This window comes from Pelobates fuscus, chromosome 1, assembly GCF_036172605.1.
Source record: "Pelobates fuscus isolate aPelFus1 chromosome 1, aPelFus1.pri, whole genome shotgun sequence".
Classification (NCBI taxonomy): Eukaryota; Metazoa; Chordata; class Amphibia; order Anura; family Pelobatidae; genus Pelobates; species Pelobates fuscus.
The window spans coordinates 306,873,291-307,114,284 of record NC_086317.1 but is presented as its reverse complement, the minus strand read 5'-3'; the positions used below and the strand labels follow the sequence as shown (position 1 = coordinate 307,114,284).

The 240,994-nt window shown below is 41.8% G+C and overlaps 2 protein-coding genes across 2 annotated transcripts; both read right to left on the bottom strand.

Annotated features, from left to right (window-relative positions):
* Positions 1–39,860: 39,860 nt before the first annotated feature.
* On the bottom strand, positions 39,861–55,068 carry CREG2 (cellular repressor of E1A stimulated genes 2). The gene is made up of 4 exons (XM_063458365.1): positions 54,589–55,068; positions 44,565–44,728; positions 43,226–43,339; positions 39,861–41,004 (listed from the first exon to the last, which is right to left on the bottom strand). Exons 1-4 carry the CDS (start codon positions 55,030–55,032, stop codon positions 40,863–40,865), a joined length of 864 nt encoding a protein of 287 aa, XP_063314435.1. The 5' UTR covers positions 55,033–55,068; the 3' UTR covers positions 39,861–40,862.
* Positions 55,069–58,003: 2,935 nt separating this feature from the next.
* NPAS2 (neuronal PAS domain protein 2) lies at positions 58,004–179,817 on the bottom strand. Its single transcript, XM_063458306.1, has 21 exons — positions 179,300–179,817; positions 122,542–122,595; positions 122,100–122,248; positions 120,342–120,433; positions 116,542–116,631; positions 105,140–105,260; positions 104,463–104,576; positions 97,015–97,133; positions 94,767–94,849; positions 94,543–94,649; positions 90,707–90,854; positions 88,456–88,540; positions 86,895–87,036; positions 85,710–85,822; positions 82,089–82,178; positions 73,810–73,956; positions 66,679–66,867; positions 65,647–65,837; positions 64,662–64,745; positions 62,764–62,941; positions 58,004–59,510 (listed from the first exon to the last, which is right to left on the bottom strand). The coding sequence occupies exons 1-21, from the start codon at positions 179,491–179,493 to the stop codon at positions 59,379–59,381; spliced, it is 2,622 nt and encodes an 873-aa protein (XP_063314376.1). The 5' UTR covers positions 179,494–179,817; the 3' UTR covers positions 58,004–59,378.
* Between the last annotated feature and the right edge of the window lie 61,177 nt (positions 179,818–240,994).

The window sequence follows — 240,994 nt, the reverse complement described above, 5'->3', positions numbered from 1 at the left end:
TGTGCAATTTACAGCACAATGCATAACGCTGCCTGGCTGTGTGTGCAATTTACAGCACAATGCATAACGCTGCCTGGCTGTGTGTACAATTTACAGCACAATGTATAACGCTGCCTGGCTGTGTGTACAATTTACAGCACAATGTATAACGCTGCCTGGCTGTGTGTACAATTTACAGCACAATGTATAACGCTGCCTGGCTGTGTGTACAATTTACAGCACAATGTATAACACTGCCTGGCTGTGTGTACAATTTACAGCACAATGTATAACACAGCCTGGCTGTGTGTACAATTTACAGCACTCTGTACAACACTGCCTGGCTGTGTTATACATTGTGCTGTAAATTGTACACACAGCCAGGCAAATATGATAATTATTATTTTATTATTTATATAGGGCCATCAGATTCCGTAGCGCTGTACAAAGGGTGGACTAACAGACATTTAAATGTAACCAGACAACTCAACATACAGGAACAGAGAGGTGGAGAGCCCTGCTCAATGAGCTTACATTCTAGAGGGAGTGGGGTATAGTGACACAAAGGGTAAAAGTAGGGGTACGAAGTAAGTTGTTAGAAAAGTATTTGCTGAGGGCTTAATAGGTAAATTTTGACATTTGCAGGAGAGGAGTCATGGAGGGTGGGGGATGAAAACCTGCTAACAGTTAAATTGATATGCTTTCTTGAAGAAGTGAGTTTTCAATGATTTTTTGAATGAGTGGAGACTGGGTGAAATTCTTATGGAGGAGGGAAGGGAGTTCCACAGAAGAGGTGCGGCCCTGGAAAAGTCTTGGAGGCGAGCGTTAGAGGTGGGAGTACGGACAGAGGATATACGTAGGTTTTTGGCACAGCATAGGGGCCTCGACGGGACATAGGGAGGATAGGTAGGTTGGAGCAGCATTATGTAAGGACTTGTAAGCAAGCACCAGAATTTTATATTGAGCCCTATATCTAACTGGAAGCCAGTGCAGGGACTGACAGAGCGGGGAGGCGTGAGAGGTGCGGGCGGACAGGAAAATGAGCCAGGCCGCCGCATTCATTACAGATCTATATCACTCTGTACAACACTGCCTGACTGTGTGTACTCTATATCACTCTGTATAACACTGCCTGGCTGTGAGTACTCTATATTACTCTGTGTAACACTGCCTGGATCTTTGTGCTGTATAACACTTTGTAAAACACTGTATAACACTGCATGACTCTCTGTTCTGTATAACACTGCCTGGCAGTGTATACAGTATATCACTCTGTATAACACTGTCTGTCTCTCTGTGCTGTATATCACTTTGTATAACACTGCCTGGCTGTGTATACTTTATATACCTCAGTATACCACTGCCTGGCTATGTATACTGTATAACACCCTGTATAACACTGCCTGGCACTCTGTGCTGTATTCCACTCTCTTTAACACTGATGGGCAGTGTATACTGTATGTCACATTATTAGCACTTGCTGGCAGTGTCTGGACAGCCATCACATTCAGTCACACACTATGGTTACCTGTTGTTAGATTAACCAGCAAGGGGTTCATTAGATAGTGATAGAGCTGACAAACAAATGCATAAAACCAAACAACAGCAAAATGTACAATCTTTAAGATAAAATGTCAACAATAGCTAATGTTAGCCTTTGTTCCTGTATCTCTTGTATAGATATTGTGTACCAACATGTTTTATACCAGGACATTTAAGAGCACTGTGTGATATGCTGGCAGTTTGCAAACAAAATAACAATTAACATCAGAGTATAAATTCATCAAATTTGTATTTTAAAACATTTTTTTTTTTTATTGTATACCGTATTTATTTGTATATTGTACAGCTCATTAGAACCTGTTAATGCTGTGAAAAATAAATAAAAATTAAACGGATTTCTATGTGTCAAAGCCTTTTCCCAAACCTCTCTTTACAGTCATACACGCACTGTAGATAACTGTAAGATTTATTGTTGTGGAAATATGTGATATACTCATACACAATAATGCACACAGTTCTGAGGTTTATTGCTGTGGATCTGTGTAACACACAGCATGGTACTTTTGATTTTTATTGCTGTGGAGCTTTGTGATGTCCCCATACACTCTGTACTTCGTAATACCATGTATTAAACAAATCACATCTGAAACAAAACTTTGTGAGCTGTGTAAGAATCTACTTTTTTTTTTCTACTGGCATGTCTGAATCTAAGTGTACCTAAAATTAAAAAAAAAAAAACAACAACCAAAAAACAGCAAAAATCCAGACAGCTGTGTTTTGTCTGTGTATAGTTTGTTGAATAGCAATTCAAGTTACATGCAGCAAAACATCCTTGATACATCATCTCGTCTCAATAAATCAGACAGAGTACCTCTTATATTAATACATATGATGAGAGGAGAGCATAAAGCAGTACAGGCAAAGTGTCTTAAAACATAACTTTTATTAAACTGCTTTAAACTTGATCCTAAAAAAATGCAAATGGTGTTTATTAATTAGGAATTGTGTATAATTGCCAAGAGAATTTAGAGACTATAATTGCACACCCGATATGGGTTTTATATTGTTAAGTTAATTTGTTTATTTTTACAGGAGTCCATTTAGGACAAGGGATTAGGCAAATCTTGGAACATTATCTGTCATACATGGGTTAACTCATGGCATGTTGTCTTGGGAAAGGTCCAGATGTTGGAAGAAAAAGTCAACATGTTTTTTGATTTGAGGGGACTTGAACCTCCAGGCCTTGTAAATTGTGTTCATTAGCTGCTTGAGCTACAAGGGGTGTGCTTAAATTATGTATTCTGAATGTGTTGTATACTGACAGCTTTACAATTCTGGCATTCCCAATGGACAACTTGTGACAGCCAATACATTTCGGTTTGGAAACATCATATTATAAGTAAACCTGGTACATGTAAGCCCAATATGAAAGCAGCCTCATGGTTTTTACATATCGGTTAACTCGTTGGTTGCATCACCTTCCATATTACTCTTTTTTTTGACTCTCAACAGCATTAGCATCATATTTAAGATCTTTCCGTTCTGCCTGCTTACTTTTACTCCTTCATTTATTGGTTCTTGTTCCTAGCCTGTAGGGTATCTCCAGTAAAACACTCCTGAAACTGCTGTAGTGACCCTAGAAAAGTTGTAGATTCTCACATTGTGTTAAAGTTGGACCTAAGCCACAAACTTCTTATGCTAACTTGGTCTATGACTCTGATCTCACAACTAGAACTAACACAGTTTTTCAAATTATTGTAAAGAAACACAAGCACCATACCTACTATAGTGTTCCCACTGTGAAAAGTCAAACCTTTCTAGAATAGTTTTGTTATGGGCAAATGCAAATATTACAGGTTTTAGAATGAAATGTTGTATTTCTTAAACTGTGTACTTTGTCTTTGTATTTTTATAATATTTTATCGTTTTTTCCCAATACCAGGGAATTGTTATTTGCTTTGTGATGGTTAAAGGTACATAAAGCCTCCTATACAAAGGTAGAGTTATAATAACCTTCAATATTGTATCTGAGTGCTTTCTTAACTCACTTTGAGAAATAATAAAAAAATCCAAATCATCTTAAGCTACACCCACCAGCCGCTGAAAAATATACTTAAACAATTAAGATTCTCATTGTTAAGCATCCAATCTTATGAAAGTAACTTTCCACAATGGCTGTCAGATCTTGGTAAAAAAATGTTTTTAAGACAATTTTTGGGTGTTTCTGGTATTTTAAGCCACTAATAACTGTAGTTATTATATTTTCTAACTGTAACTTAGGGAATAAGTTGTCTTCTCCCTAACAGGACAAAGAAAGATGAATAATGTCATATTACCAATTAGGAACTATTCAAAATATATTGAGAGATATATTCAATATCTGTTCAAAGCATAGCTGAATCTTTGGCAAATTTTGTTAAAGGGGTAATAGGAACAGGATTTAGTATTTTTTGGTATTTGAAACCAATAATGATAACTACCAATAATGATATCCACAACTGCATGTTGCTTTGTGGAAACAAATTGAAAGCCTGGCATTGTAATATGTGTATGGAAATGCTTATAACAAAGTATGGTCCCTCTCCTCATATCGTTGGCCGTTAACAGGCACTTTGATGCAATGTGTTTGTGGTCACTGGATCACATCGCATACCCTATCTCTCAGTCATGATGCAGAGTTTATGCTTGCAAGGATATCCAGACCTTATCCACCTGGTATCCACATAAATACTCCTATCGTTTAGAGGGGTTAATTACATAATAACCATTGAAGGTAATATGTTGGTTGTTCTTCCTATAGATGAAAGATAGACTTGCCCAAAAGCTTTTTCATGGCTAGGACAAGCTCTTATAGAGAGAGGTAATCTACTATTAACTCCTGAAAAGGAATATTGATGGTCCAATATGGGATATACTGTAATTCATGTGTTTAGTAATCATAAGAATTTGCTTATTGCCACATTACTGATGTACGGTTTATTGAAATATTAATATCTAACGTACTTTTTGAATTACTATACATTGGAAGTTTGCCAACATCTCATGGTTATAAATATGTTTTTGTATGTGTTGATGCATGTACCAGGTTTACTTGGATATATCCTGTGCGAAGTGCAACCTCTGATGCCACGTTTTCTAGTCTCACTTCCTTAGTATGCATTTGATAATCCCAGGACCATCCATTTGGATGGTGGTCCTGCAGTTACTGCAAAGGAAACCTAAAACTGGGCAACCACATTTGGGTTACTTTGGGATTTCAGTGCCCCAACCACCCCCAAAGTAGTGGGGTTGTGGTCTGGGAAAATGCTGAGGTTAAATGATTATTAACCAAGTTACAAGTTGCTTGCCCCACACAGTGGTATCTATTTATTCATATGGTACAGATGAGCATTCACAACATACCTGATGATACAAATGGTGAGACACCATATGAAATGTTACATTTGGATGGTGGTCCTGCAGTTACTACAAAGGAAACCTAAAACTGGGCAACCACATTTGGGTTACTTTGGGATTTCAGTGCCCCAACCACCCCCAAAGTAGTGCGGTTGTGGTCTGGGAAAATCCAGAACATGCATTTTTGTATATATTCTTAGTTTACAGACATATAAAGTTTGACTTATTACTTGACTTATCTACATGTTTACAGACATGTAGAGTTTGACTTATTACTTTGGGTCCACCAACACAGCTTTCTGTCTCCACTACAGCCTCCAGAGAGCTGGAAGCTCTGAGACAGAGAGCTTTCCTGTAGCTGTAGTCAGGGCTGGATTTCCAATCAGACAAAGTAGGCACGTTACTCAGCCTGTTAGACAGCCCCCTGCCTACCTTCTGCCTAGCGTCTGCTGCTCCTGGTCCTTGGTATCGCTAAATTCAGTCAGAGGAGCCTGATCTGCTTATGACCCCATTCCCTCAGACTGAACACAGTATAGTCCTGAAAAGTCCTCAAAGTTGTGAGGTGGGGCCTCCATGGACCAGATTTGTTGTCCCAGCATAACCCACAGATTCTCAATTTAAGTGATATCTGCTGAATTTGGAGACCATGGTAACATCTTGAACTCTTTGTCATGTTCCTCAAACCATTCCTGAACATTCTATGCAAAGTGGCAGGGTGCCTTATACTGTTGAAACAGACCACTGTCATTAGGAAACACCATTGCCATGAATGGGAGTACTTGGTCTGCAACAATCTCTAGGTAGGAGGTAAATGTCAAAGTAATATCCACATGAATGCCAGGACCCAAGGTTTTCCTAAATGAACATTGCCCAGAGCATTGCCCAGAGCCTCCGCTGGTCTGCCTTCTTCTTCTCTTGCCCAAGTAAACAAAACACACGCAACCGACCATCTACCTAATCTAAAAGAAAATGTGATTAATCAGACCAGTCAACCTTCTTCCATTGCTCCATGGTCAAGTTCTGATGCTTATATTCCGATTGAAGGCACTTTTGGTGGTGGACAAGGGTCATCATGGGCACTCTGATCGGTCTGCGATGTACTGGGTGTTCTGACACCTTTCTGTCATGGCCAGAATTACTGTTTTTCAGCAATATAAGCTACAGAAGCTACAGAATCTCTTCTGTGTGTTCGAAGCAGGCGGGCTAGCCTTCACTCCCCACATGCATCAATGAGCCTTGGGCGCCCATGACCTTGACCCTGGTTCATAGGTTGTCCTTTCTTGCACCACTTTTGGTTGGTACTAACCACTGCAAACCCTGAACACAACACAATACTTGCCATTTTGGAGATGCTCTTCACCAGTCTTCCATCACTATGTGTCTCATCACTCAAATGTTCTTGCTTGCCCATTTTTGCTGCTTCCAATGCACATAATTCAAGAACTGACTGTTCACTTGTTGCCTAATATATCCCACCCCTTGCTAGGTGCCATTGTAGCGATATAATCAATGATATTCACTTCACCAGTCATTGACTTTAATGTTGTGGCTGATCTGTGTATATTTGACTGTTTACTACTGTTGGTGCCTTTTTGTTTCATCTGGGAATCTACATGTGGTATCACTTGTTCCATTTGTTTGCCCTGTTCTTCCACCTCTTTCTCTTAAAAGTGCAATTGGTTACTTGGATACACTGTATTTTCCTATTTTTTGAGGATCTCCTTATACTGTCTGCACTAGTACCTGTAATAATGTCCATTATATGTTAACTGTCCACATTCAATAGGTGCTGTAAAACCTGTTATTAACAAGATTTGTATTTACTACTCTGCACCTAGTCAATCTTTTCTTTCTCTGGAAATTATTGTTAATTAACAAGCTAAATAATTGATTACAGGGATTCCCTATTGTTTGACTCACTCTATATATGAAATATATACGTTTACATTCAATAATAATGTCTGGTTTTATTAAAGGGACACTAGAGGCACCAAAAACAAATTTAGCTTAATGATGCAGTTTTAGTGTATAGATCATGCCTCTGTAGTCGCACTGCTCAATTCACTGACATTTAGGAGTTAAATTATATTTGTTTCTGTTTATGAAGCCATAGCCACACCTTCCCTGGCTGTGACTGACACAGACTGTTTGCCTATGTGTGTGTGTGACTAGATGGGCCAAATTGTTCTTATCTGTTGTCACATTCTATGTCTGTGTGTTTGTGTGTGGCTGTCTGTGTATGACTGCCTGCGTGTGTTTGTGTGTGTGTGTGTGTATGGATGTCTGCCTGTGTGTGTGTGTGACAGGGTGTGTGGGAAGGGGGAAGGAGTGTGGGAGGGGGCGGACGGGAAGGGGGGGCACTGTGAAGATTTTTCGCACAGGGCGCCCAAATGCCTAAGGTGTGTGTGTGACAGGGTGTGTGGGAAGGGGGAAGGAGTGGGGGAGGGGGGAGACGGGAAGGGGGGGCGCTGTGAAGATTTTTCGCACAGGGCGCCCAAATGCCTAAGGCCGGCCCTGCCGCCACTCTTTCCAATTCTGTACCTTGCAGTATTGGGAAGTATGAGTGTAGGGTAGCGCAGCACAGTCATCCTGTCTCTATCATCCATTGTGATCCAATATTGACAATAATAACGTGAAAGGGTACATTTTGTATGATGTATGTGATTAAGCAGGAGCAGGTCTCTGGGTCCTGTCAAAAAATGTTTATGCCAACTGCTTCCAAATGGTTTGACAAAAGAATGTGAGTCTGTCTTTTTTTATTGTAATGATTATGATGATTAGGCTGACATTTTAAGCAAAAAAATCCACTTTTTATTGATACACAGCAAGTGAAAAATATGTTTCCTGCCATCACATACTGGGTTTAGACTAATTTCTATTCCAAATAACTAGAAGAACTTTGAGATAGCCCTTTTGCTTTTCTTAACATGTATACAATGCCTATGAGAGGTCAATAAGCTTGGGAAAGACACAGAAAAAAAATCTCCACCTTTACAAAACTGAACATGAATAAAAGCTGATACATTAGCGCAGGGTTTGACAAATCCCAGGCGCCAGGTCGCCATGGCGACTAAGAAATTTGCCCTGGCGCCTGGGACTGGTCAATCCGTTTCCTCCTCCTCCTCCTATCTCAATATCCGTGTAACTCTGTGTGCACCGGTGTACCGGGAGGAAGTGAACTGTAATTACATTCTCCCGGTGTTGAGGCTGTGCAGGGAACTAGCAAGCTAGCAGGACACTTGGTAAAATCATCTCTCTTTGGCGCCCGCCCCCATTTCACTGACCTGACCACCCACCCACATTTCATAGACGCGACCACCCGCCCATATTTCATTGACATGACCACCTGCCGCACAATCATTCCCCAGCTCGGCTTCAGCGCCGGGAGGAAGTAATTGCAGATCCCTTAATTTCCTCCCGGCGCACAGTGAGCTGCAGGTGATATCGAGACAGGTGGAGTCCTGACCAGCGGAAGCCCACTCCCATTAGCCGCAGACAGCCCCACCAATCAGTATCCTGCTGTGCCCAGTCCCACTGGACCCCAGGGAAGCCACTCTCCTGCGCTCAAAAGGTAGGAAACAGGAGAGTGGCTAAAAATATGTATTAGCTTTTTCTTATTTCTGTATGTATTTCTGCCATGCGTGTATGTCTGTGTGTATTTCTTTGTGTGTGTATCAAATAATAAATATCTTGTGAGTGTGTGAGAGGATGTGTGTGTTTGTCTGTCAGTGTTTGTTTGTGTGTCTGTCAGTGTGTGTGTCTGTCTGTCAGTGTGTGTGTGTCTGTCAATCAGTGTGTTTGTCTGTCAGTGTGTGTCTTTCTATCAGTCCAGGTGTCTGTCAGTGAATGGTATGTTAGGTCCCCAGCCCCTCTCCAATCACATGGGAATGGTGTTTTTACTCACATTGTTTCCAACACTGTGCCAGTCTCGACGCAAGCTGACCAGTCTCCATAACTGAGATGATCAATTACCAATTGTAGCGGAACCCCTTTTTGGCTGTCCCATCTGTAACAGATGCCCCTGTTTGGCATTTGATCTGCATCAGCCACTTACCATGTTACCTGAGAACCTCTACCCTTTGTTTTATTGCCATCATCCACCTTGCCTTGCACTTAAAGACAAAAACAGTTTCTGGCCCGTTTGATATGGCACTTCGGATACAGCCGAAGTGCCGAAGTAGTCGAAGTGGCCACCATTAGACAATCGAACACGTGGCGGCGGCCATTTTAATGCAGTCGAACGCGGTCAGCGGTGTGTGCCGTCAAATCCCTGGAACGGAAATCGGCCACACATCTGAACGAACACCGCTGACCTGTACCTTCCCCTACCCTTCGACACCGTGGCTGGAGACTAAGTCCCGTTCGAAGATTCGAACACCCGTTCGAATGGGACGTTGTCATCTTTTTCATGGGAAATAGACTGCCACTTGACTAACGACCACCGCAGCAGTTTAACCCCGTTCTACTTCGACACTTCGACAGAAGTTGAAGTGCGTTCGACTATTCGAACGCCGCCTTCGGATGGGACTTTGTCAATTTTCAAGGCAGAAATAGACTGACCACATAGCCTGAATCTGTGGAACTGTTTTGGGCATGCAAACAGGCGTGCGGTCGGTCCAAAGAGACTTTTTCAATATCTCGGGAACCACTGCATCGATTTGTACACATTTTTTTTTTCATTTTCTTTTTTATTGAAAAAAGTTTTCTCATTTTATCGTACATATGACAAACTAGTGCAGTTTACATACAAGACAAAAACAAGTGTGACAATTACAACATATAATATTGCATTTATTACAACTGTTCTAATCTAAAGTACAAGATTAATTCCCCAACTAAACAGCTGAGAATATCTTTATAAAAATATAAATTCTTTCTTTTAGAACTGCTGTCAGAATAAGTATGGGCAATGGTCAGTCTAAACATTATAAAAAAAAAAACACATTACTAGAATGTAATTATCTATCGAAAACTAAAAAAAGATAATTTATTTATTTTCCAAAATTCAAATCCAATTAATGTATTGGTCTTGTTTTTTTTTATAAGATTTGTACACATTTTTAATATGTTTTTCTCTAAGTTGTGTGGTTAATAAAAATATAAGTTTTATTCCTGTGTGATACAAAATCATAAAGTTATAAAATTGTATAAAAATGTACAAGTTTCAGCTTGGAGATAATTGAGGAGATACAGTGGGAAACTCAATTATCTCCCAAGCAGAGGGGAGGGAATCTGTGGGATGTAACCGTTATATAATTGGTTAATGCAATGCATAAAAGCAGAGTCCCTGTCATTAAACATCAGTTCTGCTCCTGATGCTGTGTGTCGTCCAGTCATTGGGATCTGTATGGGGATATTCGTGGATTACTTTCTTTGCTGGAATTACTGCTTCATAATGTTTTTACTGCTTGTAGCCTCACTGGGATCTATAGTGGAGTTAACCTGTGGAATATCAGGCCTCCGCTACACCAATCAACATCTCCTCATAGTAAAGCATTAAAGCAATGCATATCTATGGGGAACGTTCAGCGCCGCCTCCACGCTGAATGTAGGTGCTGCACATTGTGCAGCATTGAGGCAGGAGGCACTTTAGCGGCCGTTTGAGTGACTGCGACTAGAGGTGTTACTAGGCAGCAAGGTAAACACTACCTTTTCTCTGAAAAGGCAGAACTTACATTGAAAAACTTACAGGGACAGGTTTAAAGGAACACTAGCATTAAGAATTGAAACCTGCATTTCTAACCCTATAGTGCCCATAACCTATAGTTCTTATGTTTATAGGTCCCCCAACACTGCTCCTCAGCATAAAAAGTGTTAAAAAATATTTAAATTATCTTTTTTTGTTTGGTAGGCAGCCAATAGAGTTGGACTTAACACTGCCCCTGTCTACTTAACCCTTCATGTCCCTTTCTACTTAACCATGTCAATGAGTTGAAGTGGCCTGGGTGCCTACAGTGTGCCTTTAAATTGCCAGGTGTGCCTTTAAAATTACCAGATCTTTTTTCACTCATAGAAATATTATTTTTTTTCCTGAAAGTAAAGATATTCTCATATCTGATGTAGACGGGCTGCACGCTACTGCAGGGCTTGATAAATTTGCTTTCAATCTAGGAGCCAGCTAAAAAAAATTGTTATACTTATAGGATCACTAATGTCACCAGAAGCACTACAGCTTAATTTTGTGATTTTACTCAGTGGTGTATCCTGGTTTTGTCCTGCCTAGGGCACCGCACCCAGACCACTTCAATTAGATAAAGTGGTATGGCTGTCTATAGTGTCTCTTTAAGTATGACCTATGACCTGAGAATTTGAGACTGTACCTCCCTGGACTGCCAAGGAAGGGAGGACCTGACTGCTGCCAGAGCTAAGGGTTTGGGACCAATTGTAGCAGTTATCTCCACTAGAGGTGGAGAAAGGATAAAAAGGAGTGAGGGGATTTACCAGTCCATCAGAAGAAGTGTGGGGTCCTAGCTTTTCTGGCTTGCAGGCTGGCGTGTTCCTAATACAAAAAATAAAATAATAATTAATAATTTTATCTCTGGTGGTTCTGGTGTCAGTTGAGGAAGGATGGCGGTGTCCAGAGAGGCTATGGTAGCATTGTTACAGGCATACCTCGAGTCCAACAGAGCAAGGGGCCCTGGAGGAGGTGATGTCCGCTGTGGAATGTGGCCCTGGAGTGGTGGTTGACGCGGTGGCTGCGGGTGAAACATCTATGGGTGGACGGAGGGCCAGGAGGTCGAGGTCTCCATTGCGCTTAACCCCCAGTCCTGTTCAGAGGAGCTGTGCTCGACCGAGAGGGCGGGACCTGGAGGACATCGGATCCCGTGGCATGCTTTGCTGGAGTCCCCTACTGTGGCGTGAGGCAGGAGATGGACCGGTGTCGGAGCCAGAGATTGGGCCCAAGATGGTGGTGCTGTGGAGGGAAGATCCCGCAGTCCACCTTCTCTTCCGGCGCAGCCAGAAGCTACGCCAACACGTCAGAGCTGAGGATCGGCGCCTCTGGAAGTGACGTGGCAAGGAGGTGACGAGGCGCACATGGAAGTGCAGTGGAGCGCCGGAAGACGGATAGGAGTGCCGTCATCGTGGGCTCTGGTGGCAGAGAGGAACTGGACGGAGTTTAGGAGACAGATGGAGCAAGACTGCAGCATTGGGACCGGGAATGAGAGGATCCTTGCTGGGCCTGAGTCTGGGTCAGATGAAGAGGCTGAACAGGATGGTCCAGTGGAGCAGGTGTCAGTGAGTCCTCAGAGGTTTGTGGGACCGTTTTCGGAGGTCAGCACCAGAGGCTGAACCTGTGGGTCTGAGGTGCCAAATATCCTTATGGGATCTCGATTTCGAGGCTTGAGGGGCCTCATCGGGGATTATTTGTCAGAGGCTTCTTGAAGAGCATATCGGACCATATGGAATCAATGGCTGTCCTTGGGGATCCAAGAGGGAGGTGTGTTGTCGGAGTCAGGTCGCATTGAGAGGACGTTGACTTTCTTGGAAGGTATGCTTCATCAGGGTAAGCAGAGAAATCGGTGTCTACATTTTCGTTTATGTTTATTAGTCAGAGGGATGTCACTAAGGAGTTTGTGGTTCAGCGAGTCTTGCAGGGATGGAAGCTGAGGAGAGGTCACAATTGCCGGTGTCCAATTTCCATGGATTTGCTTCTGCGAGTATTTTCGTCTTTGCGGGAGGTATGTTTCTCAGAAAATAGAGTTTTTTTTGTTTCGGGTGGCATATTCGTTTTGTTTCTTTGTGGCATTTCGGCTGGGGGGCTAGTGTTGCAGAACCTGCACTCGGTTTCCACTTTGCTTTTGTCGGATGTGCGTTGGTCGGAAAGAGCAGTGGATATCCTGATTCGCGATCAAAAACTAACCGAAAGGGTGCATGGATATGTATTAATGCTACTGGAGTTTTGTCCGGTTCGACTGATTACCAGTTACTTGGGTGTTTGTCCCGAGGCAGTGGGCTCGCTGTTGGTTCACCTAGATGGGGCTTTGCTTACACGTTACCAGTTTACTTCAATGTTAAAGAGTTCACTGGTGACGTGTGGATCGGATGCTCGGGAGTACTCATCTCACTCCTTCAGAATTGGGGCTGCCACTCAGGCTAGTCTGTTGGGCTATCGATCATATGTTCGTCCTCTTTTGTTGTAATTGTCGTTTCTTGTAGGTCCCAGCCCTCATTATATCTGGATCCTGGGACAAGCATATATTTATTAGGATACGCGGCAAGCTGAGGAGCGCCCATATGGACGGAATCTGGGCTTTTCATTTGAGGTAGCATGGGTTAAATTGAGGGGTATTAGGGGCCTTTCCTGGCAGCAGATCTATCTGGAATGTGTGGTGTTGCGTAGGTTTGTTGCTGGCGCCGTTAACTTGGTTATTCATGTGGGGGAAACGAGTTGGGGTGGGTGAGAACGATTGTTTTGATACATACAACTAGACAGGACTTGTCTAATATAGAGTGTAAATAAGAGTGCTGCTAGATAATATTAGAGTGTCCACCCCATGTTGGGCCAATGCAGCTAGTCATGCTTCCTTGCCGGGAAGCCGGGCGATCCGTCTGTTTGCCGTGCGGCCTGCCGTAGTGGGATGAGCGGATTGACGTCTTTGGCGGTAAATGCAGTCCCATGAGGTGTCCGTGCAGGGAAACAATCTTCCACCCAGGGCCGTGTGTTGTCCAGCCTGATGCCTGCCTTGTACATGGGGAGAGTCCCAGTAAGGTGACTTTACGTTGTCAGGCAGTTTGTTCCAGCCCCTCTGCGGTGAGATAAGTGGCTTAGTAGGGCAAATCAGGGCCTTAAAACATTGTCCCTTGGTGCGGTCAGTACCTTCTGATGATGTGGGTAGTTGTGCTGCACCTCCCAGGCTTGTGGTACCTTGGTGCTTATTCGCCGGTTCCTGCTCGTTCAGGGTCTGCAGGCCGCCTGTGTAGCAAGAGGGGGATGCGTCCGGCAGAGTCGCCTGCCACGCGGTCTCCGCCATTTTGGAAGCGGCAAGTTCGTGGCACTCCGGTGGGACACAGGGTGGGGGCCGGGATCACCCCCGCCGGCCCATAGGGGGGGGGAACAGGGCCGGACCCACCTAGCCTCTCGGTTCTGCCGTACCTCTGGTGGACAGGATAGCTGGGCAGCGGCCGTCCACCCCGCTCACCGCCCGAGCGGTCCCCATCTTAGCCGACAGGGATCGCCCCACGAGGGACTAAAACCTCACGGCAAGCCTCTCCCCGGTACCAGGGTCGCCTCTTGTGTTGTGGCACAGCTGCCAGTTGCTGAATAAGAATTTTGCCGGTTTTTAAGGGCTAGAACTGGGTAGCTTGTCGGGAGCTATTCCTCAGTGCGTCCGCTCGGCATGGCGGTCCGGCCCCGCCCCCCCGGATTGAACATTTTTAATTCAGACTTGCGGGCAGATATTGAGGTTTGTGTGTTGTGCTTGGTGTTTGTTTTCTTCTCATTTTGTCACAGCTTGTGGGAGTCCTGGTCAGCGCAGTACAGTGGAAGAAGATGCCGAGTCAGCTTGGGAAGTCGCAGCCTGCTAAAAGCTCATCTGCTGCTCCGGATACTTGCGTTTTCATGGTAGAGCAGGGTATTCGGTGTTTAGATAAATTAAGCTGTGGCTGTTGCCCTTACCCAACAAACCTAAGTCTCACGTGTGTTATTGGGCAATGGGTGGATAGTTGGGGTCAGCAGTCCTTTACCTTCCTGGACTGCCAAGGAAGGGAGGACCTGACTGCTGCCAGAGTTAAGGGGTTGGGACCAAAGGGGATACGATTGTAGCAGTTATGGAAAAAGGATAAAAAGGAGGGAGAAGTGAGGGGACTTACCAGTCCGTCAGAAGAAGTGTGGGGATCCTAGCTTTCCCGCCCGCCTTCCCTATTTAAGTTATTGGTTTGTGTATTGTGCTTGGTGTTTGTTTTCTTCTAATTTTGTCACAGCTTGCAGGAGTCCTGGCCAGCACAGTACAGTGGAAGAAGGTGTCAAGTCGGCTTGGGGAGTCGCAGCATGCTGAGAGCTGATGGTGGGGGCAGGCTGCTCCGGACTCTTGGGTTTTCATGGTAGAGCTGTCTGTTTTGAAAGCAGCCCAACAGCTAACAGGGTGATATGTTTGCTGGCATTTGGTGTTTAAATAAAGTTGTGGCTGTTGCCCTTACCCAGCAAACCTAGGTCTCACGTGTGTTATAGGGCAACGGGTGGATGGTTGGGGTCAGCAGTCATGTTCCATGTGGTATAACGTTTGTGACATTGCTTCTTTCTGTTCAGCAAACACAAGACTCGCAATTCTTCATACCTGTGCTAATAGGAAGGTGTCTTTGTTCTCCATCTACCATATCTAAATCCAAGTGGATTACCTGCAGATCATATAACCTCTCTTGAGACTTTTTTTTAAATCAACTTTAGCAAACGCCACCTATCAGAATTTGTTTTCCTGTTCTGATAACTTGAAGGGACAGTCTAAGCACCCTAACGACTTATCATACTGGTTATATGCAAGAAGTCTTTAGAAACAATCTCCTAGTTTTCCTTAAACCGGCTCTTTCATTGTCTATGGACCTTGCATAATTTGTGGCCATGGGTGCACTGGAGACAGATGCAATGGGTTTCTTCTCTTGCATGTAGAGCTGTCATTCAGCTGATCTCGGCCCTGATAAACACTCACACCGTGCACATGTGCAGAGTAGCAATCACTGTTTCTGGTTTCAGTGCTTCTCTATCAGAAGAAGCTGATTGGCAGATTGCAGCACTTGCCGCATTAGCACCCAAAGTCTAACAATGCTTCCCTTTGAAAAGCATTTAATTGGACCTCAGACCAGGTATTGGTGACACTGCATGACATCGGAGAACACATGAATACAATGTTTGCCTAAGACTAGATTTAAGGTATGTTTCTTTTTAACCATACTTCAGGTGTTTTTAGATTTAAAAAAAAAGGTAGAGGAAAAATGGCAACTGTAGATAAAGACATTTATGACTAAAATAAAGAAAGTTTTTAAAGAATTGCTGGTTGCTATATGCCCATCATCTCTACAGTTTAAAACTTGTGGATTTACATTACGGGTTACGTTTTCATTTAAAGAACGTATTAGCATGCCTTCGCTTTGTCGGCTGCCATTTGATTGGTGGAATCCCATATGCTGACCCCGGGTGCAGTTTTGTGATTAGTTTCTTTATTTGATAGCCTGTGGTAATTTTATATATTGTGTGGTCTTACTCTTTTTTTTTTTTTTGAGTGAACACATAGGTAATAGTAGCACCAATTGCAATATCCTTCACTAACCCTACAGTTATTGCATATTTATTAGCATCCTTGCTCACATACAATTACCACTACTTGCTACACTATTCTCTCTCTTCTAATTATATATATTTTTTTTAAATTCTTTATTTTTGAGTGCATGAGGTTTACAACACGGCTTACTCTGCCACGATAGCGGTCGTAAGCCTGAACATTTTACAGTATAACACGATAGTGACATATAGGCATTGCACATTTTTATAGTAACGTAAAGGTAAATAAGAAGGAACTAGCTAAATTTAACAGTTGTTGCTGAAGACAGGTAACAATGGTATCTGGCGTTAGGGTAGAGTGACAACTGGATTTAAGTTGTGAGGGTAGTCGTGAAGGCACAAGAGGGTCTCAGCAGAATAGTCGGCTAGCTAAGCTTTGTCGGGTCAGTCACCCCAAAACTGTGAACCCTCCTGTCTTGCAGTCATGTGGGTGGCAGTACTTTGTTTGCTGGCCTTCACTCTTTGTCAGGAGCTGGGCTTGGGCTTGTGTAGTGGGCGTCGGGTCGGTCAGTACTCAGTTGGGGTAGTGTTTGCATAAGTAGTGGTGGTACTTTTTGATGTTCTCTTGCGTGTCACCCCGAGGGTCCACTTGACCAACAGGGGGGGGGGTGTCTGGATACGTCCTAGTCGTGTTGGCTATGTGTGGTGGGAGCAGAGAGGTGTCTATGTAGTCGATCTCCTAGTGCTGGCATCTGGAGATAGTTATCGGTCACAAAAACATGTGGAGGGATATTGGAAAATCGGATCAGATCCTGGCGCCATGGGGCTACGGAAAAACATGTTATTATGCAGTGTCCTAGTAGAGTCAATATGCGGCTAGTGTGCCCTTCAGGGTCCCCGTGCCCCAGCCTCCTCAGATGGTTCTTGTCTAGATTGTCTCGGCACAAAGGGTTGAATCCGTTCCGGGTTCCATTCAAGGGTAGGTCTTGTGGTCTTCCGGGGCGCCGTATGGTGCACGGTGTCCTGGGGTAGGCCTAATACTTGTAGCATGTTTCGGGCTTCTTGGAGGTCGTGGACCACGTGCTTGTTTTCACCCCTTGTGATGAGAAGGGAGCGGTCTGGACGCCATCTGTACGGTATATCCCTCTGTCTGAGGAGCGTGGTAAAGGGCTTTAATGTGCCTCTCCAGGCCAAGGTATCGCCCGTTAGGTCTGGAAAGAATGATAGTGGATGGCCTTCAAATATGAGTTGCGCCCGGTCCCTAGCCGCTGCCATGGTTGCGGCCTTGTCTTTTCGGAACTGGAAGCGTAGTATAAGGTCGCGGGAGGCTGTCGCTGGGGCTTTGGCTGGCTTTGGGATCCGGAATATGCTTTCTAGTGAGATGGCCTTGGCTGCTTTTGGTGTGTGTAGGGCAGTGAGTAGCCTGCGTACATAGTGAGGTAGCTCTTCGGTGGGCACGTCATCAGGTATCCCCCGTACCTTAATGTTGGCAGCTCTGCGCCCATCCTCCGCCGCGGTGAATCGCCGCTCGAGTGCTGTGGTCTTTTGTTTGAGGAGCGTAATCTCCGATTGCATGGAGGTGATGTTTAGGTCTTGTGCTGCTGAGGTGCCTTCCAGGGTGTCTAACCTCGAGGTGATGCCTTGTAGCTCCGCGCGGAGGGTGGCGATGTCTCCTTGGAGCGTGGATTGCAGGCCTGCCAGCAGATTCTTCAATATCGCTGTTGTAATCGGTGCTCCATCAGGGTCCTGGGGCTTGGACACGGCCACCGGTTGTCTCGGTGTTGCTATCGTGTCCTCCTCCAGGGAGTATTCGTCCGAGAGGTCTGAGTACGTGTCGGCGAAGGTAGCCATCTTGGGCCCTGAGGTTTCATGGGCCTGTCTCCACATTGCCCCAATATCGTGGTTCTGGCTTGGTCGATCCGGCTTCGGCTTTTTGGTTTTTCGACCCATTAGTGTTCTGCACCCTTGTGCCGATAGTTGTGGCTTTTTTAGACGGTTTTGTCGGGCCGTAGCAACGTGTTTTGTTATATTTGCTCAGGAGCTCCGGCGCCATGCGACCTCTCTGCTTCGCAGTTAGACTCCGCCCCCTCTTCTAATTATATTGTATCATTTTTTGTTTCATGTTTTGCAAATATAAATCTACAATTTATATAAGAGGAAATAATGTTGATGTAAGAGCCAGTATAAATACAATAACCTATATGGAGCTTAGAATATACCTTTAGTGATGCAGCATGTAATCAAACAATAATGCATAGGTAACTGGAGAAGTATTTCAAGTTGCCCCTGCCTAGCTGGTAATAGTACTAATATCACCACTTATTACATTGTTGCTAATTGGATATGGAAAAGTGAATTGCCCTTCTAAAGTCCTCTAAACATCTAGTCTAGGCTCTGTCTCTGAGCCTTTCTCATCTTTGTCTACTCTATATATTATTGTATTTTTTTCACATTATTTGTCCCAGTTTTTCCATATTATCTGGCACTCTCTATTTGAGTATTTCCTATTTTATGTCATTGTGTCATTGTTTCCCACTTTATCTGTATTAAAGCCCATTTCAATGTTATCTGTCTTTCTCTGTTCCTCATAATTTTATCCCATTATCCCAGACTCCCTGTCTTATATCAGGCTAACTTATATCTCTGTCTCTTTGTCTTTTTTTCTTTCTTCCCTTAATGTCTCTCTCTATACTATCCCCCCTCTCATCCCTCTGTGTTCTGTGTGTATCAACCTCCACCTTTACAGTAACACACAGAGAATGCGAATAACACACAGCATTGTACCACACTGCAAAGTGTAGAGAGTATCACAGTTTGTAACAAAGATTTGCAGTGATAAGGCTTACAGTAATGTGCAGGTGTGTAGCATCGAGCTCTGCTGCAATAAAATTAATAATAGCATTAGTGCTATAAAAAACTCAGTGTCAACACACTGTACTCGCTGAACTCTGCAGCAAAGTAATTTATGATAATATATGCAATAAATATGAGGGTTTTTATTGCTATAGACAACAGGAAAGCATACTTCAATGTATGTGTATGTGTGTGTGTATGTGTGTGTGTGTGTGTGTGGTTGGGATTTAAGATACACTAAAGGCATCAAAACTATTTTATCTTAATAAAGTGGTTTTGTGTATAGATAAAGCCGCTGCAGTCTCACTGCTCAATTCCCTGCCATTTAGGAGTTAAATGACTTTTATTTCTGTTTATGCAGCTCTAGTCCCAGCTCACCCGGCTGAAAAATGGTTTCAATCAGATGTTACGATTTCATCTACTGCTCTGTAAATTGAACTTTAAACCCACACAGGAGGCTCCTGCGAACTACACAATGTTGGGGCCCATCAGCTGTCCCTCCCACTTAGAGACACACGATTGGCATCTCTGATCAGGGGCCCTGCCAGGTTGACTTGTGTCCCCCTTTCCTCACACTCCTCTGCGACAGCGCTAGAAGGAAGTGATATCTCATCATGTCACTTCCTCCAAGCGCTCTATGGAAGCTGCACAGTAGGGTGGAGAGAGCCCTAGCAGTATGTACAGTGTAGCCAGGGACCAGGTACTGCAGAGGCAGCAGCAATAGAGAGGAGCAGCAGCAGGCCTTTCTGCTCCTCACAATACACACGTGTATACTGTCTGCCGCCGGGATGTGACGTCATCCTGGCTGCTGAAGAGAGAGAGAAGGGGTCTGACTAAGCGCTGGCCAGATTGGCATGTCAGAAGCTGCATGTGGATAATCCTACACTGAAGGTGGGACTGCATGAGTCAATGTGTGTGTTTTTGTGTCATTGAGTGTGTATGGGTCACTGTGTGTGTATGTATGGGTGACTGTGTGTATGTATGGCACTGTGTGTGTATGTGTCACTGCGTGTGTATGGGTCACTAAGTGTGTGTGAAGTGTGCGAGGAGCAGACATTGCAACCCAAAACCCAATCAGTTTCAGCCAGCAGGACCCACTGGACCCCAAGGAAGCCTCCACCAGCACCTAAAAGATATGGAAACAGGAGGGTGGCTAAAAATATGGAAATAATAACTTGTGTTTATGTTTGTATGTCTTTGTGTATCATTTTGTTAGTGTGTTTTTGTCAGTGTGTGTTTTTGTCAGCATTATGGGTATTAGAGCATTATGTGGGATGTAGTATACAACATCTGGAGTGCCAAGGTTGCCTATCCCTGGTCTAGAAGGATAATAACACAGCAAGAAATAATACATTCTGGATTCGTTTTCCTAACAAGCAGCAGGCAGGTATTTACAACTAACATTGTGTCTGTCTCTGAAGGCCTTCACCTCATCATAATCAAATTTTAATTATTATTAATATAAATCTTTCCTGTTTGCCTGTCAGTGTTTACAGTGAGGAGTGTCCTCCTGATAACCACAGATAAAATCACAGATAGGTGGTTTTTATACGATACAGGTGACCATTCACCAACAGAAAGACCTACCAGTGAGAGGTTTGGGGACACAGTCCCAACTACATTTAAAGGGACATGCTTAACAATAATTTTTTTAATCCGGCAAGCAAAAACGTTTAAACAAATATAAAAACCAAAAAAAAAACAACAAAAAAAGCCTTCTAATAACCGTTTATAAATTTACTATACTATACCTACTTAGTATACTATACTGTACTATACTAAGTCAGATTGCATTATGGGGTACACCTCTGAACTATGGTATTTCTTCAGCCTCGTCCATCACATCTCAAATTCAGACCATTCCACTGATGGCCATTTATATAGCGCCAACAGATTCCGCAGCACTTTACAATACTATGAGAGGGGGGATTTAACTATAAATAGGACAATTACAAGAAAACTTACAGGAACGATAGGTTGAAGAGGACCCTGCTGAAACGAGCTTACAGTCTATAGAAGGTGGGGTGTAAAACACAATAGGACAGGAAATAGCAATCGAATAGGGTGGGAGTGAAGCAGAGCTGGAGGAGAGAGTAAAGTGCTGCCCTTTAGGAGAGAGCAAGAGACAGGTATGTAAGGTAGAGGTTACTCTGGGAGGCCATAAGCTTTCCTAGAGAGATGGGTTTTAAGGCACTTCTTAAAAGATACAAGACTAGGGGAGAGTCTGATGGCGGTAGACAGGCTAGGGGAGAGTCTGATGGTGGTAGGAAGGGAGAAGCCCTGCATGCATAAGTTGGCCGTACGGGTGCGAGCAACGGACAGGAGAAGGTCACGGGCAGAGCGGAGATACCGAGAAGGGGCATACCTATAGATCTGTGAAGAGATATAAGATGGGTTAGAATTGTTCAGTGCTTTATAGGTATGGGTTAGCACTTTAAATTGACTTCTATAGGATACAGGAAGCCAATGTAAGGACTGACAGAGGGGTTAGGTGTGAGAGGACCGACTAGAGGGGAAAATGAGTCTGGTGGCAGCATTCATTACAGACTGTAACGGGGCAATACGGGTTTTGGGAAGACCAATTAGGAGAGAGTTTTCGATAATTCATGCAGGAAATTACTAGAGCATGGACAAGCTCCTTGGTAGCATCTTGCGTAAGAAAGGGGTGGATGCGGGCTATGTTTTTAAGATGGAATCTACAGGATTTGTCAGCATACTGGATGTGAGGCTCAAAGGTGAGGCCAGAATAAAGTATGATGCTAAGACAGCACGCTTGCAAGGATGGACGTATGTGGATACCACTATTTTGATGGGAGAGCGAAAGAGGAGGATCAGTATTAGGAGGAGGAAAGACAAGGAGCTCAGTTTTAGAGAGATTGAGTTTCAGAAAGCGGGAGGACATCCAATCAGAGATGGAAGAAAGGCAAGCAGTGACACGTTGCAGGACGGCAGGGGAGAGGTCCGGGAGGAGAGATATATCTGGGTGTCATCAGCGTACAGGTGGTAGTGGAATCCAAAAGAGGTAATAAGTTTGCCAAGAGAGGCAGTAGGAAGAGAAAATGGAAGGGGACCAAGGACAGAGCCTTGGGGGACTCCAACTGAGACAGGACAAGGGGAGGAGGTATCATTAGAAAAGGAGACACTGACTGAGCATTGGGAGAGAAAACCACGAGAGGACAGAGTCACAGAGACCGAGTGACTGAAGAGTTTGAAGAAGGAGAGCATGATCAACGGTGTCAAGGGCAGCAGAGAGGTCAAGAAGAATTAGTATGGAGTAGTGGCCTTTGGATTTAGCTGCGATTAGGTCATTAGTAACTTTGATAAGAGCAGTCTCAGTAGAGTGGAGAGGGCGGAAGCCAGATTGAAGAGGGTCAAGGAGAGAGTTGGAATTGAGGAAGTGAGACATACGGGTAAAGACAAGTCTTTCCAGAAGCATTGAGGAAAAAGGGAGCAGGAATATGGGACGATAGTTAGAGGGGAAGGACGGGTCAAGAGATGTTTTTTTTCAGGATAGGTACTAAAGTGGCATGTTTAAGGTCAGCAGGGACAATGCCAGAAGAGAGAGAGCAGTTGAAGATGTGTGTTAAGCAAGGCACAAGACAAGGGGAGAGAGATCTGATAACGTGAGATGGGACAAGATCGAGCTGGCAAGTGGTGGAGCGAGAGGAAACGAGAAGTGCAGCCACCTCTTGTTCAGTAGCAGGGGAGAAAGTCTGAAGGGTAGGAAAGGCATGATCTACGTGTGGTTGAGAAAGAGAATGGAAAGGTGGGGAGAATGCTTTCCTTTCCTGTTCAATCTTGTCGGTAAAGAAGTATGCAAAGCTATTGGCTATACGGTTAATTTGGGGGGTGGCCACAGCAGGGCGAAGAAGAGAGTTAAAGATGTCAAAGAGACGCCTGGGATTGCAGGAGAATGAACTAATGAGAGAGGAAAAGTATGACTGTTTGGCGAGGGCAAGGGCTGCGCTGTATGAACACAATATGAATCTATAATGGAGAAAGTCTGACTGGGTGCGAGACTTCCTCCAGGAGGGTTCAGCACAAAGGGAGCATCTTTGCATGTAGCGTGTTGATTTAGTATGCCACGGTTGGGGTCATGCCCTCCTCGAGGTGCATGTTTGGAGCGGGGCTGCAGCATTCAAGGCAGAGATAAGGGTAGTGTTATATGTGGAGATGGCCAGTGAGGGTTAGGAGAGGGAAGTGATGGATAACAGTTGTAAATCAATATCAGCTGACAGCTGCAGGAGGTTAATAGAATTAGGTTCCTCCTGAGTTGAGGGGGGTTAGGCTGAGGTTGTTGGGTGAGGGGGTACTCGAAAGCAAACTATAAGAGGTGGTGATTAGAGAGAGGAAATGGAGTGTTTCAGATATTAGATACTGTACATGCATAAGAGAAAATTAGGCCGAGGTTATTGCCAGCTGCATGGGTGGGAGAATTAGCCCACTGCGATAGCCCGAGGGGGGAAGTAATTGTAAGTGTTTAGAGGCTGCTGAGGTCAAAGGGAATATTGAGTCTCCGAGAATCAAGGATGGAATATTAGAAGAGAGGAAGTAGGGTAGCCAGGCAGCAAAGTGGTCAAAGAAGAGGAGAGGGGAGTCAGGTGGGCGATAAATAACAGTAATGTTAGCAGAAAAGGGTTTGAAAAGGCAAATTGACTGAATTTCAAATGATGGGAAAGAGTGGGAAGGAGGATGGGTAGAGGTTTGAATGAGCAGTGAGAGGAGAAACCTACACCATCACCTTTACATTCAGAGTGTATTTGGTTGTGGGTAAGCTGAAGATCACCAAAGGACAAAGATGCAGGGGTAGCAGTGTCAGAGGGGAAGAGCCATGTTTCTGTTAAGGCTAGTAAATCTAGGGAACAAGAGATGAAGAGGTTGTAGACAGCAGTGGATTTTGTAATATTGCAAACAGAGCGTTCATTCCAGAGGGCAGTATTAAAGGAGGATTTAGAGGAAGTGTAACATGAGATGGGTATGAGAGTGGTGTGGCTCCTTGAGTGTGGTGGGTTTGCCAAGATGGGACTAGCGTTTGGAGAGACATCACCAGCAGCTAGAAGCAGAAACCTCTGCTAAGGCAATTCTGCAGAGCTTGGTTCCTTGTACTGGGTGTTGCTAATCAATGCTGTTATATTGGGGACCAGTCTTAAATATAAAGTCTGGGGTTAGAAAAAAAAATTCAATAAACACACCATTATGGGTGGGGAGACATGGAGATATTGAGGTAATTAGAGATGAAAACCCAGAGGAGATAACATTTGGGATAAAAAGATATGAAGAATCAGATAGATGAGAGTCATAAACAGTGAACATAAATTTACAAGACTATCAGTGAAAGAAGTGACTCTAGCTAAACAATTAGCAAAAAGTCATAAAGAATAAACATAAAATAACAAGACTATAAATACACCAACACGTAATAGATTCTCTCTCTGCTCCCTTTCCAAATGCACATGTGTAAATCTGTCAGGCATGCCCAATGCACTTTTCCAGTATTCCTAGGGATAGTACAATGATTGGTTAGAATTAGTAGGTTTGGGGAGCACAAGAAAGAAGTATGTAAAAAAATAATATATATATATATATATATATATATATATATATATATATATATATATATATATATATATAACAACACATTTCCCATTTTTTTCAGCCTCCAGAGAGAGGCACCTGTCTTATGCAAAGCTTAAGCTTTGAAATGAGGCTGTTGTCTCAAAGTGATTTATGTCCCTTTAAGTCTGCAAGCCTAGGACATGAGCCTAGAGCAGGCTTGTGTCCTTTTCTGACCCTCTAAATACTTTCATGTGGCTCGCAGCAACCACCCTACCCAGTTTGACTAGGACAGCTCAGTTAGTGTGTGTATCTTTTGTGTGTGTTTACTGAAAACACCATAGAGAAGATCTGATGAGCATCTCATCTTACACACCTCCATGTCTTGCTTCTGGTTACCTTTATTTGTATTGTAAACATGTATTTCTTTCTTTGGAAAAGCTTTGTGATTGGTACACTCTTTTTTTTTTTTAAAGATTCTTTATTTTTCATTTTTCAATTTTCATGAACAAAAGTTAATGAACGTTTTTTACAGAAAAAAGAGGTTGGTTAGTCAGACAATAGGATACAAAATATTTTCAGCAGCATATATTTCTGGCATTGTGTTTTGGTATCTCTTAAAACATTTTCTTTTGAGGACCTTGAATCAGGGGGGTTACGTGTGTGATCTTACGGTTCGTGTTAACTTTGGTCAGCTGGTGTTACAGGGTTTCTGGGGTGGTTACGATGCGTCCAGCAAGGTACCAGTTCCGGGATGTGCCGGTTAATAGAGATAGGTGAGGTCGTAGGGTCATTAGGCCAGATGCTTTATGTGGTAGTCGTCCTATTGTTGGGGAGAGGGGGACATCTGTCTGAGGGGGTGCGGCCTTCGAGTCGATCAATGATCGTGGTTGCGTCAGTAGGGCCAGGTAGTTAGGTTGGGTGTTACAGGGAGGGGAGTGTTGCGTAGGGGGGGGTTGTTAAGGGAGTAGGGAGAGGAACTGCGGAGAGGTGGATAGGGAGCTGCTGCCCGTCTGGGTATACCCCTCGAGCCCAGGGCGGGTGGGGTTGGGTTAGGGGTGGGTTGGGGCGGTGCGCTTTTCCATTTTCGTGGTTAGCGTTGGTGGTGTTGGTCGTGTGGTCTGGTAAATCACCATGGGAGGGCATTATTTCCGTCGAGCCATGGGTCCCAAGCTTTGTGGAATGATTTGGGGGTGTCATGTATCTGTGCTGTTAGTCTGTCCATGTCTATGCTATCTGTGATTTTCGTGTGTATTTGAGGGTGAGTGGGTGTACGTGGTGTGGACCAGTTTTCGGCGATAGCTCTGCGTGTGGCTAGGGCTATCCTCGCTATGAGCTTATTTTCACTGCGGGTGAAGCTGTCCAGGGGTTTAGAGAGCAAAAGGGCCCACGGGTCAAGGGGTACTGGTTTGTTAAGTAGTCTGGATAGGAGGGTCGTTATAGTTATCCATAAGGGTGCAAGTTTAGGGCATGTCCACCAGCAGTGGAGGAATGTGCCTGTTTCCCCGCACATTTTCCAGCAGAGGTTGGTGGGGCTTTGTTTCATGGCCTTTAGGTGGTAGGGGGTGAGGTACCATCTGAAGAGCATTTTGTATGCCTGCTCTTGATCGGTGACGCAGATTGAAATAGATTTAATAGATGCCCAGATGTCAGCCCAGTCCGTGGGGTCCACGGGGGGTCCGAGATCTTTTTCCCACGCCGTGATGTATGGGAGGGCTATCTGAGTGTGGTGTGTGGTTAAGTTCATGTAGATAGATGATATTTGGCTCTTCCTGGATGGTGACTGAAGGGTGTCTCTCTCAAACCCAGTTAGGGACGAGGTGGCTGCTATGCGAACCGTGTCGGTCGTTGCGAAGCTTCGGAGTTGGAGGTAGCGGAAGTAATCAAATGTGGTCAAGGTTTCAGAGTTGGGGAGTTCAGTGTATTGCAGGAGCTTGCCGTTAGGATAGAGGTGTCCCAATCTAACTATGTCGCGATCTTCAAAATGGGCGTAGTGTTGTGGTGTGAGGCCAGGTTGGAACATTTTGTTGCGGAGGATTGGGGTGAGGGGCGAGAGGCCTGTGGACAAGTCAAATTTATCGCTGAGTCGGTCCCAGAGGTCTAGGGAGTGGGTGATTGCCGGGGAGGTGGGGGGTGGCAGTGGCCTGTATTGCCTTTGGAGCCACATGTATTGGGAGGGGTGGTCTCGGCCAAAGATGAGATGTTCCAGGTCTACCCATCGTTTGTGTGCGGGGGGAAGATGCCAATGTTGGATTTGTGTCAGGTGGGCTGCATGCAGGTAGTGTGTGAGGTTGGGGAGGCCTAGACCTCCGGAGAGTTTGGGTACATATAATGTGGCTCTGCGGATACGGGGTTTTTTCCCGTTCCAAATGAATCGGTCTATGGCAGTTTGTAGTCTTTTGAGGTCAGTTTTATTGCAGGGGATGGGTAGTGCTTGGAAGGCATAGAGGAATTTGGGTAGGAGGTTCATTTTAACGGAAGCTATTCTTCCTAGCCAAGATATGTTCATCGGTTTCCAGCGTTCCAGGTTTTGGAATGCTTTCTGGAAGAGTGGGGGATAATTGGTTTTGTATAGGGCGGTGGTGTCGTTAGTGATTTGGACTCCCAGGTAAGTGATCGCCGTCGGGCAAATACGGAAGGGAAGGTCTTGTTTTAGGGAGCGGATAACGGGTTCTGTGAGGTTGAGCGGCATGAGGTCCGATTTAGTGGCATTGAGTTGGTATCCCGATATCTTTGAGTATTCTTGTAGGGTTGTTATGAGGGTGGTCAGGGTCGGGATGGGGTCGGTCAGGGTAAGGAGGATGTCGTCTGCGTATGCTGCGATGGTGAACGTGTCGTCTCTGATTTTGAGCCCTTTGATGTGTGGGTTGTTACGTATGGTCTCTAGCAATGGTTCGAGGGATATAGCGAATAGTAGGGGGGACAGGGGGCAGCCTTGATGGGTTCCGTTCAGTATAGGGATAGAGGGGGGGGTAATATTGGGGATTAGTAGTTGCGCGGTCGGAGTGTGGTACATGGCTTGGAGAAAGTGGGTGAGTTCTTGTGGGAAAATGAATTTGTGAAGGACTGCGAATAGGTAGGGCCAGAGAAGGCGGTCAAAGGCCTTCTCGGCATCTAGGGAGAGTATGGCGGTTGGGAGGCGTTTATGGTTGGCGTACCAAATTAGGTCTATGACCCGTCTGGTGTTGTCTTGTGCTTGTCTGTGGGGGATGAAGCCTACTTGGTCTGGATTGCTGAGTTTCGGCAGGAGGGGATTAATTCTTGTTGTCATGACTTTAGTCAGGAGTTTTAGGTCTATGTTTAAGAGTGAAATGGGGCGGAAGTGACCTGGGTCTTCGTGGGATTTCCCGGGTTTAGGTAGGAGGGTAATGTTGGCTTGTGTCATGTCGGGGGGTAGTGGGTTGCCTTTGAGCATTTCATTAAAGACTTTGCATAGTCGTGGGGTGAGTATGTCTCCGAATGTTTTGTAATAGATAGCTGTTAAGCCGTCTGGGCCGGGGCTTTTATTGGGTTTCAGGGATTTTATTGCCGCTTGTAGTTCTTCTGGGGATCTGTCTGCTGAGATTAGTGTTTTGGCTGTATCAGTGAGGGAGGGGAGGGAGAGTTTCTTGAGGAAGTCGTCTGTTAAGGGTCGAATGAGGTCAGATTGGGGGTTTGGGGTGTGGTTGTAAAGGGACGTAAAGTATTGTTGGAAGGTTTTCCCAATTGTGTGTGGGTCGGTGCTCATTGTACCATCTGATGTGCGGATCTTAGAGACTCGTTTTGTGTCTGTTAGGTTTTTGAGGCGTTTCGCTAACATCGAGTCTGCCTTGTTGCCCTTTTCATAATACTTTTGTTTGGTCCATGTGAGTGCTTTGGCCGTGGTTGAGAGGGAGAGGCGTTTAAGTAGGGCCCTAGCTGTTGTGAGCTGGTCAAGGTGAGAGGGGGTAGGGTGGTGTTTGTGGAGGGTTTCTAGGCGGCCTATTTCAGAGATGGTGTCCATTAGTTGTCTGTTGTGTTGCTTTTTACGTGCTGTGGCTATTGCTATCAGTTTGCCTCTGATTACTGGTTTGTGGGCCGCCCATAGGGTGATTGGGGAAGATACGGAGGGGTCGTTCAGGGTGAAATATTCCTTGATGTCTTCTGCTAGGGACATGGTTATGAGCTTGTCTTGTAGGAGTTGTGAGTTAAGTTTCCATGTCCAGGGGCGTGTCATGTTGGGGATTGAGAGGGTAAGGGAGATGTCGGCATGGTCCGACCAAGTTATGTGACCAATTGAGGTGTGCGTGATTCTCGATGTTATGTTTGGGGAGATGAGGAAGTAATCGATGCGGGAGTAAGTGTTATGAGGGTGGGAGTAGAACGTATAGTCCAAAGTTGAGGGATGTTGGGCTCTCCAGATGTCCAGGAGGTTATGTGTGTGTAGGAAGTGGGAGAAGGGAGCGTCGTTGTGTGACGGTCTTGGGTCGTTCTGAGTTCTGGTGGTGCGGTCAATGGACGGATGGTGTGTGGCGTTGCTGTCGCCACCTACAATGGTGAATGTGGCTTTGAGCATAGTGAGATGTGCTGAGAATGTTTGCCAGAAGGTTGAGTCTGGGGTCGTAGGGGCGTATAGGGAGGTGATGGAGTAGGTTGAGGAGCCTATTTTGCCTGTGAGCGTGAGGTATCTACCTTGTTTATCCGGGAAGGCTTGGATGTCGTTCAGAGGACAGGATGCTTTGAGTATGATAGCCACCCCTTTAGTTTTGGCTTCTGGAGAGTTGGCGAGAAAGCTGCGGTTGTAGTGTTTGTTTTTGAGTGGGAAATGTTTGTGGGGGGTGAAGTGAGTCTCTTGAATTAGGAGAATGTCTGCTTTCTGGTTGTGGGCCCATCGTAACAGGGCATGGCGTTTTTTGGGATTGTTAAGGCCCTTTGCGTTAATGGAGATACAATGTAAGTTGAGTGGCATGGTCAGGGGGTGGCCTGGTCAGGTATCGTAGTGTATGAGGAGGGTGTGGGGCAAGTCAAGGGGGTGGAAGGAGTCGGGGCCCGAGTGGTCCCAGGAGGGCAGCAGGAGGATTCAGAGGACGGGTAAGGCGTATGGGGAGGGGGTAAACGTGCTGGTCTTACGTCAATTGCCAGCAGAGGAGAACTGTGGTACCGGGGGTCTCTCTGGACGGTGTGGTCGGAGACCAGCGGTACGGGACAGATTATGTGGGGGGAGTAATGGTCGTCTGTCTGAGAGTGGGCGGCAAACAGTTAGTAGGTTCGTGTGGGCATTCTAGTCTTAATAAGGAACCGGTGAGAATGAAACCTGGGAGGTAATCCTCCTAACTATGTACAGTGGAGTTAATATATTGTCGCGTCTCGGTGCGGCAGTAGGTCGTATGGGGTTGTCGGTGATCTTCCCTTTTCCTCCCTTTTCCCTTTTTTTTTTTTTTCCTTTCTCTTTTTTTCTTTTTTTTTGGGGGGGGGACACACAGGAACTAGTTGTGGGATACAATAGGTGTCTACCAAAATGGGTACATTTAACAGTTCTTGTAGGTTGTAACATACATTATAGGAAGCTGTATGGCATGACTATATGCTAAGAATAATTTGAGTGGTCATCATGCATTTATGCTTGACCAGCCTTGATTTAAACTGCTTTTAGGCCTTTAATGGGTGGGCTGTTAGGGTACCAGGTCACCTTGTTTGCAGGTGGCTGGGGAAGATCCTCCTACAAGGATCCCCGCCATCACCCTCCCAATGGTGTGTCAAGCATTTTATCTTGTCTTAAGCTATCAATCGATTAGTAGTCAATATTTTTAGTCTGAGATTGTCTAGAACACATTGACATTGACCTGGCTAAACGTTCTTTAGGTGTGGGTGGTCTGGTCAGGTAGAAGGGTCGTGTTGCCTTGGTCCCAGTCTCTTTGGGATCTTGAGGGGCTATTGCGTTTCCTGAGAGTGTCTGGGGTCTCTGCAGCTGTCGAGGTACGCCCTTTCTGAGTGGCACAAGGCCATCGCGGCCCGCCGCTCCCTCCGTCCCGTAGGAGGGGGGGAGGGGACGGCCGCCAGGACCCAGGCCATCTGTAATCTACTGTCTGTCCAGTCCCGCCCTCTGGTCGGGTCATGTGCTTTGTGACTCCGAGGAGCCGTCACCTTGTCTGTCTCGGGGCCGTCGCGGCCCACCGCCCCCCCATCCCGTGGGAGGGGGGGGAGGCCGCCAGAGCCCCATTATGTCCCATCAAGCCCGCCCCCCCCAGCCTCCCCAGCGCCAGAGGGCAAGTTGTGTGTAGTCTGCGTGGTGCATATACCATCCCGGTCCGAGGCCGTCGCGGCCCGCCGTCCCCCCACCTCGGGAGGGGGGGGGAGGGAGGACCACCAGGGCCCCGGATCCTTCCATTCTTTTCCCCCGTCCCCACCCCAAACAGTAGAAAGAAGGCAAAAATTGTCCCCAGTGTGATCTTACTTTAGTCCCAAAGTACTTAGAGCTCTCACAGTTCGATCTCTGTCAGCTGAGTCTTGGGGCGTGAGCTGGGGTGCTACACGGCTGAGTGGAGTCTTCTTCGTCTGCGGTTGTGGATGTTGTACTGCATCTTGTGGTTCTTGGGGTGGGTCGCTGGGGTCTCAGGCAAGGTCGGCAAGGCCGGTACGGCTCAGGGCCGACGGCGTGGGCAGCTGTGGTGGGCGGTCGCGCTCGCCGGGAGAGGGCCTCGAAGATGCTGAGTGTGTCCCGGGGGCCAGAGGGCAGGTGCAAGTATTGAGTGCCCTTTGGCAGGTTCTGGGGTTCACGGTTAGGTCTGTAGTTTTGGCCTGGCGGTATCGATGGTCTTTGTTCTGTGTGTCCGGGGTCTGTTAGCAGGGTGGGTTCGAAGTGAGGGTGCCGTGAGTGGAGCCAAGACGCGGCTGTGGTGGTGGACTTAGGTCTAGGCTGGAGGCTGCCTGGAGCGCTGTCCTCTGTCGCGCTCCCGTTGTGGCTGTTGGTCCCATGGTCTGTGTCGGGCAACTGGTTGTCGTTGTGAGGCGGCGTTCGGATCTTGGATTAGATCTTGGAGGCCTAGTTGTGCGGCGAATTCTTGGGCTTCCGATGGTCTGTATAGCGTGTATGTATGGTTGTCATGTCGCACCATAAGTTTGAAGGGGTGGCCCCATGAGTAGCGGATTCTCCTTGCCTGGAGGGCTTGGGTCAGGGGTTTTAGTTCCCTGCGTTTGCGCAGGGTCGTGGGTGCTAGGTCTTGGTATAATTGTACCGTGTGGCCTTCAATCTGCAGTGGGGTCTCTCTGGTAGCCCGCATGATCGCCTCCTTGATATGGAAGTAATGGCAGCGGACTATGATATCTCGGGGTTGCGAGGAGCCCGCTGTGGGTGGACGAAGGGCTCTGTGCGCCCTGTCCAGGAGGAGATCTGAGGGTGAGGCGTCGGGCAGCAGGCTGCTGAAGGCCTCAAGGAGCATGGCGTTGAGGGCTTCTGGAGCAGTGGATTCAGGCAGACCCCTTATGCGGATGTTGTTTCGCCTGGATCGGTTGTTAAGGTCTTCTTGTAAGTCCACCAGGTAGGCTATTTGCTCTTGTATATCTTTGAATTTGTCCTCATGGTTGGAGGTTATGGCGGTAACGTCGGCCATTTTGGTTTCTAGCGTGTGTGTGCGCTTTGTTAGAGCGGTCAGGCCTTCATTGATTGGGGCTAGATGTTTGGTAAGTTCCTCTGCCACTAGGGATTTCATGTCTGTGAGTAGTTCTTTTAGGTCTTGCCTGGTAAGGGGCGATGTCTCCTTCTTGTGGCTGGTAATGCTGGTGTCGGAGTCTGAGTCTGAGGCCTGCATGCTGTGTGCGCATGGCGCTTCTCTGTCTGACCTGGTTCTGAAGATTGGCGCCACGGCCGTTCCAGACTTGGATTTTCGTCCGCCTCCCATTTCAGCTTGCTCCGGTGTGGGTCGGGTGTGTACTGCTCGGTTCGTGGGTGGATTGCCGGTGCTGATGCCCGTATTGTGTGCTTATGAGCAGTTTGCCGCCACGGAGCTCTCTCAGAACGCGGCCATCTTCATCGGCGGTTAGGCTCCGCCCCCCGTGATTGGTACACTCTTAGTTCAAATAATTGTAATTGTGACGGACTTGCTGCAAACAGATAATGCTGTTATTGCTCTGCATCTGCTGGAATAATCTGCTGGGATTCACATATTAATTGGCTGTATATTTATGATACCACTATGTAAAGGAGACTTTATGAGTGATCTAAGCACCGTATGCTTACAGCAGCTTGCCAAGATGTATGAATTTTAAAGGAGAACACTGAAATTGCACGCCAGTCTAGAACGCTTCAGTTAGATTGTGCCAGTTCAGTAACAGTATAGTAAAATATCCCACACTGAGAATTCTTTAGATGTCTTGTGCCTGTTTGCATGACGTCATCTCATAAAACTGGTAATACAAGTGTATAGAGAGGTTACCCAAAAGAAAAGATACAGTACTGCCTAGAATGCATAGCAGAGTTGGGGAGCCATCAGCCACACAAGCAAAACAGCCTACTCACTGTTAATTAGTACAGTGCTACAGAATTTATAAAATAATAAAATAATAATAATAATAATATTAATATAGATGGACAGCTTGAGGAGTGTTGGATCATGTACAAGTGGTGTGTCAGGTGTGACTTGCCATCCCTGTCCTCCATTATTTTACCTGTGAGTCATCTTGGTTTAGCGCAATATTCTCAGTATTTCATAAAAAAGATAATGAAAACCGGCCATAGGACTGGATATTGCTAAAGCCAAAATGTGATGTATTGTTCTTCAATTTTGAAAGTTTGCATTTAAACTATTGCATAGTTGGTGGTTTGAATAAAAAAGTTCAGTTAAGTTTGTTTAACGATTAAAACTCATTTCCTTTAATAGAGAGTATTTAATAACGATTAAATCTCTTGCATAAAATGATTTTTAAAGTAATCCTTGGGTGTACACCCTTAGGAAATGCACTGCTCCCATTTATATTGATGGATATAATTTGGGTACCCTGCCCAAAGGCCAACATAACTCTAATTCAAGTTGGTAACGTAAAGGTGTCTTGCATCAGAATGTATTTGAGTATTCCTAATAACACCCTCTTGTTTGGTATTCAGGATGTCCAAAGAATAATTAAATGTGCCTCCACTAAAAGAGATCTCTACTGCACATGCTAGATCACTTTGCCCTCAAAGGGACACTATAGTCAGCAGAACAACTACAGCTTATTATATTTGTTCTGGTGTGTAGAAACATTCCCTTCAGGCTTTTTGCAATAAACACTGGTTTTTTTTTTCAGAGTAAAAACCTGTGTTTGCATTACAACCTAGGGTTACCTCCACTGGTCACTCCTCAGATGACTACTAGTGGTGCTTCCTGGGGTAGTGCTGCACACTGTCATTCAGTATCTCCACCCTCTACTTGGAGACACTGAACTTTCCTCATAGAGATGCCCAAAGTATCTCTATGAGGAGATGCCGATTGGCCAGGGCTGTGTTTGGCTTGAGTCAGCTCTGCCCCTGATCTGCCTCCTTGACAGTCTCAGCCAATCCCATAGGCGTGCGCACGGGGTGTGCCGGGTGTGCCTGGGCACACCCTAATCCCCGCGGCACACCTGTGAGTCCTGCAGGAACACTCTGCCGCCCCCAAATGCCCCCCTCCTCCTCCCCCTGTCATGGGGGGGGGGGAGCAAGAGGTGATGGACACCCCCTCCCCCCCCGGTCAGGCGGCTCTCTCCATACAACAAGCGGCGAGGGAGCTGTGTGTTCTCTGCTCCCTCTCGCCGCGCGCCGTTTGCTGATAACTGGAGCCGGAATATGACGTCATATTCCGGCTCCCAGCTACAGCAGACAGCCCGCGCAGCGAGAGGGAGCAGAGAACACACAGCTCCCTCGCCGCTTGTTGTATGGAGAGAGCCGCCCGACCCACTGGACCCCAGGGACAAGTCCACGCCAGCTCTCCAGGTAGGGAGGCTGGGTGGACATTTTTTAATTAAAAAAAAAAAAATTGTCAATATGTGTGAGTGTCTGTAAGAGTGTTTGTGTATGTGTGTGTGTGTCTGTGTGCCTGTAAGTGTGTGTATGTGTGTCTGTGAATGTGTATGTGTCTGTAAGTGTGTGTGTCTGTAAGTGTGTGTGTATATGTGTCTGTAAGTGTGTGTGTCTGTGTGCCTGTAAGTGTGTGTGTATGTGTGAATGTGTAAGTGTGTGTATATGTGTGCATCTGTAAGTGTGTGTGTGTCTGTGAATGTATGTGTGTGTGTGTATGTGTGTCTGTGAATGTATGTGTGTGTGTCTGAGTTTATGTGTCTGTAAGTGTGTGTGTATGTGTGTCTGTGAATGTATGTGTGTGTGTGTCTGAGTATGTGTGTGTGAGTGTATGTGTGTACGCGTGTATATATATATATATATATATGTATATATATATATATATATATATACATACACACACACACACACACACACACACGTGTATATTTTTTTTTTGGGGGGGTGGGAATCTTGGGAGAGATCCCACACTTTAGTCCCCAGGACTTGACCCCTGCCGGCAGGGGAGATCTCCGGATCTCCCCTGTCGGCTCATGCAGAGTTGGCGCTATCTGAGTGCCGGCTCTGCTCTTAGCCTCCATGGGCCGGCGGGGAGATCAAAGATCTACCTCACCAGCCCACAGCAGCATGGAGGGAGGCAGGAGAGGACCCGGGGAGCTCTAGACAGAAGCTCCGCCAGGTTCCTCTCGCGAGATCTGAGCGTTGCCACGGCAATGCTCAGATATCGCGAGAGTGAACTCTAGCCCCGCAGGCTAGAGTTCACTCTCCCTTGGACAGCAAGGATCCCCCCTCCCTACATAAGGTAAGAAGGGAGGGGGTTATTTACTAATCTGCCCTTACCTTCACAATCTCTCCAAACATACAGCACACACACACACAGCACCTACACACATACAGCACCCTAACACAAACAGCCCGCACACACGGCACCCTCACATACACAGCACACAAACAGCACCCACACACACAGCACACAAACAGCACCCTCACAAACACACACAGCACCCTCACACAAACAGCACACTCACACACAGCACAATAACAGCACCCTCACAAACACACGACACAAACAGCACCCTCACACACACATCACACAAACAGCACCCTCACACACACATATCACACAAACAGCACCCTCACACACACAGCACACTAACAGGACCCTAACACACATACACAAATACCCTCACACACAGCACACTACCAGCACCCTCACACACAAACCGCACCCTCACCCACATAGCACACTACGAACACCCTGACACACACATCACACTAACAGCACCCTCACACACACACACACACACACACACACAGCGCACCAGCAGCACACACACACAGCAGTATATGTATGTGTGTGCATATATGTATATGTGTATATATATATATATATATATATATATATACATGCGGCGTGTGTTTGTGCTTTAGGGTGCACACCCTAATGCAATAGGCTGCGCACGCCTATGGCCAATCCTATGTGAAAACATTGTGATTGGCTCAGAGAATCACTTCTGATGATATCAGCCAAGCAGGCAGATCAGGGGGAGAGCCAGCAGTAGACTGGAGTAAATTTAAGAGTGTATTATATTTAGGGAGGGCAGCAGGGCTACATGGTGTATTTAACACTATAGGGTCAGGAATACATGTTTGCGTTCCTGACCCTATAGTGTTCCTTTAACCATACAAGCTAAAAAATATTGTTGTATCACTTTGCTACTGTATCCTCCCCTTCCATTAGCCATATTAGATTGGTGAAGTCTAGTCTGTGTGAAGGGAACTAGTTTAGCTAATTTTTCATGCACCGATTTAGTGCTTCACGTTCATGTACAATGAGTGATGATTTAAACTGTCTTTATTCTCTGTAATCTAGTTACAGTGAATTGCAGTTTACCATATACACTCCATGTCTGCTTCATGTCTGCTAGTATTTCTTCAGTGTTTGTGAAATTCCCATTGTCTTGATGGTTCCACTGTAGTTTACAAGTGGATGTGTGTTTGTGTCTCGAAGAATGACCACAGGAAGTCTATACTCTGAAGGTGAAGCTTGAAACGTAAAACTCATCTTTAGCAGGAAGAGAATATTTTCCATAACATCCTAGTCTTTGTATGTATGGTTTTTGTTCTCCCTTGTCTCCTATCTGATCTGTTTTCCATAAACCAATTAATTTAAATATTTCACAATATACGGCTAATTGCATAGATTGAGTGCAGGGGTCCTCAAACTCCAGCCCCCCAGATGTTGCTGAACTACAACTCCCATGATTCTCTGGCTATCTATGCAATTCAAAGAATCATGGGAGTTGTAGTTCAGCAACATCTGGGGGGGCCGGAGTTTGAGGACCCCTGACATAGTGTCTAGCAATGCATTAAAGGTGTTTCTGCAAAATGTTTAAAATATATAAAAATTTGGAAATTAAATTAATTAAATAAATAAAATTATTATATAAACTATAAAATGATAATATTTAGGTAAATTTAAATGAATTACAGCACCCAGTAACTATGTGTTTTACTTCATTGTATACACTAGACTAAAGATATTGAAAGCCAGGATTAAAGGTAAATACAAAAAAACCAAACATCTACTTATATTATAATTATTGGCAAAACATTTTTTGCTTGATTTGTCAAACCTTTTTAGAAGTGAATCCTAGCCAATATTTTTATAGGGTAAATATTACATACGTACATCCGGTATGTTGTTAAAATATTTTAGATTAGAACAAATAAACCACTCAGATTATGTGTTCTATTTAATCATAGCAACAAATATACTTGGAAATCACTCTTAGTTCAAAAAAGTGCAATATGTTTAGTGTGATTTACTAATTGCAGCTCCGCTCCACTATGGTCACCAATGGTGCCACGCAACTGGGAACTCAAGAAAAGTATGTTCATTTTAATTTCACATGCACAAAATATTAATGTAAATTCTTATGAACAATGTTCAATAACACCAGGCAGAAAAGAGAACACCAGTTCTATTTGTAACCTGTTAAATAACGTTAGAGTCACACTTTTGTTTTAAACTTTCCAGAGTTTAATTGGCATTAAGATGTACATCTAAAACAAATGCATTTACCTTGGTTTTTAGGCATACAAAACAACAAGGATGATATGCTAAGGTGTGAATACAAGCAATACAAATATTTGTTATAAAACAGGAAAAGTGCAGTCTCCACCTATTACTAGTATGATGGTAGTGGCATAAAAATCTAAAATAAATATAACACATAACACAATATAGCGTAATCTGTGTAAATATACAATGTGATAAATAAAAGCATGGAATTCACAAACTGTAATGCCATATGAAGCTCTGTAGTATGCACCAGAGGGTGTCTATGTAGGCCTTAGGATCCAAGTCAGGAAGAAGATGGGAATCTGAGGATAATTATACATTTATTGAATACAAATAAATTAAAATAAATAAAATGACTAAAACGTATAGCAATGAAAAACACAAGACAGTGTAAAATACACCGTATATATATGCTGTCCTGAGGAATGTCCTATGCTGGGACTGAAATGTCAACACAATTTCTCTTTTTTTCTCTCCTTAAGTGTAAAGGGTAATCCAGACGTGGACCCCTTGCTCACTGTGCCTAGAGGGATATTGGCTATACCTCACTGATGATACCTTACAAGGTTGAAACAATCATCTTGGGTTGTCATATCGCTTGTGCAGAGGGAACTTGCTGGCATTTCGGATCTGGACTGCCTGTATGGGTGGGCCCAGTCTGATATGTTTCAGAGATGTTCTCTCTGCAATGGCACAAGCTGAGATAAAACCAGCTTGAGATCTGACCCACCGAAGGGCAGGCTATTTGTGGAACTAGGGATAAACTGTGTCTGTGTTGCTTTTTAAAAATCGTTTTGTTTTTTACATGCTGAACACATTTTACAGGTGTAGAATATTTTCTTTTGGTTAAATAGAATAACCTGATCATCCTTTTTAAAGGAACTCTATAGGGCCAGGAACACAAACATATATTCCTGACCCTATAGTGCTAAACCCACCATTTAGGTGGCTCCCCCCACCCCCTTAGCCCCCTTTTAAAAGTTTAAAACTCACCTTATTTCCAGCGCCGTGCGAGTCTTCCGGCGCTGGCTCTGCCCCTTTGTGACACCATCAAAAGGGACGATTTTGGCCAATGGGGCCAAATGCCGTTTTGGCCAATCAGGACCTCCTCATAGAGATGCATTGAATTAATGCATCTGTATGAGGAAAATTCAGCGTCTCCATGCAGAGCGTGGGGACACTGAACGTCAGGCTGCTTTTTCGGCAGCACTGACCCAGGAAGCACCTCCAGTGGCCATCTAAGGAGTGGCCACTTGGAGGTGTCCCTAGAGGCAATGCAAACACTGCCTTTTTCAGAAAAGGCAGTGTTTGCATGATAAAAGTCTGAAGGGAACTATTATACTCACCAAAACATCTACATTAAGCTGTAGTTATTCTGGTTACTATAGTGTCCCTTTAATATAACTAATTAAAACTGTGTTTTAAATTCCTTGCACTCTGATAAATGATAATACATTTATTGCATATTATTTTCACAAGGTATGTATCAGTTGTTAAAATATGCCAAAATGAATTAAAATATATTTAGCATCACCTTTAAAATCTAAAATAATGGGGATACCCTTATCTTGGATACTATGATCCACTTGGACTTTTTCTTTTTGTCTTTATATTGTAGATAATAATCCCTTTATGGCTGTCTTGTAACTGCTTATTTTATTTCATGGAGTTGTAATTCTTTTCCTCAAAAAACATTTTAAAACGCTGGCTTGAAAATCGAATTGTGTACATTTTTATTCAATACATGTATTATGGATCCCAAGGCCTGAATAGGAACCCCGGGCGCACACTACAGAGCCTGATACAGCTCCACAGATTGTGAGTTCAATTTATTTATTGCATTATATATTTATATAGATTACACTATGTTTACTGTGTACTATTTGTTTTATATTTTTATGCCACTACCATTATACTACTAAATGAGTGGAGACATTATTGTTCCTGCTCTATAACAAGTATTTTATTGTGTGTGTGTTCACACATTGGTGTATTATCCTTGTCGGTTTGTATGCCTTTTATGTAAGGTATTGGGGAAAACTGTTTCTACATGTGCACATTGTATACTTTTAAGAAGCTCCAACACACATTTATTGGTATTCTTCACCTAGGTTATTCGTCTGAATATTTATTTAATTCACTCCACATATTCTCCACAAGGGCACTGCAGAGCTCCTGATTAGCAAGGGATGCAAAGATGATAATAGCTCATAGCATGGTTCAGATCTGTCTCTGCGTAGTGGAAGAGTAGTTCAACACTTTTTTATGCACAAAATACAGTTTAGATCACATTGCAGTCACATGTTTTTACTGCATGCTATAAGTTCATCAGAATAACAATGCACATATATTGACATAACATACACATCCATAGAGATTTAATTGCAAGACGCTAACCAGCCTAACTGACTGACAAGAGAAAACTCAGATCCATCCCTAATCATATACTGACTTAAAAAGCTGTTTTTTTAAATTCTGTGATCAAGAACAGTGCGTTGTGGTTATTTGCACTTAATACACGTATGACATATAAAGTGTGTATAGTTTTGTAACAAGGCCATACATTACAGCTTTATTGTTAATCGGAAGAAAACCAATGTAAAAAAAACAAGAAAGAATGTTAAAAAAAATTTGAACCAACTTTTTAATATTTTTATAAAATCTTTTTAATCTTTTTTAAGTGGCACAAGGTGACTAAACAATAATCACAACTACCTTTGCAACCACACCCTTATTTGTTATCAGTCCCTGCCTATGTTATGCCTAGGCTTTACACTTTGGCTGTGTTTTTTGCCAGCTATGAGTTTCAAATCCTGGCAGGGTGTACAGTGATTGTGATACCTGGCAGAATATAGAACCCACGTCTAGGTATGCTTCACCTACAACATCTAAAAAGCCAATTGGTGAAGATGTCTGTAGCTGTTTAACTCAGAATGATCTTGTATCTAAATCTGGCCTGAATTCCATCTTGGAACACTGGAAATACAGCAAATCATCATGTCACCTTTTCAAACGGAAAATATGTCAGTAAACACAATAAAAATGTAACTTAACTTGACACAAATCAAAAAAGTATTACACTATTTAAGGCTTTGATTCATGTAAATACAATATCTTTTTTCGTTTTCTGACTTCTTTAATTGGCTGGTGTGATTATGGTAAAACACCCCCTTGGTAATTCTTGGTTATGTAGAAAGAAATCCATATTTTCCACTGGCGGTTCAGTAAACATTTTCCAAACAGTAATGAGTATGCCAGTGTCAGCAGTGCCAAACAATGTTTCAGAAGACCATTCAGTTGGGATTTGCTCTATAGTAATCTTCTAAAGGAATGTTCAGTGCTATTCCGTAGCAGTCTGACAGGAAGATGTACTCAGTGTTCATCTGCATGAGCAGCCATTCATCATTTTGAAGCCACTTCTTCATGAAAGGGTGCCTGATAAAGATATAATAGTCAATGTAGACATCCACCAGTGGTTTATGAGATCATGTTCCATATATATTAAAAAAAAAGGTCTACATACACGGAAGGTTACTGGGATGCAAAGCATCAAGCAAATGAAATACCCCAATGTAAATGGTGGCTGTATCGCAGTATTGGCGGAGCAGGTATATTCTATAACATTATATCCTCACATCCTCCATGCACAGTGTACTCCCACTGCACATTAAAATAACAGTGTTAAAGTTGAGACAGTGGTATCCTAAGGGAATGGGAGGGGAGCGGGGGCTGGGAACTTCATACCTCTGCCTCCCTGACCACTCACTGCCCAATAAGACCAAGAAAAAGACAATGATTCCCAGCAACCACACTACCATAGTAATAGGTAACACAAGGGTGTAAGGGAGATTAAGAAACACACATGGAGTACAGAGGGTTATGGCTCATCCCTAGGGGGACTTTGGGCAGCATCCCACCAGTTTTATTGTGAAATAATTATTGGTAGTAGTAATTATCACTAACATTTAGTTTTATGGGGGTGAGTGGTAAAGGCTAAAAATAATATGGGGAATAAGTAGATTAACCTACTCCAGCCATTGCCTATATGTGTGTCAAAACAAAAGAATATCTGTGTCTTCAATTTTGAAATAGGTTTCATTACTGCAGTACCCCCTTGATTGGTGGCTGGAAAAGCTTTACTGAGAACAACTAGGCATGTCAAAAGACATGCCACTGGTCTCTCTTTTTAGGGCCATCATTAGATCATCACACTAGGTGATGAGGTTACATAGCCCACAGGACAGAATCGAAAAGGCCATCTTGGAGTGGCTGATGTTTCATAGCAGAAGCTAAACTTACTAGAAATCTTAAGTTTCAGACTTAACTCACTTATATCACTAGCACTACCAACGATGAGATCACAGAGGGCTAGAGGATGGCAAAGAGGAACATTATAAGCTGGGACATTATACAGAAACACTGTACTGTGTGGGTATCTCTCTCTCTTTGTATTGTAGTTCTCTGTGTCCATCACAGTAACCCTGGTTGTGTGGGATAGTTATGGTTCTGTGTATTGTATGGGATTCCTTGTATTGCACCTAGACCTGAGTATTGTATGGCTATTTCCGTATAGTATTCAGTTTGTGTATTGAATAAATATCTCTGCTTCAGTTTAAATATTGTATGGGTTTCTGTGTACTATACCATGCTATGTGTATAATATTGGTTTCTCTGTATTGTATTCATATCTGTGTTTTTATGGTTAGTGGGCACTACAATTAGGCGCTGAGTACATAAGATTTGTTGGACAAATCCTAGGAGTGGGGCCTAATTAAAGGGGAGGAGTCTAGTTCCCCACCAGCTTAAAAGGTGACTGGTTAAGAGACACATTAGGGTTAATGGGAGGTTAAGAGACACACAAGGGTTATAGGAGCTTAGGAGACACACAAAGAGCTTAAAGGGGTTGGGGTTAAGAGACACCCCAGGAAGCATGGCATTAGCAAAGATAAAGAAGGAGGGTAAGAAGATACAAACATGAGGTAACAGGGTTGTGAAGAGACCTAAAGGAAGGTGGAGAAAAACACAAAAAATCTGTCCATCCATCTTGTTATATATTTCTATCACTACTACCAACAAGGCATCCTGCACCAATATTTTTATTACATCTCCATTACAAGGGCAGTCTGTATTGCTGTTGTGTGCCATAGCTTTTGTTAATGCTTTCATTGTCTTCTCCTCTAGCTCCATGCCAAAGGCATCAATAGGGTATTCGGAACCCAAAGTGGAACTGTGTGTTGGCACTGATAAAAGCCAATTATATTATGTCCCCAGTTGGACCTTGGCTAGTGATTATGTGATTAATGGGGTCTATGGGTAGCCTATTTTATTTTACAAAGGTGCATTCAGTGTAACTGAATTAGAGAAATGCATACCCATTCCACGACGTTCCAATTGATAACGTTTAATAAAGACATAATTGGTGATATTCACAAAATGGAAACTACTGAAAATTAAGAAAAAGAATAGGTAATTCAGCCAAAATATATTAATTGGAATATTTGTTTCCAAATTGATTTTGGCTGGTTTAATTAACAATGCATCTCGTCTATTCATTCCATCCCTCTTCCATGCCTTTATCACTAATTTACTACTCTAATCCCAGACAATGCATTATATTTTATAGAAGTATATCTAGGAGTAAAACAAATTCATGTACCTGGAATATAATGCTTTCCTGGCAAAGTCTACTTCTTCCGAAGGCACAGGTTTCATGTGCCCTTTAAGGGTCAGAGATGTACAATGGGAGTTTTCTGGTTCAGTTGAGCTCTTTCTGAAAGAATACAAATATAAAATCCTTATTTAATATATTTAATATATTTGCTTAACCTGAAATGATGGACTGGACAACATCTTTGAATCTTTAGAGTCACTTCAGTGTCCTTAGATAAAGCATACACTGAAATGACGCAGTTTCAGAAGCACAATTGAATAGTGAGTTAGGAATGTTGTGTGTCATCACCGTAAATCTTTAATGATGACGTGTTTGCCAGATTGCAGTATCATTACGGAGACAAACATAATTGCAGATACTGTTCAAGCACAGGGTACAAGAGTGCACACACCCTGACTTTCTGGGCACATCCCAAATCCAATGGGGTCACTGGAGATTCTGTCTAGTGCAACTCCCATCACTTTCAGGCATGAAGACAATTTAGGAAAAAGGCGCAAAGCACTTCTCTTGTGTTTGCATGGATAAATAGTAGTTTTCTTTTTTTTTAATTCTTTATTTTTGTTGTGCATGTTATACATAGCAATGACATACGCCACAACAGAGTGTCTGAGAATGTACTTAAGTGGAACAGTGGCATGAGGAATTGCACAGTTTTGTATAATTGTAACAATCATCAGCTTGGCTAAACAGTGAAGTCATTAATATAAAATGAAAAGGTAGCTTATTTTAACAGTCATAACTGAATATAACCTCGCTAGTGTTTCAAATTAGCTAGTTTTGAGCATAGTAGTTTTCTTTTACTGACTGCCACATACTGACAATACATTGATTATGTAGGCAATATTATAAGCTGTTTTTTTTGTTTTTTGTTTTTTTTAAGTCATGCTGGGACCACTAATGATTGTGGGATAAAAGTCACAAAACTTGACCTACTTTAGTGTTTAAGAGTTTTTTTTTAAATCCATTTCCAGAGTATACTGAAGGCAGGTGTACCAGTCACCCCCATATTACTTCCAGTTCAAAAAAGGACACAGAAAACTAGACAGCATCCTTGTCCCAAAACCACTATATCACAATGTGATTTCTGTGCTTAGAGTGTCTCTTTAATCATGTTAGTTCATTGCTAACCTCACACTCCATCTAGAAATCCATGAGGTTTGTATCTGAAACATTGCGTCTAGTAATATAAATTAAATGCAGTTACAGGTTAATACACTTGGGTGTCTTTTGTATCAGTTAAATTTATATGAATAAACAATTCAATTTATACTTACATGCAAGCAAAATATTTTAATTTGAAAAAAACAAAAACAATCTTCTATACCTGAATATACCCCCATCTGGATCTGCAAATGTCAAAGAAGAGACTGGATTCTTCAATAAATTTGTGACAAAGCTGGCATTGAGAGGGACATAAGAGAAGGGTACTCCAGTACTATTTTCTTTCGGACCATCACTCGTTAGCAGAACATGACCCAATGAGACATCCTGATTAAATAAAGCAAAAATGAATTTGTTACATAGTACATTAAATAACAATTTTGTTACATAGTACAATTTTGTTACATAGTACATTAAATAACAATTTGTTACATAGTACAATTTTGTTACATAGTACAATTTTGTTATATAGTACATTAAATAACAATCTGTTACATAGTACCATGTGTTACATAGTACATTAAATAACAATTTGTTACATAGCACATTTTGTTACATAGTACATTAAAGACCAATTTTGTTATATAGTAACATTTTGTTACATAGTACATTAAATAACACTTTAACCCCTTAAGGACACATGACATGTGTGACATGTCATGATTCCCTTTTATTCCAGAAGTTTGGCCATTAAGGGGTTAAAGTCTTTCATGCATGACATAGGGCTGTTTAAGAAGCAATCACAATGGTCCAGCAGCCTATTTGAAACACTGGGCAGTGAAAATCAACATCTGACACAGAGAACCACAAATCCCATGTCAATCAGCCAACCTGTTGCTTGTTATAAGAGGGGCCCCAAACAGGGCCCAGTGGGCTCTTAATCCTCCTCTGAAGGGAACTAGAGGAGATAATATGTAATGCCCTGGTAATGCCCTCTATCTAATGTTGGCACCAAATTACCCCTTTGGGCTGGTGATACAACTCAGGAATCTGAGCATTTCCCCACACAAAAAGAGGGAAATCAGTCACTGTCACTGTTACTGTCTGGTGAGATTGTCAAGTCATCCATGTCCCTTTAACCAAACGTGTCCACTCATTGTACAGCGCTGTTAAATATGTTGTCATTTTATAATACATTAAAATAATAATAAGTAAAGAGAAGTTTAGGCGCTCTCTATAATGTGTAAGGCAGCAGTAAACCAGCAGGACCTCCCAATTCCTGCTGTGTAGTGAACAGAAATGTGAAAATAGGAAAAGTGGTAAACCGCGCCAGAAAATGTGTTACAATAATAAAATGATTATATCATACATACATATAGATCTCGGTTAATACAGCATGGAAAAAAACTCAAAGGAGATAAAAACAATAAAATAATAGTGCAATATGTTCTAAATAATAAATGTTAAAATATGTAAAATTCTAGATGAAAGGCAAACTCACACTTTGCAGAGCTGCTAAGAGCTCTGCTGTATAGTGCCTGGACGGTACAATCCCCGTCTTATGATACGTAGATGTTAGGATGTCCAAACTCAGCAACCATATATATGGAAAAAAGACAAAATACAAAAACCACTGGTACAATATCAAAGTCAAAAATTGGAATAGAAAATGTAGGTATCCTACTTACGGTGTCCAGAGCAATAACTTGCTCTGGTGATGATAACTTGTGGTGGTATGATCCCCACCAAAGGGTATGTGGATATTTTAGGAAACCAGCAGCACCAGGAAATATGTAAAAGCCAGAGGATTAGATAAAAAAGCTTCACTTTATTTCTCAAAAAATAATTTAAAACATGAAAAATGGCTTCTAGTCCTTCCCTTTACCACTTTTCCCATTTTCACATTAAAATAATAATGTTGCATTTTATCTAGCAAATGAACACTTTATGCTGAGAATTTACTACTAATTTTATTGGGTAGCCTAAAACAATCACACAGTATAATTAATACTGCCAGAATGATCATTAGCCTAGCAGCTATCACAAAATACAAAACAAGTGTAATATCATTTCAATAGGCGACCCCTGCAGCTGATTGTAGTGGTTATGGTTTAAAGAGTTAGTGTGTGTTTACAAAACTATTTTATCATTATTACAGGAAGTATCAATCTAAAATTACAACACGAATGTACTAAAATTGCAAGTGGTTACATGTCCAAGGGAACCAACATTCTGTAGAAAAGCCATGTGGACTGTTGTTAGTAACAACAAAGAATCAATTCTACATGAATAGCTCATACTTCCAATAATGAACAGCAGGGCCGGACTGGGAAAAAAATTAGGCCCGGGCATTTTTCAATCAGAGCGGCCCCCTAAGAAGGGGGCAGGGCCAGAGAGGGTGTGTTTTGTCATCACTAATGACAAGCACACCCCCTCTCAAAGTGAGCAAGTTGGTTCAATGCGCAGAGCCCTGCTGAAGAGCTCTGGCATTAGAAAAAGGCTTGCGCTGTGTTTGCTTTTAAATTGTCTCTGGTGTCTCCACAAGTGGGATACCAGAGGACAATTGGGCCAGGAAAGTGTATGGTGCATGTGTTTGGAGCCTGCTTGTGAAATTGCGTGTGTGTAGAGTGTGGTGTGGTATTGTGTAAATAGGTCAGTTTCATTTGTGTTTGTGGTGTAATATGTTTGGCTAGGGGCTGTAGATAGTGTGTGTATAGGGGGCATAGTGTTATAGGGGATGTAGCGAGTGTGTGCATACAGGCTGTAGTGTGTGTGTGTGTATAGGTGACGTAGTGTGTGTAGGGGTTGTAGAGAGGGTGTGTAGGAGATCTAGTGTGTAAAGGACCCAGAGTGTGTATAGGAGATTGTGTGTGTGTGTATATATAGAGGATTAAGAGTGCATATAGGGTAAGGGATCTAGCGTGTATCTGGAGCGTAATGTGTGTGGTGGTGCAGTGTGAGGGGTGCTGTAGTGTGTGTGTGTGTGTGTGTATATATATATATATATATATATATTTGGACGCAGGACCGGTGCTAGGATTTTTAGTTACACAGGCGAAGATGCATTTTGGTGCCCCCCACCCTCGTTTAAAATAAGGTTCATACAAACACAGAAATAATCATACAGAGACATACAGACACAGACAGAGACATACATGTAGGCATATAGACATACATACAGAGGCATACCGTCATACAGACACATACATACATACATAGACAGACATACAGAAACATACATACAGAGACATCCAGGCATACAGACACATACATACATACAGGCATACAAAGACATACATCCATACAGAGACATACCGTCATACAGACACATACATATATACAGGTATACAGAGACATACAGGCATACAGACACATACGTACAAAGACATACAGGCATACAGACACATACATTTGTACATACAGAGACATACAGGCATACGGACACATACATTTGTACATACAGAGACATACAGGCATACAGAAACATACACACACATACATGCATACAGAAACATACATACAAAGACATACAGGCATACAGAGACCTACATACATACATACATACATACATACAGAGACATACACACATACAGAGACATACACAATTACATACTAGTTCAATCTTGTCCCCTGGATGCATGCTGTCTGGCTCCTTGGAGTCCTGTCCTGCAGCCCAGCCCCATCACAGGGCGCCAGCCGCGCTGTGTGGTACACAGGGAGCAGGGATATGATGTCATTCATATCCTCGCCCCCTCCAACACATGGCGGCGGGCACCTGGTCGCAGGGGTTGCAGGGCTGTGACCCCTGCGACCGCGGTATGTACGCCAGTGCATGCAGATGCACACACAATTAAAGGACCACTACAGACACCCAGATCACATCAGCTCAATGAAGTGGTCTGGGTGTCAGGTCCCTCTAGTTTTAACCCTGCAGCTGAAAACATAGCAGTTTCAGAGAAACTGCTATGTTTCACCGAGGGTTAATCCAGCCTCTAGTGGATGTCTCACTGACAGCCGCTAGAGGAGCTTCCGCTATTCTAAAACACTGAACGTCCATAGGAAAGCATTGAGTAATGCTTTCCTATGGGCGGTTTGAATGCGTGCGCGGCAAGAGCATTCGGAGCTGAGAGGCGGAGGGATCCCCAGCGCCAAGGGAGTCCGGCGCTAGAGAAAGGTAAGTGCTGAAGACACACACACACTCTCACGAACAGATGCATACACACCAGCTAACAGACACACACATTTACTGACAGACACACTCAGCGACAGACATACATACACACTCACTTACAAAACATACACTCTCACTGACAAACACACACTCACTAACAGACATCAAACAGACTCACTAATACACACACAAACACACTCAGTAAGAGACACACAGTAACACACTTACTGACACTCACTAGCAGACACACTCACTGACACTCACTAGCAGACACACTCACTGACACTCACTAGCAAACACACACACTGACACTAGCAGACACACTCACTGACACTAGCAGACACACTCACAGACACTAGCAGACACACTCACTGACACTAGCAGACACACTCACTGACACTAGCAGACACACACACTGACACTAGCAGACACACTCACTGACACTAGCAGACACACTCACTGACACTCACTAGCAAACACACACACTGACACTCACTAGCAGACACACACACTGACACTCACTGACACTCACTAGCAGACACACACACTGACACTCACTAGCAGACACACACACACACTAACACTCACACTAACACATGTTTTTTTTTTTAATTTAATCCCTCAGCCTCCTTACCTTTTTGGAGTGCTGAAGGGATTCCCTGGGGTCCAGTGGTGCTGCTGGGCTCCTGGGCTCCTTGGCTGGCTGGCTCCCTCCCTGGCTGGCTGGCTGGCTCCCTCCCTGGCTGGCTGGCTGGCTCCCTCCCTGGCTGGCTCCCTCCCTCCCTGGCTGGCTGGCTGGCTGGCTCCCGGGCGGGCGCGAGGGAGCACTCTCCCATGTGTGCTTCCTCTTCAGCTCCCTCGCGCACCGCGTAGGGATGCCGGTGCCGGAAGATGACGTCATCTTCCGGCTCCGGTATCAGTATGCGGCGCGCGAGGGAGCTGAAGAGGAAGCACACATGGGAGAGTGCTCCCTCGCGCGCCCGCAGAACCGGGCGCTCGGCCACGCTACAACAGGTCGTCGGTTGGAGGGGAGCGCAGTGCGCTTCCCTCCTTCCGGTCAGCCTGATTTTGCGCCCCCAGGGCCGGTGCGCCCTAAGGCGGCCGCCTTATGGTAGCGCCGGCCCTGTTTGGACGTATTGTATGTGTGAGGGGCGCAGTGTGTGTGTATTTAAGAGGGGTGCTGTGTGTGAGGGTGTTTTTATCTGCCGTCACATTCTAGGTTTCTAATTTTCTTTGTCTGTTAACTCACTGAGGGTTATTTTATATATGTGTGCTGTGTGTCTGAGGGTGCTGTGTGTTTGAGGGTGCTGTCTGTCTGAGGGTGATGTGTGCTGTGTGTCTGAGGGTGCTGTGTGTCTGAGGGTGCTGTGTGTCTGGGTGCGCTGTGTGTCTGGGTGCGCTGTGTGTCTGGGTGCGCTGTATGTCTGGGTGCGCTGTATGTCTGCGTGCGCTGTGAGTGTTTGGGTGCTGTGTGTGTCTGGGGGTGCTGTGTGTGTCTGGGGGTGCTGTATGTGTTTGGGTGCTGTGTGTGTCTGGGGGGGGGCTGTGTGCGTCTGGGGGGGGCGGGGCTGTGTGTGTCTGGGGGTGATGTGTGTGCGTGAGGGGGCTGTTGGTGTGATTTTTTTTTTTAAATTTAAATATTTTTTTTATTAATAATTAAAAAAAAAAAAAAAGTTATATCCCCCCCTCCCTTCTCACCTTTAGCATGGGAGGGGGGAGCCGTTCTGCCTGGGGGGGATCCTTTCTGCAGCTTCCTTCCCTGGTGGTCCAGTGGTGAGAGTGAACTCTAACCTGCCGGCTAGAGTTCACTCTCGCAAGATCTCAGCGTTGCCGCGGTAACCGCGGCATCGCTCAGACCTCGCGAGAGGACCCGGCGGAGCTGCTGGATAGAGCTCCGCCGGTCCTCTCTGCTGCCTCCCTTTGATCTCCCCCCGGCCCATGGAGATCTTTGATCTCCCCCCGGCCCATGGAGGCTCAGAGCAGGGCCGGCGCTCGGGTAGCGCGCTGGCCCTGCTGGGGCTGGCAGGGGAGATCCTGTGATCTCTCCTGCCGGCCTCGGCCCCACGGCCATCGAGGCCCACCGGGCATTTGCCCGGTGTGCCCGATGGCCAGTCCGGGCCTGATGAACAGGTAAATTTGGGCCCAAAATAGGGACTTTCCCTCCTAAGGAGAAACCATTGTTTCTCTTTAAGTGTAACTAACACATTGAGCAAATTCAAGTTTTGGTTTTAGTTCAGACCTTGGACAATTAAGTCCATCCTTAAGGGACCAAACTACAATAAACATGTTTAGAAACCAGTCTGGGTAAATAACATACGTTATTATTGTTCTAAATTACTGTTTAGTAGCAGGAATTGTCATTAGTAAGTCACCTAAAATTTCTCAAAACTTCCTGCCCCCGGCCACATTGTCAATCACACCCCCTACATTAAAGTGTCCCTCTTTGTCATTTGAAATGTTGCAAGGTATGGTAGCTTGACCATTTTGGGTTTTTATTTTAGTAGAAGGAGGGGCACAGATGATTATAATGCTAAACCTGCCTTACAGTTAACTTACTCCAGTTAGTAGCTTAGTTATCTTCCCTTGAAATATATTAAAGAACCACTATAGTGCCAGGAAAACATACTCGTTTTCCTGGCACTATAGTGCCCTGAGGGTGCCCCCACCCTCAGGGACCCCCTCCCGCCGGGCTCTGGGGAGAGGAAAGGGGTTAAAACGTACCTTTCTCCAGCGCCGGGCAGGGAGCTCTTCTCCTCCGATCCGCCTCTTCTCCTCCCATTCGGCTGAATGCGCACGCGTGGCAAGAGCTGCGCGCGCATTCAGCCGGTCTCATAGGAAAGCATTATCAATGCTTTCCTATGGACGCTTGCGTGCTCTCACTGTGATTTTCACAGTGAGAATCACGAAAGCGCCTCTAGCGGCTGTCAGTGAGACAGCCACTAGAGCAGTGCTCCCCAACCTTTTTATCGCCGCGGACCGGTAAACGTTTGATAATTTTTCCGTGGCCCGCTTGTTTTGATTTAATAAGAAAAAAAAAAAACAGTCACATATATTAAAAAAACACGCAGACACATACATAGTCAGAAAATCACAAACACAGTCACATAAAGACATAGACTCAAAATTGTGTGTATGTGTGTGTGAGCGGTGCAGTGTGTATGTGAGGGTGGCAGTGTGTGTGAGAGTTGCAGTGTGTGTGTTTGGGGCGGTGTGTGTATGGGGGCAGTGTTTGTGGGGCAGTGTGTGTAGTGTGTGTATGGGGCAGTGTTTGTGGGGCAGTGTGTGCAGTGTGTCTATGGGGGCAGTGTTTGCGGGGCAGTGTGTGGATGGGGCAATGTGTGTAGTGTGTGTATGGGGCAGTGTTTGTGGGGCAGTGTGTGTATGGGGCAGTGTTTGTGGGGCAGTGTGTGCAGTGTGTCTATGGGGGCAGTGTTTGCGGGGCAGTGTGTGTAGTGTGTGTATGGGGCAGTGTTTGTGGGGCAGTGTGTGTAGTGTGTGCATGGGGGCAGTGTTTGTGGGGCAGTGTGTGTAGTGTGTGTATGGGGCAATGTGTGTAGTGTGTGTATGGGGCAGTGTTTGTGGGGCAGTGTGTGTAGTGTGTGTATGGGGCAGTGTTTGTGGGGCAGTGTGTGCAGTGTGTCTATGGGGCAGTGTTTGCGGGGCAGTGTGTGTAGTGTGTGTATGGGGCAGTGTTTGTGGGGCAGTGTGTGCAGTGTGTCTATGGGGCAGTGTTTGCGGGGCAGTGTGTGTAGTGTGTGTATGGGGCAGTGTTTGTGGGGCAGTGTGTGTATGAGGGGTAAGGAGGGTAGGGAGGCTTTTATTTTATTTATTTAATTAAACTTAATATATTCATGTCCCCCCTCCCTCCTCTCCCCCCTCTTACCTTTACTGGGAGGAGGGGGGACATTTATTAGTCCCTGGTGGTCCGGTGGGGATTCCCTGGTGGTCCGGTGGTGGTGAGATGAACTCTAGCCCATTTACAGGGCTAGAGTTCACTCTCGCGAGATTTGGAGCATTGCCGTGGTTACCGCGGCAACGCTCCAAATCTCGTGAGAGGAGGACCCGGAGGAGCTGCAAGTAAGAGCTCCCAGGTCCTCTCTCATTCCCTCCCCTGCCAGCTGTCAGCACAGTGCCTGCGGACCGGGGAGGGAGATCTCTGATCTCCCCTCCGGTCCGCAAGCACATTGCAGGGCGGGCACTTGGGCAATGCCAGCCCTGCATTAGCCGGCAGGCTCACACACCCCTGAGTGGCCCGGTACCGTTTGATCCACGGACCGGTACCAGTCCGCGGCCCGGGGGTTGGGGAACACTGCACTAGAGGATTTGAGGGCTGGATTAACCCATTTATAAACATAGCAGTTTCTCTGAAACTGCTATGTTTATAAAAAAAATGGGTTAACCCTAGCTGGACCTGGCACCCAGACCACTTCATTAAGCTGAAGTGGTCTGGGTGCCTAGAGTGGTCCTTTAATGATTGGGAAATGATAGTGCATAGGAAATGGATACAATTTACTTCACAGTTACAGTTTGTGTGCTAGGTTGAGATTATATATGACAATATATAATATAAGCAAAATATATTGCAATAATAGGGGAGATCACAGCCTGTCCAATATAAATGTGAGTAGGATGGTGCAAATGTTATGGATGGATGGCGGTCAAGTACCTGCCTTATGTGAAACACAGTTAAGAGATTTTGGAGTTGATATCCCAGACGTCATGCAAATCCTTTAAGTCAGTAGATTGCCATACATATTTATTTAATGGAAGTGTATTATTTTTTGATTATTTTACTTGCCATAGTCTATTTTTTGTAGTTTATACAGTTTGGCAGACAGTAGGTATTTTTTGATGATCAAAGTAAATTCTGGTTTAAACTGACTTGTCACTGAAGTAGAGGAGACCAGTGGAGTGTACAATCTGTCACTATGATCTGTCAGCTTTTTTTTTTTTTTTTATATAACTTTGACAGTTTAATATATTGTTCTTTAAATTGTTTTGCCTCTGCAGTCTCACTGCTCAATTCTCTACCATTTAGGAGTTAAATCACTTTTGTTTCTGTTTATGAAGCACCTTCCCTTGGTTTTATTTTCAATAAAATTCTACTTATTTCAAAAGTTTTTACCTCCTGCTCTGTAAATTGAACTTTAATTACATACAGGAGACTCCTGCAGGGTCTTGCAAGCTATTAACACTGCAGGAGATAAGAAATTCCAAATTAATCTCACTTTGCAATAAAGGAAGTGGTAAACATTAGATGACACATTAAGTGTTTGGGAAGGCTGTTTAAGTCACATACAGGACTGTGTGACTAAGGCTGCATAGACAAAGTGATTTAACTCCTAAATGTCAGAGAATTGAGCAGTGAGAGTGCAGGGGCACGATCTATATGCCAAAACTGCTTCATTAAGCTAAAGTTGTTTTGGTGACTATAGTGTCCCTTTCAACGAATACATTTCCATACTCCAATCATTGACCTTATAGATTGTAAGCTCAATTAAGCAGATCACTCTTTTTCTGTTGATTTTGTCATTATTTCAATTATCTGTTGTACAGAGCTGTAGAATATGTTGGTACTATATACATGATATATAACAATAATAATTATTATGTGTAAAACGTCAACAGCGCTCTACAATGGGTGGACTGGTAAACAAGTAGTTGCAACAAGACACGTTTGACGTACAGGAACGGAAGGTACTAAGCCGGCCCGGCTCAAACAAGCTTACAGTCTAACAATAATAATAATTATTGTATACAATATGGAGTGATAACAACCGGCGTAACATGCATTTTTCCGAAGACTGTAACAAACCTTTATCAACGATTCCCAGGTGTCCGAATAATGGCACATTAAGATTACACACTATCTGTATTTTAGAGAAATCCAAAATCACACAAAAGATTAACACTGTGTGCAACAATGCATAATCGACATTAACCCCTAAACGCTACAGGACAAGGTTTGGTCAGATTCCCTGCTATTGTGACAGTCCCAGCATGCCATTGATCTTAAAGGTTAATAAGTTCAGGGTGCCAGTGGATTGTTTCCAACTAGGTTACAAATTTCACTTACCATCTCCTGAGCAGGCAATGTTGCCAGGAAACCCCATTTGCTCTGGTGGGCTAGTATACGGGCATTTTTTGCTAATTTGTTTAAGAGGGCACTTCCAGGTGAGGGAGGCCTTTCTGGGGCTGTATTGCCCTCCCTCCTGTAGGAGAACATTCTTGAGGGAGAGGAGATTGTTTTGGTACGCTCAGGCTCTGGCCTGGATTTGGTTTCTCTGTCTTCTTTGTACGCAGAAGCTGGGTAGCTTTGCTTCCACATGCTGATGGTATCTTCAAGCAGGGCTGGCAGAGTATCTTCAGTGGAGGAACTGTCCATTTCTTCCTCCACCTCGTTGGTTACTGACCACGACACTGAGTTTAGTATTACATATCCTTGACAATGTGACAGCAAACTGCAAACAAAAAGCCACAATAGGCAGGCTGCAGAAGCTGATGGTTTGCACACAGACATTTTGATGATGGCATGTGATCTTGGAAGGAATCAACATTTGCTGTGCAATGCTGGGAAAAATGTGAGCCACTGCTTTGCCCTGACTGCCCTCTTGTGGGAAAATTTAAAATACAAGGGTGTATTCCACACATTGCTCCAAGATTGCTTCCCAAGCAGCCCAATACATAATTGTTTTAAATTTAGATTGTACAAATAATCATTAATACATTATGTAATGGAATACTTTAATTTATAGAAGCAGTTAAAACAATTGAACCTCTTATACTGTTATTAAGAATGGCAATATGGGTAGAAAACTAAAAGAGGCGGAGAAGAAAAATATAAATAATAAGAATTGGCTCAGACTAGCTGTGGTTCCCAACATATCTTTTTGTATGAGGCTATTTAAAGGAACACTCCAACCACTATAACCCACTATCCAAATAGTCTTAGTAGTCTTAACAACTTATCTGAGTCCCGCCACAGACTTGAAGCCGCAATGCTTTGGTCGTCTCATTTAGGAGAATCCAGTTAGTTCTACAGAGCTAAGCAGGACCACATTAATTGGCTGAGAACATAAAATAAATGTTTTCAGCCAACAAGCATTATCCTAGATGAGCCAGACTTAAACTCTGCAGTGACATCTGTCTTTTTTGCAAGAGAATTTCAGATGCAGTGCAGGGGTCTAGGGTACACAGGTAAGTTGTCAAACTGTACTAAAATGTACAATTTGACTACTTACAGTGGGTTGATGCCAGGGCAGTCCTGCTACCTCTCTAGCTCTAAAGCAGGCAGTGGTGGTTATGGTGCTTGGCATTTTACATTAATCATCAGGTCACCTACTTTGCAGAGATCCTTTACACTCATTCTGCTCAGTCACAGGTCTCATGGGTCGCAAATGAGCGCGTTTAGATCCCTGTTTCTTAAAGGACCACTCCAAGCACCATAATCACTGCAGTGTGTAGGGATGACAAGCGCTCTGTAAAATGCTTGGATTTTTTTACAGTGGTGGAGTGCCAGGGCACTCAAGGCACCCTAACCACTAGAGAGTGCTGTAGAAGTTATGGTGCTTGTAGTATTGTATTCCTTTATCTAGTTTCCAATCTCTTGCCCCAATGCCTCTAGTTTCTTACTTGACCCTGACCCTTCTAGTCTTGCTGTCAGGTGCAAGATATCTTACAATTAGTTACCTTTGTCTTCACCGCTTACACAGTTCTTCCTCGCTCTCTCCACTCAACTTAAATTTAACATATTACACAAGGATGAGCTATGAAAGCACATAACTAAAATTAAATGTGAATGAAAAAAATCCACAATATGAAATAACCTTTTTTTTTCTTTTTTTTTTTTTACATAAATGCATCACATCCAGTTAGAAGTCAGTAGATCCAGAGCTGGAACAACCATAAAGCTGCACAGTTGGCCACCTTAGGGCGCACTGGCTGAGAGGTGCTATGTCAGTGCTCCCCCTCCTGCCAGTGGGGATAAGATAAACTAAAGCAGGTATAATAAACAAAATGGGATAAGATACACTAGATGGGGTAAGAAATTCAAAAGGACTATTCCAACTGTGGGTGAAGTTTTATCTGCAGTATTTGAAAGTAAAAGGTGTGAACTAGCTTTCTGTGAACCATCTAAATTCACATCTATACTGCAGCATGAATAATCCTTGGGGGAAGATGATGTGAAAAAAAGAATACAGACTTTAACCATGTTCCCACCTTACTGAATACTTGTTCTGTTTACTGTTTTTTTTTTGTTTAGTACCAGGCTATAAATAATTTATTTTTACTTCTGTACATATTTTACTGGTCTCATACATACAGGAAATTATAATTTATATGTATATTTTATTTTTTATGTGTTTTATTTGACAACGATTCATAAGTTAGTGTATATATATGCCATTATTATTTTAACTGTTATTCTATATAACACAAAACATTAATAAATAAAATATTGAAAGAAATCCAAAAGTGATTTTAAGAGACACAGGTGAAGATGCATTTTGAGGGGAGGGGCCTGGCCCTGAGTAGAACATACACGCAGAGTTAATGTCTTCCATTTTGTATCCCAAAAGCTGCCAAATGTTATCATTACAAAAACGAACCTTTATTGTGATGGCCACTATTCTAATTTTATAAATACAATCAAACATTGTTGTGAGAAAAATGTAACCTAGGAAATAATTGAAAAAAAAAAAAAATAATCATCTTCAAAGTAAATATTGCATTTGAAGTATATGACAAATAAAAGACTCACAATATTATTTTCTGTTGTAATTTTATATAGAAATAGGTTATTATTACAATAATTGTACAATACACTACTCTTTGTTTTAAGCGTTCCATAGAATTCTCTTCAATAGAAACATATCAACATAAACCATACAAAAAAATAAAAAGTGCTTTTCAAAATTGAATCTGTAGGTTTTTGTTTCTTTTGTTTCAAACTAGTAAGGTGCAGCGTTGCTTGAAATTGGCCTTGCAATATACCTTTTTTTCATCTGTACCAACATTTGATGCTCATAGAGTAATCAGTATTTCTACACACATATTATGTTGAATATTTTATTCTTGTACAAATATATATCTACATGTGTACTGAGTGTCAATGCCATCATCACAATGTAAACCTTTGAGGTTAATCCTCACTGACTCTTTAAAGTGCTATAAAACATTAAATAAATCCTGGCACAAACTTTTTTTTTTTTTTTTTTTTTTTACAGTTTGCAAATTAAACTGCATTGGCTTGTTGATGCTTTGCAAATAGATTGTACCCACCATATTTAATGGGAATCTACTTTGGAAGATGGTATGGTAGGCACAGTTTAAACAAAATCTTCAGTGCTGTAAGGATTAACAAAATATAATCTCTGCTGAGAAAGCACCACACTGAAATGATGTGGCCAAACTTATGCAAGAGGGAGGGAAAAAAAAAAAAAGATACATTTAATGAATATTCGTCTTTAACGTGGATCTGTCTCTGGAAAAAAAGGTGTGAAGTTTTTGTCTACCTAATCTATTTTGGTATACATTACGAACGTTGGTAGGCATGTCACCAAAATTCACAAAATTCACTCTTTACTGAACAAACACATTAATCAACAGAGTTTAAAACGACCTATACATTTAGTTACCACTTTCTGTTTAAGTAGTTCATAATTTCCAAGACAACAAAAATTCCTGAGCATATCATAATTAATACCACATTAACAAATAGGAAGATTTGTTTTTCTAAGATATTGATTAATATCCTTACAGGTGACAGACTATTTGACAAGTCCCATTTGAAGTCTCACATTTTGCAGCGTTTTCATTGAGATGAAAAACCTGAGAATTTTAACTTTTTTTTATTAACTTCCCCCAAATTGCTTCAACTTGGGGAACCATCTGAGGGAACAGTGTGGGTTTTCCCTGGTGGAATTTCAAAGTAATAATGTCAATTGGAAATAAAGTATTGGGAACTTTTAAACTGTAACTAATATTACTCTTAAGGTTTATAATTAACTTAGTGAATAACCCTTATTCCACATACAGCCAAGTAAAATGTCACCAGACCTGAATGTCTGATATTAGGTCTCTATATCCACAAGGGACACATACGTAATGGCACTGACTGTGATAAAAAAAAAAACAAAGCAAAAAACAAAACAAAAACAGAATGCAAACTACAATTGTACATTAAACTCTCGTACAAAGCATACTAGAAGCTTCTTCCAGCACTCTTACTGCTTTATGAGACAGCTGCACACCAGCACTAATAAGAGATATTTTTGAATATTTAAAACAAACATCTTAAAACTTTAGAATGAGTGCTGATGTGTCGAAGGCAAACTGACTAGCGAAGCAGGCTGCTGGTAGTCCACTGTGGAGAAAGCTTGTCATGGAGCAGAAGACTATAAAGTCAATGACTCCACTATGAACAATTCATCCTGAAACGCAAGTCACCAGTGGTAAGATAGCAGGAACGGATAGCACAATCTGAAAGAATCCGTTGTTCTTCAGCAACATGGGAGCATTTATTTACTTTGTACTGTATGTTCCTCTCACCCCTGTCTAAAATGCATTCATTACCACAGTGGTTTCACAAACACTGAAAAGCCACACACAGTTATTGAAAGTGTTTTTGTTTTTCATTGTGTGTTAAGAAAAGTTTGTCCTCGGTGAAGAAAGATGGCTTGGCAAACATTCTCATTAAAACCTTGAGCATGAAAGAATTAATCAAGGTTGGCCAGTACTTGACTCACAATACCAAATACACCATTGTCAGCAGCTTATTCAGGATTGCGGATAACACTTGGTCAGAAATGTACAAAATCCCCAAATCAATGAGGTTCACGGTGAAAATATAACTATATTAGGCTATTACACTCCTGATGTTCCAGATAGACTGTTAGTTCTCCTTGCAGTAAGCGGTGGCTTCTGCTGAAAAGCCAAAGTTACATGTTGATGGGAGTAAGCTGGTTGATTATTTTGTAAGGAGTTTGATGTTGGGACCTGATGGTTAAAGAGAAAATAATTTAATTAACAATTTTAAATTGCAAGATATAACATTATTTACAAAAAAAGAAAATAAGGCAGCCTAATAGTGCCACATAAAATATTAATGCATTATAATCAAACAATAATATTAACACACATAGATGAGACCGCATGTTACCCAAGCATGAGGTATGTAGGAAAACAAAATGGAAGAATCAAACCTGGGTGGGGGATCAAAAAAGGGACAGAACGGATGCAAGGAAATCAAGTAGTTTGCAGGTGGGTGGCAAAATTAGTCAGGTTTCAATCAACCAAACCACTTCTAATCTTGGTGAATTTGTCTAAAGTAACTATGCTTCTATTGGACATTTCTTCATAAACATTCATGCCAGTCGTTCCCAAACTGTTTGAATGGTAGGGACTGTTAAAGATTTTGACAGGAAGACAAACACCATCTTAGCAGTAATAAGAATATGAATCTGCATGCTCTTAAGTGGACCTCACTAACAGTATCAGGGAACATGTCTGCGGGTTAGAATTCAGGTCGAATAGGAAGGCTAATAATACCTGTTCAAACTATATAGAAAAAGGCACTCAATAGTATTTATTTAGTTGCTGGTATTGAGGTAACCCTCCATAATCTACCTCTGATTAATAAATATATAGAACAATGATATTGTGCTCACTCAAGAATTATCATAATATAACATGCACAAAAATATTTTCTTGTTTTAATTGCATAAAAACTTTTTTTTTAAAATTTCCAAAAAGAAGTTATACATATTCTCCCACATGAAGATATGCTTAAATATAGGGTTAAATATAGGGTGATATCAATATTACAAGTACCTATAAGTGCCACCACTAATCCAGTGATACTAATGTGATAAATAACAATTTGTACAGATATATTTTTATGTTCTGTGTATAGGGATATAAGTTAGTAAATCCCTTTCTCAGAAAACTGTCTAAATGTTACATTTAACATGTGACGTTATCATACTGCTGAGAGGGGTGGGAGGCGAGAGAAGGGTAACAGTTTAGCTAGCTCTGACTTTGTGCAACCTAACAGATTTGCCCATTTGAGTGAAGATGTTGGGAGCATCAGCTTTGAAGTAGCTGTACTGGAGGAAGCTGTTCCTTCTAACAGTCAAGGGAACAGTCCCTCTAGTACAGGTGGGTGGGGTAGGGGGTTCTATTATTAAGAGAGTAGATAGGGTAATCTGCTGCTTTGACAGTCTCAAGCAGACAGTTTGTTGTCTAGTAGTTCAGCAAGGGGAATCAGGTTTTTGACCATGTTAAATGACACCTTCATGACCCTCACAACTGGCAAAAGCACCAACAAGAAAGGACACTTGTCTGGATCTGGTTCTAACAAATTATGTTGATTTTCTGCCAAAAATTCAAGTAAAGGAGCACTTGAGAAACAGTGATCACAATATAGTGTCTTTTGAAATAAACTTAAAAAAACCAAATGCACACGGGGTAAACTAAAACATATCATTTAAAAAATAAACTATTTTTATTAAGATGGGGGCAGCTTTACAACATATTGACTGGCATAAACTTGTGAAAAATACCACTGAGGATAAATGGAATATCTTAAAACAAATGTTAGAGAGGGACAATTCTCAGTATGTACCCATAGCGAAAGACAGCAAAGTCAACCCTCAAAATCTTTTTAAGTACATAAATTAAATAAAAAAAGCCAAAAATTAAAGAGTAAGTACACTGAAAAAAAGAGATGGGTGTGTTAAAAAGGCAGACATTTTAAATAACTATTTCCTCAGTATTTATTAAGGCAGATTTTATGGCAAGAGATATGCAAATGAGTGCTGCAAACAACTTGCAGAAACATTGTGATTGGATAACTAGGAAGACAAGATACTGCAGCAAATAAAGAATTTTAATGTAAACAAAGCTCTAGGGCCTGACGGTATTCACCCACAAGTACTTAAGGAGCTGGAAATAAGTGAAACTCTGTTTTTAATCTTTCAGGATTCTTTTCTTTTAGGAATTGTACCGGAGGATTGGAGGAAGGCAGATGCGGTTCCTATATTCAAAAATGGTTGGAAATCTTTTCCTGGAAATTATAGACCTGTGAGCTTAACTTCTGTATTTGAAGGGTATTTAAGGCATACTATTTAACATTCAGGAATTCATTGGGAAGAACATTGTTGTTAGCAATGTTATAAAACATGGGCAATATTTAGACTAACTTAACTGCATTCTATGAAGAAGTGAATAGAAGTATAGATCAGGGTGTTGCAGTGGATGTGATCTACAGATTTTGCCAAGGCGTTCAATACGCTTCCACACAATAGGTTAGTGTTCAAACTAATAGAAGTTGGTCCAGATGAAAATGCTTGTTCTTGGGTAGAACATTGGCTTAACAATACAGTACAAAGAGTTGTCGTTAATAGTAAATGTTAAAGCTGCACAAAAGTGGTAAGTGGTGTGCCTCACTATTCGGTTCTGGGACCGCTTCTATTTTACATATCTATAAATGATCTTGAAATAGTCATGTTTAAGTATTTGCAGATGACACAAAACTCTGTAAAGAAATGCGAGCAGGATATTACTTCGCTGTAGAGCGATTTAGATAAACTGGGGAGCTGGGCACTCAAATGGCAGATGAAATTTAATGTAGAAAAATGCAAAGTTTTGCACTTTGGGATAAAAAATGCACAAGCAACTAACATTCTAAACGGTAGCTATTTATAGATTACAAGACATGAGAAGGATTTGGGAATCGGGTTAGACAACAAATTTGACAAAAATGTGCAATGTCAATCAGCAGGCAGGCCAGTAAGATATTGTCAAGTATAAAAATGAGATATAATAGCTTTATACAAAAATATTTGGGGCCAATACAAATCATTGTCTGGATATCTATTCATAAACAGGACTATACATAGGATATGAGATTATGCATTTAGACTGAAAGAAAGGACATTTACTATAAGGCAAAGGAAAGTTGTTTTTTTTACAGTAAGAACAATAAAGATGTGGAATTCGCTGCCTAAAGAGGGGATTTTATCAGAGTCTGTACAGATGTTTACTTGCAAAAACATGATATTCATGGGTATAAATTTTATTTTGTAGGGCAAGAGCTTCTTGAGGCAAGGAGAGATCTGATTGCCATTGTAGGGTCAAAAAGAATTTTTGGTAGCTTGTTGTGAAATTGTAAACCACTAATCTATTAACACAAAAAGTAGTGCAGTAAGTGGTCACTGGCACTATTCATTTGCTAGTTTTTTCCTTTTACCTGGCAGTGTTGTTGTTGCTGATGTTGTACTTGCATAGGCTGTAGGTTTTGTTGCTGCGATTGATGCGTTGATGAAAATCCTGGGTGTAAAATTGCTGATCCCACAAATACAATAGGGGCATTACTGCTAGGTGTTTGTACCTCTAAACTTCTATATATTTGAGGATTTTGGGAATATCTGTTAAAACAAGAATGGAAGACTTTCATTGAGACATATAAAGTCAATTAGAGTAGTTAAGCAGTGAGGTATATCTCAAGGAATCTTAATATTAGAATGTAATACCAATAAGAAAATGACACTAAATACAATATAAAAAAAATGAAAACATGTCATCTATTTATTATTGCATTGCACTTATTTTTAATGGGAAATATTGGTATGTAGAGATGCCATTACATTGTAAAAGGTGACTACAGTAAGAATACTTTGGGATTCTTACCAGAACTTTTAAAACAAATAAACTCTTGTAGCACAATCATTTACATGCATCCTAAATTCTGATCCCATATAACACAATCACAGCAAGGTGGACTTATTCTATGACAATATGGCTGCCAAACCAGCGCTGATACGTCGATGCATGGACTTCACGAGACCTCTGAACATGTCCAGTGGTATCTGTGATATTAGCAGCAGATCCTTTAAGTACTGCAAGTTGTGAGGTGGGGCCTCCATGGATCGGATTTGTTGTTGCAAAACATCCAACAGATGCTCAATCAAATTGAGATCTGGTGAGTTTGCAGCCCAGGGCAAGACCCTGAACTTTCATGCTCAGGAAATAATTCCTACATTTTTTTTGCAGTGTGGTACGATGCCAGTGCCATTAGGGAACACAACTGCCATGAAAGGGTGCATGGTCGCCAACAATCTCTAGCTAGGTGGTATGTGTCAAAGTAACATCCCCATGAGTGCCAGGACCCAAGGTTTCCCAGCAAAACCCAGAGCATAACACTGCGTCTGCTGGCCTGCTTGGCCACCTTCCACTGCTCCATGATCCAGTTCTGATGTTCATGTCCCCATTGAAGGCACTTTCGGCAGTGGACAAGGGTCATCATGGGCACTCTAAACCATCGGTGGCTACACAGCTCCCTAAACTAAACTGTGATGCACTGTGTGCTCTGACACCTTTCTATCATGGCCAGCATTACGTTGTGCGGTAAGTTGTAGCTTTTCTGTGTGATCAGACAAGACAGGCTAGCCTTCACATTCCTTGTGCATCAATGAGCCTTGGGCGCCCATGATCCTGACGCTGGTTCTCTGCTTGTCTTTCCTTGCACCACTTGTGGTAGTTATGAACCACTGCATACCAACAGCAAAACAGATGTAAGAAAGGCTGAACTTGATGAACGCATGTCACTTTTCAGCCTATTTATGACCCAGTCATTTAGCCATCGCTATTCGGCCCTTGTCAAAGTCACTTTAAGTTGCCCTTTTTTCTTGCTTCCAACAAATTAAGATTCAAGAAGTGACTGTTCACTTGCTGCCTAATATATCCCGCCCCTTGACAGGTGCCATTGTAAAGATATAATCAATGTTATTCACTTTAATTGTCAGTGGTTTTCATGTTGTGGCTAATCAGTGTATATGCAGGCGGACATTTCTGCTACGTTTTATTTGTCAAGGTTGTAGAGTAGGGAATGGAACTCGTCTGAATGGAAGAACATTGTGATAATTATGGCTATAATGTGACTAACAGGTGAATATAGTTTTTAGATACAAAACTGAACCAAATAAAAATTCAGACAACTGTGGTAAAGATTCTTCTTTTGTCTGGTTGCAATGATCAGCCTGTGCTCCTATGATCAGCCTGTGACTCAAATCTTGTTCTGCTGTCTGACAGAATAATTTAAACATTCCAACTTTCTTTTACAGTACATGTAAATTGCTTGAAGCGTACTTGGGTTGATGTGCAGTGTCTGTGGATTGCCTTGTGCTACAAGGGCTTGGCATCATTGGCTGGATAGGCTGACTGAGCAACAATCTAAAAAAAAACAACAAAAAAGAAACAGATATTAAGTTATCCTATGGAATCCTGAATTAGTTGAATCACTTTTAGAACAGTGAGTACAATCATATGTTGTAATGTCAGTTTAGTGATGAACACCATCAGGCCACATAGAACAATGAACAATAATGGACTATTCCAACAAGTGCTTATTATATTTCCCCCTAACTCATATACATGAATCATTGAATGAACCACAGGTTAATTGCTTTTAACAATAAACACATTTTCAGTATGACATAGAACAGACTGAGAGGAATATATTAATGCAGTCAAATAAACAATGATTGCTGATTATGTCAACATGTTCTTTGCTAGGTTAGCATATTTTCTTTTTTCCCCATTTATATAGTAGTAAATAATATATACATATTACCCAAAATAACAGTCTAAACCTATTTGGATAATGTGAATGCTAAACAATGTTCCACTTTTGTTCATTCCTGTTTTGTGAACATAATATACTACAGAGCTGCAATATACAGTTTATTTATTTCTTTATTTATTTTTAAAATTCTTTGACAGCAAAAATCACATATTGCAAAAGAACGTCATATATGACAAAAGTGCAATTTCAGTGCTGTCAAAATTTTAAGAAGAACAGTGCCAAATTAGAGTTAAATAGGTCCCCAAACTCCAAAGGTCTTATATGATCATCAACAAGAAAAATAATATATAAAGGAGGGGGGCGGTGGTACCCCGTGGGCCCAGTGCTTTTAACCCCAGATCATCCCATCTGTGGAAGTTAGATTGTAATATGGAGTGTAGGATCATTATAATAAGATAAGATTTCTTAAAGTGCCTACTGAAATGATATTTAGCAAATAATGAGTTCAGACAAGTAACTGACCATTAAATATTGTTGCAATACATTTACCTTAATTGCTTGTCATGGCTGAAGTCTGGAGCTGGATGACACTGGTTGCTATCATGATGTGAGCCAGAAGATGGCGCTGTATTTAAACCTTGGGACAATATTGTTGATGCACAGGGCTGAGAGGCAGAGTTTCTGTTTGATGGCTGGCCACTGTTTTGTATTCCTGACATGCTCGGCACAGATTTATGTCCCTGGAATACATTTCATTGTGAATTAGCTCATAGCAAGAACTTGTAGATAGTAATCAATATTTCATATCACCTTATATTTGTTTAATAAGACTGAATAGCACATACCTTTGTAGCCTTTCTACAACATGAAGACTTAAGCAATAGTTTAACATGAAGATATGAAGACCTAAACAATATAATTCCACATTTCCACAAATACCTGTATATATATATATATATATATATATATATATATATATATATATACACACAGTGCAGGTAGATGTGAAAATTGTAATTTCAGTGTTATACATTGCTCACATAGATCTGCTCTCTGCTCTACCATGAGCATGCACACTTAAAGAATATGAATCATTTGCTATATATTGGTACTAATCTGTTTAATTACTATGCTTGGTATTTAGATGTAGATTGTAGAACATTGAGAATGCTGCAGTCAATGATGTTTTGTCTCTCAAGGTTAATCACTGGCAGGATTACGCAATAAACTCCAAATGGTGGTAAATTGAAATCTGAATGCGAAAATTCAGACTAAAATAGCAGATCTGGATATTCTTTTTTAGACTACAGTATGCCATTCAAATTTTAATTCACTGAAATTAGGAGTTTAGTGAACAATCTCGGAACAAATGGACCATTCTTAATTAAGCAAAGAAATAAAAACATATTATTTTGAATACTGAATATTCAAGTGGATTTGTTTTTGCAAACCATTTAGACCCGTGGAAGATACTGTAGCCAGCTCTACAAATCATATTATGTGATAGGCAAAATGCCCAGTAATGGCTTTCAATGTGAAACTTAATTTTTCACAATTATAACAAGCTCTGTAAAAATGTACCTTAATTGCGATAACGTTTGAGTCTCTCTGTATTTGAGGAGATGGGACCAGATGCTGGCTTGGAATCTGAGAAGATGACATCTGTCCTTGAGGTCCATTAGAAGGCATCAGATGGACCTGTGCTTGCTGAGGCTCCGTTTGCTGCAAGTTGTTGAAGCTCACAGACATTGTTTGTGGCTGGTAAAATAACTGAACAAAAATTTTAAATAATATAAAGCAATAAATATATATTAATAAGTGTGACCTTAATAGTTTATATATAGGGCACGTTTTGTTCTCCCCCACCCCCGCTCCGTAATGAACATAAATTCCAAACATTACTGGGATAATATAGGAAACCAAGAGTGATAACGCTAAAGTATAACTTTTGACCAATACAGCAGTGGTACTACACACATCTACCTCTTTATTCATTATCCATGAAACTTTGTAGCAGACCTTTACCTATGGGGATTCTATTAGCACCATGCTTAGCTATGATGTACTAATTTCCTTCTTATCACAAACTAGTATTAATTAAACAAATCAACCCATTATTATAAATAACCCAAGCAAACCCCAATCCAGCTGGAGTGTCAGCTTATGCACACACCAGCAGGGAGATAAAATACAGGTGCATGACATAGGTTTAACATGTCATTTTGATATTGCATATTTAACACAACCAATATCATGTATACACAAGTGTTACAATGTATGCCTTTTACAAGTATTGGTTATATATAATCAGTATCACTACACATCACATCATTTATTTTTACAAAAAAGTTATTCAAATGAAAATTGCCCTTGCAGCATATTGTGAAATGATTGATCAAGTGTACATATCTTATCAGATAAAACTATTAGGGATGCTTGGTACACGGATATTGATTCAGTGTTCTCAGAAGGCCACCTTAATGAAAATGTCACATACACCAATATTAATGCTGCATTCAACCATTTGACATACCTGTTCAAACAACAGATTAAAGCTGGGTGGGAGGTCGCTTCACTTGAAAAATATTTAAGCAAAGAATTAATACCAAGGGTACCTTAGAGTTCAAAATATCCCTGGTCCCCACATTGAAGGAACAGAATTCATAAAAGAGTGGGAGGAGGCAGCGAGCACCTGTTCCCGTAAATTTATGAATATCCTTTGTAGATCCGAGAAACAGAGACTCGATAAAATCAATAAAGAAGTGGATGATGAGATAGAGAAAATTGAGGTTTTCAAAACAGAGAGTAATTTCGCACCACTTGAAATTAAACTAAAAAGTCAACTAGAGAGATTTCAATCCTCAATAAAATCTCGCAAACACTCTAAATTCGTAAGAGATACAAAGGACTTTCAAACAGGCAATATATACCAGAGATCTAAACAGAGCAGGAGGGTAGAGTTTGACCAGTTCTCCACATCGGAATACGATACAAGTGGTTCCGAACCAGAACTCTGTTCAGATAACGCCTCCATCCCACCTGAATCTAATCCAAAAAGCATCTTAAAAAAGGGAATCAATTTTTTAGCCAGGGCAAATCAGGACGCAAGACCACAGAGAAATACGAGGAGCAAATCCACAAGAGGGTTCCAACGAGGGAAAGCATATTGACCACAGAGAGTCAAATCATTAATCTTTCCTCCTACCAACTTACCTCTTCAGAAACACAGCTACTTAGGAAAGGACTGTCCTTTGTCCCCACAACCAAATTTGATAGGTTTGGGTGGACAAAGGACATTCATTTATTTGCTAGGAAGCTGGCTCTTCATAAGTACCATTGCATTCAGAAAACGAAGCAAGCACTTAGATTGGGTCTAGAAGCCAGGGACATGAATTTACTTGACAATTTGGTGGAACTACTCAATAGTAACGATCCATCTAACACTCAAGTAGCTCCATTTACCAAATTGAAACCTAAAAGTAAATTCACCCCACACATACCTGAATACAAATATATTGACCTATTTGTTGAGCTATCCTGCAAAGAAATCGAAGAAATGGAAACCAACTTACAGTCTGGACTTCATCCAGTCAATCTGAATATACATGAAAACAGAGCACTGGCTAAACTAAGGGCTAATGAGACAATCATCATAAAGCCCTCAGATAAAGGGGGAAATCTAGTAATACTAGATAGGGACAAGTATGTTCAAATGGTGCACTTAACACTTGAAGATAAAGACACCTATGCAGCACTCCCTTCAGACCCCACAAACAGATTCCTACTCGAGTTGAAAAAGATTCTGGATCAGGCACTTCAAACCAACCTAATCAGCGCTGATGAATACAAGTTTATGTTCAACAAGAGACCCACCATCGCTACCTTCTACTCGCTGCCAAAGATACACAAGCAACAGAAAATACTAACAGGAAGACCCATAGTATGCGGTAATAACAACCTTACCCAAAATTGCAGCATGTATGTGGAACACATTTTAAGTGGCCTGGTTAGAGTCCTCCCCTCGTACGTGAGGGATACAAAACAAATCTTGAAAATACTGGACGACCTGATAATACCTACTGGGGCGAAACTATGTAGTCTTGACGTAGAGGGACTATATAGCTCCATACCCCACGAAACAGGTCTCCACAACACAAAATGGTTCCTTCAAACACGGGACGTAGCCCTCCACGACCATAATCAGTTTGTGTTACAACTTCTACAATTCATCTTAACACACAACTATTTCCTCTTTGAGGGTACCCACTACCACCAGGTGAGAGGGACTGCGATGGGGACGACTTGTGCCCCCTCATATGCAAACCTCCACCTGGGGTGGTGGGAACAGAATATAGTGTTTAGTCCCAAATTTGCCGAATACCAGGACTACATTAGTCTCTGGAAACGTTATATAGACGACGTACTGATTGTTTGGACGGGTCCAATTGAGCTGTTTGATGAATTCGTCAAAGCTCTTAATCTGAATGACCAGAACCTGAAATTGACCCATGAGGTGGGAGACAATAAAATCAACTTTTTGGATCTGACTTTACAAATCACGGAAAGCAACAAAAAACATATCTCCACCACTCTATTTAGGAAGCCCACAGCCACCAACAATCTTCTGAACTGGCAAAGCCACCATCCAAAATCATTAAAGTATGGGATACCGGTAGGACAATATCTCCGTGTAAGAAGAAACTGCTCCACTATTGAGGAATTTAAAATTAAAGCCAAGCTGTTAAGATCACAGTTTAAGACCAAGGGTTACTCAAATAGATGTCTCAAAGCGGCCTACTTAAGAGCTCTTACGACCGAGCGAAAAGACTTACTAGAGGACAACCCCCTCAGGGAAAAGACCCCAAGCCAGATCAGATGTATTGGTACGTTCGACGCAGGCTGGGAACCAGTCAAGGGTATTTTGAATAGATACTGGCCCCTGATCTATCAAGATCAGCACCTTAAGGAAGTTTTGTCACCACAGGTGTCACTTACGGCCAGGAGAGGACGTAACCTAAAAGAGCTATTGGTACCTAGTCACCTCTCCTTACCCAAAGCGGAAAATACGTGGCTAAAAACACCGGCAGTAGGCACGTTTCAATGCGGCCGCTGCAAGGCGTGTAGGTATATTCGGAGAAAATCAAAAACATTTTCGAATTCCACCAATACACAGACACATGAGGCCAACACCTTTTTCAATTGCCAAACGTCAGGTCTGATCTATCTCCTAACTTGTAGCTGTGGCCTTATGTATGTGGGTAAGACCTTTAGGCCGTTCAAGAAACGCATTCTTGAACATGTAAATTCGGTAAACCCCTCTAGACACATAGACACGGTCATATCCAGGCATCTCAAACTGAGACATCAAGGCACAGCACAGGGCATAAGGTTCAATGGGATCGAAAAAATTAAATTAGGACCGAGGAAGGGTGATATAGATATCAAACTACTCCAAAGAGAGAGCTATTGGATTTTCACATTGAAAACCCTTTCCCCTTCTGGTCTAAATGAAGGATTCTCCTATACCTCGTTTATATGAACCTACACAAACATCACCGGTTCATTTATGTATTCATTCATTTATTAAATAGCCAAAGAAATATGTATCCCTGATCCACAGGTTGTACCACATCCCACTACCATAACTACCATGATTCGGGGTATATTCCCCTCTGAACACAATCGGCAAATTCCATACTCATTCAAGCAAGCTTTATTTATTTATTTATTTATTTTTAATGCATTAAGCATCATTTGTAAACTGTATATATTGTAAATATGTGAATATCTATATAGAACTAGCATTCTTTTTCTTTTTGTTCCTTTTTTACTTTTTCTTTAAACCAGGTCTCTACGGGTACATTGACCCTCTGTCCCAACACCTAGCATTCCTGCTCCAATCCATTTAAACCACCATCTAATCGGGCTTTGGATACCCGTACCCACTATACTTATTATGGTTGGGTCTTATCAGGTAATCATTTAAGTGCCGCCGGTCTGGACCCTGAACATTATATATTTTCAGTTCGGGGTTCTAAATGCTGATGGACTCATAGGATCAGAGGGTTACAGATCCCTCATTGTACCATAACACTTTATAACCCGGAGTCCACTACTAACAAGTCAGCCTATAGCCATGTGAGCAATAGGCATTCCCTCTAATCATGCTGGGCAACATATAATTATGTCTATTATGACCAGAAGAACGACCAAGAAACAGCTATCCAGTTATCCATGTATCTATTTCCTTATGTAGCGATCTACTTATATTATGTAATTTTAAATTCATACCTAACGGTCTGACTCTGACTGGACATCTGAACATACACATCCGTATCAGGATCACTACAGCATGATACTAACGGTCCGTTCTAATATGTAATCGTCTGTCCCCAGCCTCAGGGACTGGACACGATACAACAGGAAGATAGACATGAGCACAGTACAGGGCACTGTTACCCGGTGTCCAGTCCTGGATTAGGCTATCACTGCCACGCTATGCCCCATGACACGTTTAAGGACTGTTCAGTCCCTTCCCAGCAAGGAACGGGTTAAGGGAAGCCGTGATCACTTTGTATCCATAGGATACACTGCACCCTGGCGGTATCTAGCCGGACATTACCTCTACAGCTCACGGATGATATAAGGATATATAAGGATTTATACTAATCTTCCCAGCACTGAGCCGGTTAAGACGGCTCCTATTAGCACCACCATTAGCATAATGATTACCTGCTGATCGGGAGCTGCAGTGCGCATGACAGCAACTTCCTGATTGGACAGAATTAGAGACACTGGGATCTAAATCTTTGTAAAAGGAGACCGAGGTGCAGTCTCCAGTCAGCCCCTGACGAAGGTGCATCACAGCACCGAAACGCGCGTCGGGCTCTTTTTGGGCTCATTTTCTTTCACTGTGTGCTTTCCTCACTAGGTTATCTATCACTATGTGCAGGCAACCAACATTCTAAGTATGGTTCTGCACATAGAGGCACCCTAATCTTTATTTTCACCTCGATTTTCTCTCCTGATGGTCACATTATGTATGTCTACTTTGGATAACTATTTATATGTCTACTAGCTGTAGATTTGCGACTCATTCTCTATGCATTAGAGTTAGATTTATATAACTGTATATTTTGAGAGGTCTTTCACAGCCCTCCATAGCGGCTAAGACAATCTCACTTTGGATATTATCCATATACTAGCCCCCACTGATTAGTTAGGGGGGATCCAGTATTATACAGTTTGTATACATATCCATTAGCTTTTGACTAGAGTTATTACTGGCTGACTTTAGCTCTGAGAGGTATATGACAATCCTCCACAGCGGCCAACTATGTCTCTATTCCAGCTATCATTCACATGCCGTTCTTCACGTAGTTGTTAGAGTGAACCCAGTCTGGTATAGCCTGTTAATCTAAAGCTATTTTATACGCGAAATACAGAAGTAGCCCGGGCTACTCTCCAAAGGACCGACTGTGACTTAATCTTGAATACCCACGTCAGTTACATGACGTCTGACCTACAACACAGATCCATAAGCCACTAGTCTTGACCTTGCATTTAGCCTTAATAAAGTCACTAGACAGTGGCTTGTACCGGATTTAGTAGGATAGGGGTACTAATTGGAGAGTCATATTCTGAGGTGAGCCATTAAGGCAAGACTGCACTTTGAATTAGATGTGACTCTATTTATTCTTTCTATTTGCTATCACTACTATTTTTTCAGTTTGCATAGCTATTATAATATATGTACCATTATTTCCAGCAACATATGCAACTAGTCTGGTTTCTTCCAGCTTGTTGTATATATTTCATTGGTTCTCTACATAGCACCAATATATTATGCAGAGCCTTAAAATTACAGAAAATTCATATATGAAGGCTCTGCTCAAGTGCGTTTGCAATATTTTAAGGTTATTTGCTAAAGTGAGATTTCAGAGTGAGTTTTACATTTAAGATCAAAATAGCCAAGTTGGAAAAAAGCAGCTATACTTTCAGTTCAGCTATAAAATTTTTATTTTACTTTAGTGAATAATCCTGTATTAGGATTTAAATTAGGTGGATATAGGTGTCTTGCCCTTAATGGTAAGGTCTGACCTGGATTCAAACCAAGGTTTTCCAGTTCTAAGACAATGACATTACCACTGTTCTAACCAGCCTAAACCAATAAACACTGTGGACTTTATAAATGTTATGGGCTTCAAAGTACTATCCATTATCAAGAACCATGATTATTGTTTATTTCTTACAAAGAACTAGCATTTTTTGTGACAGTGAAGGATTTAGGACCTGCTTTTGTGAGTTTACAATCTAGCAAGAGATGTGCGTGATGGAGACGTTGAAGTTAATTTCAGGAATCTCTATGCCCAATAATCAGTGGACAATCAACACATAAATAAACTTTGCAGGTGTATTACATGGTACAAGAATGTATAATCTTGATCATCAGTCTTAATGGAATATTTTTGGCAACAACGAGTGAAGGGCCAAGGGCTGAACAGATCTAATCTTGAAAGGACTGAGTGGACTATAGGACATTCATCAGTGAAATGATCAAATAATCAGTCTATTTCAGCCACATACTGCAATTTGCAATGAATAACTTTGTCTCAGTCATCCAGTAAAGGACCCCTTTCTGGTCGCCTTTTTTGACCACCAGTGATGGACTGTTCATGTATCATGTCAATACTGGTTACACCTACAGCCCACCTGTAAGTTGGAGTCCTGAACCATGTTCAATTGTTCTTGGATTTTGTAGAGTTCTTCCTGTTGCCACCTTATATTGGCCTGGAGAATCTGCGTTCTCTGCTCTAGCTGGCTCTTAATAGTCTGGAACATGTCAAACTGAACTGAAACCTGAGAGAAAAAAAAAACACAGTCACTGGGATTCAGGTGTAATGAGCTATATCTAAACAAAAGGCCAAGAATACAACAGGGACAATTTAAAGGACACCCCTATATACTTTTATTCCTTTTATAGCTCATGGTGCAATGTGCTCTGCCAGTTCCTGTCTTCATTGTGTTTATTATAGCTGCATTGAAAATAAGAAGTGGCGGTATAAGTTATTGTACTACGTGAGTGCTCGCTTGGCTTGCATGTGCCGAATCTACCATGTACAGTCTATACTGAAGCCATGTACACATGAACCTGCAAATACTTTAATTTGTGGAAGAAGCTAAATTAAACTATTCAGCTATTTAAAAGATGCCATAAACTGACACGACCAATCCAACAGGTATGTGAAAATCAACGTATGATACATTGTTAAGAAGTAAAATATATGGTTAATAGATAGAAAGGCCAGGTTATACCTGCTAGTAATAAATACAATGAGTTTTATTCAATAGTTTTGGTACCGTACTGTGAAGGTACTATATATAGTTACATAGTTACATAGCTGAAGAGAGACTTGCGTCCATCAAGTTCAGCATTCCTCACATTTGTTTTTTGCTGTTGATCCAAAAGAAGGCAAAAAAACCAGTTTGAAGCACTTACAATTTTGTAACAAGCTAGGAAAAAAAATCTTTCTTGACCCCAAAATGGCAGTCAGATTTATCCTTGGATCAAGCAGTTATTACCCTACATTGGGTGTATATATATATATATATATATATATATATATATATATATATATATATATATATATATATATATATATATTAATATATATATATATATATATATATATATATATATATACACAAACCCTATAATTTATCTAGATGGTACATGATTCACTATTAAAGGACCACTAAAGTCACCAAGACCACGTTATCTCAATGAAGTAGTCTGGATGCCATGGTTCTGTCATTTTAACCCTTCAATAAAAAACATTGCAGTTTTGCAGGAAAGGGCGATGGTTACATTGCAGGGTTAAATACACCTCTAGTAGCTGTCTTCTTGAAGCTGAACTTTCCCCATAGGGATACATTGATTCAATGCATGCATCTCTATGAGGAGATCCTGATTGGCCAGGTTTGCGCTTTGCTCCGCCCAGCCTCGCCTCCTTGGCTGAGATCATCAAAATTGACGATCTCAGACAATCCAATGCATTACTTTGAGAAAGCTCTGGAATGACTGCGATCCCCAATTCTGGTGATGTCAGCCAAGGAAGTGGATCAGGGCAGGGCCAGCACCAGCGGACCCGCGCGGTGCTGGAGTTTTATTATCTTTTAAGGGGGGCAAAACACCTAAATGGTGATTTTAACACTATAGAGTCAGGAATACATATTTGTGTTCCTGACCTTATAGTGTTCCTTTAACTAGAAATACTTTTCAAATAACAAATTCCACAAACACTTTCTGATGATCACATATATATACAACTCCTGGCTGATTTAAATGAAATTAATTTAAATTAATTCAAATAAAGTAAATAAGCATTGTTACACTAATAAAGTAACAGAATCAGTAACACAACAAATATACACGTACATTCTACCAAAAAATATTGAAAATGCTAAATTTATTTTTTAATTAAAAAAATATTTTTCAATAAATAATATTTGAAAAGATATATATTTGCATTAACAATGTTAATATACCTGCTTCCTAAATTTACCCAGGCCTTTAACGCCCTCCTCAACGCCACCCTGAGTCTCTCGCGGCCACTATAACTGTCCTCCCGAAGCTGGGTAAGGATCCTGAACTGTGTGGCAGCTATAGACCAATATCCCTACTCAACATGGACATCAAGTTATTAAGAAAGATTTTGTCTAATAGAATCGGACCACTGCTGCTGAGGATTGTACACCCGGATCACACAGGATTTATCCCAGGGAGTGAGGCAAGGGATAGTACCCTGCGAGAACGTTCAATCCAACTCCTAGCGTTGAGAGCAGGGGACTGAATCCTCTTTTTATCAACGGACGTGGAGAAAGCATTCGCCCGGGTGAACTGGACATTTCTCATGGCCTCGCTAAGGGTGATGGGACTCGGTGGTAATATGCTGAAATGGATCGGTGCACTCTATAGCTGCCCCAGCGCACGAGTAAATGGGGTCCTCACAGATGCCTTTCAGATACGGAATGGTACAAGGCAAGGATGCCCACTTTTCCCAATGTTGTTCGCACTCACCCTCAAGCCGTTCCTGGAAGCTGTGCAGAAGTCGTAGAGGGTCCTGGGTTCGTCTTGCAAAGCAAATACCCATAAGGTTGCAGCATACGCAGACGACCTCCTGCTTTTCATAAAAGACCCCGAGACTAATCTGCCTCACTTGGTGGAACTGTTCGAGACTTATGGTGAGGTTTCCGGATTTAAATTGAATATGTCCAAATGTGAGCTACTCGACATCACCCTGAGACACCGGATCCCATTTTGATGGTGCACGACCCATATGCAACTCCTGGGAATGGCCCATACTAGGAACCCGGGAGATATATACTAGCTGAATTTTCTGCCTCTCCTGCAGCGTATCCACCAAGATTTGAAGAAGTGGTAATATCCTCACATATCATGGTTTGGCAGAATTGCAATACTCAAAATGAACGTGTTACCCCAGATCCTATCCCTATACGATACCTCTAGCCCTACCTATGGCTTATTTTACATCATTAATATCTGCTATGATACGGTTTGTATGGGGAGGGGGACAGACGAGGCTCCCCCACTAAATATTCTGCCTACCGAGAGAGTGGGGGTCTAGCACCTTTGTAAATACCACCATGCGACTGTCCTATAGAGGATACTGGAATGGCACACCCACACGACGCATAAACAATGGGTCCAACTCGCCAAAGGTCACTTGCGACCATCCCTCATTATGGCATTACGGCAGTGTGGAATTCGAAACGACCCGTACAATCTTCTATGGTAGCCCAAACGCTGAAGACATGGGACAGTATCAAGGGAGCCTCCCGTTTATATTATATAATTGTACCGGCACTTCCTTGTGGGACACCCAGAGAGTAAATATATTTTCACCCGGCGTTGGGAGCGCACCCTAGACAAGTCTTTTACTGCAGCTCAGTGGGAGAAGATACTGATCCTACACCACAAATGTTCCACTAGTTCCAAATATCAAGAATCCAACTATAAGTTCTTGGCTTTCTGGTACAGAACACCCGACAGTCTACACAGAATCTTTCTGGCCGTACCTAATATCTGCTGGAGATGTGGAGAGGGACCGGGAACAATAACGCATATATGGTGGGAGTGGCCGCGCACAGGGCCGGCGCGTCCATAAGGCGGCACAGGCGGCCGCCTTAGGGCGCCAGAGGAGGGGGGCGCAAAAATCCGAATCTCCTGCCTCTGGCTGGAGACTCGGATTTGTAATCTCACCTCTCTCCCTGCAGCCAGCACACAGCAGGAGCCTGGCAGTGAAGTCAGCCGTCCTCCTCTGATGATGTCAGAAGGGGGCGGGACTTCTACTGCTCCCAGACTCCCCAGTGGTCCTGACTGCAGCTCCAGCCTCCCAGCCGACCACCAGTTGTAAGGTTCTCCCTCCCTGGCCCAAGGTAAGTCTCTGGGAGGGGAAGGGGGTGGGGGAAGAACTTTAAGCATTTTTATTTTTTTTAAATCAAAACGTTTTTTTTTTCAGCCCCTTTTTACAGCCCCTGCCCCACCATACTCCCCCTGCCCCTACCATACTCCCCCTGCCCCCACCATACTCCCCCTGCCCCCACTATACTATCCCTGCCCCCACCATACTCCCCCTGCCCCCACCATACTCCCCCTGCCCCCACCATACGGCCCCTGCCCCCACCATACTCCCCCTGCCCCCACCATACTCCCCCTGCCCCCACCATACTCCCCCTGCCCCCACCATACTCCCCCTGCCCCCACCATACTCCCCCTGCCCCCACCATACTCCCCCTGCCCCCACCATACTAGCCCTGCCCCCACTATACTAGCCCTGCCCCCACTATACTAGCCCTGCCCCCACTATACTAGCCCTGCCCCCACTATACTAGCCCTGCCCCCACTATACTAGCCCTGCCCCCACCATACGGCCCCTGCCCCCACCATACGGCCCCTGCCCCCACCATACGGCCCCTGCCCCCACCATACTCCCCTTGCCCCCACCATACTCCCCCTGCCCCCACCATACTCCCTCTGCCCCACCATACTCCCTCTGCCCCCACCATACTCCCTCTGCCCCCACCATACTCCCTCTGCCCCCACCATACTATCCCTGCCCCCACCATACTATCCCTGCCCCCACCATACTATCCCTGCCCCACCATACTATCCCTGCCCCCACCATACTATCCCTGCCCCCACCATACTATCCCTGCCCCCACCATACTATCCCTGCCCCCACCATACTATCCCTGCCCCCACTATACTATCCCTGCCCCCACCATACTATCCCTGCCCCCACCATACTATCCCTGCCCCCACCATACTATCCCTGCCCCCACCATACTATCCCTGCCCCCACCATACTATCCCTGCCCCCACCATACTATCCCTGCCCCCACCATACTATCCCTGCCCCCACCATACTATCCCTGCCCCCACCATACTATCCCTGCCCCCACCATACTATCCCTGCCCCCACCATACTATCCCTGCCCCCACCATACTATCCCTGCCCCACCATACTATCCCTGCCCCCACCATACTATCCCTGCCCCACCATACTATCCCTGCCCCCACCATACTCCCCCTGCCCCCACCATACTCCCCCTTCCCCCACCATACGCCCCCTGCCCCCACCATACGCCCCCTGCCCCCACCATACTCCCCCTGCCCCACCATACTCCCCCTGCCCCCCCCATGCTCCCCCTGCCCCACTATGCTACCCCTGCCCCCACTATGCTACCCCTGCCCCACTATACTCCCCCTGCCCCACTATACTCCCCCTGCCCCCACTATACTCCCCCTGCCCCCACTATACTCCCCCTGCCCCCACTATATGGCCCCTGCCCCCACTATATGGCCCCTGCCCCCACTATATGGCCCCTGCCCCCACTATATGGCCCCTGCCCCCACTATACGGCCCCTGCCCCCACTATACGGCCCCTGCCCCCACCATACTCCCCTGCCCCCACCATACTCCCCTGCCCCCACCATACTCCCCTGCCCCCTCTATAGCCCCTGCCCCACCATACTACCCCAGCCCCCTCTACGCCCCTGACCCACTATACTGCCTCTGCCCCACGATACTACCCCTGCCCCATGTGCCCCTCTAGAGCACTTCTATTTCCCTCTATAGACCCTGCCCCACCATACTGCCCATGTCCCCTCTACGTCCCTCTATAGCCCCTGCCCCACCATACTGCCCCATGTGCCCCTCTACAGCACCTCTATAGCCCCTGCCCCCACCATACTGACCCTGTCCTCCTCTACTGCCCCCTGTGCCACTCTACAGCACCTCTATTTCCCTCCATAACCCCTGCCCCACCATACTGCCCCTCTACAGCTCCTCTATTTCCCTCTACAGCCCCTCTTTCCCTCTAAAGCCTCTGCCCCACCAAACTGCCCATGCGCCCCCTATACAGCCCATGCCCCCCTCTACAGCCCCTGTCCCCACTATACTGCCCATGCCCCCCTCTATTGCTTTTGTGCCCCCCTCTTTATCCCGTGTGCCTCCTCTATTTCCCTCTACAGCCCCTGCCTCTGCCCCCTTTCACACGCCTCTACTGCCCCTGTCTCCCCCCTCTACTTCCTTTACCCGCCTCAACAGCCCCTGTCCCCCCCTCTACTTCCCATTTACCCCCTACCATACTGTCCCAGTGACACCACTTTATTGCCTCAGTGTCCCTCGTTACAGCCTGTGCACACACCATACTGCCCCTGTGTCCCCCTCTACTGCCCCTGTTTCCCACCATACTGCCCGTTTCCAACCACATTGCCCCTTTGCTCCTTTGCTCCCACCACAGCCCCTATACTCCCTTCTACAGCCCCTATACTCCCTTCTACAGCCTCTAACTCCCTTACTTCACATCCCTTCCACTCCCTTTTACACCCCATAACTCCAGTACAGCCCCTATTCCCTTACTACAGTCCTTACCCCAATTGCTGCCCATATCCCCCACACTACAGCCCCTGTTCCCACTTGCAGCCATCAACCTACTTCAGTCCCTAACCCCCTACTACAGCCCCAATTCCCCACTACATTTCCTAAGCCCCCAATTACAGCCCCTAACTCTCAACTACAGCCCCTGTCCCCCTACTACAGCCCCTAACTCCTCAATTAGAGCCCCTATTACCCCACTAAATCTCACTACCACCCCCCCCCCCAAGATTAGGTTCTGGATCTGCCCCTGCTCTGTATACCTGTCTGCATGTCTCTGTATGACTATGTCTGTCTGTGTATGAAAGTGTATGTATGTCTGTGTCTGTATGTCTCTGTATGACCGTATCCATATGTCTCTGTATACCTTGTTCTGTATATCTTTGTGTGACTGTCTGTGTATATATGTCCCTGCATGCCTGTGTAAGTATGTCTCTGCATGCCTGTATGTATCTGTATGCCTTGTTCTGTATGTCTCTGTATGCCTGCATATTCATGTCTCTGTATGTCTGTGTTTGTATAAATGTGTCTTTATTGATCTATATGCCAGTGTCTGCATGTCTCTGTGTGTGTGTGTCTGTATGACTGTATGTCTGTGTACCTGTATGTGTTGATTGTATGACTGTGTGCCTGTATGGCTGTGTTTGTTTGATTGTGTGCCAGCATATTTCTGTGACTATGTGCCTGTATGTGTGTGTGTAGCTATATATCTATGTCTATATGCCTTGGGAGGGAAAAGTTACACAAGGGAGCCTGAGGGGAAGAGGGACACACAAAAAACAGGCTGAGGGGAGAGACCCACAGAAAAGGGCTGTGGGAAAGAAAGACACACAAAGGTCGCTGGGGGGGAAAGGAGATACACATGGGGGTTGTAAGAGACATACAAGGGGGTGTAAGACACACTAAAGGGGGGGTACAATACACTACATGGGGATCTCAAAAAGCTGGATATGAGACACCGCTAAAGATACATCTTATTCGGGGGGGGGGTTGCAAAATTCATCTTCGCCTGTGTAGCCAAAAATCCTTGCACCGGCCCTGGCCGCGCATTGTCCCATTTTGGGAAGAAATGAAGCTGAAGATGGAGGAAATTCTTGGCGACATGGAACGTTTTGACATAGACAAAATTCTCCTACACTCCACGCCCACTACCCTCACAGCCTATTAAAAAATCAATCCTTCTGCACCTCTTGAATGCTGCCAAACTGTGATTCCGCTACATTGGAAACAAGACACAACTCCCACGATGGGACAATGGATGGAAAGAGTGGAGGAGATATACATGTACAGAATCTGCCTCACTGAATAGAACTGTTGAGAAGCATGTGGAGCGGTGGCAGTTGTGGCTGGCATTCGTGGAGGTATGGGATGCAGAGGCTGGGGGGGAGGACCAACCTTAGAAGATGGAGTTGGCCTACTCCTACCCCGCTTATGGCCGCCTACAAGTGCGATGCGTCAAAGACATCTGGACCTTCGCGTGGATCACTCCCAATGGCTGGATGTGTTGCATACATTTGGTACTTGTGCTGGCTCACCACATTTACCCCGCTCCCTTCCTCCCCACCCCTTGTATTTTTGTTTTTCGATTTTTTTTTGATTTTTAGGTAAGCTTTTCAAATAACTAAAATCTGTTAAAATAAAATTCCAAATGATTTATCTACAACAGATCTGAATCGTTTGAAAAACTTAACAAAAAACATTAAATCGAGGCCTTATTTCTTTGTATTTTCTCACTAAAGAATACCTACTGAGATCTACTGATGACTCAAGAAATAGAAAATAGGCTGTGAATCACATTCGAACAATGCAACAATTACAAATTATTTATATGTATGACATACAATGAAATTTGATTTAAATGTTAAGCCTTTATAAAGAAGACATGTTTTTATAATATATAGCCATTTGTTTTACCAGTTTGATTTGTTTGTGATACTGACCAAGAGCTGTGATACCTAGTAACCATTATTGCTGCTCAATTATTGTATAATTAGCTAGCTTTATTAAATGCACCTAATGTAAACCTACCTGGGCTGTAGGAGTGGATGGATTCTGCAGATTAATTTGCTGTACCAAAGGTTGTTGAATTATATCACACGGTTGGGTAGGCACTGACTCCTGTGCAAGAGCAAGGAAATTGGATTAAGTAAACAAATATAATAATATCCCTTTGGTGAAGCTATCCAGTAAGCTGAAATATTTTGACTATTTGATTTGAGATTTTGATTATTATGATTTATAGGAACTCTCCAATCACCACAGTGTACTGTCTTTGTTATGGAGCCAGGAGTGCCCTGGCATCCCCCCATTGTAAATAATCAAACCATTTTAGAATGGTTTGATTACTTACCTGTGGTCCATCATCTGTCACTCCCTACCTGCACTACTTCCTCCAGGCAGTCAGAAGCTCCTGCTTAGGACCTTCCAGAGTGCACAGCACATCATTCCCCCTTCTGCTGATCACTTCTTGTAATGTGGCTGCACAGACCATTGGTAGAGGATCTTATGTATCCTATGCAAGTCTGACAGGAAGTTCTTGCTGGGAGCAACAAACAGCTTCCTGTCAGACTGAGTAGAGCATACAGAGGATCCTCTACCTACAGTCAGCTCGGACATGCTTCGAGGTAAGCAGGCCCACACGGGGGAAAGAGAGAAAGACACACAAGAGCCTGGGGAAGGGGACAATGACACACACAGATGGGCTGGGAAAGGGGACGCTGAGAGAGGGCGAGTAAGGGAACAGAGACACACACAAAGGGGATGGAGAAAGTGACAATGAAACACAGAGGGGCTTGGCAAGGGGACACAGACACTCAGAAGGACAGGGGAAAGGGACAGTGACACACACTGAGGGGCTGGGGAAGGGGACAATGACACACACAGAAGGGCTAGGGAAGGGGAAAAAGAAACATGCAAACAGGCTTGTGGGAAAAGACAAACAAAGGGGATGAGGAGAAAGAGATTACAACGTTGCTGGGGGAAAAGACACACAAAGTGGCTCGGAGGGAAAGACAAAAAAACGTGCTTGGGGGAAATAATAGATACAAAAGGTGCCTTTGTGAGAAAAAGTGACACACAAAAGGGCTGGTGGGAGAAAGAGACATCCAAGGGGGCTAAAGTGGAGGGGCACACAGAGGGGATGGGGAAGGAGAAAAAGAGACACAGAAAGGGGTTGGAGAGAAAGAGACACACAAAGTTGGCAATATTTGTTTTGAGCGTGCAATTAGCTGGTCTTGCCTAGGGTTCAAAATAGTCTATCACCTGCCCTGCTTGTATGGTAAATCTGTCACCCTAATCTTTCACTTACAGCTTCTTTATTATCATTTTCTAGCCTTTGTGTGTCGTCTATTAACAAAAAAGTTGAAGATACGGGCAATGATTTCACATTTATCAAATATTGTGTGCTCACATTGGTACCTATTTAAGAAAAGGGTGCATAAAAACCAGCTTTGGCTATGATTTTATTTCTGCCAAAAGCAAACTTTACATTTACTACCAGTAAATTACAATACAAAATCCCAAAGATATCCAGCAGAAGAAAACTAAACCAGCACTTGTAACAGGTTGTAAGTCTAACTATAGAAGACACAGGACCAGGCAATTGTTAGCACATCCCTTTTTTTAAACTTTACTCAGGATCTCGTGGAATCTAACCCGGAAAGACAGACTAGATGGAATGTTTACATTGTTCTTGTTGAACTGCTTACACCCATGTTAATAATTAAATTTTCTCGGCTGTCCTAATGTATTCCCGATGCTGGGTCTATAACACACAATCACAGACATAAATATTGCACTTAGCAGTTATTCACAGTCATCATCAAGTCATTCTCACCAAAGTCTTGCAAACATCTCCCAATGGAGGGGAGAGAAAAACAGAACTTTGCATTTGTTACCTTGTGTTATTGGATATTTAACCCCTTGATGACATTACAATGTTCCATGCAATGCTCTACACAGTGGGCTTTAACAACATCTTGTTGTTAGAAAGGTTAAAAAATCCCTGCTCACACCAGGGAGACCAAGGTATTCATCGATACCTGGGACTCCCCTCTGTCAGCTGGGGCCATTTTAGTGCCCCATAATGATAGATGAGCTTTATTTAACACTTAAACTGAGCTCCACATACAGTCATTTAAATGTAATTAAATCTCTGTGGTTGAAACTTGGGATGGACGGGGTTACATCAGGGTGATCCAGGTATCAATCAATACCTAAGGACTTCCTTCTCAAAGTAAGTATTGCATACAGCCCTTTAAATAGCATTTACATTGATTCTAAACCTGCCTGCAGAAAGAGTAAGACCATCAGGATCTAAAAAGGTTTCCCTGCATGCCCCCTACCAATTGTGATTAGTGCTGGGCTATGAAACCTGCCCATCGCTGATCAAAATGTTACTCGCAAGGACAGCATGCCGAGCTGCAGCATGAGAAGGAGATTCCCCTCTCATGCTGCAAACAGTCAGTAGATGACAATTACAGACAACTCTCTGCTCTTTTAACTAGCTAGTTTTAGAAGTACTGACAGAAGGAATATCTCAGGGTTAGGTTTAGTGGTGGTGGTAGTGTGAGTCTCAGTGTTAGGGATAATCTAGGGTGAAGGTTAGGCTTAAGGTTAGGGGAGGTGTATGGTTAGAACTAGTGTAGGCATAGGGCTTAGGGGTAGTGTTGGTATAGAGTTGGGGATTTGGGATAGGTTTAGTATTAACTACCAAAATTGTATTTAAATCCTATTCATAACAATAACAATCAGAACTGATATGTGAATTGTGGCCCAATATTTTGAGTTTGTTTTATTTAGTTACACTTGATCTGTAAAAATTAGTATAATCAAAAATGTTAAACAATAATACAAGATAGTCGTTTCTGCCCTTTATAAAACAATATATAATATTTATGGGCGCACTTAAAGAGAACTCCTTTAAATTGTCTTAGCACACATTATAGGTTTTGTTTTGGTTCAAACGTTGGACAATTGCCCCTGTCCTTAAGGAGTTAACAAAGGTTGTTGTTGCCCCGGGAAAGTGGAAATAATAGTAAACACCATCACACAGGGCAGTATAACTTGGCAATTGCTTTAAAAACAACGTTTCTGAAACTGGTGTAAAACTAGATAGAATATACCGGTTACATGTTGCAAGGAAATAAATGTAAAATTAGAACTGCACATTGATAGAGCTACACCACTGTCCTTTACCAGTTATTACAGAGATAATATGTAAAAGTATTCTTTACATACAACGGAAGTGTAGGTGTTAAGCTGATGACCTTGTCGTTCTGTGAGTTCCGATGTGACAATAATGATACATAGTGAATCAGCCACTTTGCAGCAAACTATGCAGTTGAATGGCAATCATAATGATGAAGATCACAAATGACAGTGTGGGGGGAAGCTTTTACAGGAAGGTCTACCTGCCAGTTCTTTCTGACACCGTCTTTTTTATGACACATTTAATATGAAAAGAAGTGTATAAGGTTTGAATAAATAACTTCCAGCGCTGACATTTCCTAGTAACAATGTATCAGTCAATACAAACTTTTTTATTTTTGCTTTTTTAGGCAGTTTTTTTTTTTGTTTGTATGCCAATTAAAAACAATAAATATACAGGGACCACAATCTATTCTGTTTTTTTGGGGGTTTTTTTCATACCTGGATTGAGGCAGGCTGACTCATTCTTTTCAGTGATAAGTCGTGTTGCATGATTGCTATTCTTTGCAAGGCCTGAACATTGGAGGAATCGCTAATCAACGTCGTGGCAGTAGCTAAAAGAAGGAAAATGTTTTAGCTCTCTTGATGATTTTATTCAGAAAGTGATCTTAAAAATAAGCTGTGCACAAATCACTGTGATTTCTATGATCATAATTGCTGTTTTGTCTTTGAACTTTAAACAGGGTAACTACAAATACATCTTGTTTTCAACACAGGCCGCCTATTCGGAGGAACTTCACAGATGTTTTTAGTTCATTTGGCTATGGAGACCATGTCTATATATTTCAATTTACATTATTTCTAATTCTAGTGCTATTGAAATTTCACCTAATGATGGTAGTACAAATATCAATATCTTCACAAATGCTTTTTAATATAGCATGAACATTATTCAGCATCATATATTAATGTTCCTTTTGATTGTATCACTGTCCAAGCAGATCTAGCACTACTTTTTATTTACAAAAGTACAAAATTATACCTCAATGTTTTATCTCTTTTTTTTATGTTTCTGATGTGCAAAAATATAAAAGTGAATCAGTCACTATAAACAAAGCAGTGCAAATATATTGCTGCAAACACTGGTATCATATATCTCCTGTATAACACTCACATATGGTAGTTAATTACTAAAGTAAAATTGGTGATTTCAACAAAAATGTAAATTTCATGGCCAAAGTTGACAAACTAGAAGCATCGCTAACTTGGAGAATTTTTCCAACTACTTTGGCTACTTTGACATTAAATTGCAAATTCACCTGGAATTCACTATGAATTACCAACAATTGTCACTTTTGTAGATTACTCTGAATATATACATAGAATATAAAACCAATTGTGTCTATGAATTAGAACCATTGTGATATCACAACAATTATACACAGATACCTATACTTAAAATGTTTTTGACTTTTAAATGATAGGACTCAAATTTTAAAGGGACTTTGCAAACACCATAATACACAGATTTTTTCCCCCATTGTTTAATTTCTTTCTTATATTTCTCTTTGTAATTATGTAGTAGATCCTCTACAACATATGTGTGGAAATAACCCTAAACAATTTGCTTTTCCTACATGGTATTGAATTTCTATAGAAATGTGGTTTTTTTTTCTCACAACTTACATACAGGCTCTGACATTGGGGTTTGTGATGATTTGTGGGAACTCCTTGAAGATATCGATGGTGTGCGGCTAGAATTAAGAAGTGAAGCACTAACATCTAGTACATTAAAGTGTTCATCAGTATCCAAACTCAAGTTCTTGTCCTGAAAATACAACATTTGAATGACTATAATTTTAAATAAACAATATGAGTCAAAGTAAAGTATAATACCACTGATTATAAGTAAGGTATCTTAGACACCAATCATTTTTGGGGCCCCCTCTAACACAATGTAACTGTCACTTCTCAAAATTTTTAAGTAATATTTACTTATCCCCTTATTTAACACATGTGTATTTGTGTAAAAAAATCAAATTCAACTGAGAAATCCACAGGGCAATTTTCACACTGGGGCCCCATGGTTTCTCGTTACGCCTCTTGTGGGTTCTACACTAATTTTAACATGGGACACAAGCATGCTAACTGCAATACCCACTGTTTAAACAGCTTCCATTGACTATTCTCAAATGTATGCTATCCTGTGGTCGCCTCCAAAGAGGCACTTATAGTAGAGGAGTGTTGTGTTTAACCCAAAAGGAAGCTGGTCAGGAAATATACACACAGAAAATGGAATTGGGGGCACACCCAAGTGGGCCACCAATTACCTTTTGTCATTTGTTACACAACGTTTCCACTTGGCAGTAAATATAGAGAAAGCATGCAGAAAAGAGGAGAAATAAAATAATGTTTCTGTATCTTGTCTGCCTGGATTATGGTGTAATTTGCTTAATGTTTCATATAAATTTAAAAGAGAATAGTGCATCTCATGAAACAATGTTACAATAAGTTATAGGTGATTTCCAGTATTTAAAAAAAAATGAAGTATATTTCCCTGTCTTTCTATCTGGGGTTTTTGATGTTAATTGAAATAAATGTCAGGCTGTATTATCAATTTGTTGGTTATATGCTTTCTCAGTAAACAATATTAAATGTGAAAATACTTATGCAGGTATTTAATTAGACTGCAATTATAGGCTTCTGCACGTTCAACCAGTTACAAAAGCAGAACTGTCTCGCAGAGTGTGTTCAAAGATTCAAGAGACATGTATAATGCAGTATTTTGACTACCCCTCTCTCTCCCCTTTATCTCATTTTGCCTTACCAGATTCCCTTGAATAGTTATAAATAAAGGTGTTTATTTTCAAACAAATATATTATATAGTTATACTATTGCATGCTACTGTCATCCAGAGTGACTTACCGGGATTAACTTTTACCAGTGTCATCAAACCTCATCAGATTCTGTCAAATGTTGTATCTTATGCTAATATTAGTATCTTTTTACCAATAGTAATACATTTTATTTGGCACTGCCCACATTGGCAGCTATTATGAAAATCTACATGGTTCAAAGCCTCTGTCACTATTTACAGGCTGTGCCAACTTTTAGTGCTAACTAACATGCTTGATTATTCCGAAGCAGGACTTGTTTTGTCTTCTATAGTCCAGAAGGATAATATATAATTAGGATTTAGAGCACTATTTTCTTATTTTGTTATTTAAAATAAAATGAATCTTCTACCTTTACTGCCGGAGAGACAATGACTGCATTTGACGCATCTTCTAAACTCAGTTGTTTTCTTCTTTTCAACCGTACATCAGCGTAACTTGATGAAAATAAAATAAATCAATATTAAAGTTTGACTTTAACATCATGCCCAACTATTATAACCATTTAAGAAATAAAATGGTTATTTAGTATTTGGAGCTTTTGCAGAATTATCAAGTTGCAAAATATAAATATCTAAATTAAAGTTAAGGAATGCAACCCGTTTTGCTAGATGTATGAAAATGTGGTTTAGAGCAAACATTCTTTGTCATTGTTGGGTTTGCATGCTCAACAATGCATAAGGAAGGAGAGAAAATGCTGTTAATCATGACTATAAATTATTGCACATAATTATATTTGCAAGTGCTGGATATTTGCCTATGGCAACTAAGCATTGTCACATGTCAATACTTGCAGATGGCACAATGTTATGCAAGAGAACACAATTTTACTTCTCTGCTGTGGAATTTTAGCAAATATGGCAACTGAGTGTTAGAGTGTTGGATCAGATTCGACGTTGACAAAGAAAATGTTACACATTTTGGTAACAAAAATAAGTTTACAACTTAGGGAAATTTGCATTGGCAAAGGCCAGGAAGACGTAGCAATGCACTGATTCTAGGGATAAAAATGCAATTCACCCTCTTAAAGATTAATATAAAATCTCACATTTAATACACAATACAATATGATGCACTATTTTTCAGAAGAATGCTTTGGAAAAAAGTATAAAGTTAACCTATAGTTAACCTATAGTTTAAAATGTCTAGAAAAATATTTTGAATATTTTTGGATAAATTGGTGTTTACGGATACAGAGCCAATACAAACTGTTCTTTGGCGTACAAAACAAAAGACTTTAAAAAAACAAGAGGTTTAAGTAAAACTAAATTCACTGCCACACAAAGAAAAACAGGGTTTTTACACTAAACGAAGGGAGCTATATGATCAGCCTTCTAATGCAAATTGGGGGATATGAAACTGTAAGGCATGGCAGAGAGGTGTTGGTAGGCAAGGCCATAGAAAGAGACTATCAGTAACATGCCAGAAACATGCAAGAAAGAAGACCAGCTCGGGCAACAGCGAAGTTAAAAAAAAATGAAAGCAAAAGTACAAATATCAATAATGTAATGTAATATGTAATTCAAATACCACTGTTTTAAAATGATCAATGATACAGTTTGCAAATTGTTAACTACCGGTAATAACCTATAAACTGTTCAGTAGTTAGGAAATGCTGTAGCAAAGAGATTACCAGTACATAAAATCCTTAAGAGGAACAATGTCTCTAATGTTGGTCAGAGCAAGCAAAGCTTGATAGTGTATAATACACTCTGGCACATTATTCTAAAACAGGTAAAGAGAAGTGTGAGATGTGCAAGGGTAGAAAGTGCCGGATAAAGAGAGGCTTCTGTCTCTAGAATAAGACATAACAGTAAGTGTGTGGCATGAAACATGCTTGTTCTAAATGACCTCACAGTCCTAATGTAATCATTGTGTGTTAGTCAGTGGGTTCAACAGAAATTTGACCAGTCAGCTAACACTTGAGTAGGCCTTGTTCATATCCTGTGTTCTCTCCACATTCCATGGTTGCTATGCTAAGATGTACAGATAGGCAGTTAGGGGTCTGTGGGAGCCAGGGTTGTGAAGCAGCAATGTTAATATTCCACCATCTATGTCAGTTACCAGGGATTTGGGAATCAACCATCTGTAAACGTGACAATAGACGTGTTTCTCAGTAAGCAGGTGATATGTCTTAAAGCTGATTTCTAGGGTGGAACAGGAGAGTGCAGATAAAAAACGACCAAGTATGATATTTGAAGGTGTAATTTGGGGATACCTGTCAAAGCAGTCACACTTTTTTTTCTAAATTGGCATAGCTGGAAAATCACATTGCTGGTATGCAATGCCTCTGAAGCCTGAGTGTATTAAGCTGGTTGGAAAATTACTTCCACTGGAATGGTATCCTTCTGTCTCTATGGGAGCAATGCCCGAAAGAGGCAGTTGACAAGGACCTGGGAAGTTTCCACACAGGTAACTTCCTAATTAGTCTTCTTCAAATCACATTCAGGTATGATGTCAATATCATTACTAATACAATACATTACCTGTAAAGAAATTACAAACTGCCTAGAATACACGAGTCCATTATGTTTCCAGTGCTCTGAGATCAAAACATCAGCCATATCAGTGCATTTACTGAAAAACAGGGGCATGGAACATACCTCACGACAGTGTGTGTGCATACAATAAATTCAGGCTTGGAGTTCCATTGATGATACGTGATATAGTAATGTGTTTGAAGCCATATCCATTGTTGACCTTTGGTGAGAAACCGATAGCAGCAAGACTTTCCCTTTCCAAATTGCATTACTGTGTGAATGAAATGATAAATCAGCTGTTTAAAAATATACAATATGTAAGAAACATATGAACTTTTTTTGTAAAAAACTGTTTTTGTAGAATGGAACATATCTGGTCTGGGAAAATGTTTCAAAATGCCCCCCAACTCCACAAAATGCCACCCACACGTTGATAGCATGTACATTAAATGAGAAATTATCATTGATTACTCAGTATGAAGCACATTTCTATGAGTTAAAATTATTATCCAAAAATACTCCTGTATGTAATAAACAACCAAAGGAAGAAAAAATACATGTAAAGATGATAAAAACAGTACGTAAAGCATCTAGTGATTGTGAATTTAAAGGGAACAATGGAGGAAAATACCCCATACTTTTAAATGTAAACAAAATAATAATTTCATAAAACATCTTATATCTATAAAAAAAAATCAATTTAAAGACTGATTATATTCTTTTATGTAAACTACTATAAAGTTTTTAAACCCTTAAGGATACATAACAGAAAATGTCCATCATGTTGGCCTTTTGCTTCTGAAGCTGTGTCCTTAAGGGGTTAACATAATGTTCTCAATCACAAAAAAATATTGGCTCCTGCACAGCTTTGATTTGGTGTTACAGTATCATTTAGAGAACACACTAGGGCAGGGGTAGGCAACCTTTTAGTAGCACTGTGCCGATATAGGAATGTGATGTCCCGTAGCGTGCCGGTCCTATTTTTTCAATTGAGGTGTGTATGCTGCCGTATTCTGCTTGTGTTATTTTTACTGTAATTGCTTTGTATCATTGTATTTGTGCGTATATGTGCTATTATATTGTACATGTTCATTAGTAGTTTGTGGTATCATGTATGATACCTATGAATGTGGGATGTGTATGAGGGCTGCTTGTGGAATTGTGTGTGGATGGATATGTCACATTGTGTGTTTGGTAGGGTGTGTATATGTGGGGCTGTTTGGGGTATTGCATGTGAGAGGCTGCATGTGGGGTTGTGTGCATGTATGTGGATTGTTAGCGGGTTATGTTTGTGCGGATTGTGTGTATGTTTGCGTGTGGGCTGTTCGTATTATTTGTATGAGGGGAGGGTTATTCTGCATTTCCATGTATATCTAGCAGTGTGGTGGCTTCCCTGGGTTCCAGGTACAGGTCAAGGACAGGAGCAGTAACAGCAGCTGCAGGCTGCTCTACTACAGTGTGGATTCCCATTCACAAGTGCTGGGAGGAAGTGATCTGAGATCACATCCTCTATGTCAGTGATGGCGAACCTTTTTGAGCCCGAGTGCCCAAACCGCAATACATGCCAACTTTTTTTTCCTTAAAGTGCCAACACGGCAATTGCGTGTGTGTGTGTGTGTGGGGGGGTGCGTGTGTGTGAGGGGAGTGCGTGTGTGTGTGGGGGGGTGCGTGTGTGTGTGTGGGGTGCGTGTGTGTGTGTGTGGGGGGGGTGCGTGTGTGTGGGGGGGTGCGTGTGTGTGGGGGGGGTGCGTGTGCGTGTGTGTGGGGGAGGGTGCGTGTGTGGGGGGGTGGGTGTTGTATGTGTAAATGAGGGGTGCTGTGTATGTGTAAATGAGGGGTGCTGTGTGTGTGTATGAAGGGTGCTGTGTGTGTGTATGAGGGGTGCTGTGTGTGGGGGGGGGTGCTGTGTGCGTGTGGGGGGGTGCTGTGTGTGTGTGGGGGGGTGCTGTGTGTGTTTGTGGGGTGCTGTGTGTGTGTGGGGGGGTGCTGTGTGTGTGTGGTGGGTGCTGTGTGTGTGTGGTGGGGTGCTGTGTGTGTGTGGTGGGGTGCTGTGTGGGGGGTGCTGTGCTGTGTGTGTGGGGGGGTGCTGTGTGTGGGTGTGGGGGGTGCTGTGTGTGTGTGGGGGGGTGCTGTGTGTGGGGGGTGTGCTGGGTGTGTGGGGGGTGCTGGGTGTGTGTGGGGGGGTGCTGGGTGTGTGTGGGGGTGCTGGGTGTTTGGGGGGGTGCTGTGTGTGTTTTGGGGGGGTGCTGTGTGTGTGTTTGGGGGGGTGCTGTGTGTGTGTGTGTGTGTGTGTGACGGGTGCTGTATGTGTGTGTGTGTGTGTGGGAGGGGTGCTGTATGTGTGTGAGAGGGGTGCTGTATGTGTGTGAGAGGGGTGCTGTGCTGTGGGGGGTAGGGATACTGTGTGTGGGGGGTAGGGGTGCTGTGGGGGGGGGTAGGGGTGCTGTGGGGGGTAGGGGTACTGTGTGTGGGGGTAGGGGTACTGTGTGTGGGGGTAGGGGTGCTGTGTGTGGTGGGTAGGGGTACTGTGTGTGGGGGGTAGGGGTACTGTGTGGGGGGTAGGGGTACTGTGTGTGGGGGGTAGGGGTACTGTGTGTGGGGGGGTAGGGGTACTGTGTGTGGGGGGTAGGGGTACTGTGTGGGGGGTAGGGGTACTGTGTGTGGGGGTAGGGGTACTGTGTGTGGGGGGGTAGTGGTACTTCTGGGGGGTAGGGGTACTTCTGGGGGGTAGGGGTGCTGCTGGGGGGTGGGGTGGTGCTGTGGGGGTAGGGTGCTGCTGGGGGGGTGGGGTGGTGCTGTGTAGGGGTGGTGCTGTGGTGGGTATGGGTGGTGCTGTGGTGGGTAGGGGTGGTGCTGTGGTGGGTAGGGGTGGTGCTGTGGTGGGTGGGGTGGTGCTGTGGTGGGTAGGGTGGTGCTGGGGGGGTGGTGCTGGGGGGGTAGGGTGCTGGTGGGGTGGTGCTGGGGGGGTGGGGGGTTGGGGTGCTGCAGGGGGGGTAAGGGTACTTCTGGGGGGGTAGGGGTGGTGTGTTAGTATCCCACCCCCCTCCTTCTTACCTTCAATGAAGTGTGGGGGGGGGGGGGACACAGCCATCCCTGGTGGTCCGGTGGTGGTAAGTACTGCAGGGGGAGGGATCTGTGTAGCAGCTCCCCCTGTCCTCCCACGCGATGCTGTGTGGAGCGTTGCCATGGTAACGCTCGGCAACGCTCCACACAGCATCGCGCGGGAGGACAGGGGTAGCTGCTACACAGATCCCTCCCCCTGCCTCCCGACCCAGAAGCAGAATAGGCGCCTGCCGTTTCGGGCAGGCAAGCGCCTATTCTGCAGTGATGGCGGACCTGTGGCCGCGTGCCCACAGAGAGGGCTCGACGTGCCACAGGTTCGCCATCACTGCTCTATGTGCTGCAATGCATAAATTGAGGATTGTCCTTCACCACCTTTTCGTATTAGCAGATATCTGAAGTTTCACTGGGACTCCTTATAGGCCAGAGCCTGTTTGGCTCTAGCAGTCTTGAGTGCCGTGCAAAGACACCTGCAATAGGGTTTAGTTTAAACTTAGGGCATAGAATAGGACTGGTTTTAGGAGGAGCTTAAGTCAACCTTTGGCAGAGGAGCCATAAAAGTTGCATTCGGGCTGAAGTTCCAGGTCTTCTTGCCACCTAGCAATGCTGCTGACTCAGACAAATAAATGGTTTAGGAGTTAAAGAACAGAAAATGGGAAATCAAACAATTAACCTTAAGAAATAGCAATGGTGAGTTACAAACAAATACAAATAGGTTACATTGTAATGTAACTTGCCCCTTCAAGGGACTATTTAATAAATCAGGAGGGATAATAAAAGCCATGCTTGCTGCAATTCATTTGTAAACCTTCAATGTAATATATAAATATTAATATCTAAATTAACACATACGTCATATTAATTGGAGTTTATGTTCTCGTGAATAATGGAATACTTACAGTGTTCATGGCACCTGGCCAATATTTCAAGGTCATCTACATGGTAATAATCGTAACCAGATGTACCAAGCACTTCAAAAGGCAAATATCCAATGATTGGAGGTGCTCTGAAAAGGCAATAAACATAACTTACAGTTGCTATTTCTGATAACATTATAGGAAAACTGTTTCTGTTAAAAATGCTAATAAATGACAATAGCCCCTCAAATCCACAGATTACTTACCTGTGATCTAGAAATAGAAACTTCCATTCTAGACTGTGTCTTGACGTGAATTCCTCAAAGGACTCCTCAACAATGCACATTTCCTGCAAGTCAGATTCTAAATTCAATCAAAAGGCATTTACATTTCCTTTTTTTGTGAAACTTACTATCTAAATGTGCACAATGTACAACTACTGTCTATTATTACTTTCTGTGTGTCTAGTTGTAGTCAGATGACTTAATGAATGTATTCATGTTATATAATTCAAGGTAAAATAAAGAATAAGTTAATTAGTATTGCTTCTACTATAGCACTGCTTCTTAAACCAGTCCTCAAATTATAATACATGACCTACAAGGCACTACTGAACAATAGAGGCCCTCCATTCACTCATTGTCCTAGCCACATTGTCAACAAATATGTAGAATGAAAATCTTGTATTTTTATCACTTGTAACTCCTTGCATCTACCTCTGTACCCATTTTGGGGCATGTGAAAAACAACTCCATACTATTGTCCATTTAAAGCTATTGTATTTACTGTTCATTTTGCTAGCACAATGTACAGATTGAAGACTACTGCCTACTCAAAGCAGCAACTGACATCCACACATTTATGGCAACCACGCTTATCTTAAAGTTTATCTTAAAGTGTCAGTCATTGCTATTTACTGAACATCTTTGGGAATACTTCACAAAAAAACATCTTCCTGAATCTAACTTTCCCAATTTTACATCTAACTTTCCCAATTTAAATGACTTCTTGCAGAAACTGTATTTTGTTGGTTTTATAAAGAGTATAACTGCACACACCAAAACACTGTTCCAAGCAGACACAAGAAGTGATTGTTAGCAGGTGAACATTTAAAGTGCTAAAATCAGTCCCGCAGCAACTTTGATTGAGCCAAATCTGATCTAAAATGCATGGACAGGAGTATTTAGAATTTCCTCTGAGCTTCTGACTAAGGTCCCAATCATAAAGGAGATACCTGCAAAGTTAGCCTAAGAGATATAACTTTCTAGGAGTCTTGTAAAGTGATGTTAAATTTATACATTAACATGACATAACAAAACAATTATATATAAGAGGAATGTTATCCTGCTGTAATTATTTAAGGTGGCCTTTTATCACTTGATTATTAAATAAATCCTGGCTCAAGACATGAGAAAGAGAGACAAGTAAAGAGAGTGGAGACTAACAGAAGAATCTATAAGGTTTGGAGAAAGAGACATAAAGAGATGCAAAGAAATCAAAAGGGAAGAAAAGATTGATGAGATGGGCAAACAAGACCATAAAATAAATGAAGGTACAAACCGCAAGGATTGAGGAGAGCTTAGCTGCCTGGTGAATTAAAGTGGTAGGATGTATACTGAATAGTGTGTCTGCAGGTAATCAGAAAGGGCACTCCTGTATAGAGGGAACACAAGATTAAAGGAAAAGGATGTCTGGACACCACAAAGTGAACTGCGCAGGATGAGTTAAGCTCAGGGCTCGAGTCCTGCAGGAACGCGTGGGAACGGCGTTCCTGCACTTTTTTCACAGCAGGAACGGCGTTCTCCCTGGAGGCACTAACCAGCGGGTGGCAAAAAATGTGAGAACACAGAGAGAACACAGCTCCCTTGCTGCATGTGACAGGGAGACAACTGCCTGCCTCACTGCAGCCCCACTGGACCCCAGGGACCTATCCATGCCAGCTTTCCTAAAAGGCAGGGAGACTGGGTGGGTGGGAAAGGTTAATTTTAATAATATTACTAATGTGTATATATGTCTGTTTGTGTATGTGTGTGTGTGTATGTATGTCTGAGTATGTGTGTGTGTGTGTATGTCTGTTAGTGTATGTGTGTGTGTCTGTTAGTGTATGTATGTGTGTATGTGTGTCAGTTAGTGTATGTGTGTGTTTGTGTCAGTGTGCTTCTGCTAGTGTATGCAATATATTTTAATACCTTACGAATGCCACCATGGGAGTTACATAAATTTCTGTTTTAAGGGCCGGAACAATGTTTACAGGCCTGATGTCCTGTCCATAATATATAGAACTATTGCTTTATCATATTCTGTAAAATCACTTCTCTATCTTTAAATGTTAATAATTTTCTACCTTCATTTATTCGGTTTGCGTTTAAAAAAAATATATTTTTTTACTTTATTGTGGTATAAAGTAGGCTATTTGAAAATGTTTTTAATGAAATACCTAATTAGTGCCTTTGTGGATTCACCTAGAAAACGTTTAAAATTCTGATATGTCTGGCCATAAGGAGCTTTGGTTACCTTTAGAAACTGAGGAGTTGCAAGTCGGACAGTTGCAACCAAGCACATTTGCTTTCCAGGCAGCGATCGGTATGTTCTTGAAACAGCTCCTTCAAAGCCGTTGCATGAAGTGTTAGGCACTGCCAAGACAACAAAAAGCAATAATGTGTCACAAACGTTTATCTTCATGTATATATTATATTGCAATTGCGTATATTGCATCCTATAAATTGCTTTTTCCATTTCCAAAATTATGTATAGATGGGTTTAATTAATTTGATATTATTTTAAATGAAAATAGAAGTCTTATACAATACACTCCACTTTCCTATCCAACCACTACAGTGCTGATCCACACACAGGTGGAAAAAAACCTGTCTGGAGACAGTTCTGTGGTGTTCTAAGATGCTTGACACCGGGGAACTGAAGCAGAACGGTGGGACAGGACCCAGTTGGGAGGCCTGCACTTGTATTGAACAAAAATCCCATACAGATTTCTGTCATATTTACTACCTTTGTAGCATAGCAAAAGTCTAACAAACAAGTGCCTTAGTTGTATCTTGGTTTAGAAAAGGGTGAATGAGGGCAGTATTATTAAGGTAAAGGTTACAGAGTTAGAGAATGTTTCCACACAAACTATTTTCCCTCCATTTCTCCTCTCAGATTTATTGTGTGAAAATTCAGAGTTCAGCAAATAGCAATGTCAATGTCCAGGGCTCTTTTTAATTGAATTTATTTTGTGTCAGGACAAGTAGATTGGGCTACCAGTTTAGTCCCTTAGACAAGCAACTTAAAAAAAAAAAGAAAATCCACGCCTATGCACCCCTTTCCCCCCCCCTTCCCCCCACTTCTATCAATGCTAATGTGCTTGTCTAAGGACTTGATTTGTATTTTTTTTTGGGTTGAAATTTTTGACAAATCCAATTCCCTGTAAAGCACGTTTTGTAAATGGCACCAGAAAATTGTGCCCTTAAAATCTGCACACAAAGAAACAGATGCCATTGTCACAAAAAAGCACAAAAAACAGGTGTTAAGACATGATTCTGTCCTCTTTGCACAAATCCACTTACTTATTCACATTGTCACTGCACAAATAACTACATGCTAGCACACATGGTCCTGCAAACTTAGACATGCTGACTGTGCAAAAACACATTAATTCACACGATTACACATCTATGCACACAGAACTACAAACAAGTTATGCATTTGCAAATAAATTATTATATATGTATAGTGCTGCTTCAAACTTGATATCTCTAACACAAATGGAAGTGAAAGAATGCTTAAAATGCCCAACCTAATACCACAAATTCCCTCCTCTCTACTGGTATACAACTTGATTGGTGACATAGCTGTGATGAGATGGGCTCGCAGAAACATAGGAAGATTTAGGTAACATCTACGGAACTTCATATAAGTGGATTTGTGCATGAACTGAAATTATATCAATGTCAGAAAGCTTGCTTTCAATTCCAGGATTTTTGTTGAAGCAATCATTACTGGCATGCCCAAGGACCCTAAGCTTGCCAATCCCATTAGCTATAATAACATTCCATTACAGGTACTGTGTTTTAATTCTTAATATCTAAAAAAAAACAACAACATGTTTCACAACTCTTGGACTCTTTGGAAGATAATGCAGTTCAAGTTGAAGATGATGGAACTGACAACGTAAACTTTCTTGAAGAGTCACAACACTCATCCACTCCCTTTGTGACACAGGCTGATGGAGCAGGAGCAGGACCTGCACAATCTTTTATATGGATTTTTGTTCATTTACTTTATTTACTGGAGTCACTGTTAACTGGTAATGATTGGGACTCAAGGACTCATAAAGTCTAGTCCCAGGAGGTTGGGTGAAAAATATTATTTTGTCTACTTAATGTTTATCTGAACCTTGGATATAATTCTGGAATAGCAGGACAGGTCTCTGAACTAAATATGTCTAAACTTGGAGAAAGAAAACTGGTCAACATAGCACTTTTTTTTAGAGCTAAAGACTATGAATAAATGTATAGTCCTCTATTACATTAAGAAACTAAAAAGGGGATTAGTTACACATAAGTGCCTGGTAATAAACTGATCTCTTACTGTCAAGAAATGAATATCAGGTGTCTCTATGTACAGTGAAAAGGCTTATCCTGTCCATTAGAAGTGGTAATTGAGGTACATTGTGTGAAAACAATGCTACAATATAAAAAAAGGTAGTGGAACCCCCGCAGGCTTTTATAACATGATGTCTATGAGAACTTCCAGCGGTATCTAAGAGTAATTATTTGAAAACTTACTACACAGGACAGTATAGTAATGAGTATAATTGAAGGGACACGATAGTCACCAGAACACACAGCGTAATGTAGTTGTTCTGGTGAGTATAGTCAGTCCCTGAAGGCTTTTTGCTGTAAACACTGCCTTTTCAGAGAAATGTCAGTTTTTACATTACAGCCTAGCGACAGTTCCAGTGGCAGCCACTCAGACGGCAACTAGTGGTGCTTCCTCTAGTGACCACAATGTGCAGCACTGACGTTCAGGGTCTCTACCAGCACCGGCCTTTCTGCAAAGCGTTGGAATAAAGGAAAGTTTTAATTTTTTTTTTAAAGGGATTAAGGGGGGCCGGGAGCCTTAAATGGATTTTTAACAATATAGGCTCAGGAATATATATTTGTAGTCCTATAGTGTTACGCACTTACGCACTATTAACACATTACGCACTATTAACACAATATGCACTATTCACTTTAACTATGCTCTTTAGTATCCTGTCCTGTCTAGTTAATTTTCAAGGGAGAGAGGTCGGTTTTGTAGGCTGCTGGTATTTTTACACTCAGCGTCAAAGTATTTTCCATACTTTCTGCATGGTGCCACTTTATTTCTTTTCATCATTTTTTTTTCTCGATTTTGCATTCCTACCTTAACTTAGGTTGGATCTTTTAGATTATTCATAGTAGGGGTCAGAAGGTCTAGATACCATTAGTTGAGTTTCATCATATTGAATTAAGCAATACATAGATAACTTGGCTACCTGTTTTACCTGTAGTTCATTTAGTACAGTGCCCTCCTAGTTTTTACTTTCTTATTCTGTAGACATCTTAAACTGAAATTCCCTCCCAGTCAAAATATATACTGAGAAACAACAGGGACTAATTTTTCTCTACTCCACCTGACAAAGGACACTTTTACCTGCCCCCTCCGTCATCAGATTAACAGTGGCGATGTGACTTTGTGACTCTGCCGAAGACCCCAAATGGTGACAGTAATGCTTTAAGACCTGAGGGGGTTCTACCACCTCTTATTATATTGTAACATTGTTTTTGCACAATGCTACTCAATTACCACTTCTACTGGACATGATAAGAGTATCATTTTTTCACTGTGCACAGGGACAGCTGATATTGATTCTTGACAGTAAGGGATCGGTTTATTACCAGCCAGGGTTGACAAGACTTATATTTAACTTATAATCTTTTTGTTTCTTGGTATATCTTCTAGGCTTAGGCCCTTAGCCCTGCTCTGTCTATCTGGCACAAATTGCTTCTAAGCTAGTTTTTACATTACTGCTAGGGTAAAAACATCTGCTTGCTACCGAGGCTACATTTTGACAAATTAGTTATACAGGGCTTTCTAGTGGGAGACTAGTTGAATTCCTCTAGAATCAAGACATAACAAAGAAAGGACCATAATAAAAAGAAACTCTGGTAAACAAGACCACCCGTCTCAGTTCTAAATATAAGAACATGATTAACCAAGTAGTTAATTATATTTCAAATCTCCAAGTTAAAGAGTTGAAGAGCTGCCTACATGAAATGTGTCCTTTAACATAAAATAAAGTTATAAAGTAAAATATGATCAGTTAATAGTGACATGTTGCCATAATGCAAGGAAATTGCAAACTTTCATGCAGCTGACAAATATAGACACTTCAACACTTATATAAAGAATGCTTCAAAAATACAACATGGAAATGTTTGTTTATTTAGGATTATTTTGCTCTTCAAATGGTAAGCCAATTAATCTGTGCCATACAACACTTCAGGTAATTCAGCTTTAAAAAAACGATTGAACATATTGTTTTTCTTAAAATGAACTTCCTTGTCCAGACACAGTTTTTATGCAAAACTAATTATTTAGAGTCTTCTGAATATTTCAGAGTTGCTTGTATTTATTATTTTTTGAACAATGACTCATACGGAAAGACATCACAACAATACCAGGAAGAAAATACTTTAAATGAATAGTAATAAAGGCGTTACCATTGGTTTGGCAGCTATAGAGCTCTCTTCAATTCCACTTATCGCAGAGCCCTTCATCAGGCGGTAGCACTAACTGCTCAGTTATGCATCCCACCATAGACCATTCCTTACATGTTTAAGACATGCTTTGAACCTCAAAGGTGAAATAAGGGCACTGAGTCATACTGCCTGACAGGGATATAGAGAAAATGTGTTGTGCTTTCTGAAAGGCAGGCTGAGGAATTTCTGCAGAGGATGACCTATTTGGAAAGACACCAGAGGCATCTGAATAGCTTCTCTCTGGAATAAAACAAGGCAAATATAGTTTGGAAATTTAGGAGTGCCCTTTCTCATCTCATGCAAAAGCTTTTAATCTTTCGTAACGTATTCAAGCTGAAATAACCACTAGAGAGAAATGGGTCATTGTGTGTTTACTGTACAAACAGATCAGTTAAATGTCAGAAAGTTGTAATTGTTATATATTTTACATTTTTTCGATACTGAATGCCTACAAAGTCATAACTTTACTTATCAATCTAATCTTTAATCCAACCAAAGAATTGCAATGGTATGTAAAATAAATGCAAGTTCGATCAAAATAACATTAGCAACCTGCAAAGGGGTATATAAACATAACTATAAACAAAAAATGATTAGCACAAAATATACAACACCTCCGAGAAGCAACAGGGATCCAGACACTGTTTGACACATTCTGTGCAAGTTGAGAATAAATTCATGAAAAACATTTCTTAAACAAATTCAAGAAAATTCAGTTGGCACTTGCTTAACCAATGTAAGCAGTTCTTTGCACTGTCAACCATGAAGTCATTTGAGAAGTGGAAAGATCTGAAGAAGGTAGAACCTCTAGAGGCTGTCAGACGGACAGTTACCAGAGGTGTGTTTATAGCCAAATAAAAACTTTGCAAATATTTTACCTTCCCCCTAAAAATGCACACATCTAGGCACCAAAACCATTACATTACGATGTAGTATTTTTGGTGCTTAAAGTGTCTCTTCATTAATTTAGAAAATATTTCACCATAAAGGATACATTGAGATTCCTCTCGTTTTCAAGTATGTCCTGGGTTCACAAAACATTGCATTGTTACAATAGGATACATTATTGCAAAAAAATTAAATATACAAATATATATATATATATATATATATATATATACACACACACACCATGCCGTGTCTTTGTGCACGGCACTTGAGGTTGCCAGAGATATCTGCTAGTGCAAACCAAATGGTGATTATAGATGGTAATGGCCAATCCTCAATTTACACATGGCAGCACTCAGATCACTTATTCCGGGCTCTTAGGAACATGAATACGCACTGGAGTAGAGCAACCCGCAGCAGCTTTTGACAATGACCTGTACCTGTTCAGCATGGTCCCTGGACCCCAGGAAAGTCACCCACACTGCTAGATATTCACAGAGCTGCAGAATAGGGCTTACTCTCATACAAATAATACTAACAACCCACACACTAACAGTCCCCACAAACACAACACTACTGACAATCCACATACACGCAGAAAACCCCACAAGCAGTCTCTATTTTCCCAGTAATGGGAAATGGAGAATTTGTTGCACAAACCCACGCAGAGGTGAGCCATTTGTAACGTGTAGTATCTAGCACCATGCATGCAAGAACATCTGGCAGAACTACTATGTGTTTTCATGAGCAGGAAGGAAAATCATTGGTTATATTATTATGCCAAATCTTGCTGGACATGGCATTAAGGACTAGGTGAACTTTTTCACAGGAGGTTCTCCTGGGTATTAGAAGGTCAGGATACCATGAGTATTAGAAAGCCTAGTTTGTTTTTGCTCATGATATGTGGTATGGGGAGAGTGCCACAATAATGGCTGTCTTTCAGGCTAAAACCTGGTAGTTAATTTTGGCACATGGCATTTTTATTCTTTCTGAAATATATTTATTGAACAAAGGCATCAAACAATGTATGTCTTTTTTTAGTTTTTAAAATTATTATATAATATAATTAGTATTAAGATATGTTTAGTCAGACTTGTAAGTTAGAGTACTGTCTGTCTTGGTTAAATTTGTATGTAATTTTTGTAATGTAATGTATTGTCTGTATTGTCTTTTTTGTATGAAAAAAAAAGAGAAAAGAAAGGGTATTACCCTTACAATAAAGATTATTATAAAAAAAAAAAAAAGATATGTTTAGTCAGTTTTGAAATGTCAGCTCTTCAAAAGTACTACTTACCGTATATACTCGAGTATAAGCCGACCCGAATATAAGCCGAGGCCCCTAATTTTACCCCAAAAAACTGGGAAAACTTATTGACTCGAGTATGAGACTAGGGTGAGAAATGCAGCAGCTACTGGTAAATTTCTAAATAAAATTAGATCCTAAAAAAAAACATATTAATTGAATATTTATTTTCAGTGTGTGTATAATGAGTGCAGCGTGTGTGTATGAGTGCAGTGTGTGTGTGTGTGTGTGTGTGTGTGTGTTGCAGAGCCTTGGTGGGTGGTGGGCAATTTTTTTTGGTTTTTTTTTATTATTTTAATTTTTTTTTATTATTATTTATTATTATTTTTATTTATTTAATTTAATTATTATTTTTATATTATTTAATTATTATTTTTTTTTTATTATTACTAATGATTTTTTTTTCGTCCCCCCTCCCTGCTTGATACATGGCAGGGAGGGGGTCTCTCCTTCCCTGGTGGTCCAGTGGCATTGGCAGTTCAGTGGGGGGGAGAGGGGGGCTGGCAGAGCTGTACTTACCTGTCCTGCAGCTTCTGTCAGCTCTCTCCTCCTCCGCGCCGTCCATGCAGCTCCCTCTGTCAGCTCACACTGTAAGTCTCGCGAGAGCCGTGGCTCTCGCGAGATTTACACTGGGAGCTGACCGAGGTGCTGAACGGTCGGCGCGGAGTAGGAGAGAGCTGACAGGAGCTGCAGGAAAGGTAAGTTACAGCTCTGCCAGCCCCCCTCTCCCCCAGTCTGTATTATGGCAATGCAAATTGCCATAATACAGACTATTGACTCGAGTATAAGCCGAGTTGGGTTTTTTTAGCACAAAAAATGTGCTAAAAAACTCGGCTTATACTCGAGTATATACGGTAACTAACAATAACCAAATGTAAAAACTGAAACAAATAAACAGACAGGCAGATATGCACATTTTAAAAGTACCTTGTTTGCAAATCAGTTATATAAATACTGACTGGCCCAGTACAAAATATGTTGCTTACCATTGTTGCATGACCGAAAGTTTCCTACAAACTTAATATATTCATATGTAGTGTACTCCTTGGGGTTTAAAGTGCCGCGTAAGAGATGACAGCAAAACTCCACACCAGTGTCAGCTTAAAAAAAGTAGAGGGGAAAAAGTATTGTAACAAAGGTAAATACTGTTTTCTGATTTGCCTATTGTTTTCTTTGGGAATGTTATACTTTGTATGGAATCTTTATACTTACTCTGTTGCGCTACATGAACTCATTCTGAGAGATAACACAATTAACACCTGAATTATGTTTAGGGAATATCTGAATTGCAATTGCAGGAAAAATCCATTTGGTGCTTAGTAAATAATCCTAATAGTTTTCGATCCACTTAAGTATTAAGGCAGGTTTGATCAGTATGAAAATATTGTGAGACAAAGCTGTTCTTCCAAATTGAATTTATTTAGCAAACAGCATGTCAATGCAGACAGAAAATAGCAGAAATCTTGGAATATTTTAGATCCATACTATGACCAGTATTATGTATCTTATCTACAAACTTTCCCTGTTCCACTGGGTAATGTCCACTAAACAAGCTAAAAATGGACTTCCAAGTATATCTCTAAAATATGCAGTAGTACATGTTTTTTTAATGGGTAAAACTGTGTAAAGTATATAATCAAAAATACTTAAATATACCACTTACAATTAAAATCTGTGAGCGACATGGAATCTGTTGCACGCATACATTTAGATAAGATTTTATAGACATCTGAATGCTCTTGTTCTGGTAAAAAATTCAGCAAATTTTGATCCAAGATGTCAGACTGTAGAGAGGAAGAAGATACAAAAAAAATAAAAATATATATGTGATATGCACAAAAACTGCCATTATAATGAATTAGTAAAATAACTATACAAGAAAAGAATACATTTAAAAAACAACAAATTATGAGACATAGGTTTTCTATGATTTCACTTATAAAATGCTATTACTTACTCTATGACTTACTTTGTAAGCTATTATAAAATGAACAGCAAAACTTGTATTCATGTACATTTTATAAATCCTTTTACATAACCGTTTTTACGTCTCATTCCTACTATTCATAAAATATTAAAACATACACCTTTCTTTTGGCAAAAACTGATTTCACATAGATGTATATTCTCGAAACGTGGAAATATCAAAAACTGAAAAGGGGATATGAAAAGTTTGGTTACTGTGATCTAAAATTTGCAATTGCCATGAAAAAGCACCACAATACCCAGTTTATGGAATAACTTGATCGAAGAATTGCAAAACCTTGGTCAAAACGGCAGAACTGGTCAAGAATGTTCAATTCCCTGGTCAATTCCTATTTCACGATTTATTTAATAATTTTGTAATTGTTATTGACAGCACACTTAAGACAAATTTCTTCTCCATTATGAACTACTTGATATGTGTGTTTATTACTGATTTTTAAGAAAAATCAGTGAGCATATTGATTCCCATTAAAATATAACAGTAGAATAGGGACTCGGATAGGTTACAGATAAAGACAACTAATGTGACATTAAAAATATTAGCTGTCTATACCATTTAACCCCTTCACTACCAGATTCTTTTTGACAAAAAGGATTTTGTAAAACGTATTTGAAACATGATATACACAGCTAACACTTTGGTTTGGGGCAAAACTGAAAAAAAAATTTGTGCAGTACATTATTAAGTGACAATAAATTGATGTACATTAAAAGGAATTAATATTTATGAATTCATTGAATTTATTAACATTTAATCATTTATTCATTCGCCCTTTGCAGAAAATTGTGACTGTATAAAGATTGTATCCTTTTAGCAATCCTTCTGACAAAAGTAGAAAAGTAGAAGTACACATTTACAGCATAATATAAAGATTTCACTAAAAGTAAATACGGTTATATAACTAAAAACAGACATCTGTAGTATACAGGGAATGGCAATTCACCTGTAAATATGCCAATATAATATTCCCTTGGTCTCCCTTCACAGTTGCTATATATCAGAACTGCACTTTATTAGCCTTTCAAGCTCAAGTACAAAGTGGGGAAGGTTGGGTACATAATTTAATTTATAATCAATCTGGTTAATGACAGTATTCCCGGTGAAGAAATGTGTTTCTTTGCTGGGTAAAGCCTGTCACTGGAGCTCAGGTGAACATACGTGGAGATATAATAAGAGCTTGCTTTGCATCTCCCTACCTAATCACCATCCAATCACAAAAACTAAACTTTTTTTCCATTGCCTTACTTAGAGGCTGAACCAGGGCATATTCATATTCTGTGGCAACAAGTGATGCAATTCTCAATCAAAGTATAGTGCTTCTGGTGTGTGACCATCTAAAACGAGATAATGAATAAAGAGTTGGACTCTATTGTGAACATGATGAGAAATGTAAAAGCTGAGTGGTGAAAATCTACTCCAGCTTCCAAACTGTATATTATAAGATGTAAAATAGCAATCTATTATATTTTTTTCCATATAATGTAAATCTTTGTGCAGCAGTTCACCCAAGATGAAGATTTTGCCAAAAGTTTAAAATAAATTGTAGTCATTGTATTAGGTAAATATCAATCACTTCCACCTGCTACGTAGCAAATCTTTTAGGAACAACATTCACTCATAAATGGCACAAATTGAAAGGGCAGATACATGTCAGTCTTAATCAATAGGACCTTGTATTCTCAACTTGCCAAGGCTTGTCTGTAAGCTTATTTATGGAGTGTGTACAGCTACAGTTACTCTCCTGGTTATATCATATCCTTACATATCTGTAGGCGGAAGTCAAAATTTGTAATTTAATATCAGGAGATAATACTTGCAAAAATACTTTCAATAACAAGGTAAAAAGATGTTGCTGAGATGAACAGTCTGTCCCCACCCTCCAGCGAGAGTCGAGAATATATATGCAACACTGAGGGGTTCCTCTGATAGACTGTTGCATACTTGGACTCCATCGCTAGATTATGTAGCTTATCTGAAGGCAGGTCCTGGCTTTGGTACTTAGACCTCTTCTAACATATATTGGTGGTAGAGAGATTGGCAGAGTTGAGAACTGGGGGCGAGATGGAAGGGGTGTGTTGTTGGGTTGTTTGTTTTTTTTAAATCTCTTTTCTCTTTTCTGTTATCCCACTTTTCTATGCTACTGACACTAGTGTTTACTGTTTGATGGGACTTTATAATTCTCTATTGCCTAGTTGCCTATCTTGTTGGCAAATGGGATTTGTCTATGCGATATACGAAACACCTGTTTCTTGTCTCTTTTATAAAATTTATGTAATTGGCTAAAATTAAAGATTGTCAAAAAAAAAAAAAAAAAAGAAAAAAAAAAAAGAGATTTTGCAAAGATGAAACCTCACACCATTACTCTTGCAACAAATGGAGAATATACATACAAAGTGTTGTGGTCAGGCGTAAACATACTTCCATCATTGGAGGTCATGTCAGCATCTGACATCTTTCTGGCAACAGGTGAAATCTTGGCTATTGATAGCACCTGATAGGCCCATATATCCAGAACTTTAGATATTCCCTGCCTGTCTTGTCCAAAAGAGGGGCATATGTTTGTAGAAACAAAGAAGCATTGATGCTGAGAAAAGCATGTTTGTAGATGTTGGACATGCTACCTTCCCAATTTGAACTCAAACATTTCTAACTAAAGTGAGAGATAAGGAACAACTAACTGCCCAAATGACACACTTCTATGCAACATTACCTTATCAAATAGGCCCATGCCTCAGCCATCCACAGCTGTTATGCGTATCATTACTTTCCTTCCTTGACCAACTACTTTTTCTTTTCTATCATCTTTCTTCTGTTTTTCTTTTCCCTTTTCATATATTTGAAGCATTGTTAATTGAAGTATAAAGGGTATTGATATTTTATTGTGCTTATTCCTTTTAACTTATACCACTACACTAATTTTCTACTTCAAACTAGTATAAACTTAAAAAAAATCCATACCCATACATAAATTGCAAATAACTAAATAATGACCAGTTATAGCGTTTCTGTGAAGAAATACACGTACTAAACGTTCCCTTTCACCAGTTTTATAAGAAAATGCAAACTGCAGTATAACTAAATATTATATCTGTAAATCTGCAGAAATATATATGAGATTCAAATTTACTTGAATCTTTCCAGACTTAAGTTGCGCCCACGGATATATAATGTAGAATGTGACTCATGCACATTGCCTTACTTGCGTCACTATGGTGGAGGCTTAGAGAAAAAAGGCCACATTTAATATAGGTGTTAATAAAATGCCTTGAGTGATTTTGTACAGATTTTTAAGTCTTTTTTTTTTTTTTTTATTCATTCAACACAGGTAGGGGGCAGAAATATATGCAAATTCACTTGTTAGAAAATTATAGAAATTATATAGTAGCTCCAATTTTTGTAGTCAAACCTTTTAAAGACTTTACTATCCATATTAGAATTGATGTGCATTTCAAGAAAAATAGGGTGGCATGTACAAGGAACAGCTCTCAGTCAATTTTCTCCAGCATGTAGAATAGGAAGAATTCTTAATTTACATTGTCATAACAACATTGTTCTTCTGAGGTTGAATGTTTTACTCATTTAGCATTAGCAGGGCTATATAGTGCTACTGACAGGAAACAGGTAGGAGAATCAAAATATTCATCAGAGGCTTAAAGATGAGATTTAAAAAAAAAAAAAAATTATGATGAGATTTTAGTCAGCTAACCTTTGCAATCAGGGCCGGCGCTACCATAAGGCGGCACAGGCGCTCCGGCCCGGTGATGCAAATATCCAGTTTACCATCAGGAGAGACGTGCACAGAACTCATCTTTGATGGTAATTTCCTGTAGCGTGGCCAAGCGCTATTACCTCTGCTGCACGGCGCAGGAGGAGAGGGCGCATGAGGTCGCTCCGACCCAGATCCGTATTTCCTGTATAGCTCCCTCGCGCGCCCTGCAGAGGTCCTGGGAGCCGGAATGTGACGTCATAATCCAACTCTCAGGCACCACTACAGGGCGCTCGAGGTAGCTTTACAGAAAATGCGGATCTGGGTCGGAGCTCCCTCTAAGGAGCACTGCGGCAGCTCACTGGACCCCAGTTTGTGGATCCACTGCAGGTCTCCAGAAGGCAGGAAGACTAGGTGGATTGAAAAGAGAGAGAGATTGTGTGTTCCACAATACTGTCCCTCCCTCCCACCATTGCCCCAGTCTCCCACACTGCTGCCCTGCTCCCTCAATACAGTTACTATAGCCCATGTCCCCCATAATGCCGTCCTGTCCCTTAAAACTGTTTCAATCCCCCCCCACCAGAGCCCCAGTCCCCCAAAAGCCTGCCCCAATACAGTTCCCTTTCCCCCACAATAGCCCCAGTACCCCATAATGCTGCACTGCCCCTCAAAACTGTTCTGATCACTGCCACATTAGCCCCAGTCCCCCACAATCCTGCCCTACCCCCTACAATAACACCCCTGCTCCCCTATAAAGTTCCTATCCCCCCAACCCCCCATACTACTGCCCCTATCCCCCCACACTAAAGAATCAATCCCCCACAATATGGGCCCTGTCCCCAAACTAAAGAGTCAATCTGCGACAATACGGCCCCTTCCCCCATCACAATAAAGCGTCAAAATGCATAATCGCCTGTGTAGCCAAAAATCATTGCACCGGCCCTGTTTGCAATGATATTCGCACTACACCCAGGTAGCGTATCTGTATCTGTGTATGTTTTTTATGTTTCAGTCTTATTTTAAAATTGTTTAAATTATTTTTTCAGATCAATCTACACTTAATACTCCATAATGTCACACCAAAAAAAAAATTGTGGACACCACTGCAAATATATTAAACAGAAGACACTGAAATATCACATTGACCCTTAAAACTGCACTTGGTTGCACCTTTGGTAGCTATTACAGTCTCAACATTTTGGAATATGATGTTTTTTTTTTTTTTTTTTTTTTTTTTTAATTCTTTATTTTGGTGTGCAATAAAAGAGAAACAAACAGGCTTGTATTGCCACGACAGCTCTACAAGCTAAATGTATATATACAATTCCATACAGTGTCATGGCATGAGAAACAAATGCACATTTTTATATGGTATAGAGATATTCTTCTGTATATGCTGTAGTATTATTTGCGTTACAATTATATGCATGCTTAATAAAATAGACTATGTGCTGGAAACGATAGGAAAAGCCGTCAAAACATATATGACCTCGTTAGTAATATAACTGCTTAGACATGAATTAGTATTCGCTGATCATAGAGGCTGTACATCGCTAGGTGTGTGAACAGACTAGTGCATGTTGACTTTAGAAAAACATTCAATCTAGAACTAGTTGTGTCGCTTGAAAACTGTGTGAAGACCTCATTTCTTGGCTGCCTGAGCTTTGAGGGAGTGATTGCAAGTTATGTGAGGCTTGAACTGTAACATGCGTGGCTACAACAAACATTAAAAGGTGTATCATCATCGGTCGGTCCCTCTCCTAATATAGGTATGTTAGCGTAGCCTATGGGTAAAGATGAGGTGGACAGAGGAGTAACTAAAGAGCTTGAAAACATGGTATGTATATTGGCTGCTATAGGAAGTAGTGAGACGTATGTGAGCTGTATGCTTAGGCTACATGTTAGGCTAGGTGTAATGTAGACCAGTACTCCGTCTGCCTATATATCAGTGCTGCTGACTATTGGAGCACGCTGCCCCCCCACATCAGAGTATATTTAACAATGAGCAAAATCAATGTTTAGGCTAAGGTGAATACGCTGGTATTATACCCCTGGCAACGTTATTATAATGTTACTTGACCGCATCAACAGAAAGTCCATTAGCGTAGAGAGAAATAGTAAAAAGGAAAATCATACTATAAATTATAAAAAAATAAAAAAATAAAAAATAAAAAGTCAGTGCTTGGTACTTAAGATATATAGATTGTTCCTCTTGTTGTCGGAGAGGGTGTTTGGTCAGATGGCAGTCTCTAGGGAAAGTTCAGCCAATCCCCGTCAGCGGCAAAGCCGTTACCCCGCCGGGTGTCAAGCTTCTGGGTGCCGATGTGGACGTGTGAGGCAGGTCGGTCCCTTGAGTAGTTGTTCTCAGGAGTGCTGTGGGTGTGCGGCAGGGTTCTGCTTCGGGTCTCTTCGGCCCCTTTCTGTGTGGATTCCCCATATGGTGAGAGTTGGTCTTCCTGAGGGTGGTGAGGCCGTGATGGGATAGTCCCTGCTCAGGGGTAGTGCGACTCACCGCTGGCTTTGGACTGTGTCTCCGAGGCCTACGGTGTGCGTTACGTTGATCCTTAGTTGCTGGGACCACTGAATGAGGGGTAGATCGGGCCTTTTTCTGTGGTTTGTGAGCTTGGGTTCCGGCGTCAGAGGGATCCGGCACTGTTTCCCGCCCTTTTGAGCTTCTGCTCCGCTGCAACCTGGAGGCCTCTCTGGCGCTGCAAGGGCGGTTCCATGTTAGCATGCGTCGGGTGGTCGGGCGTATCCACGCTGCTGCCTCTCTCATCACCAGCTTGTAAGGTTGTCTCTGGGCTTTAAGTTGCGCCCAGAAATAGTTGCGTAGCAGGTCGATGAAAGCCCCTATGTGCTCGGGTGGTTTGATGCAGGCGTGCTTGTTCCCAAGCCTCGTCCTCGCCGCCATTTTGGCTGGGCCTATGAGGTCCCGTTTGATTGAAGTTTGTGTCGCTTGGTCAGGCTTGTCTGTGGGGGTGATCGTCCCCAGCGAGGACCGGGATGTCCCCCACCGGTCCATAGGGGGGGGTAGCAGGGCTGTAATGGGCTTCTGCTTTGGAGCGTGTCCCGCGCCAGGAGAGCGGCCGTCTCCCCCGGTCCTCAGGCTCTGCTCCGGTTTAGGCCGCATGGCCAGTATTGGTTTTTCCGCGGTGCACCGGTGCCGGACAGGTATGATTTTGTTCCTGATGCTGTTCTGCGTCTTTTGCCGGTTCCCGTTTGCCGCTAGTGCTGGTAGTTCGGTCGGTAGCTTTGCACTTTTATCCATTGCTGCAGGAGCTCTTAGGATGTGCGACCGGCCATATTAGCTGTCAGGCCCCGCCCCCGATTTGGAATATGATGTTAACAAGCTTGGCACACCTGGATTTGGGTAGTTTTTGTCATTGGCCCTGTCTGAGGTCCTGAGAGCTCTGGACCGAGTTTTCTTTGAGGTGTATTTTGCAGTGTTTGGCATTCCCTCAACACTGAGTAGTCTGCCAGTCCCTGCCGCAAAATTCTCAGAGCATGATATTACCACTATCCTTCACTGTTGGAATGGTATTATGCCACTAATGGGCAGTGCCTTGTTTCCTCCAGACATAATGCTTTTAATTGAGGTCAAACAGTTCAATCTTTGTTTTACCAGATCATAATATCTTATTTCTCACAGTATGAGCGTCTTTTATGTGTTTTTTTTGGGCAAATTCCAAGAGGACTTTAAGGTGTCTTGCAGAAAGGAGAGGCTTCAGTCTGGATAGATTGGTGGAGTGTTGCAGTGATGGTTCTCTTTCTGAATTCTGAATTTCCACACATGATCTCTGTACTTCAACCAGAGTGACCATTAGGTTCACTTTTTTTGTAGATTTCCCCAGAACTGTATATCAGCACAATGCTGTATCTGAACTCTGCATGCAGTTCTCAACCTCATGACGTGGTTTTTGCTGTGATATGCATTTACAGCTGTGAGACCCTATATAGCCAGGTGTGTGCCTTTCCAAATAATGTCCAATTGAATTAATATTTGCGATGAGTGGACTCCAATCTCCTTATTCACCTTCTGCTTTCGACACTGTTGATCATTAACAACTACTTCTCGTTTTCCGTAACCTCGGTCTATGAGACTCTGCTCTGTCCTGGTTCTCATCCTACCTCTCCCAGCGCTCTTTCAGTGTTTCTTTTTCGGGCTCTTCCTCTTCTCTCCAACCCCTGTTTGTCGTTCCCAAAGGTCCTTCGTCCCCCACTGTTCTTAATCTATTCTGTCTCCCTTGGTAAAATCAGCTCTTTTGGCTGCCAATATCATTTCTTTGTGAATGACATGCAATTCTATTTGTCCTCACCTGACCCCTCACAGTTCGTCTTGACTCATGTCTCTGATTGCCTCTCTGCTATTTCCAACTGGATGGCTTCTTGTCTTTCCTCTCTCAAGTGTTACTACTCCCGTCTCTCCCTCCCTCCAAGTCCATGGTACTACCAAGAGCTCTACCTCGCAGGCTAGCTGCCATGTCTTTCTACTTGACTCCAACCTTTCCTTCATCCTTCAGTCCAGTCACTTGTCAAATCCTGCTACTGCTATATCAAAAACATAGCTTGCCTCTGCCCCTATCAAATGCCAGATGCACTCAAGGTGCTAGTCCATGCTGCTATCATCTCTTGCCTTGACTACTTCTCAGTGGTTTTACATGTTCCCAGTTGGCCTTGTTACAGTATATAATGAATTTGGCATTGAATTTCATCTTCCTGTTTGCCCACACCTCCCATGCCTCCCACTCTGTTAGTTCTTACACTAGCTTCCTGTAAGATTGAGGCCTCAGTTTTAAATTCTGGTGCTTGCTTACAAATCTCTACTTAACACTGCTCTTACATACATATCCTCACTAATAAACATTTGTATTCGCACCTAAGATGCCTGTCTTCAAGTCTTCTCTAGGGTTGCGCCAATCCTATGGAACTCCCTTTACTGTTCCGTTAGACTCTCACCCAGGCTCAGTTATTTCAAAAGATCATTAAAAACTCACTTCTTTAGCATTTCAATTAAACTGTTAATAGATTTCCATTACCACACCTTGGTAACCCATCCTGCTTTCTCTCCTGCAACTGTGTCATCCAATAAACTAATCCTTTACTATTCTCAACACCCTCTGTTCCTGTTCATCTAACTAGTCTTGTTGCATTGCAAATACATGTCTGTTTGTCCACCTATTGTACAGCGTTAAGGGATTTGTTGGAGCTTTATAAATAATACACACACACAAATATATACATATATATATATATATATATATATATATATATATATATATATATATACACCGAACAAAATTATAAACGCAACCCCATTTTTCATGAGCTGAACTCAAAGACCTAAGACTTTTTCTATGTACACAAGACCTTTTTCTCTCAAATACTGTTCACAAATCTGTCTAAATCTGTGTTAGTGAGCACTTCTCCTTTCATCACGGTATTTCTGTGCATTCAAAATGCCATCAATAAAATGCACCTGTGTTCGTTGTCCATAACATATGCCTGCCCATACCATAACCCCACCGCCACCATGGGACACTCGATCCCCAACGTTGACATCAGAAAACCGCTCACCCACACAATGCCATACACGCTGTCTGCCATCTGCCGTGTCCAGTTAAAACTGGGATTCATCCGTGAAGAGAACACCTCTCCAAAGTGCCAGACGCCATGAAATGTGAGCATTTGCCCACTCAAGACCGTTACGACGATGAACTGCAGTCAGGTCGAAACCCCGATGAGGACAACGAGCATGCAGATGAGCTTCCCTGAGACGGTTTATGACAGTTTGTGCAGAAATTCTTTGGTTATGCAAACCGATTGTTGCAGCAGCTGTCCGGGTGGTTGGTCTCAGATGATCTGAGAGGTGAAGATGCTGGATGTGGAGGTCCTGGGTTGGTGTGGTTACACGTCATCTGCGGTTGTGAGGCTGGTTGGATGTACTGCCAAATTCTCTGAAACGCCTTTGGAGACGGCTTATGGTAGAGAAATTAACATTCAATTCCCTGGCAACAGCTCTGGTGGACATTCCTGCAGTCAGCATGCCAATTGCACACTCCCTCAAAACTTGTGACATCTGTGGCATTGTGCTGTGTGATAAAACTGCACATTTTAGAGTGGTCTTTTATTGCGGCCAGCCTAAGGCACACCTTTGCAATATTCATGCTATCTAATCGGCATCTTGATATGCCATATCTGTGAGGTGGATGGAATATCTTGGCAAAGGAGACATGCTCACTAACACAGATTTAGACAGATTTGTGAACAATATTTGAGAGAAAGAGGCCTTTTGTGCACATAGAAAAAGAGTTCAGCTCATGAGCTTTGAGTTCAGCTCATCAAAAATGGGGGCAAAAACAAAAGTGTTGCATTTAGAATTTTGTTCAGTATGTATGTATATATATATATATTTTTTTCTATACATTATGCTGTGTAGCTGTTGGATCAATGCATGCATGTTGTGTAAATGCATGTTAAAGGGACACTATAGACACCCAGACCACTTTAGCTCATTGAAGTGATCTGGGTGCAGTGGCCATGTCAGTTTAACCCTGTAATTGTAATTATTGCAGTTATTGATCAACTGCAATAATTACATTGCAGGGTTAACAATACCTCTAGTGGCTGTCCACCAGATAGCCTCTATGGGCACTTCCGTGTTGTTAGCCGACTTTTGATTGCCTTACTGAAGATGGACAACATCACGCTCTGCATGAGCACATCCATAGGAAGGCATTGATTCCTTGTGGTGCTTGCTGCACATGCACCACAGCCCCCCTCCCCCCCCTCCCACCCTACTTGCTGTCATCAGCAGAGGAGGAGTGAAGGCAAAGCCTGATCCAAAGCCGAGGGACATTAACGCTGAAATCAGGTTAATGACAACCCTTGTTACCCGAAGTGGGGTAGGGGACACTATAGGGTACTATAGTGCTAGAAACACAACCTTGTATTGCTAGCAGTATAGTTTCCCTTTTAAGCATTATATCCTACACGTTATACAGGTGTACAGTCGCTGCACAGCACTGCAATGCATGTTTTTATCACAATTATGCCAAAGTTATAAAACAAGTAGAGGATAAAAAATAAAAAATTAGCAATTATCCTTAGAGATATGTATCTGCAATTTGATTAGCACAAAAAACACCATTATTATTATCAATAATAATACTACAATTATAATATATTAATAATTATATTAATTATAATTTATAAAGTGATATAACTTTATATGAAAAGTGTACTTTAATATTACATCAAAATAAAGATACAATAAAGGTGGTTCAATCTGAACTATATATATTCATAGTTGACACATACAAATATACAATTTATCACAATAAAGTTAGAAGCTATGCCTCAAATTGATACTTACTGGCAAATGACCAAGCAGTGGAGTTACACTATCAGAAACATATATGATATTTCCATCTGTTGTAAGAGCTATAATGAAGCCATCTAGTGCCTAGAGGAAATAAAATATATTGTATTTATACTGCAGAAACAACTAAAACACCTTCAGTCCTAACCAAGGCCTTGATTTAATCAACTTTGCAAATGATTTAATACTGTTAGAAAACTTTCCAAATAATTTATCATCAAAAGATTCCGTTCATTTTTATGGTGACTTCAGTATTAATTAATTTAGAAAGTTCTATAACAGTACTGAATCATTTGGAATGCTTATTAAATTAAGGCCCAAAAAATAGCGTAAGTATATTTTCCAGACATGCACACTTACATCACCATTGCATTCAGTGAGTACCTCTAATCCTAAACTGCACCTTAGGAAAACCCATTTTGGGCATAGTAATTCCAAGAAATCATGTTTCCACAATTATCCCAGAATTCTTAGCTTGACTTGCAAATGAGCAAAGACAGACATTGTGCTTCAGACTTCAGTCTTGTATTTCTCCAGGCACCCTTCTTCAGACACTGCTGTCATGATTCCCTTTTATGCCAGAAGTTTGGTCCTTAAGGGGTTAAGCAGAGCTTTTTAAACTAAAACATACGTTTTGATCCAGTGACCAGAAACCAGTCATGAATTGCACAGTTTTTACCTTTTCAGGTTTGTGACCCAGGAATTGATTCTGTTCTGGAAGATGAATTAACGGTGAGACCGGACATGATAAAATGTCCCATAATTTTATGCAATTTAAAAAATGACTGTTGCGCATCACCTGAATATCTCAAATTGATCTTGTCACTGTGCTCATTTGCAGTCTTTCTAACTTGAAATACTAAGTTATTCTGAATATATATATATAATATATTCATAAAACTAGTAATATAACCACAATATATGATCTACCAATGAATTTAATGCTGAGCTAGTATGCCATTCATATTCACCAACTGAAAGTGTCATGGTTTGACATAATTTTGAGATCGATCCTTCAGGTGAGGTTGAAAGGCAAGTCCTTAAAGCTTAGCCTTCTAAAACACTATTTCCTACTCATTTCTAAAATGAAACTGGTACTGAGGTAGCCTTGACCTACTGGGTGCACATACCACAGATGAAAAAAACTGTTTGTTATACCATGCACTCCAAAGAATATTGTAATGATTTAATTACAGGTACACTTATCCAAAGCAAAATTATGAATCATATATGAAGCAAAAAAAAAAGAAGATACACTATAGATCTTATCTCCCTAACCACACACTACAGCCCATATCCACATACTGCCCCTATTTTAGGTGGACACGCACATGCTACAGCACAAACAGCCTCATACATACACAATTCCACAACAGCCACACTCCCACATATGCAATCCTACAAAGAGCCTCCCCCAAAAACACAACCCCACAATTATTATTATTATTGCCATTTATATAGTGCCAACAGATTCCATAGCGCTTTACAATATTATGAGAGGGGGGATTAACTATAAATAGGACAATTACAAGAAAACTTACAGGAACGATAGGTTGAACAGGACTCGGCTCAAACGAGTTTACAGTCTACAGGAGGTGGGGTATAAAACCCAATAGGACAGGAAATAGCAATCAAATAATGTGGGAGTGAAGCAGAGCAGGAGGAGAGAGTAAAGTGCTGCCCTTTAGGCAGGGGCGTTTTAGCCGCAAGGCAAACAAGGTATTTGCCTTGGGCGGCATTTTCCAGGGGGCGGCAAAAAACGCCGCCCCCAAATGCCCAGGGCAAGTGCCTTGTTAGCCTTGCGGCTAACTGGGCTGCCGGTCGGGCTGATGGGCTGGGCGGGCGGCTGGCGAGGGAGCTCTTCCTCTGAGCGATCTGCTCAGCTCCCTCGCGCGACGCAGAGTGAGGCTGGGAGCCGGAATATGACGTCATCTTCCGGCTCCCAGCCTCACTCTGCGGCGCGCGAGGGAGCTGAGCAGAGAGCTCAGAGGAAGAGCTCCCTCGTCAGCCGCCCGCCCAGCAACCAGCCCAGCAGCCCGACCCGCAGCCCCACTAGACCCCAGGGAGATAGAGAAACCCCCCCCAGCATTCCCAAAGGTAAGGAGGCTGGGGGGTAGGTTAAATTAATTATATATTATTATATTATATTATATATATTATATTATATTAATTATATATATATATTATATATTATTATATTATATATTATATTATATATTATTATATTATATATTTTATATATTATTATATATTATTATATATATTAAATATATAATAATAATATATAATATATATATAATATAATATTATAATATATAATATATATAATATATATAATATAATATATAATATATAATATAATAATATATAATATATATAATAAATATATATAATATAATAATATATATTATATATATATATTATATATATATATATATATATTATATATATATATATATATATATTATATTATATTATTATATTATATATTATATATTATTATATATTATATATTATATTATATATTATATATTATTATATTATATTATATTATATTACATTATATTATATATTATATTATAATATATTATATATCAGAGAGTGTGTGTGTCTGACAGAGAGTGTGTGTGTCTGACAGTGAGTGTGTGTGTCTGACAGTGAGTGTGTGTGTCTGACAGAGAGTGTGTGTGTCTGACAGAGAGTGTGTGTGTCTGACAGTGAGTGTGTGTGTCTGTTAGTGAGTGTGTGTGTCTGCTAGTGAGTGTGTGTGTGTCTGCTAGTGAGTGTGTGTGTCTGCTAGTGAGTGTGTGTGTGTCTGCTAGTGAGTGTGTGTGTCTGCTAGTGAGTGTGTGTGTCTGCTAGTGAGTGTGTGTGTCTGACTGTGTGTGTCTGTTAGCTAGTGTATGCGTATCTGTCAGTGAATTTGTGTGTGTGTGTGTGTGTATTTAGAAGGCGGGACGGGGGGGAAGGGTTGGGTGGGGGTGTCGCGGGGGGGGGGGGGGGGGACGGGGGAGAGGGGCGCCTGAGTTTTGTCCTGCCTAGGGCAGCACAAAACCAGGATACACCACTGCCTTTAGGAGAGCGCAAGAGACAGGTATGTAAGGTAGAGGTTAGTCTGGGAGGCCATAAGCTTTCCTAAAGAGATGGGTTTTAAGGCTCTTCCTAAACGATTGAAGACTAGGGGAGAGTCTGATGGCGAGAAGGGGCATACCTATGGATCTGTGAAGAGATATAAGAGGGGCTAGAATTGTTCAGTGCTTTATAGGTATGGGTTAGCACTTTGAATTGGCTCCTATAGGATACAGGAAGTCAATGTAAGGACTGACAGAGGGGTGAGTTGTGAGAGGACCGACTAGAGAGGAAAATCAGTCTGGCGGCAGCATTCATTACAGACTGTAGCGGGGCAGTACGTTTTTTGGGAAGACCAATTAGGAGAGGGTTACAATAATTACTTATGATAACTTATGATTGCTAATTGTTAAATTGTCCTGCTGGTGGCTAGCTTTTATATCAGAATCACTGTAGTATCATTAACAGGTTGTTGCTTTGCTCTTTCTTTTGGGTTGTATACAAAATGTGATTTACCCCTTACACTCATTGAATTATGTCACATGCGCACCTAGAGTGGCCCTGTTCATGACAGATTTCATTTTACTGGAATAATAAAAAATAAATATTTAAATCTAATGCCCTTAAAAATGATACACTAGGTGGATTTCAAGGGAATACCTGAAGATGTCTCTAATGAAATGCACAAAAGCCAGCCTTTAAAATCACCAAAATGGACAATTTACCTCTAACATGAGCTGGGTAAATTCCTCATTGCTAAGGAACGATGGTTTCCAGTCTTGTTGAATATCACAGAGCTCTGTCTCAGACGCAATTTCTGACCAAAGAAAACAGTGTTATTTATTGTTATTTATCGTGACAAATGTAAAGGTAATTCATTATTTACTCACTTTTCAAAAAAAACAAAAACAAAACCTTTTTATAAAACAACATAACCACTATAGCATGCTGTAGTGGAGTTGGGCCCAGGAGTGACCTGGTTCCCCCCGTTCCAACGTAAGTAGTCAAACTATTGTCTAATGTTTGCAGTTTAGTTTGTACTATAGTTTCAAATGTTTTGATATCTGAGGTGCGCTGAGTGCCACTCGCTGCCTACCTGACAGCCGGAAGCTCTCTTCTTTAGCCAAGCCCAGCAGAGTAGAAGTTAGCTTAATGGCCAAAAGAAATAAGCTGCTGCTCTCATGCAGTGAGCTGGCCATACATGGAAAGGGATAGCTCAAGAGAGCTAATGGAAGCTTGATGGAGGTGCTTCCAGCTCTCATGTTTGGCTATGAGAAGGCAGGGAGCAGCATCTGTCGGAAACCAGGTAAGAAGTAAAACCATTAGACTAGTTACATGGGGGGAGCGGGGGAGGCAGCACCAGAGCCTTTAAAGGTATTCTACTGACTCAGCTTTGAAGACTTACTACATTTGACCAAAGAGTCGCTGTTTCAAGTTCCCTAATGGGGAAACTTTTTTTTTTAAATTTAGTGATGTGGACATTTTATAGACTTTTGTATGAACTATTGTATGAATAATGCCAGATGAGATACTTTTTGTGGTTTCATCTTTTATTCATTCCTATATGTTGTGTGTGTTGTACTATTAATATTTTCTCTAATTATTCTGTTACAGAATCTGTAATTCGGAAAAAAAGCTCCTCGATATTCTTGGCTTTACACAAAATGTATTCTTATTTTTCTTGCTTGATGAGATTCTCAAACGCCTACATATTGCTTGGAAAAGAGAAAACAATCATGTTTTAAGGCCTACACAGCCATCACCCAGTCACACAACTAATATTTGTTTCCTGTTTTATTAAGGTACACATAGTAATCATTGTAAATGTGTGCAGATTAAAGCCCATTAAAATAATTTGCCATTTGTTCATTAGGTTGAACTTTGTACTACCCCCTATTGTAACTTACAGTAATTAAAGGCACAGTCGAGGAACAAAATCATAGATTCATGCCCATATAGATATATGTTGTATTTCTGTAAGAAATACCATCCAGTTTTTGCTCTGCCACTCACTATGTTGCAGAATCCTGCTTTTCTTATTCCAGGGAATAATTTTCATGTAGTGGTTCTGGTAGCTATAGAATGTCCTCGCAGCCTTAGCACTGTAAACACTGCCTTTTCAGATAAAAGGCAGTGTTTACATTGATGGCTAGTAACGTCTCTAGTGGCAGTAACTCAGACAGCCACTAGAGGTGCTCCCTGTGTCAGTGCTGCACAGCACTGGCTTTCAGCACCTCCACGCTCTGCACTGAGCAGTACCCCAGAGAGATGCATTGATTTAATGTATCTCTCTGGGGAGATACTGATTGGAGCAGAACGGTAATTTTGCCATGCATGCGCAGTAGTCTTCCAAAACATTCCTATGGGAAAATTTATGATCATAGCCACGGAGGCGGGACCAGGAGGGGACAGCTGCTCCGAGTCCTTGGGAAAAAAGGTTAGAAAAAATAAAATTAAATGCATGGGCAGGTAAAGGGACTTACCATTATGTTTTTGTAGAAAGCCAATAACTTTTGCCAGTACTGCGGTTTTATCCATTTTGCGTGTGTTTCCAGGAACCATAGCACTGAGCTCTTTGATAAGCACGTTGAACTGATCTCGTCTTTTTTTCTCAGACCTGTTACGTGAATCCCTGCAATTAATTGGACAAAAAAAAGTCATGGTGCTGGGTGCCCAAGGTACAGTTATAAAGAAAATACAACCAAGATTTCTCATATTCTATTTTTTAACCATTGAGAAATGATTTTGGAAGGAGAGTTTCCAACATTCTTCACAAACTGGAAGGCAGCATACGTTCTTCCTACAACTGCAGAGAAAATATGCCTTACGTGTACCTAAGAGGAGGTGTCAGCTACATTTTAAAAAAACCTTCTAACAATATATATATATGAAGCCCCTACCATTATACAAAGTCAGCAAACATACCTCTTTGCTCTGTCCTTGTCATCTTCATCCATTAGACTCTCCACGTAGCTATTCCTGTGAACAGAGACAGAAGCTGAAACTCACACACGTTCAGACATTTCAGTGAGCTTCCAAGTGAGTCATTTCTTGCTTTACTGGAATATGTTTTTCTGGCAAGCCATGTAAGTGTCTCATACAATGCTGGGTATCCGTTTTAACGGGCAAGTCATAGTGCACAACAACTCTACCCTACCAAGATCAGTGCAGGTGGCAGTTGTATCTATTACCACTAAGCAATTAGAGCAAATATGATTGAAATGATTATGCAAAATGTTGGAATATTTATACTTTATCTTATGAATCTAGTACTTTCAGAAATATCTAAAAATGATGATTTGTGAAATATTCAGATGCACGGTTGCACTTCATTAATTTAGAATCCCAGTCTGTATTTGTTAGATACCAAGAAGCATGGGTAAAGAAAATGAATATATCAATGTATAGGTTAGACAATAATGTCAGAACATTCTTTTTTAGTATTGTTAAAAGGTAGTCTAGATAAACTGCTGGACACTTTCTAGAGCTGCAGAGGAAACAGCAAGTTAAAGCATAGACACATCTCTAAGTAATTCATACTTTGCACATTGTGATATAATCCCTAAAAACAGCAGGCTAGTAAAAACCTGAATGGTGGAAGGAGAAATGAAAGTATACATATTGTCTGAGTGCTATTTCTTACTATTACTTCAATCAAACCCCATACAAACACTATGCAATGGTATCAATATATAACCATAATACAGTTTTCATAATTTCTTTTTTTTAGTTGAAGGGACACATGCTAGGCAATTAGCTCTAAAAACAGATGAAAAATGTATTAGTTTAAATGTAGAGTATAGGCATCAAACAACTTTTAGTTTTAATGAAGTAGTTTTGGTGTATAGCTCATGCCCCTGCAGTCTAGCTGCTCAATTTCTGCCATTTAGTTTTAGGAGTTAAATCACTTTCATTATTGTCCAGGCAGCTCTAGCCACACCCTCCCTGGCTGTGACTGACACAGCCAGCATGTAAAATGGTTTCATTTTCAAACAGATCTTAACATACGTTAAGCTTAACTCTGTAAATGAAACGTTAATTCACACAGGATGCTCCTGCTTAGTTTAGAAGGCTATTAAAAGAGCAGGAAATAAGGAATACTAAATCAAAAACATTTTGCAATAAACTAAGTTTACATATTAGATCTCTCTTTACAGGAAGTGTTTAGGAAGGCTATGTAAGTCACATGCAGTGAGGTGTAACAAGGGCTGCATGAACAAAGTGACTTTACTCCTAAATGGCAGAGTATTGAGCAGTGAGAATGCAGGGGCATGATCTATACACCAAAACTGCTTCATTAAGCTAAAGTTGTTTTAGTGCCTCTAGTGTTCCTTTAATATAAGAGAAGATATGCTAGTCAATGCTTTCCATATCAGGTAATGTGAGTATACATAAATCAATGGTAAGTTTTATATGTCGTAAAGAATATGTATGATACGCAGTGCATTTAGAAAGTATACAGACTTTTTATGCTACAGTTGTTTAAATTCATTTCTTCATCTCGATCTAAACTCAATACCCAAACCAATAATGACAAAGCAAAAAACAGAATATATTAAACAGAAAAAAAACTGAAATATTACATTGACTTAAGTATTCATACTCTTAAAGTCAACCTGTTGCCCATTTTCAAACTTGTGTTAAGTTATGTCCATTAAGCTACATACTACAGAACATTTAATAGTTTTACTGTAATGGAGTTAATTTTAGTTTTTATTCAGCAAACTCACCTCCTTCCCAACAGTTCCAGTGCTGCCAAAAGCAAGATAATTCTGCTAGGAGGCATACAGATACATACATACATACTGACATACTCACATATATACATACATACTGACAGACAGATATACATACATACTGACATACATACAAACACATACATACATACTGACAGACAGATATACATACATACATACATACATACAAACACATACATACATACTGACAGACAGACAGACATGTGTAATAGCGCTACCTTGCCCCTAAAGGTATAGGGCCCATCGGGTGGCCCTAAATGCAGCTGAACCGGCGGTAGTTCCCCGCCAGACATGGACCCCATCATAGTTGTCACCCCCTGATGGCGGCCCTGCATCAGGTGCCCAATGCTGCTGTATGAGAAACATTGGATTGGACCAGTTTTTCCCATCAGTGACATTGCAGGAGATAGGAAGGCAAGCAGTGCAGAGTCTTGGTGCTTGAAAATAGAAAAACACTTTTAAAACAATTTTTATGTTTTTTTTAAGGCTTTTTTAAGGCTATGAATTTACACCCACACTGATCCATGGAGACACACATGCACTGACCCATGCAGACACAAATTGACCCATGTCATGCCTACACACAGTGATCCATGCAGATTGACACTGACACACACACAAACACACACACACACACACACACACAGACCCATGCAGACAGACAGTGACACACACACTGGCATATGCAGGTTGACACACAAACACTGACCCTTGCAGACACAGACACACACACTGATTTATTTAGGCTGACACTGACACACACACGGACAAACACACTGACCCATGCAGATTGACAAACACACTGACTTATCTGGGCGAACACTGACACACACACTGACCCATGCAGACTGGCACACAAACACACACACACTGACTTATGCAGGCTGACACACACACACATTTCCTGAAAACACACACTTACCTTTATGTCACATCTAAAAGATAACCCAGAGAAACAGGATCCATCTGAACTAAATTTTAAGTGGCTGAATGCTTATGTCTATGATATTGCATTTTTTTTCTTTTTAACAAAGAAGTTTTCAAAAATCTGTTTTTGCTTTGGTAATATGTGGGGCTAAATGTAGACTGGCGTGAAAAATACCATATATAATTTAAACAATTGTAGCATTATACTGCAACATAAGAAATATAAAAAATGAAGGGGTATAAATATTTTTGGAATGCACTGTATATGTTGCGCGCAGGCTGATGTTCAGAGACATCTAAAATGTTAAAATAATGTAAAATTACATAATGTTAGCTTCTTCATTCATTTGTCCTTTATAGAATTATTGAAGGAATAAAAATATATATTTTTGTTATTCTTATACAATTTGTCACAATGTAAACAAAATACAAATGAAAAAATACCCCATTTACTGTTGTATACCCCATTTATGTTGTAACGAACATGACAGTATTTTTAGAAATGCAGTTTGCTATAAAGATACCACTAGAATTTAAACACGTCTGTGTTACAGCATAAATTACATCATAAAATATGACATATAGTGCATACAGCAATTAAGTAGCAACATAATTCATTATATATAATAAGTGCGCATGAGACAAAAGAATAGGGAGAACTGAAGCAAGTAGATACAGTTATAAACTGACTTATAGTTTATCTTTGTATCCTATCACTCTTTGATTTATCAACTGTGTTGCAGTGTGTTGATCTGTTTCAAATCTAATAGCTGGTAATGTTTAACAATAAAATTAAATTCCGAATTAAGTTAAAAAGTTCTTTCAGCACTAACGCAGAGCTCCCCATTTACTGGAAAATAACCTTATTTGGCTCCTGTAGATTAAGGAAGGGAAGCATTTTCAGTCTCTGACAGATGCAGATGGTTTATAAATTTGCTTTTTGTCATTTAAAGACTAGGTATGGAGCAAAAAGGAAGGCAATTTAGAGCTTTAGTCTAGATGTTGTTTTGCTTTATAAGAAAAGAGAAATGTAGTTCATGCGTATAAGTCGTTGAGAGGCAATGAATTAAGCTAGCAATATACAAAAGCTCAATAAATATTTCTCTGTATAAAAATATAGCTATTTTATCTAATTTCTATATCCGAGAACATTTACCAGCTGAGTGATTTTCACCATAATTATCTACGCACATACATAATCTGATGTCTGGTTTTAGTTTTTAATTATTCGGATCCAAGATTAGGTCAAATTATTGTTGGTAGAAGTTAGAGTGAGATATTAATATAAACCTTTAAATAAAACTACAAGTGATTTTAATTAGAACAATCAGAAATCAGAATTTTAAATAACAACAAAGTGGTTACACTTAGCAAACGATTTCACTTTGAAGCCCAAAATGCCTGCTAGTGTACAGTATTTTAAAACTGCCTACAAAGAGTCTTCATTTGTTATCTGAGTTAACTAATATGGTACCTAATTAACCACGCGCCTTTCAAAGCTGCGTGGTACACACTGTCAAATAATTGAGAAAACTGCTACACATTAGAACTGAACCCAACCAGACAGTCCAGAATCATGTAAGTTAATTTCGGTAATATGTCAGTAAAACCAGTGAGAAATTGACACTGATATACAAGTTCTACTACGTGCTACCTGAGACACATATGTTTCAGCATCAGGTTTAAAAGAGATTGCATGAAGCTGATCAGATCTAAATATTTAGGTCCTGCCGAAAACTATTTGTAAGATTAAGAGAGGCTGGTTACGTGGGTTCTACGTGTTTGACACCCATTGTGAAACAAGAAAAAGGAAATACGATGATCTGTGCTTTGCTCTTAGCAGGACCTGGTGATCTATATCTAGTCAATGGTGACCATAACTAGCATGACTATTACACAAACTAAAACACAGGCCATTCCATCAAGATTATGTCCAATTGGTAAGTTCTTCAAAGCAAGCTTGTGCATGAACTATCTGGCAAAGAAGGAAAGGAAAGAATAACACAGAACACTAAACATGTATGACACATGGACCGAGAAGAGTCAAACCACAATTACCAATATGTACCCAACATCTCTCGCGTTTGCTGCACAAGTATTGTATTGTTTTTTGGATATATTATCTGTACAATGCATTATATAGAATTATTGAATAAATGAATCACTATCAACTCCCTTTGACTAAACACATCCAGGATCTGTAATTTCGGAAAAACAATACAATTACAGTTTTATTATTTAAAGTGAGAATTGATGGTCATTCAAAGTAAATTTGAAATTTAAAGCCAAAGTTACCAAACTAGAAGCGTAGCTGACTTGGAGATTTTTTCCAGTTAAGCTACTTTGCCCTTTAATTAGAAAATCACTTAAATTCAAAATTCGCACTTTAGAGAACCTGTGAATGAACCTGTCAGTAATTATAAATAAAACATGTGTACTTTCATTACCAGTCTGTTGTGTTTACAAAATAATATTTAACCCCTTAAGGACTGAGCCAAATGTACATGTTTTGATCAAAATAAAACATAAACAAAACTTGGAATTTTACTATATGTCTGTTTAACCGTAATTCACCTCTTTTATATTAAGTGCACCCACACTTATTATATATTATTTTATTCAGGAGAAATAGGGCTAACATAACATCAAATATTTAACTATGAAACATAATTTAATATGAATAAAATCTAAAAAAAGGGAGAAATTATTGTTTTATTAGAGAAATGTTATTTTTTTAGTTCTGCATGACATTGTAACTGTGAATGTCATAGTATGATTTGCTTTTACTGCAATAAAGTACACATATTTGTATTCAGCACAGGGCCGTCTTTAACGCAGGGCAAATGGGGCAGCTGCCCCTGGCCACGTGAAGCTGCTGCACCGTTGGCCCTCGCTGGCCTTAATCATTTCTCCCCCCCTGGCCGGTAACTCACATACTAAGGAGGCCCACCAGGTGGGCTTCTATCAGCAGGGGCCTGGTCGCGCGATGAGGCGCTTTAACAGCGCAACCGGGCCCCTGCTGGAAGAAAGTGACTGCTGTGCGTCACTTCCTCCCACAAAGAGAGGAGCGCATTGTGAAGAGTAGGTAGAGTGGAGGGGGGCTGACCGAGAGAGTCAGACCCCAACTCCCAACACCTCCAGCCACCAGCAGGAAAGTCAGCCTCCAAGGTAGGAAACTGGAGGGTGGGTTTAAAAGTATAAATTGTGTGTGTGTGTGTGTGTATGTATGTGTAAGTCTGTGTGTGTGTCAGTATGTCTGTGTGTGTGTGTCAGTATATCAGTGTGCGTGTGTGTGTCAGTATATCAGTGTGTGTGCGTGTGTGTGTCAGTATATCTGTGTGTCAGTATGTCTGTCAGTGGGTGTGTGTGTCAGTATGTCTGTGTGTTTCAGTGTGTGTGTGTCAGTATGTCTGTCAGTGTGTGTGTGTCAATATGTCTGTCAGTGTGCATGTGTCAGTATGTCTGTTAGTGTGTGTCAATTTGTCTGTGTGCGTGTGTGTGTCAGTTTGTCTGTCTCTTTATATGTGCCAGTATATCTGCTAGTGTTAGTGTGTATATATGTGTGCGTATCTGTATGAAGTCTGTGTGTGTATCTGTATGTTTTCATTGTGTGTTTTGGTGTATCTATGTGTGTGTCTGTGTATTTACATATGTTCCAGTGTGTATATCTGTGTGTCTGCTTGTGTTTCAGTGTGTATATATATATATATGTGTGTGTGTGTGTATATGTGTATACATCTCAGCATTCACACACAAATAACTACACACAAATAGACCCCTGCATTAAAACTTCAACACTACGTACAAACACACGTCTGTGTTACACACCAAAATTATAAAAAAACACACCTGCATTAAAAAAACAACTCTACACATAAATACATGCTTGCGGTCACACCAACACCACATACAAACATATTCCATACAAAAACCTGTTTACATTCAAACACACAAAAACTGCTTAGTGCTAAATACAAACCTGCAAACATGGGTAAATGGTAGAGCCCCACCTGTCAATGCATTTCTGGAGTTGCACGACAGATGGGGATCTACCAGTTAATCACCCATGCGATAAGGAGGCCCAAAAAAAATTCTTGCACCTCTCTACTTTAGGTCCGCCACTGTGTTGGGGTTGAGGACGTGATTGCACGCCTGGGGTGGGGGGAAAGGGTCCAGGGAGCCCAAGCAAATGCTTTGCCCATGGTCCAGTCAGTATTAAAGACGGCCCTGATTCAGCGATATCTCACATGTAAAACAGTACATGGCAAGGTAACCAATCTGGCGAATTTTAATGTGAAAAACTGAAACGGAAGCCTTATTTGACTCTGTAACTTTTGAATACACCAGAAAACTGTACATGAGGGGTACTGTTATACTCAGGAGACTTCACTGAACACAAATATTAGTGTTTCAAAACCGTAAAATGTGTCACAACAATTATATCATCTGTGTAAGTGCTGTTTGTCTGTAAAAAATGCAAAAAAACATCACTTTCACTCATGATATCATTGTTGTAATACATTTTACTGTTTTGAAACACTAATATTTGTGTTCCGTGAAGTCTCCCGAGTAAAACAGTACCACCCCATGTACAGGTTTCATGGTGTCTTGGAAAGTTACAGGGTTAAATATAGTGCTTGCAAATTAAATTCTCTGGACTTTTGGCCTGGGTTGTCAGGCAGGTCCCGCAAGTTGTAATTAATAAAATGACCTAATTATGTAAAAATATTACATAAATATATACGTAGAATTAAAATATATATATATATATATATATATATTTAGAATGTTTTAAAATTATTTTTATTTATGTATATATATATATATTATTTTGTTAAGTTTATTTTGATAGCAATATATATATATATATATATTAATATCAAAATACAGTTGAAATTACATATATTAAAATACACTTAGACAGTGTTTGTGTATGTATGTGTAAGTGTATATATATATACTTAGATCACATATAATATATGTATATATGATCTAAGTATATATTATTTAATTTTAAACTGTGTTTAAACTTTATTTAACTTTATTTCGTGCAGCAGGGGGACTGCCTGTCATTCCAGGAACTCCCCCTGCTGGCACTGCTATGGACGGCTATTCTATCCATGTGATCGTGACCTCGCGATCACATGGCCCAGGAGGGCTGGGTCAGACGAAGGGGGACTGCCTGGGATGCCAGGCAAGTCACCCTATTGTGATTGCCGGTGTGGGATCGCCAGCGAGCAGGTAAGTGAATAGGACAGCGGGGACATACTATGCAGGCCACCGGCGTTTAGAGCCGGGTCCCCAAGAATGGCATAGTACACCTGACATCCTTAAGGAGTTAGATGTCTGCTCCTGAAAGGCCACTTGAATTTATTCCCTTTAACGTCTGAAACATTGGACCCAGCGTTTTACTGGCAGGAGTGTGTCTAATAGCTTTTAAGACCTCCTCTTGAGATATGTTTGAATTTAATTTATCCAATTTATCAGGGGAGATTTGGGGTAGATTAACTTTATCTAAAAAAGGATTTCATATTTTCCAAATTGGGTTGGGTGGTATTTGGGTCCAAATTGAGGTTGTACAAGGATTTGTAATACTTAGTAAATAAGTTACAAATTTTATTTGGATGTGTTACTTTTTCACCATTATCATTAACTATGTGTTCAATCCTAGATTGAGAGGTCTTGTGTATTAATTTAGAAGTCAGCATTGCTGAAGCTTTATTTCCCTTGGAATAAAAAGTTTCTTTTAAATGTTTCAACATCAAACTCGTACATTCTAATTGTATGGTTTCAATATTTTGCTTGATGTGCTTTATCATATCAATCATCACTGCAGCTAGTAGGGCCACCAGTACAAAAATAATCCACTGGGAGGAAGCTATCATTTCAAAAGTACTTGTATGGTGAGTGCATGCATGGTTAATTCATGCCATAAAAGCCCACACCTCTATAAAAAGGCCACTTGGTTTGGCATTAGTCGTGAATGTAGATATGAATGGAGATATGAAGCAAACTAACAGAAACTGGGTGTGGCTTTTATTAGTTTTTACAGCAGTTTTGTTAATTTTATTTTTTTAATGGAAAGCTGCCAAGTTCTGAACTACATATCCCATAAATCCCAGAGAGGAAGTCATGACATGTTTGTTATCCCGCTAAATAAAATGGAAGAGTTAAGACTAGAAGTGGGCTTTCAGCCACAATATCCTTTGGATTTTCAGCAAACGCATTAAAGGTTCAGGACATGACTCACCTGCTGCCCCTGATTCCAGCATTGTTGCCAACGGCTCCATGCATGCTACAATGTTGCAACACCCATCCTCTGTTGTCACCCATTCTCTGCTGTCATACGCCCTGCTTCACTGCCAACACAGTCCTTGGCAAGTGTGAGAAATGCTTGCCTGGAGATTAGCATAGTTCAAGAGAGCAGAAGCACCACCTGTAGGAGGGTTCTCCTGTTCTACAAGGATTCTGCTATTTTCCCTGTAAATTAGACCTTTGCTTAGACATCTTTGCTGCCATTATTCAGGTCTAATGCTGAGGACTGCTTGACAGGTCGGCAAGGTGCCAAAACCGTATTGGACATTAAATGTCATTCTATACATCTGCCAGTATATTGTATTGCACAATGTATAAATGAAATGTAATGCTTTTTAATTTATTCCTTTTAATGTATTTACATAACCCAACCGGAAAGAATCAATTATGTTTCAGTGGGTGTTACACTTGTTGTGGGACACACCTCTTCTGCATACCACTGTTTGGGAATCACATGCTTGCTTCCCATAACAAGTTAAGAGTCCCCAACACTTCATGTTGGCTTTATGATATGTAAATAAAACAAATCTGTTATTTTCTCTCCATTCTCAGATTGCCTGTCCAAAGCTTCTGCAATAAATCATTCTGGCTGTTTCTCTCCTCTCTGGAGCTGCTCTCCCACAGAGCCTGCCATCCTTCCCCTTGCAGGCATTGCCTTTCCTCAGGCTGAAGTCAAGCAGGAAATATTCCCACAATATGATTTTACTGATAACAGACATGCAGAGTACGACCTACTTATCTCTATGATGATCAGCACAGGTTTGGCACAGACTGGACTCAATGTGGAGGGGGAAAAGGGCTTTTTTAACCTTTGACTTCACAGACATCTAAACATTTTCAAACAGTTATCCTAGCATAATGTGTATATGAAATTGATTATCTATGTCATTTAAGATTAAAATATATTTTCCAATATAGGCACCCTTTAAAAATATATATAATCTTTGAATATATATTGACTTTACTGCTCCTCCTGTTTATTCCTTTGTTAGTTGTTCTCACTTGATCAGTGAACCAAATGGGAAAATGCTCCTCTCATTGTACTGCAAAATATATACATTATATTCCAAAAGAAAATTCTATTTCCAGGATAAAAAAGGTTGGCCAGAACAAATTTTCTGGCAGTGCAGAAGTCTACTATATATAGCATGCATTAAAATAGGGGCTATCTCTAGCCTCATGTTCCTTTAAACAGCTGGTGCAATCTAACCTCTTATTACTGACATAATTATAAAGTGTGAAAAAACACTAGCTGCTCCCCAATTAAGAAAAAAAAAATAGCAAAATCAGCTCTTCAAAATCAGGCTGTTCTGGTTCATGATATATAATTATAATGTATAACTATTTTCCAAAAAGAACATCTGCCTTATTTGCCCCCAGAGTATAGTTTAATGTGTAATTAGAACAATCAGCTCCTATCTCCTCAGAGAGACAACATTTTTAGCAGAATCATTTCACTTCTGTCCAAACGGCAGAAATGATGCTGCGTCCTCCAACCAGACATAAATGATTTTGCGGCCTCCTAGAATGATGTCACTTTTCATTTCCTTATCTGCTCCTTATAAACATATAAACATGTGTTTTGCTCAAATATTATCCTTATTATATGCAAAAATAAGGTATTCTGCAATTAAAAAAAAAATCTTGAGTGTCTTTAATCTAAACACATTTAAAGGATGTTATCACTACACTCTTCCTCTCTTTGATGCAGGCATGTATTTCTGTTTCTAAAATGAAACAATTTATAAACCCTCAATAACAGTATTTATATCTGAAAAAATGATAGAGTTGCACTTTACAAAATTTTTTTGTAGTAGTTTTTGAGCAGGCTGTAAACTAAAGCGATCAAATGTGTTTAGCTACATCACATTATGGAAACATATTACATGGATAGGTTTAACATGCATTTAAGACGTAACACAATACAAATAAATCAAAAATAGAAATTGCTTAGACCAATTACAAGCTTAAGATTTTCACAAATTGCACTGCTTGGTCCATGTCAAATGTTCATATGTTAGTAGGCTATTGTACAAAAATAAAAAAATAAAAGTATATATTTTTGAAAAGGATACAGCCTAAAGCTCTTCATTAGGTGGATATACACCTGAACTACTGATATACTGATACCTTATGGTGGGGTGGGGCTAATGTATTGAAATCCAACACAAATCTTATATGTGTGGGGATATATACACATTACAGTTTCTCACACACATCGTGAACAAAATATTTAAGGTTGCCAGAATAGTGCTGAACACCATTCACATCAGAAATTATTTTTTTAGGTAAAATGTAACTGTTACATACACATGAAACAAAATTGTATTGATAATGCCACGTACCTTTTTTGAGTTGGCCAGAAGAAAAAAGCCACCATGTTTCAGTGCTCTATCTCATCATCAAAGAAGATAGTGTATCTTGAAGAATGAGTGAATATTTTTATTTTCTTGGCTCACAAATATTTTGGACTTCCCCAGCCTTTTACAACCATGCTAAACTGGATGAGCCAGTTCTCAGCAAACAATACAAAGTAGGCCAGTATCACAGCATTGTTGCAAAATGATGATTTGATTGCAATATCACACCTCCCAATATTTTAAACAAACAAAGACGGACACATTAATTGGATGGGTGTGAGTGGAGAAGGGTGGGAGGAAGTTCTGGTCTGAGATAATTTAAGTGACCTACTAGTAACAATTTATGCAACTGATATGTAATTTCAACTGATTTCTATACACATTTATTGTAGTTTAAAGACACTTTACTGTGAGTATAATTGCTGTGGGGCTCTGTTATAGACTCTGGCAAACCAAAGGGACATTAGGATAGAAAAGAGGGACAGAGGGATTTGGTCCCAAAAGGGGGACTGTCCCTCCTAAATAGGAACACTTAGGAGGTATACAATATTATGCTAGCAGGCAGAGTTTATGAGACCCACAGTCTCTGAGTAAGTAATGCTGACTCCTGGATCATCTAACGTCCTGCACTGTAAGTGGAACACATGTCAATTACTTTAGTTTACATTCAAGAATGCAGGGCTAATCCAGGGCGGTTGCAAGGGGTGCACTGCGCCCAGACACCAGAAGGTGGAGGGCACCACATGAAGCATGCTCATTTCAGGGCGCCCCCAAGAGAGTGGCGTTATTGGGCACGGGACACCTGGACAGCATCCCACAAATTAGATGCCATCTAGGCCCACCAATTCCTGTGCTACTTCACTAGGTGAGGAGCTCCTCAGCCTCTCCCTAGTGCAGTCAAGCAGCTACTGGAAATTTGCCTGCCTGACTTGCTCCACTTGCTGAGGGGAAGGTATGTGGCAAGGAATGGAGAGCCGATCCATATGAGCTCTCCCTGTGCTCCCTGTAGAGGTCCTGAGAGCCGGAATGTGATGTCACTCTATTCCAGGCACCACTGTAGGGCGTAAGGGAGCAATCCAGGGAGTGCTCAGATGGATCGGCTCTCCAACAGAGGAGCAGAGCAGCAGCCCACACTTGACGCTCTCTAAAAGGTAAGTAAACTGGGTGGCCAAAAAGAACAAAAAGAACATTTTTTTATAGCTGTGTGTGTGTGTGAGAATTTAGGTTATTGCGTGAGATTGTCTGTGGTTGTTTGGGTCTCAGTGTTTTGAGTGTGTTTCACTACAATACTGCCCTCTATCCTCCCACTAAAGTCCCAATCCCCCCACTAGAGTTCTAATCCCCCTCAATACTGTTTACTGTTCCTATCATTGTCAGCCTGAAGCCACCCCACAATACTACCCCTGACCACCCACTAAAGCCCCATTCCCACACAATACTGCTCTTGTTCCCAGACAATACTGTCCTAATCCTCTACAATACTGCTCCTATCCCCCATAAGATGGTCCCTACCGCCCACTAAAGTACTAATTCTATGCAATACAGTTCCTATCCTGCATTCCAAAATCCAACTACAATACTGCCCCTGTCCCTCAAACCAAAGCCATTATCCCCCACAATACTGCCCCAATCCTCACAACAGTGTTCCTATCCTCCCACTCAAGCCATATTCCCCCACAATACTGCCCCTTTCCTGCCACATTAAAGAATCAATCTCCCACAATACGCCCTCTGTCCCCAGCACAGTAAAGTCCCAATCCATCACAATACTGCCCCTACCCACCCCACTAGAGCCTCTATCCCACACAATACTGCGCCTTCACCCGCAATATAATACTTTATAACGTGCCCTAAATTATACAGCCCTTATACCTTCACACTACAGACCCTATCGCCTCCACAATACAGACCACATATCCCTCTCCCATATATCTGCTCTGCTTGGTTCAGTGAGTGTATTTCAAATCAGTGAGAGTGTGTGTCTGTTATTGAGAGAGTGTGCCAGTGTGTCTGTCAGTGTGTGTGTCTGCCACTGAGTAAGTCTGTCTGTAAGAGTGCGTGCCAGGGGGGCGGAGCCAAGCAACTGATCCGAGCGGACGCACGAGCGACGAGCTCCAGGGTAAAACAGCCGATACCCGGTAAAAAATCTGATAATTGAGCCACAACACGGCAGCCAAATCACCCCTTATGATTATGGGCAGAAAATCTAAAAAGCTGAAGCCCAAAAAACCAAAGCTGGGCACAAATATCGGCGATTTGTTCCACCAAGCATACGGGGCACATGGACCTAAGATGACCGCTGACATGGGAGATTTCAATGACGACTCCGAGGAGCTATCCCCAGATGAAGAGGCAGAGGGGCAATCACTGCCACTACAACCCCTCCAGAAGCCTAAGATCAACGACTCCAGACCGGTGATGGCAACTATGCTGGAGAACATGTTGGGGGCCCTGCAGAAAACAATACAGGCGGATGTGGCATTGCTCCGCAAAGACATCACGGGCCTGGTAGGCCGCATAGGCGCAGTGGAGACCACCTCAGAGCACCTAACCCAAACGGTAGCCCAACTTCAACTAGAAGTTCAAGCACTTAACAAACATCAGGCAGCCTCTGACCTCTGATTTGACGCGCTGGAGGACTCAAGACACTGCAATAATTTGAAAATCTGGGGAATCCCAGAGAGCATGCCCACATCAGAGCTCCCACACTTCCTCTGGAGGCTCAGGGCTCACCTACTGGAGCCCAAACAGGCCAGGAATATCACCCTAGACGGACACTTCAGAGTTCCGAAACCCAACAGAGTGCTGGAGCAGGCATCTAGGGACCTGATAGTTCGGTTTAGGAGTGGATCGGATAAGGCGTTGGTGCAAGCAGCCTTAAAGGGGACTACCCCGCTCAACTTCAAAAATATGGCCCTCTCGTTCTTCACGGACCTCACTGGAGAGACATTTAATTGGCGCAAAACGCTGCAACCCCTCACAGTACTGCTCCATAGCCATAACAGAGAATACAGCTGGTGATCTCCACGTACCCTACGAGTGAAGCATCATACTCAATCACAGACATCTCTGAAGCACCGGCACTTTCTGAAGCACCGGCATACCAGGGGACTCACTACAACTACCTAGCACCCACGCCACAAAGTTACCAACCCACCACTGGAACCCGAATGCCGTAACACCATTCTACCCGAAAGAGAAAGTGCCCACAGCAACCGCCACAGCGAAAACCTGAGGCTGAACACTGATGTGGAGGAACCTTCACGCCAATATATAATGAAGTGAAGTTAGCCAACTCATCCCATTGCCCTCCTCCGTTGTACTGTAATTTTTCTTTTAAGTTGTGACCCACATGTCCGTACCATGGCACGGACATGTAAAGACCCTGTTCAGACCATAAGCAATATGTTTTCTGCCCTATCCGGGTGTACGACACTGGTGGTACACCGAGTGGAAACCCCAGGTCAGACACCTCTCAGGCAGCAACCATATCGCATCCCCGAAGCTGTTAGAGAGAGCATACACAAGGAAATTCAGGACATGCTAGAATTAGAGGCGATAGAACCTTCCCAGAGTCCTTGGGCTTCCCCTGTGGTTTTAGTGCCTAAGCGGGATGGTACGATCCGCTTCTGCATTGACTACCGCAAGCTCAACGACCAGTCGGTTAGCGACGCCTACCCCATGCCCAGGGTAGATGAGTTATTAGACCGCATGGCAGGGAGGAATTAGTTGACCACTATTGACTAGTGCAAAGGGTATTGGCAAATACCCTTGGAGCCTGATGCTATTCCTAAGTCGGCATTCGTCACCCCATTTGGCCTATATCAGTTCAAGGTGCCATTAAGGATGAAGAATGCCCATGCCACGTTTCAGAGAATGGCTGATCAGCTCTTACCAGGACTTCGCATTGCCTACCTGGATGATATTGCTATCTTCAGCCACACATGGGAAGCCCACCTGGATCACATCTCTGTAGTGCTCAAAAGAATTCAAGTTGCTGGTCTAATGTTAAAGCCGGACAAATGCCAGGTAGGGATGGCGGAGGTCCAGTACCTAGGGCACCGAGTGGGCTCCGGTAAGCAGCGACCCGAGCCAGACAAAATTGAAGCCAAAACCCAATGGCACCAATCCCATACTAAAACGCAAGTAATGGCGTTTTTAGGCACGATTGGATATTACCGGAGGTTTGTACCAGATTACAGCACCATAGCTAAGCCCCTCACTGGCCTAACCAGAAAGTCCTTACCCAGGCAGATTTCATGGTCCCCAGAGTGTGAGGATGCCTTCCAGAAGCTGAAAGCAGCCCTGAGCGAGGCACCTGTATTAGCTGCACCAGACCACACTAAAAGATTTCTTGTTCATACAGATGCCTCAATGTTTGGACTGGGAGCCATACTAAGCCAGGTTGGGGAGGACGGCAGGGAGCACCCGGTGGCCTACCTGAGCAGGAAGTTGTTACTTTGGGAAGTCAGTTATGCCACTGTGCTTAGCCCTAGTTTGGGCACTAAATAAACTGCAGTCTTACTTGCATGGTCGCTCCTTTACCGTCATGACCGATCACAACCTATTAATCTGGCTTAACCGAGTGGCCGGAGATAACCCCAGTCTGTTAAGATGGAGCTTGGCACTGCAGCCTTACAACTTTAGCATGCAATACCGACCAGGAAAGCAGAATACCAATGCAGATGGACTGTCCCGGCAGACAGAACTGGAAAAATAACGACCACTTGCCCGGACATCCCCAAGCCAACCCGTACCCGGGTTTGGCGGGTATGCTGTCCCATGGAACTGGGGGGGAGCTATGTGACAAAACTCACTATAATGCCTACCCTGAAGCTGTTCTCTCCAACCTCTTTTTACCTGACAAGTTCCTAGAGTTCGTTTATGCTTTCCCTGCATTTGGTATAATAAACTACAGAAGAAACTCACAAACTGCGGATCACCTCTGTCAGATCACCTAATCATCGTGTGTTCTAATTGTGCGGCTGGGTGGTCACAGTTTGTATTTGGGTTGGCGAACATCTTGTCTGCGAGGAGGCAGGCAGCGGTGTTTGGGCGTCGAATTCATGGAACTGAAACTCCTGAACACCACTAAACTTGGACGAACGCCTGCCTCTTTCCCACACATGTCAAAAGAGTGCAATTCAGTATATTTGTTTGTAAGAACCATACAAACAAACATGCTACTAACATGCCAGAGTGTGCGTTTGATATTTCTTTCGTATGGAACTCCCGAAGGTGACCGGCTGCTACCATTAAATCCCTGGAACTGTTTTGGGCATATGCCTTGGGTCTGGTTGGTCAGAACTTTACCCCGGTGGCGATTTGGCAGTGTTCGTGAGATCTGAGCGCAATTTGGACAGATTGGGTGCTCAGATCCAAGCTATCCAGGGATGTAATATTTGTGGGGAGTTCCAACGTATTTAATATGTATTTTTATGCATTTTCATATTTTGATAAATTATTGCCTAGTTATGGTGACACTGTAATTTGGGGAAGTTTTGTGGGAGTCTCTATGAGAGTGTCATGGGCGTGTTTGCTGTGTCTCTGTACTGTATAAAAGTGGGCCATTGAGCCCTGATTAAACAGATTTGTTTTACCCCTTCATCAAGTCTAGGCTGATGCTTGGGGGAACTTGGGCTATAATCACTATTTTGCTTGGGACTTGGGAGCTTCATAACAGACATACTCAGCTGGAGTATAGGGGGTCTATTATAATAACACACATCAAACAATACACTCATGTGATGGATCATTTAATCAAACTCTGAAAGTCAAAAGGGAGGAGGGATTATCTACTCTGTACAAAGTACAGTACCTGCTGAATTGATCCTTGAGTGCCTGGACTACAATTTTTGTTCAACTGTCTTCCTTGCCATTCATGCCTTTTGATCAATTGATTGCTTTGCGCATCAGTCCTGACTGGCATTAAAATACTGTTGTTATTTCACCAGGATAACAGATATTGATAATTTAGGATTCTTCTCCTCACTAAATCATTGTCACCTACTGAATTGCTATGTTTAAGCATGGGATGTACAGTCCTCTATATTGATTCAGTATTCCTTCATATCCAAGCTATGAATCATAAGAAAGGGTTTCAACTACCTAATACAGATGTAGAATATATGGATGTAGTCACATGTTTATGTGCATGCACCTATGATACCAAAGCCCAATAACTGATATGCGGGGAGCTGAAACTGATGAGGTACCTGTCACTGCTTAATTTTTTGGCGTTCTGTGAGAATTAGACCGAATACCAGTGCAAAATTTGTTATGAGGCACTCAGAACCAATCAACAGTTGTCTCCTTATATATATATATATATATATATACAAAAATAAAATGAAAAACCTTACAGCAAGGGTATTGGGTTGATTGGTCCCCAATGATTTGGTTTGGTTTCTATGGAGGGAATATCGGTCAATTGATGATGGGGATCATCTTTTCCTTTCTCGCTTTCATTTTTTATATGGGGGCTGCTACTAGACTATGGGTTAATATTACATCTGAATACATAGGGGCTGCTATTGGACGATTCTTTGTTAACTTATTGATGCATTTTCAAGATCCATAACTGTAGAATTGATGATTTACTTGGATATTTTTTTATTTTATTTATGATGGATTTGCTTGGGTCTATTTCTATTTCTAAATGAAAAAAACTGAACAATGAGAGACTGGCTTGTGTTCTCTGCCTCGTCCCCCACCCCCCTTTTAATTCTTCTTTCTTTCTTGCATCATATTTATGTGTTTCTTTGGTCTTTTGTTGTGTCTTCTTAATTTTTATAATTGAAAAATATTACATCTTATATTTCCTTTGTATTGTTGTCTACAAGAACACTGCTATTCTACAAGTGTAATTCTGATTGGTGGCCAGAATGTTTTAAATAACCACACCATTATTATATTTATGATATATGATTCATGTTATTATACAAAAAATATAGAGAGAGAGGTTGTGACTTGGTATACTATAGTATATATAATTGGTATATTATGTATGTTCGCCCTTTCTTATACATTTCCCAAGGACAACAGGTGAAGTGAATAAATAAGCAATATGAACACTGTCCGAGTCATTATAGTTTTACACAATTCTATTTAAAAAATAAATTATGAGCAAATCGCAAAAAGCATTTACGTGTATTTTTTTTTTTTAAATAACGTGCTCTGACTTCTTTACAGTTACTCTAGTTTCTCAGAGTTATATCTCATATTTTCCTTCAAGCTATTTTATTGCCGAAATCTATTTTTCATTTGTGTTCTGTAGGCGAAGTTCTTACTTGGATTATTGAAAAAACATTATGAAGGGTGGACATTCTCATTGAGTGAAAGCCCGCCAGCGACTCAGCAAACAGGACCCAATATGCAGAGATGATTTACTTTTAATATATCTGTCAAAATAATTATCCATTTAAAGTAGAACTGTAACTAAAATGTTCTTTCTATTAACCAGTTTTAAAAAATCAACACAGCAGTTTACTTTAATCTGACCGAGCTATGATAATGTTATAATTACCAGTTTTTTTTTAATTAACAGGTTTTTTTTTTAGAAGTGATTATCTTTAAATTGCACCACCACTGTTAAGCAATGCGTGAGGATTACTGCTTAATAAAAGGCCGTGGAGATAGTGGCCAATCAGAACTGGAGGTCTATAGACTAGTTCCAGTGGTGTATTTTGGATATGTGCTGCCCTAGGCATGTCAAAACTCGGGCACCCCCCACCCCATCTAAATTTGCCCTGCCCTACCTGTTTAAGACGAACATGCAGTTTGACTGAAAGACACACTCTGACACACCCATTCACTGACAGGCACACACTCTCAGATTCACATACAGTAACATTCGTTCACTGACCGACACACACTGGCAGACACACACATTCACTGACAGACACACACACACACTCACTAACAGATACAGACTCACTCACAGACGTACACTGACAAACACACACACTCATTCGGACACACAGTGACAGACATGCACACATTCACTGACAGAAACACATATTCACAGACAAACACATTCACTGACAGACAGACACACACACACATTCACTGACAAACACACACACATTCACTGACAGACACACACACACACACACTCACTGACAGACACACACACTCACTAACAGACACACACTTTCACTGACAGACACAGACATTCACTGACACACACTCACTGACAGACACCCACCGATACACGCACACACACACACACACACACACAGACACTGACAGGCAGACACACACACACACACACACACACATTTACTGACAGACACCCTGATACTGACACATTCACACACTTACAAAGTATTATAGATATTTAAAAAATATTAATTTTAATCCACCCAGCCTCCCTACCTGGGAGAGCTGGAGTGTATTCTTCCCCCGGGGTCCAGTGGAGCTGGCTGCTGGTCTGGTGACTGACTGGGCAGGCTGCTGCTCTGGCTGGGCTGGCTGGCTGCTGCTCTGGCTGGGCTGTCTGGTTGGGCTTGCTGGGCGGCAGGGTGTGCAGGCTTTCAGTTGTGTAAACCTCCAGCTCAGCTCCCTCGCGCACCACTCAGTGGATGCCGAGAACCAGGTGACGTCATATCCCGACTCCCAGCATCACTGCATGGTGCGAGGGAGTGAGTCGTGCCACGACCCCGCCCCAGCTGGCCAGCTCTTGGGCCCCCCATGAAAGAGACGCCCAAGGCTTATGCCTTGTTAGCCTTGTGGGAAATACACCCCTGACAAGCTCCCAGCGACCCACAGTACTGGAAAGAGAAAATGGTACTTTGAATTCTCTGGAAAAGCCTTGAGTCTTTTATTCAGTTTTTATTTATTAACTTTGAAAGAGAGTTAAAGGGACACTCCAAGCACCATAATCACGGCAACCCGATGGCATCCCCACATTGTAGTCAAATCGTTTTAATACAGTTTGACAACTTACCGGGCACCAGTGGATGCAGTCTTACAGTCTTCTTCTGTAGAAGAGTCAGGTTAGCTCTACAGAGCTAGGCAGAGACATCTAGGACTGCTTGCATTAGCTGAGAGAGTACCTGAGCATTCACAGTCACTGAGTGTGGTCCTGGATCAGCCAGCTAAAATGGATACCAGAGAACAAAAGTGAGACATGGCCAGTAAAGGGTGTTGTGCATTTCCGAGGAGGCTGTCTGTGGTGCTGTATGTGAAATTGTGTGTGACTGTGTGTGTAGTATGTGTTAAGGAGTCTGTTTGTGGTGTACTATGTGCAGGGCCAGATTAAGAGCCCAGTGGGCCTGGTGCTGACAATTATGATGGGGCCTAATTACAGAAACTTATCGACCAAAAACTCTAAAACAGTAATACCTCTCAAGAGTCATGTATCTGATGGAGTTGGTGTTGGAGGTAAACGCAAAGGATGCAGCTATAAGAATACTCTATGCTAATCTCTTTATCTAATTAATGCTTTCATCTTTCAAGTAAATCCATACCCCATAACAGCAGTATCCATGGGCGGGGTAAAAGGGTGCGCCACTGACGCGAATCACGTGACCAGAACTGCCAAAAGGGGCGAACATGCCCAAAAAGGGAGCATGTCTGTCCAAAGAATTGGAAGGCCAGCCTGGCATCAGTGTCCCTATGTATCACAGTGTCAATGTCCCCATGTCGCCCAGTCCCCTAGTCTCCCAGTGTCCCCATGTCTCAGTGTGTCCTGTGTCACTAGGATACTAGGGGACACTGAGAGACATGGGGACACTGAGAGACATGGGGACACTGAGAGACATGGGGGCACGGGGGGACATGGGGGTACTTGTGAATACAGACATGGGGACACTGGGAGACATGAGGACACAGACTTTTGGGGACACTGGGAGAAATGAGGAGACAGAAACTAGGGACACAGACACTAGGAGACATGAGGACATAGACACTAGGGACACTGACTGGGAGGCATGGGGGCACAGACACTTGGGGACACTGGGATACATGAGGAACTCGTGGACATAGACATGGGGACACTGGCAGGCATGGGGACACAGACATTTGGGGACACTAGGAGACATAGGGACACTGGCTGGGAGACATGGGGACACAGAGACATGGGGACACAGAGACATGGGGACACAGATACTGGGAGACTAAGGGTCACTGGGAGCCATGGTGACAGAGACATTTGGGGAAACTAAGACACTAGGGACCCTGAGAGACATAGGGACACAGACACTAGGGACACTGGCTGGAAGGCATGGGGACACAGACACTAGGGACACTGGCTGGAAGGCATGGGGACACAGACACTAGGGACACTGGCTGGAAGGCATGGGGACACAGACACTTGGGGACACTGGGAGACATGGGGCACTTGTGGACATAGACATGGGGACACTAGGAGAAATGGGGACACTGGGACATTTGGGGACACTGGGAGACATGGGGACCCTAAGGACACAGACATGGGGACACTAGGAGAAATGGGGACACTGGGAGACATGGGGACCCTAAGGACACAGACATGGGGACACTGGCTGGGAGACATGGGGACACAAACACTAGGGACACTGGCTGGGAGACATGGGGACACTGAGAGACATGGGGACACTGAGAGACATGGGGATACAGAGACATGGGGATACAGAGACATGGGGATACAGAGACATGGTGACACAGATACTTGGAGACCAGGGGACACCCGGAGCCATGGGGACACTGAGACACTAGGGACACTGGCTTGGAGATATGGGGACACTGGGAGATATGGAGACACTGTGTCCCTAGTGTCTCCGTGTCCCAATGTGTCTCCCTATGTCTCACAGCATCCCCATGTGTCTGTGTCCCCATGTATCTCAGTGTCCCCACGTCTACCAGTGTCCCCTAGTGTCTCAGTGTCCCCATGTCTACCTGCTGCCTTTCCCGCTATCCTTCACATACCTGAGCTGTAGTCTGTCTCTGAAGCTGCTGTCTGGACTATCTGTGCTGTGTAGCTGCTCCCCCGTGGATCAGTGAGTAGAGAGAGGCAGGGAGATGCTGTAACTTCCTATCCCTGCCTCTCTCCATACACAGTGACCCCTACTGGCCGGTGCTGGTATTGCAAAATAATCTCCGTTTATATGGAGAAAAATATTTGCATTTGTATTGCCGGTATTACTGCAATACTGTCATGGACAGGCAGCCTCCAATACCAGCTGTGCCTTAAAATACCAGTCAGGTGGTAAACCTAAGAGTAGTCTGTGTAAAAAAAAACAACAACAAAAAAAATTCTTTTTTTTTTTTTTTTAATGGGCCTATTCCATGGTCCTGGGCCTGGAGCTGCAGCTCCATCAGCCCCTATGTTAATCCGGCCCTGACTATGTGTTGATAGGGACTGTAGTGTGTATGTGTTTTCTGATCTCCTAGGTAAGTCTCTGCTCTTGGCCATCGTGACCTTCAGGCATTTGCCCAGTTTGTCCAATGGCCAGTCCAGGCGTGTTTCTATTCATCCATTCTTGGGTGCTTTTTGAGTTATGTTTTGGGTCTTTACCTTGTTGGAGGATCCATGACCTAAGAATAAGACAGCTTTCTGACACTAGTCAGTACGCTTTGCTCCAAAATATCTTGATAGCCTTCTGATTTCATGGTGCACTGCACAACTTCTAGGCACCCAGAAAAAGAGGCATCAAAGCAACCTCATAAGATCACTGAGCCTTCACCATGTTTCATGGTAGGGGTGGTGTTCTTTACTTAAAAATATGAATTTTTCCTTCTGTAAACATGGAGTTGTTGTGATTTGCCAAAAAGCTCTACTTTAGTTTCAACTTCCCAAAAGACATTTTTCCAGAACTATTGTGGGTTGATAATATACATTTTTGAAAACTCCAGTATGAGTTAAAGGCGAATAATGCATTACAGTTTTTGATTAAAATGCAAGGGTACGAATACATTCGGCCACATCTATTCATTCAGGAAATATTACCAATACAAAGGAACTAATCTATACTGTGGAAACATATGGTTAGTAAATCTACTAAAAAAAGATAAAAATGTTGCTTTCATATTTTTACTTTAAAACTCGACTTATAATTATGAAAAAACAAGATGTACTTTTTCCTCATAGTTTGTGATTATTCCCCTGACCAGCCCATAGATGATCAACTGGCACTACATGCTGACATCATCAAAACATATACCTTTACATGATCTGCTCATAGGCAAGTTGTTAGCATGTTGGGTTCTCGTACAGTGCGAGAGTGATTTTGGACAAAATAAGAGTATAATTAAATGTTTACTGCTTTAGCAATAGCTAGGAACTGTATATTATAAAATGAATCACCATTATAATGCTCGCTAACTCCACCACTCTCATTATAAAGCTGAAGGTGGATCTATCAAAACAAGTATATGAGGGTAAATTTCTTTAATCTTACTGGAACTTACGAAAAACAACGTTTGATGATACATTTTTTTTACAAATAAATTGCTGTAGGTATAAACCATCCTTGTAGCACTTAATTACAGTCCTACTTTTCTTGTACAGGCTGTGGTGCTACATGCTAAAACATGTGTTTCTATGAAAAGATTAGTTCATGAAAAAAAACATGAATGAAGACATTCAGCAAGAGTGTGCAAAGTGTGTTCATGAATAAATCTATTTGTGAATTCTGTGCCACATATCAATGCAAACCTTATTTTTAAACCAACATTGTATAATGAATCCCAATTCTCCTAAACTACTCATGTCATATCCTGACTCCCTACATTTATGACCATAAAACATTTCAGGCTCCAATCCACAAAGAAAATGGCAGAAGTAATTTTAAACATGGAAATTAGAACCTTCACCTTCCTGGAAGAAACTATGGAGTACTCTTCTTCCTCCTGTGGCTTGTATAACTGAAGGTAATACTGACTGCAGAACAGGTGTTAATATTTGCTGTGTCATTGCCCACCAAACACAAAAAATGACTCTCCCTAGGTAGCATTTAATAACTGCCACCATCTCTACACAAGCTGTCACATAAGGCAATGTATCTCAACCCTGGGGTGTATTTCCCACAAGGCTAACAAGGCATTTGCCTTGTGCGGCCCTATCAGCGGGGGCGGCACAAAAGCAGCCCCCAAAGCGCCCTGGCAGATGCCCTGTTAGCCTCTTTCATGGGGGACCCAAGAGCTGGCCACCTTAGGGCCCCCCGAGTCTTTAAAATTCTCCCAGTGTGGCTGGGGGGGGGGTCGTGGAACGAGGGAGCCCTCTGAGCTCTTCCTGCTCAGATTCCTTGCACCACGCAGTGATGCTGGGAGCCGGGATATGACATCACCCAGTTCCCGGCATCCACTGAGTGGCACGCGAGGGAGCTGAGCAGGAGTATTACACAACTGAAAGCCTGCATGCCCTGCCGCTCAGCAAGCCCAGCCAGAGCAGCAACCAACCAGCCCAGCCAGAGCAGCAGCCAGCCAGCCCAGCCAGACCAGCAGCCCCCCGAGGGAAGAATCCACTCCAGCTCTCCCAAAGGTAGAGAGGCTGGGTGGATTAAAATTAATATTTTTAAAATATCTAAAATACTTTGTAAGTGTGTGTGTGTGTGTCGGTGGGTGTCTGTCAGTGAATGTGTGTGTGTCTGTCAGTGTGTGTGTGGGTGTGTGGGTGTCAGTGGGTGTCTGTCAGTGAGTGTGTGTAAGTGAATGTCTGTCAGTGAATGTGTGTCTGCCAGTGTGTGTCGGTCAGTGAACGTATGTCACTGTATGTGAATCTGAGAGTGTGTGCCTGTCAGTGAATGGGTGTGTCAGAGTGTGTCTTTCAGTCAAACTGCATGCTCATCTTAAACAGGTAGGGCAGAGCAAATTTAGATGGGGTGGGAGGTCCCCGAGTTTTGACATGCCTAGGGCAGCACATATCTAAAATACACCACTGTCTCAACCTTAAGTCACAAAATGAAAATATGTTACACACAGAGGAGACTGACACATACACATGTTTACACACAGAGGAAACTGATGCACACATTTACACACAGGAAACTGACACACAAACTTCACCACAGAGGAGACTGACACACATTTTTACACACAGAGGACACTGACACATATTTACACAAGGAGGAAACCGATACACATATAAACACACAGGAAACTGACACATACTTTAACCCAGAGGACACAGACACGCTCTTACTGATTTGACACATACTGACCAACACAATTACTGACACAAAGCACTTACTGACAGACACACTCACTAGCACACACTCTTACTGATTTGACACACACTGAGAAACACACACACATTCACTGACAGACTGCCACAAACTCACTGACAGACACATACACATTCACTGACAGACTGTCACAAACTCGCCGTCAGACACATACACATTCTCTCACACACACTCACAAATTATTATATTTCTATTATTTTTATTTAAGGCAACACAGCCTCCCTACCTTTGGGAGGGCAGGAGTGGGTCCTTTCCCTAGGGTGAAGTGGAGATCCATTCTCTGGGGTCAAGTGGGGAGGCTGGGATTTTCATTGTTTTCTTGCTCTGCTCCCTCATGTGCTGTTTACTGATGCCGGGGTCGAAGTGATGTCAAAACCCGGCTCTCGGCATCACCACCGGGAACAGTGCTAGAAGAGCACAGAGATTACAACTCCTCTGTTGTCTGGCTACAGCCTACCTCCGGACACTAGGGTAGGGGGATAGGGGCTTTAAGTTAGGCATTAAAAAAATTAAACAAAAACTAACATTTATTCCCCCTTCTGTCTTACTTAGCTTGAGCCAGTGAGGGTGCAAAGTTGATCCCTGATTATCTGTTCAATGCTCCAACAGGCCAGCACTGGATAATAATTTAGAGCATTGCTGTTGTAACCTGTGATGATCTGTTTTATTCCACTGACCAATACACTTGGTTTGTACCCACAGGAGGAGGCCTCTCTGGAACAGAGTCTCAGGACCTCTGTCATGGCCGAGTACTCTGTCTCCCCACGACAAGATGCAAATCTGTAAGGATGTTAAGGTAGGTGCAGCTTTTGGAAAAAGTTAATTTTTTTCCTTCCTTGCACTCGCACTAAGACAAAAACAGAATCAAGTTGCATTTTTCTTTTGTAGAAAATAAAGTGCTAAAGTAATAATTATTCCTTGGATATGATTAATTCCTGTTCTCTTTGCAGAAAAACAAGCTCTCTGAAAAAAATGTCCTTAAACACTTATTCAGTGCAAGTCATTTACCTCATATGCCCTCAGAAAATGTGTTTGGGAAAACAGGCCCTGTGACAACACGTGCCAAATATGTAAATCCAACACACTGTACTAATTTGCTTTTAAAACCGATTGTCTAAGAATGGTCAAAATCACAGCACTGAAAAAACAGTTGTAAGAAAAAACAACTCGGGCCACCAGACATTTGCCCGGTATGCCCGATGGCCAGTCCGGGCTTGTTGTGATGATTCAGCTCTTCATCCTTCTGAGGTAGATAAAATGAGTACCATTAAATTGGATAATGGTAACATCAACTGGATCATGGGCAAAAGTAACATGCCCAGGGTGTACTTGGAAACCAGAATAATCGGAATGTACCTTTCCTGGTTAAATACTTTGTTATTATTGTGGAGATTAAACCCCTTTTACATAAGAATCAATGAAAAAAGGGAGAAGATGTAGAACACTCATAATTAAGATATAACTTTTAAAATATTGTACACTATTAACAGTTTCCATTAAAATCATTGTTATGCATATTTTACAACTATAAATCACAGAGGGGGGTTTCATCAATAATTTAATAATTATACAGAGAACAACTTGATTTTCAGAATTGTAATTTATGGATTCCATTTCCAATTTTTTAAAATTGATTAATAGCTGTCCCATAGTATATGATAATACAAATTCACTCAAACACTCGAAAACAACTTGATTTTCACAATCATAACTTAGTTGATAATTTCCCTTTTTATTTTCTTTTTCTTCTTTCAGTAGCTAAAAGTCTGCCCCTTGGGATATAATAGCAAAAGTTTGCTCAAACTCTAATTTGTTAAAAATTAAGATGCTTCTGTAGATACAATTAGCAAACAGTATAGATCCAGTGTCTAAAAATGTGTAGCATGATATACTGTTGCTGCAAAATATCCTGTTGCCTGGGTAGCATTTCTGAAATAAATCCAGAATATAATTAATTAGAAAAAATGTCAAGTGTTCATTCGGAACTATAAAAGTTATTATTTTTTTTAAACAGTATAAGCTATTAATATGTATAATTCCCATATTCAATCCAACATTTAGTCACTCACTACTAGCAGACACATCACATTACCTAGTTGTTTACGAGTGTGTTAAAAAGTTAACAATAGGGGTATTATCTACTAAATGAAAATGTAAAAAATAAAGTTGCTCCAGGTATAATTTTTAATTTACTGACTGTGATTTAAAAATAGTAAAGTATGCATAACAATTTTTATTTTTTATTTTTTTTATTTAAGTGAAAAAAACAAATTTTAATTGTCATTGTTCTACAATTTCTCCTCTCTTTTCATTAATTGGTTATGATTAAAAAAATCCATATACTTTCATTCTTTCTAAAAAAAAACTGTTTGCCCACGATAATTAAATGTGTGGTACACGCTTATGTGCAATGTAATATCAGGAAATACTGAGTAAATCTGTCACAGTCCTTCATATGCTATAACAATGATAACTAATACCTAAATGCTCTTTTTCAGTAAACTCCCCGAAACTGACTCTGCCTGTGACGTTAGGACTAGAATTGATGGATATGAACAAAATAAATCTATTTCATATTTTTTATTCTGACGGATAGCTATTAACACATAAAGCAGGATGCATGACTTGTCAATGTTTTTTGCAGTCTAAAAGGAAGTATTATTCATGCAAATTTACAGCTTCAAATACAGCAAACCAAGCTTGTGATTCAAGTCCCCTTTAGAGCCTGTCACTTTTACCAAACCAGGGACTGAGCACACCTAATCCAAACACATTTTAAAAAGGGTGCAGGCTGCCAGATTGGGCTCCGTTTAACCCCTTCAGGACCGGCCTGTTTTTGCGATGTTTGTACGTTAAGGACCAGAGCAGTTTTAACACTTTTGTGGTGTTTGTGTTTAGCTGTAATTTTCCGCTCTCTCATTTACGGTACCCATACAAGTTATATATTGTTTTTTTCAGGACAAAAGGGGCTTTCTTTACATACCATTATTTGTATTATGTCCAATATTGTATTTAAAAAAAATAATAAAATATGGTGAAAAATTTAAAAAAAAAACATGTTTTTGGACTTTTACTTGAAAAATCTTTTACTTATCTACAAAAGCTAATGAAAAAAACAGCTAAATAGATTCAAAATTTTGTCCCGAGTTTAAAAACACCCAGTGTTTACATGCTTTATTGCTTTTTTTTGCAAGTTATAGGCCTATAAATACAAGTAGGAAATTGCTGTTTCAATATATATATATTTTAAATGTATCAATAGTGACCTTGTAACACCGTTATCTGTCATAAATCCCCGAAACACACCTAACATGTACATATTTTTTTTAAAGTAGACAACCCAGGGTATTCAAAATTGGGTATGTCCAGTTTTTTTTAGTAGCCACTTAGTCACAAACACTGGCCAAAGTTAGCATTTATATTTGTTTGTGTGTTAAAAATGCAAGAAACGCTAACTTTGGCCGGTGTTTGTGACTAAGTGGCTACTAAAAAAGGCTGAACATACCCCATTTGCAATACCTTGGGTTGTCTTCTTTTGCAAATGGTATGCCATCATGGGGCTAATTCTCATTCCTTGGCTACCATACGCTCTCAAAGGCAACCTAACCAATCCGACAAATTTCAATAAAAAAAAAAAGTAAAATCAAGCCTTATATTTGACCCTGTAACTTTCACAAACACTATAAAACCTCTACATGTGGGGTACTGTTATACTCAGGAGACTTCGCTGAACACAAATATTAGTGTATCAGAACAGTAAAATGTATCACAGCAATAATATCCTCAGTGAAAGTGCTGTTTGTGTGTGAAAAATGCAAAAAAATTCACTTTCACTGACAATATCATCGCTGTGATATGTTTTACTGTTTTGAAACACTAATATTTGTGTTCAGCGAAGTCTCCCGAGTAAAACAGTACCCCCATGTACAGGTTTTAGGGTGTCATAGAAAGTTACAGGGTTAAACACAGTGCTAGCAAATTAAATTATCTGGACTTTCGGCCTGGGTTGGCAGGCAGGTCCCTCAAATTGCAATCATTAAAATTACTTAATTAGGTAAAAATATTACATAAATACACATGTAGAATTTTAATATATATACATATTTATATATTTGACGTCTACGTGTATATTTATGAAATTATTTATGTAATTATGTTTATGGACATATGTATATTTCGTATTGTTTTTATTTATTTATTTATACATAGATATATATATCATTACATTCTAAGTATATTTTGATATAAATATATATATATATATATCAAAATACTGTTAGAATAAAATTGCATATATAAATATTTTTTTATAATTATTAAAAATTATTTTTATTTTTTGTTATTTATTTTTATTAACATATTATTTGTATTTTATAATAATATATATATACCATATATATAGCAATTATATATATATTGTATATATTCGTGTGTAATTTAAATATAAGTGTATTTTTATATTAATATACGTATATATAAATATAAAAATACACTTAATATGACATTATATATATATATGATACATATACATATATTATATATAGATATAATACATGTATATATATCATATATATATACACATATTATTTATTTATTTTTACACTGATTTTACACTGGTTTTTTTTTTACTTTATTTTTTGGATTTTTTACTTGCAGGGAGACTGCCTGTCAGCACAGACAGTCCCCCTGCAGGCAGATACAAAGACCCCTATTGCGGTCATGTGATCGAGTGATCACATGGCCGTGGGGTCCTGATCTGCCGAGGGGGGACTGCCCGGGCAGACAGGCAGTCCCCCTGGACCGGGTGGAGCACTGATCGCCGCCGTGGGACCGACGGCGATCAGGTAAGTAGCCCCAGACCGTTATGACGGTTCAGGACCGTCAGCGGTCCAAACGCACGTTTTACCGCTGACGGTCCTGAACCGTCAGCGGTCCTGAAGGGGTTAAAAAGTCCTGGGCTCTATTTCTGTAAGTGTCATGTTTGTGTGTGCCGTGGCTGAGTGTTGTATGTGTGCGTGGGTGACTGAATATTGCGTGGGTGAATGTTGTGTGTGGGGAGAAGTCTGAGAGCTGTTTGTGGGGAGTAAGCTGAATGTGCCAGCTTGCAAAAGTATGCAATTAAAATGAAACAGACATTAAAAATACCTTAATATACAGTCTATAGAAACTATTGGGGGAGATCTATCAAGGCAAAGCAGGTACTATTTTGGGTGCAAAGAGCTAAATGCTAAGAAACATTGCAATATTTTCCATGATGACCCCCCTAATTGTTTCCTTCATAAATCTACCTCATATTTATATATACTGTTAGAACAGTGTTCTTAAAACTAGTCCTCATGGCCCACCAACATGGCACACGAACAGTCTAGGTTTTGTCAATATCTCCATTGGAATAAATAAGGGAAATACATAACTCCTGGACTGTTGGTGGGCCACGAGGACTGGTTTGGTAACCACTGTGTTCAGCATTACATATTATATATATAGAATTATATATACACTGAACAAAATTATAATCGCAACACTCTCTAAATCGCAACACTCTCACTCTTCACAAATCTCTCTAAATCTGTGTTAGTGAGTACTTCTCCTTTGCCGAGATAATCCATCTACCTCACAAGTGTGGCATATCAAGATGCTGATTATACAGCATGATTATTGCACAGGTGTGCCTTAGGCTGGCCACAATAAAAGGCCACTCTAAAATGTGCAGTTTTATCGCACAGCACAATGCCACAGATGTTGCAAGTTTCGAGGGAGCGTGCAATTGGCATGCTGACTGCAGGAATGTCTACCAGAGCTGTTGCCCGTAAATTGAATGTTAATTTCTCTACCATAAGCCGTCTCCAAAGGCATTTCAGAGAATTTGGCTACCTGGACAGCTGCTGCAACAATCGGTTTGCATAACCAAAAAAATTCTGCACAAACTATCAAAAACCGTCTCAGGGAAGCTCATCTGCATGCTCGTCGTCCTCATCAGGGTCTCAACCTGACTGGAGTTCGACGTCGTAACCGACTTGAGTGGGCAAATGCTCACATTCGGTGGCGTCTGCCACTTTGGAGAGGTGTTCTCTTCACGGATGAATCCAGATTGTCAGTACAGGGCACATAGCAGACAGCGTGTATGGCATTGTGTGGGTAAGCGGTTTGCTGATGTCAACCCACTACTGACTCACAGAGCTTGCTCACTGGAGTTTGCTTGAAAGTAGGCTATTTAAAGTAGTCTCTTCTACGTAGGAGTTAAAACTACAGGAGTTTAAACTACAAGGGAGTTTAAACCAAGGGGGTAAATATTGTTTTGTTCACTTGTTTTTTTGGTAACTGGGGATGAGGGCTAGAAAGATTGCGAGTTTTACTAAGTGCACATCCTGCTGCATGTATGCATGCCTGTATGAATCTGTCCAGGGTCCATACCTCTGTGGTGGGTGTGAGCGAGTGGCTTTTCTGGAAGCTCAGATTGGAGATCTGGAGAGGCAAATTGCAACACTGAGGGAGATTGACAATTTTGAGAGGAGTCTGCTGCTCACTGAGCAGAGTTTAGTAGGTGCAGGTAGTGGAGTGGGAGGAGATGAGACAGTTGGTGAGCAGGCACATAGCTGGGTAACAGTGGGGCGATGAAGCAGGGGGGGACGGAAGAGGAAAGGTTTAGCTAGTCCAGATCTTGTGCAGCCTAACAGATGTGAGTGAAGATGTTGGGAGCATCAGCTCAGGAGTAGCTGTACTGCAGGAAGCTGTTCCTTCTAACAGCCATGGGAACAGCCCCTCTAGTACGGGTAGGGTTGAGAGGGTAGGGAAGGCTAGACAGGTTGTGGTGGTAGGGGACTTATTAGTAAGAGAGTAGATAGGGTAATCTGCCACTCTGATCGACTCAACCAGACAGTTTGCTGTCTCGGGTGCTCGGGTCCGGCATGTTGCCAACAGAGTGGAGGGATTATTGGGAGGGGCTGGGGATGACCCAGCTGTCATGGTCCATATTGGTACCAAGACAAAGTCAGAGGAAAATGGAAGGTCCTAAAGAGTGAGTTCAGGGTTCTAGGAAGTAAGCTAAAGACAAGGACCTCCAAGGTAATATTTTCAGAAATATTACCTGTGCCGCGCGCTACAGCAGAAAGGCAGCGGGAGATTAGAGAGGTCAATGCGTGGCTGAAGCCTTGGTGCAGGAAAGAGGGTTTGGGGTTTTTAGAGCACTGGGCCGATTTTGCGCTTGGGTACAACCTGTATAGTCGTGATGGATTGCACCTAAACGGAAGAGGGTCTGCTGTGCTGGGGGACAGGATGGCTAGAAGGTTGGAGGAGATTTTAAACTAGTAGTAGGGGGGGGGGGGTCAAAGCAATCTAGAAAATGGAGATAGGATAGAAAGGAGATGGGCTTTAGCTCAGTATAAGGGGAGATGGGGGGAGAGGGAAGCTCAGAACAGAGGAGGTATGTAATATTGATAATTTACAAAAAGTACAAATGACTCATGGTAATATTAAATGTATGCTTACTAATGCAAGGAGCCTATATAACAAAATGGGGGAACTAAAGGCAATGGCATACACTAAACAATATGATATAATAGGCATAACAGAAACATGGTGGGATGAGACACATGACTGGGCAGTTAACTTAAATGGGTACACATTATTTAGGAAGTATAGGAAAAACAAGAAGGGTGGTTGGGTATGTTTGTATGTCAACCATGAGTTAAAGTCAAATCTTAGGCATGTGGAGTGTGACGAGGAAAATGTGGAAGCTTTATGGGTAGATATCTGCTTGGGGCAAACAAAGGGAAATCAATTATTGGTTGGGATGTGTTATAAACCACCTAATGTAAATATCAATGAGAAAGAACAGCTGTTAGAGCAAATTGGAAAAGTATGTTAATTATTGGAGATTTTAATTACCTGGACATAAACTGGGATAGAGTGACTGGTACTTCAGCAAGGGGAATTAGGTTTTTGAATGTGTTAAATTACACCTTTATGTCACAACTGGTACAAGCACCAACTAGAAAGGATGCTTGTCTGGATCTCGTTATAACAATGTTGATCTTTTGACCAACATTCAAGTAGGGGAGCATTTGGGAAATAGTGATCACAATATGGTAATTTTTTTTAAATAAACTCAAAAAAGCAAAAGCACGTGGGGTATACTAAAACGTATAATTTAAAAAAAGCCAATTTCAATAAGATTAGGGCAGCTCTACAACATATCGACTGGCATAAACTCCTTAGTGATAAAAACACTGAGGATAAATGGAAACTTTTCAAACAAATATTAGAAAGGTACATTTCACAGTATGTACCATTGGGTAATAAATATAAAAGAAACAAATTGAAACCAATGTGGCTTAGTAGAGAAGTAAAACAAGAGATTAAAAATAAGAAAATGGCGTTTAAAGCATTTAAATTAGACAAATCAGAGACATCCTATATAAATAATAAGGAAGCCAATAATGCTTGCAAAAAGGCAGTTAAAGTGGCTAAACTAGAAAATGAGAAATTGATAGCCAAAGAATGCAAAACCAACCCCGACTTTTTTTTCAAGTGCATCAATTCTAAAAAAACAAAAAATGAAAGTGGGGGGCGGAGCCAGCACTCAGCACAATCAGTCGCATCCCTGAAGAGCTCCGACAATCGGACGACTAAACTTCACCAAAAACCGACCAAACTGGCTGCCCATGCCTTGCAAGCGGCGCTACAACACCCCAACACCAATGGGGAAGAAAACAAAAAAACTGCGACCGGATCGTCCGCGGCAATCCGCGGATATCAGCAAACTTTTCCGACGGCCGCATGGAGCAGTGGGGCCCAAGATGGCGGCAGACCTGGACGAATACTCCGACAGCATGGATGATTTCCCGCCACACTGCATGGAGGCTATAGAATACCGAGAGCCGGTAAAGCCAAGCCAGCCGGCAGGGGGACACCCGGTGACCACGGAGATACTCACCTCGCTCCTCTCAGGCCTACGCCAGTCTCTATCATCAGAAATCTCCCAAGTGAGAGAGGATGTCAGGGAGTTCACCGCCCGTTTAACCACCGTTGAACAACTCACTCAAACTCACACAACCCAGGTGGCAGACCTCCAGACACAGGTGACTGAACTTAACACAGCCCACACTGCCCTGTCCCACCAACTAGCCGCCATGGAGGACAAACGTAGATGGAAACACATTAAAATCCGAGGAATAGCTGATTCACTGACCCAGGCAGAGCTACCTCATTTTCTACGCAGGCTGTTTGCAACCCTGCTGCCCACCAAACAAGCAAAAGGGATACAGCTGGAGGGCATGTTTCGGTTACCCAAGCCACCACAACTCACTGGCACCGCTACTGGGGATCTCCTAGTCAAACTTCTGAATGGGCAAGACAGAGCTGCGCTCATGGGCGCCATTAAAGGGAAAAATCCCTATAGCTTCGAGGGCATGGACATCACATTCTATGCTAACCTATCCCGCACCACTCTGCAATGGCGGAAATCCCTTCGACCACTGACAACTGCACTGGCGGCCAGAGGGACGACATACCGCTGGGGACCGGCCCATGTACTTATAGTACAACACCAGGACGCTGAATACAGAGTCAATGCCATAACAGAGATGGACACTGTGATGGCAAAACTGGGCCTCCACAACCCCGCTCCAGCCCCAACGACCTGGGACCCAGCCAACATTGTTCCGTTCGTTCCGGCTCAGGGGGCACACGGAGGAAGAAAAATCTGCGAACCACCACCGCCAGTCTGACAAGGCTCACAAGTTTAATATGTTTTGCTTAATCTGTTTATGTTTATCCTTAGTTTTGCACTTGTATCTCTAACAATACCAATACCGGGATTGCCCGGACAGCTGGCTCCAATGTACACCCAACCCCCCCAACTCCAAACCGCACACGACAGGCTTTAGATCTGTGACGAGGAGTTGTAATATACGCCGTCCTAGGCACTACGCTCCTGACTAAGTATCTATGTTGGCCGAGGCCAGGTCACGGCTTATCCCAACCCTGATATTTCGACCCAGCCGATGGCCAAATACAGCAATGCCCACTCACCTGAACTAACATGGGTACTTACCCCCCTACCCCAAGATTTCCCTCTCCCTGAGAGCGATTATTGATAAGACATGCTCAGCGTATAGCGCTCACCGCAGCACCACCGCTTTAGATGACGCCACCAACCAGGCGGAAAGGGAGCTTTCATATAAACCTCCTAGTCACTGTCCTACTCTAAGTTCCACTAACACTACGCGCTTCACAACAGTTCTTATCAATACCACATAGACGTCACATAAATATGGTAAACACACCTGACGCAGCTGACGCAACATCTTTACTTTACAAGCTTAAGTTTTTCCTTAATGTATAATTTGCATAACTTAAAAAATGTGCAGTAATAGCAAATGTCATACAAATGTTACACCTGTTACAGTTACGCTTGACCTAGCTGTTGTGGCTAGTCAAGCAAAATGTACAACTTGCACAACAAAAATAAAGAATTAAAAAAAACCAAAAAAACAGAGATGGGTCTGTTAGCTAATGAAGACCAGGAAAAGGCAGAAATAAAAAAAAAAAGTATATATTAATGACAATCTTCAGTATATATTAATGACAATCCTATGGCAAGAGATATGCAAATCATTGCTGTAAAAAACTTGCAGATAACGTGATTGGATGACTCGAGACAAGGTGCTACAGCTGTTAAAGAAAATTCATGTAAATAAAGCTCCGGGGCCGGTATTCACCCACGAGTACTTAAGGAGACAAGTAGGGAAATAAGTGAACCTCTGTATTTCATTTTTCAAGATTCTTTTGATTCAGGTATTGTACCGGCGGATTGGAGGAAGGCAGATGTCGTTCCTATATTTAAAAAGGGTTCAAAATCATTGCCTGGAAATTATAGACCTGTTAGCTTAACCCCTTAAGGACACATGACATGATTCCCTTTTATTCCAGAAGTTTGGTCCTTAAGGGGTTAAAGGGAATCTCCAGTGCCAGGAAAACAATCCGTTTTCCTGGCACTGGAGGTTCCCTCTCCCTCCCACCCCCCAATCCCCAGTTACTGAAGGGATGAAAACCCCTTCAGTCACTTACCTGAGGCAGCGACGATGTCCCTCGTCGCTGTCTCCTCCTCCGTGCTGCTCCTCCTTCTTACTCCGTCGGCCGGTTGGCGAGACTGATCCCGCCCACCGGCCGAGGAGACCTAATGCACATGCGTGAGGACGTCCAGCCACGCTCTAGCACAGATAATCTGTGCTATAGAGCAGGAAGTTCCCTCTAGTGGCTGTCTAGTAGACAGCCACTAGAGGTGGAGTTAACCCTGCAAGGTAATTATTGCAGTTTATAAAAAACTGCAATAATTACACTTGCAGGGTTAAGAGTAGTGGGAGTTGGCACGCAGACCACTCCAATGGGCAGAAGTGGTCTGGGTGCCTGGAGTGTTCCTTTTAACTTCTGTGACTGGGAAAATATTTGAAGGGCTATTAAGGGATAATATTCAGGAATTCATTGGGAAAAAAATTGTTATTAGCAATAATCAGCATGGTTTTATGAAACATAGGTCAAGTCAAACTAACCTGATTGTATACTACAAAGAAGTAAGTAGAAATATAGATCAGGGTATTGCAGTGGATGTGATCTACTTGGATTTTGCCAAGCCATTGGATATGGTTCCTCACAATAGGTTAGTCTTCAAACTAAAAGAAATTGGTCTAGATGATCCTGCAACTAGACTCAGCCATACCTCCCCTGTATACTGTGTCCCAAAATATCAGAGAGGGAACCAGGAGTTAGCAAAAGATAAGAGTACTACAAATTCCCTATTAATAAAAATCACTTGCTGTCCCTATGTACCTCGGCACCGCACAGAGCAAATGCCTACCTGAACCAGTAACCCTGTACACTCAAAACAAAAATCAATGGATTTGGAGGTATGGATGAGTCTAGTTGCACGCTGCAGGCCTACCTCTCTTTATAAGTACTCCTTTCCCCTACCTGCCCAGAGGTGGACACCACCCACCTCTTATATCCCTGTTTTAATACTGTTTATTATTTTAAGTGGACCGTTATTTTTGTACCCTTGAGAATAAAATTTAAGGGTTCTTTTTGGCCACTTACAATTCTTTTGTGCTTCCTCCCAGCATGTCCCATAATTTTGGGTGACACTGGGATTTTGTGCTTATTGTTAGTACATTAGTAAATAACTGTTGTTATTAAGTGTAGGAATGCTATGGAGTGAGCAAATACAGCATTGACTGTAAGCAAGAAAGAGTAGTCAAGGCTGAGATGGGTTCTTTCAGTAGATTTCAATGAAGCAGATGTTACTATAGTAACAGAAACACACAGACACTGTGTGGATATGGAATACCTGGCTCATAACAAATTAACCATACATAGGGCTTTGAAATATTAGTGACACACTGCAATGTTTTACACAGGAAGTCTGTTCACACAATGGCACTGCCAGAATTAAAAGCTTCAGCTCAGTACCTATGTCTGCACTCTGCAGTAAAAACAAGGAACATTGCTTTTTTGGACACTGAGTTATGTAAATGATTGGAGCATCCTTTAGAACAGGGGAAGGGTGGCAGGGGCAACAGTGGCATATAAGGCTTGTGAGCCGTAGCCTCACCGTACCATTCTTCTTGGATTAGTGGTCCACACTAACTCCTCTACAAGCTTTACTAGCCCACTGCGTTATTTCCTGGTAGACTGTAGGAAATGGCCAATCAGACTGCCAGACTGATTGGCCATTTCCTACAGTCTTCAATGTGGTGTATGGTCTGCATCAGGGATGTCTAACATGCGGCCCCCCAGATGTTGCTGAACTACAACTCCCATGATTCCCTGGCTACCTGGGGGGCCGCATGTTCGACATCCCTGGTCTGCATGGTGTCCCTTTTACGTATTTGCATGAGGCAATAGAGTAAGATGAGTCAGACATTCACATAATGCTCAGATCATTGAACCCATTACAGAATACAAAGTATGCATCTCTTAGGCATGTGCATATCTATGTTGTCCATTATATTGTGTGTAGGTCGTATGGTGGAATTTGCAGAGATATGTAACATTACACTTCAAAAACCTTCAACAGGCTTCATTTGTCAAACCCGTTGTGTGAGTAGGAGCAACAATGCAAAGCATTGTGCACAAAATAAAAGTCCATTCATTTGTACTTGCCCATGTTTTTTTAAAGTTCTGTAACCACTACAAATTATTTAACTGTTCACTGTTGTAGTTATGGTGCCAAGAGTGCCCTGGCATCATATCTCACTGGGCACAGACCATGACTAGCAGCACCTTGTTGGGAATCTTGTCATATTTGGTGATGAAACTGAATGCAGCAAATATCCCACAAAAGAGAAAGGTAGATTTTGCAATGATTGAGTGATGGAAACGTGTCAGGTGTTTATTAGGAATGTAACCATACTTGTGGGAGGCTTACTTTTGTATAACGGTACATTTTACAAAGTATCATGTTTACTCTTGGTTATATATTAACTAAGTAATATCTGACAGATACATCACCCTATTAACATTTTTGTCTAATTTCCAGTTCACTAATAGGAGTTAGATAACATAACATGTAAAGTAAATGTTATATTTAAGCTGCAACCAATCACTTCTGCCACATCATTCTCCTCTCATCATTGGTGCTGTTGTCATGTTTACACGTCAAGTTGTCACAACTGGCGGGCATACTAGTTTTATTTAATTACTTATTACTGGCATTTATAAAGCACTAACATATTCCGCAGAGCTGTACAATTTGGAAAAGACGAACACAATAAGAACAGACCGATACAACAGGTAGAGGACCCTGCATGTAATTACAATGCATGTTAGTATCACACAAGCACTGGAAAAGGTGATCTGGGAGATAATCTGTGAATAGATAAAATATACATTTATTTTTCACTGTACACTAGCTGATTCCAACCCGTAAATGGTGGATCAGAGTGAAAGGCTGACAATGTTAAAACTAGACTAGATTGGGGCGGGGCCTGACTGCCATGCAGACAAGTCGCACATAGAGATAGCTCCTGACAAGACTCACCAAAACCACAAAAATAACGACTTTTCAATCGAGAAAACAAGCAATAATCCTGCCGTAGTAACTCTACATTCACGAGAGACACCTTTTAAGGCATCTCCCTAATCAACCGGAGGTCACATCCTGACGCTTCTCTGGACCTACTCGTGGACGCAGCCAAGAAGATACGGCTGGTCTCTCGGCTGTCTACATTGCTTGGGCACATAGAGGTGGAACGGGCTCTTGCTCCCTCCCCACCCCCCGCCGTTGAGGGACATCATGGCACCTGCACACGCTTAAGTATGCCGCTGAGAGGAGCCAGGCCACTGGGACGCAGCTAAAATGGCCACCCAGTGAAGGCCCAAAAAGCGGAGCACACATGCCCAACCTACCACGTACCCCCTTGGCTCTGATCGGCTCTGCGTGAGCCTCTGGACCATGCTGTGCGACCGTGGAATGGATTACCACCTGGCAGTGAAACTAGTGGCTACATTGATTCGTCCAGTAACCCGCCGCCGCCATTACAGGCATCCACCACAATCTTACTACCTGAGCTACTCAAATATCAGACATAGCAGACAAGTTACATATGTGCTTATAAAACTAAAATGTGCAATTTTCTTGTGCCACTGTCTAATCTACCTACGTTTATATATACCTGTACGCTGTTGTGGCATTTGTATTGACTTGTACCCACCTGCACAAAAAAAAAAAAAAAAAAAAATAGACCAGATTTGGCCAAACTATTTTCTTTTGAAAATAGAATATTTTTGGGGATGCACAAATTTTATCTGAATGCTGGTTCAGCTAGGTAGAATTTGGGAACCAATATTCCTGTTCAGAGATTGAATCAGAAGAATAAAATAGGATGTGAAAATAGACCACTCAGTATGCTGCAAAATATATACATAATATTACGTACATATTTTGCAGTATACTGATAGGTGTGAGAAAAAGTAACTTATAAAGGAAGAAACAGGAGGTGCAGTAAAAAAAAAAATCAATCTATTAATTTATATATTATATATTTCTTAATTATATGAAATAATTATAGACTTTTTTTTACTCCTCCTTTTTTCCCCTTTATTGATCTGTGAATAAAATCAACATTTAGAGTGTCCCGTAGCCATCAACACATCTCTTTTTTTGGCGCCATGGTGCCAGTAATGCAAACTTGTATTACTATTTGATACACAAACAAGAAGCATGAAGAGCATTGTAATGTATCAAGATTTGATCACACTCTTGCTGGAGGCTTTGAGAAAAGAATTACAATGAAGCTTATTACAGAACTAACATTCCTCGGATCACAGGCTGATGGAAGTAGGTCACGGGGAAGAACACTTGACAGAAAATCGTTTTCAATGATAAATTGGAATTAAACCATGTTGATACATAAGCCATGTGTAAGACTTCATTTTTATGTTAAAGAGAAAGTATAGTACAGGTGGATACATTGTACCAAAATGTTAGCAATAACAGTCATCTTCAGGTAGGTATTGTGCCTGTGAATCCTACATATATATGTATAACTGAGACCTACTTGACCAAACATGCTTTTTTCAATATGACTTATAAAAAGAAGCTAAAGACCAATTTATAGATTAATTTTATATACCAAATTAATTTATTTCACCAACGCAAATTAGCACTAGAAACTCATCCATTCTGGAATTCTTAAAAGGGCTCTGTTACTCCATCAGGTAATTTCTAGCCTGTTCCCAGGCCACTGTACATCATGCAGGCATGCTAGCTTCAGGGGTCTTTACCAAATATTAAAGACACTAAAAGTGTCAGAGACACTTAAAAGGACACTATAGTCACCAAAACAACTTTAGCTTAATGAAGTGGTTTTGGTGTATAGATCATGGCCCTGCAGTCTCACTGCTCAATTCTCTGACATATATCTCCCTTATTGTCTTTCTAGTACTCCACTATATACACTGGTGGTAGTTTTAACCACTCAGTATTCTTTACAAGTTGCCTGTTTTTTTCTGTGTCTGAGCTAATCTATAAATTATGGTCTTTTGCAGACATGAACAGTTTCGAAAGAACAAATTGGCATTCAATTAACCTTGTATGTAGAAAGCTGTTCAATGACGTAGTTTGTCCTTAAATGGGGACTAGATGATGAAGTAGGAGGACTTAAAAAAAAAAAAAAAAAAGAACAATGAAGCATAACTACAACACTAACTTTGCTCGGATCATAGACTGCTTAAGTAGGTCAGGAGAAAGAATATTTGATGGATATAAAAAAGTATTTCAGTGAAAACTTGGCACTAAACCATGTTGATATGCAAACTGTGAATAAAACTTTTTTTTTTGGCTGATCAAGACACTCCAGGTTGGAGTTGACTTGCTTTTGTAATGCATTATATAGATTTTTTTTTTAATAAAAACAAACAAAATAATGAATATCATACATAGTTACATAGCTGAAAAGAGACTTGTGTCCATCAAGTTCAGCCTTCCTCGCATATGCTTTTGCTGTTGATCCAAAAGAAGGCAAAAAACCCAGTCTGAAGCGCTTCCAATTTTGCAACAAACTAGGAAAAAATTCCTTCTTGACCACAAAATAGCAGTCAGATGTCTCCTTGGATCAAGCAGCTATTAGCCCACTAATTAGAAATTGTATCCCTGTATGTTATGTTTTTGCAAGTGTTTATCCAATTGCAGTTTAAACATCTGTATAGACTCTGACAAAACCACCTCTTCCGGCAATGAATTCCATATCCTTATTGCTCTTACTGTAAAAAAAAACTTTTATTTGCCTTAGATGAAATCTCCTTTCTTCCAGCCTAAATGTGTGACCATGTGTCCTATGTATAGCCCTGTTTATGAATAGATTTCCAGATAATGGTTTGTACTGGCCACAAATATATTTGTATAATGTTATCATATCCCCTCTCAGGCGCCGTTTTTCCAAACTAAAGAGATTTACATTTTTTAACCTTTCTTCATAACTAAAATGCTCAATTCCTTTTAACAATTTTGTAGCTCGTCTCTGCACTTTCTCCAGTGCCATGATATCCTTCTTTAGAACAGGTGCCCAAAATTGCACAGCATATTCAATGTGTGGTATTACCAGCGATCTATAAAGAGGCAAAATTATATTTTCATCTCGAGAATTTATGCCCCTATTTATACATGACAAAACCTTACTGGCCTTAGCAACTGCAGATTGACATTGCATATTGCTACCTAATTTGTTGTCTATACCAATTCCCAAATCCTTTTCTGTGTGGTTATCCCTAGTTCACTACCATTTAGGGTGTAAATTGCTTGTGCATTCTTAACCCCGAAGTGCATTTTTCTACGTAAAATTTCATCTGCCATTTTAGTGCCCAGTCCCCCAATCTATCCAAATCTCTCTGCAGCAAGGCAATATCCTGCTCACATTTTATTACTTTACAAAGTTTTGTGTCATCTGCAAACACTGATACATGGCTTTCAATGCCCATTTCAAGATCATTTATAAATATGTTAAATAGAAGCGGTCCCAAAACAGAACCCCGAGGGACACCACTTACCACTTTTGTCCAGCTTTAAAATGTACCATTTATGACAACTCGCTGTACTCTATCCTTAAGCCAATGTTCTACCCAAGAACAAGAATATTCATCTAGACCAATTTCTTTTAATTTGAAGACTAACCTATTGAGGAACCGTATCAAATGCCTTGGCAAAATCCAAGTAGATCACATCCACTGCAACACCCTGATCTATATTTCTACTTACTTCTTCGTAGAATGCAATTAGGTTAGTTTGACATGACCTATGATTCATAAAACCATGCTGATTATTGTTAATAACACAGTTCTTCCCAATGGATTCCTGAATATTATCCCTTAATAGCCGTTCAAATAATTTCCCATTCACAGAAGTTAAGCTCACAGGTCTATAATTTCCAGGCAAGGATTTTGAACCCTTTTTAAATATAGGAACAACATCTGCCTTCCTCCAATCCTCCGGTACAATACCTGAAACAAAAGAATCTTTAAAAATTAAATACAGAGGTTCACTTATTTCCCCACTTAGCTCCTTAAGTACTCGTGGGTGGATACCGTCAGGCTCCGGAGCTTTATTTACATTAATTTTCTTTAATAGCTGTAGCACCTTGTCATGAGTTATCCAATCACAAGTTATCTGCAAGTTTGTTGCAGCAATCATTTGCATATCTCTTGCCATAGGATCCTCATTAATATATACTGAAGAAAAATAGTTATGGTATTTAAAATTTCTGCCTTTTCCTGGTCTTCATTGACTAACAGACCCATCTCTGTTTTTAGTGTACCTACACTTTCATTTTTTGTTTTTTTAGAATAAGTGTACTTGAAAAAAAAATTGGGGTTGGTTTTGCATTCTTTGGCTATCAATTTCTCCTTTTCTAGTTTAGCCACTTTAATTGCCTTTTTTGCAAGTATTATTGTCTTCCTTATATCTTATATAGGATGCCTCTGATTTGTCCGATTTAAATGCTTTAAAAGCCCTTTTCTTATTTTTAATCTCTTGTTTTACTTCTCTACTAAACCACATTGGTTTTAATTTGTTTCTTTTATATTTATTACCCAATGGTACATACTGTGAAATGTACCTTTCTAATATTTGTTTGAATAGTTTCCATTTATCCTCAGTGTTTTTATCACTAAGGAGTTTATGCCAGTCGATATGTGGTAGAGCTGCCCTAATCTTATTAAAATTGGCTTTTTTAAAATTATACGTTTTAATATACCCCACGTGCTTTTGCTTTTTTGAGTTTACTTCAAAAGTTACCATATTGTGATCACTATTTCCCAAATGCTCCCCTACTTGAATGTTGGTTAAAAGATTAACATTGTTTGTTATAACGAGATCCAGACAAGCATCCTTTCTAGTTGGTGCTTGTACCAGTTGTGACATAAAGGTGTCATTTAACACATTCAAAAACCGGATTCCCCTAGCTGAAGTACTAGTCCCTCTATCCCAATTTATGTCCGGGTAATTAAAATCTCCAATAATTAACGTGTTACCCCTATTTGCAGCTTTACCAATTTGCTCTAACAGCAGTTCTTCCTCATTAATATTTACATTTGGTGGTTTATAACATATCCCAACCAATAACGTATTTCCCTTTGTTTGCCCCAAGCAGATATCTACCCATAAAGCTTCCACATTTTCCTCGTCACACTCCACATGCCTAAGATTTGACTTTAACTCATGGCTGACATACAAACTTACCCCACCACCCTTCTTGTTTTTCCTATCCTTCCTAAATAATGTGTACCCATTTAAGTTAACTGCCCAGTCATGTGTCTCATCCCACCATGATTCTGTTATGCCTATTATATCATATTGTTTAGTGTATGCTAATGCCTCTAGTTCCCCCATTTTGTTATATAGGCTCCTTGCATTAGTAAGCATACATTTAATATTACCATGAGTCATTTGTACTTTTTGTGAATCAATATTACATACCTCCTCTGTTCTGAGCTTCCCCCTCCCCCATCTCCACCCCCATTGTTCTGAACTAAAGCCCATCTCATTTCTATCCTATCTCCATTTTCTAGATTGCTTTGAGCCTCCCCCCCTACTACTAGTTTAAAATCTCCTCCAACCTTCTAGCCATCCTATCCCCCAGCACAACAGACCCTCTTCCGTTTAGGTGCAATCCATCACGACTATACAGGTTGTACCCAAGCGCAAAATCGGCCCAGTGCTCTAAAAACCCCAAACCCTCTTTCCTGCACCAAGACTTCAGCCACACATTGACCTCTCTAATCTCCCGCTGCCTTTCTGCTGTAGCGCGCGGCACAGGTAATATTTCTGAAAATATTACCTTGGAGGTCCTTGTCTTTAGCTTACTTCCTAGATCCCTGAACTCACTCTTTAGGACCTTCCATTTTCCTCTGACTTTGTCATTGGTACCAATATGGACCATGACAGCTGGGTCATCCCCAGCCCCTCCCAATAATCCCTCCACTCTGTCGGCAACATGCCGGACCCGAGCACCCGGGAGACAGCAAACTGTCCGGTTGAGTCGATCAGAATGGCAGATTACCCTAACTACTCTCTTAATAGAGTCCCCTACCACCACAACCTGTCTAGACTTCCTTACCCTCTCAACCCCACCTGTACTAGAGGGGCTGTTCCCACGGGTGTTAGAAGGAACAGCTTCCTGCAGTACAGCTACTCAGTGGTGTATCCTGGTTTTGTGCTGCCCTAGGCAGAACAAAACTCAGGCGCCCCCCCCCCCGCGCGCGCCCCCCCCACCCAACCTTTACCCCGCCCCGCATTCTAAATACACACACATTCACTGACAGATACGCATACACTAGCTAACAGAAACACACACTCGCTAACAGAAACACACACTAATAGACAAACTCACACTCAGTAACAGACAAACTCACACTCAGTAACAGACAAACTCACACTCAGTAACAGACAAACACACTCACTAACAGACACTCACTAACAGACACACAATAACAGACACACATTCACTCACTAGCAGACACAAACTAGCAGACACACTCACTCACTAACAGACACACACACTCACACTCACTAACAGACACACACACACACTCACACTCACTAACAGACACTCACATTAACACTTTTTTTTTTACTTTAACCCCCCCAGCCTCCTTACCTTTGGGAATGCTGGGGGGAGGGGGGCCTTGCTAGCACTCATCCCCAGTTACAAACAACACAAGTGAGCAAAAACAATATTTACCCTCTTGATTTCAACTCCTGTTGTTTTAACTCCTACTTAAAAGAGACTACTTGAAATAGCCTACTTTCAAGCAAACTCCAGTGAGCCTATCATTTAAAAAAGTAAAAAATAGATCACTTTTAAAGTGCCTGTGTTTGCTTCAAGTACACAGGATTTACATCTTCTGCAACAAATTGTCCCAACATCTCTCCCTCTCGCTGTTCTCAATGGCAACAATGAGCATATCCCACAAACCCTTATACAGCAATGTTGCATGCACTTACATTTATCTCCATTTAGCATCCATTTAATTTATGAAAAGGCTAAAATGAAACTGCAGTTCTATTTGCAAAATCTCCCTGTTTGTTCTATCATTTTAAAGAATAGCACCATGCTGACATAAGTAAGAGCACCTTCCATCCTTGTTTAATCCTACTTCTACTCTGTCCAGAAGAGCATTTATTGAAGGGAAGGTACAATGGACACTCTGGAACAATTGCTCCATGAAAGCCAGGGGGAGTTTCCTTTTGTCACTGCGCAAGAGCTCCCGTAAAATGACCAGCTGTAGGCACTGAACTCATTCCGGATAGGATTCAACAAACGGCCAGTCATAACTTTGGTGGTGTTTCCCCAATTCCTTATGCGTCCGAGTGCTCTTTTGCTAGAAAGAGTTCTTAAACCAGACCTTTCCGGTGATATATTACTTGTGGGGGTTTGGGGTTGTTTTGTTAATGTTTTTTTTTTCTATTTAAAGCTCTTTGTATCTGGGAGATAATTAGTTTAGCAACAGTTTACTCAATTATCTCCTAGACACAGAGAAGCCAGGGACGGACTACCTATGTTCACAATGGAGACCCCGTGCCGGGAGTCTGTGTATAAAAGATCTCCTTGTCCCAATAAAGTTTGTCATTGTCCCAACATCAAGTGTCATCTGATGTGTGAGGGAATAAGGGCTATATCACTTAACAGCGCTTTCTTCCAGCTCGAGGGATATTCATGATTAATAATAAAATACAAAGACACATGACACATAACAAACAAAAAATTAATCTTTGCAATCTACATTTTCTAGATTATTTAATAAGTCTGTACTGTCTCCTACATGAGACTGGGACTTCTGTTCCAATGATTGCAGTAAGATATCAATGTACTGGGATGAATTAGAACAGGGGTCCTCAAACTCTGGCCCCTCAGATGTTGCTGAACTACAACTCCCATGATTCTCTGGCTATCTATGTAATTCAAAGAATCATGGGAGTTGTAGTTCAGCAACATCTGGGGGGCCGGAGTTTGAGGACCCCTTAATTAGAAGAAAGAGATGTAACCCCAAATATAATAGGCCTCCCGGGGGGATTAGTGATATCCTTTTGGATTTGTGGTAAAAAATAAAAAGTTGCTTTTGGAGGATAAAAGGTTCTTAGAACATCATACTCCTTTTTATTTAGAATCTCTAAAACACTACCATGATCTAATAACTTTGTAGTAACATTACATCCCGACTATTATACGTTTACATATTAAAATATAAAATACCTGATTCACAAAAACTTAGCGAAAAAAAGAAACTGTATGGCAACAAAAAAAGATTCAAGTGAATCCCTCAAGAGTTCAGAGCAGAGTGAGATTTCAAGGTGGGAAAACCTCTATAATGGGATTCCCACTCTAAGAATTCTCTGTAGAGTGGACTGAATCAGAGAGTTCTGACAGGCAAGTCTCACTTCTCTTGAGATTTGTCATGGGAATATTCGCAAGATTGCTTGCAGTGCCAGTCGACAACCATTAAGGATTTCTGTACTTTTGCCTCTAAAAAGTAGGTGACTTTAGAATTTTTAAAATACCCATACTAGAACAGATCAGAATGAATAGAGTAAAACTTCAGTGTTTGATAAATATTGAAGAAATATCTGATTAAAAGTAAGGAACAATTATTGATTTCATTAACTGAATTTTGCCAATTTTAAACATTATTGGACTTTTGTGAACAACTCTAGTGAAGGGACATGCATCCATTTGAGTCAACTGTCTTATTCAAAAGCTTTAGCTTTGAATGAGACAGTTGCCTCACTCTGCAGGTTGAAAAAAGTAGGAACATATGATTATTCTTTCTTTAATGTTTACATGCTTCTTCACATTTCTGCTTTCCACATCCACTCCAGAGGGAACACTGATCTAAACAATCAGTGTCCTATCCCTAGGAATACTTGAAAGTAGTGATGTCCCGAACGGTTCGCTGGTGAATAGTTCCTGGCGAACATAGCTTGTTCTCGTTCGCCACAGATGGCGAACATTTGCGATGTTCGGTCCGCCCCCTATTCGTCATCATTGAGTAAACTATGACCCTGTACCTCACAGTCAGCAGACACATTCCAGCCAATCAGCAACAGGCCCTCCCTCCCAGACCCTCCTACCTCCTAGACAGCATACAATTTAGATTAATTCTGAAGCTGCATTATTTTTTTTTTTCTTTTTGTGTTTATTATACATTATACTCCATAGCCAGTAACCTGTGTTTATTATACATTATCCCCCATAGCCAGTAACCTGTGTTTATTATACATTATCCCCCCATAGCCAGTAACCTGTGTTTATTATACATTATCCCCCCATAGCCAGTAACCTGTGTTTATTATACATTATCCCCCATAGCCAGTAACCTGTGTTTATTATACATTATCCTCCCATAGCCAGTAACCTGAGTGTAATATAGAGATACTGTGTGTAATACAGAGATACTGAGTGTAATACAGGGATACTGTGTGTAATATAGAGATAATGTGTGTAATACAGAGATACTGAGTGTAATACAGGGATACAGTGTGTAATACAGGGATACTGTGTGTAATATAGAGATACTGAGTGTAATACAGGGATACAGTGTGTAGTACAGGGATACTGTGTGTAATATAGAGATACTGAGTGTAATACAGGGATACAGTGTGTAATACAGAGATACTGAGTGTAATACAGGGATACTGTGTGTAATATAGAGATATTGTGTGTAATAAAGAGATACTGAGTGTAATACAGGGATACAGTGTATAATACAGAGATACTGAGTGTAATACAGGGATATTGTGTGTAATACAGGGATACTGTGTGTAATACAGAGATACTGAGTGTAATACAGGGATACAGTGTGTAATACAGGGATACTGTGTGTAATACAGAGATACAGTGTGTAATACAGAGATACTGTGTGTAATACAAGGACTATTGGAGAGGGGCAGTAAATGTAATATAATAGAATTAAGGGAGGAAGACATGGAGAGGGGGGCAGTAAATGTAATATAATAGAATTAAGGGAGGAAGACATGGAGAGGGGGCAGTAAATGTAATATAATAGAATTAAGGGAGGAAGACATGGAGAGGGGGGCAGTAAATGTAATATAATAGAATTAATGGAGGAAGACATGGAGAAGGACATGGCACTAAAAGACTGTGTCCACTCCGGGCAGCAGCCAGCTGACCCGTGTGAGTCAGGCTGGGGCTGCCGGGAGTGGACAAGGGGGAGATATGTGGCGGGACATCGCCACTAAGTGCCATGTCCCCTGAGTATTCAGAGGTTTGGATTTATATTTTGTGTCTCCAATATGTACTGTGATGGTTTTCCCTTGTGTATGTCTTGCTATTACTGCATTGCAGAACATTTAAAAGTTGACAGTTAACTCCTTGAGCCGTGAATAAAAATTGTCAGTTGACTCCCAGGCTATGTGTCGTGTGGTCCTTGGGAACGGGAATTATGCTGTGTGTCCTGCCTTCTGTATGATGAATCCTGAGTACCAGCGGAGAGCCCTTGGATTAACTCCTGCCGCTCCGCTACAAGGCTCCCATTGGCCCACGTCATTCCAACACCCCCACACACAAACGTTTTGGGAGCGTAGGCATGACGTGGGCCAATCACTGGTGTAACAGTAGTGTACATTAAAAAAAAACCTAGAAATTTGACTGTGAAATAATAGCAGTCAGTTTCCTTCACACGTGTGCGGTTCAGGGCCTGCCAGGGCACAGTGTCACACCAGTGCAACTCATATCTGGTGTAACAGTAGTGTACATTTAAAAAAAAAAATACAGGGGGCTTGTTGTCACCTTTCGGGGACCCTTGGTGTTGTACGTGGCTGGGTGGAGGAAGAGACCTTTAATGACATCAGTGAGGACAAGGAACGGGACATGGCTAGCTTGGTATCCAACCTTGTGCAAATGGGGAGTTTGCGGTTGTGCAAATGGACTGTTTGCGGTTGTTTGCGGTGCGTTAAACAGGGAGTTTGGTCTGTCACTGTGAAGCGGGCGTATCCCTTACACTACCTGATCGATACAACATCATACCTGATGTTTTAAAGCACGTTATTCCAAACAATTTAGGAATGTTAGGTGATTTATGCTCTTTATGGATTAAAACCAGACTCTGCATCAACCATGTAATTTTCCATGGGAGTTTTGCCATGGATCCCCCTCCGGCATGCCACAGTCCAGGTGTTAGTCCCCTTGAAAGAACTTTTCCATCACTATTGTGGCCAGAAAGAGTCCCTGTGGGTTTTAAAATTCGCCTGCCCATTGAAGTCTATGGCGGTTCGCCTGGTTCGCCTGTTCGCGAACATTTGCGGAAATTCGCGTTCGCGAACCAAAAACTTTATGTTCGCGACATCACTACTTGAAAGATTTACACATGCAGTTGGAATCTTCACCTTGCTACATCTAACAGGGGGAGAAGAAAAGGAGTCTGCATGTGGTCATGCAGCGCAGGCTCTGGTGTTAGATTTCTCTCTCCCGTGGCACAATGATGCCCTGTTTCTGTCATTAGTGGACTGGTCTGAAACCGAGATAGTTTGTAATGGAAGGGGAGCTGAAGAAATTCCCCTAGCTGAGAGCTGTGCCCAATAATGCAATCTGACCGAGTTTATAAATGTACTACATACTTTTTAAAGTTTTTTAAATTTATTTTAATTTGTATATTTGTTTAAAAGTATTTGCTTCCTGGTTGAAAATGTAATTGTCATTTAGGTGGCACACCACTCCTGTTCAACTATGCCATATGGGTAGGGTAAGCTTTACCCACAGGTACGTGAAAAAATTACACAATAGTGGAACTACTGCCAATGCAGCTGCACTGGGGCCCATAGGATGAGGATGGAGTTTCTCATGCACTTAGGGCCACCCCATGGACGTGTGTTCTCAGGGGCCTCCCAGCTAACACAAGCAAAGCCGCACAGGAGCAAGAAGAGGAAGCAGGGGAGGGGGAACTAGGAGAGCGAACCTCCAACACCCAACTGCCCCAGCCAGCAGAAGTGTGTCAATGTTTGTATCTGTATGTATGTAAGTGTTTGTATCTGTTCATCTGTATGTGTGTCTTTGTGTGTGTCTGCATGTGTGCCAGTGTATGCATCTGTGTGTCTCGGTATCTGCAAGTGTAACAAATATTTTGAGGGGTATAAATTAGGGAAATAGTCTGCCAGTGGGTATAAAAGTAAAAAAATGTTGGCAACTACTGCCTTAGAATATCCCTCATCATGTAATATTTCACATAGGGTCTGAAATATTATCAGAAAAGCCCAAAAAATATTTTTGCTACTTATCATAGGTGTGACATTAAATAAAATTGTCTTCCTAAAAATGGCATACAGAATGTAAAAAAAAACCTCACATATAGCAGGTATATGTAATTAATCTATTTGTGAACTGAAGAGATTTGAAAAGTGCTCTTACAATAGGCATTAAAATGGTAATCTAAACACCATAGGGAAGAGTAATATACTATATATATTTCGGCAAACCCTTGCCTTTTCTTAGAAAAAAATGTCAGGCTTCTTACAAATATCTATTTACAGGTCAATTAACCAATGTTTGTTTATCAGACACTGTACTAAATTTTCCCCTGTGAATCACACCATATAATTTGCAAATTAGGGAACCAAATATATCTGTAATGGTTGAATTAAGAAATTAAAATGTTAAATTGCATTATTTTACATAATGTACACTTGTAATATACACTTTTACAGGTCTCCCTGAACAGTAATATATATACAGAGAATGTGTGATTTGTCAAATGTATATGTACTAGCTATTCACTTCAGGTTTGATATTTTACATAATATTAAAATAACTAAAAGAACTGTGTAGTGAAGGGGTTAATACCAAAAAGGTCAGAGATCATTGGTTTACCAGCATGACTTTTGCTATTTTTTACTTAAAAGAGGAAAATATTTTGACTCCAATGTTACAGTAAAACAACTGAATTTAAGCTGACAAATATTTTATGAATTTAGGTAAATTTGGTGAAATTGAAAACAATGCAGCATTTGATTGTTTAAACACTGGCTGTTTTGGCCTAACATGTTGTTTGCCAAATTGCCACAAGTCACTGTGTAGTGGAAAAAATAATATTATTTTAATGCCAGAGAGGTTTGCCAGGCAGAAATGCTCTTTGCCTCTCTTTGCTAGAATAAAATGCGAAAAAGCGTAACTCACGTTTTCTTGCAAAATGAATATTGTGAATATCATTTATGCAACCATTGTTCTTGTAAATTGTACTGTTTCTATGGGTCTTTTCTTTTTGTAAAATTCAAAGGGGACTGTCAGTTCTCTAGATCAGAGGTTCCCAAAACCAGTCCTCATGGCCCACCAACAGTCCAGGATTTATGTATTTCCCTGTTTTATTCCAATGGAGATACTAACAAAACCTGGACTGTTGGTGGGTCTTGAGGACTGGTTTGGGAAATGCTGCTCTAGATTTTACACAGAATACAACACTGAAAATCACCTATAGGATGTGTTAACTTTTTTTTTTTCAAGTGAATCTTTTTTGTATACTACAAATATAGCAACTGATGTCACAATCCAGTTCAATCCAGGCACTGCAATGGCATACACTGCATTATCCCACATACTATATTCAATGACAGAAAAGGACAGAGTATAGGACAATGATTAACATGGAGCCAAGATGGAGAGAGATAAATACAGCAGTGTAGGTTTCTATATTTACTTCATTTACAGACCTCACAAACACTATTAAACAGAGAACACTAGCAAACATAATCAAACATTCTGGGAAATGTCAGTTCCATTTTACACTAGACTGTAAGTTGATTTAAGTATTGGATCTCCGAGTCTCCATATTTCAAAATGTACAACACATCTACAGATTTTTGTTATACTAATTCATACACGAATATTATATATACATTTATATACATGACTAACTGCACTTAGGGGAATTCAGTACATTGTGTAACAATAATATGATTGTAAACAGTGTAAACAAGTACACATAAAAAACATAAACAAAAAAAAACAAGAAAAACGGTTCCAAATTAAAATAAGTACTGAAATGTCCTAATGAAAACCAGTGCTAATCTACAGAATTATATATTGACTGATCAACTATTTTTTTATTATAAAATATTATCTGCTAAATTAGTTACCTACAGAATAGTAAATAGAAACACATGGGGGGCGGAGCCTGACTAGCAAACGAGTAAGACGTGCTCTGCTCGAGCTCCCGCCGGACGGCGACATAACCGCTAAAAATCAGGGGGTGCAACCCTGGAAAACCCGCAAAACGAGGCTAATCAGCTTGGGGAACCCAGTGCACACCCGCAGATACCTGACTCGCCGCCCGGAATGCCCGGGATCCGAAGCGGAAGGCTGTGGCCTACAAGAGAGGACGGGCTGGGAAGACGGCCGCTTCCCGCTAGCCGCTCAGGGCCGCAGACCAGCACAAATCATCCCCCCCCCCCTTTGGACCGGTGGGGGTTAACCCGATCCCCGCCACACAGAACTGGCCCGGTCCCTAATCTGCTGACGCAGCCGGCAACCACAGCCGACGGACTGGAGGAACAGGCCTCTAAGATGGCGGCCATAAGCGACGACTACACTCCTGGAAAGCAGCTGCAGCCTGCATCACCAGACCTCAATCTACCGGTGAGAGACTCTCTGGACGCAATCTTTGATAAATTTTGGACTCAGCTACTGGCCCACACAAGAATAGCTGCTGACATACCCCTCACTAGCCCACCTACAGCACTAGCAGGCAGCTCCAAGAGGATTGGGAAACCTCAGAAGGGCACCAAAAAACGCCAAGCCACAGCAACTCGCATGAATCGCCCACCTGGACAGAGAGCAATGAGGGGATTGACCCGCAGGTACCAGCCACATAAGCGGAGGGCCGCAGACGCCACACGGCATCACGCGCCAGACCCATGCACAGCCCAACACACCCGCCCGCCGGGAAAGTCCCTGGACCTGAAAGGACCCCAGGCTCGTGGCAGGAAGGTACCATCCCTCACACTGACCCAGGGTCGAAGAGGCACCATGTCCACAAAGGGCTGCTCAGCTGGCTTGCTGTATATCCCCGACCGCTCCTATACCCACCTAGTCCTGCCTCAAGGCCCAGAGCTTCACCCACAGCAGCAGGGGCGAGGTAATAATACACTAAGACAGGCCACCCAACGACTCAATCACTCACCTGAAGCCTCTATCATGGGCCGTCTACAACGCCTGGTGAAGGCCTTCATTATGACCTGGGGCTGGCCGACGGCCGACACCAACTCACACCATGCCGCACCCCTGTGGCTTCTACTGAACGACGGTGTCAACGTCTCCACCCTACCCAGCAGAGGCATAGGCTGAACAGGCCCCACTAACTGACAGTCCCACCACCATCACTCTCAGCCATTGGCTGTAGTGACCTAACCTGAATGACCCACATGGACTCTCCCTGCTGGACTCCCACTTGTAACCATGCTTACTATGTTGTCTACTCGTATAACTTTATGTTATTATTTTATATTATTTTTTATTTTAAATTCTTTTTAAATTTTGTATGGAAAACTACGCTACAACCCTCTAGCTTACTCTTACCACAGAGAGAATATATACATATACTTATACATATGTATACGCCTGTCGTGTGCCCAGTGAAGTGTAAATGTAAGCTCTTAGTTAACTCACACAGTTATGTTTAGCCTTGAGCACAGCCACCACTGTATGTACGTTTAGCGTAATTACCTCCTTACAAATAGTTTTGCCTACAGATGAGTATTCAGATAGTTACCTAGCTTGCAATATTCTTGAATGTTTAACCTGACGATTAATCATCTAAAGCGTGTCTACGATGTTATATAGCCTACTGACTCTCTATTTTCATAGTGTACCTAGATAGGCACTGTTTATAGTTATATTATGTTTATGCAACACAACAAGCCAACAGAAAACTGTTTTAACCAAAAAAAAATGAGGCATCGCTACTCAGGAAATGTGGTTTCTTCAAATTAATGATGTACGAACCCTCCACTGTCAACCGTTATTGCATTTCCCTCTCTTTATTTTGTACCCCACTATATATGCCTCAATAAAAGAAAGATTGACAAAAAAAAAAAAAAAAGAAACACATCCGTTGAAACACCAGGCACTGTATGTACTGTGTTATGTCTCAATTTTGGAGTCAAAATATTGGATGAACCACACCTATACAGGGAATACGTATTACATAATACTTGGTAAAAGAATAACAAACATGTACTTTGTTTTTATATCATTTTATACAGCAATGACAATACTGTTGTATGCATTTTTTTACCTGCAAGATTTTATTTTCATTCCAGAGTCTGCATGTCTGGTGATAACTGGGTATCATTTATCAAAAATTACACAACTGATCAACAAAGGTAGCAACAACAACAACAACAACAAAAAATATATAGCAATGCACTAGATTTAAAAGTCTTGAAAACATCATTCACATCATCAACTGATTTTTATTTTTCTGTCACTCTTTGGCTGCCAGGGTGTATTTGCCCTGTAAAAAAATTGCTTGTTCCCTTGGAACAAGTACACCCATACCATCTAGTGCAGACCTTGGGTGAGGTTCCAAAGTTAAGTCGCCCATGTCCTTTCAGTAGGTGCCCAATGGTAAGAACAGACACACCATACTTATCAGGCACTAGGCAACTATACATTACAAAGTGTTTACCTCAGGGGCCTTGCCTGCTCACAGTAATGAAGACCCCCATTTATATATTACATTTTACCAATGGGTCACTGACTAATGAGATGTGCATAATTTGGGTTCTATGTCACAAACATTTAAGTAGTTAAATTAAGGGGTGCTAAACATGTATTTCCCCTACCTAGCTGTTCTAGAAATTGAATTATACTTTGTCTATGTTAAGGTAGGCACATTATAATGTGGGGCTTTACGTTTTGGACATCTTACAAAGTCCCATTGTGATTAGTCATTGCCATCAGCTAGTTGAAACAGTGCAGGCTGTGCCATGCCTCTCTGGCTGTGCCCCCAGGAGCCCCATGCTGCCCATCCATGCTGCCCCTTTAATGAGTCAATCTTCGATTAGATACATGTTTACTGACCCCCCCACCCCAGCCCAGTACCATGCACATTATATATCAGGCTGCCGGTACACAGTGCTCCATGTCCCATTAACCTGTGTCCTTACCTGTGCCCGCTGCGGTGCTTTGCTCTGCGCTGCCCGCTCCCAGAGCTGCTGCTGTCCGCCGTGGCCAGCTGGGGGCCCGGGCAGCGTGTCGGAGGCTCTCCCCGAGTCCTGTGCTGCCTGCCGGGGAGAGGCTGCGGTGCGGGGTCCGGCGGGAAACTCTCACAGCATGTGCCACCGGAGCCTCTATCTCTCATGGTGTGGGGGGCACCTCATGCCACCTAGATAGGGAATGGTCTCCCTGCCTGGCGAGCGAGGTGGTGCTGCGGCACAGACTCAGGCAAAGGAAGGGGTCCTGAGATAGCCCTCAGTGATCAGGGGGGCGCTCAGGGTCAGACGCCCCAGCTATCGGATCATGCATTTCCAGCTCGACAGAAAGTTCTTTCCGCTCTGAGCAGCTGGATACATTGTATCCTCACCCCTTAGTGTCCCCCTTCCATCTCTGATCACACAGGGATTCAGATTGGGGCTATAGTATTTCCCTCACCACAACGAATTGCAACATTAAAGAACGCTAACAAATTGAATGGGCACCTTTTACCACCCTCACCTACCTCGACCTCCTCCCTATAGATCTGGAACCTACTTACAGACTGTATAGGTGGGTTCCCAGGAGGGTGTGTGTGTAGGTTTCAAGCAGGGTGGGGGAGTCTGCAATCTTTTAGAAAAAAAAAATGGGTCAGGAATAATAATAATGAAGAAGAAGAAAAAAAAAAATAAAACACTTCACCTTTAATGTCATCACTTTAAAGGGAAATAAATAAATAAATGCGGAGCTAGTGTAGGTGGTTTAATAAGGGAAAGGAGCCAGCTAGCTCTCCAGCACAAGTGCAGGAAATGTTCCACTGACCTACATATTTTTCCAAACATACGTGACCTTTTTTTTTTTTTCTGCTGTGTGGGAGGAGGGAGGCTGAGATCCAAGACAAGAAAGCCAATGAAAGGAGAAGTAGAACGCTGAACACAGAGACATTGCTTTAATGCTGTGAACAAATAGCAGCAGATAAATGTGCCTTTTTGTAAACAGCATTTTCATCTGCATCCTTGACTCCCTACCAGGACTGAACATTAGCCTGTTACTACCTTTCAGTAAGACAGACTGAACCTATTTAACCCCTTAAGGACCAAACTTCTGGAATAAAAGGGAATCATAACATGTCACAAATGTCATGTGTCCTTAAGGGGTTAAACAAGTCACAAAATAAAAAAAAAATGCAATGTAACAACAACGCAAAAATATTAACTGTTTGTGTATTTATCTTATATTCACCAAGTGAAAATCTACTTATAAATGGATCACTCATTTAATACTTTCAGGGAAAATACATAGCTCTTTTACTTTGGTAAAAAAAAAAAAAATCATTCTTCAGGCTTCATTTTCCCTTATATGTCCTCACAAGCAAACATGTTTTGATATGATTCCCTTATTGAACCAGTGATGTGGTTAAGATAATTTAGAAACCATTTAAAGGGACACTATAGTCACCTGAACAACTTTAGCTTAATGAAGCCGTTTTGGTGTATAGAAAATGCCCCTGCAGCCTCACTGCTCAATCCTCTGCCATTTAGGAGTTAAATCCCTTTGTTTATGAACCCTAGTCACACCTCCCTGCATGTGACTTGCACAGCCTTCCATAAACACTTCATGTAAAGAGAGCCCTATTTAGGCTTTCTTTATTGCAAGTTCTGTTTAATTAAGATTTTCTTATCCCCTGCTATGTTAATAGCTTGCTAGACCCTGCAAGAGCCTCCTGTGTGTGATTAAAGTTCAATTTAGAGATTGAGATACAATTATTTAAGGTAAATTACATCTGTTTGTAAGTGAAACCAGTTTCTTTTTTTTATGCAGGCTCTGTCAATCATAGCCAGGGGAGGTGTGGCTATGGCTGCATAAACAGAAACAAAGTGATTTAACTCCTAAATGACAGTGAATTGAGAGGTGAAATGACAGGGGAATGATTTATACACTAAAACTGCTTTATTTAGCTAAAGTAGTTTAGGTGACTATAGTGTTCCTTTAATAGGGCATAGCTAACTATCTGAAGGTCAGAGTCTCATCCTGATTTTTCCTGAATTGCGAAAGTCTTTGCCCCATATTTCAGACAGAGCATATCTTGAATAAGATCATACTTTTCTGATTGGTGCTACTCAGCTTTCTTGATCTCTGCTTCTAACACAAGAGGCCACAATGTGTAATTTGAAAGTATTCTGGGCTAAGACTAATAATAGTATATGCAATTTGGGTATTTTTTAAGGAGATTTGTTCATGTAATCACCAACTGTGACACAGACAGACTGGCTGTAATCTTCGATTTCCCGTAACAGAGAACCTCTGTGCAATGAAAGGGTTAATTTCTGTTCAGCTGTATCATAAGACTAACAGTCTTGTACAGTGCAAGAATGTCTCTTTCTTGGCACATGGCCATCTTTGCTTTCCCCCTCTTTTAAGAAGACTCCGCCCAGTAATGCCCCCTAGATAAACTTAGGATCAATAATTTGTTTAATGCTTATTTCATGCTGCATTCAGGAGCTCTCCATGTTGTTAGTTAATACTTGTCAATATTTGATCGGTAATTAATGATACTCCCCCTAGACTCCTCTTATTGCATTTGCCTTGTTGAAGAAACATTGGACATTTTGTGAAGCAGATTCTTTTGTTTGGCATCTCAGGAGTGTCCCCAAGTATTTGAAGGTGTGACTCTGTCTGGATAGAACATTAAGACTATAGCAGGTAATTCTGTGTGAAAACACAGATGTTCCCAATGTTTTGGGGGCTCATTCTGGGTTTTTGGAATATCTTGACCTGCTCAATTACAAGTGTCTCCCAGTGGGGTTACCTAAAATACTGAACTTTAGAAGGAACACTATTGGTAGATGTGGCTCTCTTTGAGTATAGTGGTTGGCCACTGCTTTCCAGTGTGTTAGGAAAGCAGATTAAGTATATTCTATCCTGATCTAAGCCCGCCTGCCAATCATACAAAGTCATGTATGTTAAGAGTTGTTTAAAGTATAAAGCTGTTTTTAACCTAATTCTTTACATTTTTAACTGGTTGCACATAACCTACTTGCTAACTTTGCTTACAGGATGGGACTAAAAGGGTGTGGGAAACCCCCAAATAATGGTATTACAAAGCTGCTAGTGAATTTGAAGTTTGCTTTGGGTGATGAGAGTGAAAATCCTGTAAGCTGTACAACTGCACAGTGCATGGAATATAAGTACGAGTGAGAGATAAGAGCAGTGGTTGTAATTAGAAAATAAATGTAAGTTAAGTCAAGAATGCTATGTGAAAAATGCTATGTAAAAAAAATAAAATAAAGTATGGTGATACAGCATTAGCATATAAGAAGTAAGGCAGGAATTTGTAAGTGATTATGTATTATAATGTTTAAAAGAATGTTGGCTGAAAGAAAGAATGCTGACCTTGACTAAAGTGTTCAAAGGTAATTTGTTAAATAATATACAGAAGATGTTAGACATTCAGAGATCATCGTATGAGAAGTCCCAGGGTGAAAGAGAATGCAAGTTTTTCTATGTATTGAGTGGCCAAGATAGTGCTCATCTGTTTTGTGGGTGTAGCCAATGTTTTAACTGTGATCAGACTGAGGACTGGTGTCCAAACTGCCCCCACCCCAGAGCCGGACCTAATGACCACTGCCCATCTTATGACACATCCTACGACTCTCACCCTTCCTATAAACTCAGCCCAAAAGGAGACCATGGTCACACGCGTCGTTATCAAAAAGTTGGCAACAATGACCGAGCACCATAGCCCTCCCCTCATGCCAATGCAATACTCCTCTGTTGTTTGTTGAAACACCAGACAGATTGTTAACAGTCAGCATTCCTTTTCTGTATTATCACATTGCCCAGTCAATTTATTAGGCAGAGATCTGATGTTATTACATATTTCCATCTGAGAGTTTTTGTTTTATCATCTTTGAAAAATTATAAAATATTGCATAAAATGTGGGTGCTACATAACGTCTGATAAATATATATGATTTGATGGCAAAAGTGTACCTGTTGTTTGTTGTGTCCTAGAATTTTCGATTTATAATTCTTTATGTTGTTCTCTGATTTATGTTTGCAACATTTTGAATAAGTTTTACCCCTGTTGGGGAAAATAGTTTTTGTATATTTTAAATCTGTGTCTGCAGCTCAGATTGAAATTATGCAATCATTCTGTGGTTATAAATTCTATAATTGTTGATAAATTCACAAGTTGAAATTTAGATATTAATCAGAATGTATTCTCTTGTAAAATACTCATAGATTTTCCTTATGTTATGTTGAGTTATTGTAATTGCTGTTTATAAATTCTTTACGACTATAACTAAATTGCTCATTATCCATATCTCATTATCTACTATAAGGATCATTTTCTCACATGTTTGAAGTAATTTTCATTGTTAAATGTTATATGGTATAGATTGTTGCTCTCAGGATAAGTTTTATTTTAAGAAATACAATAGTTGTATGTTATATTTGTAGTAGAATTTAGAATATTTTCCATTTTAATTTATGTTATATTATGCATATTGTGACACAGTGTGAGTGCCAGCCATAAGATGCCCCCAGTCTTATTGCTAGACGAAAGTCTGTGATCGACCAGTACTGGAACACAAGGGACAGCTGAAGTTTATAATAATAATAATAATTCCAAGTAGATAACGGGATAACGTGTGATTGATTGATTTATTTTATTTATTTTAAAATTAATAAGCCCTTTTAGTTCCTTTAAAACATAAGACAAGTTGATTACTTGAACTAGTGAAGCACATGTAAAAACCTAATTTTCACCCAGTGTGAGTGGAATGTCACAAGGTACAAAATGTTTAAAATAAATAAAAAGGATACAGATATTTGTTGTTCACTGCAGGTAAAGCAGTGTTCTGTTCCTATTTAGTTCAGCCAGAAGGTAGTCCTAAGAAAGGTGACATTTTTGGTCTCCAGTAGGTACTAAAATTATAAAGAAACGGGAGCCTGACTTTACTTTGCTCAATATCTTGTTGAATGCTTAATTTAAGACAAAGGTACTGACAGGTGAATACTGTACAAAATGGGCAAAGAAATAACAATCTGTTGTTTTTGAGTATAAAATGTTCTTTGGTTGCAAAACAAATATTTGGGGGGGCGGGGCGGGGCCGGGCCACCGAGCTGCATGGCAGCAGACTAACATGGCTCCCGGCCCAAACAAACTAAACTGGCTCTGAAACGCCCACAGAAGGCACGAAGACCAGGTTACCCGCTGAAATAAAGAGAAGGATAACACCAGCTTTACAATGATGCCAATTAGACCCTAAAAGAAGGCTGTGAGCACTGTAAAGAACTTTCAAGGCCTACCCTTGGCCGCAAGACCAGACTCGAGTGATCATGAGTCGGTCAGAATACACTCCGATCCTCCGCGTCTGACACAGACAACTTAAAGAAAAACAAATGCAACTTACCCAGGCAACGGACGCTGCTGGCTCGGGGCGCGGCCCTGCTTCCCCCCCCCCGGCCGGTGGGGTAAACCGGCCTCATGGAGGCAACACGCGCCGAGACAGGAGTTCCCTGTGCTGGGCCCAGACTGCCCTCCTGAACTGGCAAAGGCTGCCGAAAAGGAGCCCGCCAGTAAAAGAGTCGTGAGGACCATTTTACATACGAGCTCATTACGACGAAAAAAGGCATGAAGGGGACTATTAACTGCTTCGGAATGGCTGGCAGGGACGGTACATGTGGCCACAGATGCCGCCGGCAACTAAATGTATTCCCCGACTACCTGCCGGCCGAAGGAGTGACAGCCCGGACTTACTGAGTCTGTGGGGGTCCTCGTGGAGTCGAGTGGTGCTGCGAGTCCTGTGAATCAAGAGGATGCGGGCCTTCCGGCGGACCGGTGGCCGCGAGGGATGCGCATCGTCCCCAAGTGTGCGGCCGGCACCATGAGAGACGGGGGCTTACACTCCACAGAAGCTTGAGAGGTGCTGGGGAGGTGCAGGTGACAGGGGGCGCTCAGGCCCTAGGTGTGGGGGTCCTGTGGACGTTCTCTGGCCCTGAGTGCCCACGGAGCCACGAAAGCTCTGCGGGTGGACAGTGACCTGTCTGGGGAGGACGTTGTTGCTGTGCCAAGATTGGCCCAGATCGGATCATTGCAGAGTCCCCAACTACGGTCATTATGCTTGTACCCTACCTTCCCATATATGCGTATTTCTAAATTTTCATATATTCAGATGTCCTCATGAGGGGTCTTTTTTTTTTTTTATAATTCTACATGCTACAACTGACAGTTTGAACCGTGTAATAATGACCTTAGCATATGGTGATAATAATATTGCAGGTTCTGCTTACCAGCATTTAACTAAATTAACTTGGCACATAGCTATTAGCCAACCTGTAGGCATATCGTAGATGGCGTTTTGGCTTTACCATGCAATTATAATGACACTGCAGAGTTTGCTTGTTAACTATTGATTAAGTTACTTAAATTAACTGGATATATAGCTAATAGTGTAGTTTTATGCTTATACTAGATGGTGCTTATGTCTTTTACATATTTAATAGCATGATCAATGCATAGATAATTACATACTCACGCCTCAGCCAGAAATTACATATGCTTCTCACGATTATACACCAGAGTGTAGGCTCAGTTGATTAACTGCACTATACGTCGGACCATGCAGCTTTTAGTTTAAAAGTAAATAGGAATACCCTAGAGCGTATAGTCATGTAAGGATTTATACTGCATATTATAGGTAAAAATGTTTACTTATTTGTAAATTTTTTCTTTATTCGCTCCCTTTATTACATTAGCTTAAATACAACATATCCTTGTTAATGATACTAGACGCCTTAAAATCTATACTGTGTGAATACAACATGCGTTATTTAATGCTTGCATTTATCTTTAAGGAAAATTGATTGCATAGAGTTCACAATCAGCTCACGAAGCGATCAGTAGCGTATATACACAGCTTTGCATTCAAAAGCTTAAGTAGTGCTCAAGAAATGCGGATACTATACTGTAAAAATGTATTTGGCCTCTGCGTAGGCACATGTGCATGTATCACAACTTGCAATACTGAGCCTCTGCGTAGGCAATGCTGTATTAATACTCGTACCTAGCATTAAGCATGCAAGCATACTGTAAACAAAATAAAAACCCATTTAAAACAAAACAAATATTTGAAAATGAACAGTTTGACCCCTGCTGCCAGTCCTGCAATTTTATCCCAAATCCCCCACATCTGGCACTGGTGGTACAGCTTTTATCACTCTGTGCGAGTGATGCCGCAGCCCCTGCGGATCTAGGGCTGAACAAGGTCGCTGCCTCTGTTAAGAGGTAAGGGAGGAATGGATGAGGGGATGAGGGGGATATCAGCAATATGATGGAGAGGAAGCAACCACATGAGAAGGATATATAAAATAAAGGAAAATGAAACACTTCTCTGTGAAGATATTGGGTTTGCATTTGGTCATTTTTTACAAACATCTCTATAATATCTTGAACCAAACTTCCTCCTTAACGATTTTAAAATATTTGGATAAAATCAATCTTTCTACTCTTTCAAAAGCTCAGGTGGATCATCTGAACCAACCATTAGGCATAGAAGAAATAAGAACACCTATGAATCATCTGAAAACTAATGTAGCCCCAGGCCCAAGTGGGTTAACAAATATAATCTTTAAGACACTAAAAGATAAAATTAGACTATAGATTTTTAAATCTATATTTAACTGTATAGGCTCAGGACTGGATTTTCCCACTGAAATGATGCAAGCAAAAGTAAATCCCATTCTAAAACCAGACAATGACACTGTTGCACATAGAAGGCTTATCAATAAACTGCAATCTTTAAGTTTGGATTCCAATATTGTTGAATGGGTAAGGCAGTGGCTGAGTGACAGGCAACAGAGGGTTGTAGTCAATGGAGTATATTCGAAGCTTGGGCTTGTCACCAGTGGGGTACCTCAGGGATCTGTACTTGGACCCATTCTCTTTAATATTTTTATTAGTGATATTGCAGAAGGTCTTGATGGTAAGGTATGTCTTTTTGCTGATGATACAAAGATATGTAACAGGGATGATGTTCCAGGAGGGATAAGCCAAATGGCTAATGATTTAGGTAAACTAGAAAAATGGTCAGAGTTGTGACAACTGACATTTAATGTGGATAAGTGCAAGATAATGCATCTTGGACGTAAAAACCCAAGGGAAGAGTACAGAATATTTGATAGAGTCCTAGCCTCAACATCTGAGGAAAGGGATTTAGGGGTGATTATTTCTGATGACTTAAAGGTAGGCAGACAATGTAATAGAGCAGCAGGAAATGCTAGCAGAATGCTTGGTTGTATGGGGAGAGGCATTAGCAGTAGAAAGAGGGAAGTGCTCATGCCATTGTACAGAACACTGGTGAGACCTCACTATGAGTATTGTACGCAGTACTGGAGACCGTATCTTCAGAAGGATATTGATACCTTAGAGAGAGTTCAGAGAAGGGCTACTAAACTGGTTCATGGATGGCAGGATAAAACCTACCAGGAAAGGTTAAAGGATCTTAACATGTATAGCTTGGAGGAAAGACGAGACATGGGGGGATATGATAGAAACATTTAAATACATAAAGGGAATCAACACAGTAAAGGAGGAGACTATATTTAAAAGAAGAAAAACTACCATAACAAGAGGACATAGTCTAAAATTAGAGGAGCAAAGGTTTAAAAATAATATCAGGAAGTATTACTTTACTGAGAGGGTAGTGGATGCATGGAATAGCCTTCCAGCTGAAGTGGCAGAGGTTAACACAGTGAAGTAATTAAAGCATGCATGGAATAAGCATAAGGCTATCCTAGCTAAGATAAGGCCAGGGACTAATGAGAGTATTTAAAAATGTGGGCAGACTAGATGGGCCAAATGGTTCTTATCTGCCATCACATTCTATGTTTCTATCAACAATGAGTAAGTAGGCTTCATTGCTGGAAGATCATCTACGAGCAATATTAGACGCCTCATTCATATATTAAACTTGGCAAAGAATCAGACGACCCCCATGATGGCCCTGTTTTTGGATGCAGATAAAGCATTTTACAGGATTAACTGGGGGTTTATGATAGCTACTTTGAGAAAGTTTGGATTCTGTGGAAAGATATTAGATTCTATAATGTCTTTGTACATTTCTCCCTCAGCGAAGATTGTTTGTGCAGGCATATCCTCTCCTTGGTTTCCGGTTTAAACAGCACCAGACAACGGTGTCCTTTATCACCTCTCTTTTATGTACTTGCTCTAGAGCAATTAGCTCAAACAATTAGAGATCACAACCCTATTAAAGGTTGTTTTTTTTTTTTTAATTTATGTTTTTATTAGAGTTTGGATACTCATAATATAACTTTGTCATAATATGAAAGTAATACCAAGCATTAGGTAACACAAGATTATAACAATATCAAGAATTAGGTAACATAAGATTATAGCGATGTCTCAGAGTTCACTTTGCTGTAGTGTAACAGAGATCAACATGACTGTGTCTACACTTAATGTCTTGTTACATTAATAACAGTCTTCTGTTGGGGCTGTAATTGGTAGATTTGAAGAGTAGGTGACGCTTAGGTAAAGTTTCAGATGATGACGGTTCTTGCGCTACTTGCGCCACAGCTGGTCATCTATGCGGGATCCGAGTGTGTGTGTGCAGCCCCTTAGTGGTGAGGCTTGTGAGTGTCTCTTGGGCATTTTCGCTATATACATGTTTTTCTTCGGACCCAGATTGCTTTTGGGCGTACTCTGCGCTGCGGTGTCAACTTCTGTGGATTCTGGCCCCCCCGGGCTCTGGGAGGTGCAGCTGGCGGAGGAACTCCTTTTGGTTGTCCATAGAGGTCAGGGTGAGCGTCTGGTTTCCCCGTGGTACCTCCAGGGACCCGTCTGCCCCCCATCTGTATCTGACTCCTGCTCCTCGCAGTTGTTTGGCAGCTGGTGCAAGTTGCCTCCGTTCCGCAAGTGCTGCGAATGGTAGATCCCCATAAAGGGCCACCGTGCTGCCCTCCATTTGCACAGTGCCCAGGTCTCTTGAGCGGGACATAATAGCGGAGCGGGTTGCCATGTCCTTTGTGACCGCTATAGTGTCTCTAGTCGCGTTTTCCGGGGCCGTTGCCGCTTTCCGCATTCGAAACGCTGACAGTATTGCGGTGGGGTCAGTGCCTCCTTTAAGGCCCATTGTAGACAATAGGCGATGGATATAGGGTATTAATGCCTCTCCTTCCACGTTTTCTGGAATCCCCCTGAGGCGTATGTTCCGCCTTCTGTGTCGAGCTTCCATAGTGGTGATAGTCCGGGTTAGTTTCTGGACTTGTGAGGAGAGGGTCTGCATTGTGTCTTGAGAGTTCTGCATCTGGTGGTCTCTTGCATTTTCCCTATTTTCCATTGCTGTGAGCCTTTGTTGGATGTCCCCCACCTCTTTCTGTGTGCTTAATATATCTGCCCTCCACACCTCTCTCATTTCTTTTAAGAGATCCCTTATGTCTCTTTTCGTGACAGGGGATGATTCTGCCTCTGATTCTGTGTCAGGACATGGGAGCTCGGACTCTGCTGTATGTGAGGTAAGGCTTTCCCTGTCATCCTGGGAGTCCTCCTCTGCACTGCTAGCTGCGGCCGCCATCTTGGCGGCTACCTGTGGGTTAGGCCTTGTAAATGAGAGCCGGATATCGGCCAATTTGGGTGTCTCTGGCTGGCGATTTTTCTTATTTTTGCGCCCCATTAGTGACTCTGGTCGGGAGGCGTGTGTGTGGGCGATTTTGGGAGCCGGGTGTCGGGTGAGTGCTTACTGTTTTGTTCGCTGATACGGAGCTCCACACACTCGCGTCTTTTTCGCTCGGCAGCCGGCCACGCCCCCCCTTAAAGGTTGTTTAATGGGACTAAATTAAGGAAAATTGTACCTCTATGCAGATTACATAGTTTCAACCCTTGCAGTCCCCATAAACCCAGTAGGACATTTACTACCAGAAATTGTATGGGCAAGTATCAAATTATCAATTAAATATTAGTAAGATTTGTGCTATGCCATTTAAAATTTCAGTGGAGGAAACACAGATTTTAAAAGCCAATTATGACTTTTCATAGGTTGAAAAAGAGACCATATATTTGGGCATAAAAATTACAACAAACCCAGAGAAATTACTAGAAGCAAATTTTAAAAGTCTATTTTCCCAAAACATCAGAAATTCTGCAGACATGGAGTAATTTAGAGATTTCATGGTGGGGAAGATTTAACACAGTGAGGTGCTATATCCTTCCGAAATGGACATGCTTGTTCAGACTTGTTCCTCTATCCTTGCCTCGATCCGGGTTAAGGGAGATTCAAAAGATTTTAGTAAAATATGTTTGGGGAGGGAAGAAATCGTGAACTGGCTTCAAAGTACTGAAAAAGATATAACCCAGGGAGGTTTGGGTTTCCCAGAAATAAGGCAATATCATGATGCAGCAGCACTTGTTTAAATGGCTCAGAGTTACAGAGACTCAAGAAATATGGTACAAAACTGAGGGTGTGTTGACCAGACTAAAAGACTTGAGTCTTTTATTATCTCTAGGCTCTAACAAGAATTCTGTAGAAGTCCATAAAAATCTAATTATGGATAGTCTCTTTGAATTTTGGAGAGTGTGAAAGAAGAAGATGAGAATTGATTGTTTTGTTCTCCCCGACACTTCATTAACATTTTTAGACTGGAGCATTCCAGATTTAGGTATTAAAAGATGGGTTTTAAAAGACATATGTAGGTATAGCCAACTATGGGAGGTTGAGAATGTTAATGATTATCCCCAATTTATAGAAAAGTTCTCTCTTCCGAGGAATAAACTGTTCACCTACTTAAGAGTGATAGGCTTTTTCTTACAATAAAGAGGGAATTCCATTAAAAAATAAATAAAATGGGTAAAATATTGAAAGGTGAAATAACGACTAGAAAGCTTATTAAAAGTAGTCTCCTTGAAATAACAGATGACCATTCAAAAAAATCCAAGGCGTTTATTAGGTGGGAAAGAGAGCTTGGACATGATATGGATGTGGAAGACTGGTACAAAACAATTCAGCATCTTAAAAAAACTATTAATTGTTTAAATCTTCTGGAATTGTAATACAAAATGATGTACAGATGGCCCTTGGTACCAGAGAAATTAAATATGATATATAGGAAGTGTTCTAGTTATTGCAGAAGATGTAACAAAGAAATAGGTTCATTTACTCATGTCTGGTGGAGCTGTCCATTATTAGATAAATGTTGGGATTTGGTTGCCTCAACTCTGGAAAATGTAGAGATCAGGGGAAGAGGAAGAGAACAAGAAACCAAATCTGACTAAGATACAAAAATATCTGGCTCTACACATTTTAATTGCAGCAAAAATGCTAATCGCCTGGAGATTGAAAAATCAAGAAGTTCCGACAGTCTCTTAAAGAGAATAAATTACCAATTACAAATGGAAAGACAGCTAATACCAGGAAAAAATCTTAGCAGAAGAAGCATTTAGATATTGGGAGACACAAGGCCTGGGTTAATCAAGAACACCCTTAAAGGGATCCTATAGTGCCGGGAAAACAAACCTGTTTTCCTGGCACTAAAGGTTTGCAAACTATCTATAGAAAGGATGGGTGCTATCTGTAAAATTGCGCTGTCAAAAAAAGAATTGTGGGCCTTACTGAAAAATGCCAGACCCTAGAATCTGGCTTCTCACAAAAAGACTTAATGAATAACTGATACGACACCGTGGGAAAAGAAAAGCCCCAAAAAACTGTCAAGAGCTAAAAGCTGCCCTACAGAAAGCCCCTGTTGTGTCGTTTTACAACACGACTATACACTGTGTATGCATGAAAAGTAAGGGACTTAGTCTGTTTTGTGGAGACACTAACAGACCAGCAGTCTACCTCTCCAAACAGCTTCAGTGGCTAAAGGGTGACGAGCATGTGTAAGAGCATTAGCAGCTACTGTCATTAAAGGGCCACTATAGCCCAGACCACTTCAGCTTAATGAGACCACTTCAGCTTAACTTCAGAAAAACTGCTATGTTTACAAATGGGTTAATCCAGCCTCTAGTGGCTGTCTCATTGACATCAGCTAAAGGCGCTTTCGCGCTTCTTACTGTGATTTTCACAGTGAGAAGACGCCAGCGTCCATAGGAAAGCATCGAGAATGCTTTCCTATGGACTGAATGAATGCGCGCACGGCTCTGGCCGCACATGCGCATTCAGCCGATGACGGCAAAAAGGAGGAGGAGAGTTCCCCTCGCCGAGGGAGCCCAGCGGGGGAAAACAGGTAAGATTTAACCCCTACCACCCCCTAGAGCCTGGCGGGAGGAGGGCCCAGAGGGTTGGGGGGGGGGACTTAGAGACCCTATACTGCCAGGAAAACGAGTATGTTTTCCTGGCACTATAGTGGTCCTTCAAGATGTGAGATGCTACACTTGGACAGTCTCTATAAGTACTTGCTAACCATGTCAACTGGTGAATGGAGAAACCGATATATTTTAACCCAAGCACTGTGAAGAATTAATGGAAATTATTATCAGTCCTTGAGCGAATTATATGTGCACATATTAGTCATGTGCATGGGGAAAATATTCGGCTCGGATCGGCATTCCGAAATTCAGGACTTAATCAATTCGGGACTTCGGCAATTCGGCACTTCGACACTTCGGAATTTCGGCACTTGACCACTTCGGAACTTCGGCACTTGACCACTTCGGAACTTCGGCACTTCGGAACTTCGGCACTTCGGAACTTCGGCACTTCGGAACTTCGGATCTTAGACACTTCGGAACTTCGGCACTTCAGAACTTCGGAACTTCAGCATTTCGGAACTTCGGAAACTTGGGAACTTTGGAACTCCGGCATTTCGGGACTTTTGTTGGAGCCGCTTGGTAGATAACTCCCTAATTCCCACGGTAAAAATTACTTAGTATTAGTAAATTGTGCCCCTACCCGCAATACCGTGAGTAGGGGCATGTCTATTAAACAGTGAGCAGCCTGTGGGTGGGGGCCAGTGGTGGGGGCCAGGGGGAGGACATTAGGTCCTCCCCCCTTTTTTTACTTTAGGGCCCCCACCCGCTCAGGGAGGGGGGACCCTTTTTTTTTTAACAATGAGCAGCCACAGACTGCTCACTGTTTAATAGACATGCCCCTACTCGCGGTATAGCGAGTAGGGGCATAATTTACTAATACTAACTAATCTTTACTTAGTATTAGTAAATTTGGCTGAAAGACCAATTTAGGTCTTTCAGCCTTTCAGTAGACAGCTCCCTAATACCGTGGGAATTAGGGAGTTATCTGCTTATTCATTCCTGTCATTACATTGACTGGCTAAGTAGCTTACATTTTATATGAATGTGTGTTGCTTGATTGTTGTGAGTTTTGCAAATTCTTACAGCTGAATCTTGTCTATGTTTGTATACTTTTTATTTGAAATTGTATACAGTGTAACATTCTTCTTCTTTCACTGGGTAAGTATATTCGTACTTAGGCAATACTGTGCTTCGGAACTTCGGCACTTTGACACCTCGGAACTTCGGCAACTTCGGCACTTCAGCAATTCGGGACTTCGGCACTTCGGCACTACTACACTTCGGAAATTCGGTAATTTCGGCACTTCGGGACTTCAGCAATTCGGCACTTCGGCACTTTGGCAATTCAACTATTCGGACATTTGGAAGCACCCGAATGTCCGAATTACCTGAAATTCAGCCGAATTTTAATTCGGACCGAAATGAATTGCACATGTCTAGCACATATCAAATTGTCTGATGAATTGGAAGAGATCAGGACATGCAGTAGCATCTTCATAGGAAATCTTTGAAGCACAGCTCCTATTTTCCAACTTGTCAGCGCATGGAGCAGAGTTGGTTGTGCTAACACAAGAATTATATCTTGGAGAAAGATAATGGATAAATGTTAACTCAAATATGTATTCAGAAAATATGTATTCAGAATTTTAGAAAGAAAAATAATTCCTCGGTGCAACAGGAACCAAAAATTCAGAGTGGACCCCATGTGAAAGAATTGCTAGGTGCAGTGTTTCTACCCAAAAAGTGTCTGTGATACACTGCAAAGCACAGCACATCAAAGTAGGAACTCAGAATTAGCAGCTGCAATATCTAGAACTTGGAAAAGTGAAAGACTTCTCCAAAATGGACTGTTTCTGTACAACGACTGCTCATAACTCGCAGTGTTGTCAAGTTAAAAGATGGTGAACTTGCTGATACTATGGTTGAAAGACCATAGTTGTAGGACAATCGAGAAGGGAAAAGGATGCAAATTACCTTTCCAAAGGGAGCAGCAAGTAAGTGTTTTGATGGGTATAATAATGCCTGACCACCTGTCAATGATGGAAAGCCGAGAATTCTCAGAAGGAAACTCATGAATTACTCAATCTCCTGACATGCGTACTTGTCTTTAGATATGCTTATTTATCAATGAGACTAGTTTTGCAGTTCTCATCTGGGCATTTGCTGCCCACTATAACAGAATTCTGATCAACAGGAACAGATCAGGAAAATTGTTCTTCAGATTAGAACGACGTTAGATTACCTGTTAGCAGCATAAGGAGGGGTATGTAAGGTAGTGGGTGGCCAATGCTGTACACACATAATAGATGAGGCAGGTGCTGTTCACCACAACCTAGAACAGCTGGAGGAGGTCCAGGACAGACTGAGAAAACAAGATTTGGATTTCTTCCGTGTCTTTGACTGGACTTTGGTCCTAGGTATATTTTGAGGTACACTGGGAATGCAAATATTATACTTTGACATCTTAATAGTAACCATCAATATTTTAATTTATATTTTACTCATTTTGTTAAGTGCTTATTTGATAAATTTTGTTCCACCAGCCCCTTAAATCCCTCCACCTCCTATGTTTCAATGGCACTCCAAGGTGTAGGGTTAGAGGTCTGTATGGTTGTATGAGGGGCCACAGGTCTTCCTGGCCCCAGAAGTACTGAGCAGACATAGAAAAACCTGTATCTGGCATATTTTGTTTCTTGACATGTTTATTCTTTCAGAATTAAAGGAGGGATTGAAGGGGTTCATTTCTGTTCTGCTATAACATAAGACTAACAGCCTTGTACATTGCAAGGACGTCACTTATGTAGTCTCTTTCTTGCCACATGACCATCTTTGTTCCACCCTTTTCTAAAAAGAGCCCACTTAGTAATGCCCAGTGGCATCGCTGGGGGGGTGGGGTGGGGGGAGAGGGCAGAGGGGGCCATGGACATCCCTAGGTCAGGCTGTGCCTCCCCTTGTGCCCCCCAATTAAAAATAAAGTTATATTGCCAAGCTGAGCCAGCCAGCGCCGGTGTTTTTATTATCAGGGAAGTTCTGACAGCCACAAGTAATGGGGGGAGGGGGGGGGGGGCTGAGCATATAAGGGGGGCTAAACATATAAGGGGGGGCTGGTAAAGTAAGGTGGGGTGAGCAAGTAGGGGGGGCAAGCATGTAAGGTGGGGTGAGCAAGAAAGGGGGACTAAGCATATAAGGGGGGCTGAGCAAGTAAGGGGGGCTACGTATAAAAGGGGGGTGAGAAAGTAAGGTGGGGTGAGCAAGTAAGGGGGGGCTAAGAATATAAGGGGGGGCTGAGAAAGTAAGGTGGGGTGAGCAAGTAAGGGGGGCTGAGCAAGTAAGGGGGACTAAGCATTTAAGGGGACTGAGAAAGTAAGGTGGGGTGAGCAAGTAAGGGGGGCTTAGCATATAAGGGGGGCTGAGAAAGTAAGGTGGGGTGAGCAAGTAAGGTGGGGTGAGCAAGTAAGGGGGGGCTTAGCATATAAGGGGGGCTGAGAAAGTAAGGTGGGGTGAGCAAGTAAGGGGGGCTGAGCAAGTAAGGGGGACTAAGCATTTAAGGGGACTGAGAAAGTAAGGTGGGGTGAGCAAGTAAGGGGGGCTTAGCATATAAGGGGGGCTGAGAAAGTAAGGTGGGGTGAGCAAGTAAGGTGGGGTGAGCAAGTAAGGGGGGGCTTAGCATATAAGGGGGGCTGAGAAAGTAAGGTGGGGTGAGCAAGTAAGGGGGGGCTTAGCATATAAGGGGGGCTGAGAAAGTAAGGTGGGGTGAGCAAGTAAGGTGGGGTGAGCAAGTAAGGGGGAGGCTAAGCATATAAGGGGGCGGCTAAGCATATAAGGGGGACTGAGCAAGTAAGGTGGGGGTGAGTAAATAAGGGGGGGCTGAACAAATAAGGGAGGGCTGAGCAAATAGGGGTGGGGTGAGCAAGTAAGGGGGGGGAGCAAATAAGGGGGGATGAGCAAATAAGGGGGGATGAGCAAGTAAGGTGGAGCAGAGAGCAGAGCAAGTAAGGGAGAGTAGAGCAAGTAAGGGGCGGCAGAGTAAGTAGACAGGAGCAGAGCGCAGAGCAAGTAACTTAAAGAAAGGCAGAGCAGAGAGCAGAGCAAGTAACAGGGAGCAGAGCAAGTAAGGGGGAGCAGAGCAAGTAAGGGGGAGCAGAGCAAGTAGACGGGAGCAGAGCGCAGAGCAAGTAACTTAAAGAAAGTCGGATTAGAGAGCAGGGGCCAATATATACAACATACAAAGCACACAATCCAGCGCACTTGCTTATTCACTAAACAATGATTTCAAATCTCACAGATTGTAATTTCATTTTAATTTTAATTTAAAAACACCTCGCCTAAGCAAAAAATAATGGGAGTTTAGTTACATTATATGATCATATATTTCATAAGCCTGCAACAACGTCAGTGTGCCCTCCTACTCTAGCAGCCTCATGCCTGCCCTTATGAGACCAATCCACTTACTTGGGAACTACTAAGTAAGGGGGAGCAGAGTAAGTAGAGGGGAGCAGAGCAAGCAGGCAGAGAGGAGCCTTACTTACTGGGGACCGTGGACAGTTTACAGTGCAGCCACACGTAAGGTGTGAAACGTTCCCTACGTGAGAGTGCAGTTTGCAGAGGGAGCAAGTGGAGCGGACAGTGCGGCTACACCTTATTTGCCTAAAATTGCAGTTTGCAGAGGGAGTGCATGGAGTGGACAGTGTGGCTACACCTTACCTACCTGAGATTGCAGTTTGCAGAGGGACTGAGTGAGCGGAGCAGACACTTCAGACAGTGGCATTACTACTGTAAGTAACGTGAACTTTAATTTAAACTTTTGAGTAAATCATATGTATGTACCCAGGATTACATATTGTGCGTATAACAATGAAACAAGTCATTTTAGTTTTAGTTTGTGTTGGTAATGGATTCACCATCTTTTATACAGGTAACAGGCAGGTCAGGGCATGCATTTAAAGGGAGCATATAGTGCCAGGAATACAAACCCGTTTTCCTGGAACTATAAGCTCTTGGAGTGCCCCCTCCCCCCCAAACTATCCCTTCACATTACACAGTAAAAAATGGATGGTACAGATATAAGTAAGGGTGGGAAAACAGTATCACGGTCACTGTATAAAAAGTCACTAACACCCAATGTTCCCTCACAGTATCCAATCCATATATACAAAAATAAAGTGCAGAATGATAAAGTGCTAGAGTCTTTTAAATTAATATAAAGACTGCTGATAGGTGCAGGGTCATGTATAGCTGGGCTCAATGCGTTTCGTCGGTCGTCCGACTTCCTCAGGAGCTTCTCAGTGAAAAAGAGGTTACATTTTTACAGTATAGTTGTTTACTTTAAAGATTTCTAGCTCTTACTGGGGCGTTGCTTAGAGTCAAAAAGTCCAGGGGCTTTTATTATTAACTATTTAATAACCTAGGTATTTCTGATTTGAAACTGTTCACATCAATAAAGAAAATGGCTACTGTGCACAATGTATGTTGCAAAGTTGCATTAGAAATCCATGACATGACAATGAAAGATTCATAACATGCAGCCCTCTATGACAATATAAAACATATTTCTTTATATTATTAATGTTATTAATTCATCCATGAAGAGATAAGTTTTATATTGTCATCGTAGACTGCATATAATTAATTTTACATTGTCGTGGCAGTCTATTACAGCTTGCGCAGCAGCCATTTACTTTGTTGGGATAATGGGATAGTAGCCATTTTCTTTATTGGGGTAATGGGATAGCAGCCATTTTCTTTTTTGGGTGAACTGTTCCAAACCAGGAATATCTGGGATATTGAATAATGACAGGTTTAAACGGACAGGTTCAATTACAGGTTTTTATAATAATTACCATAATTCATTTTTAACTCTCCAAGTCATTCAGTCACATTATCCCACACCTACATCAATTGTTGAAGTGAGTGTGGACTGAATGGGTTCGGGTAAAAATGCTAGTATGACTGAATGACTTGGAGAGTTAAAAAATGGATGATGAGCATTATTAAAAAAAACTAAACAAAACAGTGGAGGTGAGATTTACGTTTTGAAAGTGCCCATCATCCATTTTTAAACACTTCAAGTTATTGAGTCAGATTACTGGGTCCCCTCCATGCAGACCACACTACCCTAGTTAATGGGAGATGCAAATGGGACTGAGAGAGTCTCATGTCATCTCTGTCCTCAGTTTGCCGGTGCTATCTATGTCCCCAAACAGCTGACGATGGTGTGGCGGTGCCTTCTCTGTCCCCAAACAGCAGGCAGATTATGAATGAGAGGCAAATATAAAGCCCTATCAGGGCCGGCCTTAGGGGTGTGCGAGCTGTGCGGCCGCACAGGGCGCCATGGAGCAGGGGGCGCCGTGCGGCCGCACAGCCAGCCGGGATTTAAAAAAAAAAAAAAAAAAAAAATTTTTTTTTTAATTTGCAGCGGGGGCGGAGCTTACCGTGCGGCGGGGGCGGAGCTAAAAGCGCCGGAAAACTGATGCAGGGGAAGCAGGAAGGAGTCCCTGCTTCCCCACAAACAGTCACCAGGAGCTGCACTGCCTCCACAATGAACTCCACAGGTAACTGTGATTGTCAGGTGAGTGTGACTCTCTGCCTGTGTGTATTACTGTCTGTGTGTGTGTGTGTGTGTGTGTATATGCCTGTCTGCCTCTGTGTGTGTATTACTGTCTGTGTGTGTGTGTGTGTGTATGACTGTCTGCCTCTGTGTGTATGACTGTCTGCCTGTGTGTGTCTGTGTGTATGACTGTCTGCCTCTGTGTGTATTACTGTCTGTGTGTGTGTGTATGACTGTCTGCCTCTGTGTGTCTGTGTGTATGACTGTCTGCCTCTGTGTGTCTGTGTGTATGACTGTCTGCCTCTGTGTGTGTATTACTGTCTGTGTGTGTGTGTATGACTGTCTGCCTGTGTGTCTGTGTGTATGACTGTCTGCGTGTGTGTGTATGACTGTCTGCCTCTGTGTGTGTTTGTGTGTATGACTGTGTGTGTGTCTGTGTGTATTACTGTCTGCCTCTGTGTGTGTCTGTGTGTATTACTGTCTGTGAGACTGATTGCCTCTGTGTGTGTCTGTGTGTATTACTGTCTGAGTCTGTGTGTATGACTGACTGTCTGCCTGTGTGTGTCTGTGTGTGTGTGTGAGACTGTCTGCCTTTGTGTGTGTGTGTGTGTGTGTGTGTGTGTGTGTGTATGACTGTCTGCCTGTGTGTGTGTGTATGTCTCCCTGTGTGTGTGTGTGTATGGCCGTCTGACTCTGTGTGTGTGTGTGTGTGTCACATACAACCAATACACGCATATCACACACTGTTAATACACCCATTACAAATATCACACATAGCATACATATCACACCTACTATCACATACACAGACAACACAAACATTACAGCATACATGGATGATGGGGGGGGGGAGGGGGGGGCGCTGTGAAGATTTTTCGCACAGGGCGTCTAAATGCCTAAGGCCGTCCCTGAGCCCTATGTCCTTTTTTATTTGTGTCCAGTATATGAACAGTGTATTTTTCAATTGTGTTTAAAATGCAATTTCCTTATTTAGAAATAATAATAGAGCACTGCCTTGCAAAACGAAAAAGCTGTGACAGCTGCTTATCGGGCCAACCTTGTCATTAATTTAAGAGGTATGAGGGGATGAAATTTAGAATAGTATTTTTAGTTTTTGTTTTTTTTTTTTTGCATTTTTTATTTTTGCAGTGCAAAGAAATACAACAACATGCGTGAAGTACCCCAACGGCATTCCTCACGCTTATTTTCAGCAATTATAACAATGGGGTATACAGGATTACTTGCACTTTTTTAGTTAGTTAAGAAGATGATCATGTTTAAGCATAACGATGGTGATACTAGTAGTGTACGGTTTTAGCGTAGCTTAGCAGTTCTAGTAATATCCTGACAGTGCAGTATCATAAATGAGCATATTTAAGCTAAACATTGCTTAAGTGAGATGGTTACTGACTACAGGCCTAAACCTGAGGTTATGGGTCGCAGATTATAGAGTATAGCATTCTAGGTAGTTAAGCGCATATATAGTATCTGTGATAGTGGGATTTTACTCCACACACATCCCCCAGTGGGAAGAAGTGCCCGGCATTAACTCTGGAGCTCAGTGGCAAGTAATCGCACCGAGAGGCACATGCTTATTAGCAGTTGCATCATACAATAAAATAACATAAAATAACATAGAAAAGCACATTGCTTGTTTTGTGGGCTAAACCTGCTGGGTTAAGAGTAGTCCCAGGGGCAGTTCAAGCTTTTAGCCCCTCGCCAACTTCGGTGGCTTGATGAGCTAGTCCGGAGTGGGAGCCGATAAGAAGGCAGGTTAGTGCCATGCTGTTAGGCTGCCGCCGTGTTCCGTCTGCTGTGTGCTTTGAGGGAGGTCACACTTATCTTCGTGGGTTGTGGGGTACCCTTCTCTCGTCGCTGTTGAGGGGTAGACTCCATTTCGGCGCCCCCGCCATCCTCTGAGGTGTTCGTCACCTGAAAGCTGTACATAGCTGATCCAGGTGTGTTGGCAGTGTGCTGCAGCGGTGTGTGGGATCAGCGTTGTTTTGCGGGAGCCATCTCAGTGCAGGCAGCCGCCATCTTTAGTGAGTCGTCCTCTCGTCTGTGTCCCTCCACCTGGAGGTGTGCGCACAGTTCCAGGTCTGCGGTAGTGCTGTGGTGGACCGGTCCAAAAGGGGGGGAAGGGATCCGCAATGCCCTGCAGGACTTCGGAGCTGGGAGACCGGCCACGTCAACCACTCCGCATCAACCGCTAGGCCACGGGTCGACCCTGCCACTAAGATTGCATCTGGAGAGTCCACCATGCTCCCTCCCTGATCCTGCAAAGATCACTGTGGGGTGAGTATGCATCGTGCTCGGTTGGTTTGGCAGTGTCTCGGCATTTGGGGCTTAAAGTCTGCAATTTGCTCGGAGCTCCAGGTGGATGCGACTACCCTGAATGGCGGTCAAGCTCTGCCCCCTAGTATTTTTAGTTTTATATGTTTTGTTTTTCTATTTTAAATTGAAATCTGGTTGCAGGGGCAAGTCCTGTGGTTGCTGGTTGCAGTTTAGTTTGTGCTCAAGATCTTTATATATATATATATATATATATATATATATATATATATATATACATACACACACACAGACACAAACACACGTTTTATAATTGCCCCCCCCCCCCCACACTTTTGTCTCTGGCCCCCCATGAGCCCCCCCCTAAATATGCTGGAGACATCACTGGTAATGCCACCTAGGTAAACTTAGGATCAATGATTTGTTGCATGCTTATTTCATGCTATATGCACGAACTGTCCATAATAATAGTTAATAGTTGTCAATATTTTATTGATAATTAATGATACTCCTTATAGACACCCAAAAGCTGGGTTCCGTTTAATAAACATTGTACATTTTCTGAAGCAAACTCCTTTGTGTGGTCTGTTGCAAAAAACTCAACTTTTCAGTTCTACATTAGAACTTTCATCAGGACATAGTTCCTGATGAAAGTTCTAATGTGGAACTTAATCGTCAATTTTTTTTGTTCATATTTTTGTGTATACAATACAAAGAAGAAATTTACATCAATTTGGTATATTCAGTGCTATGTATATATATATACACACATATCCAATAAACAGCAACTTGACAGTTTTATTAGCAGCAATGTTGACAGATTTTATTAGTTTTTTTTTTTTTAAACACCTAATCTAGACAAAAATAATGTGGGTTTAGTTACATTATATGATCATACATTGCATAAGCCTGCCACAACGTCAATGTACCTAATCTTTGGCAGGGCCTACTCTAACAACCTAATGTCTGCTCTTATGAGATGAACCCACTTACTTTGGGAAAAAATCTTTGGGCAAACTTTGTGTCCTGATGAAAGTCCTGAATTAGGGACTGAAACGTCGACCTGACAATAAACCTAACTGATACTGGAAACCCAGGAGTGCTGGTAATCGTTTATTCTGTATATATATATATGTATATATATATATATATATATATATATATATATATATATAATATTAAAATACACTTTTAATAGTGGTGTATGTGTGTTTATGCGCATGTAAAAGTACTTAGATCATTTATATATATATATATATATGTATATATATTAATATAAATATTAGTACTTTTTATGTACTTTATAAATGTTTATTAAACTTTTATTAACTTAATAAACTTTTTTCAGGCACTAGAGAGACTGCCTGAGAGCTCAGGCAGGCCCCCTGCAGGCACTGCACAAGCCGGTTATTCCAATCCTGCCATGTGATTGTGAGGACCCCGCGATCACATGGCCCAGGAGGACTGGATCGGGCAGTTGGGGTCTGCCTAAGCTCCCAGGCAGACCCCAGGATCGCGAGCGCCGGTGGGGGGTCGCCAGCGATCAGGTAAGTGCTGATTTACTAAATTACGTATCAGGTACGTCCGCGGGAGTTAACGACCATTTTTTGGCGAATGTTCCTGGTACATCACCGGTCGAGAAGGGGCTAAAGGTGAATTTCAAGTTTAAGACATAAATAGCTGAATTGGAATCATAGCTGACTTGGAAAATCTTTGCAACACCTTAAAGCAACATGTCAAACTAAAAGGCTAGCACGGGCAAAATAAACAAGGCTTAAGTTTATGTGGGCTGCAAAAAAACACAAAAACAAAAATTTTCATAGAAATATAGGTTTATTTTAAAAATTACTGTATAAAACACATTGACGTCACAATGGAATGTGACGTGTTGTTGCATGCCTCAGTGCAACTCCAGGTCCTCCACTGTCCAGCCGCGGCCAACACTGACCAACACTCACTCACTGACAGGCACACACACTGACAGACACACACTCACTTACAGACACACTCACTGACAGATACAAACACACACACTCACTCACAGACATACCCACTGACAGACACACACACTCACTCACAAACACACACACACACCCACTCACTGACAGAAACACACACACACACACACTCACACCACACACACACTCATTTACTCACTGACAGGCACACTCATTGACAGACACACACACACACACTCAGTGACAGACACACACTCACTGAAAAAGACAGACACACACTCACTGACAGACACACACACTCACTGACAGACAGACACAATTACACATTCTTGCACACACTCACAAATCATTTTATTGATTGCTCCCTACCTTTGGGGCCTTTCCCTGGGGTCCAGTGGGGATCTTCTCTCTGGAGGTCTCCCTTCCTGCTCCTCACGTGCACAGTTTAGTGATGCCAGGCCGGAATGACTTCATATTCTGGCAACTGGCATCACTACAGAGGGTGCGCGTGAGGGAGTAGTGAGGAGCAGTAAGAACAGACTTAGCTCCCTCACAGTCGCCAGCGTCATCTCCCCACGGCTGGGTAAATTTTAGCAGAGTAGGCACCTGCAATGTGGGGAGAGTAGGTGCCTACTTTGCCTTAACAGTAGGAAAGTCAAGCTCGCGGCTCGCTGGGCCGCAAAGATATTCATAGTGGGCCACAAGTTTGACATTCTTGTCTTAAAGGATCACTATAGAGTGAGGAACACAGTCAGTGGCGGCTCTAGACTTTATGAGGCCTTAGGCGAAACTCAAACAAGAGGCCCCCACTAAAACACATAGTTAAAAAACATATCGTGTGTATAATGAGCTGTTGTTATATTGAACGACAGGCTTGCAGCACTGGATACAGAGATTTACTCTCTGTATTCACTGTTGGGGTGAGTATGGCACGGTTGAAGGAGAAAGCGTACCAGGGCAAGGGGAAGTGAGAGTGACAGGATGAGGGAGGGTTATGTGACAGGGGGAGTGTGGCATGTCTAGGCAGGATGAGTGACAGGACAGGAGAAGTTAATGTGATAGGGTGAGTGTGGAAGAGCGAGAGCCGGTAATTGTGGTATGGATGGAGAGGGTGAGAGCAACAAGATTAGGAGAGGTTAATGTGAGCGAGGCTGGGTGTAGGGGGCATGACAGCATGTGGGGGTGACAGTGTGGGGGTGGCTGTACGTGTGTGGAATTGGGATGGTGGGTAGGTGAGAGTGTGGGAGGCAGTGTTGAAAAGGGTGACAGTGTGTGCAGGGGCAGTGTGTGGAAGGAGTGACTGGATGTATGGTGACAGTGTTGGGGGCTGACAATATGGGGTGCAAGTGTGTGAAAGGGTAACAGGGTGAGGGAGCAGTGTAGAGGAATGTGACAGTGAGGGGGAAGATGACAGTGTGGGGTGGCAGTGTGGAGGATGGTAACAGTGTGTGACAGTGTGGGGGGACAGGGTGTGTGACAGTGTGGGAGGGCAAGGTGCGTGGGACAAAATGTAGAGAGGCCAGGGTGTGCGACAGATGAGGGGGCAGTGTGTACGACAGTGTAGGGGGGGCAGTGTGTACGACAGTGTAGGGGGGGCAGTGTGTACGACAGTGTAGGGGGGGAAGTGTGTGTGACAGTGTGGGGGAGCAGGGTGTGTGACAGTGTGGGGGAGCAGGGTTTGTGACAGTGTGGGTGAGCAGGGTTTGTGACAGTGTGGGTGAGCAGGCCGTGTGACAGTGTGGGTGAGCAGGGAGTGTGACAGTGTGGGGGTGCAGAGTGTGTGACAGTGTGGGGGAGCAGGGTGTGTGACAGTGTGGGGGAGCAGGGTGTGCGACAGTGTGGGAGGGCAAGGTGTGTGGGACACAGTGTAGAGAGGCAAGGGTGTGCAACAGATGAGGGGGCAGTGTGTACGACAGTGTAGGGGGGGAAGGGTGTGTGACAGTGTAGGGGGGGAAGGGTGTGTGACAGTGTGGGAGGGCAAGGTGTGTGACAGTGTGGGAGGGCAAGGTGTGTGGGACACAGTGTAGAGAGGCCAGGGTGTGCGACAGCATGAGGGGGCAGTGTGTACGACAGTGTAGGGGGGGAAGGGTGTGTGACCGTGTGGGTGGCAAAGTGTGTGGAAGACAGTGTGGGGGAGCAGGGTGTGTGACAGTATGGGGGCAGTGTTTGTGACAGTGGGGGGCAATTTGTGTGAGAGAAAGTGTGGGGTGCAGGGTGTGTGAGAGTGATTGAGTCAGTGGAGGAGGCAAAATGTGTGGAAGACAGTGTGGGGGGCAGGGTATGTGGTGGTCAGTGTGGGGGTTAGGGTATGTGGGGTGCAGTGTGGGGGGTCAGGGTATGTGGGGTGCAGTGTGGGGGGTCAGGGTATGTGGTGGTCATTGTATGTGGTGGTCAATGTGGGGGACAGTTTATGTGGTGGTCAGTGTATGTGGTGGTCAGTGTGGGGGGCAGTGTATGTGGTGGTCAGTGTGATCGTCAGTGTATGTGGTTGTCAGTGTGGTCATCAGTGTGGGGGGCAGTGTATGCTGTGGTCAGTGTTGGGGGTAGGGCATGTGGTGGTCAGTGTGGTGGAAATGTATATGGGGCAGGGTATGTGGCTGACAGGGAAATGTAGGTGCAGTGTATGTGGTGGGCAGGGCAGTGTCGGGGCAGGCAATGTGGGTGGCAGGGCAATGTGGGTGCAGTGTATGGGGTGGGCAGGGCAGTGTGGGGGTAGGGTATATGACTGGCAGGGCAGTGTGGGGGGTAGGGTATATGATTGGCAGGGCAGTGTGGGGTGGGAGGGCAGTGTGGGTGGGAGGGCAGTGTTGGAGCAGGGTAGTGTTGGGGCAGTGGGGGTGGGAGGGCAGTTCTGGGGCAGTGGGGGTGGGGGTGCAGTTTTGGGGCAGGGCAGTGAGGGGTGGGAGGGCAGTTGGGGGGAGAGGGCAGTTTTGGGGCAGGACAGTGGGGTGGGAGGGCAGTGTGTATGGAGGCTGTGACAAGCCTCCACACAATTAAATACCTTATTTGTAAAATATAATTCCCTGGTGGTCCAGTGGCAGCAGTCCCTGGTGGTCCGGTGGGATGACTTTTCAATCTGCAGCTCAGCGAGAGCTGCAGACCTTGTTCTCGCGAGCGTTTATAAGAGCGTTGCCGTGGTAACCCGCGGCAACGCTCTGTGTGCTCGCGAGAACCACAGTAAGTGATCTGCAGCTCTGCACTCGGCGGAGCTGCAGATCAGAGGCTGGCTCTCCCTGTGGAGGGGCCATCCGGCGGCATACTGGGCAAGCCGCCGGGCCCCCTCTCACTGTCGGGTCCTCGGTCATAGACCGAGGACCCGACAGTTCAATCTGCCCTAAGGCAATTTAGGCGGCCGCGAGGCCCCAGCAAGCGCGAGGCCTTAGGCGGCCGCCTAAATCGCCTAATTAGAGAGCCGCCTCTGAACACAGTGTCAAAACCACCATCTAGCTCCCCTGGTCCACCCTTACCCTCTTAATACAGTAACATTTTACTTTTGTTCAAGTCTGCAGCTGCTGGCTCTGCCGCCGATCTGCCTGCTCGGCTGACCTCATCAGAAGTGGCGATCTGAGCCAATCACAATGCTTGGCTGATACTGTCAAAAAGGCAAATTAGGGGCAGAGCCAGCACAAGTCAAACACAGCCCTGGTCAATCAGCATCTCCTCATAGCGATGCATTGAATCAATGCATCTCTATGAGGAAAGTTCAGTGTCTCCATGTAGACACTGAGGGTGGAGACAGTGAATGGCAGTGCTGCACAGTGTTCAGCACTGCCATAGGAAGCTCCTATATTAGCCACCTGATGAGTGGCCAGTGAAGTTATCACTAGGCTGTATGTAAACACTGCATTTTCTCTGAAAAGACCGTGTTTACAGCAAAAAGCCTGAAGGTAATGATTCTACTCACCAGAACAAATTCAACAAGCTGTAGTTGTTCTGGTGACTATAGTGTTCCTTTTAATTTAAAATGTACTTTGAATTCAGTTGGAATTTCTGACAATTCTTACTTTAGTGATTAAACCTGTTAGATGGCACTACTAATTAGTAACCAAACTGAATTCTAAGTCACTGACTAAACAGTGTGTGATATCTGCTGAGTGCTCCACAGATTTATTTTTTATTGTTTTTTTTTTGCATGTCACCCACAGTTATCATCAGTATAGAAATTTGTATGATTATTTAAGATTGGACTTATGGAGAAAAGTAAAATAATTTCACTCTACATTTCTACAATTCTGCAAAGAAGGGCAAATCAATAACCTTGAACATATTGTTCTCAGCGTCATCAGATTACAAATCAGTGGGGATGCTCAGTGGGAATATTGACTCACTTGTATTGCAATTGTCAATCATACAGTTGAACTGTACAAGCAATTTGGATCCCCTAAAACACTCTAAAACATTTTCACTGAATATCACAGCATGCAGCATGCAGTGAAAAAAGAACATGAAGAAAATTTCTCCAGTCTTGCTGTGATTTTACAAAAGAGCTTTGTCCACGTTTTACAAATTGTGCTGTTTTACATAATAGCGTGCAGATTTGTTATTTTTATTTCTATATATCACCCTTGTTATTCTACCCTTGATAATTGTTTCTTCTTATTTTTTTTTATCCATTTTTCTATTTTGATTTGGTTGACAACTGTTTTACAAGAAAGAAATCAATACAATTATTCTTAAAAATGTAATTCAATAACCGTGTTCTGATATATTGAGAAATCTCTCTGATCATTGCATTTTACCGTTTCCTCCATTCATATTAATATTAGATTAAATCAGTTAGTTATGTTGCCAAAATCTGTGTATTTATATTTTATATATTCTATATTTTACCAGCTTTTTTTAAAGGCACACTCTAACACCAAAACCACTAGATCGTTTTGAATTTTTTTGAGAAAAGCATGCTTCTACTGGATGTCAGGCAGCCAGCCACTGAAGGTACTTCCTCCTCAAGATATCAGATTTTCATAGAACACCATGTTCATTTAACCTATACAGGGGGTGCAGAATTATTAGGCAAGTTGTATTTTTGAGGATTAATTTTATTATTGAACAACAACCATGTTCTCAATGAACCCAAAAAACTCATTAATATCAAAGCTGAATATTTTTGGAAGTAGTTTTTAGTTTGTTTTTAGTTTTAGCTATTTTAGGGGGATATCTGTGTGTGCAGGTGACTATTACTTTGCATAATTATTAGGCAACTTAACAAAAAACAAATATATACCCATTTCAATTATTTATTTTTACCAGTGAAACCAATATAACATCTCAACATTCACAAATATACATTTCTGACATTCAAAAACATAACAAAAACAAATCAGTGACCAATATAGCCACCTTTCTTTGCAAGGACACTCAAAAGCCTGCCATCCATGGATTCTGTCAGTGTTTTGATCTGTTCACGATCAACATTGCGTGCAGCAGCAACCACAGCCTCCCAGACACTGTTCAGAGAGGTGTACAGTTTTCCCTCCTTGTAAATCTCACATTTGATGATGGACCACAGGTTCTCAATGGGGTTCAGATCAGGTGAACAAGGAGGCCATGTCATTAGATTTTCTTCTTTTATACCCTTTCTTGCCAGCCACACTGTGGAGTACTTGGACGCGTGTGATGGAGCATTGTCCTGCATGAAAATCATGTTTTTCTTGAAGGATGCAGACTTCTTCCTGTACCACTGCTTGAAGAAGGTGTCTTCCAGAAACTGGCAGTAGGACTGGGAGTTGAGCTTGACTCCATCCTCAACCCGAAAAGGCCCCACAAGCTCATCTTTGATGATACCAGCCCAAACCAGTACTCCACCTCCACCTTGCTGGCGTCTGAGTCGGACTGGAGCTCTCTGCCCTTTACCAATCCAGCCACGGGCCCATCCATCTGGCCCATCAAGACTCACTCTCATTTCATCAGTCCATAAAACCTTAGAAAAATCAGTCTTGAGATATTTCTTGGCCAAGTCTTGACGTTTCAGCTTGTGTGTCTTGTTCAGTGGTGGTCGTCTTTCAGCCTTTCTTACCTTGGCCATGTCTCTGAGTATTGCACACCTTGTGCTTTTGGGCACTCCAGTGATGTTGCAGCTCTGAAATATGGCCAAACTGGTGGCAAGTGGCATCTTGGCAGCTGCACGCTTGACTTTTCTCAGTTCATGGGCAGTTATTTTGCGCCTTGGTTTCTCCACACGCTTCTTGCGACCCTGTTGACTATTTTGAATGAAACGCTTGATTGTTCGATGATCACGCTTCAGAAGCTTTGCAATTTTAAGAGTGCTGCATCCCTCTGCAAGATATCTCACTATTTTTGACTTTTCTGAGCCTGTCAAGTCCTTGTTTTGACCCATTTTGCCAAAGGAAAGGAAGTTGCCTAATAATTATGCACACCTGATATAGGGTGTTGATGTCATTAGACCACACCCCTTCTCATTACAGAGATGCACATCACCTAATATGCTTAATTGGTAGTAGGCTTTCGAGCCTATACAGCTTGGAGTAAGACAACATGCATAAAGAGGATGATGTGGTCAAAATACTAATTTGCCTAATAATTCTGCACTCCCTGTATGTTTCATCAAGCATATGCTTGTACCTGGAAGTCCCTTTAGAACAAAATTGAATTGTTATAAAAAATGGTTAGGTCAAACCAAATTTTTCCGCTGTGTACAAGTCTTCTATGTACTAAAAAAACATTGTCCTGGTGCTGGAGTTAAATTTTTGTTCTTTTTCTTGTTGTTGTAATCCATTGTTGTTTCAGTGCTTTCTTTGTCATGGAAGTATTCCTTAAGTCGCATCTGTGGTGGACCCCCTGACGCCCCGAACGGGTGCCTCCGCCAATCGATGCACCTAGTGCTCACCGAGTACCAAAGGCGTGCGCAGCCTATTGCATTAGGGTGTGCACCCTAAAGCACAAACACACGCCGCATGTGTATGTGTGTATATATATATATATATATATATATATACACACACTGCTGTGTGTGTGTGTGTTGTTAGTGTGCTGTGTGTAAGGGTGCTGCTGTGTGCGTGTATGTGTGAGGGTGCTGTTAGTGTGATGTGTGTGTGAGGGTGCTGGTAGTGTGCTATGTGGGTGTGTGTGTTTGTGAGGGTGCTGTTTGGGTGTGAGGGTGTGTGTGTTTGTTAGGGTCCTGTTAGTGTGCTGTGTGTGTGAGGGTGCTGTTTGTGTGATGTGTGTGTGATGGTGCTGTTTGTGTGATGTGTATGGGTGTCGTGTATTTGTGAGGGTGCTGTTAGTGTGCTGTGTGTGAGGGTGTTGTGTGTTTGTGAGAGTGTGGTTAGTGTACTGTGTGTGTGAGCCTGCTGTGTGTGGGTGCTGTATGTGTACTGTATGTGTGTGGGTGCTGTGTGTGTGCTGTTTGTGTGAGGGTGCTGTATTTCTGTAGGTGCTGTTTGTGTGTGGGTGCTGTATGTGTGTGTGTTCTGTATGTTTGGAGGGATTGTGGAGGTGGGGGCAGATTAGTAAATATCCCCCCTCCCTTCGTACCTTATGTAGGGAGGGGGGATCCTTGCTGCCATGTGCCATCCCTGGTGGTCCAGTGGAGAGTTAACTCTAGCCTGCGGGGCTAGAGTTAACTCTCGCGAGATCTGAGCGTTGCCATGGCAACGCCAAGATATGGCGAGAGGAACCTGGCGGAGCTGCTGTCTGGAGTTCCCCGGTCCTCTCCTGCCTCCCTCCATGCTGCTGTGGGCCGGTGAGGTAGATCTTAAATCTCCCCGCCGGCCCATGGAGGCTTAGAGCAGAGCCGGCACTCAGATAGCGCCGGTTCTGTGTGAGCCGACAGGGGAGAATAAAGTGTGGGAACTCTCCCAAGATTCCCCCCCCCAAAAAATAATATACACTCCAATGTGTGTGTGTGTATGTGTATATATATATATATATATATATATATATATGTGCACACACACACACTGACACGCATACTCAGACACACACACTCATACATTCACAGACAAACATACACACACACACATTCATATACACACACACATTCACAGACACATACACTGACACACACTTATACATTCACAGACACCCATACATACATTCACAGACACACATATACACACACATACAGACACATACACTGACACATATACACACACATACAGACACATACACTGACACATATACACACACATTCACAGACACATACAGACACACACTCATACATTCACAGACACACATATACACACACATTCAGACACACACATACAGACACATACACTGACACATATACACACACATTCACAGACACACTAATTATTATTTTTTAATTAAAAAATGTCCACCCAGCCTCCCTACCTGGAGTGCTGGCGTGGACTTGTCCCTGGGGTCCAGTGGGTCGGGCGCCTGTCTTCATCTCAGCCGCGGCGAGGGAGCTGTGTGCTCTCTGCTTCCTCTCGCCGCGCGGGCTGTCTGCAGACAGCCCGCGCGGCGAGAGGAAGCAGAGAGCACACAGCTCCCTCGCCACGACTGAGATGAAGACAGGCGCCTGACCGGGGGGGGGGGGGTTGGGGTCCATCACCTCTTGCCCCCCCCATGACAGGGGGAGGAAGGGGGGCATTTGGGGGCGCTGAGTGCCTGCAGGAACGGTGTTCCTGCTCATAAAAAGTGCAGGAACTCCGTTCCTGCAGGACTTAATCCATAGGTGTGCCGCGGGGATTAGGGTGTGCCCAGGCACACCCGGCACACCCCGTGCGCACGCCTATGCCGAGTACTCCAAACACTCCAGCAGACACCATCAGCACTGTAGTCCCCACTTTCAGTGTTACAGCATGGTTGGGGTCTCGCTGTCCTCCACCCATCCTAAACCCAAGACCAGATCCAGCTTCCAGTGGGTAGACCTCTCCTCCAAGACAGTTTAGCAATATGCCCTTAAAAGAGCAAGTGATTATAATTCCAGGAGAATATAGTGATATAGCAATCCGCAGGGTATATACAGCTATTTCCTCCACACATGAGACGAGGCTCAACGTTGAGGGTAAGCAGGAACGCGTTTAATGGGAGCCATGCAAGGGGCACTCCACCCTGGTAAACCACAGTATAAACAATTACACAACCACATTGGCTCTCAGATCCAGGACACTCCCATACATAATCAGATAATCCCTCCTCTGTACCTGGGAGATAATTGAGTCACAAGTTACATCCCCTGATAGCCTTGATCTGGGTCACCAACAGATCCAAAAATCACCCAGATCAGTTCAGGGGTTCAGGAATTTTTCTGGAAGTCTAATTTTTGACCGACCACACGCATGGTTCCATGCCCAAAACAGTTCCAGAGAATCAGGGCTTGCGGTCAGTCTAGTTCGGTAGTTTGGAAAACGAACAAAATACCAAACATAGTCCAAACATGTTCTTACCCTGGAGCTTGTTCCCCTCATCAAGACGAATGATTTCACAGAACAGTGCCCTTCTAAATTGTATAGAACCGAACGCAGGCGATGATGGAAGTCGAGCGGTGTTCGGGAGTTTCTGTGTCCGATTTTAGTTCCATGAGATTCATGCCCAAACACCGCTGCCTGCATTCATGCGAACAAGATGCCTGCCACCTCGTGGTTGTCCATAGGAATTGTGGCCACCCAGACGAACAATTAGAACACTGCGGTGAGAACCGTTCCAAGGTGTTAATAGGTGTTAACAAGCTCCTGGGTGGTCCCTGGTTCGTGCGGTTGTTCAGTAGTCGAACGGTAGTCGAATGTTAGAATAGGAGGGGAATGCAATCTACCGAACAAATTAGCAAAATCTTTATTTATGCCTTGACACACCAGTCGACACATTCTTGGCATCTGGCTTATGCAAAAGCCGAGGTACAGAATTCAGACAGGCTTATTGGTACAGTTAGAAATCACACATTATTACATTTTATAACTTTGTATCTTTGAGATGGTCGCTGACCGCCAAGTTTTTATCTCTAACACACAGAACATAGGTAGTTAAACATACAACATGTACAACACTTCTTCAGGTAAGCACAGTTTGATTATGTGCAGTGTATGTGGGAACCAGTACCCCCGTGCATTGGCGGATCCAGGGGGGGGGGCAACGGGGCAATTGCCCCCCCCGAGATTCCCCCCGGCCGGCTAGTGCAGGGCTGGCATTGCCCAAGTGCCAGCCCTGCAATGTGCCTGCGGACCGGGAAGAGAGATCAGTGATCTCCCTCCCCGGTCCGCAAGCACTGTGCTGGCAGCCGGCAGGAGAGTGAGAGAGGACCCGGCAGGAGCTCAGCCTGCAGCTCCTCCGGGTCCTCCTCTCACTAGCATGGAGCGTTGCCGCGGTAACCACGGCAACGCTCCAAATCTCGCGAGAGTGAACTCTAGCCCTGGAGCGCGGGCTAGAGTTCACTCTCCCCACCTGACCACCAGGGAATCACACTGGGACCACCAGGGACGGAGAAATGTCCCCCCTCCTCCTCCTCAATAAAGGTAAGAAGGGAGGGGGGACATAAATATATTCATTTTATTAAATACATTTTTTTTTTTATTAAAAAAACCTCCCTTCCCTCCTCCCCCAGTACACACACTGCCCCACAAACACACACTGTCCCCATACACACACTGACCCCTTAAAAACACTGACCCCATAAACACACTGACCCCATACACACACTGACCCCTTAAAAACACTGACCCCATAAACACACTGACCCCATACACACACTGACCCCATAAACACACTGACCCCATAATCACACACTGACCCCATAATCACACACTGACCCCATAAACACACTGACCCCATACACACACTGACCCCATAATCACACTGACCCCATACACACACTGACCCCATACACACACTGACCCCATAAACACACTGACCCCATACACACACTGACCCCATACACACACTGACCCCATAATCACACACTGACCCCATAATCACACTGACCCCATACACACACTGACCCCATACACACACTGACCCCATAAACACACTGACCCCATAATCACACACTGACCCCATAATCACACTGACCCCATACACACACTGACCCCATACACACACGTCCCCATAATCACACTGACCCCATACACACACTGACCCCATAAACACACTGACCCATACACACACTGCCCCAAAAACACACACTGACCCCAAAAACACACACTGACCCCATAAACACACACTGACCCCATACACACACTGTCCCCATACACACACTGACCCCATAAACACACTGACCCCTTAAAAACACTGACCCCATACACACACTGCCCCACAAACACACACTGTCCCCATACACACACTGTCCCCATAAACACACTGTCCCCATACACACACTGACCCCATAAACACACTGACCCCATAAACACTGTCCCCATACACACACTGACCCCATACACACACTGTCCCCATACACACACTGTCCCCATACACACACTGCCCCCATACACACACTGCCCCCATACACACACTGTCCCCATACACACACTGCCCCCATACACACACTGTCCCCATACACACACTGCCCCCATACACACACTGCCCTACACACACTGCACACCCATACACACACTCCACACACACACACACAGACACATACAGTGCCGTACACACACTGCTGCCCCCCATACACGCATTGCCCCACACACACGACCCCCCCATACACACACTGCCCCACACATACATACAGTGCCTCCCCATACATACAGTGCTCCCCATACACACACTGCCCCACAGACATACAGTGCCCCCCATACACACACTGCCACCCTCACACACACACTGCCCCACACATACACTGCCCCCTAACACACACACTGCAACCCTGAAATACACTGCCGCCCTTACGCACTCACACACACTTTACCGCTCACACACACACTGCACCTTTCACACACACCACTTCTCCTATGCCCTATATCCCAGCAGACCCCAGGTAAGTTGTCAAACTGTTCTTAAACGGTATGACTACTTACTCTGGGGTGGGATCCTGGCACTACTGGCACCATAACTACTACACTGAGCTGTAGTGGTTATTGTGCCATGATTATTTATTTAAATAATCTACAAGTGCCCCTCCCGAGATCAGGCTCTGGATCCGCCACTGCCCCCGTGAGCACACTCAGTATCCGCCTCCGGGGTTGGCGCTTAGACGGTCACCCTGAGTTAATCCTGCTGCGGTATACAGTTGCGGGTTCTAGTTGGGGTTGCTTTGTCTGGTCACCCCGGAGCTCTCTGCCGTGTCCTATACCGTATTACATTTCCATGTTTCAGTTGATAGAGCGGCACTCTGGTGGTGTGACCCCGTGGGCACCGGCCCGACTCCTTTTACCTGATTATGTGGGGTAGGAGGGTGAAGGGGTAGGTGTAGCAAAAGAGAAGAAACAGTAGGGGGGGAAGAGGCGAAAAAAAAGAGGGGGGAATATAGCAGTGGGGTGCGCGGTGGAACGCTCTATGGGAAGCATGGCGGGCCGCGTTCACCCCTCATGCACTCGCCACCTGTCTTGTGCAGTCTGAGAATTGTCAGTCAGTTAGTGTATTCTTCCCAGGGTTGCCAAATTTTATGACATTTTTTTTCTGTGTTTCTGGTCTGGGCTGTTAGTTTGTCCATTAAGTACGTGTCTTTAATTTTCACTAGCACGTCGTTCATAGAGGGAACGTTGGGTTTTAGCCACGACTGGGCCAGAGCCCTCCTGGCTGCCAGGGTAACCTTGTTCAGGAGCTGCTGTCCTGTCCCAGGTATTCCATCTATGGGTTTGGATAGTAAGACAAACCATGGGTCCAGGTTTATGTGTTTCTCGAGGATGTCTATCAGCATGTGTCAGTCGTAGTTTTGCCCATTCTGTGTAGTTGCACTGGGGTGGTGTACCACCTCATGAGCATTTTATAAGATTGTTCCTGTTGTAGTATGCAGATTGAAGTCTTCGCAGTCGATTCCCATATGCCTGTCCAGTCCCCTCCCTCTAGTTCTCGTCCCAGGTCAGTCTTCCTTTGTCCAATATATGTCCTCGTCGTCTCTGGCCGGGGCGCTGAGTTGTGCTTATATGGTTGTTATTAGGCCTCTCTGTTCGGATTCCGAGGTGCACAATCGTTCGTAGAATGTCATTGGTGCTTGAGCTGCTTTTAGGATCTTGGTGGTTTTTGGCAAAGTCTTTAAGTTGTATGTATCGGAATACGTCTTTTGTCGCTAGGGGAGCTAGTGTTTTTAGGCTATCGAACGTTCTAAAAGTCCCATTGTCAAACATGTGCATATATCTCTGAACCTCCGTGTCCTCTATGCCTTTGAAGTCACGCACGCTCATCCCGGGCTCAAATGCTTTGTTTCGTAGGTATGGTGATGGAGTGTTTTTTAAGGCATGTTTGGTTGCTGTCAGGTCCCATATTCTAATTGAATTGAGGATCGCTGGGCAGGTGGTTCGGAGGGCTGGCCTGTCTTGTTTGGGCACCCATATCCAGAATTGGGGTAGGTCCATGCAACGAACAAGGTCTTCTATGAGCCTTTTTGCATGGCCCATAGTCCTGAGGCAGGAGGCTGGCAAACAGGCCCCTCCAAGAACCAGTGGCGAGGTTCCTTACGTTAAGGAGGGGTTAAATAAATAAATAGAAAAACGTTATTCAGTTAAAGTTCTTTTGTAAAAAGTTAAAAATGTTTAGAAAGTTCAGTTCCGAGGAGTCTTACAGAATTCTGGCAGTGGATTCAGAGGGGACAGACAGTGCCTCAGGGTTTACAGATTAAGGAACAGCGCACACAAAAAAATGTTTTTTTACATTTTATAAGGCTACTGGAGGTGACCAGAGGTATATTTGAAGAGGTTTTGGATAGTAATGTCACTTTAATTATTATTTTCATACAGCAGATATATGAATTGCACTGTGAGTATATAATTCAAATCACTATCACTTTAATTGTTTAGTTCTGACACTGCATTTTTTTAAATTACATCTATTATCACATTAATTTTGAAATTTATATATTTACAATGTTCTTACAGCAGATTATTTAAATACACTTTAGCTTAGATAGCACAAGCACTATTTAATTTGTCTCCCTCGTTTCAATTAGTGTAGGACCCACTAATATTGAAGTGTTAGTGGTGGGCTTAACACAATATGGCCATATGGTGGAACTGAATCCCCAGAGATAGGTATTTTTAAGTAGCCTTACATAATTAAAAATAGATTTTTATTTATGTGTTGTTTCCTAATCTGTATTATGTATTATGTATGTAATTTTTGATCACTACAGCAGCACCATTCCTGCGAATGCATGTTTTCGGTGTGCCCCCAATTCCTTTTTGTCTTTTGTCTTTACTATGTATTGCCTCAGAGTTTGATGCAGGTTAATGCAGCAATTCATTATGCCTGATTCTGCAGGGCCCACATCAGAAAGGCCTGATTCCCCTTGAATTGTACATGATGCAGATGACTGGTGTGACGGACTGCCTGGCACCCCGACCGGGTACCTCCGTCAATCGCCTCTTCCTACTACTTGCAAGCACCTTATGCACTGTACTGGAACCCCATAACCACCGTAGATCCCACGAACCGCCGCAGCTTGGTTGGGGTCTTGCCGTCCTCCACCCATCCTGGACCCAAGACCACGGTCCAGCTTCCAGTGGGTAGACCTCTCCTAGTCCAGAGAGCATAGCAGGAACAGCTCTTATAAGAACTAGTTATTATACTCAGGGGAGTATTGTGATATAGCAATCCCCAGAGTGTATGCAGTTCTCCAATCCCCCAAACATGAGCCAAGACTTCATGAAGGCAACACTTACAACAATCAAGTAACATACATTCATATCAAATGTAAGTTACTTGGCCAGTGAATATAATGACAGGAATGAATAAGTAGATAACTCCCTAATTCCCACGGTATTAGGGAGCTATCTACTAAAAGGCTGAAAGACCTAAATTGGTCTTTCAGCCAAATTTACTACTACTAAGTAAAGATTACTTAGTATTAGTAAATTATGCCCCTACTCGCTATACCGCGAGTAGGGGCATGTCTATTAAACAGTTAGCAGCCTGTGGCTGCTCACTGTTAAAAAAAATAAAGTTCTTTGGAATTTTCCCACGCTGTGTAATTTGACTCATAACACTCTGATTGGTTACTTAATCCACCAATCAGAGTGTTATGAGTCAAATTACACAGCGTGTGAAAATTCCAAAGAACTTTCCCACGCTGTGTAAAATGACACAGAGCACTCTGATTGGTGGATTTCAAGCCAACCAGAGTGCTGTGACAGGTACATGTAGCGACTTACCTGTCAGTCTCTTCATTTACCTGTCAGAGCACTCTGATTGGTTGGCTTAAACCCACCAATTAGAGTGCTCTGAGCCTAATTGCAGGGCGGGGCAAGGTTTTATAAGCCTTCCCCTGCCCTGCAGAGCTCAGTCTGCGCGGAGCCCTCCATGGGTGAAGATGGATTTTTTTTGTTTGCGCGCACTTTTTTTTTTTTTTTTTTTTTTTTAGTGCATCGGTTATTATGGCTCTTTATTTGGCCTTTTTGGGGCTGAAAAAATAAGATTTTAGAAGAAAGAAAACATCAAATGGTAAGTTTTTTTTTTTTTTTACAGGTACTTAGTTAAAGATCCCCCCTCATTATTTTAGGGTGAGGGGGGTAGGTAGGGGTTAGTTTTTGTTGGGGAGGGGGGTGACTAGGGGTTTGGAGACCCCTAGTCACCTGTGGGGGGGAGAGGTTATATTTTTTCTTTAGGGCCCCCACCCACAATTCCGAAGTTCCGAAGTGTCGAAGTTCTGAAGTGTCGAAGTTCCGAAGTGCTGATGTTCCGAAGTGCCGAATTGCCGAAGTCCCGAATTTCGGAATGCCGAACTGAACCAAAAAAATTTCCAATGCCCATGCACATGCCTATTGCCAGACGTTATTAAAAGAGTGGCTAAACACTGAGATATCATGGTTGGGTCAAATTAATGTAATTAATGTGTATATTATCCCTAAATTGTCTTATTTGTTCCAACTGCTCCATCTTTTGTCCCTGATGAGTGGTTAGATTTGGTTCAGACTAGTTTCTCAAATTTTATCTGGAAGGGTAGATACCTAGAGTAAAACAGAAGCTAATATTTAGTAATACATCAGAAGGTGGTCTTAGCTCTCCTAATATTAGATGCACTGACCAGGCTAACATTTTAGCCCAATGTGTACAAAAATAAAGGAAAGCTTTTTGGTAATGAGGGCGGGTATGAATTAGAGAAAGCTAACATCAAAGCAAAATATTTAATATTTGTTGCATTGAGCTTTAGAGATATACTCTTGGGCAAACAATCCATTCCCAGTCTGATTATGATTCTGCACCAAACTCTGAAAGTCTTGTTTAGGATTAAAAAATATATAGCTCTTCAAGATAAAGTGACTACCTTTCTCCCTCTAGATTCCTTATACTATATTATAATTGACATAAATCTATAGAAATAGAGACAAAGTGAGATAATATATATCTGCCAGCTAGTAGACAAATCTGCAACTAGAGAATTTGGCACAGGAGTGGAGTTTTTAGGGTGGGGGATGGAGGGAAGCAGAAGGGTTGTTGCGTAGGGTGGGGGGGATGGTATAGGGTTTTTTCCCTTTGGGGTGGTTGCCCGTCCCAAGGCCCTGGGCTGGCGGTGTAGGATCCAGGGATCCCAGATTTTGTGATAGTTATGTGTCGTGGATAAGGGCCGACAGTTTGTCCATCTCCATGGCATCTGCAGCTTTTTGGAGCATTACCATAAGCAGAGGTTTGTTCTGGTGGCCCCATTGTTCTGCGATCGTGTGTCTGGTGGCCAGAGCTAGCTTTGCCACCAGTTTGTTTTGAACTCTGGTGATGGGGGCGAAGGGTTTGGAGAGTAGCCAGATGCAGGGATCCGTGGGTATGTCCGCATGTAGGAGTCTGGAGGTGAGGTTGGAAACCTCGACCCATAGTTGGGAGATCTGGGGGCACTCCCACCATAGGTGGATATATGTACCCTTGAGTCCGCAACCCTTCCAGCATGTGTGCGTGTCTGCACGTCCCATTTGTTTCAATCTCAGAGTTGTGAGATACCACCGAAGCATCGTCTTGTAGGCTTGCTCCTTGTGGTTAACACATATCGTAAGTGAGGCTGTGGCTTCCCAGATGTCTTCCCAGTCTGAGGGGTCTTCTGGGGGGCCTATGTCGCTTTCCCATGCCCTTGTGTATGAAAGGGCATCTGCTGGGGAGTTATAGTTAAAGAGGAGGTATATAGTGGAAATTTTCCCCTTTTGAATGGGTGCGTGTATGCAAGCTTTTTCGAATTATGCTAGTTTACTGGTGGCAGTGGCAGTGTTTTGTGGTTCGTTTAGGAAACTGCATATTTGTAGGTAGCGGAAATGGTCGAAGGTATTTAGTGGTATCTTCCTTGGTAATTCTGGGAAAGGTAGGAGTTGTTGGTCGTGGAAGAAGTGGAAGAATCTAAGGAGACCGTTTTCCTCATAGTGCGCAAAATTTTGGGGTGTCAGGCCTGGGGGAAATTGTTTATTTCTCAGGATTGGTGTGAGTGGTGATGGCTTGTTCACTAGAGGGTGACTTGGGATGGTTTTGTCCCATACGAGGAAGGATGTATTTAATGCCTGGTTGTGCATGTAGGATTTGTATTTGCGCCAATTGGGCCGCTTCAAAGTAGTTGTAGAAGTATGGGAGGCCTGGTTTTGGTGGTTTAGTACATCGTGGACCTCTTTATCCTTGGTCTTCTGCTTGACCAAATAAAGTTGTCTATTTTGGCTTAGAGTGCTTTGAAATCGTGCTTGGATTTGGGGATGGGTAGGGCTTGGAACAAATAGAGGGACCGGTGGAGGAGGTTCATCTTTATAGAGGCTATTCTGCCTAGCCAGGATATGGACAAGGGATTACATCTTTGCAGATCAATTTGTGCTTGATAGATTAATGGTGTGTAATTTAGGGTGTATGTTTTGGAGAGGTTGGTGGGGGAGGGGGGGGGGAGAGATGGTGTACCCAGGTAGTGGATACTCTGTGAGTTATATCTGAAGGGGTGAGCTAGTCTTATGTGGTCCAGAGTTGGTCATGGTATCCCTATCGGGAGGGCTTCCATTTCATCCAGGTTTAGTTTGTACCCTGAGAGGTGTGCATATTTCTGTAGGAGTGCGAGTAGAGGTAGCAAGGAGTGGCTGGGGTCGGTGACTGCCTGAGATTCAGGGCTGAATTGGCCAACTTGTTAAAAAATATAATGTAAAAAAAATAGTTCCATGGGCTTTGGATTTGACTAGATCCTAGTGAAAATCAGTGTCTCCTTTGGCTCTTATAGCTTGGAAAATTATCTAAGTCTAAACTTATGTTGATCATACTGGTGTTTGGCTCTCCTGGATACTTATCCAGCAATAAAGTGCTTAAACTTATTGGAAACTCACTATAAGTTTGTTAATAGATGGTAACTGGTACCTACCAGATTGGCAAAAAGGTATGACACAAGTTTGTCCTTATGTTGGTGATGCGCTTTAATGGAGGGAAATTATATCCACATTTGGTGGGAGTGTGAAAAGGTGAAAGCTTTATTGAGTAGCTTATTTGACTGGTTGGATGCATTGCTGAATATTAAATTCTGTTGGTTGCTTTCCCCACATGAATTGGCCAATTTTAGATAGATACTAATTCACTATTTAAAATCTGCGAAAATGATATTTGCCCATAACTAGAAGTCTCAAACAAAATTTATATGGAAAAAAGTAGAAAATCTATTGATTTTCCAGATTAAAGAAAGCCACCTGCAGGACATATTTTAGATCTCATAAAAATTATAAAGTTTGGAAGGACTGGCTAAATAAAATAGAGGTGATTCAATAAAGATTTCAGACTTATATTTGCACATCAAATTTAACTGAACACAGCAAAATAATTTTTGTCAGGAGGTATCAACTTGGACTCTCTGAGCTCCAATTAGACAGCTGCTCTTCTCCCCTTTTCCTCTTTTTTTCCGTTTTCCTTTAATCACATATTATCGATATATGGTCTACATTTTGTATTTGTTTATTACTCTTCTGTTTACTGTCTTGTACGTTGTGTTGTTATATAAAATAAATAAGAAGGAAAAAAGAAATTGGAGACCTTGGTTGGGTATTTAAATTAGCAACCTGCTAAAATGCTCCAAATGGGACATGGGCCCATTAATACATTAAAGGGACACTCCAGGCACCCAGACCACTTCTGCCCATTGGAGTGGTCTGGGTGCCAACTCCCACTACTCCTAACCCTGCAAGTGTAATTATTGCAGTTTTTTATAAACTGCAATAATTACCTTGCAGGGTTAACTCCACCTCTAGTGGATGTCTACTAGACAGTCACTAGAGATCACTTCCTCCTTCAAAGCACAGGAAACCTGTGCTAGAGCGTCGCTGGACGTCCTCACGCTGTGTGCGGACCTCCAGCGTCGCTCATTTCCCCATAGGAAAGCATTGAAATTATTTTTCAATGCTTTCCTATGGGGAACGATAATGCGCATGCGCGGCATTGCCGCACATGCGCATTAGGTCTCCTCGGCCCGTGGACGGGATCAGTCTCGCCCACTGGCCGACGCAATGCAGAGGAGGAGCGGCGGGGAGGAGGAGACAGCGACGAGGGACATCGTCGCTGCCTCAGGTAAGTTACTGAAGGGGTTTTCACCCCTTCAGTAACCGGGGATTGGTGGGTGGGTGGGAGGGAGAGGGACTGATTGTTTTCCTGGCACTGGAGATTCCCTTTAATGAAAATTCATACTTAAAAACCTTAAATGGTCACATCTCTTATACAGCACTGTAACTTCACAAAATAGTGTTTAGGTCATACATTTGGCATATTGTTTAACTGAGCATAATTTGGGGGATTTTATCACAGTGGCACATATTAAATGTACACAATACCCACCAAAAATGCAACACAGAAATGGTAGGACTTTATGGTGTTATCTGAACAGTAAAGCTGCTATATTACCCCAAAATAAAATATAGGACAATTAAATTTGTTACTCAAATTCTACTGTAAAAGCTGAAATAGCCAGGTCTCTTATATGGCACTTTAGCTTCAGAAATACATACATTTGGGGTATTGTTTTACTCAGAAGCGTTAGCAGAGAATAATTTGGGGGATTTTATCACAGTGGCACATACCAAATATACAAAAATTCCCAGCAAAAATGTATTGTGTATGCAAAAAATTGCAAAAAAAAAAAAGATTTTTGGCCACAAGCTTTGACATATACTGGTGAGAAAATGGTGGCATGTTGAGATACAATATGTACTACCCTGGAGCTTTACAAAATGGTAGACCTTGGTTTATGTGGGTTTATGTGAACAGTTAAATTGTTATGACGCCTCAAAATGAGACATAGGCCCTTCAAATCCTTAAAATTCTAACAGTAGAAACTGAAAAAGCCTGGTCTTTTATATGGCATTGTAGCACAATATAGTGGCAAAGGCATACAATGGGGGTATCGTTGTACTCTGTAGATGTAACTGAGTACAATAGGTCCCTTCTGATGAGCTGTGAGGCTTAAAGTTGCTGCACGGCGAAACGAGCGTCAGGGGTTTAAACGCTTCTGTAAAAAGGGTTCTCAATACCTACTGTTAAATATTCAGAGTTATTCATCTAATCAACTTGATTATAGAAGTTAGTGTGTTATCAAGCAGTAACTAAGCTAGGGGCAGCATGCTCTCACTATACGCCAAGCTAACTAGACTCTAAGTAAAAAGCTGTTAGGAAATCGTTCAGATCATTAAGTCTCTCTGACAGAAAATACAGTCTAGCTATTTATTAGACTTAGAATCTGGTAGTAACTATTACAATTTATAATTTGGGTGTTTAATATATTTCATTACATTTTGTTCTACAGTAACTAATAAACGTTTTATCAAATATACACTTTTTTAACCCCCTTAAGGACACATGACGTGTGAGACACGTCATGATTCCCTTTTATTCCAGAAGTTTGGTCCTTAAGGGGTTAAGGTCTCCTGACAATTAGGGACAAACTATTGTACCCTCAGAAATTCCTGCCTTTGTTTGCTTAAGTATTGATTCAAAATAAAGGGGTTAACCCCCATTCAGGAGTATATACTTCTATTTGCGCAACTTTTGATTAATGAGTACAATAGGGGTTTCGTACAGGAAAAGCACAAACCAGCTTTACGAAATACAGATTTAAAAATCTTGTTATATTATTATTATAATTATTATTTTATTATTTATATAGCGCCATCAGATTCCGTAGCGCTGTACAAAGGGTGGACTAACAGACATTTAATTGTAACTAGACAACTCGACGTACAGGGACAGAGAGGTGGAGGGCCCTGCTCAATGAGCTTACATGCTAGAGGGAGTGGGCTATAGTGACACAAAGGGTAAAAATAGGGGTATGAAGTAAGTTGTTAGAAAAATATAAGCTGAGGGCTTAGTAGGTAATTTTTGACAGTTGCAGGAGAGGAGTCATGGAGGGTGGAGGATAAAAACCTGCTAACAGTTTAATTGATATGCTTTCCTGAAGAAGTGAGTTTTTAATGATTTTTTGAAGGAGTGGAGACTGGGTGAAATTCTTATGGAGGAGGGAAGGGAGTTCCACATATATGTGTCTATGCCAAAAAACACACTATTTTACTACAATATTTAGCAGAGATTGGCACTGAAATAGCTCTGTAAAAATTGTCAAAATACTCTTAGGTAAATAGCCTATGATGTCTACTTTATATAAATATATATTTTTGTGCAGAAGTTTTGTTTTCTGTGATGGCTATTAAGCTTATTAGACGAGTATACCAACTTCTAAAATTGTTCCACATTGACATTTTATGTTACTCTCTGAATTTTAGACCTGTAACTATCAAAATAAACTGAAATCTTAGACATGTTATGTACTCTGTAAATTAGGACAGATACATGAAATTATTTTGAATTACTGCACTAATAATGCAAACATTGTTATTGCCAAAACAGTGAAAATGATTTATTTATTTTTACATATAGGTTTTATAATTTTTTTTTATATATACATATGTTTTATATATGTATATGTCACATTAAATTAAAGCCCTTTTTGCCATTTAGAAAATAAATATTATATATATATTTTTTTTTTATCTTCCTCCCCTTTCTATGTCTTAGAATCACATAGTTCACAGAGTTTAAAGTTATAATTTAGATATATAGACACATAATTCAAATTAGTAACAAAATCTCTTAGAGACTTTTTTGATATATGTAGAAATGGAAATGTGTTAGAGGGATAAATCACAGAGTTTAAGGTTATAATTGCTATATATAGACACACGATTTAAATTAGTGGCACGAAATGAAGGAAAAAGAGGTTTATAACACCCTATAAGTTTAGAAAATAATTCATAAAGATTTTCTGATATGAGGTAGTAACGGTGTAGAAATGTCTCAGAATTGCTATAGTGGACACTTATATAAGAATGTAACAAAAATAATCATAGACTCATACCTAAAGTAATGGACAAAGAAGAAGAGTTTAAAGTACAATTTATATATATATATAGATATACAATTTAAGTTAGGTGTACGAAATGATGGAAAGCGAGCTCCACAATAATCACAAGCTCAATAAATAATGTATGAAAGCGCACAAAAGGGGAAGTAAGGGAAAGAAAGGGGAGAGTATAAAAGGGTGAAGGAAAGAGATCAATCTGTAAATAAGAACATGAGGATAGATGAAGCTGCTCTAGTTAAAATAAAACCCTTCAGTAGGGTGGAACCAGCAGATAGATCCTGGGGCTGAGATGTCATAATATGGATAAGGGAAAATAAACCGTAATATCTCTGAAAATGGGAACCGAAAATGGGAATCGAAAGGGAAAAGAAGGGCAGAAAAGACTGAAGGATAGAGGGAAAGGAAGAGGAGAAGAAGGAAAGGGAAAGAGAGAGAAAAAAAAAAAAAAGAAGGAAAAAGTGATATAAAGACAAAAATTCCTACTACCCTGGTCCAGGGTCCTGCGACGGCAGCAGGGTTAAATATGAAGGCTGTATACAGAACTTCATATTATGGAATGAATGTTGTAAGAGAAAGCTGGAGACTGAGATTCCACAGGAGGTTCAAGTATATAGGGCTGACTGGGGAGGGTATGAATGGATTTGTGTGTCGGATGCTATCTGAGGGGAGGTTAGAGGGGAAGTGGGTGAGGGGAGAGTCGTAGTAGGATGTCATTAAACATACTGTCTATTAACGCAAGGGGCTTAAATTCAGGACAGAAAAGAGGCTATCTGTATAAATTATTGATTGACAGCAAAACAGATATTGGTTTCGTTCAAGAAACACACTGGACTAACTCTATGCCTAAATTATGGAATTATAAAAAATTTCCAGTGGTCCATAGATCTAATTTGGCAGGAAACAATAAGAAAAGAGGGGTGGCAATTTTTTTCTCAAGTAGCTTGAAATATGAGCTGATCTATGAGGAGGCTGACCCTGGCGGTAGGTTTCTTATAGTGATAGTTCAAATTAACGATATTTTGTATACTTTAGTAATTGTTTATGCTCCAAACCAATCTCCATATAGATTTCTGGGAAAGCTGATGCAAAAGATTGACCGCGTATCGTCTGGAGGCCTAATTATCGGCGGGGACTTCAACTGCATTATAGATAATAGAATAGATAGGAATAGAACTAACCCCGCACATATAGACGGTAATCAAAGAACAGGACTATCAATGATGCAGACCTTTCTAGCAAAAAACTGCTTATACGACAAAATCCTGACAAAAGGTTTAAGTGGACCTGGGGCAGATAAACTCAAAAAGAAATTTAAGTGCGACTGGGAAGCAAGGAATATTAAATATTTAGGGGTAAGATTATCTCTAGATTATAGAGAAATTGGAGAACTTAACTACACAGAAATTGCTACCCAATTTAGGAGCATCCTTAAAAGTTGGAAGGGACTGGAACTGTCCTGGTTGGGAAGGACTGAAGCTGTAAACTTCTATCTTCTCCCCAAACTCACATTTTTATTTAACAGTCTCCCGCTGAGGGTGCCATGCCAGACGATACGCGGTCTCCAAAGACAACTATCAAACTATATATGGCAAGATAGGAGACCTAGAGTGGCATTGGAAATATTACAGAGAGATTGGAAAGAAGGGGGAATTTCTTTCCCAGATATACAGAAACTATACTTGAACAATATGTCAGCACACTTAATTAAGTGTGATAATTTTACAATGTCAAGACCAAATTGGTTAGATATCGAAAAATTAGACCTTTGTAATATTGAACCCTTATTTCTCTGGTGGTGCGACAGTGAATTCTTAAAAAATATAAGGTCTAGCAACCCGATGAACAATACAATGATTTATATTGTCAAGCACTTGAAAAAAAAATATGGAACAAAATATATATCAAGAAACGCCCCATTAGCATGTTTAAAACTTTACATAAAGGATATAAATATTCATGAATGGGAAAACTGCGGAATCATAAGAATCGCGGAACTCCTAAATGATAACAAAATAATGTCATTTCCAACGTTACAGTCGAAATATAACCTCCCTTCGAAGGAATTATTTAACTACCTAAGAATAAAATCTTTCACTATGGGAAAAGTCCTTTCGGAAACTTCTCCAATAGACCAGTTCGTAGCATCCCATCACAAAAAAAAAATTGCATCTAAATTTAATCAATTCCTAAGAAGCCAAAGGCAAATAGATAAAGCGCCAGCAATGAACAAATGGGAGCAAGAACTCCATTTTTCATCTTCGGCTGAGGACTGGGTTTCGGGCCTACAAGCAGTAAAAAGATACATACATGGGGTGAATATTCAGGAAGTGCACTTTAAAGTTGTATATCGTTGGTACTTGGTACCTACTCGTCTTCACAGATTTCAACCCACACTCCTACCAGACTGTTGGAGATGTGGCAGGGAGTTAGGTTCATTCTCCCACATCTGGTGGGACTGCGAGGAGCTGAAGCCTGTGAAAATAATCTTATCAGAACTGGTAGCTTTTATTTTTGAGATTCAGACTGTGATTACGCCTCAAATGTTTTTGTTTCATTTGGATCTGCCAAAAAGCAATATAAAATTAAAAATTCTCATGATTCATATTTGTATGGCAATAAAAATAGTTATGGCCAGAAATTGGAGAAATATGGGTGCGCTAAACTGGCACGATATATGTTTACAGATAGAATTTCAACGTAGTATGGAAGCTGGGATAGCTCAAAATAAGATATCCAAAGAGAAATACAATGAAGTCTGGGCCCCTTGGGTTAGATACCTAAATCACAAAACTCAAACCCCCCGCTCCCCCATAGATCGCCACTTCTAGGTAGCAGAGAACTATGTATGGATAAGTTGAATAGTATGTAATGTATGAATGTAGATATAGCAGAAAGAGTATTTATTAGCATTCGAAACACGGTCCTATTGTAATATATGCACAATATTCTATTGTAACGCAACTTATTGTACTGTGTTTCAATCCTATATCTGAAAAGTCGTATGTGAATGAATTAAAAAAAAAAAAAAAAAAAAATTAAAAAAAAAAAAAAAAAGAAAATAAATATTATATGTATGGATACAATTACTAAGAAACGTGCAAGTTGCAGTTCAACATAAACAGTAAAAAATGCAAAAAATTACTTGTGTACGGAAAGTGGCATTCCAGGCAGCTAAACAAGTGAAGCTTAACCCCTTAAGGACCAAACTTCTGGAATAAAAGGGAATCATGACATGTCACACATGTCATGTGCCCTTAAGGGGTTAAATTAAGCTAATAAGCTCAAGTACCTGTGGCTAGTCTTGTCTTTCAATTCTGTAGTTTTCTTGCAGTTCTGTAAAATGTTTTGCTGTTTTCAGCAGTGTAACCCAGCCTCCTTAGCCACCCCCTCTAAAATGTTAACATGTTCCCTATTATCAATTGCTGAAAGAAATGTACCCTTTTCAGCCAATGAAAATAGAGGCACGTCTTCTGTAGTGTAAGGGATGCTCACAGCACAGATTGCAATACAGAGACAAGTATAGAGCCCATATGTGCTTCTCTCCTTCGATCCCTGTAATTCAAGTAGTAGATTCTCCTTCGGCCCCTGTCAGCCAACCTCCGTAACAACTGTTAACCCCTTCCCTGCCAGTCCCTGTAAGCAAACCTCCCTATCCATTACGAATCCCTTCCCTGTCAGCTAACCTCACTACCCACTGTTAACCCTTTCACTGCCCGCCAACCTGCCTGCCCACTGTTAACCCCCTTCTCTGCCAGTCCCTATCAGTCACTGATAACCCGTTCCCCTCTATGCCCTGTTAATCAACCTTCCTAGATAGATAGATAGATAGATAGATAGATAGATAGATAGATAGATAGATAGATAGATAGATAGATATAGGGGAAAAGCATTTAATGGCAGTATGTTTACAGTTGGGGGAGATAACAATTTGTTTTACCTATAGACTTCCTTGAAGTGCAAGACTGGTTTCCTTCCTAAAGAAGTTAAAGATTCAAGTAATCTCATGTCACATTAGTAAATAGAGTGTATTGCAATTGCAAGTTTAAACTGTACTACTCACTTCAGTATCTTTAAAATAACACCATAATAAAAAAAAGAATATTAATCACGTCATAAGGATTCTAAATAAACATAATCATTGCTTTTCACTTTGAAAAAAATACGTTTTATCAACCTACTGTAGCATGGTCGCTTCAGAAACACAATTTTTAAAAGGAAAAAAAAGTTAACAAATCTGTATCCCTCTACAAATCTGGATCCCTTTATTGATAAATGATTTTGAAACAGCTGCAGTAATGCTATCTGCCTAGTTTTCAGGGTGATTTAATATGTTAGAGAACACACTGGGGTTCCATTTAGGCAGAATCCAGAGCTATTGGAGTCATGCTGTGCTATCATGTGTTGTAGGTTCACATGGTTACTCTCCCGAGGCTCTCCTAACATGCATCTTGTTAACCCTCTTTGATTAAAATAACAACAATTTTGTGTTGCTTGACCTATTTCACAAGCCGCGTTATTATTAAGCTCTAGCCTACAGCGAGTGAGTCCATTTCTCCTATGAAAAATTTAACCAGTCAAACAAATCTAATGCTTATTGCTAAGATGGCATGTATTAAAATAATAGAAAAATACAGTGACACATGACTAACTATTGTCTACTTTTAAGATTATAAAAAATATATAAAAAATAAACATACTGTGAGGACTGGATTCATTTAATCATTTTTTCTTTTTTTTTGTTTACTTTCTAAACATAAATGTAAGAAACAAGTAAATATGAGAAATGGTTTGTACTGTATATTTTCCTACAGTCTTTACTGAAAAGAACACTCTTTAGTAAAAAGAACAATGAGAATAAATGGAACATCTTCCAACAAATATTAAAAAAATTCTCAGTATGTACCATTGGGTAATAAATATAAAAGAAACAATTTGAAACCAATGTGGCTTAGTGCGAAAGTGAATCGAGAAATTAAAAATAAGAAAAGGGCATTCAAAGCCTTTAAATGTGAAAAATTAGAAGCATCCTATAAAATATATAAGGAAGCCAATAATTTGTTCAAAAAGGTGATTAGTCGCTAAACTTCAAAATGAAAAAATGGTAGCCGAAGAGAGCAAAACCAACCCTAAAGTATTTTTTAAGTACATAAATTAAAAAAAATTAAGTGTAGGTACACTAAAAACTGGGACGGGGGTGCTAGTTAATGAAGACCAGGAAAAGGCAGAAATTTTAAATAACTATTTCTTCTCCATATATATTAAGGAAGAACCCACTGCAATAGATGTGCAAATGATTGCTGCTAAAAACTTGCAGAAAAATATAATTGGTTAACTCAAGACAAGGTGCTGCAGCAACTACAGAAAATTAATATAAATAAAGCTCCAGGGCCTGACGGTATTCATCCAAGAGTACTTAAGGAACTAAGTGTAGAAATAAGTGAACCTTTCAAGATTCTTTTCTTTCAGGAAGTGTTCCGTAGGATTGGAAGGAGGCAGATGTTGTTTCTATATTTAAAAAGGGTTCAAAATCCTTGCCTGGAAAAATATAGACCTGTGAGCTTAACTTCTGTGGCTGGAAAAGTATTTGAAAGGTTATAAAGGGATAATATTCAAGAATTCCTTGAGAAGAATGTGGTTATCAGCAAAAATCTGCATGGTTTTATGAAGCACAGGTCATGTCAAACTTACTTGATTGCATTCTACAAAGAAGTAAGTAGAAGTATAGATCAGGGTGTTGCAGTGGATGTGATCTATTTGGATTTTGCCAAGGCATTTGGTACAGTTCCACACAATAGATTAGTGTTCACACTCAAAGAAATCATTCTAGATAAAAATTCTTGTTCTTGGGTAGAACATTGGCTTAAAAACAGAGTACAAAGAGTTGTCATTAATGGTAAATTTTCAAGCTGGACAACGGTGGCAAATGGTGTCCCTCAGGGTTCTATTCTGGGACCCCTTCTATTTAACATATTTATAAATGATCTTGAAAAAAAGCATTGAAAGTCATGTTTCAGTGTTTGCAAGTGACACAAAACTCTGAAGTAATACAATGTGAGCAAGATATTACTTTGCTTCAGAGGGATTTAGATAGACTGGGGGCTGGGCACTCAAATGGCAGATGAAAGTTCATGTAGAAGAATGCAAAGTTATGCACTTCGGCATAACGAATGCACAAGCAACTTATACCCTTAATGGAAGCGAATTAGGGATAACAACACATGAAAAGGATTTCGGAATTGTTATAGACAACAAACTATGCAACATTGTGCAATGTAAATCAGCAGTGGCTAAGGCAAGTAAGGTATTGTCATGCATGAAAAAGGGCATTCATTCTCGGGATGAGAATATCAGAGGGGATATGATAACATTTCACAAATCTATCCGGGGCCAATATAAACCATTGTGTGGAAATCTATTCACAAACCGGACTTTAAATAGGACACAAGGTCATGCGTTTAGACTGTAAGAAAGAAGATTTTGTCTAACGCAAAGAAAAGGTTTTTTTTTTTTTACTGTAAAAACAATAAGGATGCGGAATTCTCTGCCTGAAGAAATGGTTCAGAGTCTGTACAGATGTTCAAACAGCAACCAGATGCATACTTGCAAAAACAGAATATTCAAGGATCATTTTTGCAATGTAGGGTAATAGCTTCTTGATCCAAGGATTAATCTGACTGCCATTCTGAGGTCAAGAAGGAATTTTGTTTCCTAGTGTTTTGCAAAATTGGAAGTGCTTCAAACTGGGTTTTTTGCCTTCTTTTGGATCAACAGCAAAAAAACTAATGTGAGGAAGGCAGAACTTGATGGATCCAAGTCTCTTTTCAGCTATGTAACTATGTAACTATGTAACAATATTCTTAATTCCCCAAACTTTTTTTAAAGATCTCATTCAAATTAAATTGTGTTCCATGTATATAAACATTTGATTTGAAACAAAGGTCTGATTTCTTAACAAAATTATATATAGGTGTCGATGCACTGAATATTAATAGGTAAATTATGATAAATGGTAGTCCCAATATTGAACAGACATACAGATCAAAGTCTAGGTTTTGTATTAGTTCAGAACTTGTACAATTGACTGCATCCTTAAAAGAATACTCCAGACCCCTATAGCACTTTAGCTTGCTGAAAAGCTTTTTGTGTGAAGAGTGTGTTATTTCAATAGAAATGTACAATTTTATAAATTAACCTGTTAAACACCCCTTTGGCAGTGAGGTGTCCCTTTAAGGGGTTAATTTAATTATTATTTTACCTAACAATAAAATCATGAAACATTTTTAGTAAAAAATAAAAATGAATATAATAAAAATAAAAAACATGGATTTTTTTATATAAAATAAAAATAAAGGAATATAGAAAAAAGTATAGAAAATAGATACAGAGGGTAAATATCATAATAACGTCTCATAATAACGTCTTTCTTCAATTACTTGTTGTCACAACTGTTACACAGGGGAATTATTATGTAAAACAATGTGGACACTTACATGATTAAATGTATCCCAGATCCTAATATTGGTGCTGGATTATTCCCAAATGTAGAAATCACCAAAACCAGCCAAGCAGTCCGTTCTCATAAGGATCTACCAGATCATGGAAAGTGCATTATGGAAAAAAAAATGGTTAACAACATGTCCTACAAATATGTGCAGACCTCATAAGTGACAGGCAATACAAAATCTTCAAGCACATGTCAATTAATGCAGATTCTATCGCCCTCAGGGCAGTCCTTGGTAAAAAATTTAAAAGATGCAATGATACAAAATGCAAAAAGGAAAGTGTCAGGACAGGTGCAAAACACACCCAGAGTTACTGCAATTTTTTTTTTATATGTTTGTGTCCTCCCTCCACCCCCCTTTTGGCAGGTGCAGGTTTTTCCTTTTTTTGTATTTTTGTATCGTTACATTTTTTTCATTCCATTTGTTTATTTTTTAACTTTTGACTCCCCTTAGGGCGATAGAATCTACATTAATTGTCATGTGATTGCAGATTTTTGGATTGCCTTTCACTTATGAGTTCTGCACATATTTTAATGGCATGTTGTTACCATTTTTCTACAATTAAGTATGCACGTTCCATGATGTACCTTGTGGATTATTCTGAGAACCTTATGAGTGCAGACTGGCTGGTTTTGGTGATTTTAAAAACATCAGGCTTTATATCTAAGCAATTTCATGGTTCTTGATTGGATGTCACAATCAGGTGGAATTCACTCAACACCCATAACGTTGAGGCCCATAGTATTTCTGATATGGTTATTGACTTGAGTAGTATGAATGATGTTATAGGGTTAAAACCTGCTTACATTGTTAGTTCATTTTATCACACCGTGTCTTTAATTTAAATCATCTCAATGATCCTAATTATAAATGATTACTTAACAAGCTATTGCAACAAATTCTTATCATCTATAGGGCTATATATACTCCCAGTGATCCATCAGTGCTACATACTTTTATTGAAAAAGTCCAATATAGGGCGAAATGCGTAGACGTTTTGGCACGCTTAGGTCAGATTATTTTATGTGCTTGACACCATAATTATCTAATTACTCTCCTAGGACATATCCTGCTAATGCATGATTATTCTCTGATATTGGATACCTACTCTGAAGTACAAGGACTTTACCATCATCCCCTTTCATTTATTTGTGGTTCTTCAAACTTTCACACTGTTGGGAGTTGTTTTACTCGCCAGTCCACCAAGCTTTAACTTCACTAAAACTAGTATTATCTGGTACATATTCATTTGAGGACATTGGTTTGTTTCAATTCTATTTGTCTCTCATTTTATTGTTAAAATACTATACTATTACTATAACACTGTTGCTTGATACCATATTTAATTCTGCTATAATTGTATCCTGTTTAGCAGTGACCGGTTTCTCTTGTTTTCACATATAATTTTAATTGTACTAGCCAGTAAATTTTATGTATTTTTAGCACAATCTTATTTTTATAGTTTTTTGATATTTTTATAATTGTCCTTTCAGCTCTGCAGTGCGGTGCAGTGGTAGCTTGTTGGCTGAGAGCATCAAGTGATTAGTCTCAGCTAATGAGCTTGGTCTTGCACTGCAGGCCTTAATTCAGACAGAGTATTTCTGACTCACTGTCATTAGTAGCGGGGTGAGTGTGCTGGGCGTGTGTGCTCTCATATTCCTGTTTACGACAGTATTGGGTGAAATTGGGCTGAACAACATCCTCTACAAAGTTCTACATCTGAGGAATAATCGTCATAATAAGTCTAGTGCCTGAAAAGTTTCCCCTCAGTGAATCACAAGACTCATGTTTGATGCATTTTTTTAATATATGTAAATCTTTACTGCTGTTTACTTTTTTTTTTTTTTTTTTTTTTACTGCAGGAAGATATTTTTCTCTTTTTTTTGCCACAGTGAGATTATTACCAAGAGACACATTTTAACAAAAATGATCATGTTTGGATAATGTAAATACTACCTTGCTCAATCTCAGTTGCATGTAACAGGAGCTCAGCTCATCCCAAACCTAAAAGGTAACATAATGTCCAATTACTGTGCATAATTTATTTAATTGTTGAAGCTTTCTCTAATATGATCATTACACTTTTGAACCCTTCTAACACCTTTAATAATTGTTAACACAATTATTGCTATTTGTCACTGTGTCTATAGCTATTTAGTGGGGCAGCATTAGCAACACAGTTTCTATACTGTCAATATGAGATCATTAAAGTCCTGTTTTCTATATGAGTTACAGAAAACCCAACCATACCATCCATTAGTACACACATATGAGGTATGTCAATCACTGCTTTCTGCTATACTCTAGCTATTTAGACCAAATAACTTTCTTTTGCATATTTTAACTAAATCTTTAAATTCAATTTGGCTGTATTCTATATATTATGCAATAAGACTAGCCAGTGGTTTATACCAGTGTTCCTCAACACTCTCCCCAAGGCATACCTAACATTCCAGGTCAGGGGTAGGCATCTTTCGCTACTCTAGATGTTGTGGACTACATCCCCCATAATGCTCTTACACTCATAATGCTGGCAAAGCATTGTGGGAGGTGTAGTCTAAAACATCTGCAGTGCCGAAGGTTGCCTATGCCTGGTCCAGGATTTAGGGACTACCCAGGTGTATGTAAGGTGTTTAGAAAAAAAACCTTGGAGTCTAAGGTGTTTTTGGTTTTTTAACACCTTAGACACACCTGGCTAATCCCTAAATCCTGGACTGTTAGGTATGCCTTGAGGAGAGGGTTGAGGAGCACTGGTTTACAACATTAGTAATTTAGCCCACACGCGGACAAAAAAATCCATGTTTGATATATTAGTGTATTGCAAGGAAACCTAAAGAATTGAGTATTATGAATCTAAACAAGGTTGCATACCACTTATATGATCATATATCATATCGTAAATTTGCAGGAATCCACAGTGAATTTAAAATTTTATGACAAAATAGTGAAAATGGAAATGCCAAATCAGCTATGTTTTCAGTCTGGCTAATTTAAAGTTAATCTAGAATTTCAAATTCACTTTGAATTCTTAACAATTGAATATGTTAATAAATAACCTTCCTGAAATACAATAATTCAGAAATGCTCTATTGCTCTATACGGGACACATGTTTTATTTTAATATGCCTGTTCTTTTTCCTGTAATTTGTATTTTGAGAAATAGATATGTGGACAGCAATGTATTTCAGAATTTACTTGCATTAGTGGCAAGTTGTTATTATTTTGTCTCGCCTTAACTCTGGAATTACATTTCTTTCTAGAAATACTACAGGCCAATATGAGAATTTGTGCCTGTGTCTCATTATGTACAAACTGTATATTTGTCCAAATCTCCAAATCTGTTATGATATTCCTAGAACTACTGGCATTATATGCATTAATTAGTGGTTTTCAAATAACATAGTTGTTATGTCAGTCACAGGCAATTGTTAAAACAGTAACAATAGCCACTTCAAAGGAAGGAATGCAACTAAGTCCAAATTTCTAAAAAAAAATCCTATAAACAGAGATGCCTAAAAAAAAAGCAAACAATGTGGGGAATATGAATGCTTTTAATATATCTTAATGTCATTTATGGCGACAGTTTCACTGCAAATGTGTTTTTCTACTCTTTTTTTTTTCTACTCTTTTTTTCCCCCCAAATGTCTTTTTTTTATCACATTGGTTATGTATTGATTAAGCACAACTGCAGAGAAATGTACCAAAACGTATTCATGTAGAGCCACAGATTTCATAAATACTCCCCATGCTTACATTTGTAATGCAATGTGGGCATTTACTGACGACTATGTATTGTACAATTGAACTGCAAAAACATGTGAGGAAATAACTGATTTAAAATGTTTACATAAAACATATAGACTATCTGTTTTGTTTTACACTGTTGGTGCATAAGCTTGTATGTAAAACATTGACATTTTAGAAAAGTACTGAGCCGTGGTGATTATTGAGAACAGCTGAATCTTTGCATTTGTTAAACTAGGCATTCACTGACTGGCTCTGGGCCCCCTTGTTATACAGAGGGTACATGTTGTCTACCCCATCAGCTGGTACAGGTTAATGTTAGTGCTCCCAGAGCTGCAGGTGGGCTATGCAGCAGGCAGTCGAAGTTACAGAAAAACACCAAAGAGACTATATCCTCTCCCCACCAAACTACCATGGATCTGGCCCTCCACTGGACCACCAGGAATTATGATTCATTTCGGTGCCCAAAGATAAGCAGGAGTGCAAAGTAATGATATGAGATACACACACAGCCTTCCCATGCATACAGCCAGGGCCAGCGCTACCTGTTAGGCGGACTAGGCAGATGCCTAGGGCGCCCCTTGGGAAGGGGTGCCGCCAGGAGCGCCGGCCCCCTCATGCTGCAGCCGCCCGAGTGCTCTGTAGAGAGCCTCAGGCGGCTGCAGCTTTGCCCGGGCTCGTGCGTCCATGAGGGCGCACCGCCCGGGCGCAGCATGAGGAGAGGGGCTGACAGGAGGACAGCGCTCAGCGCTCCCTCCTGTCACTCCCTCACTGTAGCATGGCCGAGCTCTGTATAGTCCACGGGTACAGGGAGCATCTGTCTCCTGTACTGAGTGTGCACTTCCTTTTAGTACGGCCGGGTACAGGAAACAAAAGCTCCCTGTATAGTGATGTACCGAACTGTTCGCCGGCGAATAGTTCCCGGCGAACTTAGCGTGTTCGCATTCGCCACGGCGGGCGAACATATGCGATGTTCGGTCCGCCCCCTATTAATTTACTAATACTAAGTAAAAATTACTTAGTATTAGTAAATTGTGCCCCTACTCGCAATACCGCGAGTAGGGGCATGTCTATTAAAGATCAATTTTCAAGCCATCCAATCACAGTGCTCTGTGTCATTTTACACAGCGTGTGAAAGATCAATTTTCCCACGCTGTGTAAAATGACACAGAGCACTGTGATTGGATGGATTTCAAGCCATCCAATAACAGTGCTCTGTGTCATTTTACACGCGTGGGAAAGTTCTTTGGAATTTTCCCACGCTGTGTAAAATGACAAAGAGCACTCTGATTGGCTTAATCCAGCCAATCAGAGTGTTCTTAGCCTAATTGCAGGGCGTGGCAAGGCTTTATAAGCCTTCCCCCGCCCTGCAGAGCTCAGTCTGCGCGGAGCCCTCCATGGGTGAAGATGGATTATTTTTTTGTGCGGTCGGTTTTCTTTTTTTTTTTTTTTTATTGCGTCGGTTATTATGTTTTTTTTTTTTTGCCCTTTTTTGGGGCTGAAAAAAGAAGATTGTAGAAGAAAGAAAACATCAAATGGTAAGTTGTTTTTATCTATTTTTTTTTTACAGGGTTTTAGTTAAAGGTCCCCCCCCTCATTATTTTTAGGGTGAGGGGGGTAGGTAGGTAGATCATTTTTTTGGGGGGGGGAAGGGTTAACAGGGGCACCCCCCCTCCCTTTGTATTTAGGGCCCCCACCCACCGCTCAGGGGTGGGGGCCGGGGGGGGGACAATAGGTCCGCTCAGGGGTGGGGGCCGGGGGGGGGGACAATAGGTCCCCCCCTTATTGTTAATTTTAGGGCCCCCACCCACCGCTCAGGGGTGGGGGCCGGGGGGGACAATAGGTCCCCCCCTTATTGTTAATTTTAGGGCCCCCACCCACCGCTCAAGGGTGGGGGCCGGAGGGGGACAATAGGTCCCCCCCTTATTGTTAATTTTAGGGCCCCCACCCACCGCTCAGGGGTGGGGGCCGGGGGGACAATAGGTCCCCCCTTATTGTTAATTTTAGGGCCCCCACCCACCGCTCAGGGCTGGGGGCCGGCGGGGGACAATAGCGGTTGCTTCAGTGAATGGTTGCCGAGAGTGCTGGTAGCTGTCTGTGATGAGGAGAGATGTTGGAGACTTGAATATTCCTCCAGTCCGGTCTAGTGGCGAGTGGTCGTCTCAGCGAGGTATGTGAGCCGGTGAGTTTGGCGCGGTACGCGTTTCAATAATCCAGCGTCTATCAGCTGGTGCGGTCGCATTAAATAGCAGACCGTGTCAAAGGGGGTGTGGCTAAGCTCCGTCAAACCCGGAAGCATGAGGAGACATCGGGAGGCTTAAGGCATGACAAGGATCTAATGTGTGTGCTTATGGAATGTAGTGGGGGTGGGGTGGGGGAGAAAGGTCTAGAATGATAGTAGACCATTGTAGGGACTAGTGTATAAAATTTGGTAGCAAAATTAAGCTTCTAAAGGTGAGAAAATTATGAAAAAAGCTCAATTTTGGATAATTCCGGGCAGCATCACGTGACCACACACAATGGGACATAGGAAATGTATTGCGGCCGGGGTCTGGTCGCATCCACAAACTACAAGAAAGAGGGAATCTCCTCCTAAAAGGGGCAGGGAGCTAGTAATGAATATTCACCTATGGAGAATATGGAACATTCAGACTCCACATGGTAGCAGCTGTGTTTTTGGAGTCTTTACTAAGGAAACCAGGGCTCGAGTCCTGCAGGAACGCATGGGAACGGCGTTCCTGCACTTTTTCCAAAGCAGGAACGCCGTTCCCGTTCCCAGTCCTGCAGGACCGGCCCTGCTACCTGCACACAGGGCCCATCACACGCTGTGTTTCCTCTCCAGCTCTAACTCTCGCGAGACCCGCGGCTGTCAGAGCGTTACCATGACAACGCTCCGCACAGGCGAGTCTCGCGAGAGTTAGAGCTGGAGAGGGAACACAGCGTGTGATGGGACCTGTGTGCAGCGGCTGGCTCCCCCACCGGACCACCAGGCGATCTCCCCCTCCCTGACAAGGCAAGAAGCAGGGAGGGGGGAATAAACTAAAAAAATACACACATAAAGTTTAAAAAAAACAAAAATGCTCCCCTCCCTATCATCCTGCACACACACACACACACACACACACACACACACACATCATCCAACACACACACACACACACACACACACATCATCCAGCACACACACACACACATCATCCAGCACACACACACACACACACATCATCCAGCACACACACACGCACACACACACACACATCATCCAGCACACACACACATCATCCAGCACACACACACACACACACACACACATCATCCAGCACACACACACACACACACACACACACACACACATCATCCAGCACACACACACACACACACACATCATCCAGCACACACACACACACACACATCATCCAGCACACACACACACACATCATCCAGCACACACACACACACATCATCCAGTACACACACACACACACATCATCCAGCACACACACACACATCATCCAGCACACACACACACACATCATCCAGCACACACACACACACACATCATCCAGCACACACACACACACACATCATCCAGCACACACACACACACACACATTATCCAGCACACACACACACACATCATCCAGCACACACACACACATCATCCAGCACACACACACACACACATCATCCAGCACACACACACACATCATCCAGCACACACACACACACATCATCCAGCACACACACACACACATCATCCAGCACACACACATCATCCAGCACACACACACACACACATCATCCAGCACACACACACACACACATCATCCAGCACACACACACACACACATCATCCAGCACACACACACACACACATCATCCAGCGCACACATCATCCAGCGCACACACATCATCGAGCGCACACACACACACACATCATCCAGCACACACACAC

Coding starts and splice junctions, on each gene's coding strand:
- NPAS2 (XM_063458306.1), bottom strand. CDS start 179,493: ATGAGAGATAGAGGCTCCGGTGGCACATGCTGTGAGAGTTTCCCGCCG. Junction 94,850..97,014: donor CAACTCCTCAGTTTCTAAAG/GTAACCAAAGCT, acceptor TCTGACTTGCAG/GAAATGTGCATTGTTGAGGA. Junction 66,868..73,809: donor TTCAGGACTCCAACTTACAG/GTGGGCTGTAGG, acceptor ATTTTTGTTCAG/TTATTTTACCAGCCACAAAC.
- CREG2 (XM_063458365.1), bottom strand. CDS start 55,032: ATGTCTGTGTGCAAACCATCAGCTTCTGCAGCCTGCCTATTGTGGCTT. Junction 44,729..54,588: donor CATTGCCTGCTCAGGAGATG/GTAAGTGAAATT, acceptor TTATTTAATCAG/GATGTCTCATTGGGTCATGT. Junction 43,340..44,564: donor CCAGATGGGGGTATATTCAG/GTATAGAAGATT, acceptor GTATTCTTTCAG/AAAGAGCTCAACTGAACCAG.